The 243,793-nt window shown below is 43.3% G+C and overlaps 1 long non-coding RNA gene across 1 annotated transcript; it reads left to right on the top strand.

Annotated features, from left to right (window-relative positions):
- The first annotated feature begins 23,898 nt into the window (after positions 1-23,898).
- Positions 23,899-195,257, top strand: LOC144792959 (uncharacterized). Its single transcript, XR_013602644.1, has 3 exons — positions 23,899-24,042; positions 194,534-194,723; positions 195,134-195,257. It is a non-coding gene; the product is annotated as an uncharacterized LOC144792959 (long non-coding RNA).
- The last annotated feature ends 48,536 nt before the right edge of the window (positions 195,258-243,793 follow it).

The raw sequence follows: 243,793 nt of genomic DNA, 5'->3' as shown, positions 1-243,793 counted from the left end.
TTTGTTTTTTTATTGTCACATTTATTCATGGAATAATCAGTTGATTGCTTGGTGTTCTTCTTTTCAGGACCGCCCATGAGTTCAGGTTTTCTTGCTCTAGCTTCCAAATTGTCTCTACCTAATTCAGCATATGTGTCTTCGATAATTTTAGGTAATTTACGCTCCTGTTGTAAATGAGTGAAATCCCTCAGGCGTTGGCGTATTGCCACTGCTGCTGCCTCCCCTTTTATATTTGTTCATATAATAGCTGATACCTGGGCAAAATTACCCAAAATTTCATCCCTAAGTTCCGAGCAGGTTCTGCTCCATACTCATTCTATATTTATCTTAATATATCTGGTATTACTGCCAATGAAGGGCTACCTTGAGTTCTGGTATATATGGCAGCGAAAACTGTACCCAAACAGGTACAATCCTCTATCTCAGGAGCTATCCCTATTGGCAAGCAAATTGTTAGCATTCCTGGACATCCTGCACATTTGCTTGTGCATTGACTTCCCGAGCTTTCCCGAAGTTGTGCATTGAGCTACTTGTAGTCCAACCCCTGAGCACCTTTTGCATCGAAGATTGTTAGCCTACACTCCACGAGTGTTCCGTGGGTCTGCTTTCAGCATTTCAGCTCGAGGCTCCTTTGCCATCCCTAGTCTGTCGACTGGTGGGTCCCCTTGAAGGACAATCCTTTATTTCTTGGGCTTCCCTGATTGCTCCAGATGTGCCCTGACTCCCCTCCAAAGGATGAGTCCCTCAGACCTTGCTGGTCTGCTCCGAAGCCAATCTTGTATTGCGTGGGTTGCTGTTGCCAAGGCTTGTTGGGTCCAATCCGGAAACCGATGCTGCAGCACTCGACATCCTTCATGGGATAGCGCGAATCCAGCTCCTGGTTGTCGTCGACGCCTCCTGGTCCTCGTGGCTGAAGAGTCAAGCTTCACCTCATCACTTGAAAGCACCCAACATCGGCTGGCATCTTCTCCTCGCCATCCTGGTCACTGGCTAGTGACCCAGACTCTGTCCCCTCTGCTTTCAGGTTCTTCAGATCTCTGATCCACCCTTGGATCCATCCAGACACATTTCCTCTGGTTGCCTGCAGCACTTCTTCGCAGCTCTCCATTGGAAACGACGACGAAACCCGACACGAAAAGACACCTATGCACCCGGCTTCCCTGGGTGAGGTAACCCGAGTACTTCGGTGCTCCCGTGGGTCTTGACTCTCGAAGTGTCCAGTACTGAAAGGGTTTTACCGTAGTCCACTCCTAAGTATCCTTAAACTCTAAACTTGTAACTTTAATTTCCCCCATAGAAGTCAATGATGATTTGCAGCTGTGTTTAGACACTGCACTCGTCCCCCGTGGGTCTCCTGCGTCCCTACCTTGGGTGGGTCCTGGTTGCCCCAGCGGTTCTACAGGCCCTAGGCCTTGTCTCTATGCTTAGAGCGGTACTTATACCACTTTCTTAGTATATGGTTTGTGAGGCCCCTAGGGCAAAACATATACTGTGCTAATTTACTGTGTGCTATATTTTCTTGTATTGTACTTTTACTTCTAGCCTCATTAAGAGTCTAGAGGGGTTGTGTTTAGAATACATATATATTTGACATATACCTGGTGTGGTTTTTCTTTCATTTGATTATTCAAGGGATTATAGACTGGTAAAACAAGCTGCTTTACATTCCTCCAAGACTTAGCCTGAAGGCTGCTCTCCACAGCTATCACTAGGATGGCTTTCTATAAAGGTTGTCTTAAACCTACCATCAATAAGGGTCGTTTGGACTGGTGCAAGGTGCCAACTAGAATAGTGGACAGCATATGCCAGGCCAAGTTTTCACACTGATACCCCCATCAGGTATGTTTCCCTGTAAACCAGCTAGCACACAGCGCCACTGTAAACTCCTCTTACCAAGGAGAGAATCGTTCTTGGCAACTATCAAACATGACAACTCTGTCCCATCAGGGATCGTGGAAACAGTACAGTACTTTTCGCTCAGTCACTCATGCTCACTTTGTCTCAGAGAGATACACAGAATAAATGGTGGGGACGTTTTCAATAAGCATTTTTTTAACCAGCGTCATTCTAGTGTAAAAGAGGTGTGCTGAAACAACTATAAGACAGAAACAGATATAAATGATTATAAGCACCAACAGAATAAAAGGATGGGAGTGCAAAAACAATTAAAACAGACAGGTATCAAAATACATGACAGTAATAATGTTCACTCCTACGATGTGACCCCAACTAGATGTACCTCAGTGTACCTAGCATGTATGTACGTGTAGAGCCAAGAATCCCTCTAGGATAAAGTCAAACCCATTACCTTAAGTGAGAAACTGTGGGACCCTGTCTTGGTCTCAAGCTGGACAACCCACAAGGGATGTTAGACCACTGCGAGCTGGAGTGTCTGCGTGCAGGAACCTCAGTGTCTCACGTCAGTGTGTCAGTATGGAAGTAATTTTCTCCTCTTCCTGCTTCAGCAAAGATATGATGTTTATATACCCAAAGTGGTACCCTCCAGGGTTCTACCTTGCTGTGTCATGTCGGACTTAGGATGGCAGAAGGAATGATCCGTATACATAGTTATTATGCAGGAGGTGGTAGTCCTGCTCAGTTTCCAAGCATCCTCATGTATAATGGATGAGACTAATTTACAGGGAAAACCCCACATCCTGTAAGCAGCACCGTAACTAAGTAAAAGGTCAGTGCCATGAACCGTTATGTAGTGTAATGGTAGGGAAGAATATAGGTGAAAAGTTAGGTTACTACCTGAACCTATATTGGGGTACCTATATGAAATATAACAATACCTTACTTTGGTATAGTTTATAGAGAGACAGTTTCCTACAGTCATGCAATCTTTATGTTAACTAGCTCACAACCAAGATACCAAAAATTCTATTAAGGGTACAGAGGAAAAGATAATGCAGTCTCCACTGCACTTTCAATTCTCAGTAGCCAGATTAATCATATAGGAAATACAACTATAATCATGGAAAGACTACAGTACCCATGAGTTTCAAAGAAACTATTAACCCCAACGAAGCAAACTAGGATAACCAATCAGCATTGAGTAGTCATTATAAATCCTCATGACCAATCAGAATCTTCCTCTTCTTTGTTCAGGGTTACAATGTCATTTGACTGTTCAAAATCTGAGAATTATTCTTGATTTTGTTCTGAAACTAGGAAAAATTACAATACTTAACATTAATATATTTTTTAAGTTAGGAAGGGTAAAACCAGGTATTCACATTTCAACATTTCATTAAATTGAATATCACAAATATGCAACACAGTTGGGATAGTCTTCACCTCCGTGTCCTTAATAGAACATTCTTGTTCATGAATGCTATAAAAGTTTCTATTTTGTGTTAGGACCGGAGGCTATAGATTATACAAGTTTAAAGCTTAAGAGCCAGCAAGGAAAGGGATTACTACTGGTTTATATTAAAACTCCTTAAACATTGAGGGCCGATTCACAAAGGTAAACTTAGATTTCTGGTCTAAACTTAGACCAAACGTATACGTTCACGACTTTGGGAATTCACATAGGGCATTTACGAGAACTATCTTTATATTCGCATCCGGGCCGGATCTCTGCCCCGAGTGCGGACATAAAGATAGTAGTCTTAAATGTCCTTTGTGAATTCCCAAAGGAATACATTTAGACATTTCATCTAAACTTGGACCAAACATCTAAGTTTATGTATATGAATCAGGTCCAGAGTTTGAAGATCAATCAGACATGCAAATGATATCTTCTAGACATGCTTTTTTATTAAAAGATGTGAAAGCTTTTGCTCTTCTGGCTGAATCATCTCCAAAAATAGAGGTATCAATACCAAGTTTCAAAAGGATCCATTTTGACCATATAGCTAATGTGTAAGATGTAACTGGAGCACAAGGGTGAACACATTAGATTAATAATTGAACAGAAGAAGAGTTTCTGAACTCCTCATTGATAAATTCATATGTTAAGCAACGAACTACACATAATGTTTCTCTCATGGAAAAGCAAGGCAATTGATTTATTTTGCAGCACATTTAGTTGGTTTTGAAATGTAAAAGGGGTAAAGTTCCCACCTCTAAAATCTAAAACTCATATCAGAAACTCATTTACAAGAAAATAAAGTAAGAGAGAGAGTTCTGAAGATAAATGTTTCCTAGATAATTATTTGTTAAACGGCTAAAATGTATGGAATTTTAATACTAAATACATATCCCAAGAGTATGCCTATTTAGGACCAAGTGGAGAAGCGATTCTGATGCCTGTTAAATGTTTAGCAATAAGAAGATGTTCAAAATACGATGATTAGCTAATGGTAGATGTCCCATAGATATAGCTGAAAAGTATGAGTTTATAGTTCTGTAGTTGAGTAGGGACTTAGGGCCAGATGTAGGTCGCCCAATACCGGTCGATAACAGCCGAAATTACCAAATTTCAGCCGTTACCGACCGGTATTTGGCTTTTGAGATGTAGGTGGCATGATTCCTGGATTCGGTATTTTACCAAATCGCGAATCGGTAACTTAATAAATTGGTAAATTACCGAATTCTTAACATACCGATTCGGTAAATTACCGAATCCGTAATGTAGGGAGCACTCAAGTTAGTGCATTCCTGAATTAAGTATTCGTTATTTATCAACAACTACAAGTTGGTGGCAAATACCGATGTTAGAAATGGGATTTCTGGTTGTCTAAGGCTTGCGCCAAAGCCAGGCAGAAACCACCATTCCTACGTCAGGGCAAGGAAGTCACCCGCCAAGACAACCCCTGCTCACCCTCTTGGTAACTTGGCACGAGCAGTCAGGCTTATCTCAGAGGCGATGTGTAAAGCATTTGCACACACACCCACCAGCAATAACATCCAAGGCCCCCCACAAAAGGAACTCCACACAAGGTATATGTAAAAATAGCCTTTGTATTACGAAACACATTAGTTAGAACCACACACTTTACAATATGCCAACAGGCACGGGCAGAATTTACAGGGGATTATGTACTGGACAGGGCCACAGGGACAACTGTCAGGAATATGCACTTGTAGATTTTAGAATAATAATCACAGTAGGACAAAAATGAAACATAGAGCACACAACCATTAACTACTGGTAACAAGTAAGTACCACCTACGCAACCCTAACCACCTTAGGAGAATGTCACGCAGGGAACCAGGGCCTCACTAGGAACACCTGTACTAGAAAGAACACCCACCTAAGTATCACTATACATTTAGGGGTATAGGCATAAGAACATTACACATGAAGCATCACAACATTCAGAGGTGTAGGGAAAAACACATGACGCATAGAACACATTCAGCGGTGTAAGAAAGCAACTTTGTACATGATGCATAAAAACACATTCAGAGGTACCAGAACACAGGGTGCGCAAAACATACAACACATAGTACATTTCCTAGCACCCTAAGAAGCACATAAATCACATAAAGGTCCAGGCTGCGCCACTGCGCTAATATCTAAACGTAGCAGCTGCCCACTACTTGCTGGACAGCTGGGGACAAGAACAGGGCCTAAACGCTGCAGCTGGCACTAAGTGCTGCGCAGCTGGGGAAGGCCAAGAAGGGGCGAAGGAGTGCGCCTCTCTCCTGAGTCCCGAGAACCCATGTCCCTAGAAAGGAAAACCTAAACGGTGCAGCTGCCAACTACTTGCTGGGCAGCTGGAAAGGATCACTGCGAAAGGGCTCTCACTAGCCCTTTGGACCAAAGACTGCGCCATAGGTTGTAGCCCTCTGGCTCTAGAACTCCAGGCTGTCATAATGAACATGTGCATTTGAGTCCTCTGGCTCTATGAATAAACTGGGGCCTCAGAGCCACGGGCTCTAAACACAACACTGCCCCCGGGAGCCTCGTGGGCTCTAAAGAAAGGCTGCCAACGTGGGCGAGCGACCTGCTGCCAACCGGGGCCGCTCTACCCCGTGAAATGCCCCCTGTGATCGTTGGAGTCCCCTCTCTGGGGACTCGGACCGACAATGGCGCCGGGAGTCCCTCGTGGACTCTGAGTACATGAAATGCGGCAACATGGGAGAGTCCCGCTCGGGGCACTCGAAGAACAATGCCCCGCTAAAAGGTGGAGCCTCTCAGGCTCTACACAAAATGCCCCAGGGCGTAGGAGCGGCCTGCTGACATCCGGGGCCGCTCTGAGAAGGGCAAGGGGCACCCCTCGGGTGCCGGAGGGACCCCCACTGGGGCCCCTTCACTAGGAATGGCCCATCGCTAGGGCTGGCCCGCCACTGCGGGCCCGCGGTGCACCATGGCCTTTCCCCCGCTCCAGCCATCCCAGCTTACCGGCTCTCGGCCGGGGAAGGCTTCTTTCTTGGGCAGCGGTAGCGCTCGGCGGGGCTCTCTCACCTCATGGGAGCCCTGCCTTCACAATGCGCCCGCTCTTCACCCAGTCCCCCATCTCGGGACCGGGACTTCAGTGTTGAGCCGCAAGGCTCCGGGTTAACTTCTTTTCCGGGGCTCCCTCCTGGAAATGGGAGCCCCGCAGCATTCAGCGGGTGTCTCTGGCGTCCCCGGGACTCTCCTCCACTCACGGGAGTCCCGGGCGGCCATCGTTTCTGCCGGCCTCTCTCCTGTTTCCCGGCCGGCGCGTGGGGCTTCCCCCTTTCACCGCAAGCCCCGCAATATCATGGCCGCACTTCCTCTTCCGTCTTGCGGCCCCGCCCACAACCAGGCGGGCCACGGGTGGCGGCAAAGCGGCGATTCTCGGGCAGAAAGGAGGGGTGTGCACCCTCGGTACTAAAAATAAAATGTAGAAGTGAGGTGGGCTCTCACTAGGGAGCACATAAACGAGGTGGGCCCCAGTAATTTAGGAACAAACGAATAAAGGGGCAGAATGCAGGGTGGGCACCTGAGGGGCACACAAGGAGGGGGGAATCCCCAGGCAGGGGCTGCAGCGCCGAGCTGCTCAGCCCCCAGGCATTCCCTCCTCCAGAAAAATCATACCACAGTGCGCCCATAGGAATAAAAAGTCCAACACTCCCCAAAGCACTGTAAATCAAGTCCAGGGACAAAGAGAGGGAGCCCATACAGCTCCTAACAAGGGAAAGTCCATCAGGTGTCCAGGGGCTGGGCAGGGCCAGGGAGGCAAGCCTTCCCCTGGGCGCCAGCAGCAGCACGCCCCTGGTAGATTCAAGTTGGAGAACAAGAACATTTTACAAGAGGTCACAGCCTCTTTTTATACACAAAATTCCTTTGTCTAAAGGTGCAGGCAAGGGGTGAAACAGATACAACTGGTTCCTGAGCACTTTGTTTTTGCTCAGCCCCTCTCTCTATTCACAGGATGGGTAGGGTCATCAGACACACCACAGGGGGTGGAGCCAGCATTGTGTGGGGAAAGCCCAGCCCTATTCAGGTCCCAGGTGCACACCTCCCCAGCCATCAGCATGCTAATCTCAACACTCACCACCGTGGCAGACCCATCATGACTCATGGAGCCTGGCTCACCAGCCAGCTCCAGCCAATCAGAAGCCAGACAACCAATTCACATAATTTCACAAACATGCCCACTTCTAGAAGTGGCACTTCCACACTAGACACAAACACCTCGCACGCATCATTGCGCAGCATTCAATCACACGAGTCCGCACATACCAGACTCGAGCCTGCACACCCCACGCATCAGGAACTACCATGGACACACACATTCCCCATGCATTCCTATGGGAGGGCAGGCCAATCTCAAACACGCACTCAGGGAGCGCACGCACTTTACACTGCGCCACAGTGGCAAAGTGCGCATAGACCAGGAATCACTATAATTATTTAATAATACCAGGCAAAAAGTTCAGGAGTGAACCTGCCAGAAGGGCCAAGTCCAACAACCGAAAACCTTAGAAAAAGCAATTATTTTGCTTTTACAACAGTGCAACGTTGCAGACATGCATGCCCTTAGGGCATGTATGTGTTCCACATGTGCACCCATGCACTATTCAGGGGTGCAACATGATGTCAATGTGACACCCTGCACCCTTGAAAATGTTCCCCCTATTACCGATTCGGTATTTACCGAATCAGTAATACTGAATGGCTTCCCATTAGGAATGAATGGGAATTACCAAATCGGTAAATACCGATTCTTAATTACCGAATCCTACCGATTCGGTAAAATTTAACGAATAATTATCAACATCCCATTTAGATATTTTTAAATACCGAATCGGTAAAATTTGGTATTTAAGAATAGGTAAATTGAGATTACCTACATATGGCCCTTAATGTGAAGCTTTTAATTGGGAATTACACTCTAGCCAATGAGGGTAGTTTGTTCTGGCATCTGTAGATTTAACATCGGCCTTTGACTGTGTGGAGCATGATAAACTGTGGGCCACAGTGGTTGACTTAGGAGTTGATCCACCCCAATTACACTTTCTCAGGCAATTATAGTATGGATCTAGAGCGAGGCTGCAGTATGGTGTTAAAGGAGAGTGTACTACATTGTTCATCGTAGAAAGAGGGGTAAGTCAGGGCTGCGTACCTTCTTCCTTCTTTTTTACATTGTACAATAGGACTCTTACCTGCCGGAGGAGGGCTCGCACCACAAGCACCAGCATCACTTGCAGTAGTGCAGCCTCCTACGTCACCTCATTGCGCCAGGGTACACGTAAAGAAAGCTTCGCTCTCCCGCTGCACCGGACTTTTACCTGCAGGAAAGGGAGCTTGTACCACAAGCCCCAGCATCGCAAGTGGTAGTGCAGCCGCCAACATCACCTCATCGTGCCAGGAGGTGTATAAAGACAGCCATGATATCCTGCTGCATGGGACTCTTACCTGCTGGAGGGGGAGGACCCACACCAGCAGGCCGGTAATGGGGAAAAGGAAAGTTGTTGATGGTAGGTCAGGGGAGGTCCTCTCAAAAAACAAAAAGGTAAAACGGCCAGAAAGCATGCTGGGGGAACTGTGTACTCAACCACATAAACAATTTATTGGTAGAATGTCAGGAATTCCTAGACTCACCAAGACCCGCATCCAGTTACAGCTCCAAAGCAGCCTTAGCTCACGTGGCCCCAAACCACAAAAACGCATCCCTCACATGTTCCAGAAATCCAATACACATAGTCATAAGATCGATTTACTTGAGCCTACTGATACCGAACTACCAAATCGAATCACCCCATTGGCTCATGGCCTGTTCTAACCAGACTTCTGTAGGAAGGTGGATATCTGACTATATGGTTACCCCAACCTTTTGCCTAGTGTTTTGCTGGTTTTCGACTTAGTTGGCCTGCGATCCTGCTATTCAGGGCCCCAGGCTATCTGCTCTCTCTATAAAATGGACTCAATGTACTTTAGGTACATACCAAATTGGATATTGGGTCACCTCTGTGAGCCCCTGTATAGTGTACCATAGGTACCCAGGGCATAGGTGCATCCAAGGCCTACCAGGGACTGCAGCATGTATTATACCACCCCTGGCTGTCCCTCCAAACTGACACCACAGGCTGATCACTCAGCTTGGGTAAGGTGGTGTAATCACCCCGTACTAAGATATAGTATACCTATATCTACCTATATATATAGACACATATACACCTATAAGTCACTCCTATGGCAAGCCTCGACCATCCTGGAGGCAGAGTGCTTGGTTTTATGTGAGACAGTGCCCTAGAATGAGCTGAGCCCCTCTGCAGCTTTCAGAACCATCTCCTTATAGCTGTTCTATGAAATAGCAATACCATATACTCTTAAGTGCAATATAATCCTCGCGGTTAATGCTAACTTTGGTTTGGCTTTATCAAAACATGTTGTGTAAGGTGTTAAAGACTTTGTAATCCTACCCCCACACCAGTTCTGGTGGCCGGGGTAGCATTCCACCATTCTAGAGGGAGAAGACATGTCAGTACTGCTTTACCCGGTTAAAGTTAAACAGAGCCCCAGCATCATAAAATGGATGCTGCTGTCACAGACACAAGTCTGACCTCCTGCTGCTAGATGAAACTCCGGCAGGGGAGGCCTGGACAATAGGTTTCCAGTCCAGGGAGGTGCCAGCATCTCCCCAGACAGGCAGATGTGTATTGGGACAGGGTGGGCTGCATCAGCAGATGCTTTTTGAGACACTGCTTGGGGCACAAAAGGTGCTCCATGCATTACCCGGTTCAAACCAGTTGCTGGGGCACTCCAGCCCCGCTCTGGCGCAAAGGAAAGGGGTGTAACCACCCCCTTCCCAGGTCCACCCATAGGAGGGACCTAGCAGGTAATCCAGCCCCTTAACTCAGTATACGTATAAGAACTGTGTCCCCAGGACTTTAGATTATCCTGGAATGAAACTTTGATACAGAACTCTTGGACCTTCGACATTCTATTCTGACTAGAAGACTGAAGGCATTTCCCTTGTGGTCAAGGATTGACCACCCTGTGCAAACAGGCACCCCCAGTAACTTGCCAGTTTGCTTTGTTGATGCTCCTGATAGAACCCAAAGACTTAGCGACACAGAAACTAGACTTCCAGACTTCTCTGACACCCACCCACACCCACAGCAAAGCTGAGACCCGTGGCGGACACGAGAGACGTGGGACCGGACACCCTGGAAATCCTGCATTTTGCTAACTGCATTGACTTCTGAGGTAACTCGCAGTTGTGCATTGGGGTACTAGAAGCCCCAGACCCAAGCACCATTTGCACTGAAGCTCAGATCTCCACTCTCCACGAGTGCCGTGTGGGGCCCGCTCTTGCATTTCAGCTCAATGCGTCTTCCTGGTTCCTAGCCTGTTGGCTAGTGAGCCCCCTGAAGACATTCCTTTAAAACCATATTGCTTTTCAGGTTGCTCCAGGCTAGCTTCAGCTTCCCTGAAAAGGAGAAGTGCCACAAATCTTGCTGCTTTGCACTGAAGCCAATCTTCATTTCCTGCATGGGTTGCGTTTGCCGAGGCTTGTTAAATCCAATCTGGATACTGACACTGCAGTCGACTAGATCCTTTGTGGACCAACTCGAATCCAGCTCCTGGTCATCGTCGAAGCCTCCTGGACCTCGTGACTGCAGAGACAAGCTTCATTTCTTCACCTGAAATCGCCCAACATCGCCTGGTTCCTTCCAGGTTCCTTCCTGGTCACTGGCTAGTGACCCAGACTCTGTCCCTTCTGCTTTCAGGTTCTTCACTACTTAGATCCACCTTTGGATCCACCCGGAAACTTTTCCTCTGGTCGCCTGCAGCACTTCTTTGCAACTCTCCATAGAAAACGACGACAGAAACCGACACCAAAAGGCACCTATGCACCCGGCTTCCCTGGGTGAGGTAACACGAGTACTCCGGTGCTCCCGTGGGTCTTGACTCTCGAAGTGTCCTAGTCTAAAGGGGTTTTGTTGTAGTCCATCCAGAAGTGCCCTAAAACAGTAACTTTGTAACTTCTTCGTTCTCCATTATAAGTCAATGGTAACCCTCGTGTGAGTTTAGACACTGCACACACCTCCTGTGGGTCTCCTACTTCCTAACCCTTGGTTGTTTAGTGTAGCCCCAGCGATTCCCTAGGCCCTAGGCCTATTCTCTGTTTCAGTTGTGGTTCTTATACCACTTTCTTAGTATATGGTTTGTGAGGCCCCTAGGGCAAAACTGTATTTTTGCAACTTATCGTATGCTAATTAAGTAACTTGTGATGTACTTTTACCTCTGACCCCATAAAGAGTGCAGAGGGCTTGTGTTAGGAATAAATACATATATATTTGATATATACCTTGTGTGGTGTCCTTTCATTTGGTATTCAAGGGATTATAATTGGTAAAACAGCTTGCTTTAAAAGCTCTCTGAAGTCTTAGCCTATGACTGCTGGTCCATGCTACCACTAGGATAGCTTGTCTATAAGTTTGACTTTATTACAACCATCACCAATAAGGGTCGATTAGACTGGTGCAAGGTGCCCACTAGAATAGTGGACCCCATATGCCAGGCTAACTTCCCACATTGGTGTGAAGCGGATGGGATAAGAACTTGCTGTTGTTTTACCATATAATCTTAAGATATCATTTGAAAGATCACATTAAGGTACCTGTAGGTACATATAAATCAAGTTCTGATAATACATAAGTTCTACTGAACTTAGCTGTTGTAGGTAAGAAGGGCTTAGCACACCCTGACTACAACTCCTAGAGAGGTTCTAGTAGGAAAACATTTACTGTAGGTAGGTGCACACAACACACCTCACTGGAAAATGTCATTGGATGCAGGGCCTAGTGGGCCTCTGCCAGAAACTGACCCTCCCAGGGCACCTTCTAAGTATGACTCATTCACTTTTAATGAGCTGAGAAGCTTGTGTGCAGTCAGAAAGTTAAGACAAGGACAGAGTCCAACCTTTAACCACCTGATAGATCTTTTAGTGGCTCATGATGTAGAGAATGCATCAGACCCAGGTAACCATGGTAGTAGAGAGGGGGCGGCACCTCTCAGCAGAGGGGAATACCAATGAAGATGATCAAGTGGCCTTTGAGGAGGATGATGACCAGGATGCAGCTGATGAAGCTCACCTTGGCAACCTAGGACTATCTGGAGGTAGAGAGGGCCAAGTTAGGCCCCCCTCCACTCACCCCAGTAGGCCTAACCCGGGAAACAGAAGGCACAGATCACTCTCCAGTGGTGCTGAGCATTCTGATTCCTCAGTAGGGTCCAGTGCCTCAGCTCTAGGGAGAATTACTTCCCCTCAGAGAAGAGAGCACAAAGCTAGGATGAAGGAAGTCAAGCTTAGGATCAAGAGGCAAGAAGTTGCCCTTGCAAAAGAGGCCCTGGCTCTTGAAAGAGAGAAAAAGTTGTGTGGGTTAAAACCCACTAATGGTAGCAGAATTCCTAGAGATTGGGAAAGGTCCAATGACCATAAAAACCTGAGCAAAATTGTCCCTCCTTACAAGAGTGGGGATGGCATCCAGAAGTGGATAACTGCTTTGGAAAGGGCCTGCAAAGTGCAGAAGGTCCCCAAGGAGCAGTGAGCAGCAATTTTGTGGCTCTCCTTTGCCGACAAAGGCAGAGATACGCTCCTGACAGTTAGTGAACAGGATGCTGACAACTACAATGTCCTGAAGAGTGCTCTGATATATGGGTTTGGCTTAACCACTGAGCAGTACAGGTTGCTGTTCAGAGAGACCCAGAAGACACAGACTCAGGACTGGACTGATTTTGTAGAGTGTGCTACTAAGGCTCTGGAGGGCTGGTTACTGGGCAGCAAAGTACATGACTATGCAGGATTGTATAATTTGATTATGAGGGAGCAGATCCTTAAGAATTGTAAAAACCAGACTCTACACCAGCACCTGGTGGACTCTGATCAAACCTCTCCCCAAGAATTGGGTTAGAAAGCAGACAAATGGGTCAGAACCAGGGTTAGGCCTAAAAATCAGAGTGGTGACCAGAAGAAAGATTCTGCCAAACCTCAAGAGAAAGGTGGGGATAAATCAAAAGATAAATCACAACAGGGCCCCAAAAATCCTCTAAGGAGGGTGGGTCTCAAAATCCTTCCTCTACTGTTAAGAAACCTTATTGCCATGTATGTAAGCAACCTGGCCACTGGAAAACTAACAGCAGTTGCCCAAAGGCCAGCAAAAAGGAAGCTATTCATCCAAGCAATACCCCAACACATCCTGTTACTACTAGTAGTAATCCCCCAGGTGGTGGGAGTGCCCCCAAAAATGTGGCTGGTTTTACTTGGGGAACTCAGGTGAACTCTGGCCTAACCAGGTCCCCTAATACAGCAACTCTTGTCTGTGATGGTGGCGTGGGGTTTGCCAACTTCACTGCTTGTCCCAATGCCTTGGGCAAGTACAGACAGGAGCCCCACATCAATGGTCAGAAAACTGAGGCCTATAGGGGCACAGGGGCTAGCATCACCATGGTGACTGAGAGACTAGTCCCCTCAGAACAGCAATTACCTGGATTCACATACTAGGTGACCAATATTGATGGAGTGCAGAAAGATCATACAAACTTGCCTGTAGGTTGTTTACTGGGCAATGATCTTGAGATCTCAGCCTGGGCTGATTTAGAGCAATAGGCCCATTCCAAAATGATAGGCCTTCCTGAAAAAGTTAGTAGGGCTGTGGTGGTCACAGTCCAAACCCAAACAGATTTTTGTATTGTGAAGCCTGAAACTATGGATCACTCCACACAGACAAAGAGCATTGGGGAGGAAGAAAAGTCTCCCTCCCACCAGACATTAGGTGAGGGTCAGCCTCCTCAGGGAAGTGACCCTACCCCTTGTGAAGGAACTGCCCCAGGGGTATCCGGGCCTGGCCTTCCAGAGCCCCTGATGTCAGTGGACCCTTCCAAGGTGGAACCCAGTCTGGAGCAGGTAACCTGCCCCTCTCTACCCTGCCTCAGTCAGCCCAGGGCTGTAGAGGTAAGGGAGGCCAGTGAACACCAAAGGACCCCCTGTCCAGAGGAACCCCCCCCCCCATCAGCAGATTAGGGGCACCCAGTCTAGTAGCCCTATCCAGGTGTAAATTCCTCAAACCTCTGAGGGATCTCTCTTATCCTTAGGTAGGAACATCCCCCAGATGGACTCTGTTGGGCACAAGCAAACCTGGGACCCAGTGCCCCCAAACCTGACCTGTCCCTCCAGTAGTCCAACCAAAGGGACCCAACCTTCAGCTGTAGGTAGCCTGAGGTTGACCCTGAGAGCACAGTGCAACTCAGTCATGGAAAGAAAGGCATATATGGTGGATAGTGATTGGAGGAAGCTGAGCCCAACAGTAGTGGAGCCTCACTTCAGTACTCCATCCCAACACCAGCCTTTTACTTTGCCAAAACACACCACAGGTAGAGATTCCCTATGGTGGAGACCCTCTGATACCCTTAGGGTGAGGGATTGCTTAGTGGACCATGAGACAGGGGGTAACCATGCAAGTGCAGGTACTTCCTTATATGGCCACTTAGGCAATATAGGCTTACCTGGACAAGGATAGCCTTATCTCCTTTCGTTTGGGGGGGGGGGGGGGGGTTGTGTAGGAAGGTAAATATCTGACTATATGGTTACCCCACCTTTTTACCTAGTGTTTTGCTGGTTTTCGACTTAGTTGGCCTGGGATCCTGCTATTCAGGGCCCCAGGCTATCTGCTCTCTCCATAAAATGGACTCCATGTACTTTAGGTACATACCAAATTGGATGTTGGGTCCTCTCTGTAAGCCCCTGTATAGTGTACCATAGATACCCAGTGCATAGGTACGTCCAAGGCCTACCAGGGACTGCAGCATGTATTATACCACCCCTGGCTGTCCCTCCAAACTGACACCACAGGCTGATCACTCAGCCTGGGTAAGGTGGTGTAATCACCCCTTACTAAGATATAGTATACCTATATCTACCTATATATATATAGACACATATACACCTATAAGTCACTCCTATGGCAAGCCTCGACTATCCTGGAGGCAGAGTGCTTGGTTTTATGTGAGACAGTGCCCTAGAATGAGCTGAGCCCCTCTGCAGCTTTCAGAACCATCTCCTTATAGCTGTTCTATGAAATAGCAATACCATATACTCTTAAGTGCAATATAATCCTCGCGGTTAATGCTAACTTTGGTTTGGCTTTATCAAAACATGTCGTGTAAGGTGTCAAACACTTTGGAATCCTACCCCCCCCCCCCCACCAGTTCTGGTGGCGGGGGTAGCATTCCACCCTAATAGAGGGAGAAGACATGTCAGTACTGCTTTACCCGGTTAAAGTTAAACAGAGCCCCAGCATCACAAAATGGATGCTGCTGCCACAGACACAAGTCAGACCTCCTGCTGCTGAACGAAACTCCGGCAGGGGAGGCCTGGACAATAGGTTTCCTGTCCAGGGAGGTGCCAGCACCACCCCATACCCAGGACCTCCCCAGACAGCTATATGTGTATTGGGACAGGGTGGACTGCATCCACAGATGCTTTTTGAGACACTGCCTGGGGCACACAAGGTGCTCCATGTAGCTCCATGTATAGCCCGGTTCAAACCAGTTGCTGGGGCACTCCAGCCCCACTTTGGCGTGAAACTGGACAAAGGGAAAGCGGTGTAACCACCCCTTGCCAGGTCCACCCATAGGAGGGACCTAGCAGGTAATCCAGCCCCTTAACTCAGTATAAGTATAGGAGCTGTGTCCTCAGGACTTTAGATTATCCTGGAACAAAACTTTGATACAGAACTCTTAAACTTTCAACATTCTATTCTGATTAGAAGACTGAAGACATATCCCTTGTGGTCAAGGAGTGACCACCCTGTGCAAACAGGCACCACCAGTAACTTGCTGATTTGCTTTGTTGATGCTCCTGCCGGAACCCTAAGACTTAGTGACACAGGACCTAGACTTCCAGACTTCTCTGATTTTGACCCACAGCAAACCTGAGACCCGTGGCGGACACGAGAGACGTGGGACCGGACACCCTGGACATTCTGCATTTTGCTAACTGCATTGACTCCTGAGGAAACTCGCAGTTGTGCATTGGGGTACGAGAAGCCCCAGACCCGAGCACTATTTGCACTGAAGCTCAGCCCTCCACACTCCACGAGTGCCGCATGGGGCCCGCTCTTGCATTTCAGCTCAATGCATCTTCCTGGTTGGATGTATGACGGTACGACGCGTACCGTCACAACGCGTGCTTTAACAACGCGTCCCTTACAACGCAAGTCGTTACCACGACTTGCGTTGGGGGCGCGGATTGAGAATAGTATAATTTACTATTCTAACACCAGTCCCCGTGGACACTAGCGAAGGTGTTGGAATAGTAAATATACTATTCTTAATGCTCTAGCGCCCTCCAGCGCAAGTCGTGGTTACGACTTGTGTTGTAATGGATGCGTTGTTAAAGCCTTGAGGAGTAAAATCCGCGTGGTAAAGGATTTTTCCCTCCTGGTTGCTAGCCCATTGGCTAGTGGGCCTCCTGAAGACATTCTTTTAAAACCAGATTGCTTTCCTGGTTGTTCCAGGCTTGTTCCAGCTTCCCTGCAAAGGGGAAGTGCCACAGACCTTGCTGGTCTGCACCAAAGCCAATCTTCACTTCCGGCATGGGTTGCATTTGCCAAGGCTTGTTGGGTCCAATCTAGAATCCTGCTCCTGGTTGTCGTCGACGCCTCCTGGACTTCGTGGCTACAGAGACAATCTTCACTTCTTCACCTGAAATCGCCCAACATCGCCTGGTTCCTTCCTGGTCACAAGGGTAGTGACCCAGATTCTGTCCCCTCTGCTTTCAGGTTCTTCACATCTTAGATCCACCCTTGGATCCACCCGTACACTTTTCCTCTGATCGCCTGAAACACTTCTTTGCAGCTCTCCATAGAAAACGACAGCGGAACCCGACACCAAAAGGCACCTATGTACCCGGCTTCCCTGGGTGAGGTAACACGAGTACTCCGGTGTCCCCGTGGGTCTTGACTCTCGAAGTGTCCTAGTCTAAAGGGGTTTTGTCGTAGTCCACCCGGAAGTGCCCTAAAACAGTAACTTTGTAACTTCCTTGTTCTCCATTATAAGTCAATGGTAACCCTCGTGTGAGTTTACACACTGCACACGCCTCCCATGGGCCTCCTACTTCCTAACCCTTGGTTGTTTAGTGTAGCCCCAGTGATTCCCTAGGCCCTAGGCCTATTCCCTGTTTCAGTCGCGGTTCTTATACCACTTTCTTAGTATATGGTTTGTGAGGCCCCTAGGGCAAAACTGTATTTGTACAACTTATCGTATGCTAAATAAGTAACTTGTGATGTACTTGTACCTCTGTCCTCATAAAGAGTGCAGAGGGGTTGTGTTAGGAATAAATACATATATATTTGATATATACCTTGTATGGTGTCCTTTCATTTGGTATTCAAGGGATTATAATTGGTAAAACAGCTTGCTTTACATGCTCTCTGAAGTCTTAGCCTATGACTGCTGGTCCATGCTAACACTAGGATAGCTTGTCTATAAGGTTGACTTTACAACCACCACGAATAAGGGTCGATTAGACTGATGCAAGGTGCCCACTAGAATAGTGGACACCATATGCCAGGCTAACTCCTCACAACTTCATCTGCAGTAACAGATTCACTCCCCTCCAAAATATGGCAGATTATCTAATAGTCATGGAGGAACGGATGAGTGGGTGGAGACCTTTTATCGTTCAAAGAAAAGGCCCAACTCAAGTCAGATGTCCTTAAGATCATTGGTGAGCTGAGAGCTTAAATAACACTCTCAGATCCACTATAGGAGACCTCACAGGGCAGGTGAACCACCTCTTAGCAAGAGGCAGGGGAGATAGCTCACAAATGAAGGTTCCAAGCCCATAGATCACCAACCCCCTTGCCAATGATAAACCTTATTTATTTATTTATTTATTTATTTCTGACACTTATAAAGCGCTACTTATACCCTTGGGCGTCAAGGCGCTGAAAACCATTATTGAAGAAAGTAAGAAATGAGGGAATAAACAGAATTAACTATTGAAAGTCGGTTAATGAGAAAAAAGCCAAGTTTTCAGGAGTTTACGAAACTGAAACAGCGTAGCACTTCGTCTGATGTTAAGAGGCAAGGTGTTCCAGAGTCTGGGGGCCGCCACCAGAAAGCGACGGTCACCCCAGGACACTGTTTTGGTGCGTGGGACAGGCAGTTGGTTGAGGGTGGCTGAACGTAAATCTCTTGTCGGTTTGTAGAGTTGAAGTTTGTCTCTTAAGAAATGTGGTCCTTGATTATTGACTGATTTGAAAACTATACAGAGGGCCTTGAAGTGGATCCTTTTTTGTACATTCAGCCAGTGAAGGTCTTTTATGTTTTTGGCAATAGGTTCGAACTTTGTTTTGCCGGTAATGAGACGGGCTGCTGCATTTTGTATAGTTTGGAGTTTTGTAGTGACTCGCGATTGGGCATTGAGAAATAAACCATTACAATAATCCAAGGACGAGAGGACAAGAGCGGAAACCAGTGTCTTAATCGCAGATTCGGGAAGAAAAGAACGTATTTTACGAATCATTTTTAGTTTTAGGTGCGCTGTGGATGCTGTCTTATTGGCGTGATCCATGAAGTTCAGTCCATCATCGAAGATAACCCCCAAATTCCTGACCTTCGAGGTCGGTGTGGGAGGGGTACCGAAGGTCTCTGGCCACCAACTGGTGGGCCAGGCTGGGGACAATGGACCGAAGATGAGTACCTCAGTTTTATCTGAGTTTAACTTTAAGCAGTTTGTTGCCATCCAGTCTCCTATATCTAGGAGCCCTTTCTTAAATTTTTCAGCTACTTGCTCTCCGTCACCTTTGATCGCCAACACTAGTTGGGTGTCGTCGGCGTACGAGGTAAGGCTCATCCCATGTGCTTTGATGGTCTTAGCTAGGTCCGACACATAGATGTTGAAGAGTGTCGGACTAAGGGATGAGCCTTGAGGAACACCACAGGGGGCGGAGAGTTGTGCAGATTGAAAGGGTCCTAGGATGACCGCCTGCGTTCTGTTAGCAAGGAAGGAGGCTATTAAGTTTTTGGCAGTATGACAGATGCCAAATCCTTGGACACGGTCGACCAAGATGTAGTGGTCGACCGTGTCGAAAGCCGCTGATAGGTCTAGCAGAACCAATATGGCAGTGCCACCTTGGTCCCTAATAACCCTGATGTCATCAGCGGCTTTGATCAGGGCTGTCTCGGTCCCGTGATATTTTCGGAACCCAAACTGCGTATTGTCCAGGAGCTGGTGTACTTCAATGAACTCAGAGATCTGGGTGTTCATGATCTTTTAGATTGTTTTTGCAATGAACGGTAAACTGGCAATTGGTCGGTAATTTTTCAGCTCATTTTTATCCAGCGAGGGTTTTTTTAGCAGAGCCTTTAGTAGAGTGTTTTTGAGCGAATTAGGGTATTGGCCTGACCGCAATATCAAATTGCAGACCTGTGTGAGTGCAGGTATGATAACATCTAAGACTGGTCTGAGGACAGATAGAGGGCAGGGGTCAAGGGATGAGCCTGATTTGATGGTCAGAAGTGTGTTTTTTATTTGCTCCTGGGTTACTGGTTGAAAGCACGGAAAAACATTAGCTGAGGGGGAGGTAGCAGATGAAGTGGAGACCGGAAGTGATTTGGAGGAAAATGCTTGGTAAATGTCATCTACTTTAGTGTAGAAAAAAGATCCAAGAGAGTCACACAGAGATTGTGACAGGGGGGGCGTGAGATCCGGGGAGTTACCTGATAAAGCTTTGGTAATGGAGAATAGTTGTTTACTAGAATTCCTGGCCTGCTCGATTTGGTCAGTGTAATATTCTCTTTTAGCTTGTGCTATCATGTTTTTATATAGGGCAACGGCTTCCCTATAAGCAGACTTACTGACAGCATCATAGTCTTTTCTCCAGGTTCTCTCCTTGCTGCGATTTATCTGTTTTTGTGTCCTAAGTTTATCGTTATACCAAGGAGCGGTGGGTTTAGCTCTGTTGCTGGAGTGTTCCTTGGAAGGGGCTGATTGGTGAGATGCCTGGCCAATCCAGTCATACAATTGCTGGAGAGCTAAATTGGGTTCGGCAGCGAACTCTGGGCAGGTTTGTATAAGTGTGAGCTTAAAATTTTCTAGATTTATATTTTTCCAGTCTTTAAACGGTAATTTAGGTACCGATTGGGGATTGTTTTTACAATCATTGCCGGTAGCAATGTTCGCAAAGATTGCAAAGTGATCTGTCCACTGCATGGGCAAAATGTTAGTGATTTGGAGTCCTTTTAAATTGGAAAAAATGGGGTCCAAAATGTGGCCCATAGGGCACTGCCACTCCCCTTCAAGAGCTGTCAAGGTAGGTGCTGAGCGAAGCTTCGCTGAAGTAGCCAGACTTAGGAAACCATTGGTGAAACAAGCCGAGCAACTTCAAGTAGTCAAGGGTACTTCCAAAGATCATGGTAGATCCCACAGCAGGGAATTCCTAATTAGGAATTCTCCAGGTCAGCAACCACTAGTTCGGGAACACCCAGTCCCCTCACCCCACCCGTAACATCTTTATGATCAATGTGCCTAAAATTGCCACTCACCACAGGTACAAAGGAGAGGACTCCCTTAAGAATAAAACAATCCACAGGATCCACCATGTGAGAGGCAGCAGATCTGTGATTAGGGAAAATGTCTTGCAAGCAAGAAGACACGGCCTCCCCAACAGCCTTACAGACTGTATCAAACTGAACCTGGTGGTTGCGAGGCAGATTCATTATTGAATCGCTCTGGAAGCTGGATTTTGTCCTCCGCAACAACTAACATCCAATTTGCCTCTCACTTAGGCAAAGATTCTACTTCAGCTGAAAACGATTGACTCCAGAGTCTAGCCAATTGACCAGCCCCATAGTTTCCACCATCCCCTCTCAACCTGGGCAGAGTACTCATTTAAATTGTAAGCTGCCTGAAAAGGGCAGTACTGAGGCCACACTTAGTCAAGGAGTCCTGATAAAAAGGGGGTCAGTATTAAATAGAGATGAGTGTCCTAGGAGAGAAACATCTACTAATCTCCTTAACCCTCATGTCCCAAAAGGAGATTTACAGGCAGGCTCCAAACTTCAATCTCTTTCTTTGGCCGAAGATCCACCCAAGCTCCATATGGTGTCATGGAACGTGGAAGGGGTGAGGACAGAAATGTCCCTTCCGCATTGGATTGAATTTATCAAAACGTTTGACATTTGTATTCACGAGGAAACCTAGAGCACAACACCCCTATATATGATGGGCTATGTTTCTTAGTATCGCCCTACAATCTCTAATAAACCAGTGTGCCCTGTGGAGAGATTGCTGATATGGGTTAGGTTTGCACTCCACTGCAAAATCTCAGAGCTCCCCTTTGACAGCCTAGACATTTTAGAGATCCAATTAAAGGCCAGCCAGGTCTTACCCTAGACATTTACAGTGTTTATGCAAGAGGAACTGGGGGGTAGGAGATCTGCTACCCTACATGAACTAGAGGAACTCCTGAATGACAGGGACCCCTTGCACCCCATGATCCTAGCCGGTTACTTCAATGAGACATGTCAACCATTGGACAGGGAGGATATCTGTGAGGCGAGAGAGGAAGATGAACTGTCATTAGGCGCCCACCTTGACATACTGCCAATCAAAAAGTGGTCTCAAGTGGCACTACAATGAAACACTTTATCATGAGATCTCGGGCTGAGGGTCACAAATAGGTGGGCTAATTCAGATAAACTAGGAGCAACACCTTTACTAGAACTAACGGCATGAGCTGTATCGACTATTTTTAGTTAGATCTAATGCTATGGCCCTTGATAACAGATATGGTTGTGGGCACAAGCGTTGATAAGGATCATAATCCCCTAAGTCTGAGACTGGTGGTTCCTTGGGATGAGCCATCTAACAGTCCTAGATCCCATTTAACAACAAGGGAACTATATCCAACTAATGACAATCATCGGCTTAAGTGGCACAAGATGATTTCCAATGAAGGTAAGCTCCACCTGTGGACGTCTGAGCTTTCAGCCTTACTCGCGAAACTGGGAAAGTTTGATGTGATCTCTGACAGCCACATCTGCCTCTTTGAGCATTTGACACTGTATTTTATTGATCCTCTACTTTTTTTTAATCTAGACCAACAGTAAGATTGTAGTATGCATGGTTCAAACGTGAGTGCAGACAACTAAAACAACTCTCCATGGCACTTAGGGCCAAGAACAAGGTCCTAGTGAGAATATTGAGAAGGTCCTATAAAATAGCCCAAGCTAGAGATAAAAGGGAGTGGGACAAAAACAGGTGGAGGCTCATCAGGGAGGCATGTGATCCTAAAGACTCTAAAACGTTTTGGCTTTTAGTCACAATGAGGGATTCCATGAGGCCGCCACTGCTAGCCAACAACATCCCAATCTCTGCATGGTATGATGCCTTTCAGCTTTTCTACTCAGGACCAAGTACGTCTGATACACCAGCTGTCTCTCTAGATCTACCCAATGCCATCTCTAAGAACCTTTTCACCAGAAGAGAAATTCAGGCCTGTATAGACTCAATTATCCAAACAAAAGCCCCGGGTCCCGTGGTATATACAGCGATCTGTTTCTATAGGATAGAGAAAGTTGTTCTAGTTATATCCTGACACTTTCTAATGTCATAGCAGGGGCTGCCCCAATTACAAATTCCTGAAAGGGAGCAGAGATGATTCCTATACATAAGAAAGGAAATAGGACTCTTCCCAGCAATCACATACCCATAAGTCTTATCGTTTCCATTCAAAAAGGGTTTTGTCGTGCCCTTTTGGACAAGATCTAGGACAGGGTTAGTGAAAACAACGTCCTAACCCCCTTCCAAGCTGGTTTCAGACAGGACATGGGATCAATAGATCAGGTGTTCCGTTTTCTTCTTCTATATTGGAAGACTGTTGTTGTTGGTCAGGGGAGCCTGTATGTAGCATTCATCGATCGGAAGACTGCCTTTGATCGTGTCTCAAGTAACAAACTGTAGCAAGTGCTAAAAGACATGGGGTTGCCTTCTGAGATCTTATCTCTGGTTATTCGCCTCCACAAAGCAAATTTTGCCAAAGTGGATTGGGCAGGCAAGGCCAGCTGCCTAACCCAATTAAAGTTAACAGGGGAGTACGCCAATGTTGTGTCCTGGCACCCACACTTTTTTACCATCTTTATGAACAATGTAGTTTGTTTTTTATCTTAGTCCCCTGTGGATGCTCCCATGCTGGGGAGGGAAGCAATTGTGATGCCTTGCTTGCGGACGACACCTTGTTAGTCAAAAACACCAGGGGGGGGTCAAGCTGCTTTTAAATGGATTCAATGACTTCTGTGACATGCGGGGATAAGAGCTCAATACCTGAAAAGCGAAATTCTTGATGATCAATTCTCATAAATCATACAAAGGAAGATGGTCTCTGGGAGGCGCCCCACTAGAGAGGGCCAGTACCTTTGATTACCTAGGTACACTGTTCCCAGGAACGCGCGCGGCCGCGCGCGCGCGCACTTCCCTACCCACGAGCGCGCAGTCCCCTGTGTGGAGCGCGCACAGAGGGCACAGAGGGCACACATCCCGCAAGAGTATTCGCGCCGCCGCCGCTTTTAAAAGGCGCGCGGCGCGAAAAAATGGGCATTTCCTGATTGTGAAGGACGGCGGCGGAAGTGACCACTTTGGAGTGACCTAATACTTGGGAGCGGAGGTAAGTGTTTTAATGTGGCCACTTGCTGGCCTTTTGTTTTTGATGGGTTCGGCTTTTGTTTTGCCGCCCTGTAGTGCACGCACTGTTGATTTTATATTCTTTTCTTTGTAAAGCGAGGCTGCGGGCAGATTGAGTGCTTTTGTTAAAGTATCCATGTTAATCGCAGCCACTTCATGAGCTGTGATTTACATGGATACTTTAACAAAAGCACTCAATCTGCCCGCAGCCTCGCTTTACTTACAAAACAATGCAGCAAGTTTAAAAACACCCGTGTGTGCTTTTTAGGGTAATCTGCCCGGTTTGCAGACTTGCTGTATTATTTTGGAAGTAAAGCGAGGCTGCGGGCAGATTGTGTTCTTTTATTTAGATAGAGGAAAATGAGTAGCAGTACTCTTAAGCTTATTTACCTGCATCACCTAAAAGACAAAGGGAGAAAAGATAAAACGTCACCTGATGTAGAAAAAAAACAAAGGAGCAAGAGCTCTGTGTTTACTTACGTCCGGGAGTGTTGAGTGGGGGTAGAACATTTTTCAGTCAACCAATGTGGATGAATGTACATGCAAGGCGAGAGACTGCTCCACTTTATGCTTTTATGTTACTGCACAGTGGAGATAAAAAGGCAGGTTCATCGACCGCCTTCGTAACATGCAATATTAAAAAGTGCAGTGAGGCACCATTCTTTTGTTTCCGGGATCATATCGTTTTGCTGCCTAGGAGGGTGACCCTCTACATATTTTAGGGCATAAAAATAGACCAGATCAAACTGTCGTTCATAAATTCACGCGCACATTGGAGCTTTGTCGAACCACTAAGAACAAATTAAACTGCATGCGCCTGCGGTTTTAATCTACATTTGCTCTGTTTATTATGTTTTTTATTCTTGTCTACTGGTTGTATGGCCCTGGGGCTGAAACAAAAAATACATATTGATTGGTAGAATATTGCCTTTTTAATTGACACCTTTTTCAGTGACTACAAATTAGGGATCAGGCCGTAGACATGCAGACTTAGCAATGACATGCAAGCAGTAACCTTGACCACAAGGGTACTGCAGTACCCAAGTATCTCAGTCATTGAAAATCATAAAAGGGATCCGTCAGAATGTATTCCACATTAATCTGTAGACTCCGTGGCTCAGTAATCTTCGGATTTCTAAATGAAAATTGTAATATCACGTCCCTGAGAAACATTTTCAAAAATATTAACCAGATTTTTAAGAGAATTTGGAGTCCTTGGCAATAAAGAAATAGTGTTCACAAAGAAAAAGATGACTATAAATATTCCATCTGCTGATTAGAAGTTGGATACCCTTATCCTATACCGATGTACTTAGTATGTGAATAAAGAGCTTGAAGGCCAAGGTATAGTCTGACACATCCCTCCATTTCCTAGCAAGCCTCGGAGTGGCGTGCTACTCGCCAAAAAAGCGATTCAAAACCCATCAGGGGTAACAAGTGCTATATGAATACAAATCTTTCTTCCCCTTTTATCCCTCCTCTATCCTTCCTTTTGTGACTAATTCTGTTGCATATGTTGTTAACACCAACAAAAGGGTTCTGTTGATTATCGTTACAGAAAGCTGGTGGTGTTGCTCACAGTGGCCACATGCAAAGACAAGCATTTGAAATGCAATAGGTCTCGCAGTTACGCAAGTTGAAGCTATTGGCATTGTAAATGACAATGCCTTTTATTTATGTTTTTAAAACAAAAAGGCATAGGGCCATATGTTTGAAAGCTATTTTGCGATCGCAAATGCTGAAATTTGCAGAATTTCTGCGTTTGCAATCGCAAAGTAGCAGTATTCAATGTATGATACAAAACACCCCTCGCAAAATAAGGAATCAATTGCATTTAAGGAATCGCAAATTGAGATTTCTTAAATGCAATGTAAGAAGCACAATGAAAGTGTGATTTGGCTGTAAGGAATCGCAAATTCAGTTGGTGGTAATTTGCGATTTCTTTGAAAAATGCACTTGTTTGCATTTTTCAAAGTGCCATGTGACGCACATACATGCCCTGAGGGCATGTATGTGTGCCACATGTGCACACATGCACATTTCAGGGGTGCAACAGGGTGTCCTTTTGACAACCTTGAAATTGCATTCTCAATTTGTGATTCTCTAATTGCAAATCGCAAATTGAGAATGTCTTCACATTCATTCCTATGAGCCTCGGGCCCATAGGAATGAATGGGGAGGTATTCCTTAATTGTGAATCACAATTTGCGATTCCCAATTAAGGAATATGTAGGATTCGCAAAATTCTTTGCAAATCTTACATACATAGCGTTTTGCGATTCTTAAATAGCGATTCACAAAAAAATCGCTACTTGAGAATCGCAAATGGACATTTTCATACATATGGCCCATTGTTATTTGCAATGTCAATAGCTCAAACTCGCGTAACTGCGAGACCTATTGTATTGCAAATGCTTGTTGTGGTATTGATAGCTGTTCTATCTCCGCACTCTGTCTCTCATCTTTTACGAGCCAAAACCCAGTCTTTGCGAGTGCAATGAAATATTTCGCGAACGAGCGCTCCGCTATGTGGGCAAGATTTCCGATTGATCTAACGCTAGATTTTACTGCCTATGATTTTTGTGTGAGCAAGTCATACCCAGATTACTAATAAATCTGCGACCATTTTACCCCACAATGTGTCTCAACAGGTATTTGTTGGGTGAGAAGGGGACTCATGGCCCTACTGCTTGGGCTAATGTGCAGGGATGGATGGCCTGCAGTCTGAGCAGCCTCCAAACTCTGGAAAGGGTCCAATAAGAGAGACTTAAGCAGCAAACTATAGCAAAGTGCCCCAAGCTGAAGTGCGCCAAAGAGACCAAAGAGAGCTCAGAGGCTCAGATAGGTTGGCTCGGCCTTTGCCCCTGGCACTGTGGGTAAAATGAGAACAACTCCAGATGTGCACTTACAGAATGCACAAAATCGGCTTCTTGAACCCTCGAGATTTTCGCTTCTGCATAGCTGCCTACAGCTTCCTTATTGCACCTGTGTGAATAAGCACTTGCACCCTACAGGTGCCTATATTCATTCATGTATCCGTTGTGTGCAACAAGCTCATTCCGTTTGTTGCATCTTCCTTCTGCGCCTATTTTAAATAGCACATGTCCAACGATCTCCCTAACGAGGGAGAAGACAGTGTTTCCCAAGCAGTAAGGATTTTCTATTAAGGGCATCAGAGTGTGCTGCCTTATGGTCCCAAAAGCATCATAAAGATTGTGTTTCCAACAGCAAATCATGGCAGCGCTCCCCTAATCGCATTGCCGCATGGCTCCAGACTGCAGTAAATAATTGCTTATTTTGCTCAGGAGAAAGTGTCACTCATAGTCCTTGAATGGCACTCATAATTACACTGACATTATGCAAATGGCGCACATAGGCAACCTGTAACCTTGGCCACTATGGGAGAGCCGGACATGAAGCACAAGGAACACTGAGCGCAGCTGCCTGCAAAGCTACCAGCCAGCGTGTACATGTGATATTGTATAGGCTCTCAATATTTCCCCACCCAATGAACAGTGCTCCAGTTAAGAATATAGTAAAATCTAATGATGGTACCACCACTGGAGTCTTGTGCTTTTCTAAACCTAAAGTGTAGTTGTCTGTGTAACTAATTCATGTAATGGCATGTTTATCCAATTTGCAAACCAACCGTAAGACCCTTAACGTGGCTCTCTATGTGTGAAAATGCACCATCTTTTCACGTAAATATTTAGAGTGATATTTGGCACGGCACACGCGCGTGGTCTGGTTCCTGGCGCACATAGCCATGGTTGCAGCGCACAGAGACCCTCCACTGCCGCACACAGAGGAAAAAAATTAGAGGGAACATTGCCTAGGTATAAAGCTATCAGATGACATGACCTAGAAACAGCATGTGGCTAAGATGACTTTGAAGCACGTGCAAATAGTTGGAGCCCTTTGAAAAGAACATAGCACCACCTCTAACACACCAGTGGCAGCTAAAGCAGTGAGATCAGCCCTTTAAGGGGCTGAGTTGTGATGCTTTGATAGGATTGATGACCTTTTTAGATCTGAGAAAAAGCTTTTGAGGAGCCTGGTCTTGCTACCTTAGAGCAAACCTCTCCACCTCTTAAGACTTGACATGGTCTTGAAACCTATCGTAGACAAGGCCAAACTACGCCCGCTGCTGTTTTGGTGGAGAATCAGGTCCACTCCTGATCCTGCTCTAGAGGAAGTTCGCTCTCTGAACAAATACAATAAGATAGGTTAGAAAAGAAATGTTAATGCTTATTGGCTGATATCGGTTTAGAGGACCTGGAAAGTTATCAAGAAATCATCGAGATACCCAACAACAGGAAACTATATAGTCAGTTCAGGTTTGACACACTACCATGGAATTTCCTTACAGGCACCTGGACTCCTACGCCATCATTCTCACAGCATTGTTTTAATTGCACCACAGCAACTGAATAACTCACACATGTATTATTTGCTTGTCCAGCCTACTCTCTCCCGAGAGCTAACTGGCTCATGCCCATATGTAAGCAGCTGGGAACATGCAATCATGTCGAAGCTCTGCGAAGTCTTACATCAGATCCAAGACCCATAGTTGCTTGCTCAGTTCCAAAGTTTATGGGTCACATGTGGGGCATTAGAAGGAAATTGCAGAAGCTGTGAAGTAGGTGCTCTTAACTGTTTTAACTGAGTAACTTAATATGGTGTTTTATCATTTTAACCTTGGATGAATTATGGAATTTTAATGGCTTGGCACCAGGAGAACCCTAACAGCATAGGGGACCCTGTTAGTACTTCTATAGCTATTTTGAGGTTTGTGGTGCCACTGTCTCTATTTTGCACAACAGAGAGGTCAGTCTATCACGTCGTTTGTAAATTTGGCTCCAGATCAACACTTGATTGACGTCTCTCTACTATGTAATTTATGTCTTAATCATTTATTTTAACATATATACATGATTTGTATTGCACATTGCACTTTTATGGTCATTTGACCAAAAGAAAGCTTGTGGACTGGCATAGGGAGGGGTTTGGTCAAGCAGTGTCGAAATCTACTGCAAATTGGTTGTCGACCGATTCCTGTACGCTCTATGCTGATGATGCTGTGCTCACGGCCTGCACTCCTGTGGGGCTCCAATGATTATGAACAAGTTTCACTAACTATATGCAAAACTTAGGCATGTTAATTAACAAAGATAAGACCTTCATCATGAAGTGTAGAGAAAGGACCTTAACATTTCGGGATGTGTTTATTGAAGATATAAATATTGGTTTTGCTAAGACATTCTCCAAACTGCAATTTCACACATAATCTTGGTAGAAAACCAGTCAAAGTCAAAGAACTATTAACCTTCTATAAATCAAAGTTTATATCAACAGCTGTATATGGGGCAGGAGTCTGGGGGCACACTGACTGTCAACCCCTCCAATTGGTTGAGAATTTTTTACTGAGGATTCTCCTAGCTGTACCAAATAGCTGTTCCTCTCTTGTATACCATGCTGAGCTGGGTCTATCCTTTTTAACTGATTTAATTAAGATCCAGCCAATTCTTTTGTGGCACAAGATCTGGAAAATCGGACAAACTACCCTCAATCATGAGACTATTAGGGATTGACTTAAATCTCACTTTTTTTTCAAATACCATTGTAGAACTATATGAAAAAGTGTCATGGGTGACATGCGCCACCCTGAGTTCTTTGATCAGATTGCATCCCTAGAACACATTGGCAGAAAGAATTTCAAAATCGATTGTTTATCATGAGCAAAGGAATTAAGTCTGCCCACGGAATTGATGAAGCAGAGCGTTTATAATAATCAAGATGATGCTGGTCACTTATGATACGCAACCATACTTTAAAAATGTTGATAAGACACAAGACAGATTTGTTTTAAAGCATTTCAGGCTGGATATATTCCACCTCCTGGTCAGTTTTTCAGTGATAAACTATTGCTCACAGTGCCTCTCTAAATGCCCCTGTGGTGATGTGTCACTACAGACAACAATGCTTACTGTTTTATTCTTTAATAGTGAACAGAGAAAGAGCTGGATTCTACCGATACTGAGGTTCTATGGTTTTAGACAATGTCAACCTGTGTTTTAGGTCGAGCATTCAAGACCTCTTTTATATACTTTAGTATATACTTAGATCTTTTATTATATACTTATGTGTGTACCTACTTAGTGGGCTCTGGAGAGCAGCCCTAGGACTTATCTGCTTCCGCTTAGGGACTTTCTTTCTGTTCAACTGCCTCTATTTAACTGTCTTGATAGAAAACGACTGGCAGAGGTCAGTAAACTACCAGAATTGATTTCTTCTGAGGGACTTTCTTGTTTACATTTTTCTGGCAACTGCCTCTATTTAACTTTTGTGATAGAAAACGACCAGTAGAGATCAGTAAAATACCAGAATTACTTTAGCATTCTCTAGAATCCAGACTGCAGAAATTGTCTTCTACGAGCACCCGTGGACAGTAATATTATTTTTAAATCTTGTATTTTAGATGATATGACCACCGAAGACCCTGATTTTATATTAAAAACAGAGCTTTGGACTATACCTTTTCCAGCTGAAAGGCAATATTTCTCTCCATGTGTTCCCATACCTGGCGGGTCACCAGTTTGGTGCTTACTTTCTCTCAATGTTGAAGAACAGTAGATGTTTCAGCACCCAGGCTAATGTGCTGCATAGCTAAATGCATAGAAGGTCCCAAAGGCGAGGCCGATTGCATTGCAATTGCTTGTTAATTTTTACAGACCCTCCCAATGATTATATATGCTATATTGTGAAGTTTTTGAAGATTGTGAATGGATGTAGAAAAACTCTTATGACATGAATATTCTACGGTCTGAACTTTTTATCCACAATAAATATACTGTTTTTAACTTTTTAATAACATGATGTTACGTTTTGTATACGCTTTTATAGTTTCCTATGAAGAAATCGAATAAAGTTTTATATATATATATATATATATATATATATATATATATATATCGTGGCAAATTCTGTTTCTTCGGCGATTCCACACCAAACAGAAAGAAGGACCCCTTTTTTTTTTCAGCAGCAGGTAAGTTTTCAGTGGGCAGATTTATTTGCTCTCACAAAATAGTATTCCAGGCATGATGCGTTTCGGTTATCCAGTAACCTTGATCACATAGCGATACTGCAGTTTGTTACAATCTTAAATACTCATTTTTTTCAAGCATTTCAGTCATGTGATGACAAACAGTGAAGAAATACTTCTGTTGACGCTATGTCTTCATATATCAATAGCGACCAGTTAAAACATTGGATAGGTTCTAGTTTATGACGTTGTGTACAGATTACTGCATAAATGCATTATCTCACGATTTTCAACCTTGCGCAATACATAATTTAAACATATATAGATGCATGTATAGAGACTCAATTCTCATTATCATTATCTTTGCATCATTGCGTCTAGATGATAATAACAGCATAAATGCCTAAAGTTGATATGTGCATTCTGATGCATAGTTTATGTAGACATCTCATATTAAAAACTTTGTAGAAATATTCAATATGGAGTTAAAACATCTCGGCATAAATGCCTATAAAACTAATATGTGCAAAATTACGCTTTTTAGTGCAAATCGTGTTTCTGTGCAAATGCTGCCACTAATTGAATTCGTACCAAACAAATCATTTCGATCAGAACCGTTATCTCCATGTAAACTGTAATAATTGTTTTCTATGAGCTGACACTGGGTTACATGGTATTGAAAACCCAAGCCTGGATATCCAAAAACCACCCCCCCTAAAAGCTCATAAGATATTAAAATTCATTGAGTCAACAGAAAGTGCATAGTGCTGTACAAATGAAAAAAATAAGTGAATTTTAAAAAAAAAGGGACTTTTTTGAACGTAGATGCTGATCAATGACATTCTTTTACATGAAATTTTTAAGACTTTCTCAGATTAAGTTGTGATTCCTATTTTCATCAAGATTTACTACAGAAACATATGCATGTCCTCCGTGGTGTTTAAACCATTAGGAGACTTGCTGTTAAGATTAAGTATATATTTAGTCTCCAGCTGTCTTAACAAGTTCTCTCTGTCCCCACCTCTTCTCGGGGTTGGTACTGCATCAATGACATAATAGGATAGACACTTGATATTCTTTTCATGTCTCGCCTTAAAGTGTCTAGCCACCGGGTAGGTGGAGTCACTGTTGATGATTGCTCTGATATGCTGCAATATTCTCACGTGCACCGGCTTAATCGTGCTGCCCGCGTACCTTCGGCCGCAGGTGCACGTGAGAATATATACAGCAAATTCTGTACGGCAGTCATAGTTCCCCTTTATTTTTAACTCATTCTTGCTGAAGGGTGTGCTGTATTTACTGGTATTAACACCAATGGTACATGCTCGACATGTGGAGCATTTGAGGAATCCTTGTTTAACTGGCATCCATGTGGGAGCAGCTGCCCCTGCCCCCAGTGGTTGTGTCAGTTGAACAGCCATGTTCTTGCATCTCCTGAATGTTACCTGTGGCTTATTAGGGAGGTCTTCCTTCAGGATGCTGTCTGTCAGCACAATTGGCCAATTTTTATTTAATATGGCTCTTATTTTGCGCTCCTGCCTGCTAAATGTAGTTATCAATCTTGGCGCATCTGTATCTTTATCTGATTCTACTCCCCCTGCAGATCTTCTATGTGTAGGCAATAATTCAGCTCTTGATTTAATGTCAGCTCTACTAATGGCTCTGCCGAGTGTGTCTTCTGTGTATCCCCTGGCACGGAGTCTTACTATGCTCTCATCTCTGCACTTCTCATATTCTTCAGGAGAACTACAGATTCGCTTGAGTCGCAGTACCTCACCATAGGGTATGCTCGCTAATAAATGCTTGGGGTGTGCACTAGACGCATGGAGAATTGCATTCCCTGCTGTGGGTTTCCTATATGCTGTTGTCGCCAGTTTGTTGTTAGTTACTACTACCTGAACATCAAGAAACTCAATTTTACTAGTACTCTGATGCGAGGTAAAGAATAGATTGTAGTCATTCACATTAATTCTTTCTACAAAATCCATGGCACTTAGGGTATCTCCTCTCCAGATAACAAAAACGTCGTCTATAAGACGCAGCCACAAACAAATCTTATTGTCCATCTCATATTGATCTTGGCCCATGAGGACCTGCCTCTCCCAGAACCCTACGTGCAGGCACGCATAGCTCGGGGAAAAGCAGGCCCCCATGGCCACTCCCCTCTTCTGTCTGTAGTATTCCTTACCAAAGGCAAAGTAATTATTTTCAAGACACCATTTGATTAGTGACATTATCATTTTGTTAGGTGACACATATTCAGCCGACGAGTTTTAAGAAAATATTCTACTCCTTTCAAACCTTGTTCGTGGTTAATGCTAGTATATAAAGACTCTATATCTAGAGTCAACAACATCATGTCCCCTGTCCACTCAAAATTGTCAATCCGAGATAAAAAGTCTCCAGTGTCTTTTAGGTATGACGGCAACTCTTTTACCAGTTCTTGTAAAAAATAGTCTATGTACTGGCCGATGTGCTCTGTCATGCTCTTGATGGCTGAGTATTATGGGTCTGCCAGGTTTTGGGACTTTTTCTTTGTGCAACTTGGGTAGCAAGTATAGAAACGGCATCACAGGGTGGGCATTATACAGGAATTTAAATTCCTCATTTGTTATTAAGCCATCTGTTTCCATTTTAGTAGTTCTTTTTTGATGTTTTCCTTTGCCTTGTGATATGTTTTTAGTGTTGTCTTCTCATAACAATCACCATTTTCCAGTTGCCGCTTGGCTTCAGCCTCATAGTCTGTTTTGCTCCACAGCACGATATTCCCGCCCTTGTCCGATTTTTTTATTATGACATTCGGGTTTTTCCTAATTCTTTCCATCAGATTGTTGTATTGGACTTGATGCTGGTTTGAACTATATTTCTCACAATTGGTTTGGCAATGGAGTTTTTTTATTTCCTCAGTAATGCGGTCATGAAAAACGTCTATTGCATCCTTCGGCATTAAAGGGACAAATGTAGATCTGGGCTTGAAGGGGCTTTCCACCGCACCCTTCTGGAGCAAATCCAGTTCTCTTAGTTGTGATTGAGTTGATCTTTGGGAGTTATTTTCCTCTTCATTATTTAGCTCATGTAATGCCCACAGTGTAGGTATATCAGAAACTTGCAAGTGTGACTCGGCCACAGTTCGTGTTTTTGTTTTTTTGTCCTCCCAAACACTTTTCATGGCAATTTTTTTTTTTAACTTTAGTTTCCTTATAAATTTGAAAATGTCTATCCGGGTGGTTGCATAGTTGAAATCTGTATTCGGACAAAAGTTGAGGCCCAATGCTAACAATTGCTCTTCAGCTTGCGTCAGAGTCATGCTTGTGAGGTTTACTACAGTTTATTTGTCAATTAGTTCTTTTTGCGCCAATAGTTCTTCTTCTTTTTGGGCTTCACGCCTGCGTTTCCTCCTGTTTGAACGTCTGACTGTGTTGCGTCTTTTCCGACCTGATTTCTGTCGTTGCGAGGTCTCAGGGTTTTCAACCTCGCTTCTACCAAAAAATCGACTTCTTCTTCTAAACTGAAGAACATGCTGTCTGTGTCTTTGCTGCTGTTTTCACTTCTACCCTCACTAGAGCCACTAGACAATGATTCGCGGTCAGTTGTATCCTCATGTTCAGTTACATTGGAAGCGCCGGCTTGTAGCGTATTAGGTTTTACGCTTCCTTTCCCCTTCACCTTGCGAAGATTGTCGTATTTTTTAGAGAAAGTGTATATTCTCCCTCTTTGATAGTCATCTTGGTCTCTTGCGAATTTCTGTACCTTCCTTGTTATGATCTTGTCCTCATGTTTTTTTAGGCGCTCTTTTATTTCATTTCTCTTTGACGTTATCCAGTCTTGCTTATCAGATTTACATAATTCTGTCTCAATCTTCTCAATTTCCGCTATTAAAGTCGAACGGTCTATGTCTGCGTATCTTATCAAGAGGTGAATAAGGTTCATTGACGCTTGTAAATTTAATTCTCCCCATTCCCGCAGCATTGCCGGATTAGGCTTTTCAAAACTTGGGGCCAGGAGTATTCTCAGCCCACGTGGGACCCTTCCTGCCTCGGCATATTTAGAAAGGGACTTGTGTTCCCACCATTTTGTAATTTCAGCCCTCATTTTTTTCTCCAAGTTCTTTAAAAGGGTATTCAGGTCACCATCACCTCCCTCGTTTGGTTTACTCGTGTTTTTGCTTGAGGTGCTCGCTTTATTCGAAATGTCAAAGAACGCATCCGCGTTCGCCTCTCTTTCTTTTACTGCGTCACTTAGCATTATTTTGCCTTTCCCGCAGCTGTAAGCTGCTAATTACGCCGGCACGTTATGTATGCAATTCGGCTTTTCACAAGAGCAAACTTCCTTTCCTTTTTCACTGCCGCTCGTTCCCCGTCCTGCAAATAGCTACATGCTTACTCCACTCACCGTTAGCACGAGAACAGCTTCCGCGGGTCCTCCGACTCAAGCTTCCGCGTCCTCGATACTCGGCTCAATGTGTTGCTTCAGCTCGCTAGCAGGGGGTTCAACCAGCCAACATTTTCCCATCGGATTCGCAGATAATCTTGGCTGAGGGCGGACACCAACTTCCAGGGCGGGGTCCAACAAACAGAGGCAGCCAAACAACCTCCGTGATTGATATCGTGGCAAATTCTGTTTCTTCGGCGATTCCACACCAAACAGTTGTAGTAACAACCCCAAAGAGAAAACCGATGTTAAATCAATAAAAGGTTTTTATACATGCCGGGCATGCAAAGCATGAAAAACAGCACTAACAGAAAAGAGTTAAGACTTTCAGATACTCAAAAACTGTACAAAATAGACAAACACCTGACTTGTAAGTCTGATTTTTGTGTATATGCTTTGTGTTGCCCGTGTCCAATGGTGTATATTGGAAGCACAATACACCAAGTAAAAAAAAGAGTCCTTGAGCATACAAGAGCGATAGTGAATGAGGATAAGAATTATCCCATTGCTAAGAACTTCAAGGATTGTCATAACAAGGACACTAGCCTATCACAATTTTGTGCCCTGGATAGGGTACCAATCTCAGAAAGAGGGGGAGATAGAGTGAGGCAATTGCGCCAACTCGAGTCGAAATTTATAATCAGGTATGATACAGTACAGCCGAAAGGACTCAATAAGGATGAGGAGATGGAAGTACATTTGGGTTAGTAGGATAATAGTAGCTTGCGCAAGTTCTACTGTATGATGTGACATAATTTTGTATATAATGTGAAGCAGCAGTTTTTATATTGCACTGAACACTTTAGTGATTGCACATTTATTTACTTTTGTAGGAGACATTGTTGTCTGCACACTGTGAGAAGGAATAACTGAACGACAAACTCAGGAATTACATCGAACAATTTTCAGGGAAGATTGTGGTAGTTTGACATGAGATAAAGCTAGCCCACTTGGGCATGACTGTTATGATAACCATATGTTTTGAACATTATCAGTCGATACAACGCAACGCCCACTTGGGCAGTATTTGTGCACTGTAAAGGAATGGAAGCTCATAGGGCACAATCCGAATAGACTTTTCTGGGTATAATGCGGGACAGCATACCTGAAATCATGAACTGTTTGAAACATACTATGATGTAATAGTTATGGATTTATGTATATATCATGTACATATCAACCTCAATACTTCACACATTGTTGAAAGCATTCAAAGATGTCTGCCAGTGTTCAATCGAAGTAACAGTGTTTGGACGGGTAGTCCTACTTTTATTGTTATTGTTTAAGCACTAGATAATGGAGGCATTCAGGAAACTGATTTACCCGTGACCAAGGTGCGGCTGCACCGAAACACGTCGAGTGTATTTTTACGCTTTTTGTTATGAATAAATAACACGCTTTAAGGATTTGGGCTTGAGCTTTGCTTTTTGTACCACAAAACAGCACCTGTTTGAATATAAATATATATTACCTACTGGCGGTCGCCAGTAGGTATATATAGTTAGGACCTAGTTTCCATAGGAAATCCGCAACATTCTATTGGGAATAACTTTGGCGCCGGTTGATGAATCTTCGCAAATTTCTCAAAGAAGATGGCCCGCTCCGCTCCGTTCCTTTCCTGAAAGTTTTGGGGGGATTCGTCAAGTGGGGGCTGAGAAAAAAGGGGGGTCCCAAAACGTGTTTTCCCTATGTTATTTTCCATAGGACGATTAGACACGGCTACAGCCCGAACGGCTGAACGGAATTACTAGAAATTTGGCAAAATGGTAGAGTCTGATTCGTAGATCACGCTTTTGCTCAAATGGTGTAAATCCCTCCAGTAGTTCCTGAGAAAATTCAAAGGAAAAAAGTTATATATCTGGGCGGAGCCTAACCACACATCTCATCGTGAGATCTGATTGGCTGTCAGCACTTCATCCAAGAAGTGTTGGCAGCCATCTTGGGACCAATATACATGATAGCACCTCATTAAAAATCATTGCAGTTAATAGAAGGTTTTAGGACATTAGTTACATTATAAACCATTTGTTGATGGTAGCATACTCATTTTAGGAATTGTGGTGTGTTCTAAGGTGATTTTACCATGTGAAAAAGCCTTCTGCGGGAATATCATGAATCATGTTTGAAAGAAAACTATTATCTCATGCTTTTCCCACAGTGGTTTGGAAGGGGATCTATAAGCTAAACTGAAAGCATATTTTCTGTAAATTCACATTATCTTTCTCAGTCATTTGAGAATGAAGTCTGACATTCTCAGTAAAACATGTACATCCAACAAGGACAGAGACTGTCAGTTGATTCCTTTGTGTTCTACTGCAGCCTCCTAGAGTGTTCTATAGAACAACTAGAGCGCTAACAGTCCTACTTATTACAAAGGTATGGCACACCTGAAGACATCTTAATTGGAATAAAGTGGTAACTCTTAAAACATTTAATTTAAAAAGGAACAAAATGAGGGGGTATATTTTGCCATAGAAAGTATGATTAGTGCTGCAGAAAGAAAAATTAGGGCACATTTTGAGTGACTTCTCAAATCCTCTTCTATTTCATTAAAAAACTTCTGACAGGCAGTCTCCCAAGATGGCCACCAGAGACAAAAGAGCCCAAATGTAGCCCAAATATCACTCAGATGTAGCCCAAGTATAGCCCAATTACAGAATGTCCCAGAGTGTTCTATGAAATGAAATGAAATGAAATGAAATGAAATGAATGAGAACTTATATAGTGCTACTTAGCCCGAAGGCATCAAGGCGCCTATCAAGAAAATATCACCCAAAAAAAAGGCAGATTCCAAAACTAAGGGTAGGCTTTGGCAAAGAGCCATGTCTTCAGAGCCCTTCTAAAGGCTTGCAATGATGGCAGGGACTTGATTTCACAGGGGAGAGTGTTCCACAATATCGGAGCAAGGCTAGAGAAAGCCCTGCCTCCCCACTTAGCTCTTCGAACGCGGGGGACTGATAACTAGACCTTTTTGGAGGAACGAAGGTTTCTGGAGGGGGCATACGGAACCAGCAGGTCTCTTATTCCTCTTCCTCTTATTCCTTATTCCTCTTATTCTAAAGAACAACTAGAGCGCTAACAGTCTTACTTATGACAAAAGTATGGCACACCAGAAGCCATCTTGATTGGAATGAAGTGGTAAGTCTGAAAACATTTAATTTAAAAAGGAACAAAATGAGGGGGTTCATTTTGCCATAGAAATTATGATTAGTGCTTCAGAAAGAAAAATGAGGGCACATTTTGAGTGACTTCTCAAATCCTCTACCATACCAGCAGCAGACTTCCCTGGTGAGCAGCAGCTTTACTACAGTGATCTAATGAGCAACTAGAGTGCTAACATTCAGAATTTATGGCAAATGTGTGACACATCTGAATGCCTTCTTGATGGAACCAAAGTAAACAAGCATTGAAAATGCAATAGATCTCGCCCTCGTTTAAGTTAAAGCCATTCTGTTTGTAATGAGGTGGCTTTTTAGCTTTGCTTTTATTAGTGTTTTTCAAACTTTTATGTAAATAACATGCATATGTATGCATATATGTATATGTATGCATGCATTTATATTTGTATTTATATAGATATGCAGATTATATATGTTTATATATGTATGTATACATATATCAAATCAAATAATTCACACTTTACTCCACGCCTCGTGAGCAAGGGAAGTTTTCCCGAAACGCGTCGAGTTTTTTGGTTGCCAGTCACGGAATAAAATCCCTTTTGTTGCATTTTGGAGCTCGTGCTTTATTCATACACCCTTGGATGCGAGGAGTAAAGTGTGAATTATTTGATTTGATGTAAGGGCTCGCCACCCACCACGAGCCGCTGTCGCGTTGTGGAGGAGTCAAGGCGGCGTTCGGCGTCTGCGGAACTTAATGAGTTAATGTATACATATATATACACATACATATATATAAATGCATATACATATATATGCATATATATATATGTGTGTATATGTGTGCGTGTAGAGAGAGGTAGAGAGGTAGAGGTGTAGAGGTAGAGGTGTAGAGGTAGAGAGGTAGAGGTAGAGAGGTAGAGGTAGAGAGGTAGAGACTAGTAGAGAGAGAAGTAGAGAGAGGTAGAGAAGTAGAGAGTGAGTAATAGAGAGTAGAGAGTGAGTAGTAGAGAGTAGTAGGGAGCAGTAGAGAGAGTAGCAGAGAGTGAGTAGTAGAGAGTGAGTAGAGTGAATAGTAGAGTGAGTAGTAGAGAGTAGTAGAGAGTAAGTAGTAGAGTGAGTAGTAGAGAGCAGTAGGGAGTGAGTAGTAGAGAGTAGTAAAGAGTGAGTAGTAGAGAGTAGTAGAGAGTGAGTAGTAGAGAGTGAGTAGTAGAGAGTGAGTAGTAGAGAGTGAGTAGTAGAGAGTGAGTAGCAGCGAGAGAGAATAGTAGAGAGTAGTAGAGAGTGAGTAGTAGTGTGAGTAGTAGAGAGTAGTAGAGAGAGAGAGTAGTAGAGAGTGAGTAGTAGAGAGTAGGAGAGAGTGAGTAGTAGAGTGAGTAGTAGAGAGTGAGTAGTAGAGAGTGAGTAGTAGAGAGTGAGTAGTAGAGAGTGAGTAGTAGAGAGAGAGTAGTAGAGAGTGAGTAGTAGAGAGTAGTAGAGAGTGAGAAGTAGAGAGTGAGTAGTAGAGAGTGAGTAGTAGAGAGTGAGTAGTAGAGAGTAGAGAGTAGTAGAGAGTAGTAGATAGTGAGTAGTAGGGAGTGAGTAGTAGAGAGAGAGTCGTAGAGAGTAGTAGAGTAGTAGAGAATGAGTAGTAGAGAGTGAGTATTAGAGAGTAGTGGAGTAGTAGAGAGTGAGTAGTAGAGAGTAGTGGAGAATATTCCAAAGTTTGGCACAGCACCACTTGCACAACAAGTCCAATCAAATCACATCACTTAGAGTCCTTATTGAAGCGCTGAATCTTGGTGTATATTCAAATGCTTTTATTTTCCTTAAGTTTATGTACCACAGCCAGCCGACTCGTTTCGTTCTGTACAACAGAACTTCTTCAGGGCGTTCTTATTTCCTTCAAGTTATGTCGGTAACCTGTTGTCATATAACTAGATATTTCTTCCAAATGTTAGACGAGACGTAAGTACATTCTTATTCAAAGTGACTCACATTCTCCAATTGCCTTATTTTATATATTTTAAGTTGCTCTTGGATTCAAGTCTAAAGATGACTGCTAAAAAGTTACGTTCTGGGAGACTCTTGGGGGGAAGATCTTGTGTTAAGACAAGATCCAACCCCCTGCGAAACAAGGATTCAAAAAATCTCCAATTAAAGGGTCAATGTCAGCTATTCCAGCTATGGGAAAAGACAACGGATAAGGACTTGGTGAAGGAGGCTGACCCTGAAGAAATTACTATAAATAAGAACATAGGGGTAGCTCCCTCACTTGGCGTAAAGAAGGGGCATGTTTTGGTAGAAAAATCGATTCCTGACTTACAGTCCTGTGAGGGGCTTAATCTAAACCCCGTAGAAAGCTCCAGTAGTGTTAATTTGCTCGCTTCTAGAATAGAGAATGTGCATCAAAATAATGTCCTCCCAAAGGTTGATATGTGTTTGACTAATGATTTAGTAGGAAGTACCCAGCCAAAGGAGATTTGTAATGGTGACTCTCAAGGGTTAGATATTGACCTGGAGTTGTGTGGTCGTTACTTAGCAGATGGTTCACTGAAATTATTTGAAGCCACTAAGACCCCGATTGGCGCTACTCCTTCTGGCTTGCAGCTTTATAGTAGCACCCCCTCCCTCAAATCTCAAGATTTATCTATGCAGTCTGACCTTTCAAAAAGCCCTGTGTTCAACATTTCAGGTGTCGATCCTATTATACCACTTGGCATGGATAGACATGAAAAGCCTATTTCGGAGTCATTGATTGCTTTGGAACATTTGTTGTCTTCGATATTACTGTTATTGAGTAAATTTGTGGGGAGCACTGACTGTGTTCTGGAATCTGTCACTCAGATATTAAAGGCTTTATTACTTAGATTTCCAGAGAAGACATTAGAACTAGATCCTAGAGTGGGTTCGCAGGAACCGGTGTCCCCTGGTGCCTCTCCTTCCAGAGATCAAACTATTCCGGGGGTCCAAGCCAGAAGCAAGCCTTTTCCAGTCCCTAAATTTTCTGCTTATAATTGTATAAGGGATTCTGATCTTGAAATTGTAGAAGAAGATGGGGTTTCCGTAGATTGTAAACTTGATAAAGTGCTCTTCCCAATTTTCATGCCAGAATCCAAGGGGACAGAGGAAGAAGAAAAAGAAATAATAGGGAAGCACAAAAGGTGTAGAGGAAAAAAGAGAAAACCAATTCGCAGACATAGAAAAAAAAGGGTGAGACAAATAATATTTGAGGATTCTCAAGATCAGCCAAATGATCAGCCTAGTATGGAAGAGCCAGTTAATGGGTTCTCGAAGCAGGACTCAAATACTTGTATCCCCGATACCCAAGTACCTTTTGCAGATTGCAATAAAATTCTCCCTAATTGTTCTATTTTGCCTACAGGAGGACCTCCCCTTGAGGTGGGAAGATCTACGATTCTCTTTCCTAAAATAGAAGTGACAAAGTTAGTCCCTTCTGTCTCAGCTGTCCTCAATCCTGCTGCTCCTATTTTTCATTCCCTGGTTGAAGGTACAGCCTGTTCACAAGAACCTCCTAGAAAAATTACGGAAGATTCTGTAGATACACTGATTCTTGATTTTCTTCCGTTGTTTGACCACGATTTGGCATTAAATAGAACATTGTTACTTAAATGTTTTAGAGATATAGAGAGCCTAAAATGAATTCAATCAAATGATATTGATTTGGTTTCTATGTCAAGAACTGATAATACATCACATACCAGGGTAACGTTCTATTCCAAGCTAATAGTGAACCTCATTTTGAATCAAGCTGAAAATTTTCAAAGTCGAGGAATTGATTTGTAACCTTTTTTGGCGAATTGTGGAGATAGATTCTGTGAAAATAGACCTATTCAACGGGGCTTGGGTTAAGCAGGTCACCCTCCCTTCTTCGAGGAATTAAAAATATGTGTATTAAAAACTAAATGGCTAGTGTCTCATGTAATTCCTGCCTCGCAAAAAACTTACAGCATTTCAAGAGAGGATAACCAACAATGGAATTGGCTTCCTGGGGCTTTGTTAAGTAAATCAAAAGATAACCCAAAGCTATTTCCCAATCTTTAGCAGTAGCTTAAAAATTCTCTCCTGGAATGCCGCGGGGATCAATAATAGTCCTGAAAAATTACAGTATCTTCTCTCGTTGAAACCTGGTGTGATCTGCATCCAAGAGACCTGGTGTATAGACAGAATAGGCGTGGGGAGGGACTATTTTGTTCTTGAGGTCGCAGCCTCCCCTTCGAAGAGAGGGCATGCAAAAGGAGGAATTGCGTGCCTTCTCTCTAATAGAATAAAGTGGAACTTCTCCCATTATGTGGATCAGAGTAACCTTTTTCAGGCGGTCATCCTTAGTAGCTTTGGTAGTGGGGAAAATAAAAACCCACTGGTTATAATAAATGCTTATATCTCCCCTGATGAATGTTCCAATAGTGTATTAAAGAAGGTTTTTATTTTTATTAAAAAGATAAAGGAGACAATACTTACTCCTCAGGTGCTGTTAGTGGGGGATTTCAATTTCAGAGTTTCTAATTATAGCCTAGAGCTTTTTAGAAATAAATCCAAAGAGGAAGCATTTTTGATTCCTCAAGCCCTTTTCCCCGATAAAATCAAAACGAATAAAAGAGGGAAAATGCTGCTGGAAGAATTATTTCTTATGGAGGGGCTAATAGTGAATGGTAGGCTCCCTTCTGATGTCCCAGCAAAATATACCCATAAATCCAGCACAAGTGAGTCCATTCTGGACTATGTAATCACAGACCACCGCTCCTTCTCTTTATTGAGAGATCTGGTGGTCTCAGAGAATATATTTAGTGAGCATATGTTGATAACTTTAATCCTTTCAATACACCCTCCTAAATCTGACCCTTGGTCACTTAATGGTGATGCGGTAAATTTTCATAAGAAGTCTGGAAGATGTTTTTGGGACTTTAAAGCTATAAAGGGTCTGGGACGTATCCTTGATAAAACGATGTTAGAATTAAATAATTGGAAAGGGTCTGAATTAATCCATTTTGAGGATCTTATGAAGAAGATCATTTTGGATGTTAAAAAATCAAATTTGGCGCCAAAAAAGATTCTCCTCCCAAGATCGATCATTCTCCTCAATAAGGGAATAAATAAGTTAGTGCGGGAGCAATAGCTGTGCAGATCAACTGAAAGACTCCACAAAATTGATTGTTTAAAAAAAAAGGAGAAGTAGGATTAAGAAAAAGATAAAAAAAGAAAAAGAAGATTCCCTATGGATAAGTCTACGGGAGGCAGTGGTTCATGGCAAAGTTAGACAGTTCTGGTCTCTTATTGGGGAGGGTTGTGGTGCAAGAGTTGGTCCCCTCCCAATTCCTATTCCTGAATCGTTATGGGTCAATTATATCTCCACTTTATACGCTATGAATGGGCAGTTGGTGGAGCTCAGGGGCCTCAGTATTGAGCTTGATTCCCCAATAGAGTCCCCTTCAGAAAGCATTATTGAACAGGCGATTACAGACATGCGTACTTCAGGAGCCATGGGGCCTGATGAACTCCCGATACCTGTCTTGAAACAGGAACCAGCATTATGGAGCAAAATACTGTTTCCTGTTTTCAGATTTTGCTTCATTAAGAAAATTTTCCCCTCCTCTTGGAAAGGGAGCATACTGGTGCCACTGTTCAAAAAGGGCGACAGGGATATACCGAAGAACTATCGACAAATAGCCCTCCTTGACGCAATTGGAAAAGTTTTCACCAAATGTTTGTTATCCTTAATTAATGTTTGGGTCGATGCGAACCACATTTTACCCCTAGAACAGACTGGCTTCCGCAAAGGGCACGGCACCCTAGATAACCTTACTGCACTTCAGATCATCTCTGATAAATATGTAAGGGTTCGTGGGGGATATGTGTATGCGGCATTTATAGACTTCTCCACAGCATTCGATAAAGTGGATCGCCCCCTGCTGTGGAGAAAGCTATCTGCCATGGGCATGCCTCCTCACTTGCTAGATCTGGTGCAGGTTTTACATACTGATACATGATGTCGTGTCCTGCAAGGTGGAGAAAGGGGGTTATCACGTGTCATTCCGTCAATTAATGGATTAAAACAGGGTTGTCTTCTTGCCCCACTGCTCTTTTCACTGTATATTGCGGATCTTCCTGCATCTATCTCCTCAAGTGATGGTATAGCCCTGGTTGTAGGGGGAACCCCTATCTCCTGCTTGTTATATGCAGATGATATTATAATACTGGATCTAACACCTAAAGGGTTGGCCAATCGTCTTCGTGCATTACATCTTTTTGCCGAAGCCCATTACTTGAGGATAAATGCAACAAAAAGCAAAATTATGTGTATCGCAGGGAGAAAAAAGTTAAAGTATAAGAACTTTGTTTGGACAGTTGGTGGCCATAAATTGGAGGTGGTAAAGACTTATATCTTTTTAGGAAAAATCATTTCCAATAATTTGAGTGACAAGCCCCACACTGATAACAATTCCCGCAAAGCTTTGTCTCAGGGAAAAGGCTTGAGTGCATTATACTCAGCCACGGGGAGAAGACATTTCGATTGCCTACTGGAAGTCTTTAGGGCAAAAATCCCTTCTTCCCTTTTGTATGGAATGGAATTGGTTGATTTGAGGCAATGGGATTTTTTACATTCTGTAGAAGGGAAGTTGTTTAGATCTATATCCTCTCTTAACACCGCTTGTTCAGCGGCTGCCTGCAGACTTGAATATGGCCTTCGCAGCAGTTGGGTGCAGGGCCTAGCAGCTGTAGTACGGTGGGTTGCCAGTCTGGCTAGAGGAGAAATGGGTTCATTAAGAAATCTTATGAAGGTCGAACTGTTGGGCAGCTTAAAGGAGTACTCGCAAATTGTTAAGAATTTCAGAAAGGCGGCCGCCCTCCTCCAATTGGAAGAGAGCACACTTTTTATGGTTTCCGCTGCACAGTTAAAATCACTTTTAAAAGAGGCATCCTGGGACCTCAGCTTTAAAATGGACAAGGAGGCTATTTATTTTAAGAAGGGAGCTAACCATCTTACTGACTCGTATGTTAGGAAAGCTATGCAACCTTATATCGCCTGGAATCTACCACATGGCATTCGGCGATTTTGGTTTCTTCTAAGACAGGATTTGTTGCCATTAAACAATCTATTGGCAAAGTGGTATGGTGCTCCTGCAATTTGTAATTTTTGCAACTTGTTCACCCAGGATCGCTTGCACGTTCTCTTCATATGCCCTGCATTGCGCCCATTTCGGCGTAAGTGGTTAAGATCTGTATGTGTGCAATTGGGTATTTTAAACGCTAACTCTTTCTTACTTGCATTGTATAATCCCCCAAATGAAATCTTCTGTTTTAACATTTTTAACTTTTTAAAATGTTTTTTAGCTATTTATTGATGGCTTTTGTAGTAAGTGAATCTGATTACTCTATATTTTTGTAAACATTGTAGATGTCTTTCTTGCATTGAATGGGTCTTGTATCATGTATGGTTTTTATGTGGATCTCCTCGGAGTTCCAAAAACATAATAAAGAATTGAATTGAAAAATTGACTAGGTATCAATTTTACCCACACAATTCGGGCAGACTTGAGTAATTTATAGCATCCTCAAAGTCAGTCTTTCAAAAATTCCAAAGTATAGGACATGATAATCCAAATCCAATTGTTTCTCAAGAAAAGTCATTTTCAATCGTTCGGAATATCGGCATTTGGGCAGATATGACCCACGGACACGGTTTATGACTTCTCTTGAGAAACATTTGGATTTGGATTATCATGTCCTATACTTTGGAATTTTTGAAAGACTGACTTTGAGGATGCTATAAATTACTCAAGTCCATGGATGCTGCTGGGAACGCCCCCACCAACACCCATTGCACACCCCTTTAATGCAGTACACTGTGTTAAAGGGACTGATATTAATCAGGCAGGATTACGCCACAAAAAGTGGCTTAGTCCTGCCTGATAAATATCACTCAGTCTTCTGCGCCACCGTAACGTCACAAAAAGTGCATCATTCATGACATGGTCAGTGACATCACTGATGACATCACTGATGACATCTCAAATGACATCACTGATGACATCACTGATGACATCATCCATGTGACAATCAAATACACCTCATCACACACTAGTATAATCTTTCATCACTCACTGTAAAATAGAAAGTGCCATATTTGAAACCATTGACACACCAATAGAAATTTCTAAACACCCACTCAGTTATTCATAGGACTATACACACATCTAAACTCTTACCTATGGATTCAGTGTTATATGCAGTGAATAATCAACAGAACACTATCAAATATACTTATACGCCTATTTCAACATTACACACCAGCACACATTGTATTCACTTATAAAGACATCCTTCTGACTTATGCAAACAATTGATTATACTTACATTTACTCACCTACACACTTATACAAACATCACTTCATCTATTTATATAGATAGTAACTCACACTTAGTGTGTTATAAAATCACTATTACAAGTATACAGTTATCCATATAGTGACTCTTACAATCATTAAGTCTTAGACACACTTAATTAGATATAACTGTCACATACACTGCCTTTTTTCAAGTTTAATGGAGATGTACCATTGAGAGAAATATTTCATCACCACCACACCCATAAACATATACACTCACTGAAACAACGGTTATAACATGTAGTCTTAACCTCATATACCTACTGAATGAACTATTCACACATTTTTCGGCAATCACACTCCCCCCACCAAACCACATAGACATTCATTTACCCATACAAATACTCAGTTAAGAAACCAATAACAAATATAGTCTTTAACTTAGCAATTAAGACAAAGCAATAAAGACTTTCACACAGTTTAGTAACTACACATTATATATAGTGAGACTCTACAAATTAGTCAAGGAAACAATCAATGACACTGTTACTAAATCCACGATCCACACATTTATATTTATATATCCACTCATTCTTCAATGCAAAGTAGTGTATTTATAATACATATTTAAATATCAAAGCAAACCACAGTCACTGGATGATGTCATCAGTGATGTCATCAGTGATGTCATGAGTGATGTCACTGACCATGTCATGAATGATGTAATATGTGACATCATCAGCAGTGGATTGCGGGCGCGCGAGTTATAGTGAGTACAACTATCTATAACGCGGGAAATTCAATGGTTTTGTATGAGTAAAAGGTCCAGCTAACTATAATATATATATATTTATATATACATGCGCGGACGTGCGCGGACATTCGCGGGCGCGAGCTGCATGCTGATTGGCTGCCAATGTCTGTCAACACTCCAAAACAGAAATTGTTGGCACCCATCTTGTGCCTCGGTAGACTGAGGCACAAGAAAGCAGAAAAACAAACGTGTAGAACTCAAAAAGGGGGCAAGGTAAAAGCACCCCGACCCCCTAGGCCTGCTCAGGGGGTCCCACCAGGACCCCCCAAGGCAAAAATAAATAAATGTTTTTTTCGAAAAATCGCGGGGTGCGCGTACCGTGCGCGCACGGGTCCGCGTATGGTATGCGGACGGTGCGCGTACCTTTCCGAGAAATCTGCATGCTTATTGGCTGTCAACATTCCAAACCAGGAAGCGATGGCAGCCATCTTGTGCTCATTAGACTGAGGCAAAAGAAAGCAGAAAAACAAATGTGTAGAACACAAAAAGGGGGCAGGGTAGAAACACCCCGACCCCCTAGGCCTGCTAAGGTGGTCCCACAAGGACCCCCAAGGCCTAATATATATATTTTTTAAACCCGGTATGTTTTTTGAAAAATTACCCCCCAGGGGAACCAAATCGCGGGGGCATAGTGATAAAGAAGTGTGGGGGGTGCCCAATCCCCCCCACACTGCCCCGGGGACTGCCGCCCTCCGGGGCAAAGCAACACAGCCCCCTGGGGCATACTGGAGGCTCCTGGTGGGCTAATTGGCCCCCAGGGACCCCCAGTATGCAAGGGGAATTAGTTCCCCCTCTTTAAACGCGCCAGTGGGCTGCATTGCAGAGAGGTGTAAAAAGGGGCATAGCCTCATTACACCTCTGTGCAATGCAGCCCCCTGGCGCATACTGGAGGTTTCAGGTGGGCTAGTCTAGTTGGCCCCCAGGGACCCCCAGTATGCAAGGGGAATTAGTTTCCCCTCTTCAAACATGCACGGGGGCTGCGTTGCAGAGAGGTGTAAAAAAGGGTGTGGCCTCATTACACCTCTGTGCAATGCAGCCCCCTGGCGCATACTGGAGGATCCTGGTGGGCTAGTTGGCCCCCAGGGACCCCCAGTATGCAGGGGGAATTAGTTCCCCCTCTGCAAACGCGCCAGGTTGCTGCGTTGCAGAGAGGTGTAACAAGGGGCATAGCCTCATTACACCTCTGTGCAATGCAGCCCCCTGGCGCATACTGGAGGTTCCAGGTGGGCTAGTTGGCCCCCAGGGACCCCCAGTATGCAAGGGGAATTAGTTCCCCCTCTTCAAACATGCACTGGGGCTGCGTTGCAGAGAGGTGTAAAAAAGGGTGTGGCCTCATTACACCTCTCTGCAATGCAGGCCCCTGGCGCATACTGCAGGTTCACAGTGGGCTAGTTGGCCCCCAGGGACCCCCAGTATGCAAGGGGAATTAGTTCCCCCTCTGCAAACACGCCCAGGGGCTGCATTGCAGATAGGTGTAAAAAGGAGAGTAGCTTCATTACACCTCTCTGCAATGCAGTCCTCTGGCGCATACTGGAGATTCCTGGTGGGCTTTCAGGTCTTATATAGTTAGGAATTAGCATTAAAAAAACGTTTGAAATTCACTGAAAAAACCATAGGTTTCAGGAATTATATAGTTAGGAATTAGCATTTAAAAAACCTTGCACATTCGCTGAAAAAAACGTAGGTTTCAGGCCTTATATAGTTAGGAATTAGCATTTAAAAAACCTTTAAAATTCACTCAAAAAAATATACGTTTTAGGGGTGTTATAGTTAGCTGGACATTTCACTCATACAAAACCATTGAAATTGCTCCTATATAGTTAGTTGTACTAACTATATTTCGCGTACCCGCAAACCACTGCTGATGATGTTGCATATTACATCATTCATGACATGGTCAGTGACATCACTGATGACATCTCAAATGACATCACTGATGACATCATCCACGTGACAATCACATACACCTTTTCATACACTAGTAAAATCTTTCATCACTCTTTGTAAAATACAGAGTATCATATTTAAATCCATTGTCACAGCAATACAAGTATCTAAAAACCCACTCAGTGATTCATAGATGTATACACACATATAATCACTTACCTGTATATTCACTCATACATGCTGTCAATGAACAATAGAACCCTATCAAAAATACTTATACACCTATATCGACATTACACACCAGCACACATCCTATTCACATATGAAGTCACCCTACTCACTTATGCAAACAATGGATCATACTTACATATTTACTTAGCTACACACTTATACAAACACAACTTCATCTATTCATTTAGATAGTAAGTCATACTTAGTGAATTATAAAATCATTATTACAAGTATACAGTTATCCATACAGTCACTCACACAATCATTGAGTCTTATGTATACTTATTTATATACAACAACTGACACATACACTGCCTTTTGTTTTTATAGTTTGTTGGACATGTACCATTGAGAAATATATTTGCTCATCACCACACCCATAAAGATATTCACTCACCCAAACAACTGTTAGAACATGTAGTTTTAACTTCATATATCTAGTGACTCAACTATTCACACATCTTTGGGCAGTCACACATCCCCCACCGAACCACACACACATTCACTCTCCCATACAAATACTCAGTTAACTGATCAATAACTAATATAGACTTTCACATAGCTAGTAACCAACTGGAGAACCAGTTTACACAAAAACTGACAAAGTGATACAGATATTCACACAGTTTAGTCACTATCCACTATATTTAGTGAGACACTATAAATTGGTCAAGTAAACAGTCTATTACACTGCTACTAAATCCTCCATCCAAATATTTATTTTTATATATCCACTCATTCATCAATGCAAATTGCTATATATATAATGCATAATTAAATAACGAAGCAAACCACATTCACTGGATGATGTCATCAGTGATGTCATCAGTGATGTCATTTGAGATGTCATCAGTGATGTCATTGATCATGTCATGAATGATGTAATATGTGACGTCATCAGCAGTGGATTGCGGGTGCGCGAAATATAGTTAGCACAACTAACTATATAGGAGCAATTTCAATGGTTTTGTATGAGTGAAATGACCAGCTAACTATAACACCCCTAAAACTTATATTTTTTTGAGTGAATTTTAAAGGTTTTTTAAATGCTAATTCCTAACTATATAAGGCCTGAAACCTATGGTTTTTTCAGTGAATTTATATATATATTACCTACTGGCGGTCGCCAGTAGGTAGTTATAGTTAGGATTGTTTTCCATAGGAAATCCGCAACATTCTATTGGGAATAACTTTGGCGCCGGTGGACGAATCTTCGCGAATTTCTTAAAGAAGATGGCCCGCTCTGCTCTGCTCCTTCCCTGAAAGTTTGGGGGGGATTCGTCAAGCGGGGGCCAAGATATTTGGGGGGTCCCAAAACGTGTTTTCCCCATGTTAATTTCCATAGGGCGGTTGGACTCACTTTTAGCCCGAGCGGCTGAATGGATTTCCACCAAACTTGGCAAAATTGTAGGGACTGGTAGCCCGATGTGCCTTTGCTATGTCTCAAGATATGTGCTTCAGTGGATTTTGAGTAATTTAGGTTAAAAAAAATATATATATCTATATGCGCGCCCCGGTACGCGCACCGGGGCGCGCTCCAGCGCGCTACGCGAGTTCGCGAGCGGAAAGCTGATTGGCTCTCGGGTGTCTGTCAACATTCCAAACAGTCCAGGGTGGCCGCCATCTTGTGTCTCGGTAGGATCGAGACACAAGAGGTGGCAAAAACAAAGGGGGAAATGACCAAAAGGGGGCAGTTTAGACCCCCCCGACCCCTTAGGTTTGATGTGGGAGCTATAAAAGGGCTTTGCGGGTGGAGCGCCCGGTACGCGCACCGGGGAGCGTACCGTGGAGCGTACCCTGGAGAAAAAAGAATTACAGAGTTTTTAAAAAATGTAGCATTTTTTTTTATAAATTGGAGGTAGTTCTAAAAAGAACTGTTTTTTTTATTCTTTTTGTTTTTTTGAGCATTTTTTAATTTTTTGGGCTTTTATGAACAGTTTTAAAAAAAAATTGTAATTTTTATGGGGAGAAACAAAAAACAGGGAATTGTAAACAGCTCAACTGGAGCAAAAAAATCAGGAAAAAAATTAAGTTTTTTTTCTGCAGATATGGTTATCTCCTGCACAGTTGATTAGGTTTATACTTTTTTCGTCATACGTAATTGTAGTCCCACAATAGATACAAACAATTTTAAAACCTCCAAACTTGGGGGCCGATTATGATGGCGGACGGACCTGAGTCCGTCCGCCACCATAGAGAAGGAGGGACCGTCCGCAGGGGCAGCAGCGGTCCCTCCGTGCAAATTAGGATGTGACCGCCACCCTGGCGGTCACATCCTGTATTTTTATCATTGCGGCGGGTGCTGCTTGAAGCTGCACCCGTCGCAATGATAAAAAAGTAAGTTGTGCATTTGCATGCACAAAGCGGCAGGCACCTCGCGGTGCCTGCCGCTTTGTGCAGGCAAATGCAGGGGGTACCATAGGTACCCCCCATGTGCACCCCCACCCCCCCCCCCTTCACCCCTGGGGGCCCGCAACGGGCCCCCAAACACAATTCCGTATGCCTTTACACGGCGGAAATGCCGCCGTGTAAAGGCATCTTTCCGCTGTCATCCTAATATGGCTGGCAGTATCTTATAGACACCGCCAGCCATGTTAATGCTTTTCCGCCGCGGGCGGAATCCGCCCGCGGCGGATTAGCGGCGGACAGATAGTAAGACCCACCAGCCATCCTAATATGGCGGTGGGTCTTGCAAGGCTCCCCGACGGATTTCCCGCATCCTCCGGGCCGGCGGTGGCTTCCGCCGGCCCGGTGGATGCGGGAAATCCGCAATCGTAATCGGCCCCTTGGTTTGTATGTTTGGCACCATCTCCCTTGCCTCTGGACCCGATGGAGTGGGTTCTTTGCTTGTTGAGGTTCTGGAAGAAGATTGGGGCAGTTTTCTGCACAGTTCTCTCACCTCTGCCGCAGAATAGTTGTTAGGATGCCTGCGTTGAATGTGGCGAATCATGGTGTAATTACCAAAATAATATTTTTTTGTAGGGTTCCCCCTGGAAAGTTCACAGCCACAGATCAGACAAGTCACTTTTGCCGCATTGACTTTCTTCTGGCCTCTTGGGAATTTAACAAACTCCCACACAATGTGCTCTCTCGGTTTGTAAGGGGGATTGTCTTCAGGCAGGAAAGTCCTCCTCTCCTCCTCCTCCCCCTCCTCCTCCTCCTCCTCCTCTTCTTCACCACCAATGTGGTGTTGTGGTGGTCCTTGTGGTGGTGGTGGTCGTGGTGGTGGTGCAGATGCTCCTGCTGCTGCTGCTACTGTAGCCATTTCTCAATGAATGAAAACAGGTCTTCCTCACTCAAAGAACAAAGTGAGAATGAGGAAAAAAGGTGGGAGCTTTCATCATTTGGAAAACAAAACTGTTCTGAACCAATGAAAAGTGTTATTTTCAGGTCACATGACCCGACGCGCTTACGCTACGCGCCCCGGTGCGCGCCCGGGGGCGCGCCCGGCGGCACTTACGTTGCACGATCGTATGCGCTCGGGCGCTTCCGGGTGCGCTTACGCTGTGCGTCATAAGACGCTACGCAATACGTCACGATGATGTTTTCGTTCGCGGCAATAGCGCTAACGGGACGCTCACCAGTACGCGAACAGGGTCGCGACAAGACTGCGCTTACCGGTGAGCGCATCGGTACGCGCACCGGCAGCGCACCAAGGCAAAAAAATAAAAAAAAGGGAAAAATATACATAAAAAATAGTATTACATAAATATACAATATAAAATTCATTATAAAAAATATTACATTTCATACCTATAGAGATTTGCTATTAAAAAACCTTTGAAATTCACTGAAAAAAACATAGGTTTCACACCAGTTATAGTTAAGAATTAGCATTTAAAAAAACTATTAAATTCACTGAAAAAACTATAGGTTTCACACCAGTTATAGTTAGATGGAAATTTTACTCGCATAAAATCATTGAAATTCCCACGTTATAGTTAGTTGGACTCACTATAACTTGCGCGTGCAATGCACTGCTGATGACATCACATATTACATCACTCATGACATGGTCAGTGACATCACTCATGACATCACTGATGACACCATCCTTGTGACAGAGTGACAGACCTCCTTTCACAGTAATGTAACCCTTGAAACACATATTCAAAAATAGAAACTAAAATTTTCAAAAAAAATGGAGATACCCATACCAGTTACAACAACCAATTCAATAAATCCACCATCTATATACACATCCAATCATTCACCAACAGTTCTATATAGTCACTCATACATATACTCACTCATCATATGTAGTGATACACCTATACATCCTCTTACACACTGACAGTCATCCAAAAGATACTCTCACACATACTCACACATGCAAATAAACTATTGAACATCCATTTATTTGCATATACAGCTATACACACACTACCACTTTACTTCTAAGGAAACTTACATATACTTACTCTCTTAAACAATCACTTAAAGAAACACATACTAATTTAAACAGGAACTCTTACAATCCCTCACTCTCATATATACTCACCTATATACAACAATATTCACGTATACTAGATTAAAACATATGTAGTTACTGATAAAGACACTAGTGAGACAGTCATCCACTCACTAACACACACATATACACACTCAACCACCCATACAGTCCTGCACATATGCTGTCTTCAAAACACATACAAAGAGAGAGTCAGTCATTCATGCATCTATGTGCTAAGTAATACCCCCAAACCATACAAACACTCATACTGATACTAAGAAAAACATCTAATAACCCATATACATACACATGTAGCTACTCACCAACCCATGCAGCCACTTATACACAAAGTGAAACACTAATACATATATTTAAATATTTAAACATTACTCTCTAATATATGTATTCACTAAGATACACTTAATAAACCAGTTAACCAATCCATTTTTTTTAAAACATCCATGTAAACACTTATTTAAACATTTATTCTTCCATCAACTTTTACATATACATATATAACACATATTCATTTTTTAAGAAGACACACATTCACTGGATGGTGTCATCAGTGATGTCATGAGTGATGTCACTGACCATGTCATGAGTGATGTAATATGTGACGTCATTAGCAGTGCATTGCACGCGCAAGTTATAGTGAGTCCAACTAACTATAACGTGGGAATTTCAATGGTTTTATGCGAGTAAAATTTCCAGCTAACTATAACTGGTGTGAAACCTATGGTTTTTTCAGTGAATATATATATATATATATATATATGAGTCAAATGCAATCGTGGTATTAGACAATAATCCGAGATGTCCATGAACTTTCCCTTATCCACATGCATTTATGATGTATGTTTTCCGTTTCTCCAGTCAATTAATTTTGAGTTAATTAGGTATGCGTGATATAGACTTGTATTATTGCACTAGCACTTTAGAAATTGAAAGTACCAGTTATAAATAAGGGCACTTGCCGCCATGTACAACCACAAAAACCGAAAAATTGCCAATTACAATTTGCACTTGCACTTTGCGAAATGTTAAAGATGTACAATTGTATTTTATAAACGCGTTAATTGGCGTGTATTTTAACTTTACAAAAATATGTATATAATATTTCCAATTTAAATATCCGTTTAATAGAAATGATTGAATGGAGTTTAATGTAGGTTTAATGAAAGAATTGGCATCTTAAATGGTTTATGGTGTACATAGATACATGAATGCTGGTATACATAACATGTTCCAAAATGGCCTCCATTTTCGACATAGCGAAACCCAATACATAATCCTGTGTCCTTTGTCGCTTCCTACTACCACTGTGTTGTGTATTTTAACCATGAAAAAATGGTGGTGAAACATCGTGAACAAGGGAGCTTGACTCCCGAAACGCGTTGATGTTAAACTTGTCATTAAAATAAACTGAGTATGTTTTCCTACCTTGGAGTGCCGGATGATTTCCTGTTGTCTTCCCATGGGTAATCTTATATTCAATATCAAGCGACGTGGTGGATCGTCGCTGGACCGGCACCACCAGCGCTTAGGAAGCACGCCAGCGTGAACCGCCGAACCTTGGAAGCAAACGGAGACAGGCGTGACCCCCGTAATCACCCGCAACTGCAAACCCAGAATTCAAGGAGTGAGCGGGATCGCTGCTGATTGCCAGGAGTACGGAGGTCGGAGGATCGCGGAGTTTTGGTGAGTCAGCGCGGCTCCGCCTCTCCTAACTAAACGCGGGTCACTGCACACGGGAAACGGGAGCTAGAGTGTTATATTGTGTGGCACATTGGGAATTGTGCGCAACTACTCCGCATTGGGTGACAAAGTGGACTTAATGTTACATACTCGGTAGGATAGTACCAGGCGAAATATGAGTGACGAGGAGTGTGCAGCGAGGGAACTTGAAGCCCTGAAGCTATTTGAAGATACAGCGCAGCCTGTACTGAAGGAAAGAGGGGCGGCTGCCCCAACTGGCAATACAGACTTGAATCAACAGTTACAAAACTATGAAAAACTTAAGAAGAGGGAAATCTCACGTTGGTGGGAGGTGGCATCCCTGCGTAAATATCTGCAAGTAGAACGTGTCCCACGAGGACTCAGAATCATGATCACCCCCTCCTATGAAAACCCGGATATTGAGATGCTTGGAGAATGGGCAGAAAACAGTGCAGTCAGCTCCACCAATATGATACGTATTCTTCTGAAATACGCAGAAAAAGAAAATTTGGAAGTGGTGGAAAAAATAAAAGAATTGAATGAGATCTTTGATAAACATGAAGATAAGGTGCGAATTGGCAAATTCAAAACAGATCTGAAAGGAAAGCTGGAAAAGTATGAAAAGCGCATAAAGGATAGAAAAGCCACAAAATTTACAAGAGTTGCATAGATTATGAATCAGGGCGAATCTATACCTTTGCGAAGAAATTCGACTTGGCAAGGCGCCAAAAAATTCATAGTGGCCAAATAGACCAGCAGACCGCAACGCACAGCGAAGTGAGTTCAGACACTGGTTCAGAGCAAGAATCGGATGAACCAAGTAGGAAAGGATCCAGAGATGTAAGACTGGCTGTCACAGAGGAATTCCGTTTTATGTTAATGGAACAACAGTCCGACCATCGCATGGGCAAAGGAAGGGGCTGGGGAAGAGGACGAAGAAAAGGAGACAAAGAAGAGGAGGTGAGGGATACAGGAGGAGCGCAAGGCTGGCAAACAAAAAGATCATTGCGCTCGAACACAAAGAAATAACTGAGAGATTTGATAATGATGCAACAATTATTAACATAAGTTCTGTGAAGTTAACAGAAGATGAAGAAACGATATTGAAATTAGGACTTTCTTACTGTACCAACAATGATTATAATTATCCTACCAGCAGGATGGACCTTTATCGTTACATCAGGAAACTTAAGTTATCAAAGTTGCATTCAGGACAGAATAAGAACTATAATCCTCAAGTGGAAGAATCGACTGACACTCCTACGAATAATACTATCTTCTTAAACGTCAATGATATACTGGCCCTTTATGACATGATAACCTTGTTAGATGACACTAATCATATTGAAAAGGGAGGTGGGAATTGGAATAGAATCTGGTTTGGTTCAGAGCAATCGCACACCTTTCAGAGCGCCTTCCAGATTTCTGCCGCAAACCATAAGAGACAACTTGGATTTGTTTGGGGAAAATGTGACCAGGGATCTTAAAGATCTATATTTGGTAGAAAATCATAGAAAACAGAAAATAGATCCAAAGAAAGCTTTGTTCCACAAGACAGTGAAGAAACTGCAGGATGAAGATGGACTCCTAATAAAGCCATCGGATAAAGGGGGTAATATTATACTGTGGGGTAGGGAACAGTATAAAAAAGAGGCTCTGAGCCAACTGCAGGATTGCAGTTGCTATAGCAGGATCAGTCCCAAAGAATATGATAAGGTAATGGTAGATTTCTTTGGAAGATTAGATACCTGGAGAAACGATGGGCTTCTTAGCTGGGATGAGCATAAATTTATCAAAAGAGAAAAACCAATAGTCCCAGTATTCTACATGCTCCCCAAGATACATAAAAATCCCACTAGTCCACCAGGGAGACCCATTATTTCATCCTGTGGCAGTCTATTTGAAAATGCTTCGCATTACATAGATTATTTCTTCAATCCAATAGTTAGATCACTCCCATTTTAAATCAAAGATTCAACTGATTTTTTCAAATGTATTTTTGACATTTGCTGGGATGCTGAAACCATGGTCCTGCTGACGTTAGATAATTCTACTCTATATACTAGCATAAGGCATGTAGATGGATTGAGAGCAAGCAAGTATTACCTGAACAGGAGACCAGCCCGGTTTGCCTCACAAAATTCCATGATTCTAGAACTCATGGAGTGGTGCCTCACTAAAAATTTCTTTCTTTTTGGCGATGATTTCTATCTGCAGGAACGGGGAACTGTGACGGGCACCTGTTTCGCCTCCAGTTATGCCAACTTACATCTCGGCTGGTGGGAGGAACGGGTGCTCAGGGGTGGTCCCCTGGTCCAGTGGACTGAACATGTCTTGCTGTGGGTCAGGTTTATCGATGATGTCTTCGTGCTGTGGCAGGGCACGGAGACAGACATTGGATTGTTCATCGGTGACCTTAATCAAAACTCTTTAAATTTAGAGTTTGTAGGCCATCACAGTAAGATAACGATTAATTTTTTAGATATCCAAATCAGACCCATCGAAGGTAGATTAGAAACAACTGTCTTTTGTAAAGCTACTGCTAGAAATTCAGTTCTCCATGCGGAAAGCGCTCATCCAGTAGCACTGATAAGAAGTATTCCTTTTGGAGAGTACTATTGAGCGAGGAGAACATGTAGTAGCGAGGAGGAGTTTGAAAACAATAAAAAAGAGATGACTCAAAGATTCCCCCAAAGGGGATACAAGTTGGGTATTTTGAAAGGGGCATCTACTAAAGCGAAAAAACTGGTAAGGCAAAAGATACTATTTGAACCTTCTAGAACCAAAAAACAACAGGAACAGAACAAACACTTGAAAGATCAGGATAACTCTAGATGTATAACCAACTTTAATATAAAACATAAGGAAATTAGATCCATCCTGAGGAAGCACTGGTATCTTATAAAAAATGATTCAGTGTTGGGCCCTAAAGGTGAAAAGAAATCCTGAGACCACATATAGAAAATCCAAATCACTTAAAGACCTGATTGTGAGAAGTGAATTCATTAAAAAAAGAAGGGTATCACCAACTGGCTGAAACAAAAACCTGGTTTTAAAAAATGTACAAAATGCAAGGCGTGTCAACATGGCATGAATCGCACTGATTTTAGATTTTTTTTTTAACAAAACCGTAACTATCAGGAACTTTATAACCTGTACAATTAAATTTTGTTGTATATCTGTTAAAATGTCCTTGCCCCAAGATATACATAGGTAGCACCACTCTACCTGTCCATCAACGAATCCTGCAACACAGGCGTGCGATTATCAACCAGGACAGGGCGTATCCCATTGCGCTGCATTTTGAATCTCACCATCAAAGTAACTCTGTAAACCTACAATATACATGCATAGCAGAGGTCCCAAAGAAAAAGAGAGGGGAGACAGGGAAAGAGAACTTCGTAACTTAGAGACATATTTTATTCTAGAATTCAATTGTATGGAACCGCCTGGGCTTAATGTAGATGAAGACCTCTACACATGCCTGTCCTGACTGTAAAGATTAAGAAGCTTCTAATATGTAAATCTGCACTGGGAACTATGAATTGATTGTGTTTTTAAACGTTTTTTTATTCTATAGTGGTAGTTTGGTTTGTAAATTGCGACAACAGGAGTGGTATTACGAAGACTGCAATTAATACAACTCGCAATATAGGAACAATCATGCATTTGCACTTTTTTGATTTTACTGGAATGAAACGGTTTTAATGAAATGGATTTTAGGGAAAAAGGTATACATTGTACATATGCATTTGCACTTTATTTTATAATCTAATACTGTATTGAATTTGCTACATAATGAAAGGAGTGAAATGTTTACATTGAGAGACCATCATTGTTTACATAATGAGTGGTACTTAGATTACCAATGCACTTGCACTTTACTTTTCAAAGAGAGTACTGTTCTGAAACCGGGTTTACATTGATAAGAGTGAATTGTTTACATTAAGAAAGTATTATTGTTTACATGCACTTGCACTTTTCTAAATTAGAGTACTGTGTTGAAACCCGGTTTACATTGATAAGAGTGAATTGTTTACATTAAGAAATTATTATTGTTTACATAAGCACTAGCACTTCAAATGAGTCAAATGCAATCGTGGTAATAGACAATAATCCGAGATGTCCATGAACTCTCCCTTATCCACATGCATTTATGATGTATGTTTTCCGTTTCTCCAGTCAATTAATTTTGAGTTAATTAGGTATGCGTGATATAGACTTGTATTATTGCACTAGCACTTTAGAAATTGAAAGTACCAGTTATAAAAAGGGGCACTTGCTGCCATGTACAACCACAAAAACCGAAAAATTGCCAATTACAATTTGCACTTGCACTTTGCGAAATGTTAAAGATGTACAATTGTATTTTATAAACACGTTAATTGGCGTGTATTTTATCTTTACAAAAATATGTATATAATATTTCCAATATAAATATCCGTTTAATAGAAATGATTGAATGGAGTCTAATGTAGGTTTATTGAAAGAATTGGCATCTTAAATGGTTTGTGATGTACATAGATACGTGATTGCTGCTATACATAACATGTTCCAAAATGGCCCCCATTTTCGACATAGCGAAACCCAATACATAATCCTGTGTCCTTTGTTGCTACCTGCTACCATTGTGTTGTGTATTTTAACCATGAAAAAATGGTGGTGAAACATCGTGAACAAGGGAGCTTGAGTCCCGAAACGTGTTGATGTTAAACTTGTCATTAAAATAAACTGAGTACGTTTTCCTACCTTGGAATGCTGGATGATTTCCTGTTGTCTTGACGTGGGTAATCTTATATTCAATATATATATATATATATATATATATATATATATATATATATATATATATATATATATATATATATATTTTTTTTTTTTTTTTCACTGGAAAAAGCATAGGTTTCAGGGACGTTATAGTTAGTAATTAGCATTTTTTTTTAAAACCTTAGAAATTCACTGAAAACCCCTAGGTTTCAGGAAGATTATAGTTAGTTGGACATTTCTCTCCTACAAAACCAGAGAAATTCGGCGGTTATAGTTAGTTGAGCTAACTATAACTCATGCTCCTGCAATGCACTGCTGCTGATGTCACAAAAAACATCACTCATGACATGGTAAGTGACATCACTGATGACATCACTGATGACATCTCAAATGTAATCACTGATGACATCATCCGGATAATATCTGATGCACCTCCTCACACCCTAAGAGAACCTATCATATACCCACTATAAAATGCAGACTACCATTCTCAAAACCATAGACACACCAATACCAGTTAGTACATACCTACTCACTGATTCATAGGTCTACACAAATCCACTCACTCACCGATAAAGTCACTCATACATGCACACACTCATCACACACTCATCAATTCAGCCTCTGATATATGCACTCATACACCCATACAGACACTCACATACTGTCACTCACCCATAGAGTTCCTGACACACCTAGTCAGTCACCCAAAGAATCAAGAACACTGCCTTTTACTCACTTATACCATTATACACATTATTTATACAGATACTAACACATACTTACTCTCTTCTACAATCACTGACACAAGCACACACACATGCATACATCCACTCTCACAATTACTCACTCTCACATATAGTTAGTTATATACTCCAACACTCAGATATACTGTCTTTCACATATGTAGTTACTCACACATATACCACTGAGATATCAATTCACTGACTGACACAGCCATAGGCACACTCACTCACCCATACAGTCCCTCGCAGACACACTCATGAACCCAAATTCCTACTAAATCACCCCACCCACCCACACAGACACTGAGGCACCCATACAGGTACACAGACTACCAATCATTAACCCATATATACACTCATGTAGCTACTCCCCAACCCATGCAGCCACTTACACACTAACTGACAGACTGATACAGACATTCACACAGATTAGTCATTCATCCATGCATTCACTGTCGGAAGGAGACTGAAAGTATGGTGCAGAGCAGGAATATCGACGGAGAAATATCGTCTGACATAAATATCCCTGCAGAAATATCGATTTGAAGAAATATCGAAAACAAAAATATAGTTTGACCAGAATATCGACTGACAGGTAAGTAATATCGATAACAATAATATAGTTGTAATAAATATAGTTTACAAAAATATAGTTTACAAAAATATCGATTTTTTAATAATGTTATGTATTTTAGTGTTTTTAATGAGAATTGTTTGTCATTTTATTATATGTTGTAGAATTTTATTAGTTATTAATGTATGTTATGTTGAATTTTGTGTTATTAGTTCCGTAGCGGGTTGTGGGTTTATAGGGGAATAGGGTGGGAAGTAATTTAAATATATAAAATTAATTGATTAATTAATGTGTTAATTTATTAATAATTGTTTAATAATTATTTGTTAATTAATTTCAATTAGTCAATTATTAATTAATGATGTTAATTAATTATGTTAATTATGTTAATTGTTTAATTACTTTTAGGTGTGTGTATTGGAGTTTATATGTGTAAATGGTGTAAAGTAATTAAATTGTTATTGATTAATTATTAAATACTTTATACATTAATTACCATTAATTAATGAGTAAATATTAATTGTAAATTGTAAATGTGTAATTAATTTTAGGTTTGTGTTGTGGTGTTTATAAGTGTATATGGTGTGAAAGCTGTCAATTAAATAATTAATAAATTAATTTAAAAAATACTTTTCATTAATTAATTAGTAAATATTAAATGTTATTGTGTAATTATTTTTAGGTGTGTGTGGTGGATATTATAGTGTTAATTATTGTGTAATTATATATTTTTTTATTATCTTTGTTAATAATAATATATATAAATGTATATATTCATTATGTTTATATTGGAAATAAAATTTAATAAAAAATTAGATAGTTTTTAAAAAAATTGTTTTGGGTTCCAGCGCTTTCCCTACTGTTGTACCCTGTGGAGTGGGAATAGTCATTTTCACCCTTACGCTATCCAACGCTTTCCCTACTGTTGCACTCTCTGGAGTGGGAATAGTAATTTTTACCCCTACGCTATCCAACGCTTTCCCTACTGTTGCACTCACTGGAGTGGGAATAGTAATTTTTACCCCTACGCTATCCAACGCTTTCCCTACTGTTGCACCCTTTGGAGTGGGAATAGTAATGTTTACCCCTACGCTATCCAATGCTTTCCCTACTGTTGCACCCTTTGGAGTGGGAATAGAAATTTTTACCCCTACGCTATCCAACGCTTTCCCTACTGTTGCACTCACTGGAGTTGGAATAGTAATTTTTACCCCTACGCTATCCAACGCTTTCCCTACTGTTGCACCCTCTGGTGTGGGAATAGTAATTTTTACCTCTACGCTATCCAGCGTTTTCCCTACTGTTGCACCCTTTGGAGTGGGAATAGTAATTTTTTACCCCGACGCTATCCAACGCTTTCCCTACTGTTGCACCATCTGGAGTGGGAATAGTAATTTTTACCCCTACGCTATCCAGCGCTTTTCCTACTGTTGCAACCTTTGGAGTGGGAATAGTAATTTGTACCCCTTCGCTATCAAATGTTTTAATTACTAATGTTTTAATTTTGTTATTAAATGTATGTATTATTATTTTTAAATATTTTTGTGTTAATTAAATATAGAAAATTGTATTTGATTCAAAATGTTTTATATATGTTTTTATTTTATATTTATATAATTAATAAAGTTTATTAATTAAATAAAGATTATAATAAAATGTATTTAAGAAAATAAATGTATATGTACACATTTATTAAGTTTATATTGATTAAATTAAGTTTATTTGTTATAAATAGTTAAAATATAAATGTAACGTAATTTATTTTGTTAATAATATTAATATTATTTAATTATTTAAATTAAGTTATAGTATTTTTTAAAGTCGATATTTTTTACATCTATATTTTTTACATCTATATTTTTGAGTCGATATTATTGTACTTACCTGTTTAAGTATAGGGAGTCGATATTTTTGTAATCGATATTTTTACATCTATATTTTTGTAAACTATATTTTTGTAATCGATATTTAAACATGGAACCGAAAGTATAGCCCCACAAGGAACCCACATACTAGATATTGAAATGCAGCCCCCTGCACTCAGGAGATGTTCGAAGTCTGCGACCGCTAAATTCGGCATCACAGTCTCTTTCCCACAGGACAGAGGAGGCGAGTCCAAGCCAGAGAGCCAATCAGCTGACCAAACGGGATAAGAAAAGGAGGAGCCGAAAGAGGAATGTAAAAAGATATATATCCCAATGTACGTGCTACAATTGTTTAGAGAGTGTTAGCAGACAAGGCAAGGGAATACAGTGAAGTATGGGAGGTTATAAACACAAATTGCAATAAAACAGACTCCATATCATTGATTTGGTTACCCTTTATAAAAATCAACACTTTTTTTATTGCTTATACTAAATGTACTAACAGTGGACTTTTCCATCTGCAGATTATACTGAATGTCCAGCAGTGGCAGTGTTTCACAGCAGAGTTTTTCTGAATTGCAGAGACTGAAGAAAAAAAAGAAAAAGGAAGTCTTCTGGCATACTGCATCATGTTACCAATTTATGTGGTAAGTAAAACTCCCAATCATTCTTTTAGTCATTAAAAAGATGTTAATAGCATCGAAATGTCCTCACTACTTTATAGTGGGAGCCCGTGCCTGAATATAATTTCTGTCAAGATGGAAGTAATATGGATCAGATTATGTTGGTCATGATAGTTAATAAAAGACTGACTGACTCAAACTCTCCCAAAACCTGCTTTAGATCCTGGTGCTAGCAATTGTTCCATTTGAGGAAATTGATGCCTTTGAGGCTGAAATGCACCATCTCACTTATGAAAAATAGAGTTACATTCTCACAGAATGAAGCTCATCTAACCTCTTCTCCTGCACTCTGTATGTTGGTCGCTGATACTCAAGATGGATTATTGTTAAGGATAATCTGTCTTTGTACCAGGAGGCAGAGGAGGAGACCGGAAGGCGGAACTCGGAGGAGCTAGTGAATGCCGGAGAGGAAGAAGGTGAGGCGAGGAGACCATCAGGGACTGAAGCGATGACGAAGACATCGGAGAGTGGTCCGAGGAGTGGTGGAGTCCTCCCGGGAGGAGCGGAAACGCCACCGCAACTCTGGCGAGTTGTGGCCCGGACGGTGAGTGAACCGTACACAGGCCTTAGCGGCGGTCCTTGGGGAGGGGTTGGGAATACGAGTGAGCAGGGTGGGATCACAGTATAAGGACACCCCAGAAATCACAAGTGAGTGATCTGTGTCTACAACAAACAGGGTGCGAGTGTAGACAATCCCCTACAGTATTTATTTTTATTATTCTATCCCTTTCCCTTCTGTTTGTTGTGGCCTTACCCAGGCCATGGTGCTTTCTTGGTGCTAACGAAAAGGGGAGAAGAGACCGCAAAAAAGGTGACCAAGTCTAGTGACGGGGCATGAAACCAGTTACACTTTTCCCACATACCACAGAGCGTTTTTTTAAATCTCACTCACGGTTTTGTGACAGTATTTTACCCTTCAAGAGAAATCCATTATAAAACTCACTGTCCACTTTTTTTTTTTTTTTAGCTTCCTGGGAGAAGACCAGCCAAATAATCTATCAACCCCCAAGTGAGAAGAACCTGGGAAAGACATTTAACGATTGACGCCCCTACCTGGAATTCGTTGAATGTTTCTTTTTGTTTCCTGAAGAACTCAAATAAATCTCAACCATTGATAAACATATTAAGCCTTCTAGCTTCCATTTCCGCCCATCCCTCCCACATTCACTAAGACACATTTAATCGTTCACTTATACAGGCAGTCATGCACCCACTAAATCATTGGCAGTGCACCCTGCTCCCTTCCTTTGTTTTAGGATATGGTACACCAATAGGAATTAAACCAGCTGATAAATTGAGAGAGGAATGGTTATTTTGCAGTTAACGGGAATAATAGAAACTATGAATAGCATCATTTCCAACTTCTCATTAGCCAAGTCCTACCAGTTAAGCAACAGTGAAGTTGAGACTCTTATGCTCAAACTTCGGTTCATACTAATGTGCAAGTCTAAATAAAGTCCTAATTTCTTTCTTCTTGCCATCTCATCTTTTCGTTGGGCATCCTGTCTACCCTGCAACTCATATCATTACCAAGATAAATGTATCCTACTCCTTGTTAGGCAACAGAGTGGCTCTCGTGTCAGACAACATCTTCCTTTACCTTCATGATGTCAGCTGCTACGCAACAGAGTGGCCCTCTAGAAAGAAAGCATCTTGCTTTAGCTTTATGATGTCAGGCTGCTAGGCAACAGAATGGCACGTCATGTCAGACAACTTCTTGCTTTATCTTTGTGATGCCAGAGACCCCTGGACCAATTGTCCTTGTGGAAGCTGACCACACAGGAGGATGAGATTTCAGACGTTATGCAGTAGCTTACTATCTGCATTCATGACTGCTAGCCACGTAGGAGGGGGAATGGTAAAGGATTCTGAACCAGTCAAAGCACTGTGTCCTTTTCAAAAGTGGGATTGAGGTACAAAGACAGATTATCCTTAACAATAATCCATCTTGAGTATCAGCGACCAACATACAGAGTGCAGGAGAAGAGGTTAGATGAGCTTCATTCTGTGAGAATGTAACACTATTTTTCATAAGTGAGATGGTGCATTTCAGCCTCAAAGGCATCAATTTCCTCGAATGGAACATTGCTAGCACCAGGATCTAAAGCAGGTTTTGGGAGAGTTTGAGTCAGTCAGTCTTTTATTAACTATCATGACCAACATAATCTGATCCATATTACTTCCATCTTGACAGAAATTATATTCAGGCACGGGCTCCCACTATAAAGTAGTGAGGACATTTCGATGCTATTAACATCTTTTTAATGACTAAAAGAATGATTGGGAGTTTTACTTACCACATAAATTGGTAACATGATGCAGTATGCCAGAAGACTTCCTTTTTCTTTTTTTTCTTCAGTCTCTGCAATTCAGAGAAACTCTGCTGTGAAACACTGCCACTGCTGGACATTCAGTATAATCTGCAGATGGAAAAGTCCACTGTTAGTACATTTAGTATAAGCAATAAAAAAAAGTGTTGATTTTTATAAAGGGTAACCAAATCAATGATATGGAGTCTGTTTTATTGTGAAAATAAACAGCTCAATAAAAAAATTAAATCTCAATTTGTGTTTATAACCTCCCATACTTCACTGTATTCCCTTGCCTTGTCTGCGCACACTCTCTAAACAATTGTAGCACGTACATTGGGATATATATCTTTTTGACAGCCAAGTGGCAGTGCACCCTTCTCCCTTCCTTTGTTTTAAGATATGGTACACCAATAGCAATTAAACCAGCTGATAAATTGAGAGAGGAAGGGTTATTTTACAGTTAACGGGAATAATAGAAACTATGAATAGCATCATTTCCAACTTCTCATTAGCCAAGTCCTACCAGTTCAGCAACAGTGAAGTTGAGACTCTTATGCTCAAACTTCGGTTCATACTAATGTGCAAGTCTAAATAAAGTCCTAATTTCTTTCTTCTTGCCATCTCATCTTTTCGTTGGGCATCCTGACTACCCTGCAACTCATATCATTACCAAGATAAATGTATCCTACTCCTTGTTAGGCAACAGAGTGGCTCTCGTGTCAGACAACATCTTCCTTTACCTTCATGATGTCAGCTGCTACGCAACAGAGTGGCCCTCTAGAAAGAAAGCATCTTGCTTTAGCTTTATGATGTCAGACTGCTAGGCAACAGGATGGCACATCATGTCAGACAACTTCTTGCTTTATCTTTGTGATGCCAGAGACCCCTGGACCAATTGTCCTTGTGGAAGCTGACCACACAGGAGGATGAGATTTCAGACGTTATGCAGTAGCTTACTATCTGTATTCATGACTGCTAGCCACGTAGGAGGGGGAATGGTAAAGGATTCTGAACCAGTCAAAGCACTGTGTCCTTTTTAAAAGTGGGATGGAGGTACAAAGACAGATTATCATTAACAATAATCCATCTTGAGTATCAGAGACCAACATACAGAGTGCAGGAGAAGAGGTTAGATGAGCTTCATTCTATTAGAATGTAACACTATTTTTCATAAGTGAGATGGTGCATTTCAGCCTCAAAGGCATCAATTTCCTCGAATGGAACATTGCTAGCACCAGGATCTAAAGCAGGTTTTGGGAGAGTTTGAGTCAGTCAGTCTTTTATTAACTATCATGACCAACATAATCTGATCCATATTACTACCATCTTGACAGAAATTACATTCAGGCACGGGCTCCCACTATAAAGTAGTGAGGACACTTTGATGCTATTAACATCTTTTTAATGACTAAAAGAATGATTGGGAGTTTTACTTACCACATAAATTGGTAACATGATGCAGTATGCCAGAAGACTTCCTTTTTCTTTTTTTTCTTCAGTCTCTGCAATTCAGAGAAACTCTGCTGTGAAACACTGCCACTGCTGGACATTCAGTATAATCTGCAGATGGAAAAGTCCACTGTTAGTACATTTAGTATAAGCAATAAAAATATTTATAAAGGGTAACCAAATTACCAAATTATAAAAGCAGAAGTATAAAATAATACTGTAAAAACATTGATATGGTTTCTAAGCCATATGAAGGTTTAAAATGAATAAAATGAATACATACGCATATACATTTGACTAATCGTACTCAACTGGTGTTTCTAACTACGCCTACCCCGTGTACCTGACCTAAGCCTAATACGTGGGCGGGAATAGAAAGTAGCAGTTTAAGTTAAGTTTGTTTTGCCAAGTGACTGACTAAAGAATTCTCTGCAAGGGGTTATTCAGTTCTGTACCTGGAATCTAGGATGAATGAGGGATGGTATCTCTCGTCTCTGGTCTCGATATTCCAGGCTGCCTGCGAGGGCTACTCGGAAGCGCCGGAGCTGGATTTCTCGGCAGGAGAAAAGGCAGCTTCTCGTTCTCAGCGCGTCAGGAAGGCGGGGCTGCGCCAGCGGGGTCTGCTCTGCTCTGGGCTTCGGCAAGTCTGGCTGCTCCGATCTCATCACCACCGCGTGTGTTTGCATAGGGCAATATCGGTAATATTTATACCTTTAAGGTGCCGAGATTGACGTAAGGATGGACATAGATACGTCAATAAGGATGTCATACGACCTGGTCGTTAGCACATTCTTTTGCTGAAGTTCTCGGTGAAATCAAAACAATGGCCGCAGGGTTTTTCCCAGGTCTGTCATAGGTTTGATTTGTTTTGAGAACTCCGTATGCCTTATCAGGGGCTGGAGGAATATCGCTTGTCTAATTAGATGGCAAGCGTTATGACCTAATCAGATAACACGTTCCTGTGCCGTAGTGTGGCTTTATCAGATAACGGTTCCTGCATCATGGGGGTTTTCTGCCTCATGGGATGGCTGCTAGTTAACTTGTTAACCAGAATAGGGTCAGGAATGGGGGGATCGATACAGAACCTATAGGAATACATCACACCCACTCCACGCTAACTATGGACATATTTACGAATCTATGCATAGTAAAACATACTGTAGAGTATCGTGTATACCTTACCACCCCAAAATACATAAATGCATTTTGAAATTATCAAATATACGGAAAAAACAGCCATATGTAATATATGCACTCAAGCTGTAGAATAATGCTAAAGAAATCACGCATATCTATACATTATCACTAATTTGTATGAGAATTTACACATGAAATGGCTCTTAATACAGAAAAAAAGTTCGAGACCATTTCATCACAGAATAAAATAATTATGAACATACCAGCGGGCAGCTAATGTCTATAAACTATCTAAAATTAGAAATTTTAGTTCTCTAAGAATAGTTCTTACTTTAAGCAGAAAATAGTGTCCCGAAAAATATGCAAAAATATTATGGGGCTGCTGAAAAAATTGCTGTCCGTGAACTGGAGGGAAAATTGTTCATGGTATTTTGCTTTTCTAGTTGAAGGCCAAATTCAGGGAACGCCGTGTACGAGCTTGCTCAAAAGTCTCTATTTCTGCTCTGGTGAGAACATCATATCATTTAGACTCTCGAAAAAGTCGTCAACAGCTTCCTGGGAGAGTTCCACTAACTCGGAAAAAGGTGTAACCATGCATTCGTGCGCATGATTGTCTCCATTGACATTTTGATTAGTATTGCTGACAGAAGGTCGTACCTGATCAATGCTGCTTTCATCTTGAACTTCACTACCCCTTAATCGTAGTGGTGAAGTTTCCACGAATGCCGTCATCAGGATTGGTAGCCGTTGAGGGCAGCACAAAGCATGAGCCTTTATTGGACTCAACAATGTTTCTGCATCCATTGGCGCATCCGATTGTAGCGTCAGACAGGTGTCTAAAACGCATTCTTCTCCGCATAGCAGGCACCTTAATACAGGTAAAACACATCGTTGCCACATTGGTCGAAATGAAAGAAACCAAGTCATGTTCAGGTCTCTAAGCCGGGATAGTCCCAGGATTTTTGATATCCGGTCCCGGTATCCAATGGCTAGGATTGTTTCTTCCCTTGTCGCAGGTGCTTTGTCTGTGACACGGTTTGCCATAACGAAATATAAGGACTAGGAATAGGATTCCTGCAATTAGTCCCAAAATGAGGGGAAGTCCGCCAAAAATCGAATGGACGAAATCTGGAAAAATACCCAGTATGTCTTTGAATGGTGTTAAAGCCATCGAAAATACTGTCTTAAATACTTTTGAGACTCCACTGGTATCAGAAATATTTAAGATTTCATTCAGGATTTCTGCGAAATGTATGGGGGAATTAGTTGATAATAAGGAGTGAATCTCTGCAGTCGTCCTTGCGACTAGGAGATCATACGTTTCTTTTGATGACGCGAGCCTTGTCGGCGTCTGAAGAAGCACTGTTTTCATTCTGCTTAAAGTATCTATTCGAATAGAAGTAATTTTCAAGTTGGGCCATGCCCTTGCCTCCCTGTCTGGAAGGGAGCTGGGGAACAATAAGCGTCCACAGCACTTGACCTTCGCAGTCGTAGTTACGAGATAAGGAGTCCCGGGCATAAGACTACAGCATCTGCGGTCCACAATTAGAATGTAACTCCCATTATAGAGTCTTTGAAAGAATGGTTCTATCTCTGTAGCAGGTGTGCCTAGCTGGTGACATGAAAGGTTATTTGAGTTCCCTTCACAGGCTCCATGCAAACTAATTCCATTACACAGAAGTGTACCGCTCAGTGACATCGCACAATTATTGCCACTAAGAAACACTTTCTGTCCTTTATTACTGACACATGCATGTGAATAGGGCAAGTTCCATGTTGTTTTAATGTACCCTTTTCCCAATTTTTCGTACATGCCAGCCTGTATATATTTTTGGCAGTATTGAAACCTGAAGGTTGATATTGGAATATTAATTATCCCATGTATTATCCATTCACTGACAGGTCGTTCTGACATTGTCACTGGTAATCTCTCGAGTTTCTCAATGCTCAGGATTGTATAATCAGCACCCTTTTGTGCCATACTGATTTGTTTATCAGTAAGGTTAAAGATATTGAAAAGTGACGTTGTGTTGATTAAACGCCAAGGCACATAGCCTGAACGCAGATTTTGTAACGTCCAGCCAAGCTGTACAATAGAACGCAATTGGGACTGACCGTGTTGTAACAACAGTAAGTCTTGCGATAATATGTCGATTGCTGAAGACACAATGCTGTCCAGAGAAAAAATTCTGGAGGACAGAGTCATTAACCCATTGTCCACTACAGAAAGGGATTTTTCCAAATGAATACGGTCAATTTCCCGTATACTTTCTGCTGTCTCAATTTGAGTCACCTTCCAGGCCTCGTTGTATGCTGCATATACAGAGGCTGCTATGAAACGTTTTTGACGCTGTTTGCGCGGTCCCATAATGAAATCACGCAAGTCAGCACCATCAGTAAGTAAAGTTAGGTGTTGCTTAATTTCTGCCAGTGTGGAAGTCTGTAGCCACTGAAGGCATAATTTGCCCACACTGTAGGTGGTTATTATTCCTGGGTGTTGTCTTTGGGAATATCTAGGGTCTGGCCTGGTCATTTTGAACCCCTGTGTTTTGTTCAGGAATCTATCTTGACAGTTATTAGTATCTGTGGGCCAGATCAACCACTGTTTCCAATCAGGATTTGTTCTGTTTTGGTTTATTATATAGTTTACGTCTATCTCTTCATCTGTAGAGCTATTGCTTTCCATTGTTGGCTTTGGAATAGACGGTTTATTTAAGTCTTTGATTTTGGCTAAGCCAAGACAGGTAGTTTGTTGAACAGTGTCATTTAAAACTATAATTTGTTCTGGGATCATGCAGGCTCTAAACAAAGATTCTATACCCTGTACTTGCCATTCTTTTGTACCCCAAACACTTTTTACTTCAACATTTTTGTCCCAATAATCAAAACCAAAAGTATTCATTTGTTCAAAGAATGAGTCGGAATATATCAATTTCGTGTTTGTTATCATGGTCTTTGTCCCTGTCTTATTTGACAATTTGAAATAAAATGTTTCAGCATTACTTGTGTTAAAACCTGAAAAGTATGAGTATTTGTCATAAAAGGTTCTTGAGCTTCCTTTTGGAGGGGTTGCACAATGTTCCCATTGATTATAATTTAAAACATTTCTAGGTTGTGCAGATCTATGTAGAAAATGGTTACCATAGTGGTTATAACAGTACATACTATCATAATTTGTCGAACCCTGCAAATAATCATGTTTGGTAAATTTAGCAGACATCACTAAGTCAGACATTATATTATTTATACTTTCAAAGTCCCAATCATCAGCAAATGAGCTTGGTTTTGCAAAGTCACTCAACGAGATCTTAATTTGGTGTGGATATTTCAGGATTTCAACCGGACCATAAATTTCGTAGTCAGTGTTGTCCCATGCTACCCCACCCGGTATAGGATTGGCTGTGAAGTTGACTGAAGAAAGTTCTCTTTTCTCGACGTGTGAAGATGTGTGTGGTTTGAGGATCAAGTTGATTTTCTGAGTTGCTGTGTCCATTTTAGCATATTTTCCCTCAATGAAGCGTCCCAAAGTTAGTACCATGATGAGCCAAAGTATGAGGATAAATGCACCAAAACCCACCCAAAATTCAATCCATGGAGAAATCAGATATGTTTCTTTCAGTTGTTTCAAAAGTACTTTAACTTTATCTTTAAAGGTTTTTGTTGATGGCTGTGTTTTTGATTCAGTGAAGCCTTCAGAGGAATCATCGAAGTTTATGAAGTAGCCGGATGCAGTTCTGTCAATTGTTCCAATTGCTTCAGGATTACTGTTTCTTGCATAGTCGTTTGTTACTTCATTATAGATTGGTGTGTCTCTGCTAAATGTTTTTATTTGGGTTTTCAGAGGTCTAAGTTCCATTGCATTGTTGCATAGTCCTTGTTGTAGTTCTGTAGGCGTTTCAAATGTGATTAGCCTCTTAGATTAAACCTCTGTGTTTGTAGCAAATCTTGGTGTTCTACTACTTATCGGGAGTCCACTTGGCCTACTATTTCTTATCGGCCACATGATTGTGGTTTTACCAGGTCGATGGATACAACTCGGTTCTCCTTTTTACCAGCAAGCGGCGGTAGTACAACTGATCTTGTCCCGTTGACAGACAAGACAGGAACTGCTTTTCTGTAAGAAGGCCCAAATTCCTTCTTTACCGCGATCTTTTCTCTGACTAGATCCCCGACTTTTGGAATCCAGACAGGTCTTGCTGGGACAGGTGGTGGTTCTTCAGTGGTTGTTGGCTGCTGTTTCAACTTTATGTTGCTCAGGTCTTTTCTTGTTTCATTTAAACCCCTGCAAAATAGCCAAACGATCTTTGATATCAAAGCTTTTTTCCTTCACCACTGAAGTCTGACTGTCGAGGTCTAAGACTAACATCCTAGTTCCAAATAATAATTCGTACGGACTGAATCCCTTCAGAGAATTTCTTGGCAAGTTATTTAGACTACGTTGGACACTTATTAGATGTTTGACCCACCCAGCTCCCGAACCTAATACCTTTGCCGTTATAGATTGCTTTATGTCACGGTTTTTTCTTTCAACAATTCCGTTCCCCTCAGGGTGAAATGGACAAGAGTACCGCAATGTAACGCCCATGCTGACCATGGCCTCCTTATAAGCTCTAGAGCTAAAAGCAGGACCATGGTCCAAATGCAGCATTCCAATTGCGTATGTGCCGATAAAGACTCGCAAATCTTTTATAACAGTTCTGGCGTCAGCCGTTCGCTGGGGCCACATCCATATGAATCTCGTGCATGAGTCCACTGCAACCAAGATATATTTATAGTTACCATCCCTTTGTAAGGGACCACAGTGGTCTAGGTAAACACAGGCTAATGGTTTATCCGAGATTAGAAGGGGCGTCTGCGCTGGTCGTCTCACCGTTGATACTTTCATTCTTTGACATATTTCACATTCTAAAACATAGTTCCTTGTTTGTCTTCTCATTTGTGGCCACCAGTATCTCTGTTTTAATAATGATACTGTGGCTGAGACGCCAGCATGTATAGAAGCAAGCCCTTCGTGTGCCGCTATTATCAGTCCTAACCTATGTTCCATGTTTGGAATTGCCCTATCCCCCACTCCAGGGATTCGAGCAAAAGGAACATTGTTTGCATCAGTTATGTATGAGTATTTTACTGGAAAGCCTTTCGGGAGTGTTTCTATCGAATCCTTTTCTGTAGCGCTGACTGCCTGTAATATTTCGCTGTCTATTTTTGTTTTTGACCGTGTGATGGCAGCTACGGAAGCTGTTTGCACAGCTGCCTTCGCGGCCTCATCAGCCAATGAATTCCCTGCAACGTGAACGCCATCACGCTGATGACTCAGTGTATGTATCACGTGAGTCTTTGGTAGTTCTTTTTGTAACAGAACTACTTGTTCCCAGAGCATTTTATGCTTGATTGTGCCTCCTTTTGCATCCTTAAAACCATTCTGAAGCCAGATCTGCAAGTATTCATTGTAAGACTGAACGCAAAAATACGAATCGCACACTATGAGTGTGGGGAATTCTTGATCGGTATTTTCAAGCGCCATCTTGAACGCCAGTAGTTCAGCTCGCTGAGCTGTACAATCTCCTAGAGATTGTGTTTTAGTGATAGCTGGTTTAAATTTCCCTTCGTGCCAGCGACCTTTAACAATCGCGCACGCAGCACTGTAAGCTTGTTTACCCCCTACTGCGGGTTGTGCTGATCCGTCTGTATATATTATACAGCCGTAATGTTCTAGAGGCAGAATTTCGGTCGGCGGAGGACATTCAAATTCATATTGGAGAAATTCTTGTGTTTTTAAGTTAGGATCAAATTCGTATGCCACGTCTGTTGCAGCAAGAGAATTAGCCCATTGTATCCATCTCGGATGGAGCGCTTTAGCATTTGGAATGCTTGCTTTTGTTACAGCCTCTAGGGCTGGTATCGGTGTCACGATTATTATTCGTTTACCTTGTGCCAGGGCTCGTTCTTTTGCTATAGCTGTCTGTGTTGCAGTAAGAATTTTTTCCGTTGGGCTAAATTTCATTTCAGCCTTAGTGTACAAGTGTGATTTGAATGCAATTGGTACTTTTTCTCCCTCATTAGAGGTCAGGTATGTGAATCCGCATCTTCCTGGGATGACTCGAATCACAAGATTGCGTGTGTTATCACGTGTTTCTAATTTTGTTTTAATTAACATGTCTGTTTGTAAGGATCTCAGAATTTCTGTGAGTATTTGAGTCCAATTGGTTCTTTTAAAATCTGGTTTTATTAGATCATAAAGGGGTTTGACCCTTTCTGCGTAATTTGCAATGTATGTTCTTCCGAAATTTAGGAAGCCTAGAATTGACTGTAGGTTTTTTAGTGTTCTAGGTGCTTGGAGTACGGCACATTTCTCTAGGAAATTGTCAGCCAGGCTTTTGCCTTCACTTGATAATTCATATCCTAAGAACAGGACTGTTAGATGGGCAATTCTGGATTTTTTAAAGTTGAATTTGTAACCCTCTGCTGCGAACCCAAGTATTATGGTGTTCACTCTCTTCAAGTGAGTATCCAAGTCATCATCTGTCAAGTATATGTCGTCGACATACGATAATGCTTCGTCATCATATGTTTGTAGTAATTCTGTTACTCTCGCTGAGAATACTCCTGGGCTATTCTTGTACCCCTGGGCTAACCGACAGAATTGTTTTTGAGTGCCATTTATTGAGAACGCAGACAAATATCTGCTCTCTGGTGCTATGTTTTGACAAAAGAATCCATTAGAGATGTCTAATGTTGTTTTGTATTTTTTGCGCACTATGTTATTCATTAGTGCAGCACTATGCGAGTTTTGCACTGCAAAAGTTTTGCAACAAGAGTTAAGGTGTCGGTAATCCAAAACTAGACGATATGAATTGTCTGGTTTGGAGACCGGAAACAAAGGGTTGTTCATTTGTGAGGTGCAAGTTTCAATCACCCCCTGGTATTCTAATTGATCTAGGATTTCTTTTACCTGTTTTTTAGCTTCTTGTTTAATTGGGTACTGTCTTTGTGCAGTAGGTTGTGTTTTTAACTGGATTTTGTGAGGAGGAGAGTCCTCATCCCATCCTACATGATTTTTATATAAAGCAGGAGCTAGAGCTACTGCCCACTTTCTGGCAAGTGTATATTTTTTAGGAATTGGGATATGATTTGAGAAGGCAGGCATAATTATTTCTTCGCCATGAGGGCACTCCCTGACAAACTCTGGTGGCCAGTCTTTTTCAGCTAGAAGGATGTCATAGCCCTTGGAGAGATTATCCCAAAATAGTCCCCTTATTTTTCTAGTCTTATCCCCTTCTATACGTAAAGTTATTTCATATATTTTGTGAGGTTTGCTAACTCTGGTGTCTGCAGTTTCCACTTGAAGATATTCATTCGTGTCCACTGTCTCCAGAAGATTCATAAGGACTTTGCGAGCTATGCTCACTTCTGCTGCGCTGTCTAGCATTGTCTGAGCCCATTCTCCGTTTTTCAGTTGTGTCCTCAGTATTCTCGGCATTGTTAACTACCTTGATACTGGCTACCTTCTTTTTTGGAAATTGTAGTTTCTTTTTTAGATGAGCAGGTTCCTTGTCTTTGGACTTGGCGTGCTCTTCTCTTTGTTCTGATCATCCTCTTCTTTCCGATTTCTGCGAGGAAGTCTGAAAAGATTGAGAGGGACGTGTATCAATGTCTTGATATCTATCAGGCTTCTTTATATTATCCCTATTTCTAAGGTTATATCTTTTCCCAGAGGGGTCACTTTGGGGTGACCTGTGTCTTTGGTTCGGAGATTTTTCTCTCCGCCTAGGAGACCTTCCTCTGGACTGGAATTTCTTTTCTTTAGGATTGGATTGTTTGTTTCCATCCCAGCTCTTTTTTTGTGATGTTGAATTATTATTAAAAAATATTTTTTCAGGACTTTCAATCAGTTGTGGTTTTACTGGTATTCCACCTAAACTATCTCTACCTAGTTCCTCATAGGACTTTTCTATAATTCTGGCAATTTCAGCTGGTTGGTCTGCTATATCTGTCTCCTTTAACCTCTGGCGGATCGCCACGTTTGCTGCTTCTCCCTTTATGTTGGCTAATAATATAGCCGAGACCTGCTTGAAGTCTTTTAGTAACTTCATACCAAGAGTTAAAGCGGGTTCTGGACCGTATTCGTCTTGAATTTGTTTTAGCACATCTGGTATTACCGAAATGGACGGAACACCGTGCGTTTTTGTGTAGATGGAAGCAAAGACTGTACCCCAAGTGTCACAGTCCTCCACGTGTGGTGCGATTCCCATTGGAAGACAGATAGTCAGAATTCTGTGTTTTTCTAACGGGGTGGTGTCTGGAAACACCGCCTCTATTTGGGTGATTTTTTGTGCTAACCAGAATGGTATTTGTTCCCGTTTAGCTGGTACTTTACCTAGGCAGGATTGTATGTTCTGTGGTGTAATTTTATTTGTGTTCCCCTGGTGAGGTGTCAGCTGTGGAATTTTAATTGCTGGTTGAATTGTTGAAGTCCGCATCACATATTGGACTAATTGTCTATGTACTTTTATTAATTGTTTTAGCTGTGTTAAAAGCTCTGGTGCAGGCATTCTTTCGATGTCTGGATGTGGTGTGTATCCGGCTAGGACCGGCCACGTTGCTCCTGGTCTACCTAAGGGACCGAGCCTGGTGATGTGATTATTATGTTTTAGGGCGCCATTAAATAAGAGCAGGTGCTCTTGAAATTTAAGTGGTACTTCCACCTCCTCGAAAGGAGTGTACGTATCAGGAGGTTCCTCTGTTTTGTAATAGTGGAAGTACTTCGTTACAGCATTTGCTGCTGGAAAATGTATCCATGAATAGTATACCTCTGTCTGCCGATATTCGTGTGCCTCAATTACGAATATGACTGTGCCACCTCTAGGTGTCGGTCCATTTTCTATAAGTTTTAAGGTTATAGATTTCCTTTTGATGACCGGGATGAGTATTATATCCGGGTCTGTTTCTTGCATAGTATTATCAGCTGCTACTATTTCAGCTGCTAATCTAACTGTCTCTCTTTCTTCATCACTGTCTACCATTTTACCGACAGGAAGGTTATTACTTTTGTTTGCAGATCAGGTTTCTTAAAACAAAGATTAGATGCACAATATTTTGGAACAGTGTATCCTTCAACGTTGACTAAACCAAGAACCATACATAGGAGTTTCCTCCTGCGAGGTCTGGCGGATATTACCTTTCACCCACTCCAGACTTCTTTGGAGTATTATGGGAAAAAAAGGGGTCTGAGTGAAAAAGCACGACTGAGTTACTCTAAATGTCTTACGTTAGTTTTATCGCCCTTCCAAACGCGTTGGGCGCCATGTAGTGTAGTTCCTATTATCCCAATAGGCTCTGCGCATTGGAATAATACCTTCAATAGTATAGGCCTAGACCAGACGTTAACTAGGTCTACTACTGTCGATATTAGACTTAAAGTTTTGGGTTTGCCAGCTAGCTCAGAGTTCACTAGAAACTTTCTCGAATAGGCAAGGAGGAGTTGAACCTCCCTGGATAGACAAGAAGGGATTTAGTTTCTGACAACCATAGAACATGACAACTTTGCTCTCCCCTAATCAAGAGTGTATCTCTAGAGTCGTGTGAAAACAAAAGACGACTTATTTTACTCAGTCAGTACGTGCATTCTTAGTCTCACCAGATTGTAGAGAAAAGGAAGAGACGGGCGTGTTCAATAAAAGATGTTATTTATTGATCAGTCTCTTTTCTCGTACAAGAGAAATGGATCGATATTATTGCAATACTTATGGTTAAGTAAAGTGCATACATTAAAAGCAGAAGTATAAAATAATACTGTAAAAACATTGATATGGTTTCTAAGCCATATGAAGGGTTAAAATGAATAAAATGAATACATACACATATACATTTGACTAATCGTACTCAACTGGTGTTTCTAACTACGCCTACCCCGTGTACCTGACCTAAGCCTAATACGTGGGCGGGAATAGAAAGTAGCAGTTTAAGTTAAGTTTGTTTTGCCAAGTGACTGACTAAAGAATTCTCTGCAAGGGGTTATTCAGTTCTGTACCTGGAATCTAGGATGAATGAGGGATGGTATCTCTCGTCTCTGGTCTCGATATTCCAGGCTGCCTGCGAGGGCTACCCGGAAGCACCGGAGCTGGATTTCTCGGCAGGAGAAAAGGCAGCTTCTCGTTCTCAGCGCGTCAGGAAGGCGGGGCTGCGCCAGCGGGGTCTGCTCTGCTCTGGGCTTCTGCGTAATGAACAGGGGTTCTGCCCATATTACCCTCCCATACCTGGGCAAGGAACATCACATGGATGAGAAAATAGAACAAAAAGGTATTAAGGGATAAATTAAGCAAACGCTACTTCACAACAGGAAACAATTTATTAACCTGTTTTTTACGCTCTTTTTTAACAATAAATGATTATAATTTTTGCAAAGGACAAAATATTGAGTCAAAAAACCGGGGGGGGGGAAGATGACCAGACTATATACAGTAATCAAATTTAGGTAATTACAATATATACAAATATACAACTATGTACCCTAAACAAAAAGAAAAACAGGGGGGTAAAGCAAACACTATTAGTTATCTGTTGACGCAGTCGCGGTCGCGTTTCCGCCAGTGGTTTCTTCTGGCTTCATCAGGACAAGGGTACTGAAAAATATATATACAAATACAATATAATTCCTGCTCTGGGCTTCGGCAAGTCTGGCTGCTCCGATCTCGTCACCACCGGGTGTGTTTGCATAGGGCAAAATCGGTAATATTTATACCTTTAAGGTGCCGAGATTGACGTAAGGATGGACATAGATACGTCAATAGGGATGTCATACAACCTGGTCGTTAGCACATTCTTTTGCTGAAGTTCTCGGTGAAATCAAAACAATGGCCGCAGGGTTTTTCCCAGGTCTGTCATAGGGTTGATTTGTTTTGAGAACTCCGTATGCCTTATCAGGGGCTGGAGGAATATCGCTTGTCTAATTAGATGGCAAGCGTTATGACCTAATCAGATAACACGTTCCTGTGCCGTAGTGTGGCTTTATCAGATAACGGTTCCTGCATCATGGGGGTTTTCTGCCTCATGGGATGGCTGCTAGTTAACTTGTTAACCAGAATAGGGTCAGGAATAGGGGGATCGATACAGAACCTATAGGAATACATCACACCTTTTCGGCGTCGGTTTGTATTGTCACTTGTTTGGCGGTGAGGGATGAAGCCTGCCTGATCCGGGTCTATCAGACCCGGCATGTAGGGTACCAGGCGTGCGGCTAGTATCCCAGTATACAACTTAATGTCAACGTTAAGAAGAGATAAGGGACGATAGGCTCCACAGGCCATCTTGTCCTTACCTGACTTCGGAATAACAACTATGGAAGCTTCAAGCATGTCTCCAGGTATTGCTCCAGGTTCAGTGAATGAGTTAAAAGGTCTAGTGAGAATCGGGGCGACCAGTGCACAGAACGTTTTGTAGAAGGCTGCGGAGAATCCGTCCGGCCCGGGTGCCTTGGCAGCTTTAAGGTGGGAGATGGCCACAATGACTTCATCCATTCTGATATCTGCCCTGACTAAAGCCCAGGCTGATCACCTGGGCTTTAGTCAGGGCAGATAGTTCTGTGGCTGCTAGATATGCCTCCCCGTCTGTAATAGACAGTGGCAAACTAGAATTCAAGCAGGCGTAAAAATCTCGGAACGCTTCTGCAATGTCTGATTCCTCTATGACTCGTCGTCCGTCCTTGCGTCAGATCTCCTGTATAACCCTGGGCGTAGTTTGCGAAGAAGCACGACGCGTAGCCACGCAAAGTGCACTTTGCACTACGCGAGCTACGTGTAACGCTAAGCAAACTGCATAGTGCGCTGTTCGGGATGATTGCACAGGGCCGGATGCTTGTCCGCACTGTGCAATCATTGAAAACGGCATCTTGCACAGAGCGAGCTGTTGTTTTCTGCCGCTCGAGTAGATTTTTACTCGAGAGGCAGCTTTCTCAATGCGGACTGGTAGTTTCTCATAGCAAGTGGTCACGAGCATACGCAACCACTCGCAATGAGAAACCTGACCTCCCCACATTGAGAATCTCGCCGGAAGGTTTATTTTCCACGCTCGCAATCGCCAACTTGATGTTGCTGATCGCGAACGAGGAAAAAGACTTGCGGGAAGTCATTTTGCTTGCTTGTGGTCACCAACTTGACGTTGAGGACCGCGAGCAAGCAAAAAATGACCGCTCCTCTACGCTACGCGTGTTCGCGCTGTGCTACGTGCAATATGTGTAGTGCAAAGTAGCGCAAACTTCACAAACCACGCAAGCGTAGCGTAGTTGTCCGCCAAGGCATACTCCTGTACCCCTTGCCTCTGCCTAGTCTCCCACAATTTGCAAGCTAGAAGGTGGCCACATCTGTCCCCCCCTGTGTAATAAGCGTTCCGCAATCTAAGGGCTGCGTACTCCGCTCTATCTTGGTCTAGGGCCGCAAGTTTTTGCCTCATGGCTTTTAAATGATGCCAGAACCGCGGTTCCCCTGTCCTTTGATGCATACGCACCAGCTCCCTTGTTTTATGGGTAAGGTCGTCCCTCTTGTGTCTACGCTCAATGTTTTTTGCCGCCGAGATGTGGGTGAGGAAGTTCTCAATTGAGCGCTGGAGCTGTTCTATCACTACCGCGTTGTGCTGAAGGGATTCGCTGAGGCGCCATTGTCTTGAGGGTCGCTGCATGCGTGGGAGAGTGAAAGTAGCGATTACTGGTACGTGGTCTGAGAGAGAAGCCACTCGTATCTCAACATTTGACGCTAGCGCATACATAGGTGCCGAGGTCAGTAAGTAATCCAGTCTAGCGTATGTTTTGTGCGCATTAGAGTAGTACGAATATGTACGGCTGTAGGGGTGGAAGCAGCGCCACAGGTCCCGAAGGCCAAGACCTGTAGTCATGTTAGCCCTGCTGTTGACAGTACCCGAGTCTGTCCTGTGTGGTGACATGATCTATCAGCGTCATTGTCCAACACCAAATTCAGGTCCCCGCCTAACAGGATCAGGCTTTCCGATGTGGCTGTCGCTTCAGTGAGCGCTGTGTGCAGGAATATTTCTTGTCCCTCGTTAGGGGCGTACACTGAGCCTATCCTGAATGTGAAGTCTCCAAGACGGAAATGATAAGTGAGAAGTCGCCCCTTGATTTCGGCTTCCTTATGAAGTGCCTCTCTCTGAAACCCCTGGGCAACTAGTATGGCAACACCTGCCGTTTTGGTCATGCTCGAGGAGAACAGTTGGGTCGGGAATTTGCAAGATCTGAGACAATGACAATCTTTGGGTAGGAGATGCGTTTCCTGCGAAAGGCATATGTCTGCTTTAGTGTTTTCCAGACACGATAGGACTGCTTTACGTTTATCAGGACTGTTGAGTCCCCACACATTCAAGGTGAGTATCGTAAGTGTGGTGGGAGCCATTTACTTGGAGGGATGTTTTAAGAAAAAGGGACATGATCTGAAATCCAGCGCTCAGCCCATAGGGAATGGGTTGTTGTGTAGGAGGACATGTCCTCTGCGGGACACTAGTGCCGTCTAAAAGGAGTGGACAAGGAACCCCAACACCCTCCAAAAAAAAAAACAACAAAGAACAATAGGAAACCCTTTTGCATATTGCAGAAGCAAGAGGGGAGGGTAAGGAAAACCAGGAAAACCAGTACGTAGTCCATCATCCCAAGATGATCGGGTTAAAGTTGTCATGGGAACAAATCGTGGCCAGGGGCGCCCCTCCATTCCCCTGCCAACCGCCCACCATCAGTGGAGAGACATCAACAAAGGGGTCAGTGAGCGCCGTTGAGCGTCAGCCCGACTGCGTCTTCGCCAGTTCCACAGATAGAGTCTTGAGGGCTGCTTTCTGTCCCTTTGAGATTTCTGTGGTGTCCGGACGTTTAGGCCATTGTCGCCGACCCTGTTGTCTCCAGTGCAGTCTTGTGTCGTCAGCGTGTGGGGTTGATCCATCGTCTCCGCTCTCCTCTGTCGGGGGGGTCGATTCCCAGCCGACGACACGCCTCCGAGAGGGAGAGGGAGCGGAGCTGGAAGTGCTTGCCATCCACCCGGAAAATCAGACAAAATGGGTGGCCCCAGCTGAAGTAGATATTACGCTGCCGAAGGTACAAGGTGACTGGTCTGAGGGTCCTTCTCTTTTTTAGAGAGAAGTGCTGCCAGGTCTTGATATAGGACGGAGGTCTGGCACCAGAACGTCAGGGGGTGCATTTGTCTGGCTTTCTGTAGAATATTTTCTTTAGTACGAAAGTCTTGGACTCAGACTAGGATATCGGATGGTTGAGCTGTAGCATGGCATGGTGGTCCCACTCTGTGCGCCCTGTCTAGTTTGAGGTCGGCATCTGGAGGGTTACCCACAATATGATTGAAAAGTTCCCTGATATATTTGAAAATGTCATCCGCTTCCTCATTGGCCTTCACCCCTTGGATCCTGATGTTATGGCGCAGGGAGCGATTCTCCAGATCTTCGAGGTGGGACTGCAGATTTACCTGATGCTCGTGGATTCGGACGACTTCCTGCTGAAGCGTCAACAGTTTCGAGTCTCTGCTGTCGCTTTTCTCCTCCAGTTCTGCAACCCTCTTGCCTATGCCGTCCACATCCCGTCGGACGCCTTTGATTTCGGCCGTGAGGTCCCGCTTGAGGGACTGCACGTCTTCTCTCAGGGATACAAACAAGGACTCCAGAAATGCCTTTGTTATGGATTCCCCTGCCTTCTACATTCATCTGTGTGGCTTGATCAAGGTGTGGAAGTGTGTCGCCCGTCTGACTACCGCCTTGGGCCTTTGCAAATAAGTCTTTCAAAGTTTTCTCCTTACGTCCTCGGGAAGAGGACATGCGTGTCACAGTGGACTCGCGGTGCCCCTGTCCTTTGATGCATACGCACCAGCTCCCTTGTTTTATGGGTAAGGTCGTCCCTCTTGTGTCTACGCTCAATGTTTTTTGCCGCCGAGATGGCCAACAACTCCACGCGTATAACTGCTTTAAGCTCCCACTACGCAGCCCGTAGCTGTGTCACCCCCGGTTTGGGGCCTGTGCCAATGATGTGTTCCTGGGGGGGCAGGTACCAAAGGTTAGCACAGGCTGCCGCCGGTCATCTCTTATGTGGGTTAGTGAGCAAAGGGACACAGGCCAATTCTCGGTGCCAGACTGTGCTCAGGGCTGAAGATCCCAGGGGGCCAGTGCCCACCTCCACATTCCCAAAGCACCCCTCCGCCCTCTGTCCCCTCGGGCTTTCTGACTGGGGTGCTGCAGTGTTCCTCTTGGCTGACGCTGAAGCTTTCTCTGAAACCAGACGCGGCTGGTGCTAGTCACGCTTACCCGTCAGCTGCCCCTGGCCTCGATGAGGGGATCGCCGCCTCCCTCTGCTTTCCCCCAGCGTCGATCGTACGCTGCGTCTTTCACCCCAGGCTGGTCACTTGCCTGAATCTCTGCGGTCGGGGCTCCGTGGTCTATGAGTTCACCGGTAGGACTCGGGGGTAGCGTGCATGCGCTATGTCGCGCCTTAAAATGACGGGCCTCTCGTTGTTCCGCCGCTTGACGCTCATCAGCAGGCGTCCCCTGGCCTTGAACCGGGTGGAAGGTAATCACGGGCCGCCCACAGCGTGTTTGACGCCAGTGGCCGAGCAGCCCAGTCTGCTCCCTCCAATTCGCTGAGTGCTGGGGGCCAGAGCGATCACATTCCCTGGTCTTCCGTCATAGCTGTGCAAGCCTGAGGCAGCTCCCCCACCAGGCCGTATCTCTTCCTAGGCTGTTCCCAGCTTTGCAGCAGATTGCGAATGTCACGGGGGAGAAATTTGGCGGCCACCCTACTCCTCTACCACCTCAGCTGCACTACTGCTGTGTGGGCACTCGGTATCCTGTCTCTTTCTGCTGTGGTCGGCGAAACGCCGGTGATTTTCCGGGCCACCGGTGGGAGAGACGGAGCAACACGTCCTCTCACGCCGCCATCTTGGCCACGCCCCTCTCCGTTTCTTTTAAAAGCTGATTCCAATCCATTGTGGATCCAGTGACCTATAGTTGCCGAAGTGTCTCCCCTAAAGGTTGTTTCCTTTTTATTTTATTTTTTTTAAATTTTATTTTACTCATTTGTATGGTGCAACGAATCATCCCCAGAGGAATCTCTCGGCGCCTTAGAGAAGGACTCCAAAAAAGGCCAGTGGAATCGAAAACAGCCACATTTTCTGAAGAAAAACTATGACCCTGGACCTGTCGAACTTTCTCCACATGGTCAGAAATGGTCACTTTTTAATGTTTAATCTTTTGACTATAAATGAATATTCCATGTGAATTATCACTTTCGGAACTAAAATAAGTGTGTTTAGAGTCATTTTCCTGCCCGAAATAGGTCAAAATGGAAGCTTTTCAGTGGGAGGAATAACTTGTAAAAGTTACAATTTTGGTCACTGTGAGGCTTTAAAAAGTGGTTATTCAACATGAGGCACAATCCAAATGACATTTTGAATATTTTTTCTAAAGTCCCCAAAAATTAATTTTCCGATGAAAAGCGAGACCTCGGACCTGTCAAACTTTGTCCACATGGTCAGAAATGGTAATTTTTAATGTTTAATCTTTTGACTGTGTATGACTATTGCATGTGAATTATCAATTTTGGAACGAAAAAAAGTGTGTTTTGAGTAATTTTCCTGCCCGAAATTGGTCGAAATAGTAGATTCTGAGTAGGAGGGAAAGTCTGATAAAATGGCAATTTTGGTTACTGTGAGGCTTTAAAAAGTGGTTATTCAACATGAGGCACAATCCAATTGACATTTAAATAATTTTTCAACAGTCCCAAAAATCAATTTTCTGATGAAATACGATGACCCCCGGACCTGTTGAACTTCTCCAGATGGTCAGAAATGGTCATTTTTTAAATTTTAATCTTTTGACTGTAAATGACTATTGCATGTACATTATCACTTTTGGAACGAAAACAAGTGTGTTTGGAGTCATTTTCCTTCCCGAAATTGGTCAAAATAGAAACTTTTCAGTAAGAAGAAAAACCTGTAAAAATAGTAGTTTTGGTCACTGTGAGGCTTTGAAAAGTGGTTATTCAACATGAGGCACAATCCATTTGACAATTTGAATATTTTTTTCTACAGTCCAAAAAATCAATTTTCTGATGAAAAACGATGACTTGTCGAACGTTCTCCGGATGGTCAGAAAGATCATTTTTTAATGTTTAATCTTTGACTGTAAATGACTATTGCATGTGAATTATCACTTTTGGAACTAAAATAAGATTGTTTAGAGTCATTTTCCTGCCTGAAATTGGTCAAAATAGAAGCTTCTGAGTGGGAGGCCTATTTTGACCTTTCTGATTCTCTGAGTACACAGTAGAGAGCGGTTGCTAGATCTTAACTCCCGCTTTGGTCGATACCATTCAAGTTTTTCCTTCAAATAGGCAGGGCCGATCCCCTGTAGAGACTTAAAGACCGTACATAGCAGTTTAAAGATGGCCCGTTTCCTAATGGGGAGCCAGTGCAGTTGATGTAAAAGAGGAGCGGAGGGCATACGTGCTGGCTTATTCAGGGCTAGGCAGGCTGCAATGTTGTGGACCACCTGCAGTTTTGATGCCAGTTCTTACCTAATTCCCATGAGCAGGGAGTTTTCATAGTCTAATCGACTGTTCAAGAGTGACAGAATCAGAGACTGCCTGGCCGCAAGAGGGATCCATGGGAATATCTTCCTAAGCATCCTCATTGTCCCAAAGCAGGCACCCGAGAGTGATTTAACATGTTCTTTCATCGATAATTTGTTGTTGATTCTGATGCCTAGATCCTTTGCCTATTTCTTTGGGGAAGGTGTCACTCCCAGTTCTGAAGGCCACCAGTCTGATGACCACAGCTCTTCTGCTGTTCCAAATAGCAACATCTCGGTTTTGGTGGAGTTGAACTGAATGAAGTTCTTCCTTATCCAGCTTGCTATAGTGGACATGCAGTTTTTAAGTGCTAAAGGGCTGAACCACCCAGTGAGCAGGGGCATAATGTTGGATTATTGCAAAAGTCTGAGGGGGGACATTGTGCTCCACCAGGAGAACAAGATTGGTTCTAAAGAGGCTCTGCTCACGAGGAAGGGTTGGGCTGCAGACATTGCCTGCCCAGAAGCCTTGGGAAAGCGTAATGGGGTTCCTACTCTTATTTCTAAACAATCAGGTTTGTCCATAGTCACAGTGGAACATGAAACTAATGTCAGATTGGTACTTACTAGACTGACCAATGGTTCTCAAGAGTTATATGTCATGAATATTTATGCACCCAACTCGGATGACCCTGAGTTTTGACATACAATGGACAAAAAAAGTTCTGATATTCCTCTAAAGCAATTGTAGGTAGAGATTTCAATCTTCCTTTGGACCCTATCTTACACCCTTAGTCACATGGTATTCCGTTACAGAGCTCCTAGGGCACATAAACAATTACCTAATGTCTGCATATCTCATCATTTAGTGGATGTTTGGAGTCTACATTATCCTCGGGGCAGTGACTTTATGTTCTTCTCTTCTCCCCATTCTAGTGTTTCCTGCATTGACTATCTCCTTGTGGATGTCTCTCTTCTCCAAGATACATCTGATGCATTGTATGTCCATTCTTAACTTAGCTGTGAATGGTGGGTATCACGTGTGGTGCTTAAATAGTGAAATCTTGGACAATGAGTCTGATATTTTTGATCTCCAACAAGAGATTGAGTTTTTCTTTAATGAGAATTAAAACTCGGTTACTTCCCCAATAGTCCTTTGGGATGCTTTTAAATGTGTTATGAAAGGCCAAATCACAAAAAATATGTCCAAAAGAAACAATGAAATAAAAAATATTCTTCAATCCCTTGTAGAGGAAATTAAAAGGAAAGAAGTTTTATATAGGCACTCCAATAAGAAACCCTTTCTACAGGATATCAGGCAACTAAAATATTCTTATAACTCTATTGTTAGCAAGAGAGCCTATCTAGGGGTTCATGCTAAAAGATCTTGACAGCTCCTATTATGGAATAGAGCTTGTAAACTGTTAGCATTTACTCTTAAATCCACCAACCTATGCACCCAAATTACTCAAGTTCAAGGTCATGATAAGCTTTATTCGGTTACAATTTTTAAAACCATCAAACCATACACAATAAATTCCTTTTCACAGTTAATCATGTCACTGGGTCCTAATTACACAACAAAGTATATTACAATATAAATTGGTGACTACATATATACAATAAAAAAGTTTGTCAGCACACGGAGAGTTAATAATTTTTAAAATTCAAAAAACCCAAATTTTTCACATACAATTATATAAACTATCTAAAAAACTACGTGCAAAAAATGCAGAAGAGGGGGGTGATTATGGTAGCAGCATTTTCTTGCGACATCTCACAGCCCCTATGATATAGCTCGCCACCCCGAAACAAATCACAACAGATCGTAACATTTGCAAATAAACCAGGGCTGGTCGGGCCTGTTTGAAATTGCACCCTCTTAATAGTGGAAGAATAAATTTCTTTCGCTGCAAAGCATAACATTTACAGAAAAAGATCATGTGAAGGGCATTTTGTTCCGATTTATTATCACACGGGCACGGCCCCAACATCCCACTTTTAGCAAATCCCCTGGGGAAAGATAACAGCCAAGGCAACATACCATGTTTAAACCTTAGCAGAACAAACAGGTGGAATGGCTTGTTTATATATGTCAAGTACGGCTGGATCTCTCTCCCCGTGCTTAACATAACAAATTTTCTCACCGAAGGTTTAGCCAATTCCTCCTCTTCCCTCTGTACCTTCAACCTATTTAGATACTGGGATTTTACTGCCTTAATCATGGTTTTACTTAGGGCCCTAGGGTTTGTGAACAAGTCAGGGCTGCCCATTAGGTCTGCTTGCAATTTACTATATCGAACCCATGGTATCGCCGAGGCCTTGTCCAGGGACAGACAATCCTGGATAATTTGTTGGTTTAAGTTCGGCGCTTACTGTGCCCATATTCTTAGCCACACTAGTAATGGCGCTACCGCGATCTGGTCAGAGATGTAGCCAGCCCCCAAATCTTCATGCACATTAAAAGATGCTACGGATTGAGGGAGCGATAAAACTTTCCTAAAAAAGACGTTTTCTGCCACTTGGATCTCACTTGAATTAGTATAGCCCCACACCTCACTCCCATACAGCACCATGGGCAAACACTTAGCATTATACATTTTCATGATGGCCGGTAATGGCCTACAGCCTAAACGTTTAGCAAAGCCCAGCAGAGCCCCTGTTGCCCTCGCTAATATATTTTTTTCAACGCTCGCTGCATAGCCCATGACCTTCTATCATCAAAAACTATACCCAAGTATAGGAAGGTGGGTACTTTACTAAGCTCCAGCCCCTTGTAGACAAACGATGCCCCTTTCGCCCGTCTACTGCCTAGCGACATAGCATGTGATTTTTTAAAATTTGTTTTTAAGTCCAAAGAGTCCATAAAATTGATAAAGCAGTCTAACAGGGATTGTAAACCTCGTGCAGTCCTAGCTACTAGTACGGCATCATCTGCGTATAATAATGCCGGTATATTTTTTTGACCAACTCTGGGGATGTCCTTACATGATAAAATCAAGGCTTCACCCAACTTATTTATATAGAATGTAAATAACAGAGGAGCAAGGATACAGCCTTGTCTTACCCCTCGCTTTACCGGCCATGCGTCTGTCAGACTCCTGTCCTCATTGTAGCGAACTGCTGTGCTTGTGTCTTTATGCATATCGGCTAGGAAGGATATCAGCACAGGGTCTAGTCCTATATCAAACAGGGCACTCCAAAGTTTCTGGCGGTTTACAATGTCGAAAGCAGTGGACAAATTCATAAAAGCTAGATGTATATTCCCCTGCTTTGCAACCGTGTATTTCCCTATAAGAAGACGTAAGTTGAGGCACTGCCCAGCAGTACCTCTTCCCTTTCTAAACCCGTACTGTAAGTCTGAAATGACTGCATTCACTTCCAACCAGTCTGTCAGCCGTTCCAAGACTACTTTCCCCATTATTTTGGCAGCTGAATCCAAAAGAGAGATTGGCCGGTAACATGCCGGATCCTCTCTTGAGCCCTTTTTAAAGATTGGGACAATGACTGCTTTGCCCCAAGACGCTGGGGGACCCTCTATAATAGCTGCATTAAAAACGGAGGTTAAAACCTTTGCCCATAATTGCGAGTCTGCTCTATAAAGATCTGCTGGAACCCCGTCCGGGCCGGGTGCTTTCCCATGTTCAGTGGACTCAATGGCCTTCAGCACTTCCTCTTCTGAAAAAACTATCTTCCCTAACTGGGTGAGATCACTTTGATACACGGAAGATAAATTGGTTATGCCAGCGTAGAGGCCGCCGTAATGCTCCACCCACTTATCTGGAGGGATGAGGCAGTCCTGATTTGAATTTGGTCAGTTCCTCCCAAGCCATGTCTTTCAACTCCAATTTTCTTCCTTTAATTGCCTTTCTATAGGCCCTTCTTGCTTCCGCAACCTTCTGTGCATCCTTGCCAGGCTCTTTAAGCGCCTCTAAGAGTGCCACGTGGTAGTCGCTACAGGCTTTGTTAAACCAGTTTTTCAATTTCTTAGGCCTTATTTTATTTTCCTAGTCAGGTTAACTGCTACCTGTGCTGTAATACGATTAAAAGCGGACAAAATCTCCGTAGGATCTGAATTACCTCCTAAGCAGGTAGTCAGATCCACTGTACTATTACTCATATCACAGACAGAGACGGTTTGCAAAAAAGTTCCCAATCAGGACATCCTTGAGGTATTTAGGGATTTCAATGAAAGGTTATGTACCCCTCAATTGCCTCAATTGCCATGTAATAAATCCACTTGTCTGGAGTTCCTTCGCCCCCTTTCATTGCCCATGGTGTCTGATAGGTTGCGTTTGAATTAACCAATAGACACTGAGGAGATTGTTAAAGCTATTAAAGCCATGCGGTTGGGCAAGGCTCCGGGCCCGGATGGCTTTCTAATAATTTTCTATAAGACTTTTACACGCTCAATTATTGGCAATCTCAAAAGAGTTTATGATCAATATGCCTTGTTGGGCAGCATCTCAGGCTCGGCTGCTGAGGCCGCCATTGTGGCCATTCCAAAGGTGGACAAGGATCATTCCGATCCCAAACATTATCATCCTATTTCGCTTTTAGATTATGGAAGCCAAAATCTATGCGAAGATTCTATCTAATAGATTGGAAGCCTGTATCCCTAATCTAATTCATAACTCACAAACTGGCTTTGTCAAAGGCTGTCTCGCAAGAGATAACATCTGTACCTTCTGGCAGATTGTGGAGAAAGCCCATTTATCAACACTTCCCTCGGCTGCAATTGCTCTTGACATGGAAAAGGTGTTCAATAAAGTTTACTGGCCTTTTCTGCGTGCTGTTTTCTAAGCTCATTATCTAGGTTCCTCTTTTAATAACATTATATTAGCTCTATACATGAACCCTAAGGCAAACATTAGAATTAATGGTTTTACTTCTTCTTTGTTTGACCTACACCAAGGTATGAGACAGGGGTGCCCTTTGTCTCCCTTACTTTTTTAAATAACTATTGAGCCTCTACTTAGACTTCTTAACTCTGAACCTAACATTAAAGGTCTTCAATTTGGTCATTTTACATTGAATATGGCTGCATATGCCGACAATATACTCATATTCTCTGAGGATGTAGAACTAGCTACCCCCACGACAATCAAAATTCCCTCTTAATCAAATTTGCTTTTCAGAACCTTTACGATATTAATGGTGATCCACTTCCTTTTGCAACTCTTGTCACAAAAGATGCTCTTTCTAAGCTAGACTTTTATAGAGTTTTGAAGATTAAAGTTAAACTCTCACAATTTCAATTTTCTAATCCTTCATCTTTAATGAATCTTTTACCTTTTGGCAGGGCACATTGCATCCCAAGCTTGTAGGAGAGTAGGGTCTGCTTCCTATGGTCACCCCCACTTTTTGCTGTGATTTTCTGGTTTTTCGACTTTAAACTGGCTGCGGCCCTGCTAATCAGTACCACAGCTTAGCTGTTCTCTCTCTAAATTGTAACCATGTACTTTAGGTACATACCAGATTGGGTATTGGGTCACCTTGGTGAGTCCCTTTATAGTGTACGATAGGTACCCAGGGCATAGGTGCATCCAAGGCCTACCAGGGGATGAAGCATGTATTATGCCACCCCTGGCTGGTCCTCCAAACTGACACCACAGGTCTGTTCACACAGCCTGGGTAAGGTGGCGTAATCACCCCTTACTTAGATATAGTATACCTTTATCTACCTATATATATAGGCACATACACACTTATAAGTCACTCCTATGGTAGGTCTCGACAATCCTGGAGGCAGAGTGCTTGGTTTCTTGTGAGAGGGTGCCCTAGCATGAGCTGAGCCCTTCTGCACCTTTCAGAACCAGCTCCTTATAGCTGTTCTATGATGTAGCCATACCACATACTCTTAGTGCATTATAATCCTCGCGGTTAGTGCTAACTTTGGTGGTTTGGCTTTATCAAAACATGTCGTGTAAGGTGTCAAACACTTTGGAATACTACCCCCGCCAGTTCTGCTGGCCGGGGTAGCATTCCACCCTTCTAGAGGGAGAAGACATGTAGTTACTGTTAAACCCGGTTAAAGTTAAAGAGAGCCCCAGCATCACAAAATGGATGCTGCTGCCACAGACACAAGTCTGACCTCCTGCTGCTGGATGAAACTCCGGCAGGGGAGGCCTGGACAATAGGTTTCCTGTCCAGGAAGGTGCTAGCACCTCCCCAGACAGGCTTTAGTGTATTGGGGCAGGGAGGGCTGTATTCAGCAATGCTTTTCCAGACACTGCCTGGGGCACACAAGGTGCTCCATGCATAGCCCAGTTCAAACCAGTTGCTGGGGCACTCCAGCCCCGCTCTTGCGCGAAACTGGACAAAGGGAAAGGGGTGTAACCACCCCCTTCCCAGGTGCACCCATAGGAGGGACCTAGCCAGGTAGTCCAGTATAGGCGCTGTGTCCCTAGGACTTTAGATTACCCTGGATGAATCTTTGCAAGACATATCCTGGACCTTCAATGTTCCATTCTAACTGGAAGACAGAAGATATCTCCCTTGTGGTCAAGGAGTGACCACCCTGTTCAAACAGGCACCAACAGCAACTTTGTGGGTCTGTATTTTCAAGGCTCCCGCCGGATCCCGAAGAATCTGCAACACAGGACATAGACTTCCAGACATCTCTGACCCCGACCCACAGCCACAGCAAAGCTGAGACACGTGGCAGACACGAGAGACGTGGGACCGAAACTCCTGGACATCCTGCATTTTGCTACCTGCTCGACTCTCGAGGTAATCTTGCAGTTGTACATTGGGGTACAAGAAGTCCCAGCCCCGAGCACCTTTTGCACTGAAGCACAGGCCCCCACACTCCATGAGTGTCCCCTGGGCCCCGCTTTTGCATTTGAGCTCAATGCTTCTTCCCGGTTCCTTGCCCATTGGCTAGTGAGCCCCCTGAAGACTTTCCTTTCAACTTAACTTTCTCGCCTGGTTGCTCCAGGCTTGCTCCAGCTTCCCTGCAAAGAAGAAGCACCACAAACCTTGCTCGTTTGCAACAGAGCCAATATTGATATCCTGCAAGGGTTGCGTTTGCCAAGGTTTGTTGGGTCCAATCCGGATACCGACACTGCAGTCAACTAGATCCTTTGTAGGACAGATCAAATCCAGTGCCTGTTCATCGTCAATGCCTCCTGAACCTCGTGGCTGAAGAGACAAACTCACCTTCTTCACCTTCAAGCACCTGACATCGCCTGGTTCCTTCCTGGTACCTTCCTGGTCACTGGCTAGTGACCCAGACTCTGTCCCCTCTGCTTTCAGGTTCTTCAGATCTTTGATTCACCCTTGGATCCACCCGGACACTTTTCCACTGGTCGCCTGCAGCACTTCTTTGCAGCTCACAATTGAAAACGACGATGAAACCCGACACGAAAAGGCACCTATGCACCTGGCTTCCCAGGGTGAGGTAACATGAGTACTCTGGTGCTCCCGTGGGTCTTGACTCTCGAAGTGTCCTAGTTTAAAAGGGTTCCATCCTAGTCCATCCAGAAGTGTCCTTAGATTGTACTTTTGTAACTTCTTTGTTTCCCATAGAAAGTCAAGGGTAACCCGCGGCTGTGTTTAGACACTGCCTGCATCTCCCGTGGGCCTCCTACTTCCTAACCTTTAGTTGTTTAGAATAGCCCCAGCGATTCCACAGGCCCCAGGCCTGCTTTCTATTCCAGACATGGTTCTTATACCACTATTTTAGTATATGGTTTGTGAGGCCCCTAGGGCATAACTGTATTTGTGCAGCTTATCGTATGCTAATTGAGATTCTTGTATTGTACTTTGACCGCTGACCTCATAAAGAGTGCAGAGGGGTTGTGTGTAGATTAAATACATATATATTTGATGTATACATTGTGTGGTGTCCTTTCATTTAGTAGTCAATGGATTATAATTGGTAAAACAACTTGCTTCGAATGCTCTCTGAAGTCTTAGCCTATTGACTGCTGGTCTATGCTACCACTAGGATAGCTTTCTATAAGGTTGACTTTACAACCATCATCAATAAGGGCCGATTAGACTGGTGCAAGGTGCCCACTAGAACTAGTGGACATCATATGCCAGGCTAACTTCTGACATTGGTGTGCAGCGGATGGGATAATAGCTTGCATTTGTTTTACCAAATAATCTTGAGATATCATTTGAAAGATCACATTAAGGTACCTTTAGGTACATATAAATCAAGTTCTTATAATACATAGGTTCTACTGAACTTAGCAGTTGTAGGTGGTCAGGGCTTAGCACACCCTGACTACAACTCCTAGAGAGGTTCTAGTAGGAAACAAGTAGTGTAGGTAGGTGCACACACCACACCTCACTAGCAATGTCCTTGGAAGCAGGGCCTAGTGGTCCTCTGCTAGAAGACAGCCCAAGGCTGCCTTCTAAATATGACACATTCACCTTTCAAGAACTGAGAAGTCTGTGTTCAGTCAGAAGACTGAGACAAGGACAGAGTCCCACCTTTAACCATCTGGTAGATATCTTAGTGGCTCATGATGTAGAGAATGCGCCAGACCCAGGTAGCCAGGGTAATAGAGAAGGGAGCCATCCCTCAACAGAAGAGGATCCCACTGCTGAGAACCAAGTGGTCTCTGATGATGATATGGATGCTGGCCAGGATGAAGTTGATGAACCTGACCTGGTCAACACAAGACTAACTTGAGGTGGCGAAGGCCGAGCAAGGGTTCCCTCTAACCTTCCAAGTAGGCCTAATTGTGGGAACAGAAGGCCCAGATCACTCTCCAGTGGTTCTGAGCATTTTGACTCATCAGTAGGGTCCAATATCTCTGCTCAGAGGAGAATGACTTCCCCTCAGAGAAAAGAACATAAAGCTAGGATGAGAGAAGACAAGCTTAGGATCAAGAGGCAAGAAATTGGCCTTGCTAAAGAGACCCTGGCTCTTGAAAGAGAGAAGAAATTGTGTGGACTAGAGCCCACTGATGGCAGCATAGTACCCAGAGATAGGGAAAGGTCTCATGACCATGGAAACCTGAACAAAATTGCCCCTCCCTATCAGACTGGGGATGACATCCACAACTGGATAACTGCTTTGCAAAGTACAGCAGGTACCCCAGAGCCAATGGGCAGCAATTTTTGGCTCTCCTTTGCAGACAAAGTTAGAGACAAGCTCCCCGCTGTTAGAGAGGAGGATGTTGACAAGTACACTGTCCTGGAGAGTGCTCTGATAGATGGGTTTGGCCTAACCACTGAACAGTACAGGTTGCTGTTCAGAGATACCCAGAATACACAGACTCAGGACTGGATTGTATAACCTTATTATGAGAGAACAGATTCTTAACAACTGTCAAAACCAGTTATTGCAGCAGCACATGGTTGACTCTGATCTGACCTCTCCCCAAGAATTGGGTAAGAAGGCAGACAAATAGGCAATTTCGGCGGCTTGGCGGCAGCGCTCTTCCCTGCGATGGTGGTGGCTTGTTTTCCGCGCTTCAACAGACGGTTTGGCCTTTTCCACTGATATCGCAGCGATATCTTGAGCAGATGCGTCGGCTTAGCTTTTGAAGACGCCAGCTTTCAGTGAATTCAAGTTTTTGCCCGCAATTAGAAAAGTTGTTCTGCTGTGGCTGCAGTGTGGAGAGGACTACATGTCCCATCTTCCCTTGCGGTAAAGTTCTATCCTCACCCTCCTGTGGAAAAGCGGGGGGAAAAAAAAGAAGTTTGCCGGTGAGTGGTTTCTGCATATTGGTCATCTATAGTGGCTGCCTCTCACCTCTTCTCACCTCATCTATTCCCACCTATTTTCCAATCTTCAGTCTTTAATGGGAAAACTTACAGTAGTACGTGCTAAGGCGAGAGCCCGACGTCTTCAGGCTAAAGAAGAAGCTGCGGCGGCAAAATTAGTGGGTCAGGAGGATAAATAGGAGATTTCTTCTGTGAGCTCTAAGGAGGAGACTGAGGCGATATCTGGCAACATTGGTATTATAGTCTCCAGCAGAGACTTTGGAGAATATTCCAGCACCTGAAATAATGCAGACGGGCGCTATTAGACAAGACTCTGTGCAAGCTGGTACACAGCTGAAGGCGTCGGCTACTCATAAACCTCTAAAACAGTTTCCCTTGTGTGAGGCCAAAATTAATTCATCCGTAATGAGTAGCCCCACTCTGCTCACTCCTGGTCAGACCCCGGTCCAGCTTCAGCAATAGTTGCTACAGGCAGTGCACCATCGCAGGCTGGTGGGTTAATATCTAAAACTGTTGATGGTGGGTTAATACCAATATCGTCTTGCCCCGTGACGACTGTGGTTTCAAAGGCAGTGGCTGCTCCAGTTGCTACAGTTATAGTTTTAAACAACGGAGTAGGTAACTTGGTGAATTCGGCCACTACTTATAAGGCATCTGGGGTTACGGAGGAAATGGATATACTGAGCCCTATCTTATCCTTGGATACTGAGACTACTCAGACTGCTGGAACATTGCAATTATCAGTTAAAGCCATGTTAAATCTGATTTTAGACGAAATTCGTGAAGTCAAACAGTTCCAGGCGGCAGAGCTTGCCGATATTCAAAATCGCTTGGATAAAATTGAGGACCTTGGCCTAGATGTAGGTAATTCCCATTTACAGACTCTTATATACCGAATTTTACCGATTCGGTATTTAAGAGTCTGTAAATGGGAAGGGGGCAGATTTAGGTAATTCCGAATTCAGGAATACCGAATCTGTAAGATTCGGTATTTACCGATTCGGTAAATACCGAATCGGTATTGCCCATTGATTCCTATGGGCCTTGAAGCCCACATTTTTTGATTGAGGCACTAGATTTTTTTGAGTCACGGGTCTTCAGGCTCTGGTTCTACTACTAGATGCAGAAAAAGATTTTGATTTGGTGGTTTGGGACACACTTTATTATTTTGAAATACGTCGGGATTCCACAACAAATCATTAATTTAATACAGAATCTGTACATTGGCGCCACAGCTAGTATAATCATTAATAAACTTTTAGCGGGTTCCATTTTAGTTCAGCGGGGAACTAGGCAAGGGTGCCCCTTGTCTCCTGTTCTTTTTGCCTACTTTATCGAACCACTTGCTGTAGCTATTCGGAATTGCGTACAGATTGCTCCCCCGGTCATCTCTATGGCCAAGATCAAACTATACGCGGATGACATTATGTTATTAATTAAGCCGGATATTCGATCACAGACACAGGTTCTTAAGATTTTTGAAGAATTCGAGGCTTTAGGGGGCTATCGAATTAATAAAAAAAGGACAGAAATTCTGGTTTGTGGGGGTGCAGACCCTGTTTTACATCCAGATTTGTATGGTTGTATTAACTCAAAACCTAAAAGATATTTGGGGATCTTTTTTTCTCCTACAATTCAGGATTTATATAAACTTAATTTTGTCCCGTTGCTTCAAAAGGTTAGTTCAATGTTTGCGCGGTGGGATCCACTACCGCTATCTATTCTCGGTCGAATTGCGCTGATTAAAATGTCAATACTTCCCCTTTTCAACTTTTTATTTTCCACTATTCCAATTTTTCTGCCTGGCTCTTTTTTCTCTAGAGTAGAATCTATTTTTTCCGCATTTGTCTGGGCAAAAAAAAAAACCCTCGAATCGACATACGGACTTTATATGAAGGAACTGAATATGGCGGCCTCTCATTACCAAACTTAAAAGAATATTACTATGCATACTTTGCACAGTACTTAGATAGATTTAAAAATGTAACTTCTGGCGCAAGCTTATTTGTAAATTTTTTCTTTGAGTTAATATGCTCAGAAATTCAGATTCCATCCCCCCTTCTTGTGCTTAAATCACCTACATTTGTTCGATATAAGACCCTGAATTGGTTTTTTAAACGACGGGATGCCATGCTTAAGAGATATTCCCTCCCCCTCTTTAATTTAACAACTCCCCTATTTGGTGTTTTTTTCTTTTTTAAAGATCAAAATTGAACCCATAATTATTGTAAGCTGGAAGCGTGCTGGGTTTAAAACGTTAGCCGATTTTGTGGACAATGGGTCCTGGTTAGCTGTTAACGCAATGCAACGTTTAATTCCCAGCAACTTTTTGTTAATCGGGTCTTATATTGAGATCTTTAAAACTCTGGCTCAACTAGACCTTAATCATATTAGTACCTCTTCCCCGTTGGTAGAAGATCTCTTTATAAATGCCTCAATAAAAAAACCTGGGGAATGGAAACATTACTTGGCACAGAGTCGGGAGGAGGAGCTGTGCTCTAAAGCTATACGAAAATGGAATACACATGAAAATGTAGTGTTATCTATCGATATATGGAAAACTATTAATAAGTTCAACTTTGAGTCATTACGTGGCGCCAACTGGCGTAGAATGTTATTTTTTAGCAAATGGCTTTTGTACCGCACTCCTGCTATTACTGCCAAAATGTATGATAATACGTCTGCAAATTGTTTTAGATGCTTTCAATGTGACCCAGCCAATTGGTCTCACATTATGGCTTACTGTCCTAAAATCAAGCCTTTCTGGGATGCAATCGTTGATTTTCTTAAAACTTATTATGCGATTCCGATTTCTTGTAACGTCAAATTATTACTGTTTGGTTTTGATCCTGATTGCAAACTTTCAGAATATTTGGCAAAATTAGTTTATATTGTAATGGCTGTTGCTAGATCACTGTTATTGTAGAACTGGCGGTCACCACAAGTTCCGGTGTTTCAGGAATGGTTTGACAAAATGAAAAGGGTCAGGAAATGCGAACAAATGTATGCAAAACGAATTGGGGGGATAAAAAAGTTTGAAAAGATTTGGGGACAGTATTTCAAGTAATCTCCTGCATAATATGTTATTCTGTTAAGAATGAGAATGTACATCTGTGACAATTATATTTTTCTTTTGTATCTGATTTAAGAGACTGCAAACAACTTCAATAAAAATCTTTAAAAAAAAAAAAGAAGGCAGACAAATGGGTCAGAACCAGGGTGAAGCAGAAGGTACAGAACCAAGGTGGTGATCAGAAGAAGCAAGACCAAAAGGGTGGGGAGAAAGCAAAAGACCAGAAGTCTTCTCAAGGTCCCTAAAAAGTTTCTACTGTGGGGGTTCCCGACAATCCAAAAAGAAAGAAGTTCCTTAGAAACCTTGGTGCAAGATTTGTAAAGTAAATACTCACTGGACCAGTGATTGTGCCAAAAAGGAGACAGCTCTAGCCACCATTGCCCCTAAGGCAACTGTTCCCCCTAGTTCAGCTCCAAGTGGTGGTTCTCAACAGAAGGGTATAGTAGGGCTAACCCTGGGAACTGAGATCAATCAATCAATCAATCAACAAAATTTGTATAGCGCGCTACTCACCTGTAAGGGTCTCAAGGCGCTGAGGGGGGGGGGGGATGGCTACTGCTCGAACAGCCAGGTCTTGAGTTGTTTCCTGAAGGAGAGGTGATCCTGGGTCAGCCGTAGGTGAGTGGGGAGGGAGTTCCATGTCTTGGCTGCCAGGTAGGAGAAGGATCTTCCTCCGATGGTGGATTTCCAAATTCTTGGGACGGAGGCCAGGGCGAGGCTGGTGGATCGGAGCTGGCGGGTGGGTGTGTAGAAGGTGAGGCGGCAGTTGAGGTACTTCGGGCTCATGTCGTGGAGAGCCTTGTGAGCGTGGGTGAGGAGTCTGAACGTGATCCTCTTGTTGACGGGGAGCCAGTGCAGGTCTTTCAGGTGGGCAGAGATGTGGCTGCGGTGCGGGACGTCCAGGATGAGTCGGGCTGAGGCGTCTGAATGCGCTGGAGTCTTTTCTGGAGCTTGGCTGTGGTTCCGGCGTAGAGGGTGTTCCCGTAGTCCAGACGGCTGGTGACGAGGGCCTGGGTGACCGTCTTCCTGGTTTCGGAGCATGCGCAGGATGTTGAAGCATGATGATGAGACGGCGTTGACTTGTCTGGTCATCAAGAGGGAGGAGTCCAGGATGAAGCCCAGGTTGCGTGCGTGGTCCATTGGCTTGGGAGTGGTGCCCAGGCCACCAGGAGTCGTCCCAGGCGGAGGGCGATGACCCCAGGATGAGGACTTCCGTCTTACCTGTGTTCAGTTTCAGGCGGCTGTTCTTCATCCACTCGGCGACGTCTTTCATCCCTTCATGTAGGCTGGTTCTGGCGGGGTCGTTGGTGAGGGAGAGGATAAGCTGGGTGTCGTCAGCATAGGAGATGATGTTGAGGTTGTGTTAGCGTGCGATGGGTGCGAGGGGGCTCATGTAGACGTTGAAGCATGATGATGAGACTGCGTTGACTTGTCTGGTCATCAAGAGGGAGGAGTCCAGGATGAAGCCCAGGTTGCGTGCGTGGTCCATAGGCTTGGGAGTGGTGCCCAGGGCAGGGGGCCACCAGGAGTCGTCCCAGGCGGAGGGCGATGACCCCAGGATGAGGACTTCCGTCTTACCTGTGTTCAGTTTCAGGCGGCTGTTCTTCATCCACTCGGCGACGTCTTTCATCCCTTCATGTAGGCTGGTTCTGGCGGGGTCGTTGGTGAGGGAGAGGATAAGCTGGGTGTCGTCAGCATAGGAGATGATGTTGAGGTTGTGTTAGCGTGCGATGGCTGCGAAGGGGCTCATGTAGACGTTGAAGAGGATGGGGCTGAGTGATGATCCTTGTGGTACGCCGCAGATGACTTCGGCGGCCGCTGATCTGAACGGGGGAAGGCGGACTCTCTGGGTTCTTCCGGCGAGGAACGAGATGATCCACTCCAGTGCCTTCTCTTGGATTCCGATGTTGCTGAGGCGCTGCACTAGGGTGCGGTGGCAGACAGTGTCGAACGCTGCGGAGAGGTCCAGGAGGATGAGGGCCGCTGTTTCCCCGTTGTCGAGCAGGGATAGGATGTCGTCAGTGGCTGCGATGAGGGCGGTCTTGGTGCTGTGGTTGGCTCGGAAACCGGACTGCGAGTGGTCAAGGGATCCGTTCGTCTCGAGGAAGGCGGCAAGCTGTCTGTTGACGGTCTTTTCGATGACTTTGGCAGGAAAAGGGAGGAGCGAGATGGGGCGTTCGGTTTCTGCAGGAGGGTGCTGATCTCGGCGTGCTTCCAGCTCTCCGGGAAGGTGGTGGAGTCGAAGGAGGTGTTGATGATGTCTCGGAATCGGGGTGCGATGATGGAGTCGGCTTTGTTGAAGACGTGGTGGGGGCAGGGGTCGGTTGGTGATCCGGAGTGGATGGTGTTCATCGTGCGGGTGGTGTCTTCGGTGCTGACCGGGGCCCAGGCGCGGAGGGTGGTGGTGGGGGGCATTGGTTCGGTGGTTGGGTGCGTGGTCTGTGCGCCGAAGCTGTTGTGTATGTCGGCAATCTTGCGGTGGAAGAAGCTGGCGAGTGAGTCGCAGAGGTCTTGCGAGAGAGTGATGTCGTTGTTTCCGGCGCTGGGGTTGGAGAGCTCTTTGACGATGCTGAAGAGTTCCTTGCTGTTGTGGGCGTTGTTGTCCAGTCGTTCTTTGAATGCTGTCTTCTTGGTGGTGCGTATCAGCTGGTGGTGTTTGCGGGTGGTGTGCTTGAGGGCAGTCATGTTGTCTGTGGTTTGGTCGTAGCGCCAGGTTTTCTCGAGGGTGTGGCAGTTCTTCTTGGAGTTCTTAAGTTCGTCGGTGAACCAAGAGGCTTTCTTGCTGCCGAGTCTGCTGGGAGGGGTCTTCAGTGGTGCGAGGCCGTCTGCGCAGTTGGTGATCCACTGTGTGAGGTTTTTGGCTGCTTCGTTGGGGTCCGTTGTGCTGGCTGGAGGGTTCTGGCTGAGGGAGGTGATGAGCTGGTCGGCGGTGATCTTGTTCCAACTCCTGCGAGGAGCCTGTTGCGGGTGGTGGTGGCTCGTGGTTTTTCTGAAGCTGAAGTGGACGCAGCTGTGGTCAGTCCAATGAAGTTCGGTGGAGTGGCTGAAGGAGATGTATTTGCTGGAGGAGTCTGAGGTTGGCGAGGTTGTCCAGCAGGGTGGTGGTGTTGCTGTCCTTGTTGTTCTCCAGGTGGAAGTTGAGGTCCCCTAGGAGGATGTAGTCAGCGTAGGGGAGGGCGTGCGGGCTGTTGAAGTATGCGATGTCTTCGCTGAATTGTGTGCGTAGTCCTGGGGGTCTGTAGATGAGAGTGCCTCTGAGGGTGGTCTTGGGGTCGGTGTGTATCTGGTAATGGAGGTGTTCGGCGGCGGTGAAGGTGTCGTCGGAGTTGATCGTGATGCGGATGGTGTTCTTGTGTACGATGGCGATGCCTCCTCCAGTCTGGTTGACGCGGTCCCTCCGGGCGATCTTGTAGCCATCCGGGATGGCCATGACGATGTCGGGCGCTGAGGAGGCGTTCATCCAGGTTTCCATGAGGAAGGCGACGTCCGGTGTTGATGTGTCGAGCAGGTTCCAGAGTTCCACGGTGTGTCTGTGGACGGAGCGGGTGTTGAGCAGGATGCACTTGAGGTGGTTGCTGCTGGTGCTCGGCTTGGCGGGGGCGGTGCAGGTCCGGAGGCAGGTGAATCGGCAGGCATGGCAGGTGAAGGGTCCGTGGGTGCGTTTCGGGGTGGCTCGATAGCCGGCGGGGTTCCGGCCGGCATTGAGTGCGTTGAAGGTGGCGGCTTTGTAAGTCCGTCGGGTGGGCTGGCAACGGCGGGGGCCAGGGGTTCTGGTGCTGGGCGCGGTCCAGGCCTTGTCAGAATACCAACTCAAGCTGTCCTGATCTGTGATGGGGACATAGCCATGTCCGCTACTGTGAGTCCCACTAACTTGGGCGAGTACAGACAGACACCTTTAATTAATAATAAAGTGGCTCAGGCCTACAGGGACACATGTGCTAGTGTCACAATGGTGACACCCAGCTTTGTGGACCCTGGACAGATCATACTAGCTGAGAATTACTGTTAGAATTGGGGGTCTCTGGTTGGCGCAAGTATGTACTTGTGACAAGCAGGGACCCTCTCCTCTAAGTCAGGGCGAAGGATGAACCCTTAGAATTACCCTTGCTCACCCTCTAGGTGCGTGGCGTGAGCAGCCAAGGCTATTCTTCAGGCGTTATTCAGTTAAGCATTTGTAATCACACACACAGTAAAATGTACCAATCCCCCCACAAATGGACACCAGGCTGGAAGTATATATCAAAATACGATTCTTTATGTAAAAATATATATATATCTCAGATCAGGCTTATTCACAAGACCAATAACGTTTTTCTTTATGCCACCAGATGATAAAAACAGGCAAATGTTCTTTGTTGTACTTTAAAAGTGGTTTCTCTTAATTTCAATAGTTCTCCTCGTTTTATCTTACTCTAAATGCAGTCTCTCTCAAGTTCAGTGGGTTTTGGACCCACCCTGGGCCTTCGGCGTGCTTGGCAGCGCCTCCCTGGCTCTCCGCTGTGAAACTGACTTCACCCCTACCGCGGCTGACGCATCGGGCGTGAGCACGCCTGCGCCGGGACCGGCTCTTCCCCTCGGCTCGGGACAGAGTCAGTTGCGGGCCGGCTCGGTGGTGCGGGAGGGCTCCGGGGACAGCGTGGCAGGCAGGGGGGAGCTCGGGGTCCCTAACGGGGAGTGCAGACGGAGCGCACAGCTCTCACTCACCCGTGGGGACTCCGAGGATGTGCAGACTTCTTCCTTCGGCTCCTAGGCAAGGAGCGGCTCGATGACGGGGAAAGAACAAGTTGCGGGCCCCGAGCCCGGTGATGATTTGAAAAGCTCACGGACACTTCTTCTTCACTTTGGCGAGAGTCGGCACAGGCTTGTGCGACTCAGGCGATTGGGGGCACTTTCGGATCTTGACGTCAGTGGGCGTGTGCAGTCAGGCAGGCGCGGCCCGCGACCCTTTGCACGACGGTGCGGGGGTCTCCTTAGCGCGGGCGGCACGGCCTGACGAGCCTCTGGGATCACAAAGCGGGGTCACAGGGCACGGCCTGTGCAACTGTTGACCCGGCGTGGATCGCGATCGGCAGAGGGGATTACGGCGGGAGGGGGGAGAGCGTTTCAGCGCGCTCCAGTAACAGGCAAGGGGCAGAGGAGCAGGACGCCTAGCCTGGGGGCAGAGAGCGACTCCGATTGGAGCGAGGCTCTCACAGGGACAAAGGCAGGCAAGCTCAGGAGTGCCACAGCCCTAGAAGGGGCGATGAGGGGCGCAGTCTGGCTCCAGCGGGATGCACACACGCCTCGAATGTCAAGACGAGCAAAAGCACCAAGGACCCACTAGTCCTGGGGTCCAGATCAGGGGGCAAGCTCAATCAAGCCCTTGGAGAAAAGTTTCAAGCACAAGTCAGCAAAGTCTTTTAGAAAAGTCTTCTACTCTCCTTCCTCAGCAAGGCAAGCAGCAGGCCAGTCCTTCCAGCGTCTTCTTCTCCTTCTATTCGGGCAGAGGTTCTTTGTGGGAAACAGGATTCTAATTTACAAGGAGCAGGGCTCCTACTTTTATACAGAGTTTCTTTTGTTCTCACAGGCCAGGGGGGCGTTTGCATAACTGCTCTCAGTCTCTGAGCACTTGTTGGGTGTACTTCTAGCTTCTGCTTTCAGTGTGTGGGCAGGCACATCAGACGCTCCCCAGGGGGGCGGAGCCAGCATTGTGGGGAGAGGGGCTGCCAGGAGTACCTTGTTGACAGTGCTTCGCCCTTCCTGGGCCAGGTGCAGGCTGAGTCATCAGTCGCTCCCCAGGGGGGCGGAGCCAGCATTGTGGTGGCAGAGCACAGCCTGATGAAGAGTCCAGGGAAACTCCTACCTCCCAATAAGGTGTAATCCTTGCATTCACCACATGTCATCCCCCCAGCCCTGTCACTCACACAACCCAGACAGTCAGATACACATCCAAGCAGAGGCGGGCTGAAATGGTTAGGCAAGCAAATGCTAACTTTCTAAAAGTAGCATTTGCAAACACAGGATATTAAAATAAACTTTACTAAAAGAAGTATTTTATTATTCTGAGTTCAGGCATACTAAACATTATTTTCTACCATGTTCCCTGAGCCTGCTGGGATTTTACAGCCTGATTCATCATGGGGCCGTTTTGCGTGGCCCTAATAGCGAATCATAGCGACTCGCTATTGAGGACACGCAAAACGGTATTCATGTAGGAATTGCTAAATAAATAGCGATTCCTACATGTTCTCTATTTGCGAGTAGCAATTTGCTACTCGCAAAAAAAGGAATAACTCACCATTCATTCCTATGGGCCAAAAGGCCCATAGGAATGAATGGGGAGTATCCCTTATTTGCGAGTAGCAATTTGCTACTCGCAAATCAGATAGCGTTTTTAAGGGTGCCAGGGGTGTCCAAAGGACACCCTGTAGCACCCCTAAAATGCACATTTGAACAGGTGTTGCGCACACACATGTCCAAAGGACATGTGTGTGTGTAACATGCAAAAGAAAAAAATGCACTAAAGTGCTTTTTACACTATTTACGCAATTTACCACCAAGTCAGACCTGGTGGTAAATTGAGACCAAATATTGCGATTTCACTATTTCTATTTGGTTGATGAATTGCATTTAAGGAATCTCTATTAGAGATTCCTTAAATCCAATTCCTCGCAAATATGCGAATTCTTAAATAGCGATTTTTGCATTTGGGATGATGAATCCCAAATGCAAAAATTGCACTCGCAAAAGGCAAGATTCTGAGAATCTTGCCCTTTGCGAGTGCAATTTAGCTTGATGAATCAGGCTGATAGAGTGTAATAATTCCAGCAGCCCATCTGGCCTAAAAGGGACAGGTAGCCTTACAATAGTGAAAAACGAATTTGGCAGTAATTCACTATTAGGACATGCCACTCTCATCAGAGCATGTCCTACCTTACACTTACAATGCACCCTGCCCTTGGGCCTACCATAGGGGTGACTAATATGAAGTTAAGGGAAGGTTTAGGGGCTGGCAAGTGTGTGCACTTGCCCAGCCAGCATGACAGTACCAGACTGCACGCAGGTTCTGCAATGGCAGACCCTAGACACATTTTAAGGCTGCTTCTGTGGGTGGCGCAACCAGCGCTGCAGGCCCACTAGCAGTATTTGCATTTACAAGCCCTGGCACTCCTGGTGCACTTTACTGGGGACTGACAGTAAATCCAATGAACCAATCATGGACATCAATCACAGTTACACTTTATACAGGGAGAGCATGTGCACTTTAGCACTGGTCAGCAGTGGTAAAGTGCCCAGAGTCATTAAACCAACAAAAACAGGTCAGAGAGAGTATTGGAGGAATGCAAAAAGTTTAGGGATGACCCTGCCAAGAGGACCAGGTCCAACAAATACCTAGTGACTAATGCTAGCAATGCTACTACCACACATAGTATGGCAGGTGTTAATTTCTCCTGGGGAGGGGTAACTGGCCTAAAGAAGGTTGTTGTTAGCTCAGACCTCCCTGTAGAATGTTTGCTTGGCAATGACCTGGAGACTTCAGCCTGGTCTGAAGTGGAGTATAGGACCCATGCAGAAATGTTAGGAATCTCAGCACATGTCCTTGCTGTGACTAGGTCACAGGACAGAAATTGCAACACTGAACTGGCACTGGATCCTGGAACAATGGACCAGTTGCCTACCAGGAGGAGAACCAGTAGGGTTAAGACAGGGGCAGTGCCTTTCCCCTTGTCTCAGGATGAGGATCAGCCTTCTGAGGAAGCTAATTGTGAGACCCAAGAAGGAACTGTCCTAGAAGAGCTTGAACCTGATCAGGTTGAGTTTCTTGGGACAAGGGGACCTTCAAGGGCAGATCTGAGGCAGGCACGGTTGGACTGCCCTTCACTTGAACCCCTCAGACAGCAAGCTGCTGCTGAGGCTACAGGGAATGCTAGTGGTACCCATAAGACTTATTGGGATGAAGGGCTCCTGTATTCAGAGGCTAGAGACCCCAAGCCTGGTGCTTCCAGGAGGTTGGTCATACCTTTGGCATTCAGGGGATTCCTTTTGACACTAGCCCATGATATTCCCCTTGCAGGACATCTTGGCCAGAACAAGACTTGGGACAGGCTTGTCCCTCACTTTTACTGGCCTCACATGTCAGAAGACACCAAGGAGTCGCTCCTGTGTCGCCTGCTAAGCCAGTAGCAAATCAGGTGGCACTACAAAGGCCCCCCCCTTATACCACTACCTGTGGTGGGGGTTCCCATTGAAAGAGTAGGGATTGACATGTTTGGACCAATGGATCCCCAAACAGCATCTGGGCACAGGTTTATTCTGGTGGCAGTAGATCATGCCACCAGATACCCAGAGGCTGTTCCCCTTAGGACCACTACAGCACCTGTTGTGGCAAGAGCCTTTTTGGGAGTTTTCTCAAGAGTGGGTTTCCCTAAGGAGGTAGTATCAGACAGAGGTGTAAACTTCATGTCTAGTTACCTGACTGCAATGTGGAAGAAGTGTGGAGTAAACTATAAGTTTACCACACCCTATTACCCACAATGCAATGGTCTAGTTGAAAGATTCAACAAAACCTTAAAGGGCATGATCAAGGGTTTCCTGAAAAGCTCAGGCGTAGATGGGACATCCTGCTGCCCTGCCTTTTTTTGTTATAGAGAAGGGGTTGGTTACAGCCCTTTTGAACTTTTGTTTGGGCATCCTGTAAGAGGGCCCCTTTGTCTGGTGAAGGAAGGATGGGAGTTACCTCTAAAACTTCCCAAACAAGACATTGTGGACTATGTACTTGGTCGCCGCTCCAGGATGGCTGAGTACATGAAAAAGGCATCCAAAAACCTTGAGGCAAGTCAGGAATTGCAAAAGGTCTGGCATGACCAAAAGGCTGTACTGACTGTTTACCAGCCAGGACAGAAAGTGTGGGTTTTGGAGCCTGTGGCCCCAGCAGCTCTCCAAGACAAGTGGAGTGGACCACACACTATTGTTGAACAGAAGGGAGAAGTCACTAACTTGGTTGACCTTGGAACTCCCAGGAGCCCCCACATGGTGCTTCATGTCAACAGACTGAAACCATATTGCTGTAATCTCCTCCTCTTGTCACTTATCCTCCTTTGGTACCTTCCGTCCTCCCCTCCCTCTCCTTCCCTTTCAGTATGTTCCACAAGAATCTTACCGTAGAATGTTCACCACTCATTTTGACTTCTCAGTGCTGTGGAGACAGGATGGTTGGAATAAAGAAGAGTTCTTACCTCTACTGCTTCCTCTCTCTCTTTATTGATAGAATACAACACTGGCGACGATCCTCCACATTGAAGAAATTATTTTGCCAGTTTAGGTATTTATATTGGAGCCTGCTGTCTATGGACTGACGCTGTTGAGTTACTCACACTTGTGAGCCATCCCTTCAGACTTGGCAGCATTATTGTTGTTCACGGACTGAGGGTCCTTTGCCTATCTGCATTGTGGCTTTTCGTCATCCTGAGGCAGCGCCATCGATATTCCTTCCTGGTTGACGACATCGGAGTTGCCTTCAACCGCCACCCTGTTGTCCTTGTGAAGAACCCTGCCTAGCTGCTGACATTGCTGATCTGTGCGGTTCAGTGCATTTACCCTGCTACCATCCCGGCGCTGACGGTTTGGGATCTCTTCAGTTCGATATTCGTCTGCTGCTCAGTGGTTCCAAGAGGTATTAAGCAGACTGTGGTTCCGGTGGTTGTTGCAAGTCACCTCCAGTCACCTCCTTCGTGTTCATCGAGACGGGTTCGGAGCTCCGATCTCCTTTTGCCACCTCGACAACATAATTCAGCCTCTCCCGTGTTCCTCAAAGACATCGAAGGAGACTCCTCCTCCAAGTTAAGTCCGGTGCCCCAGCCTCTTCCGCCGCCTCAGGAATTACATCCTGTCAGCTGTTCACAGAGACAACGTACTTCGGAGCACCAGTTACCTCAGGTCAGGTTCCGGGGCTCCAGCCTCTTTCGCCCACATCAGGAATTGTTTCCTGCCAGATACACACAGCGACGGTTGGAATAAAGAAGAATTCTTACCTCCACTGCTTCCTCTCTCTCTTTATTGATAGAATACAACACTGGCGACGATCCTGCGCAGGGGGCAGCAAATCATCTAACCTTTGTTTTCTTTCTCCACATTGAAGAAATTATTTTGCCAGTTTAGGTATTTATATTGGAGCCTACTGTCTATGGACTGACGCTGTTGAGTTACTCACACTTGTGAGCCATCCCTTCAGACTTGGCAGCGTTGTTGTTGTCCACTGCCTGAGGGTCCTTTGCCTAGCTGCATTGTGGCTTTTTGTCATCCTGAGGCAGCGCCATTGAGATTCCTTCCTGGTTGCCGACATCGGAGTTGCCTTCAACCGCCACCCTGTTGTCCTTGTGAAGAACCCTGCCTAGCTGCTGACATTGCTGATCTGTGCGGTTCTGTGCATTTACCCTGCTACCATCCCGGCGCTGACGGTTTGGGTTCTCTTCAGTTTGATATTCGTCTGCTGGTCAGTGGTCCCAAGGGGTATTAAGCAGACTGTGGTTCCGGTGGTTGTTGCAAGTCACCTCTAGTCACCTCCTTCTTGTTCATCGAGACGGGTTCCGGCGCTCCGATCTCCTTTTGACACCTCGACAACATAGTTCAGCCTCTCCCGTGTTCCTCAAAGACATCGAAGGAGACTCCTCCTCCAAGTTAGGTCCGGCGCCCGAGCCTCTTCCGCCACCTCAGGAATTACATCATGTCAGCTGTTCACAGGGACTACATACTTTGGCGCACCAGTTACCTCAGGTCAGGTTCCGGCGCTCCAGCCTCTTTCGCCCGCATCAGGAATTGTTTCCTGCCAGATACACACTGATACGTGCTCCAGCGCCCCAGCCGCATTCATGGAAATTTTGGTGAGACACTCTCGGTGCCCCGGTTCCTCAGGGCCGTGTTGCGATCTCTTATGCTTTGTAGCTGTGCGATCCACTCAGCATTCATTACCCAGTGGCTGTTGGGTGGAGACTCTCAATAAGCCAGATATAAGTAAGACAAGTAAGACATTTTCATTTTCTACCGTTTGACTGCATCAAATTTTCATTCTTCAGTCATCTTGCCTCATCGTTTAAACCCACAGTGGCACACACACCTTTTTTGGATGTTTACTTTTAAAATATCACTCTTCTGCTGTGTGTTTCGTGTGTTGCCTCACGGTGATACGCACACCTCCTCTTCAGTTTCACCTTTACCAATGTACTTCCCTAATTAAACCTCCATTGCCTCACAAGTTCAACCCCCATTGCTGGCATCTTTGACTATCTCTGTCCTCCACCATAGCTTCATTTAACCCAACACACACCTGTGTGTCACTGCATCCCCCACGGTGATACACACACCAATAATTATTCACCAGTCTATGGTGACACACTCACCCCTTTATCATATACCAGTTTCATGGTGATTTATTTACTAGCTTTTACTGTGAATCGTTATTTTATTACTAACAATTGGAGTTGTATTTTCTTGTATTTATTTTATTCATTCAATTGTGATTTTCTGCTCCTTGCTTTAACTTCATAAGTGTCTCCATGGGTACGCCAGGTATTAACCAACCAACATCTTTCCTCAATGAATGTGGTGACCCTGAAATTCATTGGAAAGACTGGATAAAGTTATTTGAGTCTTATCTCATTGCTATCGGAGGTGAGAGTTTCTCTGCAGTGTGGAAACAGCACATTTGTTTACATAATTTAGGCGTCCATGGTCGCAAAGTGTATGAAACACTGTCTGAACCTGAGTTAGAAGATGATGATGATTCTGATACTTATGATGTAACACTTATTATCAAATTAGAGTCTCACTTTGGAGATAAAGTAAATGTTGTATTGGAACGTCATACATTTTTTAGCAGAGTACAAGGAAAAAATTAGTCTATAAACAATTACATTGCAGCACTCTGAGGCCTAACCCAACTGAGTGAATTTGGTGACCTAAATGACTCCCGTATAAGGGATCAATTAGTTAGATGTACGAACAATTCAAGAATTCAAGAGAAACTAATTGCAAAAAATCCATCATTAAGAGAAGCTGTAGCAATAGCTCAATCTGTAGAACATATTGCTAAATGCATAAAAGAAATGACAACGAAAGAAGTTGTAGCAGCCATACAAGCAGAATCCCCTAACAGTGATGCTCTTAAAATTAAAAACAAAGAAGTCACCTAAGTTACTCCTACTGCCAAATTTACTACAGAGGGTCCTGCTCTTAAATGTTTTAGGTGTGGTAGCAACAACCATTTAGCAAACAGCCTACATTGTTCTGCTCATGGTGTTACAAGCAAAAAGAGTAATAAGAGAGGTCACCTAGCCAGAGTGTGTAGAGAAGGAGAAATTAACACCACTGTAAGATTAGTCACGAAAGAAAATGAAGCACCAGCTAAATTTGTATTCCAATTGAAAGACATTGTTGAAACTACCAAACCTAATTATACCAAATGCACCATATTTACTGACAATATACCTATGGAAATGTTTGCGGACCCCTGTTCCCCCTTTACCTTGCTCAACATCCTTGACTTTAAGAATTCCATGAGTGGTAAGGAAATCGAGTTAAGTCCACCTGACATTTCTCCTGAAGGTTACACTAAAGACCCCATCCCTCTTGTGGGCATGGAACTGCCCTCATAGTTTTTTTTTTTTTTTTTTTTTTGGTTAAAGACTTTTTTTGAGCAATAAAATAAGAGTTACAGATATGGGCCTACAACCACACGGGCTGGCCGCTAATTGCAACGCACAACAGAAATAGCAAACGATCATTCCCGTGGCTAGGCACAGAACATATACCAATTATCGCTCGAAGCATAGGACAGGACAGAACAATTTTATATTAATCATAAAAAACAACAAACACTAAACAAGGCGAATGCACATTAGTCAAGTCAGCCCAGAAGGCGGAGGGGAAAGCAACTAATCAGGAGGACAAAAACAGATCAATGAAATTCCGCATGGCCGGGGGGGGGGGGGCCAGTGGGGAGGACAGGAAATCCTAAAACAATATGAAAAATTATTCGGGAATGTCGGCCTAGGGAGACAGGGTAACATCGGGAGTGTCAACCAAGGGAGGGGTACAAATATCTCCACGATATGCATTCCACTGACCCCAGACCTTCGTCCACGCCCTGGGTCTGCCCCTAGCCACATAAACAGTCTTCTCTCGGAATATGGACCAGTCCATATTATCTTCCCACACCGAAACTGCGGGAGGTCTGGATGCGCCCCAGAGTTGCGCAATGTCTCGCTTCGCGACCATGTATCCCAAGGTCGCCCATCTGGTCTGGACTACAGAATAGTCGGTGGGTTCCCACACGTTCAACAGGCATCGTCGGGCCTCAGGCCGCAGGGTAATACCAGTAACGACAGTCATCACCGCAAGCACATCAATCCAGTAGGCAGCTACCACCGGGCATTCCCAAAGAATATGTAGAAATGTAGCACTCATCCGCAACCACGCTTGCATAAGCCATCCGGGGAGAAACCCATCACAACCAGACGCGGACCAGTCACATACACCCGGTGGAGGATCTTAAGTTGGACCAAACGGAGACGGGCGGGAATGGCGACCTCTTTCGGAGAAGAGAGCGCCGACTGCCAATCCTCGTCGTCCAAGTCCAATCCGTCACCGACCCAAACCTCCCTAAGTCGGACCAATAAGTCAGCGCGATTATTAATCAATTTCTTGTAAATAAGGGAGATAGTACTATCGGGCAAGTGCCCATCCAGTATACGATCCTCAAGGGGGGAGGACTCGGGCAGGGTCTCATCAGGAGTCAGAACTGAGGCCAGGGCATGCCGGACCTGCAAATACCGAAAAAACTCTCTATCACTCAAGTCATATTCTGCCTTAAGGGCCTGGAAAGACTTCACTCTACCCTTCACACAGACATCACCCACTTTACATATCCCAATCATATCCCAGCGGTCAAAGCCCTTAGTAGATCAGAGACACCCCAATCGTTCGGAAGCAAATAGCGGGGTCGCCATTGTCAATCGATTCTCCCATCCCAAACTCACATTCGCGGCGCGCCACACATTGACTGCGATCCTGGACGGGCCCGCAAGAAGGCGCCCAGCCGATCTGGAATAAAGCGCTCTATTAAAATTCCCTCCCGGCAGCTGGAGTCTATCCATCTCAAAGGCCGGATCTCGACCCGGGGAATACATTGCGTGGTTAATGGCAGACAGCTGGGCAGCCCAATAATATCTCTTGATATCGGGGAGCGCCATGCCCCCGTCATACCAAGGGATAGTAAGTTTCGCAAGGGCGATACGTGGACGTCCGTCCCAGATCAGTTGCCGTTGAAGACTCTCGATCTCCCGGAAATAAGTAGCGGGAATGTCGTCATAAAAATTTTGTAGTGCGTATAAGAATCGCGGCAAAGACATCATTTTAAAAAGGGCAGCCCGGCCCAGAGGAGACAGGGGTAGCTTACGCCAACGGGCCACATCCAGTCGCAGTCGAAGAAGCGGGGGGAGGAGGTTACGCTCGAACCTGAGTGAGGAGTCCAGCGTAATAAAGATCCCCAAATACTTGAAGCCAGAGCGGACAACCTGGATAGGAAACCTGTCCGGTAATGGGGGCAAAACACCCGAGAGAACATATACACAGGACTTAGCCCAATTAATAACCAGACCCGAATTAGTGCCAAACGAAGTAAGAACGTCAAATAAGACATTTAAAGATTTACGCGGGGAAGTAAGATATAAAAGAATGTCATCCGCGTAAAGCGAAACCCGGTCTTCAAAATCTGGTGACCAACGGATCCCTTTGAGTGAAGGTTCCCAGCGAAGCCACGCAGCCAACGGTTCCAAAGCAAGCGCGAAGAGCAACGGGGACAGGGGGCACCCCTGACGGGTCCCCCTACCAAGACAGAAGGGGACAGAGACCCGACCGTTTACCACCACCTGTGCCAAGGGTTCGGTGTATAACAACTGCACCCAACCGATAAACTCAGGGCCAAAACCGAATTTCTCAAGAGTTGCCCAAAGATAGGGCCACTCCACCGTGTCAAAGGCCATCGAGGCGTCTAGCGAAGCCAAAATGGCCGGCTCTGTCAGAAGCCCCGCCCTCGCAACTGCTCCGTGGAGACGACGTAGGTTAAGAGCCGTGTTGCGATGCGGGATAAATCCAGACTGATCCGGATGAACCAAGCCACCAATGACCGTCAAGAGGCGGGTTGCCAGGAGCTTAGCCAGGACCTTGGGTTCAACATTCAACAGGGAAATGGGCCTGTAAGACGAACAAAGGTCTCGAGGTTTACTGTCTTTGGGAATAACAACTATCGTAGCCAGACGCTGGTCATATGGGAGAATACCCCGCTCCCGGGATTCCAAAAACATGGTGCGAAGATAAGGCGCCACCTTATCAGGACGTAGCTTGTACAATTCAACTGGCAATCCATTCGGGCCCAAAGCTTTGCCCGAACGGAGTGAGCGAATGGCCGTCGCTATCTCGTCCGTAGTGAAAGGGGACTCTAAAGAGATGCGGTCTAAATCGGAAACACTGGGCAGAGCTATATCACGCAACAAAAAGCGAGAGTCATCAACATCCCGTTCAGACACAGGGGTATAAACCACACGAAAATAATCCGCAAAACATTCAACTATTCCAATCGGGTCTGTCACTCCCACACCATTCGAAGTCTGGATCACAGGCACCACACGATTCGCCCTCTCCTTCCTATCCAACCATGCCAATAATTTACCCGCTTTGTCCCTCACATCGTACAAACGACCCTGTTGCTCCCGAAACATCAATTTAGCTGCATCAGTGACCAACGACCTGTAAGCAAATTGTTTCAGACCCAGGGCATGGAGTTTACCAGATGTAACACCCGATTCTAGGTCAGCCTCTATGTCAGCAATCTCCCCCTCAAGGACCACCACCTCCCGATTCCTCGCCTTTTTGGATTCAGCAATAAGGGAAAGGGCCTGCCCGCGAATCACTGGCTTAAAGGCCTCCCACAGGGACACTGCAGAGGAGACGGACCCCTCGTTGTCTAAAAAATAATCGTCCAAAGACTTAATCAAGAGAGTGCGGGTCTCGGGGGAGGTGAGGTACCATGGGTTGATAGGAGCCACCCGGCCCGCCGCCTCCACCCCCACCTCAAAACAAAGCCAGAGCGGGGAATGATCAGAGATGCCCCGGGGGAGGTGTCTAATCTCACGAACCGCTGGCGACTACGCCGCAGGCATCAGGAAGTAATCCAGTCTAGACAGACTCCCGTGGGCCCCAGAGTGGAAAGTGTATTGAAGCTGAGTAGGATGCATAAGTCTCCAGCAATCCACCAAGCCGAACGTATCCAGAAACCCACCCAGCCACTGTTGGGCCAATGGGGTGTCCCTAGGGGGGTGACGATCATGTAGACCGGAGAGCACAGAATTAAAGTCACCTGCTATGAAGAGAATACTATCAGGGAGGTCCAACAACACACGGCCCAAATCGGAAAAGGTAGAGGTCTGTAGACCGGGGGGCACATAAACGGCAAACAAGGAAAGGGTTCGGCCCTCATAGCGACCCACGAGGACGGCGTAACGCCCCCGATCATCAAGGATCACATCATCAATAGCTAGGGGGAGGGAGGCCCGAACAAGGATACCCACCCCCCCTGGAACCCGTGGTAAACCCCGAATGTGCGGCGAGGCGGTAGCCCCACCTATTCAGTGCACGACATGTATTACCAACCAAATGAGTCTCCTGTAGAAAAACAATATCCGGAGACAAACGTCGTATACAGCGCATCACCACACCCCGCTTAATACGATCCCCCAGACCATTAACATTCCACGAAATAAACCTCAACCCGCTACCCCCCACCCCACACATCAACGCCGCAACCCCCCTCCAATGAGCATGACATCAAAAACATCATTAGCAAGATAAAATCGCCTTGAGAACACAACACACAAACATCAAACTTCCCATCCACCCACCCCCCAACAATCGAGAAAACACCCCCCACCCTGCACCCCTGCAAGAAGCCAAAAAGCCACCCCAACATGCAGTGTGCCTGTCGCCCAAGAACCCCCATTCTACAAAAAGACCCCGGAGGAGGAAAGGCTCTGACCCACCCGCCACCCCAACAAGAAAAATAACAAAGAAAACACTCAGACAGCAGAGGCACTTAGGCAAAGAATCCCAGAAAAAGTTACTGTACACGAGGACCCGGGCATAAACAAATAGTTCAACTCTCTACACCACCCTCAGCACCACCCGGGTGGGCGGCGGACTCAGCAGCAGGAGGTCGGTCCGGCAGGGAGTCCAGCCAGTCATTCACAGAATCAGGCCGATCAAAGAAAAGGGTTCGTTCATTGTACTCAACTCGCAGCCTGGTCGGAAAAAGCATAGCGTAGCGCAGTCCCATGTCCCGGAGACGCTTCTTGACTCCACGGAAACCCATACGCTGTTTCTGCACCTGTTGGGAAAAGTCCGGATAAAAGTTCACCGTGGCATTCTCAAAGGCCACCGGGCCCTTCACGCGTGATGCCTGCAGGATAGCGTCCCGATCCCTATAGTGGAAGAGTTTCACAACAATAGGCCTCGGCGGGGCGCCAGGCTTACCCTGGCCTCCCGGAACTCGATGGGCACGCTCCACTGCAAAGAACTTACTCAGCCCAGACGGAGAGAGGTAGTTCTGGATCAGGTCCTCAACCAGGAGATCAACAGAGTGCGGTTCTGGATTCTCCGGAACGCCAACCACACGTACATTACAGCGACGTGCCCTGTTCTCAAAGTCCTCCAAGCGCCGGGTCATGAAATCGTTCACCCTACGGAGATTGCCAATCTCTGTCTGTATCTCCGAGACGTCTGCCGTGAGGCTGGATGACTTGAGATCCAATGACTTCACCTTCTCATTGGTTTTAGATAGGTCGGCCCGAATCAAGTTTACATCAATGGCCACGGTGTCGATTTTGTGGGCCAAAGCTTCATATTGTTGACCTATCGTTTCCTTCATGCCAGAAATGGCGCCCATGATGTCCTGCAGGGACGGTTCTGTTGATGCGTCCACGATGTGGTCAACGCACTTGAGCCAGGCAGGGCGGTTCCGGGGGACCCCTTCGCATGGGTGTAACGGTCCATAACGTTAGACTGGACCGGGCCCCCATGCAGGGGCGTCTTGGTCTTTCGTGTCTCTCGGTCCCCTCTGCCCGCCATGACGGAAACCGCGCCGCCAGGAGACTCACTCGACCCGATGGAAGTGGCCACAGGAAAACAGGGCGTCGGGACCAAAAGACCGCTGCAAGGGTATCACTAGGAGAGGACCAGCCTGAAAGGAGAATAAGCCAGCCAAAGGCCCAACAGCCGCACCGTGCGCCAGCACCAGCCCAGGCCAGACTCCCCGGCCAGATGTCTCAGTCTGAGGCAGAATCGAAACCGAAACTTAAGAGGGGGACCCACACGTCCAATCCCCCTGCCGTTGTTGTTCAACTCCAAGACGGCCAGAGAGCCTCACCCAGTCCCGGGCGCACCCCGAGGGCGGACCCCGAAAGTTCGAATCGCCGTATCTTCGGCGCCCCGGGTCCAAATCGACTTCCAAATATCACAGGAAGATCAGCCCAGCGTCCTCTACATAAATCCTCGTGAAGAATCAGGATATGTTCAGGATATCATGCCGGGAGTGGCGGGGGTCCGGAGAGCGCTGTGCTCACGTGGCCATCACGGATGCCCGCCAAGCTCCTCCCCGCCCTCATAGTTTTTAAGGGGAGATCCACAGTTGGTAATGTGTATATAGTAGAAAAAGGTGCAAATCTTCTTGGCTGGCACCACCAGAAAGAGCTTGGGATCATTTTGGATCCCAATAATAAGGAACAGGTCATTCTGGTGGACAATCCCAATAATTCCTTGTGCCAAGATTTCCCTGATCTGTTCACAGACAAATTAGGAAAGTTGAAGGATTATCAATATAAGATAAAAATAAGACAAGGAGCCAAACCCATTGTTCATAAGACTCGACAAGTACTCTTGTTGTTGAGAGACACCCTCAAAGCTGAATTAGATAGGTTATGTGAGTTAGGTGTCATACAACCAATTGATTCCTCAGAATGGTTGGCGCCTTTAGTTTTAGTTTCTAGAGCTAATGGTCAAGGTATTCGCCTTTGTGTAGATCTGCGCAGCCTAAATGAAAATATTTGGTTGGAGAGGTTCCCCTTACCCAAAATAAACGAAATGCTAAGCACTATGGGCAAAGCCAAGTTCTTCTCAGTGATTGATCTCTCGATGGCCTACCATCAAGTGGAATTGCACCTGGAGTCTAGACCCTTAACGGCATTCACTTCACCTTTTGGAGCTTACATGTTTATCAGAATGCCATTCGGTCTAGCCTCCGTGGCAGCAATTTTCCTGAAAATGATGCAACAAATCCTTGGAGGAGTTAAGAACACGTTATGCTTCCAAGATGATATCCTAATGTATGGGTCATCTATGGAAGAACATGACAATATTCTTTACTCAGTCTGCCAAAAACTTACAGATGCTGGATTGACCGTAAAATTTGATAAGTGCAAGTTGAGAGTTAACTCAGTTGATTATTTGGGACACACAATCTCCCAAGAAGGTGTCAGACCAAAATACAGTTTAATTCAGGCCATCAAGGACGCCGCTTGTCCGTCCAACAAAGACAAAATAAAGTCTTTCTTAGGGCTGGCCGAATACATGTCGAAATTTGTAAAAAACGTTGCTGAGTTGTGTGACGGCCTAGTGAGCTCCTAAAAGAAGGTAAAGAGTTTACATGGGAGAAAAGTCACAATTATATGATTGACACGATAAAAACACATTTTGAGATCAACAGCCCTAGGAGCCTTTGATCATAAAAAGAAAACACTTCCAACCACAGATGCGTCTAACAAGGGATTGGGGAGACACTGTCACAAAAAGTTGAAAATGGTGAAACCATTATAGCTTTTGCCTCCAGATCCCTGAGCCCCTCAGAACATAATTATGCTGTCGTTGAAAGAGAGGCATTGACATGCTTTTGGGCGGTAAATCATTTAAATTTTTTCTTGTGAGGCCTCAAATTCACGATACGCACAGATCACAAGCCACTAACTTTCATGTTTTCTTCGAAAAATGATAGTAAATCCCCTCGCATAATGAAATGGATTCTTTGGTTGGACATTTTTTGTTTCAAAGTAGAGTATTTACCTGGACCTGAAAATGTTATTGCTGACTCCTTGTCCAGATCTCCCCTTGAGGTCTACCGTGGAGAATACAAGCTAGATGTTCCGATTCTGACCACAAATCTTTCTTCCCTTACCAAGGAGGAATGGGCCGAAAGTGCAAAAAATTACAAGGATGTACAGATTCTAAAACACTTAATAGTCAATGGCTGGCCGGAAAACAAATCCCAAATACCAGACTCCATTAAAGATTTTTGGGAAGTAAAAAATGGGCTAACTCTATTAGACAACAAAATTTGCCGCAAGGAGAAAATTGTTCCTCCCAAGGACATGAGAAATAAAATAATTGACCTTACCCATGGAGGACACCTAGGCAGGAGCCTTACAAAAAACAAACTTAGAAGATGTTAGTGGTGCCAAAAAATGGACTCCTTAATAGAAGCGAAAGTGAAGGATTGTGCCAGTTGTGCAAAAAAGTGATAAAAGAAAGATTTTAAGGAAAGTACCTTTATCTCCTGTCAAAGTCCCAGAAGTACCTTGGACCAAGTTAGCCCTAGATATAATTGGTCCTATGGAAATGTTAGGATCTCAAAAGAGATTTATGTTTGTCCTTATTGACAATCACAGATGAGACCATCGCGCGGAAGAGTTACACCATGAACAATAATCACATCAGCCTTGTTTACTAAGATGGGAACGCACACCCTTGCTGAGATGTGTCACCGTGTGGTTGGCGCCCAAAATAATTAATTTGAGATTGAAACAACATTTGACTGTCCACCCTTGCGCAGATTTAGGTGGCCAAAGAAATTGTCAAAGACACACAAACAGGACAGAAAAACCAAGAGATATCGAGGAGAGATATAAACCAAGGCTCCCTCCAGCATTGCTACAAGTATCAACATGTACATACAGAATTCCTGAGGAAGGCTAATCGCCGAAACGCGTTGAAGGGGAATTAATTCTGTATTAAATGAAATGATTTATCTTGATCATGTTTTGAATTGTAATGCACAAATTTGTACTATACACATGTAAATAATTATTTAGCCAGTTATCAATTGTTAACAATACGTGAGAAAGATTTATAACCATAATAAAATAAAAGAAAAATATTTTCACATAAAATTCAATCAGGCATTGACTTTATTATTTAGCGTTCACTAGTGTGATGTAAATATATGCACATAACCCGGTGCTATTTTCCTTCTTTCAAAAAAATGTCCTTATTGACTATACATCACATTGGATCAACATTAAATGTACATCTACCACGAACACTGCCAACCTCATTACCTTTTTAGAAAATATATTTTTCTTTGAAGGTGTTCCAGCTACTCTCATCACGGACAATGGGGTACAGTTCACCTCTGACATGATGAAAAACTTCCTTGTAAATTTCAATTTAACACACGAGAGGACTGCATTATTCTGTCCCAAGGCCAACGGATTATTGGAAAGAGCTAATCGCTAGATTAAGGACCATATACAATTGACTATCGCAATCAACCTCAAGGTTGAAGAATCGTTGAAGGAATGCATTTGGGCATACCACACAACTCCCAATCTCATCACTGAGATTTCTCCTTTTGTAATGCTAAGGGGGAGAGAGCCCAGTACAAAAATGAATCCAAGATGGTTGGAGGGAGGCAAGAAGGTCACCTTCAATCAGGAATCAACTCTCAGGAAAGTTCAACAGCATCAATTGAACTATAAAAATTGGTATGACCTGAAACATGGAGTTAAAGAACATGACTTTCTCCCTAACACATCAGTTGTAATAAAGAAACCCACTCATGTTCAACCTGGGTCAAGCAAATATTTACCCTCACAAAGAGTGTTTAGATCCAGCAAGAATGTTGTTCATCTTGACAATGGACATATTATCAGTGCCAGAAGGTTTTACTTTGAATCTTAGAGATAAAGGGCCCTGCGGCTGCGACAATAAGTCTCCGCAGGACACCCTACATTTTATATTTCTATGTTCATTTTATGCGGGATCTAGGAGACTGTATTTGAAAGATCTGCTTAGGAAACTCAAGTTCAAACACGCTAGGGTGGTACTGCTGTTTTTAAAAATGTCTTCTGACAATTTTACAATTTGTTGTACTTTAAGTTTCCTAAAGGCCGCATTGAGACTACGTAAAACTAGAGGGGTTGCTTTTTCTTAAATTACTGTAATGTACTTGATTTTGTGTTTTGTAAAGCATATGGGGAGATTTAAATGTAATGCTTTTATGATTTGACTCAAATCGAAATAAAGCTAAATGAAATTGAAAATTGACAATGGACAGACGTGGAGTGGTGACAGATTGGTCAATGTTACTTGCTTTTACTGTATCTGATGTATCATATTTTCAGCTCTAGTTTCTCCTCCCTATGGAAGGGAGATGTGTTGTAATCTCCTCCTCTTGTCACTTAACCTCCTTTAGTACCTTCCGTCCTCCCCTCCCTCTACTTCCCTTTTGGTATGTTCCACAAGAAGCTTACCTTAAAATGTTCACCCCTCATGTTGACTCTTCAGTGCTGTGGAGACTGGATGATTGGAATAAAGAAGAGTTCTTACCTCCACTGTTTCCTCTCTCTCTTTATTGATAGAATACAACACATATATTGACAGGGCGGACATGGGCCTGCTCATGGCCACTGATGAAGGACAGGAGGAAGAGAGTGACCCTCTCCCAGACCTGCTCTCTCAGAACCCTGATGATGGTTCAGTTGATGGTGTAGCCTTGGCAGGCAGCCTCACTGACCAACAGCAGAGAGACTGCAGACAAGTTCTGCAGACCAACAGACATATGTTTTCACTGACTCCAAGTCAGACTACCTGGTGCACTCATGAAGTGGACACTGGGGACAGTCTGCATGTTAAAAGTAAGATTTACAGGCAACCTGATCATGTCAGGGACTGTATCAGGACAGAAGTCCAGAAGATGTTGAATTGGGAGTCATTGAGCCCTCAGAGAGCCCTTGGACCAGTCCAGTAGTCCTGGTGCCTAAACCTCACACCCAAGATGGTAAGAGAAAGATGAGGTGTTGCGTGGATTACAGAGGCCTCAATGCTGTTACTAGGACAGATGCCCATCCAATACCCAGGGCAGATGAGCTCATAGACAGATTGGCATCTGCCAAGTTCTTGAGGACATTTGACCTGACAGCTGGCTACTGGCAGATCAGACTAGCTGAGGATGCAAAGCCAAATACAGCATTTTCAACCCCTGGTGGACAATATCAGTTTGTGGTAATGCACTTTGGTCTGAAAAATGCACCTGCCACATTTCAAAGTTTGGTGAACCAAGTCCTCTCAGGCCTGGATGACTACTGTGCAGCTTATCTAGAGGATATTGCTGTCTTTAGCTCCACCTGGGAAGATCACCTGATCCACCTGGAAAATGTTTTGGAGGCCCTGCAAAAGGCAGGCCTAACTATCAAGGCTACCAAGTGCCAGATAGGGCAGAGGCAGGTTGTATACCTGGGCCACCTTGTAGGTGGAGGCCAGGTTCAACCATTGCAGAGCAAGATCCAGACCATAATGGACTGGACTGCTCCAACCACCCAGACTCAGGTCAGAGCTTTCTTGGGCCTGACTGGGTACTACAGGAAATTTGTCAAGGGGTATGGACCATAGTGACACCCCTGAATGACTTAACTTCCAAGAAAATGCCTAAGAAAGTTCAGTGGACAGTCAGCTGTCAAAAGGCATTTGATGACCTGAAGCAGGCCATGTGCACTGCAGCAATTCTGCAAAGTCCGGACTACTCCAAAGTATTCATTGTTCAAACAGATGCTTCTGAGTTGGGAGTGGGGGCTGTGCTTTCACAATTAAATAAAGATGGTCAAGACCAGCCAGGAGCTTTTATTAGCAGAAGGCTGATCCCTAGAGAGAAACGTTGATCAAATATCGAGAGATAGGCCTTTGCTGTGGTTTAGTGCACTGAAGAAGCTGAGTCCATACTTGTTTGGTACTCAGACAGACCATAAGTCCCTCTTGTGTCTAAAACAGATGAAGGGTGAAAATCCAAAATTGCTCAGGTGGTCCATTTCCCTACAGGGGATGGATTTTACAGTGAAACATAGACCTGGGAGTAACCATGCCAATGCAGATGGACTCTCCAGATATTTCCACTTAGAACATGAAGACTCAACTGGTCAAGGTTAGTTTAATGTCCCTGCGTTTGGGGGGGGGTTGTGTAGGAGAGTAGGGTTTGCTTCCTATGGTTACCCCCACTTTTTGCTGTGATTCTCTGGTTTTTCGACTTTAGTCTGGCTGTGGCCCTACTAGACCACAGCCTAGCTGTTCTCTTGGATATTGGGTCACCTCTGTGAGTCCCTGTATAGCGTACCAAAGGTACCAATGGCATAGGTGCATCCAAGGCCTACCAGGGGCTGCAGCATGTATTATCATCCCTATGTGACGTCATCAGCAGTGCATTGCACGCGCAAGTTATAGTGAGTCCAACTAACTATAACGTGGGAATTTCAATGGTTTTATGCAAGTAAAATTTCCAGCTAACTATAACCGGTGTGAAACCTATGGTTTTTTCAGTGAATTTAATAGGTTTTTTAAATGCTAATTCCTAACTATAACTGGTGTGAAACCTATGGTTTTTTCAGTGAATAATAGGTTTTGTAATAGCAAATCTCTATAGGTATGAAATGTAATATTTTTTATAACGAATTTTATATTGTATAATTATGTAATATTGTTTTTATTTTTTATTTTTTTGCCCCGGGGCGCGTACCGGTGAGCGTCCCATTAGCGCTATTCCCGCGAACGAAAACAACATCGTGACGTATCACGTAGCCGCGTGATGCGTCATATGATGCACAGCGTAAGCGCACCCGGAAGCACGCGAGCGCATACGATCGCGAAACGTCCTGACACGCTTACGCAACGCGCCCCTGGGCGCGCCCCGGGGCGCGTAGCGTAAGCGCGTCGGGTCATGTGACCTGAAAATAACACTTTTCATTGGTTCACAACACTTTTGGTTTCCAAATGATGAAAGCCCTGGTCATGTGACTTGAAAATAACACTTTTCATTGGTTCACAACACTTTTGGTTTCCAAATGATGAAAGCCCTGGTCATGTGACTTGAAAATAACACTTTTCATTGGTTAAGAACACTTTTGTTTTCCAAATGATGAAAGCCCCCACCTTTTTTCCTCATTTTCACTTTGTTATTTGAGTGAGGAAGACCTGCTTTTTCCTTACAGAGATGGCTACAGTCATATCAGCAGCTGGAGCATCGGCCCCACCACCACTACCACCACCATCAAAAAGACCACCAGAAGATCACATTGGTGGTCAAGAAGAAGAGGAGGAGGATGATGAAGAGGAGGGACAGACAAGGCATTTCCTGCCTGAAGATAATCAGCCCTACAAACCAAAAGAGCACTTCGTATGGCAGTTCTACAAAATCCCAAGGGGTTTCAAAAAAGTCAACGCTGCGAAGGTGACTTGTCTGATTTGTGGTGCTGAGCTGTCCAGGGGGAACCCTAACAAAAAATATTCCTTCGGGAATCATACCATGATTCGGCACATGATCCGTTGGCACCCAATCAACTATTCTGCTGCAGAGGTAAGGGATCTCTGCAGTAAGCTACCCCCATCAACATCCAGACCCTCAACATCGAAAGAACCAACTCCATCGGGTTCAGAGGCAATAGAGACGATGCCTATCATCCAACCAAAATTTAACGATTTTAAAATCGTGTGCAAATATTGTGGAAAGACACTTTGCTATGGTGAGCAAAGTATAAAACTTATCATCTGTGCTGGGGATAACAATAAGTGCCCGAAAAAACCCTAATTTTTTCTGGTTTTTTTTGCTCCATTTGAGCCATTTACAATTCCCTGTTTTTTGTTTCTCCCCATAAAAAATACAAAAAAAATATAAAACTGTTCAGAAAACCCCAAAAAAGTAATTTTTTTTCAAAAAAACAATAAAAAAACAACATAAAGAATAAAACTACCTTTAATTTATAAAAATAATCCTATATTTTTAAAGAATCTCTGTCAATCTTTTTTCTGCAGGGTACGCGTACCGGTATGTGCACCGGGGCGTGCACCAAAAAAAATAAAAAAAAAATAAAGAAAGAAAGAGTGAGCATGAGGGAAGAACACAGAGAGAGTAATGTTAATAGAAAAAGAGCTAGAGGGAGCAACACAGAGGGATTGTTTATTACATAGTAAAAAACAGAAAAGGTGTAATAGGGTGTAAGTGAGAAAAGGAAAATGAATAAGGGAGCGAAAGAAGGGAAGAGAGAAAAAGAAGACTAAAGTAGAGGTACTGGTAGAATGTGAGTGGGTGTTGAAAGTAAAAGGAAGGACAGAAAAGAATGGGGAATGAGGGGTAGTGACGGAACCGGAATAAATGAACAACGGTGAGGGAGGGTGAGAAAAGAGCAGTGAGTGTAAGTAAAGAGGGGTGAAAGAGGGTGGATAAAAGTGAATAAGGTTAAGACATGGGGAGTGACAGAGAGAAAATAGAGAGAGAGTAAAGGAAGGAGTGACTGAAAGAGTCTGAGTGAAACAGGAAAGAAAGGTAAGTAAGGCAGTGTGGGTGACTTATAGGGAGTCAGTGGGTGTAGGTGGGGGTGTGGGGGTGGAGGTGTGGGTGTGTGAGATATGTGTGGGGGGGTGTGGGTGTGGGGGGTATGTGTGTGGAGTGTGTGTGTGTGTGTGGGATGTGTGGGTGTGTGTGTGTGTGAGGAGTGTGTGTGTGGCTGTGTGTGTGTGTGTGTGTGTGTAAGGTGTTTGTGTGGCGTGTGTGTGGGGTGTATGTCAGAGGTGTGTGTGTGTGTTTGGGGCAGGTGTGTGTGTAGGAGTGAAGTAAATGATTAAGGGAAAGAGAATGAATGAGGGAGCAAAGGAAGGGAACAGAGGGTAAGGGAAGTAAAGAATGGGGTCTGAAAGAAGTTGAATGTAGGAGGGGAAATAGGGAAAGGGGAGTAAACATGGAGAATATGAATAAGTGAGGGAAGCAGAGTAAAGAAACAGGAGTGAGGTAGGTTGAGAACATAGTAGTGAGGTTAAAGCAAAGGGTGATGACAAACTACATTTTTTTAGTCACACTTACCATATAATAAATGTAACTTTAATTACATTTTTTTTTACTACATTTTGTATCTGGGAAAGAGAGAAGAAAAAATAAGTTATAATTAGTAAAATATGTATTTTAAAATAAAAGATACAAATGAAGAGGTTAAAATCATAACAGTGTATTTAGAAATAAAGTAAGAGTTAAGGACACAGAAAGGGAAATAAAGTAAGGTAGAAGGACAAAAAGAGGGAACAAAATAGAAGGAGAGTAAATTACTAAGAGTAAGGCATATAGATTCACTGACAGAAAGGAAGAGAAGAAGAGAAAAATGAACTGAAGGTAAGAAAGATACTAAAAGATTGTGAGGTAGCAAAACTAAATCAGGAAACAGGAGTAAGGAAAAAGATAATGACTGAGAGGGAAAGGAGTCTAATTAAGGATGCATTTAGAAGAATGAGGAATGGAAGATAACTGAGAGTAAGTGAAGGAGAGTCATAGAGTAAAGGGATGAAGGGAGAGAGGATAATATAGAAGGATTGAGGGAAAAGGAGTGAGGAATTTAGTAGACAGAGAGACTAGGGGAAGGACTGAGTGAAGTAGAGTACAATGACTGAGGAAAGAAAAATTAGTAAGGGAGCAAAAGTAGGAAAGAGAGGAGAAGAGGACTAAATCAGTGGTACTGAGAGAAAGTGATTCAGTGATCAAAGTAAAGAGAAGGACACTGAAAGATAGGAAATGAGGGGTAGTAATGGAACCGGACTAAAAGAAATGGGTTGAAGAACGATGAGAGAGGAGAGGTGAAGTTGTTGTAAGAGAAATGATAGAAGGTAGATAAACACAAGTGAACATAACACAAGGAGAGTGAGGGACTGAGGACATAGAGGTAGTGAACGGAAAATAGAGAGAAGAGGTAAAAAAAAAGGAGCAAACAAAGATAAGCGAGGGAGAGTGGGTGATTTATAGTGATAGAGTGCGACAATACTGCTGAGTGAGTAAAGAGGAATTACTAAAAGAGCAAAGGAGGTAAAGACGGAAAAGGGAAGTAAAGCAGAGAGACTGAAAGCTGAATAGTTATGCAAGGGAGAGAGGGGATGCAGACAGTTGAAATGAGAATGAGGGGTTGTGAAAGAAGTGGAATAAAGGAACGGGGCTGAAAGAGAGTGAAAGAAAGACATTATAAGTGAGTAAAAAGAGCTGAAAGAGGGTGGAAAAAGGAAAGTGAGTGTGAGACAATGGGAATACAATTTAAATTACACAATAAAAACTATAGAATAATTTGTACAACATGTTACATAGTTTATTTTTGCTGTTCTCAGAATATATTGAATTTCACTTAAAAAAGTGAGTACAAACTACTTATCATATGACAGCGGGGGAAAAAAACACAATCAAAAAGATTGTGTTTTAAAAAAAACATCTAAACTTAAAAATCACAAATGTACACTAATCTTTGATTCACTTACTTTTCCTTTAGGCCAAATAGTATATCATGAAGGTCCTTTTCGTTGGAAAGTACTCTGCTGTTCACTAAAAAATCCATTTAATCGACTTTCTAGAAGAAAAGCTCCAAGAACATCTGAAATATTTTCATTATTTTCATATACTCCTTTTTTTCAGTCATGACTCTTTGCTCTTTCCTTCACTTTTCGTTAAGGCCAAATAGTGTCAGATGTATCATTATATTTTCAAATTAATTAAAAGAAACTCTGAAATTACCGTTTTTCCGACGTTCTGAAAGAAAGGCTCATACAACATTTTCACAATATTTAAACATTCGTAATTCCATGTCTGACTCACTCATGTTCATCATTTCCTATAATACTGATATCACTTACTATGAGATCCACTTACAGTACCTATATGACAACTCAATTTTTTATATTATCTTGATCACTTTTACTCAGAATATAATTTTAAACAGCAAACTAACCTTTATTAACTGCTCCCGTCTTCATAGGCCAATTACCTTTCTTAAATTTTGGTTCTAAAAACACTAGGTATGAATTTTTTAAGTCAAAAGGCAAACGTTGTTTGAAAGTCAAATGAGTGTCATTACAGTGGGTCCAACCGTTATGACTTTTTAAATAGCATGTGTAATGCCCTGATGTTGTTGAAGGACCGTCATGATAAATAATAGCTACAGTTGCAAAGGTTCTTCCTGAAATTGATAACTGAGAAGCCACAAAATTTTTAATAGAAGTTGACAATTTACTTCCATCCGGTCTACATCGTTGGAACATGAAAATCACATATTTACCATAAGTTTGTAAAAATAATGTGGACAGCATTGCAGACTTACATTGGGTACACACCATATTGTGATCAGCTGCTTTAACTAGATTATTAAAAGGCACTGATTTGCAGTCTGGTAAACTCAAATATATAAATCTTTCAGTGTCTATTCTAGTACTACTTGATAAACTACAGTTGTCGCAGTCATGCTGCCATTGATAAGAAAGGCTAAAAAGATTTTTTATATCTACAGCTTCATCTTCCAAAACATCAAACATATACATTAAAAATTCCTGACAATCCTGCTGAATAATCAGTGAAAATTGATTTTGACCAGAACATATGTCTAGAAGATTTCTAATTTCTGAAACACTTTCTATTTTTGCTCTATCACTGCTACATTTCTCAAACACAGAATTCAATAAACAGCAGAATGTTTGATCCCGATTTTCAACAATCTGTTCTTGTAAATTTTGAAGAAAAAAAACAACATTAACCACTACATTAGCATAGCAGTTGACACCAGAACTGTTTTCAAACTGAAATCCAACAACATCTTCAACAGAATCCTTTTTCTTTCTGCTTACAATTACAGTTTCATCTACTTTTTGTCTTTTTGCTACTACCTCACTGCAATTATTCTCAATTCTTCTTTTTCGGCCTACCACACGTTTTTCAAACAGAGGATATTGAGGCAAATGTAGAGCATACCCTCTTCTTAACCTATTGTATTCTTTAACACAATCTAGATCAGCACAAATCTTTGTTTCATCTTGTTTCATCACATTCAATCAAGTACAATCCTGATAAAGTTCTGACTCGTGATAATGCCACATATGCCATACCCTCTTTAAACACAGAACTTCCAATGTTCACCAAAGCACTATCTACACTTAGACCTTGAGATTTATGAATTGTCACTGCATATGCCAAACAAACAGGAAACTGTTTTCGGCGAACATATAAGTCTTTCACAAGCAAAAATCTAGCTGAGCAACGACAAATTTGTCAATGCCATCAAATTTAATTTTTAAACTTTCAATTCCATCTCTATTTTTGTAATTCACAAAACCAACAACATGACCCATTGCTCCATTTACCAGACCTCTTTCAATATTTAAATTCCTTCTCAAAATGATACGACAATTTATTCTCACATTCAGAGTCTTTTCAAAACCAGCAGTTTTAGATATACTCTTCTCTAATGAATCCAATTTTGATTTCAAATTTTCAGACAAAATAATTGTTGCTCCCATATGCTCTATTTTATCTATGGCTTCCAGTTTCACTATCTCCTCATTTTCTAACTTTAACATTTTGTTGTTGAACATGGAACATTCTTTCAGAGTTGGCATCAAACATATGCCAGATTTCTTCTCGTTAATTTTCTTAAAAATATTCTCTGGAAGAATGTTTTCATTTGGGTACAAATTTGAAATTAATCGTCCATGTAAAGCTTCTTTCCCATGCTGACTTACTTTTCCGATTCTTACATCTTGTAGAATATTTTTATAATCTTCATCCTTTGCCTGCCGCATATTTTGGAGTAGCTCCGCATATTTGAAATTTAACCATATATTAACGTTTCCAATGCTTCCTAGGCACTTCCTGGTATCTTCATGCGTGACCATTTTAAACACTGGCCGTCCTTTCACTGGAGTCAACTGCAGTAGATCTCCAAAAACAATAATGTGTTTCCCTCCAAATAACACATCATACTCTGTTCTAAGAATTTCTTGCATTCTCAAATGCACAAAAGCAAGCATTAGATTTGAGACCATGCTTACTTCATCAATGATAAGAAGTTTCATTTTCTTCAGGACTCTCGAAACTTCGGAACACGCATCTCCAGATAGCTTGTGGTATTGCAATTTGTTAGCATGCTCCACTGGCAGCATCAGTAAACGATGTAAAGTAATCCCTTTAATATTATGTGCTGCCAGCCCAGTTGGAGCGGTAACAACACAAGATAGCGGTGATTCAGTCCTTTTCTGCAGATAAGTTGCAATTGCTTTAATCAGAAAACTTTTTTCAGTTCCCGCTTCTCCACTCACGTACAGTTGGACAGGCTTAAATGATGTACATGAGCACTCTTTTTTCTCATGACTGAATCCATGTTTAATCTGTTCTGTGACTTCGTCATGTATCTGCTTCTGCTCAAGGTTTAGTTGTTTCACCAAATCTTCTAAGTTAACTACATCATCTTGAGCTTGTTCCATAGCTCTTTCCACCTCATCCATGGCTGTGGCAGCTTCATTTTGGATAATTGGTCCTCCTAGTGGATCCTGACTCAATGAAGTAGAACTCTGACTGTCTTGAGAACTGTCTCTAGCAATCTCTACAGCAATTGTGGCTTCTTGCTCTATCTCTTCGTTCAACATGTGCAAATAATTTGGAAAAACAGAACATTCTATGGTATCCTTGGTTGCATTAAAAGAATCTTCGTAACAGAGAAAATCTCCAAGTAGTTCCTCTTCTGTACGCCATGGCCTAAAGAGTTGCGAAAGAGCTAAATAGTGAAATTCCTTTTTCTCTGGATTTTCGCAACTCAATTTTCGATGATTAATCAAATGGCCTTTTCTCTGCTTCACTAGACATCCTTCACACCCAATGGCAGCATATATTCCATTATTGATATCTTCTCTGATGTTCCTCTTATAAATATATCTTTGCAGAACTTCATAGAGACAAGCGTTCTCAAGGTAAGGACTTCTATTTGGATAGTATGTATCCAACATGTTTGTCTTCAAATATCTGTACTTTCTGGTTCTTTCTCCGCCAAATACTCTATTTCTTGTACAGATTTCAAAACTCGGTTTCGTGTTGCAGCAAGACCTAGACTCACCCAAATGATGGTTCTAGATTTGGCATATAGACTTGCTGATGACAATCGATCAGAACATTCATATGCTACAATTTCTCGATGTGACAACATCTTCAGACTGTAACTGTATAATTTCTTGCTTAGACTCTTTTCATGTGAAATGTCCTCCCACATTTCCTTCAGTTCTGTCTTTTCTTTTTTTGTGATGTAAGACGTCACATATCTAGCCACAGCAATAGAGTTGTCAGCAACAAACTGAATATCCATGTTAGCATTCCACATGGACAAAATCACTGGGTTGTAGTCGTTGATGTACTTGGACTCTTCGTTTCTTTTTAAATTGTATGTATATTTTGGTGATTTCCTCGTCACAGTATGTCGCAGAGAAAACATCAAATTATTTACTCTTCCTTTAGAAATCACTGGTCGTGGAAACGCGAAACGACATTTTGTATAGAACTTGTCCTTGTTTCTGAATTTTCGACGACAGTACTTTCCACAACGATGGGATTGAAAGAGTAAAACTTGTTGCCTTAAACTGTTTTCTTCGGTACTTTTCGGAACAGCACATGTTGAATACTCTTCAATGAAGCTCATCACTGTCTCATCCGAATCTGTTCCAAATTTGGGTGCATCTTTAATCCACAACAACATATGTATATGAGGAGAACCTCTCGCTTGATACTCCTTTCTCCAAAAGAAATCCAAAACCTCTCCAAGGGGAGGATTTTTTTTGTTGGTAATAAAAGACATCATAGCTTCAAATCTATGATTGAAATATCTGCATACATTCACTGGATCCAAAGAACACAGTTCTCCAGCAGTTTTGAATTCTATATTTTGTATATTTGCATTTGCCTCTCGTAGAAATTGAAGTAAGTCGTCCCATGCATACTCAGCGCAGCTAAGAGTGAGGAGCCATGTAGGAGTTCCTAAGTTTCTTAGCATACATTTAAATTCCCCATGACGACGGTACCAATACTCATTTGTACCACGCTGACATGCCATGAGATTGATTAGATGAGATTCCAAAATATTATCTTGCAGATTGACTTTCTCCATAAAGTCCCTTGCCGAAACATTTTGCAGATGTACTCCACTTTTCAGTATATGGTTTACTGCATAAGAAAGCCCAGACAAGTCATTATCATACAGTAGATGAAACAAATATGGAATGCATTGACGAAACCTTGGATCTTCAGCATATAATCTTAAAGTTCGATATTCAGATGCAGGAATTTGAAGTGGTCGATCGTCATATCGTCCACCTCGACCTGTTGGAAATAAATGTGGAAAACAACGAGCTTCCAAACTTTCTTTCCATACATTAATGGGACTTCCTTTTGCTGCTTTCATTTGAAACAAGTCAATTGCATTCCCCATCACTTCTTTGGAATGCAAAGGATGAACAGTATAATGTTCATATATTTCTTCACTTCTAGACACATCAACTTTTTCAATTTGGCCAGCTGAACAATCACTGTCTTCATCTGCAGCTGTTTCCTCTGCTCCAACACATATATGTTTGTAGTACTCATTGTTTTTGACCAAATACAACGTTGCCTTTTTGACTTTCCTAACATCCACTAAATCTTGCCAGATTTTCTTACTCTTTGTCGGAACCCAATTAACCAGAATAACCAGAGGTTCCTCTTCCACTTTCTCTACACCAATTGTATCAATATTTTTCTTGAAATCTAGAGGCAAATAAACAACTCTTCCCTTTAATCCTCTCTGTAAATCTGAAGGAGGCAATTTCCCTATCTAAGGCTCCATGCGAACAATTGCCTGAAAAGGATGGACACATTGAATCAAAATAGACTCATATGTATTTAAATCCATCAATTCAGGAGGAATGTCTACCAACTCCAGATTATTATGAACAGCTCTAGCAGGCATTCTGTTTTGATTTAATTTATCATAACAATATTTACAAATACGCTGATCAGAACTCAAATCAAAAGAATTCTCCACCCACAAATAAGTGGCAAAATCCTTCCACTCATAATTATTTATCTTTTCACTTTTTACGTATAAATCAACTAATCTAGTTTGATGCTTATAATGAGTTCGTCGACAACACACACAAGTAAAATTCGGCCTTTCACTTGATTTCACCTTAAACCTGGTAATTTCCTGGTCAAACTTTTCTGTACTTGAAATCTGTACATTGTCTTCCGCATTACCTTGAATTTCTGTGTCAATTTCTACACTGTCCTCTTTATCACCAAAATAACAAATCTCAATTTCTTCACAAATCTTCTTCACATCTAATTCAGTTCCATGCAAAAGAGCACTGTTTAATTGTTCAAGCTTAAATGCTGGACTTTTTGCATAATGCAACCTTCTCACTAATTTCCTCATTTTGTTATGATGCACTGCTAACATCCTAAAATGATGAAAAACACTCTGACATACTTTTCTAGAAAGACAAGCCAGTGAATGCCCTTGCAAACCTGTGTTTTCTCTCACTCTACAAGGATCTAAGTCTTGCAACATCTTCATCTTCTGTTTTAGAGTTTTCTTACTATATGTACGTAAGAAATTATAAAACAAATCGATTGATTCCTGTCGCACACTACAAATACTACTACACTTCCAAGTGTACACTGGACCCTTAGTACGTCTCCCTAAAACTTCATCAGTTAACACCTCTTCTGGTTCTCTAGGCACAAGTTTCTCTTTTTCAATCGGACAACCGTCTTTCACCTCAAATGCTCGACCACTGGTGTCAACTGCATGCACTAAATCATTCTCCTGAAAGTAACTCTCCTCATTAAAAAATGGCTCATAACTTGAACTGTGCATCCATTCTCCAGAAAAAACTTTACAAAAATTAGTCCGATTAATTACTCTTTTCCATTTACTGTTTGTTTTGAAAACATCAATTGTCTTGTTAAGTGTCCTAATTCTATTGATTATTAAAATAAATATTTTTTTCTTAACTTCAAAAGCCTGATCAACAATCTTCTCTACACTTTTCTTTTTCTTATAAAAATCAGATCTCTGTTTACCTTTTTTAATATTTTTTAACAAATTTAAAACCACCCTATTGCGAACCATTCGTTTACGAATGTCCCTAAATTGATTTTGCCTTCTATTCCTATACATATTATTGTCTCCTGCTGCAGTAGTAATATTTTTTGGGAATCTCTCCTTCCTCTTCAAATTTGCTCTCTCCTTCTCTTTTTCTACATTCTGTCCAACATTTTTTTTTTATCTACATATGTTCCGTAAGAAAGACTTAGTTGTCTTACCAGGAGCCTTTTTCCTGTTTTTTGAAGTATTTGTTGTATGAGACTGCTTTAATTCCGTTGCTGTTTTTGATTTTTTCCGCTTAGCATCTTTTCGTCTCCTTTGCCTTGAGGGCATATTTCCTTACTATTAAAATCTTGATTTTAATCTGTGGAAAACAAAAAAAAAATAAAAAAATCATTATAGACCACTATTACCAAACAACAAAACAATGACAATAATCAAACAATATAAACACTATAATACTTATAAATATGACCTGATCTCTGTTTTTTTAAATATAATTCTAAAAACATATTTCAGGCACATGAATTGATTTTACATTATTGACAAGGATTAGATAGTATCTGCATGATTAAAAAAATATTTGCACATTTCACAATCATATCACCTGTGTTTCCTCAGATTAGTAAGCAGATTGTACACATGAGGTAAGGACTGTCCTGGGGAGCATAGGTGGTGAGGTCAGTGTCTAAGAGTGCACTAGACTGCACTTCATGAAGCCTATCCCCCACTGCACTCTTAGACACAGCCCTCACCTCCTTTCCACCCCTGGACAGACCTCTCTTCTACTACACTCTTCAACACAGGCATCACCTCCTATGCACCCCTGGACAATCCTCACCCTATCTGCAACCCTGAATAGACCTCAACTCATCTGCACCATTAGACAGGCCTCAGTTTATCTATACCCCTGGACACGCCTCATCTCATCTGCACCCTGTTACCATCAATTATACTCAATATATTGAGGCCTGTCCAAGGGGCACAGATTAGATAATGCTTGTCTAAGGGTCAGAGGAGGTAAGTCCTCTCCATTGCACTCATGGACACAGGCCTCAACTCCTTTGCGCCCCTGGACATGCCTCACTTCATCTGCACAATCCACTTCCTAATTTGAGGAAACACAGGAAACATACATTTTCTCTCTCTTGCAAACATTCCTACCAAGCATTACCAAAAAAATGACACAAACCAACAGCAAAGAAGCTGTGTCTTTCCTAATCTGAGGTAACACAGGTGACATGATTGTGAAAGGTTCAAATATTTTTATGTAATCATGCACACACTATTTATTCCTTCTAAAAAATGTAAAAGCCATTCATTTGCCCCAAAATCGTTTTTTGAATAACATTTTAGAAACAGAGCGCAGGTCATATGTACAAGCATTACAGGTCACTACTGAAACTTCACTATTTCACAAAATACATTTCCTCTCTCTTGCAAACATTCCTACCAAGCTTTACCAAAAAAAATGACACAAACCAACAGCAAAGAAGCTCAGTCTGCTTCCTAATCTGAGATAACACAGGTGACATGATTGTGAAAGGTTCAAATATTTTTATGTAATCACGCACACACTATTTATTCCTTCGCAAAAATGTAAAAGCCATTGATTTGCCCCAAAATCGTTTTTTGAATAACATTTTAGAAACAGAATGCAGGTCCTATGTACAAGCATTCCATTTCAGTACTGAAAACTCACTATTTTACAAAATACATTTCCTCTCTCTTGCAAACATTCCTACCAAGAATTACCAAAAAAATGACACAAACCAACAGCAAAGAAGCTCAGTCTGCTTCCTAATCTGAGGTAACACAGGTGACATGATTGTGAAAGGTTCAAATATTTTTATGTAATCATGCACACACTATTTATTCCTTCTCAAAAATGTAAAAGCCATTCATTTGCCCCAAAATCGTTTTTTGAATAACATTTTAGAAACAGAACGCAGGTCCTATGTACAAGCATTGAACTTCACTACTGAAACCTCACTATTTCACAAAATAAAAATCCTCTATCTTGCAAATGTAGATACCAAGCATTATCAAGAAGCATGACACAAACCAACAGCAAAGAAGCTCAGAGCCTCATTTATGAGGCCCTGCGTCAGTTTTGCGCTGGTGATGCGTCACTTTTTGTGACGCATCGGCGCCATAAAGCATGTGCCTTGTTGCGCCATATTTAAAAAATTACGCATCTAGGTAGATGCATCACTTTTTAAACCCCTGCGCCACATTATACCTGCGTCAGGTATAATGTATGCAGAGGGGGCGTTCCTCCGTAAAAAACCTCATAATAGTGACGCAGTGAAATCTATGAGATTTCACTGCGTCACTTTTAGGACGCTGTTACGTCAAAATCTTGCGCCTGTCTCACAGCAGGCGTAAGACTGACGCAAACCTTTCCCATGGGGCTTTCCCCATTTGAAAGGACGCATTGCTGGAGTTGCGTCACTTTTGTGACACACTCCAGCAATGCGTCACTTTTGCGCTTACAGATACATCAGAAATACTGACTTATCTGTAACTCCTTGCGACATGATGCGTCATGCATTAAATATGACGCATCATTGGTGTCGCAAGGAGTGCGCAGTGAAAACTGACGCATCACTGTTTTCATAAATAAGGCCCTCAGTGTGCTTCCTAATCTGAGGTAACACAGGTGACATGATTGTGAAAGGTTCAAATATTTTTATGTAATCATGCACACACTATTTATTCCTTCTCAAAAATGTAAAACCATTGATTTGCCCCAAAATCGTTTTTTGAATAACATTTTAGAAACACAGCGCAGGTCCTATGTACAAGCATTCCATTTCACTTCTGAAAACTCACTATTTTACAAAATACATTTCCTCTCTATTGCAAACATTCCTACCAACCATTACCCAAAAAATGACACAAACCAACAGCAAAGAAGCTCAGTCTGCTTCCTAATCTGAGGTAACACAGGTGACATGATTGTGAAAGGTTCAAATATGTTTATGTAATCATGCACACACTATTTATTCCTTCTCAAAAATGTCAAAACCATTGATTTGCCCCAAAATCGTTTTTTCAATAACATTTTAGAAACAGAGCGCAGGTCATATGTACAAGCATTCCATTTCAGTACTGAAAACTCACTATTTTACAAAATGCATTTCTTCTCTCTTGCAAACATTCCTACCAAGCTTTACCAAAAAAAGACACAAACCAACAGCAAAGAAGCTCAGTCTGCTTCCTAATCTGAGGTAACACAGGTGACATAATTGTGAAAGGTTCAAATATTTTTATGTAATCATGCACACACTATTTATTCCTTCTCAAAAATGTAAAACCATTGATTTGCCCCAAAATCGTTTTTTGAATAACATTTTAGAAACACAGCGCAGGTCCTATGTACAAGCATTCCATTTCAGTTCTGAAAACTCACTATTTTACAAAATACATTTCCTCTCTATTGCAAACATTCCTACCAAGCATTACCAAAAAAATGACACAAACCAACAGCAAACAAGCTCAGCCTGCTTCCTAATCTGAGGTAACACAGGTGACATGATTGTGAAAGGTTCAAATATTTTTATGTAATCATGCACACACTATTTATTCCTTCTCAAAAATGTAAAACCATTGATTTGCCCCAAAATCGTTTTTTGAATAACATTTTAGAAACACAGCGCAGGTCCTATGTACAAGCATTCCATTTCAGTTCTGAAAACTCACTATTTTACAAAATACATTTCCTCTCTATTGCAAACATTCCTACCAAGCATTACCAAAAAAATGACACAAACCAACAGCAAAGAAGCTCAGTCTGCTTCCTAATCTGAGGTAACACAGGTGACATGATTGTGAAAGGTTCAAAATTTTTTAGGTAATCATGCACACACTATTTATTCCTTCTCAAAAATGGAAAACCATTGATTTGCCCCAAAATCGTTTTTTGAATAACATTTTAGAAACACAGTGCAGGTCCTATGTGCAAGCATTCCATTTCAGTTCTGAAAACTCACTATTTTACAAAATACATTTCCTCTCTCTTGCAAACATTCCTACCAAGCTTTACCAAAAAAATGACACAAACCAACAGCAAACAAGCTCAGTCTGCTTCCTAATCTGAGGTAACACAGGTGACATGATTGTGAAAGGTTCAAATATTTTTATGTAATCATGCACACACTATTTATTCCTTCTCAAAAATGTAAAACCATTGATTTGCCCCTAAATCATTTTTTTTAATAACATTTTAGAAACACAGCGCAGGTCCTATGTACAAGCATTCCATTTCAGTTCTGAAAACTCACTATTTTACAAAATACATTTCCTCTATCTTGCAAATATTGATACCATGCATTTTCAAAAAGCATCACACAAAGCAACAGCAACGAAACTCAATGTGCTTCCCAATCTGAACTCTCTAACTATATTGAATGAATCATAACTCACCTTTACAAATGCTTTGGGAGATTGAGAACAGTGTCAGATACACACACCAATATTTCTTTAGCAGAGCAAAAGGTATGTACTCCAGGCACTGCAACCATGAATGGCACAGAAATCCTCTAATTCTACACACATATCCCTCATGTTAACCAATTAAAACTCTTCCCTCTCTATTTTCAAATCAACACCCTTCCCCCCTCAGCCCTTTCTGCCTGTTACCATAGCAACTCCCTCCTCTCTCACCTTTCCTCCAGGATCGACTATATTTTTATGGAGAGAGGATCTATAGGCAACCTAGGGGCGATCCTAGTCCTCCCGAGTCACTTGTCTGATCATGCGCCTTTACAAGTGGTATATCAGATAAAAGAGGCACATCGGCAAGCATCTAGGTGGACACTTAACAGGGCGAAGCTATCAGACCCCGATGTGATCGCCGCGGTGCAGGCCCCTTCTTTGGAGTTCTTTGCTTTGAACTCAGATTCCACAACACCAGATGTAGTATGGGATGCCTAAAAAGCCTGGCTTAGGGGGAAACTCCACGGAATTATTTGTTATAAGAACAAGTCTGATGCGGAGGTATTAAAGAACATCGAGGGGAAGATAAGTGGCTTGGAGAGAGAAAGGGATGAAGTTAGTAACGGAGACCAAGAGCAACTCATTCGGATCTCGGGCAAGCTTGAAGAGGCAAGAGCAGAATATAGAGGGAAATTGGAGGCCAAGTGCAGGGCATAGTGGACCGCGAGAGGGATGCAGAACTTTGAATATGGGGAGAAGGCGGGTGCTCTACTGGCATGGAAAGCTAGGTCTGACCGAGTCAGAAATGATATTAAGGAACTCAATATCAATGATAGCGGGGTAGTCTCTAACAAGATCGAGGACATACAGACCTGCCTTCTATCCATGTTCTCAGAGCTGTATAAAGAGGACTTGGCCCCTCAGTTGGTTGAGTGCGATACAGACATTCCTTAGAAGTAAACAACTGCCAGTACTCTCAGAAGAAAGTAAAAACATCTTAGATGCCCCTTTTACGTTGGAGGAGGTAGCAGCTCAGATCATGAAATCAAAGAACAAAAAAGCTGCGGGTTCAGAGGCACTCCCGAGCGAAATATATAAACATCTTAAGAATGAGTTGTTAGAAGCAGCGGGGGACACTTTTAATTCAATTTATAGTATAACAGGGAAGGTCCCTAATACATGGAAGGAGGCTATAATAGTCCTGATTTTAAAACCTGGTAAGGACCCAAAAAAGGCTGATTCCTACCATCCAATCTCCCTGCTAAATGCAGATTATAAGATCTTTATGGGTATTTTAGCAGGGAGATTGGCTAAATTAACACCAAAATTGATACACCCGGATCAGAAAGGGTTCGTTGTAGGGAGATACATCCAGGAACAAACGCAGCTCCTGATCGGCAACATAGGCCTGGCCATTCAGAGGACAGAGCCCTTGTCCGTGGTCGCTGTCGACGCGGCCAAGGCTTTCGATAGAGTCTGCTGGGCATATTTATGGGAGGTTCTGAGAGTCATGGGGTTTGGTCCAGTCTTTATACAAACTCTCCAAAATTGCTACCAAGGTGCCACTGCTCGAATACTTCTAAATGGGGCCCTGACGGAGAGTTTTAATATCCAGAGGGGAACTAGGCAGGGGTGCCCGATATCACCCCTCCTGTTTAACCTATATGTGGAACCATTAGCCCAGATGCTCAGATTGGATGACTCAATAGTTCCATTTAGATCAGAACAATACAGCTAAAAAATCGCCCTATACGCCGATGATCTGATACTGTATACAGGGGACCCCGAGATAGCTATCCCGAGGGCGGAAGAGTGTATGAGTGAGTTCGGATTGCTCTCAGGGTTTCTTGTTAACAAAACAAAGACAGAGGTGATGTATTGGAATGCGGAGTGGTCAGGAAGAGTGAGCGTGGTGATGAGATACTTGGGGATCCATATCGTAAAAGATCTCGAAAAGATACCGGAGCTAAATCTTAAGAGGGTGGTGAGAGAAATGGATAGTCTTTTTAACAGATGGAGCAATCTTCCCCTGACTATTTATGGAAAAAACAACCTGGTAAAGATGACAATATTACCCAAGTTGTCTTATCTTTTTTCTTCAATTCCATTAACATTTGCGAGCAATAGCTTAATGAAAATACAGAGCAAAATCGGGAGTTTTATTTGGGGTAACAAAGGGGTCCGTTTGGCGTGGAAAAAACTAAGGCGCAGACTAAAAAAAGGCGGGTTAGCCCTTCCGGATGTAAGGCTGTATGGGGCAGCTTTCTACTTTAAAAGCATTCGGATGCTGCTGGTGAAACCGGGGGAATCAGTCTGGGGTAGGCTATTGGGGGAAATGGTGCGGGTGGAAGGAGGTGGAGAAGGTGCGGCATTTTTGTACAAGTTTGGGTCACCGGGGTTCTTCAAGAGGGTGCGGTTGAAGGTTTTGAGGGCAGCCCTGGAGTTATGGTATAGGCTCAGGAGCACCTGGGGCATTGGGTACCATTCTGAGAATGCCCCTGTATGGGATGCACCAGGTACACCGGACTGTTTGAAGGACAGTTTGGCGTTGCCAATAAGAAGGGCAGGTATTACAAACTGGTCTGAACTGCTGGATTCCGGGGGGATTCATTCATGGAAGTACCTAGGGGTAAAGATCGGGCCAGGACTCTCAAGATTAAAATACATGCAGTTAACATCATGGTACGAGGCAGAAAAGGGGGAGACCGGAGGAAACAGAGATATTGAAGACCTGTTGAGCGCTAACCGTCCACTAAATAAAGAAATATCCATATGGTATAACAGCTTGCTGGAGGTTGAAGACCAAGTGGTACCCCCCTTCTCTGCAGTTTGGACAGATACCCCACTTGGGCCGCAAATAGACTCCTTATACGAACCGTCTCTAAAGATTATGTACAGATACGTCAAGCCTGCTTGCTTAAAAAAAATCATTTTTTTGTTATAAATAGACTTTACTATACCCCCGCAAAAATTGCAACGTTCGCCCCACACCCCGCCCCCAAATGCCCCAGGTGTGGACACTTCTTGCAGACGATATGCACATTTTCCATGAATGTCCAGCACTTGTAAAATTTTGGGCTGAGGTGGGAGATAACATACGAGACATTTTCAAAACCAGTATAGAAATCAACATGTCTTTGGTGTTTTTCGGAGATGATGGACGCCTCAGCCAGACCCTTTCTCAGAAAGATAGGGGTTTATTATTGTATCTGATATTGCTGGCTAGAAGGGAGGTGCGCAAGAGGTGGAAGGACCCCCTACCTCCCCAAAGGGAAGACTGGCTCAAAGCTGTATTCACCATGTCACGGTTAGAGTATGAGGGCGTGAAGGACAAGGCAACAAATACATGGCATCCCCTCGTGTGCTGGGGTAAGACGCTAAGTTTACTGTAAACATCCTTGGTCTTATGATTACACCATGGCCTCTTACAAAAAGAAGAGGCAGGTCGGATGACCCAAGCAAGTGCGGTAAACCGTGGGGGCGACAGATTGAGAAGGCGGCTTCATAAGACCCGCAGAGGCTTGAAAGGTGAGATGAGGACCAAAAAAAAAAAAAAACCTTTCAGGGTTAAAAGTTTATTCTACAATGTTGCAATTGAACTTAGCAAGGATGTTTGACCTCTCAATACACCAGCTTATCAGGTGCAATCTTTCTTTTAATGACTTTTTCTTAACCATTCAAATTACTTCTTTCACAGAACAGAACCATGCACCCTAACTTTCAGTTTTCAACTGTCTGAATCCACCAATCATTGCTTGTGATTCAAGAGCACCGAAACTCCACAGTTTTTTTTTTGCAAACTCCTACTGTTCCAACTGCCATTTCATTCCCACACTTCATCTGATTGCACCAGACCCTCCTCTCACCATGTACTCTGTCTGGATTATTGGACATAGCTACATTCACTGGGCTCAAAGGTATGCAGCTAGCAGAAATTTTCACAACCTTGATTTACCAAATGTGCACATAAAATGGATTGGCCAAAGATGATTGAGATGTCATCAATTGATACCATTGGTGAAAACCTTTTACCATCTGCCACACCCTTACCTCATAATTTTGCACTGTGGTGGAAATGACCTAGGCACTTTGACTGGGGTAGGTCTGGAGACTGTGCATTGGAACCTACTTGTAGGTACCTAAATCAGCCACAGAACCCAAAAGCTCTTTTCAGAGCTACCCTACCTCTGATCACTCAAAATGATTACTTTTCTTTAACTTTTTCCACTATTTTTCACCAAAGTACGCTCCCCGGTACGCTCCCCGGTACGCGTACCGGGCGCTCCCCCCGCGAAAATTAAAACACTTTTTTTTTGGGCCTATATGGGCCTCCTAAGACCCCCTCAGAAAACCTAGGGGGTCAGGGGGTGTCTACCGTACCCCCTTTTACCCATTCCCAATGTTGTTTGTCCTCCATCTTGTGTCTCAATTCTTCTGAAACACAAGATGGAGGACTCCCGTTGCGCTTACCGGTACGCGTACCGGGGCGCTCATCGGTAAGCGCTCCCAAAAAAATGTAAAAGTTAATTTACATAAAAACCTCTGTAGAGATGTTCACCAAATATAGAATAGGCCATACTACATACCAGTCCCTACCATTTTCCCAAATTTTATTGGAATTCCATTGAGCCATTTGGCCTGTCTAAATATCCTGAGGTAAATTACATGACAAAAACACATCTGAAGTGTTAGAATTTACAACCAATTAGAATGTTACTTTCAATTTCTAGTAGTATTTCCTGACATTTGATTGGTTGTGTACATGAATATAAATGAAAAAAGAGGGAAACACAGCCATTTTGACTACAACTACCTGAGGTACATCTTGAAAGGATTTTCAAATTTTTTCTTCTTCACCTCTCTCAAAAGTAAGTTGTTAATTTGTAAGGAGCACTTTAAATTGATTAGTAAAAAGGTTTTCTGATAGTTATTTATTGTCCCTCTGTTATAGTTATAGCTTGAGATACGCTTCTCTATTATATTTATGGATTAAGTTAGGCTTCTCCAGTATAATTATGATTTTACTTAGGCTTCATCACATGCACTTTTTAATAGTTCTACTTCCTGCCTGATACCATACACTGCCCAAAGATAACTTCACTGTTAAAAACTCAGAAGTACCTGTCTGAACTTAAACCTAACAGTGCCCTATCTCTACTGATATATTTATTTTTTATGCAATTTACAGCAACAAAATGGAAGGAGAACGAAAGAAATTTAATATTTCATTTGAAATTGATCTCGAGAACAACCCAGAGGAAGAGATTGATGATTTAGACTTTTTGGATCAGTCTCTTGATCAAGAGTTTCTTAAATATGTGGAAAAAATGGAATCATGGAATCCAAATGAGGACATTCCTGACGAAATAATGTTGGAAGTGTTATTAAAGTTTGAAAAATCAGAGCAATACATTTTTATTTAATATTTAAAAATTGTTCCAGACATTATTCTTTTTTATATGTAATTCATGAAATAGTACCAAAATGAATATAATATAATGTGAGACTTATAGTATACCGTGCAACTTTTTTATGTTACATAGTAATTTTGCTCATAGTTACTTCCTTTCTCCCACTATATTATCTCCAATGTGTATTTGACATCTCTTTTTCATCTCCTGCCTCCATGTTGTTTCTACTTTCCCGACAAACTATGGTATGGATTCCATATACCACAATAACTTCTGTAACAACATGCAAAATATCTACAGAGGAGACAATCTACATTGAATTTAAAACTCTGCATTGGTACCTACATGCTGGTACTTATATCACCCACACAACACAACAACTCTATGCAGAGCTACCCTACCTCTAAGCACTTTAAATTATTATTTTACTGTTTCACTGGGTTTGATTTTTGGTATGCTCCCCGGTAAGCTCCCCGGTGCGCGCACCGGACGCTCCCCCCATGAAAATCGAAAAAAAATTAACTGTTCTTTTTGTCCCGCCGGACCCTTTTATGGCCCCCACATCAAACCTAGGGGGTCAGGGGGGTCTACCCTGCCCCCTTTTGGTAAATTCCCCCTTTGTTTTTGCCACCTCTTGTGTCTCGATCCTACCGAGACACAAGATGGCGGCCGCTCCAGACTGTTTGGAATGTTTACAGACACCCGAGAGCCAATCAGCTTTCCGCGCGCGAACTCGCGTTGCGCGCTGGTACGCTCACCGGTGCGCGTACCGGAGCGCGCTTATAGATATATATATATATTTTTTAACCTAAATTACTCAAAATCCTCTTCAGCACATATCTTGAGACATAGCAAAGGCACATCAGGCTACCAGTCCCTACAATTTTGCCAAGTTTGGTGAAAATCCATTCAGCCGTTCGAGCTAAAAGTGAGTCCAACCACCCTATGGAAATTAACATGGGGAAAACACGTTTTGGGACCCCCTTTTATCTCGGCCCCCGCTTGACAAATCCCCCCCCAAACTTTCAGGAAAGGAGCGCAGCGCAGCGAGGCAAATTTGAGGAAAATTACAGGCAGATCCCTCAATCTGCGCCAAAGTTATTCCCAATAGAATGTTGCGGATTTCCTATGGAAAACAATCCTAACTATAACTACCTACTGGCGACCGCCAGTAGGTAATATATATATATAGACACATATACACCTATAAGCCACTCCTATGGTAGGCCTCGACAATCCTGGAGGCAGAGGGCTTGGTTTTATGTGAGAGGGTGCCCTAGCATGAGCTGAGTCCCTCTGCAGCTATCGGAACCATCTCCTTATGATATAGCCATACCATATACTATTAAGTGCATTATAATCCTCGCGGTTAATGTTAACTTTGGTTTGGCCTTATCAAAACATGTTGTGTAAGGTGTCAAACACTTTGGAATACTACCGCCCCCCGCCAGTCCTGGCGATGGGGGTAGCATTCCACCCTTCTAGAGGGAGAATACATGAAGTTACTGTGAAACCCGGTAAAAGTTAAACAGAGCCCCAGCATCACAAAATGGATGCTGCTGCCATAGACACAAGTCTGACCTCCTGCTGCTGGATGAAACTCCGGCAGGGGAGGATTGGACAATAGGTTTCCTAGCACCTCCCAGGCAGGCTTTAGTGTATTGGGGCAGGGAGGGCTGCATTCAGTGAATGCTTTCCAGACACTGCCTGGGGCACACAAGATGCTCCATGCATAGTCCAGTCCAAACAGGTTGCTGGGGCACTCAGCCCCAGCTCTGGCACGCAACTGGACAAAGGGAAGGGGGATGGTTACACCCTACTGAACAAAGGGAAGGGAGTGTAACCATCCCCTCCCCTGGTCCACCCGTAGGAGGGACCTTTCAGGTAGTCCAGCCCACAAACTTAGTATAAGTATAGAAGCAGTGTCCCTAGGACTTTAGATTACCCTGGGTGAATCTTTGCAAGACATATCCTGGACCTTCGATGTTCCATTTCGACTGAAAGATGGAAGACATCTCCCTTGTGGTCAAGGAGTGACCACCCTGTTCAAATAGGCACCAACAGTAACTTTGCCAGTCTGCATTTTCGAGGCTCCTGCTGGATCCCGAAGAATCTGCAACACAAGACACTGACTTCCTGACATCTCTGACCCCGACCTTCGTCCACAGCAAGAGAGACACGTGAGACACGTGGCAGGCACGAGAGACGTAGGACCGGAACTCCTGGACATCCTGCATTTTGCTAACTGCATCGACTCGCGAGGTTTCTTGCAGTTGTGCATTGGGGTACTTGAAGCCCCAGCCCGGCGCAACATTTGCACCGAACCTCAGAGCCCCACACTCCACAAGTGACCCGTGGGCTCTGCTCCTGCATTTCAGCTTGATGTGTCTTTCTGAATCCTTGCCCGTTGGCTAGTGAGCCCCCAAAAGACTTTCTTTACAATCTAATTTGCTTACCTGGTTGCACAAGGATTGCTCCAGCTTCCCTTCAAAGGAGAAGCACCACAGACCTAGCTGGTCTTCAACAGAGCCAATCTTGACATCCTGTGTGGGTTGCGGTTGCCAAGGCTTGTTGGGTCCAATCCAGATGCCAACACCGCAGTCAACTAGATCCTTTATGGGACAGCTCGAATGCAGCGTCTGGTCATCATCGATGCCTCCTGGACCTCGTGGCTGAAGAGACAAGCTTCACTTCTTCACCTGAAATCACCAGACATCGCCTGGTTCCTTCCTGGTTCCTTCCTGGTCACTGGCAAGTGACCCAGACTCTGCCCCTTCTGCTTTAAGGTTCTTCAGATCTTCCATCCACCCTTAGCTCCACTCGGACACTTTCCCTCTGGTCGCCTGCAGCACTTCTTTGCAGCTCTCCATTGAAAACGATGATGAAACCCAACACGAAAAGGCACCTATCATCCGGCTTCCCTGGGTGAGGTAACACGAGTACTCTGGTGCTCCCGTGAGTCTTGACTCTCGAAGTGTCCTAGTATAAAAGGATTCCATCCTAGTCCATCTGGAAGTGTCCTTAAATTGTACTTTTGTAACTTCTTCGTTTCCCATTGAAAGTCAATGGTAACCGGCGGCTGTGTTTAGACACTGCATGCGTCTCCTGTGGGCCTCCTACTTCCTAACCTTTGGTTGTTTAGAGTAGCCCCAGTGATTCCACAGTCCCCGGGCCTGCTTTCTATTCCAGACGTGGTTCTTATACCACTATTTTAGTATATGGTTTGTGAGGCCCCTAGGGCATACTGTATATTATGCAACTTATCGTATGCTAATTGAGATTCTTGTAATGTACTTTGACCTCTGACCTCATAAAGAGTGCAGAGGGGTTGTGTTTAGATTAAATACATATATATTTGATATATGCCTTGTGTGGTGTCCTTTTATTTGGTACTCAAGGGATTATAATTGGAAGAACAACTTGTTTAATACGCTCTCTGAAGTCTTAGCCTGATGACTGCTGGTCCATGCTACCACTAGGATAGCTTTCTATAAGGTTTAATTTACAACCACCATAAATAAGGGTTGATTAGACAAGTGCAAGGTGCCAACTAGAACTAGTGGACATCATAAGCCAGGCTATCTTCTCACATTGGTGTGCAGTGGATGGGATAAGAGCATTGTTTTACCAAATAATCTTGAGAATATCATTTGAAAATCAGCAAGGTACCTGTAGGTACATATAAATCAAGTTCTTATAATAAATAAGTTCTACTGAACTTAGCAGTTGTAGGTGGTAAGGGCTTAGCACACCTTGACTACAACTCCTAGAGAGGTTCTGGTAGGAAACAAGTAGTGTAGGTAGGTGCACACACCACACCTCACTAGCAATCTCCTTGAAGGCAGGGTCTAGTGTGCCTCTGCCAGAAGGCAGCCCAAGGCTGCCTTCTAAGTATGACACATTCACTTTTCAGGAACTGAGAAGCTTGTGTGCTGTCAGAAAGTTAAGACAAGGACAGAGTCCATCCTTTCAGCACCTGGTAGATATCCTAGTGTCAGATGATGTTGACAAAGCATCAGACCCAGATAGTCAGGGTAGTAAAGAGGGGGGCCATCCTTCATCAGAAGAGAATCCTACTGGAGGTTGATGAACCTGACCTGGGCAACACAGGACTACCTGAGGGCAGAGGAGACCTAGGAGGGCCTCCCTCTATCCCTCCACGTAGGCCTAAAGAGGTAGTCAGGAGACCCAGATCCCTCTCAAGTGGATCTGAACATTCTGACTCCTCACTAGAGTCCAATGCCTCAGCTCAGAGGAGAATGACTTCCCCTCAGAGAAGAGAGCAGAAAGCTAGAATGAGAGAGGTCAAGCTTAGAATCAAGAGGCAAGAAATTGCGCTTGCCAAAGAGACTCTAGCTCTTGAAAGAGAGAATAAATTGTGTGGGCTAGGCCCACTGGTGGCAGCAACAACCCTAGAGATAGGGAAAGGTGTCATGACTATAGAAACCTGAACAAAATTGTCCCTTCCTATTAGATTGGGAATGACATCCACAAGTGGATAACTGCTTTGGAGAGGGCCTGCAAAGTGCAGCAGGTACCCCAAAATCAGTGGGCAGCAACCTTGTGGCTCTCCTTTGCGGACAAAGGCAGATACAAGCTCCTCACTGTTAGAGAAGAGGATGCTGACAACTCCTATGTCCTGAAGAGTGCTCTGATAGATGGGTTTGGCCTAACCACCGAACAGTACAGGTTGCTGTTCAGAGATACCCAGAAGACACAGACTTCTGGACTGGACTGGCTATGTAGATTGTGCTACCAAGGCTCTGGAAGGCTGGTTACTGGGCAGTAAAGTAAGTGACTATACAGGATTGTATAACCTTATTATGAGAGAACAGATTCTTAACAACTGTCAAAAACAGTTATTGCATCAGCACTTGGTTGACTCTGATTTGACCTCTCCCCAAGAATTGGGTAGGAAGGCAGACAAATGGGTCAGAACCTGAAGCAGAAGGTACAGAACCAAGGTAGTGATCAGAAGAAGCAAGACCAAAAGTGTGGGGAGAAAACAAAAGACTAGAAGTCTTCTCATGGTCCCCTAAAAGCTTCTAATGGTGGGGGTTCCCAACAATCCAAAAAGAAAGAAGGTCCTAAGAAACCATGGTGCAAAGTTTGTAAAGTAAATACACCGAAAAGGAGACAGCTCCAGCCATTTTGCCCCTAAGGCAACTGTCCCCCCTAGTTCAGCTTCAAGTGTTGGTTTTCAACAGAAGGGTGTAGTAGGGTTTACCCTGGGAACTGAGATGGATTCTGGCCTAGTCAGAATACCAACTCAAGCTGTCCTGATCTGTGATGGAGACATAGCCATATCCTCTACTGTGAGTCCCAATAACTTGGGCAAATACAGACAGACACCTTTAATTAATGATAAAATGGCTCAGGCCTACAGGGACACATGTGCTAGTGTCACAATGGTGACACCCAGCTTTGTGAACCCTGGATAGATCATACTAGGTGAGAATTACCTAGTGACCAACGCTAGCAATGTCACTACCACTTATGAGATGGCAGTTGTTAATTTCTCCTGGGGAGGGGTAACTGGACTAAAGGAGGTTGTTGTTAGCTCAGTCCTCCCTGTAGAATGTTTGCTTGGCAATGACCTAGAGACGTCAGTCTGGGATGAAGTGGAGTATAGGACCCATGCAGAAATTTTAGGAATCTCAGCACATGTCCTTGCCGTGACTAGGTCACTGGTCAAAAATTGCAACACTGAACAGGAACTGTATTCTGGAATAATGGACCAGTTGCCTACCAGAAGGAGAAGCAGTAGGGTTAAGGCAGTGCCATCCCCCTTGCCTCAGGATGAGGATCAGCCTTCTGAGGAAGCTGATTGTGAGCCTCGAAGAGCTTGAACCTGATCAAGTTGAGTTTCTTGGGACAGGGGGACCTTCCAGTGCAGATCTGAGGCAAGCGCAGTTGGACTGCCCTTCTCTTGAACCCCTCAGACAGCAAGCTGCTGCTGAGGCTGCAGGGAATGCTAGTGGAACCCATAAGACTTATTGGGATGAAGGGCTCCTGTATTCAGAGGCTAGAGACCCCAAGCCTGGTGCTTCCAGGAGGTTGGTTATACCTTTGGCATTCAGGGGCTTCCTTTTGACACTAGCCCATGATATTCCCCTTACAGGACATCTTGGCCAGAACAAGACTTGGGAGAGGCTTATCCCTCACTTTCACTGGCCTCACATGTCAGAAGACACCAAGGAGTTTTGTCGCTCCTGTGTCACCTGCCAAGCCAGTGGCAAATCAGGTGGCACTACAAAGGCCCCCCTTATACCACTACCTGTGGTGGAGGTTCCCTTTGAAAGAGTAGGGATTGACATTGTTGGACCAATGAATCCCCCAACAGCATCTGGGCACAGGTTTATTCTGGTGGTAGTGGATCATGCCACTAGATACAAAGAGGCTATTCCCCTTAGGACCACTACAGCACCTGTTGTGGCAAGAGCCCTTTTGGGAGTTTTCTCAAGAGTGGGTTTCCCTAAGGAGGTAATATCAGACAGAGGTGCAAACATCATGTGTAGTTACCTGACTGCAATGTGGAAGGAGTGTGGAGCAAACTATAAGTTTACCACACCCTATCACCCACAATACAATGGTTTAGTTGAACGATTCAACAAAACCTTAAAGGGCATGATCAAGGGTCTCCCTGAATAGCTTAGGCGGAGATGGAACATCTTGCTGCCCTGCCTTTTGTTTGCTTATAGAGAAGTCCCACAAAAGGGGGTTGGTTACAGCCCTTTTGAACTTTTGTTTGGGCATCATGTAAGAGGACCCCTTTGTCTGGTGAAGGAATGATGGGAGTTACATCTCGAACTTCCCAAACAAGACATTGTGGACTATGTACTTGGTCTGCGCTACAGGATGGCTGAGTACATGAAAAATGCATCCAAAAACCTTGAGGCAAGTCAGGAATTGCAAAAGGCCTGGCATGACCAAAAGGCTGTACTGACTGTTTACCAGCCAGGACAGAAAGTGTGGGTTTTGGAGCCTGTGGCCCCAGCAGCTCTCAAAGACAAGTGGAGTGGACCCCACACTATTGTTGAACAAAAGGGAGAAGTCACTTACTTGGTTGACCTTGGAACTCCCAGGAGCCCCCATAGGGTGCTTCATGTCAACAGACTGAAACCATATTGTTGTAATCTCCTCCTCTTGTCACTTAACCTCCTTTGGTACCTTCCGTCCTCCCCTTTCTCTCCTTCCCTTTTAGTATGTTCCACAAGAAGGTTACCTTAGAATGTTCACCCCTCATGTTCACTTCTCAGTGCTGTGGAGACAGGATGGTTGGAATAAAGAAGAGTTCTTACCTCCACTGCTTTCTTTCTCTCTTTATTGATAGAATACAACACTGGCGACGATCCTGTGCAGGGGGAAGCTAATCATCTCCCCTTTGTTTTCTTTCTCCACATTAAAGAAATTATTTTGCCAGTTTAGGTATTTATATTGGAGCATGCTGTCTATGGACTGATGCTGTTCAGTTACTCACACTTGTTAGCCATCCCTTCAGACTTGGCAAAAGTTGTTGGAATTGGGAGTCATTGAGCCCTCAGAGAGCCCTTGTGCCAGTCCAGTAGTCCCGGTGCCTAAACCTCACACCCAGGATGGTAAGAGAGAGATGAGGTTTTGTGTGGATTACAGAGGTTGCCATGCTGTCAGTAGGACAGATGCCCATCCAATACCCAGGGCAGATGAGCTCATTGACAGATTGGCTTCTGCCAAGTTTTTAAGCACATTTGACCTGACAGCTGGCTACTAGCAGATCAGACTAGCTGATGATGCAAAGCCAAAGACATCATTTTCAACCCCTGGTGGACATTATCAATTTGTGGCAATGTCCTTTGGTTTGAAGTATGCACCTGCCACATTCCAAAGGTTGATGAGCCAAGTCCTCACAGGCCTGGACGACTACTGTGCAGCTTATCTAGATGATATTGTTGTCTTTAGCTCCACCTGGGAACATCACCTGATCCACCTGAAGAATGTTTTGGAGGCCCTGCAAAAGGCAGGCCTAACTATCAAGGCTATCAAGTGCCAGATAGGGCAGAGTCAGGTTGTATACCTGGGCCACCTTGTAGGTGGAGGTCAGGTTCAACCATTGGAGAGCAAGATCCAGACCATAATGGACTGGACTGCTCCCACCACCCAGACACAGGTCAGAGCTTTCTTGGGCCTGACTGGGTACTACAGGAAATTTGTCAAGGGGTACGGTTCCATTGTGACACCCCTTAATGACTTAACTTCCAAAAAAATGCCAAAGAAAGTTCAATGGACGGCAAGATGGCGGCGGTGTGCTAGACCGCTGTTAGATGCGTCCTGACCAGTGCCGGTGGTAATGGAGACCGCAGGACGGGAGCAATGCTAAAACTCGGGGCTATCGCTCCACTAATCAACTTGAGCCTGTGATGGTGGTCTCTGGCTTTAAAAACGACAATTAAGTTTCCCAGTAGAGGATGAAGTCGGGAGTGTCACCCCCCCTTTGAACTTACGGAAGCAGCAAACAACGAAAGCAGGGCAGCGTTAAAAATCCAGCTTTCCCTTTTTACTTCCCTGATTGGTATTACAGTCTTGCGGCTACTTGGGGGCTCACGGACAACAGAGTCGTCCCAAAATAATACACAGCAGACTGACTCTAAGATCGACGCTTACCTGGCTCCCGAGGGAGACGGTGCAATTATGGCTCCAAAAAATGCTGCAGTGCTGGCGGCTGCAGCCGCGAAGACCAGAGCGGCAAAGCAGGCACTGCGTGACCGTGAGCTAATGCTGAAGCGGGGAGGCGCTGATGGAGTCGGTAGCGGCGAAGCGGGAGGGCCTGTTGCGGATAGAGCGCCTACACCGAAGTCGGCTAGACAGCCGGTAGTTGCGCCAGGGCCCTCGGTGGTGGATATGCTCCGTAGAGCCCCCGGGATATCCTCTACGAAAACACCCTTGAAACCACCTGTGTCCGGCAGCGAAACGGTTCAACTGGCAGCGCTGACTCCGCTGAGTACACTGGAAGAAGCGGAAACCAGGGGCGGAGTACCAGTAATGGAGCGGTCCGGAGGGGCTGATGGAGATACTACCCCTACAGAAACTCTTGCAGCTCTCGCAACGGTAACTGTTACAGACGGGCTGGAGGCTCTCGAGCCACCTGAGGATGAGGAGGAGGTGGCACAGCTTGAAGGTATGACTCCCCAAATAATAATTGCAAATCTCCCTAAGACTGTTTTATTTGAATCTGTAGAGACGTCCGGTGAAATAAACGAATTGACTGGCTTGTCAGTTACCCCTGGTCCCCCAGTAACACCAATGCTGCTACGTGACGCTGGGGAGGTCAATTCAGTCAGTCATGAAAAAGACGATAAAACGGAGAACTTGGACGTAACCGAATCCGGCGTAATTAATGTTGCTGAGGCAGTAGCCGAGACAATAGAGACTGACAAAGATTCCACAGATTTTTTTTCATTCTCTGAGGATGCCGGCTGGTCGGGTGATACCGAGGAGGTTTTTGAGGATGATGCAGAATCTAATTTCACCACAGAAAGTGACCAAAACTTGAAACACAATGATCCCAGGGCTGGCCGGAAAACAGTCTTAAAAAAGAAAAAGAGTCACCATGGTGCAACAGATCTGGCCTGGGATTATTCTCCATCATTGCAGGCTATAAATCAAAACCACCCTCCCCACTCCTTGTGTTCAGCATCACTAGATCACCCAGATCAATCAGGGGCAACATTGACCTCAGTCATGGACACTATCCTTCAGGCTATTGCCTCACATCGGGAAGAGACTTCTAAAGATGGGCGCAAGGCTCAGGCAGCCCTTCATAAAGTTCAAGGGGTTGTACGCAAATTAACAAAAACTGTGGGCTCTTTAACGAGCGAATGACTGAGATGGAAGCTTGCATAGTGTCCAATGAAACCGAGGCCGCTGCACCCCAGGAACGAGTTGACTCCCATGGGGCAGAACTAGAGGACGTAAGGTGGAAGCTGGAAGACTGTGAAAACCGCTTACGCCGAAACAATTTGCGCGTCCTAGGTATTCCAGAAAAAATTGAGGGGGACGATGCCCGTGCATACATTATACAGCTTTTTCGAGACACCCTCCCTGAACTTTCCAGTTGGGACTGGGACTTGGAAGTACAACGTGCCCATAGAGTCCCACTGACATTGAAAACCGCAGTGAAACCGGGGGGTTACCCCTGTGCGATTCTAGTATACTTTGGGAACTTTCTTTTAAGACAAGCCATCTCTGATAAGGTTAGGCCTGAGGCACGACGCAGCAGAGACCCTATCTCATATTTCGTCCGACCGGATTTCTGCCACGTAACAGTGGAAAGGAGATGGCGCCTCCGACAATTGATTAAGCCATTCTTAGAGAAGAATGCGCGGCATATCTCAATCCGGCCAGACTGAAAATAGTTTTTGCGAGGCCAAACGAGGTTTTTTACATCCGAGATTAAGGCGAAAGAATATTTAGATAGCCTTAACTAATTATAGAATTAGCAGAGCAGTGGGGGAAGGAGGAAGAAAGTATTGTTTTATTATCATTTTGGGTATATACAGAACTCTTCATTTCTGCCCGGCAGTGGTTTTTTGCATGTGGCTTCTTCTTTCTTTTAAGGCCTATTGAGAATAAGATCATGTAGACTGGTATTCAAGAACTGGAAAATTGGCTTGGCAGAGTAAATGAGTAGATATATGGTACGCGATTTCATATGACATGGTTCGGTAGAACAACGAAGAGGGTTCTGTTTTCCTGTGTATATTTTCTCCTCCTTTTATCTCTCCCTCTTCTAGTCTCTCCTGTCTCCGCGTAGTAATTTTGGTTTTTTTCTCGTTCACTGTTTTAATACCATTGAGCACTGGTTAGGTAGCACTACTCCATCACCACAGACTCTTACAGAGTCTCATTGCCCAGGTTTTGGGTATGAGGGAGGGGGGGCACGGGGTAGGGTGGGTTCTGAAGGGGAGGGGGGAGGGGGTGGCAGAAAAATAAAAAGAGCAAGCTCAAATGTACAAAGATTATATTAAAACTTGTAACAATTGATATCCAATTAACCTTAAGGAAATTTGGGAAGTTTAAACTGTGGTTGTTTCTATTTAGGAGAATCATGATGTACAGTGCTATTGATGGTCTCATTGCTGAATATGTACAATGGGGAAGCTAAAACTTTATTGTTGGAAGGTCGCAGGTCTCAATGATAGGGGTAAAAGGGCACAATTGTATCAGATAATCTGGCAAGGTTTGTATGATGTGCTATGCTTACAGGAGACCCACATCTCGGTAGGGGACAAGGAGTTGTTAAAAATACCTGGTTATAATCTTCTTTCTTTAACAACACAAACGTCTAAAACACGAGGGGTTGCTATCTTAGGAAAAACTTTCTTGGGCCAACCCAGACGTAGATTAGTTGATCCCCATGGTAGGTGGGTGATAGTTCAATTAGACTTAGGCATTACTATCTGTTCACTCTATGCGTCGAACCAAGACGATCCTCAGATATTTCAAGTTGTTGAGCTCGAATTGGCATCTTGGTCAGGCTCATTAGTGGTCTGTGGAGATTTTAATACAGCTCTGGGGCTTTAACAGAACAGTCAATTACAACAGATTTATAATGGACGTAAGCCTAAAGTCTATAGGGCTGTAAGGCAACTTATGGATAGCCACAATTTAATTGATATCTGGAATTTGAAAAATATAAATGATCCTGGATATACGTATTTCCCTTTCCCCACAAAAAATATGTCCGGATCGACTATGTAATGACATCTATGGAAAACGCTGTAACCGCGGTGATAGCTAAATCCCCCAAAACATTGTCAGACCACAATGCGCTTATCCTCACATTTGATATCACCAACTATAAGAGGCCTTACTCTCAGTGGTCATTTGATCAAAAGCTTTTGGTAAGCAGGGAGTATATAACATATATAACGCTTTGGGCACAGGAATTTTTTGATTATAATCAGTATAGTGCCCCCAGACTAGTGGTATGGAACTGCTTTAAGGCAGCCCTAAGGGGGGAGACCATTGCTTTTGTAGCAAAACGTAAGAAGGACCAGGACAGGTTAAATTAACAACTTAGCTCTGTATTAGCAAACCTAGAAGAACAACATGCTACCCAGATTCATTGAGGGGAGGAAAGTGAGAGCACTCTGCGTAAAATACTAGTCCTTAAAACAGAGATCAAAAGTAGCCTGACTCCAAAGGCAGCTGAAACTTTTCAGGTGAATCAAAACAATATTTATGAAAACGGGGAAAAGGTGGGGAAACAACTTGCCCTCCGGACACGCCAGAAACAAACTTATAATGCTATTCAATCTATTGAGTTTGAGGGGAAGAAACATACGTCATCTGTAGGCATTGCAGGTGCTTTCCAATGCTACTATCAAAAGCTCTACCAAAATGAGGACCAACCTGCGGTTACCACCACAAAAGATTTCCTAAGTGATTGGCTACTTGATTCTGACTTAGTTAGAACAATTGATGAACTAACACGGGAAGTTCTGGAAAAAGAAATTTCAATTACTGAGCTTGAATTAGCACTCTCAGAGCTTGCTAATGAAAAAGCCGCAGGTCCAGATAAAATTCCTCTTGATCTGTACAAAGTGCTTGGAAAGCAAATCATGCCTTATTTATTTGATCTGTTCCTAGGCGTGCAATGGTACGGCAGTCCACCTGATTCTTGGAAATTTACAAACATAGCCATCTTTCCAAAAAAAGGAAAATCCCCCGAGTTACCGTCTTCATATCGGCCCATCTCGCTTATAAACTCCGATTCCAAGCTCTATGCCAAGATTCTCGCTAACCGGCTCAGCAGGATTGTCGAACATCTTGTCTCCCCATGGCAACATGGCTTTATCCCCGGAAAGGGCACTACAGACCAAACCCGTAGAGCCATCTCCCTCTTTTACATCATGGGAGTGACCGTGGCCAGATGTCGATGATCCTGCTCGATGCCGAGAAAGCCTTCGACCGAGTCTCTTGGCAATTCCTATGGGGAGTTTTGGAATTATGTATTCAACAAGGAGCTCAGAGGAAAAAAGCTAGAACCCAGGTCGCCCTCCACTCATGTAATCATATATACAACAATGACCGGGTTCTCACACGGCAATTGTACATTAAATACGACGAGTAACTCTTATTGCAATTTTACAAAATTCTCCCCTTCTTTTAATTGGGGTAGAGAGTACAACGTGTATTGCCTCTTAAAAAGACGCTCAAAACCCAATTGCGACAGTCTCAATAGAAACACCCCACAGTAGTGAATACTGCTGCAAAGAAAAATGTGCACAGGCAAGATGACCCCTCACGGGCGAACCACCATCGGGATACCTGATAGGTACTCACCAAGTATGCCCTGTTCTCATCATCGGCGGTCATCAAGCTAAAGGTGAATGTGTTAAAAAAATAAGAGTGCAGTGAAAAACAAAGACAGCAAATAAGAGTAAAAGTTAGAAATGTGAAGGCGTGCACGATTGCTACCACTTTATTCTTTATTTTCGTGCCACCTACCCAATGAAAAAGCAGGGTTGGTAGCTAGACATGCATACCAATTAAACCAAGCCGACATGTTTCATTGCCTTTCATGACTTTATAGGCAATTTCTTCAGGGCTATAGTATTTTACTACTGCAAAGTTTGTTGAACACACCAACGCTGAGACTGTCAATAAAAAACACTCAAGAATTGTGTATTATACCACCCCTGGCTTGCCCTCCAAACTGACACCACAGGTCTGTTCACATAGCCTAGGGAAGGTGGTGTAATCACCCCTTACTTAGATATAGTATACATATATCTACCTATATATATGGGCATATATACACCTATAAGTCACTCCTATGGTAGGCCTCGACAATCCTGGAGGCAGAGAGCTTGGTTTCATGTGAGAGGGTGCCCTAGCATGAGCTGAGCCCCTCTGCAGCTTTCGGAACCATCTCCTTATAGCTGTTCTATGATATAGCCATACCATATACTCTTAAGTGCATTATAATCCCCGCGGTTAATGCTAACTTTGGTTTGGCTTTATCAAAACATGTCGTGTAAGGTGTCAAACACTTTGGAATACTACCCCCCCCACCGCCAGTTCTGGTGGCGGGGGTAGCATTCCACCCTTCTTGAGGGAGAAGACATATAGTTACTGTTAAACATGGTTAAAGTTAAACAGAGCCCCAGCATCACAAAATGGATGATGCTGCCACAGACACGTGTCTGATCTCCTGCTGCTTGACGAAACTCCAGCAGGGGAGGTTTGGACAATAGGTTTCCTGTCCAGGGAGATGCTAGCACCTCCCCAGACAGGCTTTAGTGTATTGGGGCAGGGAGGGCTGCATTCAGCAATACTTTTCCAGACACTGCCTGGGGCACACAAGGTGCTCCATGCATAGCCCGGTTCAAACCAGTTGCTGGGGCACTCCAGCCCCGCTCTGAAACCACCCCTTTCTCAATTCCACCCATAGGAGGGACCTAGCCAGGTAGTCCAGCCCCCAAACTGAGTTTAAGTATAGGAGCTGTGTCCCTAGGACTTTATATTACCCTGGACGAATCTTTGCAAGACATATCCTGGACCTTCGACGTTCCATTCTATCTCGAAGATGGAAGACATCTCCCTTGTGGTCAAGGAGTGACCACCCTGTTCAAACAGGCACCAACAGCAACTTTGCTGGTCTGCATTTTCAAGGCTCCCGCCAGATCCCGAAGAATCTGCGACACAGGACATATACTTCCAGACATCTCTGACCCCGACCCATACCCACAGCAAAGCTGAGACACGTGACGGACACGAGAGACGTGGGACCGGAACTCCTGGACATCCTGCATTTTGCTACCTGCTCAACTCCCGAGGTACCCTCGCAGTTGTGCATTGTGGTATGAGAAGCCCCAGCCCTGAGTATCATTTGCACCGAAGCACAGGCCCCCAAACTCCACGAGTGTCCCATGGGCCCTGCTTTTGCATTTGAGCTTGATGCGTCTTCCCAGTTCCTTCCCTGTTGGCTAGTGAGCCTTCTGAAGACTTTCGTTTCAACTTAACTTGCTTGACTAGTTGCTCCAGGCTTGCTCCAGTTTCCCTGCAAAGGAGAAGCGCCACAGACCTTGCTGGTATGCAACAGAGCCACTCTTGATATCCTGCGAGGGTTGCATTTGCCAAGGCTTGTTGGGTCCAATCCGGATACCGACACCGCAGTCAACTAGATATCTCATGGGTCAGCTGGAATCCAGAGCCTGGTCATCGTCGATGCCTCCTGGACCTCGTGGCTGAAGAGACTCTGTCCCCTCTTCTTTCAGGTTCTTCAGATCTTTGATACACCCTTGTATCCATCCGGACTTTTTTCCACTGGTCACCTGCAGCACTTCTTTGTAGCTCTCCATTGAAAACGACGACGAAACCCGACATGAAAAGTTATCTATGCACTCGGCTTCCATGGGTAAGGTAACACAAGTACTCCGGTGCTCCCATGGGTCTTGACTCTCGAAGTGTCCTAGTTTAAAAGGGTTCCATCCTAGTCCATCAGGAGGTGTCCTTAAATTGTACTTTTGTAACTTCTTCGTTTCCCATAGAAAGTCAATGGTAACCCGCGGCTGTGTTTAGACACTGCACGTGTCTCCCGTGGGCCTCCTACTTCCTAACCTTTGATTGTTTAGAGTAGCCCCAGCGATTCCACAGGCTCCAGGCCTGCTTCCTATTCCAGACGTGTTTCTTATACCCCTATTTTAGTATATGGTTTGTGAGGCCCCCAGGGCATAACTGTATTTGTGCAACTTATCGTATGCTAATTGAGATTCTTGTATTGTACTTTGACCTCTGACCTCATAAAGAGTGCAGAGGGGTTGTGTGTAGATTAAATACATATATATTTGATATATACCTTGTGTGGTGTCCTTTCATTTGGTATTCAAGGGATTATAATTGGTAAAACAACTAGCTTCACATGCTCTCTGAAGTCTTAGCCTATTGACTGCTGGTCTATTCTACCACCAGGATAGCTTTCTATACGGTTGATTTTACAACCACCATCAATAAGGGTCGATTAGACTGGTGCAAGGTGCCCACTAGAACTAGTGGACATCATATGCCAGACTAACTTCTCACAAAGGTTACAAATTTTAATTAACCTGTAAGCCCCACAAATGTTCAACTATCTATACCACATCGTCCAAACACTTTGATAAAGGGGGTTACGAACACGTTTCGCTGAAGGATTGGTCTCTGAATGGAATCTGTCCCAATGCAATAAAATTGCTTCGGCCCGTATCCAATCCAAATGATTTAAAATGCATTTGCGACATTGGACTCCTGCTCAGCTATACAAATTGAAGCTAAGGGATAATAATAGGTGCTGGAGTTGTGATTTGGAACCAGAAACACATCAACACATGTTCTTTGATTGTACGCTATTAGCTGATTATTAGGCTTCCATATAGAAGCACTTGTCGAGTATTTTTAATGTTCCTATTACCTTATCCTTCTCTATGTAAATATTAGGTTCCTGGGCTTAAAATGTTCCTTTACCTTTACACAAGACTGACATGTCATTACTGGACTTACTTTTGTCTATTGCAATCAAAGTAATCCTCACAGAATGGAAGTCCTTCCAACACCTTTCTTTTCACTCTTGGTGGGCCTGGGTATCCTATCTGTGTGGTACTCAGATGCCGCACTCTGAGAGCCACTCCTCACCTGTTATCTCTAGCGTAGTCTGGCGATCTTTGGACAATTATGTTAAAAACTGTGCTCAGTACTCCGGGGCATGCCTCTCTACCACCTCTAATACCTGAACCATTTGTTTTTCTATTTCTTTTTCCCATTTTTTACTTCTGTAGAAGCTGTTCCACTGGCGTACCCCCTAACCCCCCTTCCCAATCTTTTCCCACTTTCTTTCTTTGTTTTTTTCCCTGTCTAACTTTTACAGTATAATTTGTGATACATAGCTTGTTTCCTTCCAGTCCCTAAATAACATCTTCAAATGTTTTTTTTTATTTTATATGCCACGTTTACTTATATACCGTTCGTTTTCATACTTTTCACAGGGACATGTTGTGGTATTTTTCCTTTTATGATCGCTTTCATATGTCTCTTTATACTTTTTGCATATATTCAGCTTTATCTAGCCTGTGTCACTCATTTCATTTATCATTTGTATTTTTCTGTTGTTTAAACTTCAATAAAATACTTTGAACACAAAAAAATCTTTAATTCACAACTCATAGTTCATAGAGTTAACTATAACTTACACCCTCGCCAGGCACGGCTTATGATCACACATATTACATCACCCATGACGTGTTAAATGACATTATTGATGCCATCACTGATGACATCATTCAAGCTACTTTTCCTCAAATTACTCTAGAAACCACTTGATTATGTTAGAGAAGAAATTAGAAGTAAGAGGTGAACAAACATATACAGCGTATATTTACTGTGTGTGCATGTGTGATCTAAGAAATATAACTAGTGAAGTCCTGGAGGCAAATCTAATTCAGAATGGTAAAATATACATGATGGGTAGTTTAATTACTACTAAAATCCTAAGCACAAACATAGTTTCATTTAAACAAGGAAGAGACTGAGTGCAACTAGTCTGAGTTGCAGATGTACATTACAAGTAGGTTGTGACTTCATTTAAATTCCTCTCGCTGAAATATGTAAGAAAAAGTAAAGCTAATGTTTACAGTACATTATTCACCAATGGATTTCTGTGCACATGCAGACACCAAAGAATTATCATGCAATGCTATCTACAATTTGTATAAAAACTGGAGATCTACAAGGTACAGATATTAATTTCCAGAAGGCCAATGAAAATTATGAGACATTATACATTGTTGAAGAATGTATAATCTATGCGTGATTCACTTACAAAGGTTTCAAGCCGCAAACTGATTGTAAGCATTGTTGTAATGGGTTACGCCATTCTGCAACATTTCAAGAATATGTATAAGGTATTTTTACACACATGCCTTACTAGAGACTAAAGCACAGACGTGAAGCTGTTGACTTAAAATTCTATGCCAGATTAGGTATTTAACAAGTTAATGTAAATAATGACCAAACATTCTTTTGAACTGTCTATAAAGTTGAATAAATTGCTGATTGCAATAGAGTCTACAGCTACATTATGTTCCTCAGGCACCTGAATACCATTAAATAAAGAGTATAATCTTTACTAAATGTGGGTGCTTTGACAGACATGCTTTATATCCCGCTTGCTGCAAACATTTACGCACATTGTCAATTTGGTCTAGGTATAGCTCGATGATACCTTCCTGAATTAAAAGTGTATAGCAAAGTATCGCATTCATTGAATTATTTCATCAGTGATATTATCAATGATGTCATTTAAGAAGTAATCAGTGATATCATCAATGATGTCATGCAACATGTCATGAGTGATAAAATTTGTGAGGTCGTAAGCAGTATTTGGCGTGGGCACAAGTAATAGTTAGCTCACTGAACTATAACTGACAAAGCTCCATGTTTTTTGGGTTCAAGTGATCCATCTTGACTTACATTTTTAAATTGACTTCTGTTTGAATGGTGGCTTATTACATGCTTTGCACACACATGATAACCTACTCAGAAAGTGTTCTGCTTGCTAGCACAATTCTTCATTAGCATTTTATCATAAACACTGTACCCTCTGTTCAAGGCTACAAGAACACTGAGCATGCTGCCCTTGCATTTTAGTGTCCATTTGGAGACAGCTCTGAATCAGAAAGACAAACACACACATCAGCATTGCACCTCTGACACAGTGCAAATGGAACCAGGCTTTCAATATATAAACTGCCTCTGAGTCAAGTTCCTCAGAGGAGCACTTCAATGGGCTATCCTGGAAAGTTTGCCCGTGACTGAGATCCAGCCCTGCTGACTCCAATCCCTATCCTGCAAGGGATGGCGGCCTGTTCTACACCAGACTGGCTTCCTGATATATCACACAAAAGTAATAATTATGAGATGCCTTTTGTTTAGTAATGCTCTGAGATGGAAGGGTGCTCCCTATCAGTGCTCACTCAAAGCCATGGAGCCTCCAACACCCTGTTGCCTACTCTTCAGCCACTCTTGACCCAGTAACCACAGCGCTACTTAGTTGCATAAAGGTGTTGGCCGCAGTTGGTACCAGCATTCAGCAGTGTATGGGCATAATGATGAGGTACCCTCTAAGAGTTATGGTGCCTCACTCTAAAGAGATCTTGCTATTCCGCATATGAACTCAACACATGACCAAGAGTATTCTAACGAAATATGCACTGATCATTCTTGCAGCAGAAAATATCACACTGAAGAGATGTTCATGTTTTAATCCTGTCACACTTTTGCCATTGCCAACTGTTCATGAAAATAATGACGGAGATGACCAAGACTGTCTTAATGTCCCTGAGTTATGTACCAAACCAAGACTCGATAATTGATATGTCCCTCTACAAGATCCTGATTATATGCTGTTTGTTTGAGAGATGAAAGAGGAATCTTGAAACAGACTATGTAGTATCCACCTCAGAGGGTGTCATCAAAGCCTCCTATTTGTGTAATCTGCACAGGTGGCTGAACTGATTTCTCTTACTAGAACCTGCTATGTCTCTGACAACTTAAAAGTTACCATTTACACTGATAGTAGGGGTTTGGAGTGCTCAATGACTTTGAGCAGTTGCAGTGTCAGCAGGATTTTATCACTTTCTCTTGTACCCCCATACGTAATGAAAATGATATTCTGGAGCATCTTGATGCCCTTAAAAAGAACTACTGAAGTTGCGGTTGTAAAGTGCCCAGCACACTAGTGTGGAGATGATATGTTATTTCTGGCAACCACTATGTGGATGAAATTGCCAGATAATGCGCTCTTGGTTCTGCATCTCCAATTAGAATTATTCCAATGAACCGGAGAGTGGCACCTCTAGAGTCTATTGTTGAATGCTGCTGATAAGTGGGAAGAGGTAAAGAGGTTGCAGGAAGGGGCACTAGAGTGTGAACAGGAGAGATGAACAGAGCAGGTGTACCAAGAATGAGGACGAACTTTGGGCTTCTGTAAATAGTTATCCAGTATTGCCTGATTCAATTCTACCCCCCAGGGTATGTTACTTTCATGGTGTGAACCATATTGGTGTTGACGCAATCTTTCATCTCTTTTACAAATATTGGTTTAACCCTAGGTTCCATGTAGTTGCAGCTGAACTATACTACAGTTGTTCAAAATGCCAACAATTAAATGGCGAAGGAGACCCCTATACTTACGAATCATATAGGGAAATCTGGTGGTCCCTTTAATAGCATGCAGCTCAGCTTTGTTGAAATGCCAGTTTATAGGGGGCTTTAATACATTTTGATTGCAGTTTGCCCCTTTTTTCATTGGTGGAGGCTTATCCCACTAGAGAAAATATCTGTCTTACACTGGCTAATTTGTTGCTGAGAAAGTTAATCCCTCATTTGTGGAACCCGGTTTTTCTGGAATCCGATCATTGCAGTCACTTTAAAAATGAAGTAATGAAACTCTTGTGTGCAGCTTTGCAGGTGGTCCAGAGTTCCATTGTCATTACGGATGTAAGGCTTCAAGCATTATGGAGCAGATAGACAGGACGCTAAAATCCCATCTTGCAAAAGTGTTCATATCCACATTTCTGAAATAGACTGATGCCCTTCCATTGGTACGGAGAAGTCTAGGAAGTGTACTGGATCGGGGAACAGACTTCTCCCCCATTAAACCCTCATGGGCAAAACCATGAAGATTTAGGTTGTGCCCGCAACTGCATTTGTGAATATTACAGATGATATGATCCTTGACTACTGCAAAGGCCTTGCCGATGTGGTGTATTCTGTCTCTCACCAGGCTGAGTTGGTGACTCTCCTGCTAAGGCAAGAGTAGTGCCATTACTCACTACCAGTGACTCTGTCTTGATAAAGAAGCGCCGCAGAAAACCATGCCTGGATTCTCAGTTGTGTGGCCCCTTTCAGGTCATTCTGGTCACAAACACCGCTGTCAAATGTGTAGGCCTTCCTAACTGTATGCAAGCCTCACATACTAAGAGAGAGAGACATGCTGGAGTAGAAGTGGGGACAGCCACTGTTATGTTACAGAGGCCAGATTAGGAGCAACCAGAGAATGCCAAAAGAGGAGAGTGCCCCACAGAGCCTTAAAGCTAGCTTGAGGAAAGTGTAGAGCATGTGGTAAATGAACCAAGAGTAGGCACAGCAACCTGAGCCGGAACAGATGTGTGCAAAGATGTGTGCAAAGACTCTGACCCTGGAAAAGGGACGGGCAGTGTGAACAGAGAGGGGTCAAGTGTGAGAATTGGCCATGAGGGAAGGGAGAGGATTTCTGTGCCTAATGAGCGCATTCCTGACACCATTGATGAAGGACCAGATACAGGTGAACAGAGTGACGGTGACATTGAACAGCCAGTAGTCAGGAAGACAAAGAGACCGCAGGAGCCTAGTTGAAGGTACTCAGCATGAAGGAACAGAGACAAGCAAACAGAGTGACATTGAAAAGTCAGTAGTCAGGAAGTCAGGGAGACCCCAGGAGCATAGTCGAAGGTACCCAACCCCTGAATGGACATACTTTGCTCAAAGCAATATTGACTTGAGGATACATGTGATCAAGGATTCAGAGGTTGTTTTTGAGGAACCTCAATGATAAAGCAGCCACACTTTCACCTGACAGGTTTTAGATCTAACTGAGACTGAAATTAATTGACACTTACAATGATTGATTATTTGTATCAACCTTTGAGGACTCAGGACCCAGGCTTCAGTAAAAGAATACTTTTGTCATTTAGGAAGAAGAGTGATGTAGGGTTCGGGACTGACTCTAAAGCAACTGAATCTAAATTCATTGTAAAAACGTCATCGGTTTTGCTGAAACTGCACAAGTGGAAATTATCAAAATATTTGCTTACTTATAATATTTTTGATGTATATTTTTTTCTTTTCTGATTCACAAGAAACTATGGTAACCCTTTCACATAATCCCCGTAGAGCAGTAGTGATCGCTGAATTAATAGTGTCTGTCATTCTAATGATATGATTATTATTACCTTTTAGTTCCACTGCAGAGCAAGTTACTGCTACAGTTAAACCTACCACCACCCCTGCAGTGAAGCCCTCATGGACCCGCTTTGGTTGTCCTCTTAGTTTTACATTTTACACAATATAGCAGCCTTCATTTTAGTCCTGTTACCTATTTATATATTTTATTTATGCGAAATGATTCTAAATAATGCAGCACATGCTGCAGGTCTTTAGACAGCCTTTCCGACGACACATTCAGTTCCCTTTCTTTCTAGGTGAGGAACATAGAATGAGACATCAGAGCTCATATGTTGCCCATTTAGATACCACTACTTACATCTAGACACATCATTGCATCAGAGCTGTGCCTCTAACACAGTGGTTTTATTATATAAACAGTGCATTGTCACCAAGTAGGTTAGAGGGGACACTCCAGCCATAATGGTCCTAGGACGACTGTTGTGTTCAACATGCCGCTCTGCCAATGCTGATCCTGCAGAGAGGGATTATAAATCCAACTCCAGACTGATTCCACCAGTTTTGGGGTCTCAGGCTATCCTAAGAGATCAGGCAGAGGGTAAACCCATTATACTCTCAGAATAGGGGTAGTTCTCTTTGAAGTTGTCATTATCTGTTAACCTACTGCTTGAAGTACAAATTGTTGTCACTATTTGGGTCGATGATGATTTTCTGCACCCGCAATAGATGAGAGAAAGGGAGGTGAATACTCCTTTGTGATATATCGTGAAGACCATGATGAACGAAGAAGTTGGCATCATATTGTGCGTAATAGTAGGCAAACACTGAGTACAAAAAGAACAATGATTTCTGATTGGTGCTTACCTGTTGGGAACCTGTGAAATTTATCATTCTTGATTAAAAATCATGTTTTAACTTTTTGAAGTGTGTTGGTTAGTTAGATCCCTTGTTCCTGTCCACCATAGCAGGCAGAATTCCCTCAACTTCTCAAGAGACCAATGCTCCTTGTTTTGTTGCTCCTAGAGATACTCTCAAGAGCCAGCACATTACTTCTCTTTCTGATCAGAACCTTTATTTGTTTCTTTTTTTGATGCTATATTTGCTAACGCCAGCTGCTTTTGAATTCCTTCGACCTGCCCACAACTTTAGGTTAGCATTAGGGCATTAGGGAGTTTACTTTCTGGAAACAAGATTTCATTTTAATTTGCACATGTTAACTTAATAATGCAATGAGCGTTTTTACTAAACTGCATTAGTTGGATATGCTGTATTCAAGTGAACTTTGCTTAATGACTAATCTATTTGCAGATTGTAACATTACCTCTTTGCTAATAAACCCTTATGGTTTGCAAACGTTCTCCTCTCTGTTATTACCGTGGGGCAAATTCTGCTTCACTGTCAATGAAATGTAATTTCAGCCTCAGTTCGAGTAAAAGGTCCTTCATGGTGGACATAGATAAGTTTCCGACATTGCGCTAAGATTGCATGGTGCAAATACCATCCTTATCTATCCATGCTATCAAGTTGAAAAGAAAGATTGTTTATGTTTTAGATGTGGGTAGAAAGGGCAGGAAACCACTGATAAACTATGTACTGACCTACAACAAGTTTTCAGGAAATACAAGGGTAAGGGTAATGAACAAAGTCCAATGGCAGAGAGAAAGTAGGGTTAGCAGCAACACATGTCTGAGTGAATTATGAGAAAATAACAATCAGACAGAGGTATTCATATTAGAACTACTGGGAGTGGGAGATGATGGAATAAAGAGTCCATTTGCACCATGAAAACGAATAGAGTGGAAATACCAGTTGTGGCAGATTCGGGTGCAAGATATGCACTTATCGGAGATTATCAAAATGGAACAAACTGTTGGCAAATAATTAATTCACCTGATATAAGGTTGAAGGGCTATGGAAATAAACCTATTGATGTTCAATGATAGTTTAATACTAATTTAGAATATAAAGGGAAATCTATTCAGTCTAAAGCTTATTTGGCTAATGACGTATCATGTCTGTTCGAGTGACCTCAACAAGGTGATCTTATGATGACGCTTCATCCCAATCACCATAAGCAAGTATTGGAGTTTGGCAAAATAACATTAGGTCAGTTGTTGAAAAAAAAGGCATAGCTGTAGGGAAAAAGGTATGCTTGGGTCTTTAAAGAAGAGTTAGGACTATCAAGAGGATTTTCACATAAAATATGATTGAAGGATAAGGTTTTTCCCAAAGTCCATAAAGTATGTAATGTTCCCCATTTCTAAGGGAGGAATTGAAAAGTTATGTAAAGATGGAGTAATAGAGGAGATAGAATCCTCAGAATTATATCTCAAGTATTTCTAGGCCAAAATCCATGTGAAACAAAAACTGGCAAATCAAATAGATCTGGCGTTGGCTGACCGCATTTTGGCAATTCTTGTTTGGTTTTGTCATTGTTTTTGCAAAAGCTTTTGTGTGCCCTCATCAATCAATCAAAAATCATTTGCTATAGGCAAAAATAAGAGGTTATTTGGGGTCTAAAAAAACACATTACCATAGTACTCCTGGGCACTAAAGGGAACTATTTAAAAAGTAAAACAGTCTGGCATTGGCTGCAAGCTTCTTGCCTTTCAGAAGGAAAGGAAGAAAGAGAGAGAAGGAAAGAGAGAGAATGAATGAGAAACCGAGAAGGAAAGAGAGAAGGAAAGTGAAAGAGAGGTGGAAGGAAGGAACGAAGGACAAAGGTGGGAAGAAGGAATGAAATAAGGCAGGAATGAAATAATGCAATGATTAAAGTAAGAAGGAAAGAGAGAAGGAATGATAAGGCAAGAATGAAGGAAGGCAAGAGTAGGAAAGAAAAAAGGAAAAAGAAAGAAAAGAAGAAAGAAGGAAAGAACAAAGTAAAAAGTAGAGAAAGAATGAAAAAATTAAGAATGAAAGAAGGCAAAGGGGCCATAAATAAGGAAAAGAGACAGAAGGAAAGATAAAGAAGGAAAACAAAAGAGAAAGGAAGGGAAAGAAAGAAAGAAAGAAAGAAAGAAAGAAAGAAAGAAAGAAAGAAAGAAAGAAAGAAAGAAAGAAAGAAAGAAAGAAAGAAAGAAAAAAGAGAATGAAAGAAATATTGAGAGAGAAGGAAAGAGAGAGCGGGAAAGTGAGAGAAAGAAAGAGAATGAAAGAGATAGAAATGGGCAAGAAAAGGTAAGAGAATAAAAGAGGGCGAAAAATAAAGGAGACAGAATAAACTAAGGAATAATAAAAAGGCATGAGAAAGTAAGGACAAGAAAGAAAGAGTTAAAGAAAGAAAAAGAGAAGAAAAAATGGACAGAAAGAAAGAAAAAGAAAAAGGAAGTCAAGAATGAAAAAAGGCAATAAATAAAGAAGGTAAGAAAGAAGGAAGGAGAGAATGAAGGAATGGAAGAAAGAAAGAAATAAGACAGAAATAACTAAAGGGAAAGAAACTGGTATTGAGAGAAAACAAAGCAAGAAAAGAATCAAGGAAGTAAAGAAAGAAAGAAAGAAAGAAAGGGAAGAAAAAAGGAAAAAGAGGAATAACAATACAGAATAGTTTCAAATGGACACAATCTAGTATGCTGTGAAATAGCAGCAGTCAAATTGAAGAAATTGTGGAGGCACCAAGTCCAGAAAAATAAACAAAGATCAACTAAAGTTCTTCATGAGACCGGGAGAATACTATGTAAGGTTAATACCATGGTTTGTGGATAAAAACTATGAGCATAAGGAAGTTATTGCAGAAGAATGAGTGGTTTGTGTGGGATGAATAGTGTAAGGGGAAATTCAATGCGGTAAATAATTGAGATGGAAGGTGCTCTTGCCTTGAAGTCTTCCAATACTCATCTCAAAACACTAATCATGACAGATGCCAGCAATGTAGGTTTGAGGGCAGTTTAATTACAAGATTATGCTGGATGCCTGGAAACAGTTGTTAATGCCTTGAGACCTTTGAGGGTGCCAAGCATCAGTACTTGATGGTAGTAAATGAGACGCTGGCCTGATATTGTGACATGGAAAACTATCACCAATATGTGTGGTGTATTTATTTTCTATTTACACTGGCTACGCCTATAGAAGATTTTCTAACCACAAGAAGTGGTGATAAGGCGACCTGAGGTTTGCACAATGGTAAATTAAAATTCAAGATTATAATTCTGATTTTGCATTACGCGTCCAGTTGTAAAAATGTATTAGCAGATGCCTATCATGTTTGCCTGTGACCAGGGGTGATGAAAAATGTGTAGAAGATTAGTCCAGGACAAATTTTAATCACACCAGAATAATTTGCATTACTTTGGTAATTTCATGTCACTCTTCCTGAAATTAAGCCATTGCACCACTTTGCATAAATATACGCTTTTCGCTTTAAAAATGCAAAGAGAAACGTGCAATTCTCTTATGCACAGGAACAACAGAATGCAAATAACTGTTGTTTGCAGTGATTTTGTTAGATGTGTCCATGTGGCAAAAAAGTGGAACCAAGGCTCATTTCATACCAAAAATTTAGAGCAAAATGACAGATTTGAATTTTGTGTAATTACGCATAATTTTGTGTAGAATTGCCAACATTTTACGTAATTACGTAAAAGCAAATCACATGAAATGTGCACACCTCTGCAGAAGATGATTAGAATATTATGGCTACTTGTATTTAAGAAGTGACATTGAATGGTATTTCCAAAGTCGAATGGCCCAGGGCACTTGAAGAGGATGACATTCTCAAGTCACTGATGACTTATGTCGAACAGGGATGGCAAGTAAAAGGAATTTATAAGGAAGTCTGTAAATACCAGGGTCTGTAGAATTAGTTAAACATTCATGTTGAAATATTGTATAAAGCATAGCTTCAGGTGGTACCCACAGAGCTGAAAAAAATACTAGATTTGGCTCATGAGGGATACCCTGGGATGTGTGGAACAAAACGTAAGTTGCATCCAGACGTTAGGTGGCCATGGATGGGCATGAACGATGAAGTAAAAGCATGCTTGGGTGAAACTAGCACGAGGAGTGATGTCGCAAAAATACAACTTTATATCCTGGTAAGGAGATGTGAAAGCCTACTAGAGTGTGTGAAAGATGCTCTAGATATTATATCTAGCGCTAGGATCATTATTCACAATGGCCTGAAGTTACATTTGTTAGTCAGGCAACTATGAGTGAAGTCAGAAAATTCTTAAGTGAAGTTTTTGCCAAGGAAATGATGCAGTTTAACCAGAGATCAAGCGTTTTTTTGAAAAATGAGGCCTTACGCATATTTGCTCTTTTGTTTACTTTCCACAAAGCAATGGTAAGTTTGAAAGGTGCAATCGAATACTGAAACAAGGGATAAAATTGGCGGTGGGCAGTAAAAAAATGTTGGAAGGAGGTGATTGATGTATTTTGTGGTCATAATGGTTGACGCTCCGTAAAGATGGGGATATATCTCCATTTGAGAAAATCAGTGGAAAGGCCTAATATTTGTTATTGTAGCCATGGATGTTCAGTCCTGCCAAGGATCACGCAACTGACGTGACACTAACGCAATTCAGTGTGGTACTGCGCATTACCTCACTGAAATGCATTGTCACGCATTAGCTGTGTGGTGGTTGTCACAGAAAGCACTTAATAAAACTTAGAATCTGTGGCTTGCCCGTGACTTTGCTCCAGCAGGCTTGAGGCTCTCAGCTGAGCTAAGGCTTCTAGCAGCCTCACTGAACTGTTACAGTGTATCATGGTGCTTCCAATCCCGCGGCGCGCTCTCACTGTCAGCAGAACGTCATTGCGGTGGACGTCACGTCGCTTCCTACTACTGGAGCGCAGGCGGCACGCTAGTTTATCATGGCCGGAGGGAGGGCTGCCTATAATCATGGATGGAGGGACTAAGCACAGGATAATACCGTGGCCAGAGCGCCACAAATAACTTTGGCCTGAGCGCTACAAATAATCACGGCCGGAGCGCTACAGATATCATGGCAACGGTGGCCTGAGCGCTACAAATAATCACGGCTGGAGCTCTAGATATATTCATGACACCCGGCCGTGACGCTAACGGCGCTTCCTGCATTAGCTCGCACAGGCCTGGGCTGCTGTGTGCTGCACTATTTTACCCCCACCATACCCCCCCCTTTTGAATTCAATATTTTACGGGGGCTGAATACTGGATGGCCCCGCCCGGGACTCACAGGAGCGAGTCAGGACAGTGCAGCGGCCTGGACCCGTCACCCGGCTTTCACTGGAGGCAGGTCTGGGGAGCGACTGGAATTGACACTGACCGCGGTGGCTACAGCCTGCCTTCAGCCAGCTGTAGGCCAGAGTCTACCTGCAATTGAGCGCACAGGGCCAGCATTAATTAAAGAAGTTATAGGAGCCTGGAACCAATCTGCTGCATCTAAAGGTGTCCAGGGGTCTCTCGAGCAGGCATTACCAGGATGAGTGTAAGATCACTTTCTTGATAGTTTGACGTGGATAGTGAGATGTGCTAACCTCCAGCTTTGCGAGGGAAAGGTTGATGTTTTTCCTGAATAGAGGTCCCAAGTACAGTGACTGTTTCTGAAATTCGTTTAATGCAAGATCTGTATTACGTTCACAATCCTGAAGCACGGTAGCACTGAAAATCGTAACCTGCATTAGAGTCTTTAGCAATATCATTTGAAAAGTAATTCTTGCTAAATACATGCACAAGAAGCTATTAAAACAGTGCCCATTATATTTTATCACCCAGCATCAGTCCACAGACCAGCAGGTACCTGAACTCACTGGCTCTTGAGTGCTGCTCTCTTTGATTCTCTCTCTGTGAATGACTTTCTGGCAGACTGCTCTTACCTATTTATGTGCTATAGTATATATGAGATGTTTCCCATCTCTTCAATACTTGATTTTGCTCTTGAATAGGTGTCGCTCATAGTCGTTGAAATGTCACTCATAATTACACTGAAATTATGAAAATGTCACACATGCCAATCTGGAACCTTGGCAGCTATGGATGTTGGAAAACAGGTGTAACGGAGGAGAACTCTGAGGTCAAATTAGCCAAACAATGGGATGGATCTGAGAAATGTCAAGTGTGAATGCATTCAAAATGGGAAATGTGGTCAGAGTGAGAATAGGGAATTTTAAAAGAAAATGTTTATCCTGGCTCTCTGACAGTATGGCAGTAATAAGAGTATGTAGATTTGTTGTAGACTTCAATTATGGAAATGCATGGAATAAGATAAGTTATTAAGGCAAGGCTGGAATGTAGATCAGGTAGTCTGACGAAAGATCAACCTAGACCAAACCAGCTTGGTTGAAAGACTATTATAGTGGGCAAAATGACCAGAAGAACACCGGTTCCAGTATAGAAGGTATAGGCGTTTATTGTCAAACAGCAAAGTAGACAAGACAACACGACCCCAGCCACAGCTGACTGCATCGCACTTCCGAACCTCGTCTCCTCGGCGCTCACCCTGGAACGTTCACAGCTGTGACATTCCAATTGACGTCACTAGTGGTGCGTTCCACGGTGATTGCAGGGGTGAAGGTGCAATGGTGTGGCACGGCTCTCCCCCCGGGGAGGAAGATACCACATATCCCCCTCCTCTACACAATGCAAGAATACAACAGATAATAGGAACAGGAGAACATAGTTGCAAACTCTAGGTAACATAATGTTCCAGGTACTTCGGGCGATTAACTACCCTGTGGCAAGCCCTGAGGAAAGGGTAGGATTCCCCAGTACGCTCCCTCTCGGGCAGGTCACCCCTTATCAGGGAATTGTCCTCTCTCTCAGTTCTAATGTCTTTGTCCTCTTGAGGGGTATGATATCTTACAACCCTTCCTAGGTTCCAAATTTTCCCCTCCTGTGTTTCAACAGCATTTTTGAATAACTTCACAACTTTGGTGGGCCTAGTGAATTCGGACCAGTTTGCCCTGCCTGTCGGCGCTTTGATTTTAACCACAGCTCTTACCTTGAGCCCTGCCTCTTTGACGGAGTGTAGTTTATCAAACCTGACCTTCCTGTCCAACATAGCTTTAGGTTCCCTGTCCTGCCTAATGTCTCTCTGGAGTGTCCCGTCCACCCTTTGTGCCACTCCATCCACCCTGGTGCTATCTTCGTGTTGGTTCTTCTTGCCCGGAGTAGTTCAGAGGGAGTGACCCCGGTTGTCTGATGGGGGTCAGCCGGTAGGCCTCCAAGCGTTTCCCTACCTCCTCCTTCCAATTTAACCCACTGGCCCTAGCTAACTGGATGCTCTCCTTGAGGGTTTTGTCGAACCGCTCGACCATCCCATTGGTCTCAGGGTGGTACAGTGCGCAGCGCTTGTGTTTGATCCCATTCTTCTCGAGTAATTCTTTCATCTCCTTTGAGCAGAGTTGCACTCCATTGTCGGTCAACGGGCTACTGGGTAGGCCTTCCCTGAGGAATAGTTCTAGCAGAAATTCCACGACCGCCTTGGTAGTGATTTCGGACACCATCTTCACCTCTGGCCACCTTCAATAGAGATCCATAAGCACCAAACTGTAAGGGGTGTGAAGCTCACCCGACAGAGGGCCTACAATGTCCAGTGCCACCGCTACCCAAGGACCCACCGGGGGTGGCCTACACTGCATCGGCAGCGTGTGCTGCTTCAACACCTTGTCGTTGGTTGAACACGGTGTACAGTCTCTTATTTTCCTCTCGATTTCATTATCCATGTTGGGCCACCAGTAGTCCGCTCTCATCCTCTGTTTAGTCTTTGTGATCCCCAGGTGCCCTTCATGGGCCAAATCGACTAGGCGCTCTCTCAGTGTTCCGAGTGGAATTAATCTTGTGCCCCGGAACAGACACTCATCTGTGATAGACAATTCGTTCCTGACCATCCAGAACGGACGTAGCGTCTCACACTGTTTGTCTTTGTCTTTCCACGTTTCTTTGACCCTTTCACACACCTCCTTCAAAAGCTCATCAGCTCTCAGGGCCTCCTTCCAGCTTTCCTCTCCAACGGCCCCCTGGGTGATTACACACACTATCTCCGCTTGCATCTCGTCGTTTTTGTCGTCATCCATCTCGCCTACATCTACTTCCTCTTTTGTTTCTCCTACGAGGCGTGAGAGACAGTCGGCTGCAAGATTTCCTGTTCCCGGCACGTATTCTACGTTGACGGTGTACTCCTGCAGGTTTACGATCCAGTTCCTGATTCTACTTGAAATCGCGTCGAGCCCTTTCCCGTTGAACACTTCGACCAACGGCTTGTGGTCCGTTCTCAGATTGAACTTGGTTCCCCAGAGAAAGTCTCAGAATTTGTTCATCGCCCAGTGTACTGCTAAGGCCTCCTTCTCTATCACCGAGTAGTTTATCTCAGCCTTACGAAGGGATCTTGACCCGAAAGCTATAGTTTCTTCTCCACTCTCTCCCACCTGCATGAGAACTGCTCCCAGGCCTTTTGAGCTCATGTCCGTGGTCAATACTGTCTCTCTCTTTGGTATGAATGATTTGAGGCTTGGAGCTTCAGCTAGTGCTCTTTTTACATCATCAAATTCTTTCTGGCACTCTTTGCTCCAACTGAACATTACTCCCTTCTTGAGCAGAAGGCGTATAGCATAAGTTCTGCCAGCAAAATTCTTTACAAACTTGCTGTAGAACTCCAGCATTCCTATAAATGATTTTCAGCCTGATTCATCAATCTCCCGTTTTGCGAGCCCCTAATAGCGATTCATAAGGAATCGCTATTAAGGACTTGCAAAACGGGATTCATGTAGGAATTGCTAAATAAATAGCGATTCCTACACAATCCTTATTTGAGAGTAGCCAAAGGCCCATAGGAATGCATGGGGAGTTATTCCTTATTTGCGATTAGCAATTTGCTACTCGCAAATAAGATAGCGATTTAAAGGGTGCCAGGGGTGTCCAAAGGACGCCCTGTAGCACCCCTTAAATGCAAATTGAAACAGATGGACATGTGTGTGTGCAACATGCTACTTAGAAAAATGCTTTTAAAAGCATTTTTCTAAGTTTTCGCTATTTACCACGAGGTTTGACCTTGCGGTAAATAGCGGCCGAAATTGCAAATTCGCAATTTTTAAATGGATGATGAATTGCATTAAGGAATCTCAAATAGAGATTCCTTAAATGTAATTCCTCGCAAAATAGCGAAATCGCTATTACCGATTTTTGCATTTGGGATGATGAATCCCAAATGCAAAAATAGCGCTCGCAAAGGGCCAGATTCTCAGAATCTGGCCCTTTGCGAGCCGATTTCGGCTTGATGAATCAGGCTGTTTATCTCTTCTTTGTTCTTGGGGGGAACTAAGCTGGTTATGGTGTTTTGGAGTTCAGCCTTGGGGCGAATTCCCTCTGCTGTCACCTTGTGCCCTAAGAAGTCTATCTCTCCACAGCCAATTCTGCACTTCTCTTTCTTCACCGTGAGACCCTGCTCTCTGAATCTTTCCAGTACTTGCCTCAGTCTGCTCTCATGTTGTTTGTTGTTTACGCCAAAGATCAGTACGTCGTCCTGGTAGCACATGACCCCTGGGATGCCTCTGAGGATACTGGTCATGATTCTCTGAAATACCGCTGCGGCCGAGACTAGGCCGAACGGCATTCGTTTGAACTTGTAGGCTCCCATCGGTGTGACGAACGCCGTTAGTTCTTGCGAATCTTCATGAAGCTTAACCTGAAAGTAGGCTGAGGTCAAGTCCAGCATCGAGAATACTTTCGCTCCCTCCAACATGCTCATCATCTGCGAGATATTTGGGAGTGGGAACTTGTTGACAATGACTTCTTTGTTTAGAGCCCTGCGATCGATGCATGGTCGGACTGATCCATCTTTTTTCCTTGCTGCGACAATCGGTGCCAACCACTCTGTAGCCTCCACCGGTTCGATGACTCCTAGGTTGCACAGTGTCTCCAATTCTTCCCTCACGACCTCCTCAATAGCTATGGGAAGGTTTCTGACTCTTACTACCACTGGCGGAGCATTCACCTTCAATTTTATCCTGTGGGAATAGTTTCTTAGGCATCCTAGTTCCCCACTGAACACTTCCTTAAAGTCTTCTTCTATCTTCCCCAACATCTCACCTACTTCCTGTATTAAAATCTGCGGAGTTCTGTTAGGGTCGAGATATATGCCTAATTCTTTTTGGGCTTGCCACTCCAGTATGTTGTCGCCCTCTTTGGATACGTAAATCGTTACATCCGTCAGCCTGTCCTTGTAGCCTACAGTGCCCCAAAAGTATCCTTTCATGTTGATGGGTTGTCCCCCGTAGCCTCCCGGCCTTACATCCATTTTCCTTAAAGTAAGCTTCCCTCTATCCACTTTCTCAAACTCCTTTGCGTTTATTATCGTTATCTTGGAACATGAGTCGAACATCGCCTCTACCCTTGTCTCTTCTACCCATATTGTGTCTTTAGGACTGCTAACCTGTTCGCTTTGTACTTGCAGGATAATTTCATCACACACCCTTGTTGTGTTGTAGTAACCTTGCCTCCTGTAAATAGGACCGCTCCTGCAACATTGCCTGAAGTGACCTTTTTTCCCACACTTGCTGCATGTAGATTTTAAAGCAGGACAATCTTTGTCGCTTGCCATGTGCCCTTGATTACTACACCTGTAGCAGTTGCCTCTAAAACTCCAACCCCCGTTTGTCTCCTTCTGCTCTTTCTTCTGATCCTTTACTGCTAACACACAGTCACGTCCCACTGTCACTTCACTCACTTTGACGTTACTTTCGCTGTCTTGCTTAATTTCACGAACGCATTGCATCATGTGCTCTACTTGTTTAGCCACAATGAGTACCTCACCTAGAGGCGGGTCATCTTTTAACCACAACTCTTCTCGCACCCGCTCAATCCTGCTTGTCAACACAAACTGGTCTTCGATCCTCTCCTCACATGCTCCCCCAAACTTGCATGTAGCCGCCAGTTTGCGTAAATCTGAGACAAATCCCTCTATGGGTTCTCCCTCTTTTTGCCCTCTTTTGCCAAAATGGTATCGCTCCATGCTGGTGCTTGTTTTTGGAAGGTAATGTAAGTACAGCTTTTTAGACTTATTTCAAATTATTTTAATCCCCTTGCCTCATTAGCACTTAAATCCGGAAGGTGTTCTAACACCTCCTGTCCCTCCGCTCCCATGTAGTGCATTAACAAGGCTACCTTTCTTTCTAGGCCTAAATTTGGTCCACACACAACCGCATAGTTCTGGAAGACCTTCTTCCATTTGCTCCATTTAAGTGTGGGTTCGCCTGGACTAGGTAAGAGGAAAGGGGGTGGTGTGACATTTTGCATGGTTTATGCTTGGCTGGCAAGGTACACCTTGTGTGACAACAATTCCTATACGTTGGATTCTACCTGGGTATTGTATTGGTATGGTGTACAGAGTTCCAATGCCAGTATAACACAATCCAATCACTAAGGTGTGACCCTGAAACCTCCTTCTCTGTGATCAAGTTCCTTACACAAGTCCCATATTTAACTAAGTTCTTCCGGAGCCCACTAGATGGCGCTGTCCCACCTCAAAACTTAGTCTCAAAAGAGTCTCTCTCACAATAGTTCCTTGTTCCTGTTCTCTACTGCAGTTCTATTTCCCCTTTGACAACCTGACTTGCTGGGGAACAGTGAAGCAACCTCCCCTGCCTGCACAGGCTACCTTCACTGAGTGTGAGGTGTGCTGTTAATACATTTGTCTCAAGCTGCCTCGCAACCTCACTATCGCCATTCTAATTCGCTTGCTGCCAGAGCGACATCCCACGCATGCTCTTGCCAGGCACCCTGCCCTGCTGCGACGTCCTGGAGGTGTTTCACAGTGCCCACACAGTCTGCGTGAACCTTTGCGACTCGCAAGGTGACGTTCCCCACTGTCAGCTCTTCACGTACATCAGCGCGCACTGTCGCTCTCCTCACCTCTCTCGGCTGCAATGGGCTGCCTCACACAAAGGGTCTCCCGCCGTCCGCCTGCCAAATGGATTTGCCTCAATGAACTTTCCACTGCGGACTGCCTCACGAGTGGTGCGCATTCGTCCGCTACACCTTCACCCAATGCTGGAGCATACGTACTCTCTTTGGCCTGCGGCTGCACTCACCGGGGCGCATAGGAGATGGCTGTGAACTTGTTCGGGTCTTGACTCGCAGTGAACCGTCGGTCACTCGTTTGGTTCTTTTCTTTGCTCTTCTCGCCGGACAACAGCTCCTCAGACCCAGCGGATTGAGTCAGGATCTCAGACATACGGCAGTAACAGCCCACTTCACCAGCTCTAACAATTAGTCTCCCGGTGAGTTTCAAGAACCCGTATTATTATTTTGAGTGCCAGGTGCTGCTCTGTTTTCCACCCGACGGTTCTTCCTCTTTGGCTTCTTTTTATGCGTGTAGGGGTCGCACCTTCCTTACAATTTTTCCCCAGTCCTCGTCCCCAAATGTAGTGGGCAAAATGACCAGAAGGACACCGGTTTCAGTTTAGAAGGTATAGGCGTTTATTGTCAAACAGCAAAGTAAACAAGACAACAAGACCCCAGCCACAGCTGACTGCATCGCACTTCCGAACCTCGTCTCCTCACCTCGGCGCTCACCCTGGAACCTTCACAGCTGTGACATTCCAATTGACGTCACTAGTGGTGCGTTTCACAGTGATTGCAGGGGCGAAGGTGCAATGGTGTGGCGCGGCTCTCCCCCGGGGAGGTAGATACCACAACTCTGCCTAGTAGAACTCTAAAAGACTGCCTTGCATTTGGTTATTCGAATTTCTAAGTATGATGTATCTCTTACCAAGACTCACTATTAATATTATTAATGTTATGATTCCAGTGTTTTTTTCCCATATATTCTAAAATTTACTTTTCATTTAGTTAGTCTTACTGGACAAGTTTATTAAGTTTACAAATTAAATTGGGTACATTTGCACGGGAACCAATGATTTTGGGCTGTCAATGGCATGGACTAAGTAACTGCATCGCTCAATAAACAGAAAAGAATAAACGCTATCATAGCCTTGCGAGTTGGAAAAGAAGAGTGCCCACACAAAAACATTTTTTAGATCCGTGAGTTCCTCTCCCTCGAGCAACCATAGTTATGGCTGGTGAGATGGAGGTGGTTGTTTTAGTACTGGAGCTGTGTGAACGGCTGTATGTGATTTCATAGAAAAACGATTTCATGGAATACCATTATAGAGAAAACATTTCACCTAAACTGTTTAATGGGAATCTACTGAATTAATGGAATTTACCATTCATAGAAACCAATTCACAGATTTTTTTTTATTGAAATTAGCTTTTTGCATGCTTACTTGTTAAGGTGTATGTAAATGCATCGCTGCAGGTCTTACTTTCAGAAACAGCTTTGTCTGGGATTTATTTCAGTGCTTTACTTCAGGTGAGATTATTTCAAATGTATATATTTTATACAGTCAAACAATTACTTCAGATGCTTTTAATTTACTGACCCCTCACTACCTCTAAACACCATTGATCTCTGACTCCCCACACCCCTAAACACCACCATTCACTGTTGCCTAAAAACACCTCATCAAACCTAAACTACATCCACTCCTGAACCCTAAAAGCCCTTTCTACCCCTAAACTCCACCTATCCCAGAAACCTATAAAACCCTCACAACATCTAACTTATACCCATCCCTGACCCGCTAAATTACAACCACCTTGAATCCTAAAAGCCATTTCTACACCACCCTCCACCCATTCTTGAACAATAAACCCTCTCACTGCCCCTAAACTCAACCCATTCCTTTTTTTAAAATATATTTATTATTTTCCATTCAGCACATTATTCAGACAGAGCGCCACAATTTTCAAAACCATAAATTGATAAACATAAACATAAACATAACAGTACTTCGTCTCTGATTCCGGTAAATGAAATCCCAATGCCTCATGCATAATCCTACTTACAGATATTTCCTAAACATTACCCAGAATTTACCGAAATCCTCATGAGAACCCCAACCCCGCCCGCCATTTACTAATAGGTTCCCAAATTCGTAACCCCAATTGTCTTCCTTTCCTGCCTTTCCTTGCATAAATGGGTTTTTCTACATTATATGCTGCCAATAAATTAGACAACCCTGTTTGCAAACCTGGGGGGTTCTTATCCAACCAGGCCTAGCTATGCATAACCTATACACAGCCATGGCAACAAAGATGAAATCTCGCTGCGGGATACCATCTTCAGGGACTGCTCCTAACAATATGTGTACAGGTTTAAGACTTATCTTAATACTTAAGGAAACCTCAAAGAAATTCTCTATATCCCTTAAGAGTCTGTGCAGCTGTGGACATAGTGCAAACATATGTATTATATCTGCTTCTACTGAGTTGCAACGCGGGCAGGTAATGCCTGTAGTCCCGCCCCATTTCGCTATCCTGGCCGGGGTATAGTAGAGTGAATATAGGGTTTTATAGTGTTGTGACTGCAACGACGCAGAGCAGAGAACTGTCCGTCCTAAATCCAGTGAGTCCTGAAACCACCCTATCTCGCCTTCCAGTTTCCCTGCCCATTTATCACTATACTTATCCATATCATCCTGCTTTGCATCTAAGAAACTGGCATAGAAACTTCGTATCGAATGATCCCCCCCTAATCTTATTTTCTCTATGATCTCAATTCTGTTAAACCCCACCTGCCCCCCATGCTTAGTCCCTAGAAAACTCCTTATCTGCAGGTACTTAAAAAAATCTTGCCTATCCAATCCGAACCTATCCCTCAAATCTGAAAATAATACAAAACCCTCCAAATTCCTAACATCTCCTATCTGAACAATCCCCTTTGCCGCCCACCTTTCCATTGTCATATCCCCAAATACCTCAGTTGGAAAAAATCTATTTTTAAACAACCTTGTATACCGGTTAAATCTCCCTATGCCCAACATTTTCATAAAAGCACTCCATACCTTAATACCCGCCTCGACTGTCTTAAACCTTGTCCTTTTATAGTACCCATACTCTACGCATGTTAAAAAACAGTTTTTCACATCCTCTCCCAGGACGGCAGCATAAATTCTAGAGGAACAATCTGTTATTATTTGATCTAAACCCCCCCTCCTATCAGCCCTTGCAGATACTGAATTGCAGCAGCCCAATAATATAAACTAAACTCCGGTGCCCCCCACCCACCTCTTTCTCTCTGTAGTGTCATGAACCTATATGCCCTACGAGTTTTGCCCTGCGCCCAAATAAATCTATTAAGAATACCTTCCAGTGTATTGAACCATTTTGCTTCGAAGAAAAGAGGGATTGCCCTAAAATAATACAAAAATGTAGGCAATATAAGCATCTTAATTATGTTCGTGCACCCCATTAAAGAAAGGTGGAGGTTATTCCACCGTTCCAAATCCGATTTTACACTAACCATCAAGGGAGCCATGTTGTTCTGGATGACAATTTCCACATCAGCCGATATTGCCACCCCCAAGTAAACTGCCGACTCTACGACTCTTGGGTCTATACCCCCTTGTACATGCTGAATACAGACTATCTGGGTCTTAGATTTATTTAGACTGTAACCAGAGACCTGGCCTAAATTCTGAGCCTCCATCTCCACCTCCCTAATGGCGCCCTCCGGGCTGGATGTTAAAATGGCTACGTCGTCTGCATAAGCCAGTGTTTTTGCTTCGCAACCATTCAGGCTCATTCTGGGAATCCCTTGATTACCTTCCAATCTAAGCAAAAAGGGATCTAAATATAATGCAAATAGGAGAGGGGATGATGGGCAACCTTGTCTAGTTCCTCTTTCTATTTTGACTGCTGCTGAATACCCCCTATTGACCCTAATTCTAGCTGATGGTTTCCTATATAAAGTCTGCATTGCTTTAATAAACCATTCCCCTATACCGCTCCACCTTAGGGTACACCATAGATATTCCCAGGAGACTCTATCGAATGCCTTCTCGGCGTCGAGAAAAAGTGCCGCCATAGGGTCTCCCAGGATACCTGCCGCATCAAACATTGTGATCACCTGCCTGGTGTGTTGCGTAGTCCCTTTGCCCGGTATCAACCCATGCTGTGAGCAGATTACTAAGCTCTCAATAATCCCTGCAAGTCTCTTGTCCAACATTTTCGAGTAGACTTTGACATCAGCATTCATAAGGGTAATCGGTCTGTAAGAGCCTGGCTGATTTGGTGGTTTCCCTTTCTTAAGAATCACAACTATATCCGCTCCACCCCATGAATCAGGAATTGCTTCCCCAAGCTGTGCTTGCCTCATGATGTTAAACATATCTGTGCCTAAAACTCCTTGAAATGTTTTATAGAATTCCACCGGCAGTTGGTCAGGGCCGGCAGCTTTACCCGAGGGAAGAATACTTAATGCCCTTAAAAATTCCTCCACCTGAAAAGGTGCTTCCAGCTCCTCCTTGCTTTCCGCGGCAATAAGTGACGGAGTGACACCCCTCAAGTATCCCTCAATCTCTCTAAGCTCTCCCCCACTACCCTCCTGAAATAGGGATGCATAAAACTGCCTAAAAAGTTCCCTCAATCCTTCTACCCCTACAATACTATCTCCTTGATCTCCGAAATATCTGATGCTGCCAGCCTCTGCCTAGTTCAGACCGCCAACAGATGGCCCACCTTCTCACTAAACTCATATCCCCCTTCCTTCCTCATTAAATAATTCTCCGTTGCCTTCTTAGATATATGCTCTGTGGCTTCTGCCTTAAGGGAGACGATTCTAAGTAAGTGTATTTCTAGCGACAGCTGCTGCCGGATGGCTACCACCAATTCCTCTTCTGCTTCCATCAGCTTTTTGTTTATTTCCTCTATTCTGCCTTTTTCCCTTTTCTGCGCTGAAAGTACATAACTCAAAGTTTCCCCCCGCACTCCGGCCTTAAATGCATCCCAAACAACCCCTGGAGCAGCTGTTCCTCTATTTATATTCCAAAAGCTCCTAATCCAACCTTCCATGTACTCCCTATATCCCACATCCTTGAGCAAAGCTCTCTCAAAAGTCCATTGCCTTTCCTTCCTCTGGACCTTGTCAGAAGGCTCCAATAGCTTCGCAGAGGCAGTAGATGCTTGACCCAATCACCCTCCCACCAGTGTCTCCGCCACAAGGGCAAATCCACCAGCAGAAGGGAAAAGGGGAAGTGGAAAGAGAAGAGACACCATGAGAACTTCTGGCACCCTCACCAAATTCGTAGCTCAGTCTTGGCTTCTGCGTCGGTTACTGTAAGGTGCCTAATACACACAGAAGAAGGGGGAAAGAATAAACAACAACTACCACCTACCAACTATTCTCTCTCTATGGAATAATAAAATCTTATCCTACCAGTGATTCCCAAAGGTTTTGCTACTCTTCGTGTTGGTGTGTAGAAACAATCAGGAGCTTCAAGCCTGTGAGATAAAAACTAACATTACTGTGGGTCCTTGCTATTAGTCTGCAACCTACCCGAACTAATACTCACTATAGTTACCTGTAAGCTCCCTGTACTTGCCCCAACTGGGGTTCTGGTAGAGTCTCTGTGCGAACATGTGGCAAAAGGAGTCTCAATGCTGAATTGTCTTCTGCGCGCAAAAAGGTTCAAGGGAGGCAAGAAGGGGGTAAGGGTAAAGCAGGGAAAGCGCAAGAAGGGAATTGTTTCACAGTTTTATTGTTTGCAGGCAAAAGGGAAGAGCCACTGGCTTACTGTTTCTCTCAGGGTTCACCGCAAGAAGTCAATGGAGCCCGTGGAACTTTCCGCTGAGATATCCTGTCGAACTTTAACAGAGAGAACCTTGCTCCCACGACGACAGCGGAATAAGCAGAGAGTAGTCACAGCCACAGCAGCCGACGGAAAGTTTTCAGGAGAAAATATCTTTCCTGCAGGGACTATTTACAGCTAACGAAAAACTACACTAAATGGGACTTTAAAGGATCTTCCACGCTCTCGGCATGTAGCCGCTACGAGCGGACTCGAGGATATTTTAAACTGACTCTGATACCTCCTGTCCTGAATATAGACACGGAGCCTAAGACACTAGCTGCCACCTCAGGAACCCGAACAGTTGAAGTGCGCAGTTTGAAAGCAGCACGAGGCGCACACCAACTAGCCCCCACACACTAGCTCTAGGTTTACTTCTATGGCCACACCGGCGGCCATCTTGGGAGGAACATTTACACTCACTATTTCCTGAACCTATTTACATTGTACTGAAAGGAACCTATTTAGTAGTACACGGGTACCAAACATTAAACCCACAGGGCTTCACTATTGTCCTAGCCCTATTCCCAGATTTAGGAATATAGGTAGATGCTATTTGCAAAACCCTGACAGACCTGACCTATTTCAATAATTAAAACTAAAGGGCTGTGATCTGATACCACACGGGGATGTTTTTCCATCTGTGCCCCCATCAGCAAAGACCCAGAAATCAAAAAAGAATCTAACCTGACCATCACTCTATGGGGGGCAGAATAAAATGTACTACCATCTCTGCTTGGATAAATCTTAATCCAAGGATCGATCAGGGAGTTGTGAATGACCAGATCAGATAGTGCTTTATACGTTCTCCTTTTCCTACCTAGATAGCAACCTCCCGCCTGTGAGAATGTGCTTTTAGGATCGTGTATATTAAAGTCTCCGCAGCTTACTATTGGCTCTGGCCAATGCGCCAACTCCATGTCCAAATATTGAAAGATCTCGGGATCATCCTCCGTTGATCCATAGACTGTAGCGAGGGTGAATTTCTCCCCTTTAAAGGTTAATTCCAGAATCACCCACCGACCCCACTGATCCTCCTTTTTCCTAATCACAGCCACATCCCCAGTTCTACCCAAGATTGCCACTCCCCTATTCCTAGATCCTTGCTTAGAATTTGCAAGAACAACAAATCCCAGCTGTCCCAAAAGATAACTTTTTGATGCCTATATATGCGTTTCTTGCAAGCATACTAAATCCAGCCGCAGCATTCTCAACAGTGCCGCCACCCTGAGTCTTTTATTTACATAATTTAAACCACAAACATTTATGGTGGCAATCCTACAGCTCATTTAGAAATTTCAAGCATTTCCCCATGGACTGAGAACCCCTCCGTACATAATAGTAACCAACCCCACATGCTATTTCTCAAGTTGAGACCGTCACTTGATTGCATGTGTTGTGATTTCATGACCAAGTACTGTATTAGCTGTTTTGCTTGTGCGCTACTCTGTCCTCTTCTGTACTGTACCGACCAGTGCAAACCAATTCTTCTCCGCCATTTCTTCCCCCCTTGACCCCCTAAACCCCCCTGTCCCTTCCTACCCCCCCCTTCCTGTCTCAACCTCCTCCCCCCCTCTACGGGCAAATAGGTCAGGGAGACCTATGTGTGGTTGCTACAGTATGTGGAAGTCGCTAACCTCCCTCTCTACACCACCCCAAATTCCTTGTACTCCCCCGTTCTCCCCCATTAAAATACAAAAACATTGCCATACATTACCATATCCCTATACACTTTAGCCCAAGCGCCTCTTTTTTAGCCTCCCTTCTGCGACTTTAATTGCTGCAAAAACTGCTGGGCTTTAATTTCCGACCAAAACATTGATACTCTCCCTCCTGTAAGCACCTTTAGCCTTGCTGGAAATAACAGGTAAGCCTCAGAACCCAGTGACTGAAATGGCTTAATGAGTTGCCTCAATTTCCACCTCCTCTCTACAGTGACATGGCAAAAGTCTGGCCTGGCAAAAAAGGAGGTACCCTCAAATGACCGTCTAATATCTGGCCTTGCCTTCTCCATGAGCTCTTCTCTAAGAAGATAATTCCCAACATATATCAAAATTGCTCTAGGGAGAGGTGGTTTACCTGCCTGCTCCCCTCCACCCCGTCCTTTCTTGATTGTAAAGGGGAACCTGTGGGCCCATTGCACCTCCCTCTCCCATTGCCAGTCTGATTCCGGGAAATCCCCTCGAAGCAGATTTACAACAAATTGCAGAATGTTCTGCCCCTCTGTCCCTTCTTCCACACCTAAGAGGCGAATGTTATTCCGCCACTGACGGTTTTCAAACTCCTCCATCTTCCAGAGCATATCGTCAGACACCTTTTCCTGGTTAATTTTAAACTCCTGCCAGGCTCCCATGTCGTCCTCCAATCTTCCTGTTCTCTCTTCTACCTCAGTGACCCTATTTGCCATGCCATCATACAGTTTGTTAACTTTCTTCAGAGTGTTATGTATTTTTTTCGCCGCATGTCTCGCCCTTCAACTTTCGGCCCTAGCCTCACCTTGAATTTGCTTCAGCGTGTTGGTAATCATATCAAAAGGGCCTGAAGCTGTGCCGAATTATTCTCCTCATAAGTCTGTGAGGTGACCGAGTAGTCCCAGAGAAGCTTCTTCCCCACCCTGGTTGGTGACCCTAATCCTGAAGCCTGTTTTCTTCCTTTAGTCCATTTCTTCTTCTGTGTACTTCCTTTCCCTGACATACTGGAGGTCGAAAGTGACCCATCCTCCTCCTCCTCTGTCCCAGTCTCGCTTGTAATTGAGACATCCGTATCCTCATTAACAGAATCGAAGCAGTCTCCCTCTACTGAGCCTCCTTCAGCCTCTCCACATTGTTCGGTAACGAACTCTTCTTTGCCAGGCTGGCCTTGCTACCCCATGAGCTCCCTGCTTTCAGTTCGGCCTCGACCTACATTAGGGCCTCAAGCATGTCTGCACTCCCTGCTGTGCCAGTCCCTAGCCCCACATTCACCAAGCTACACACTAAGGCATTTGCCCCTCCGGTATGGGTAGCCTTACCCAGGTTCCTGTCTGCCTCGTGGGCCGCTGAAGTCTCCATTGTCCTGCTTGCGCTCGCCGGGCTTCCAGCAAGCTCACCGCCACCGCCGCCTCCACCCGAGCCTGAAGCTGAGTCTGTGTTCAAGCGTTGCCTAATAACGACCAGCACCGCGTCAGAAGCGGCGATCTCTGTAGCGTCCCCGAGGACGCTTTCCTCCCGGGCTAAACCTTCCTCGAACTGCTGCCCGATTTTTGGGGTAAAGACTTCCATCAGGGTGGGCTGCCGAAGCGCAACATCCTTGCCTCGTGCCAGCCCCCCTATCTTCTGCTTCTCCACGTCCGATGTTTCCGATGGTGCTACTGCTGTAGGAGTCCCGTCCTCGGGTTGCTCCCCCCTTGCTGGTGCTTTGCCTCGCAATTCTGCCTTTTTCCCCTTAGATGCTGGTGTCGGTGCAACAATCTTCCGGATGGCACCCGATTTCAGGGTCGCAGGTACGACCTCCTTCCTTACGATATCGGGTCGGTGCTTTACCACCGCAGAGTCCGGCAGAGATTTCCCCTTCTCCTTCTCCTTCTCCAACCGCTGCGGTCGCGGAGGCATCCTCCTGAAGTACTTCACCTCCCGAATTGCTCCAAGTATTCCAAGAGCACTCGCCACCTTCAGATGCAGGCCCCCGGGACCGAGTCTTTTTAGCGATGCTCTCGTAACAGCGAAGGCTTTTCTGTATCAGGAGCTCAAACGCCATCAGGGAGAACACACATCTTTTCAGGTAAGAGCCATCAGGGGGATATAGTAGAGAGAGGTCTCGCAGCGACTGCTCACCACAGCCTGTCGGCAGCCATCTTGCCTCGCTATTCTAAACTCAACCCATTCCTGATCCCTAATAACCCCTTTCTTTGCCAAAACACCACACATCTCTGACCCCTTAAAACTCCTCACCACACCCATACTTCACCCATTCCTAAACCCTAAAAAAAAACTCCCCACTCTTACAAACCACCCACCCATTACTCCTAAAATCCCCTCACTGACCGTAAACTCTACCTATACCTGAACCCTAAAAACCCCTTTCTGCATATAAACTCCATTTATCCCTGAATCCTTAAAATACCTCACTACCCCAAACTCCACTCAATCCTGAACTCCAAAAATTCTTCACAAACACTAACCTTTACTATCACTGAACCCCGAAACCCCTTTGTTACCTGTACACTTTACCTAAAAACAGTGCATACCCTGAAACTCCACTCATCCATGAACCCTAGCAACCCCTCACTCCCCCTAAACTCCTCCCATTTATAACACCTAAAGAAACCCACAGCACCACTAACCTCCACCCAAACCTGAACCTTGAAACCCCCATTACTGTGCATGAGCTCCACCCATCCCTCGCCCCTAACAACTCCTTATCACCCCTAAACATTACCGATCTGTGAACCCAAAAACTTCTCACTAGTCCTAAACTCCACCCAAGTTTAATGTAATTTGGGATTTTTCCTTAAAATTATCTTTTCTTCATATTGTTTCCTTTATATTTTGATTTATTTGTATTTCCTTAAAATTGTCTCTCATTAAAATTGATTTTCCATTGTTTGGTTTCCTCTAATGTGGTTTCCCAGCTTTCGCCCCAGGAAATTCGTGCTCCCTTATTTGAAGAATAGCTTAGATTTTGAATCACATTGGTATCTTTGTCCCCATACAGATGATATTCGAAGCTACTTATCAAAGGGTTGTGATCACTCACGCAGTTGGTCAAAACCTTAGAGGCACGAGGTCTGTGGATAATAATACTAAGTTGATTTTACTGCCATTCCTATAGTCTACAAATGTCGGAAAGTGGGTGGTTTCCTCCTGAATAAATTTGAAGAGAAAAACATGTTACTACTAATCATAAGCTTTAATATCTCCCCTTAAGGGGTATGAACAAAGTGCAAGGTGTCTTCACACCTGAACATTTTTTTATAGAAAAACATTCATGTCCTCAATTACATGAACGGCCTGCTTGGTAAAAATATATATATATATTCACTGAAAAAAACATAGGTTTCAGGGACGTTATAGTTAGTTGAACATTTGACTCATATAAAACCTGAGAAATTTGTCTGTTATAGTTAGTTGAACTAACTATAACTCGCGCGCCCGCAATGCACTGCCGATGATGTCACATATTACATCACTCATGACATTGTAAGTGACATCACTCATGACATCACTGATGACATCTCAAATGACATCACTCATGACATCATCCAGTGAATGTGTGTTACTCTAAAGGTTAAATATGTTTTATATATATATACACCAAGGTGTATTGAAGAATGAATGCATTTACAAGTGCCTAAAGGAATTATTTCGTAGGTGCGTTACTGACTGTATAAGTGAGTTATTAAATGTGTCTTACTGAATGCATCGGTTAGTGACTAAACTGTGTAAAAGTCTGTATTAGTCTCTCCATTGGTGCGTAAGCAACTGCATGGGTTGCTGAATAGCTACATGAGTTTCTATATAGGTTATTGATTTGTTGTCTGAGTATGGGTCCCTGAGTGTCTGTGTGAGTGGGTGCGGGGGGAGTGTATGAGTCTGTGAATAGATGACTGAGTGGGTGATTCAGTGGTTGTATGGATTAAAAAGTGCATCTGGGAAAGACTGTATGGGTGAGTTAGTGTGTGTATGGGTGTGTTTGTGAGTGAATGAATGTCTCAGTGGTATATCTGTGACTAACTACATACATTTTAAGGCACTTTATGTGAGAGTTGGAGTATATAAATGAGTATACGTGAGACTAAGTTATTTGAAGAGTGCGTGAATAAATAAGTGTCTGCTTCTATCATTTGTTGTATAAGACAGTAAATATGTGTTAGTATCTGTATAAATAAGTGATGTGGTATGTCTAAAAATAAAGAAGTTGGTGTGTATAACTGTATACATGAGTAAATGGGTATGAGATTGATTCTTTGCTTTACTGACTAGGTGTGTGAGTAACTCTATGGATGAGTGGCTGAGTGTGACTGCATGTATAGAAGTATCAGTGCATATTATAGTCCTCTATTGAAGAGTAACTACAAGTATAAGTGACTGGATGTGTGTGTAGACCTAGGAAATAGTGAGTGGTATATAGTATATGGCATTCTTGTGTGTACAGTTTCAAAAATAGTAGTCTGCATTTAAGAATGGTGTATCAAAGTTTATATTGGAGCATCAGTATGTGCATCAGATTATCACGTGGATGATGTCATAAGTGATGTCATCATTGATGTCATTTGAGATGTCATCAGTGATGTCATCAGTGATGTCATTGGCCATGTCATGAGTGATGCAATATATGACATCATCAGCAGTGCATTGCGGACACGTGAGTTATAGACAGATCAACTGACTATAACAGGCGTATTTCTCTGGTTTATATGAGTCAAATGTTCAACTAACTATAACGTCCCTGAAACGTATGGTTTTTAGTGAATTTCTAAGGTTTTCTAAATGGTAATTCCTAACTATAACATCTGTAAAACCTATGGTTTTTTCAGTGAATTTCAAAGGCTTTTTAAATATTAATTTCATAATTTAATGTTTATAAAACCTATATTTTTTCTATTTTTTTTAAATATTTTGAAACTCTATTAGACTTCTTTTTTCAACTTTAAAAATTATGTAATGTTTTATATCTTCCCAAAAAAAGTATATATATATATACTTTTTTTTTTAGAAAATTGCACTCCCATACCAGTAGCATACCAAGCTCCATCACCACGCGAATCCGATCCAACATATTGCTAAACTCGTAAAAGATGTGCATTTCGTATCCGACAAGTTTGTGGCACTGCGTCCCGCGTAACATCATATATGCATGAAGGCGCCCGCGCTGCTACTTTGGTATCCAAAGGGTACGCAGTACAAAGCCATGCTTTACGTCATGTACATATGGGGTTATGCCCATTGCGCGTTCCATATGCGACGAGTACACGCTGTCGGGCCCTGTGCTACGTCACACACATATAGTGTTGCGCCAGGTACGCCATTCCCTCGGTTTTTTTTTGTCTCAAAAGTATATCTAAATAACTTTAAAAAGTATATGAGAGCAAGCGATAATCTAAAATATTTTAACCATTTATATATTTCTAACTGTAATAAACTTATATTATGATAAATATATTTTGTCAAAATCGTGTCGGGTGCGGCCTCCTTGCACACTCGGTGCGCCATTGCCTTATGACCTTAAAAAAAACCATTTGATTGCTTCATAACATTTCCCATTGTAACAGTTGGAGGACCCCACCCATTTTACTCATTCTCTCTACAGCGTTTGATGAGAGACACCTCTTCTGCTTAGAGAGCTTTTTTGAAAAGTTTTTTCCTGTATACACATATCTTATACTACACACAACATGCAACGATCATCTTGATCAATATTTCTGGTCTGTACGTTAGCCTTCCACGTGTTATGGCCATGCATCTCAAACGTTACATCAAAAAACAAATGTGTGTTACACAATGCCCCATATGTGTGTGTGTGTGCACATTATTGTGCTCCCTTTCGGCCTGGGTGTTGGTGGCTCTAAGAAGTATCAGAAGCCAAGGGCAAAGTGCACTTCCTAGATCACATGTGACAAACAGTAAACAGCAATGTGTAGACTTATTTTGCTGTACTCTCTGTTATCAGGCTTTACCATTATAGTAGTGTGTTATATGTGAGACTTTCAGATTCACGTTTGACATATATTGCTTAACTGTAATGAGCGTTATCACTGTATATGACGTAGCCTCACTGCTGATCCCCCATCCATCTGAGCACATTCACATGTGTATGCTTCGTGATAGCAACACTTTCAATAATATCGCACACCATTGACATGCCTGTCAGCGCATATCCACAACGTTGACAACGACATGTGATGTTCACCATTCAATCTTTTCGGACATCATCTCATTAGTAGGGAGTTGCCGCCCTCCCAACACATGCTACATTATTGTAAATTGCGCATTCTGCGACGTTAAAACTACAAAAGAAACACACATAAGTACACTTCCTAGCCAGGCACGAACTGAACAACGCAGAGGTCCCCAGAATAATTATTAATACCTCTACGCTGGCCTGGCGTATCCAAGCCCAGCCCACTTTGCGTACGTATAAATAGGATAACGACGATGCCACATGTCCCACTTCTTCCACACTACCTCAGGTGATATGGCCGCATCCACCTCGCATATCACAATGTGCAATAAAAAAAAGGGATCCATGAGGTGTACACCATCCTGCCAATCAACACTGGTTCTAAATTGTGAACCCTACTGACCGTCATCTTTCCAAAAGAATCGATGAGGTGTACACCATCCTGCAATCAACACTCCATCTGAATTGTGAGCACTGCTGCCCGTAGTGTTTGCACACACAACAATGACAGCAGTTGAGCATTGAGGCCTGGGTGCACAGGGGCTCCAATTGAGCGCAGTGCAGCGGGAGGGGTGGAGTACATCAGCCTGGCTGTGCAAGTGCAAACAATCGATGTTGCCGTGGGTAATGATGTGATCTCTGACCTGATTCAGTCTCATCACCGTTTCATTTTAAAGACTTGTTGCACCGTACTGTAGGCCTGAGCCAGCAGGCAGTGCTGCCCTAAAGACATGTGGTGTTGGCTTTTGGGGCACTGACGGGAGCTCATTACTAAGTGTACATGCATTCTGGCTTCCGCCACTGCATTACACGCGCACATTATGCTTCTAGCATGTGCTCTGTTCCTTTATATCTGAACCTTCGTATAACATATTATTATTTAACCTTGTGTATTGTCGTGCACTCCAACTCCTCTTTGAACCACGATTACCACTAACAGTTGGTAGATAGTGCTTCCAAAACGAAGGATGCACTCAACTGGTGTTTTCTATTAAGCTTGAAATAACCTTCATTTACCTCCAGACGTGTCCACCATTAAATTATTTCTCCCTTTTCAGACACTGAATTGATGGACCCAAAATTGGCAGAGCGGGAGCTCACCCCGCAATGATGCCCTGGGCATTCTGACGCCTTCCATCGTGGTATCAAGACACCGTCCCTGACCGGAGACCTGCTCTCCTACCCTACAAATGTACCCCAGATTCGGAGCTTGCACCAACAAGTCGTTGGACACACCGATGGTGGCAGGTAAGCAGTGAAGCCTCGGTGCGCAGAAGCTGCAATTGAGCACAGTGTGGGGGAAGGGGCTGGGTGCAGCACCCTGGGTGCAGAGGTACAGGCAAGCGACTTTTCCGTAGCTAATAATGTAATCTCTGGCCTCATTCATATTTTTCATTTTAAGGACTTGCTGCACCACACTCTTTCTCGCGGACCCCAGCGTCCTAGACAAATGGGGGACGGGAGGGTAAAATCTGAGGCTGGGTACAGTAGGCCGACGCTCTGTCTCCTCCTCCATCTGTTCTTTTGACTCTCCCTCCCCTTGACCCTCCCATCCACTCCCTCTCCTTCCCATTCTCACTATCCTCCTTTCATTCGGACTACCTTTCTTTACCTCTTCCACATGGCACACATACTTGTGTTTCATTTTTGTCTTGCAGGTTTTGAATGCTGCGTCCACAGGAGTTCAACCCACGTATTTTATTTTATACTGTTGTTTGTTCTAATAAACTTACGTTTCCATTTATTTGTGTTTAAATAAAGGTTATTTTTTATTCCAATAAATAACTGAGTGTATATGTCTTCTTTTTCTGACAACACTTGTCTATACTTTACTGTGAAAATCGTCTGTTTATAGAAGATTATGAGGGAAAACATTTTTAATTTACCGGTGCACCTACCAAACATAATCCAACTGACTATTACACAAATGAAGCATGGGTAATTCTACAACTGCAAGGGTTCTATGAGTGTATCACTTTATAACACCATGAGTACTGCCCCTGTGATTACAGAACCAATAAGGGACTGCCAAGGACCACCGAGGCTTCAGGGACTGCCGAGGCCCACCCTGCATATTTAAGTAAAGCCCCGGAGGGTGGTGATACCCGGACTTCAGTTGGCCTGGAACCCCCCGAACAACTAGTAAACAATTCCGGGTAAGGGAACGGTCCCATAGGCTGCGAAACGTCTCTGTGCCCTCCCGCGCCTAATTTACATGTATCATTAAGATCCCTAGTCCTACAGAGACCCCGCAAGATAATAATAGGATTGGCCATGAAACAATACCCGCCAGGGACCTCATTTAAATGAACGCGTGAGACTCTGCTTTTTTTTCTTCTCTCCCATTTTTACCATCCGGATCCGCTCTATTAAAGTGATACAGGTTTTTCCTCCTCTCTCTTCAACTAGTCAAACAAGGATTTGCTATCACAGGGTGGAAGCCATGCACCCGCCCTCTAATAGCAAACATACATGTCCTGTGGATGCACACCCCGGGACATTGTATGAGTTGCGCCTGGGAAGTCGTGCTCCCTAGGACCATGATCCATTGGTTAGTATAAAAGCATACCAACACTACTTACACACGTGCAGTACATCGACCAGAGTGTAGTGAAGAGGCAGAGGAAGCGCAAAATCTAAAAATATAAATCCTACCAGAGGTCGGATTACATAGTTCAATGCGCCGACGACCCTGGGATGAGTAGAAACAGCTACACAAAGAAAACGTGTCTTCAGCACAAGGCAAGCAATTTTGAGATATTGGTCAGTGTTGCTTTCTTTTTACCTTCTCCCGCTCATCGCCAAATTTATGTAGTGAAGAGGCAGAAAACAGTGGATCCGATAAGTGGATATATTACAGGAAAACAAGACACCTTGAACAGCCACCAACAGGAGCAGACAGCAAGGCAATTGTCTTCTCCAGCACCGTGTACAAACTCCCCAAGTTTCCCCTCATGACAGCCCTACATTCTAACATTACATACTTACATTCTAGTAGAATTACATACTAACATTCTACTATGACTTACATTGGAATACTACACACAGCACATGACTTTACAGCAATGAGCTTGTGGTTTCATCCACAAGTCCTGAGACCGGTAGGGGTGAGTAGTTTGCTGCCCCACTCCCTGTATTCTATAAATGCAAACTAACACTACTTCCACAGGTATGCTACAGCGCCCAGAGCACGCCACTTTACAGCAAAGAGTTCACGATTTAGGCTCACAGTTTAATCCCCGAGTCTTCAGACAAGTAAGAGTAACTACTTCGCTACCCACTCCCTATATACAATAAACGCATACTAACAGTATTTACACAGTTATACTACAGAGGCTAGTATCCTAAAGTGCCCAGAGGCCATCACTTTACAACAATCAGCTCGGTTTCACCCCCACTCTTCACACCAGTAGGCGTGAGTACTTCGCTTCCCATTTCCGGTATAGTATAAACGCACAATATCAATCAGTAGTTCGCTTCCCACTCCCTGTATGGTATAAACGACTACTACCACTACTTGCACATGGATGCTACAAAGACCAGACCACATCACTTGACAGCAATGAGCTCACGGTTTAGGCTCTTGGATTCATACCCGAGTGTAGCACCATATCATATCAGCACCATGTCACTCTCAGCAACACCGCACTTTCAGACCGGTAAGAGTGACTACTTCGCTTTAAACTCCCCCACAGAGATTACTGTGCTTCTACCCTCCTTTCCAATTTGTTTTGCCCTTTTTTCTTCTTACTCGCTTCAACGGAATCACAAAATGGTGACCAACTACTTCGCTTTCCGCTTCCAGTACAGTAGAAACGCACGATAGCGGTCAGTAGTTCGCGTCCCACTCCCTATGTGGTATAAACGCCTACTAACACTACTTGCACACGTATACTACAGCGCCCAGAACCCATCCCTTTAAAGCAATCACCTTGGTTCCATCGCCATGTCTTCATACCAGTAGGCGTGAGTACTTCGCTTCCCGCTTCCCGCTTCCGGTACTGTATAAACGCACAATAGGAGTCAGTAGTTCGCTTCCCACTCCCTGGATGGTATAAACGTCTACTAACACTACTTGCACACGTATGCTACAAAGACTAGACCACATCACTTTACAGGAATGAGCTCACACCTTAAGCTCTCGGTTTCATACCCGAGTATAGCACCATATCATATCAGCACCATGTCAGTCTGAGCAACACCGCACTTTCAGACCGGTAAGAGTAACTACTTTGCTTTGCCTTCCCCCACAGAGATTACAGTGCTCCTACCCTCCTTTTCAACTTTTTTTGCCCTTTTTTCCCTTTACTCGCATCAACGGAATCACAAAATGACGGCCAACACTTACTAGTTGCAACCGCTCCCAGCGATCGCAGCCAATAAGCAGCAAGCTTGTGCTCGTAACACCTCAGCCAATCAAATGGCAGAATTCCCAAATATCGATATCTGTAAATTTAGATATTTCTCAAAAACTACTGAACAGATTTACACCAAATAAAAAAAAGTGTGCTTTCTAGACCCAGACCCTTCTCCCTGCCAAATTTGGGGTAAGTTTCCTATGAAAATTAACATGGAGAAAACACGTTTTGGGACCCCCTTTTATCTCACCCCCAAACTTTTAACATAGGAGCTGATATAAACAAAGAATTAGTTTTGAAAATTTCACGAAGATTCATCAAACGACGCCAAAGTTATAAGCAAAACAAAAAATGCTCTTCCTATGGAAACTTGGTCCTAACTATAACTACCTACTGGCGATCGCCAGTAGGTAATATATATATATATTTATCTATATCTATATCTATATCTATGTCTATATCTATATCTATATTCACTGAAAAACCCATAGGTTTCAGGCCTTATATAGTTAGGAATTAGCATTTAAAAAACCTTTAAAATTCACTCAAATAACTATAAGTTTTAGGGGTGTTATAGTTAGCTGGACATTTCACTCATACAAAACCATTGAAATTGCTCCTATATAGTTAGTTGTACTAACTATATTTCGCGCACCCGCAATCCACTACTGATGATGTCACATATTACATCATTCATGACATGGTCAGTGACATCACCGATGACATCTCAAATGACATCACTGATGACATCATCCAGTGAATGTGGTTTGCTTCGTTATTTAAATATGCATTATATATATAGCAATTTGCATTGAAGAATGAGTGGATATATAAAAATAAATATTTGGATGGAGGATTTAGTAGCAGTGTAATTGACTGTTTACATGACCAATTTATAGTGTCTCACTAAATATAGTGGATAGTGACTAAACTGTTTGAATATCTCAATCACTTTGTCAGTTGTTGTGTAAACTGGTTCTCCAGTTGGTTACTAGCTATGTGAAAGTCTGTATTAGTTATTGATTAGTTAACTGAGTATTTGTATGGGAGAGTGAATGTGTGTGTGGTTCGGTGGGGGTGTGACTGCCCAAAGATGTGTGAATAGTTGATTCACTAGATATATGAAGTTAAAACTACAAGTTCTAACAGTTGTTTGGGTGAGTGAATATCTTTATGGGTGTGGTGATGAGCAAATATATTTCTTAATGGTACATGTCCAACAAACTAGAAAAATAAAAGGCAGTGTATGTGTCAGTTGTTGTATATTAATAAGTATACATAAGACTCAATGATTGTGTGAGTGACTGTATGGATAACTTTATACTTGTAATAATGATTTTATTATTCACTAAGTATGACTTACTATCTAAATGAATAGATGAAGTTGTGTTTGGATAAGTGTGTAGCTAAGTAAATATGTAAGTATGATCCATTGTTTGCATAAGTGAGTAGGATGACTTCATATGTGAATAGGATGTGTGCTGGTGTGTAATGTCGATTTAGGTGTATAAGTATTTTTGATAGTGTTCTATTGTTCATTGACAGCATGTATGAGTGAATCTACAGGTAAGTGATTAGATGTGTGTATACATCTATGAATCACTGAGTGGGTTTTTAGATACTTGTATTGCTGTAACAATGGATTCAAATATGATACTCTGTATTTTACAAAGAGTGATGAAAGATTTTACTAGTGTATGAAAAGGTGTATGTGATTGTCACGTGGATGATGTCATCAGTGATGTCATCAGTGATGTCATTTGAGATGTCATCAGTGATGTCACTGACCATGTCATGAATGATGTAATATGTGACATCATCAGCAGTGGATTGCGGGTGCGCGAAATATAGTTGTTACAACTAACTATATAGGAGCATTTTCAATGGTTTTGTATGAGTGAAATGTCCAGCTAACTAATAACACCCCTAAAACTTATAGTTTTTTGAGTGAATTTTAAAGGTTTTTTAAATGCTAATTCCTAACTATATAAGGCCTGAAACCTATGGTTTTTTCAGTGAATTTCAAAGTTTTTTTTAATGCTAATTCCTAACTATATAAGACCTGAAAGCCCACCAGGAATCTCCAGTATGCGCTAGGGGACTGCATTGCAGAGAGGTGTCTCATGAAGCCACGCCCCTTTTTACACCTCTCTGCAACGCAGCCCAGTGCATGTTTGAAGAGGGGGAACTAATTCCCCTTGCATACTGGGGGCCCCTGGGGGCCAACTAGCCCACCTTGAAATTCCAGTATGCGCCAGGGGGCTGCATTGCAGAGGTGTAATGAGGCTATGCCCCTTGTTACACCTCTCTGCAACGCAGCCCCCTGGCGCGTTTGCAGAGGGGGAACTAATTCCCCTTGCATACTGGGGATCCCTGGGGGCCAACTAGCCCACCAAGAGTCTCCAGTATGCGCCAGGGGGCTGCATTGCAGAGAGGTGTAATGAGGCCACACCCTTTTTTACACCTCTCTGCAACGCAGCCCCCGTGCATGTTTGAAGAGGGGGAACTAATTCCCCTTGCATACTGGGAGTCCCTGGGGGCCAACTAGCCCACCTGGAACCTCCAGTATGCGCCAGGGGGCTCCATTGCCCAGAGGTGTAATGAGGATATGCCTCTTTTTACACCTCTCTGCAACGCAGGGAACTGGCGCGTTTGCAGAGGGGGGACTAATTCCCCTTGCATACTGGGGGTCCCTGGGTCATATCTGCCCAAACGCCAAAATTCCGAGCGATTGAAAATGACTTTTCTTGAGAAACGTTTGGATTTGGATTATCATGTCCTATACTTTGGAATTTTTGAAAGACTGACTTTGAGGATGCTATAAATTACTCAAGTCTGCCCGAATTGTGTGGGTAAAATTCATACCTAGTCATTTTGAATAAGAATGTACTTACCTCTCATCTAACATTTGCAAGAAATATCTAGTTATATGACAACAGGCTACCGACATGACTTGAAGGAAATAAGAACGCCCTGAAGAAGTTCTGTTGTACAGAACGAAACGCGTCAGCTGGCTGTGGTAAATAAACTTAAGGAAAATAAAAGCATTTGAATATACACCAAGATTCAGTGCATCAATAAGGACTCTAAGTGATATGATTTGATTGGACTTATTGTGCAAGTGGTGCTGTGCCAAACTTTGGAATATTCTCCACTACTCTCTACTACTTACTCTCTACTACTCCACTACTCTCTAATACTCACTCTCTACTACTCATTCTCTACTACTCTACTACTCTCTACTACTCTCTCTCTACTACTCACTCCCTACTACTCACTATCTACTACTCTCTACTACTCACTCTCTACTACTCTCTACTACTCACTCTCTACTACTCTGTCTCTACTACTCACTCTTTACTACTCACTATCTACTACTCTCTTCTACTCACTCTCTACTTCTCACTCTCTACTACTCTCTACTACTCACTCTCTACTACTCTCTCTCTACTACTCTCTACTACTCACTATCTACTACTCACTCTCTACTACTCTCTACTACTCACTCTCTACTACTCTCTCTCTACTACTCTCTACTACTCACTCTACTACTCACTCTCTACTACTTTCTACTATTCTCTCTCTCTGCTACTCACTCTCTACTACTCTCTACTACTCACTCTTTCCTACTCTCTACTACTCACTCTCTACTGCTCTCTACTACTCACTCTACTACTTACTCTCTACTGCTCTCTACTACTCACTCTCTACTACTCACTCTCTACTACTCTCTACTACTCACTCTACTATTCACTCTACTACTCTCTACTAAAATCAGCTGTATTGGCGGTTAGAGAACCTGTGAAGGGAGGGGATAGTCTGACATCCCCTAACCGACGTGCGGTACGGGGCAGGTCGAGTCGACCTACTAAAGATATAATGCAGGGCCCTAACGTTGAGTTGCCCCCCGATTCTGTGCCCTTTGTGGTCGTGCTTACTGGCGTCCCAACTCTAGAGGATGGTAAAAGGGAGGGATATTCCCAACTAAAAAACAAAACACTGCACTGGCTGGGACTAAATAGACCACTCCCATACTATGTCAATGGAGAGATCGTTCACGTCAGGCGCATCTCTTGGTTAGGTAGTAGGGAAAAAAACTTAAAGGGAGACCTCATAGTTATAAACTTTAGAGATCCTGAGGCAGTCAGATTTATACTGAACGGGTCTTCGGGGAACTCGAGCAGTGCAATAGTTCCACACAATTTAACCTTCTTCTATCCAAGATCCCTTGTGTGCCCCCCCTTCTTCCCAGGAGGCTTAGCTGATACACAGCACAATATGTATATGCCATCCATTAACAGTTACATGGGACAGGCCATTAGACCTTTGCCCATTAGGAAAGACCTTGGGTGGAATACAGTGCCTGCTAGAAACTATGGTATGCCACCAGGGAGGTTGGAACAAGCGTATGGGGACAGGAGAATGGACCATCTGATTCCTTTCACCCCGCTAGAAACATCCAACAGATTTAATATCTTTTCCTGTTTCGATGGGTGCGATTGACAGCTGGGGGAATCTGTTGACAGTCCATCGGGTACGTTCATCCCCAGACTTAACCCGTTATCAGAAATAGTACATGAGTGGCCCTTATCTGCCTTACCTACCGACCCCAAATCTGTTCTCCCTTCTGTTGATTGTTGTACACTTGCTGAGGGATCCGAACAGGGGTTATCCGTTGGTTTAAACGATGACAAAGCCATTCCTGGTGATTTACTTCCTCCAGTCTCGCCTGCAAGCTTTCCACCTCCTTGCTCTGACGCCAGCCTCACTCTTTGTACACCATACCCTGCCACTCCTGGCCCGGCAGGAGTGGGGAAGAAGGTATCCAATCTGTGTTTGCCAAAGTTACGGATAAGTTCTTGGAACATTGCAGGTCTCGAATCAAAGTTAGACTTGCCGGATTGGGGGACCTTTATTGACCTCTCTGACATTTGGACATTTCAGGAAACCTGGGCTCTTGGGCCAATTTTTCATGCTGGGTTTTTGAATTACTCTAGACCTGCTATGAAGGGTGCAAGGGGTAGACCAGTGGGTGGCCTAGCTATCTGGGTGTGCCAACATGCGGGTGTAACAGTGGAGGAGTTCCCACTGGTTAATCCCGACATGTTGGCCATACGGGTAACCTCGTCCTCTGGACTAAATATGGTGATTGTAAATATTTATATGCGGGGTGTCCAAGGGGGAAAATGCTCTCCTGTTGCTCTGGTGTTGGACGGATTCCTAAGCTCACTACCGGTGAACACAAACAGGGTGGTACTGGGGGATTTCAATACCTGTTTTGAACCCATGGGGTTGGACGATGGTCTGCTTACCGAGGATGAGGATTCCCTGTGGGGTATTCCGGGTCTGGAGTTACAACCCATCAAGAAATGGTCTCAATCAGCCATATTTTTAAAGGGTCTTTGTATGAACCAGGGAATGCGTGCAGTCAATGGGCGTTTGAAGTCCAACAGGATGGGGGCAATGACTTTTGATAATGGCAGATCCGGCTCTCGCATTGACTATATCCTGGCGAACGTGGAAATGTGGCCCAGTTTGCTGGATATGGTGGTTGTTAATAGAGCTGAAAGTGACCATAACCCATTGGTTCTATCAATCGAAGAAGGTGCCTTTGCAGTGCCCACGGCGGCAGAGGCGTCCCTGCCGCAGGTTCTAATAATCAACAATGGAAGAAGGGTTAGTTGCCCCAAAATAGCCCTGGATGAGGAGGTCCTGTTAAGGATTAGAACCATGCTGAGGGATACATTGACCCAAATCAGCAGGCTTAGCCAGGAGTCGGCCCTTCTGGATAATATTACTTTACTACACAGGGATCTTTTCTTAAATCTCAAAACCTTCTTCATCAAACCTACGGGCCCTAGTAGGAATAAGCAAAAGCCCCTAACCTGGTACGATAGCGCCTGTAGGGAATCACAAAAGGAGCTACACGCGGCTCTAAGGTCAAGAGACCAGTTCCTAATCCGCTGTTGCAGGGCCACCTACAAAGTTGTGCAGGCCACTGCTAAGAAGAATTGGGATGAGACCCGCTGGAAGGATTTGCTGGAGGCTTGCCAGAGTAATAATATGATCAAATTCTGGCGGCAGCTTAAATGGGGCAATCGACCACAAGATAGATCCCCCACAAATAGTGTTGAGCCAAGGGAATGGGTTGAGTACTTCGGGAACCAATTCAAAGAGAATGTTTCCAGCCCCGCCAACCTGAAGCACATCACCACCAATGAAGCCTTGGTTTTCACGCCTACCGAAGTGAGGGCGGTGCTAAGGGTTATCCCGGGAGGCAAAGCGCCAGGTCCCGACTGCATACCAGCTGACATGTTTAAGCAGGAAGAGGACCTCTGGGTCCCATATATTGTTTTCTTGGCAAATGCATTGGCAAGGGGTGCGAAAGTCCCCGAATCATGGCTTGGGGCGGAGATCCTCCCCATTCATAAGAAGGGGGACCGCTCAGTAACGGCCAACTATCGACCCATAAGCCTCATCGATGCAGTACAAAAGATTGTGGCCAGCCTTCTTTTGGGTAGGATCCAGATTTGGATTTCTGACCATGATGTTTTAAGCCCTATTCAGGCGGGTTTTCGGCAACATATGGGGACCCTAGAGCAATTCTTTAGATTTATGCTATTATATTGGAAGGTGGTCCTTCTTGGGGGAGGCCTGTTGTTTGCGGCATTTGTGGACCTCAGGTCAGCTTTCGACCTTGTACCCAGGACTAAGTTATGGGAAGTTCTGCTGGATCTTGGCATGCCCAAAGAGTTGGTGGTGTTGCTGATTAATTTGCATACAAATACGTACGCCAAAGTAAGATGGGGTGGCCATGGGGAAGTTACTGATAGCTTCAAAGTTGCTAAGGGGGTCAGACAAGGGTGTGTGTTGGCCCCGACCCTGTTCTCTTTGTTTATTAATGGGGTGACTAAGTATTTCTCAAATTTTCCAACGGACGCGCCCACACTTGCAGGAAGGAAAATCCCCCTACTCATGTTTGCGGACGACACTCTTATTATTTCCAAAACGAGGCAGGGATTGCAGTCCGCCCTGGCTCGGTTTGAGTGTTTTTGAAGCGATCATGAGTTAGAGGTGACTGTTAATAAGACCAAATTTATGGTTTTGCGAGGCCCCAAGGCTGTGAAGGCCAAGGTGTCAATGTGCGGCGCCATTGTGGATCAAACGGAGGTCTTCACATACTTGGGTGTCACACTAAGTGAGAACTTGAGCTGGAAACCACAAATGGACATTATGACCTTGAAACATGGGCAACTTGGGGGAGCCTTATTGAAGGAGTATGCTAAATCTCTCACCAAACCCATGGCACCGCTTGTTAAAATTTATGGTTCCAAGGTAATTCCTGCAACTATCTATGGGGCCGAGCTGTGGGGGTATAGTGATCTTTCCTCCTTGAGGGTGGCTCAGAACAGGTTCCTGCGAATGGCAACTGGCCTCCCACAATCGACACCCTGTTTACCCTTGCAGCTAGACCTAGGTGTCAAATCCATTGAGGATGAGGTACAGTTTAGACCACTGGCGTTTTGGCGGCGTCTGTGGACTACACCGGAATTATCCCTGTTTGCTGAAGCCATCGATGATGTGAGGGGTCTTGAAGGGTCTCACAGGGTACCCTGGTTTTGCCACCTCAGAACACTCCTGAAAAATTTAAACCTGGAGGCACTATGGGTTGATCCTGCAAGTGCGACTTTTCCTACAAAAAGGGCACTTAAGGATATCTACTGGCACTGGATCACTGAGAGGAGAACTGCTATGAACAATGGTCCGACCATGACACTGGAATTTTTGGTTGTAAAAGATGTCCCTAAATACGTAGCCTATTGGGACTTAATCACCAAGCCACACGATCGCAAATTGTACCACCAACTACGAGTGGGTTCGCTACCCGTGCGGGGGCTAACGCACTCTTGGTCAATTGGTGGCAGTGATAAGTGCCCTTTCTGTGTAACAGCAGTAGAGAATATCGAACATTTCTTTTTCTGCTGCCCCATGTATTTGCTACCCAGGAAAGTTTGGCTTTTACCAGTTTGTCAGTTAATAGGGACCAGATCTGCTGTTGCAGCGTTTAGAATTCTCAAAACTGATACCTCCCCTTCCATCGCTATTGGTGTAGCAAAATTTGTGAGCAGGGCATGGTTAATCCGAACCGGTAACCTTGGCAAATGAAGTTTCCATTGTACTGTTTTTAAAGTAAGATATCTTTATGTAGCAAGGGGCCTTTTTGTTCATCATTGTCTATAAATTTAATACTTTTTTTATCATGGTTTTAAATTGTAAAGTATTTATTATCTTATATGCAAAATGCTTATTTTTTATATGTATATGTATTTGTCTTTTATGATGCAAATCGAATAAAGACCTCTTGACTGACTGACTGAATAAGAATGTACTTACCTCTCGTCTAACATTTGGAAGAAATATCTAGTTATATGACAACAGGATACCGACATGACTTGAAGGAAATAAGAACGCCCTGAAGAAGTTCTGTTGTACAGAACGAAACGCGTCAGCTGGCTGTGGTAAATAAACTTAAGGAAAATAAAAGCATTTGAATATACACCAAGATTCAGTGCATCAATAAGGACTCTAAGTGATATGATTTGATTGGACTTATTGTGCAAGTGGTGCTGTGCCAAACTTTGGAATATTCTCCACTACTCTCTACTACTTACTCTCTACTACTCCACTACTCTCTAATACTCACTCTCTACTACTCATTCTCTACTACTCTACTACTCTCTACTACTCTCTCTCTACTACTCTCTCTCTACTACTCACTCCCTACTACTCACTATCTACTACTCTCTACTACTCACTCTCTACTACTCTCTACTACTCTGTCTCTACTACTCACTCTTTACTACTCACTATCTACTACTCTCTTCTACTCACTCTCTACTTCTCACTCTCTACTACTCTCTACTACTCACTCTCTACTACTCACTCTCTACTACTCTTCTACTCACTATCTACTACTCACTCTCTACTACTCTCTACTACTCACTCTCTACTACTCTCTCTCTACTACTCTCTACTAGTCACTCTACTACTAACTCTCTACTACTTTCTACTATTCTCTCTCTCTGCTACTCACTCTCTACTACTCTCTACTACTCACTCTTTCCTACTCTCTACTACTCACTCTCTACTGCTCTCTACTACTCACTCTACTACTTATTCTCTACTACTCTCTACTACTCACTCTCTACTACTCACTCTCTACTACTCTCTACTACTCACTCTACTATTCACTCTACTACTCTCTACTACTCACTCTCTGCTACTCTCTCTACTGCTCTCTACTACTCTCTACTACTCACTCTCTACTCTATTACTCACTCTCTTCTCTCTACCTCTCTACCTCTCTCTACTTCTTTCCCTACTAGTCTCTACCTCTCTACCTCTACCTCTCTACCTCTACCTCTCTACCTCTACACCTCTACCTCTCTACCTCTCTCTGCACGCACACATATACACATATATATGCATATATATGCATATGCATTTATGTATGTGTATATACATATATACATACATATATAAACATATATAATCTGCATATCTATATAAATACAAATATAAATGCATGCATACATATACATATATGCATACATATGCATGTTATTTACATGAAAGTTTTAAAAACACTAATAAAAGCAAAGCTAAAAAGCCACCTCATTACAAACAGAATGGCTTTAACTTAAACGAGGGCGAGATCTATTGCATTTTTTTTAATGCTTGTTTACTTTGGTTCCATCAAGAAGGCATTCAGATGTGTCACACATTTGCCATAAATTCTGAATGTTAGCACTCTAGTTGCTCATTAGATCACTGTGGTAAAGCTACTGCTCACCAGGGAAGTCTGCTGCTAAACATACTTTCTATGGCAAAACTTTGTTCCTTTTTAAATTAAATGTTTTCAGACTTACCACTTCATTCCAATCAAGATGGCTTATGGTGTGCCATACTTTTGTCATAAGTAAGACTGTTAGCGCTCTAGTTGTTCTTTAGAACACTCTGGGACATTCTGTCATTGGGCTATACTTGGGCTACATCTGGGTGATATTTGGGCTAAATTTGGGCCATTTTGTCTTTAGTGGCCATCTTGGGAGATTGCATGTCAGAATTGTTTAATGAAATAGAAGAGGATTTGGGAAGTCACTCAAAATGTGCCCTCATTTTTCTTTCTGCAGCACTAATCATACTTTCTATGGCAAAATATACCCCCTCATTTTGTTCCTTTTTAAATTAAATGTTTTAAGAGTTACCACTTTATTCCAATCAAGATGGCTTCAGGTGTGCCATACCTTTGTAATAAGTAGGACTGTTAGCGCCCTAGTTGTTCTTCAGAACACTCTAGGAGGCTGCAGTAGAACACAAAGGAATCAACTGACAGTCTATGTCCTTGTTGGATGTACATGTTTTACTGAGAATGTCAGACTTCATTCTCACATGACTGAGAAAGATAATGTGAATTTACAGAAAATATGCTTTCAGTTTAACTTATAGATCCCCTTCCAAACCACTGTGGGAAAAGCATGAGACAATAGTTTTCTTTCAAACATGATTCATGATATCCCAGCAGAAGGCTTTTTCACATGGTAAAATCACCTTAGAACACACCACAATTCCTAAAATGAGTATGGTACCATCAACAAATGATTTATAATGTAACTTAAGTCATAAAACCCCCTATTAACTACAATGCTTTTTAATGAGGTGCTATCATGTATATTGGCCCCAAGATGGCTGCCAACACTTCTTGGATGAAGTGCTGACAGCCCATCAGATCTCACAATGAGATGTGTGGTTAGGCTCCGCCCAGATATATATGTGTTTTTGAAGTTGATTTTCATAAAAACCACTGGAGCAATTTTCACCAAATATAGCAAAGGCACTTCTGCCTACCAGTCCCTACAATTTTGCCAAGTTTGGTGTAATTCCGTTCAGCGGTTCGGGCTGTAGCCTTGTCAGAAAGTCCTATGGAAATTAACATGGGTAAAACACGTTTTGGGACCCCCCTTTTTTCTCAGCCCCCACTTCACGAATCTCCCCGAAACTTTCAGGGAAGGAGTGCAGCGGAGCTGGCCAAAAGTTTGGATTATTACACGCAAATTCCTCAACCGGCGCCAAAGTTATACCCAATAGAATGTTGCGGATTTCCTATGGTAGCTAGGTCCTAACTATATATACCTACTGGCTATCGCCAGTAGGTAATATATATATATATATATATATATATATATATATATATATATATATATATATTACCCCAAGATGCCTCTGTTTATAGGACGCCACTCCACCAGGAAGATACGTTTCAAACCTCTTTATTTGCAAGGAGCTGCATTCAGCATGCTCTCACTGGAGAGAGCATGCAAATTGGTAAATGAAAAGCTGCAGTGATGTCGTCATTTGCCTAATTGCTGCCCCATGAGGAAGGAGCCTGAGGCTCTGAAATGCGTCGGGGAACGTTGAAAAACGGCCGTGAAATGCAGCTCCTTGCAAATAAAGAGGTTTGAAACGTATCTTCCTGGTGGAGTGGCGTCCTTTAAACAGAGGCATCTTGGGGTAATATGTGGGCGGCGGCCTCAGCCGCGGAGGATGCACCGCCTGTCTGAAGTATGGTGACAGGACCGCGCGATGGTGACTGTGCCTACGTGAAAGCGGCACAGGAAGGCAGAGAATTGGGGGAGCTACACATCACGGCTGGGGCCCCCTGGAGGGCTTTTTGAACAATTAATGCAATGGCAAGGTTAAAACATTGGCAAATGGAAACGAACCCTACCTGTGGGGAAGAATTTCACTACAGCGACCAGCATGCTCTCACTGGAGAGAGCATGCAAATTGGTAAATGAAAAGCTGCAGTGATGTCGTCATTTGCCTAATTGCTGCCCCATGAGGAAGGAGCCTGAGGCTCTAAAACGCGTCGGGGACTGCTGAAAAACGGCCGTGAAATGCAGCTCCTTGCAAATAAAGAGGTTTGAAACTTATCTTCCTGGTTGAGTGGCGTCCTTTAAACAGAGGCATCTTGGGGTAATATATATATATATATATATATATATATATATATATATATATATATATATATATATATATATATATTACCTACTGGCGGTCGCCAGTAGGTATATATAGTTAGGATTTTTTCTCTATGGGTTTTTTGAAAATTCTATGTCTAATAACTTTGGCGTTTGTGGACGGAATTGGCTGAAATTTTCAGGAAAATGGCACATTTTGTTTCTGAGCAGCCCTTGAAAATTTGGGGGGGGTTCGTCCAGTGGGGGCCGAGAAAAAAGGGGGGTCCCAAAACGTGTTTTTAACATTGAGTTTTCCATAGGGCGGTTGGCCTCACTTTTAGCCCGAACGGCTGAATGGATTTGCACGAAACTTGGCAAAATTGTAGGGACTGGTAGCCCGATGTGCCTTTTGTAGGTCTCAATATATGTGCTCCAGTGGATTTTGAGAAATTAACGTTTAAAAAAAGATATATATCTGTAACAGCGGACCAGGCAGCGCACTGGTTCGCGGACTTTTCGCGCAACGGAGCTTTGTGAAGCGAAGCTGATTGGTTCTCCGGCGTCTGTCAACATTCCAAACAGTCCGTAGCGGCCGCCATCTTGTCTCTCGGTAGGATCGAGAGACAAGAGGAGGTCAAAACAAAGGGGGAAATAACTATAAGGGGGCATAGTAGATCCTCGCTGACCCCCTAGGTTTGATGTGGAGGTTTTAAAAGGGCCCCGCGGGGCAAAAAAAATAATAATAATAATAATCGAACGGCTGAATGGATTTGCACGAAACTTGGCAAAATTGTAGGGACTGGTAGCCCGATGTGCCTTTGCTAGGTCTCAATATATGTGCTTCAGTGGATTTTGAGAAATTAACGTTCAAAAAAAGATATATATCTGTAACAGCGCACCGCTTCGCGTACTTTTCGCGTTACGGAGCTTTGCGAAGCGAAGCTGATTGGCTCTCCGGTGTCTGTAAACATTCCAAACAGTACGTAGCGGCCGCCATCTTGTCTCTCGGTAGGATCGAGAGACAAGAGGAGGCCAAAGCGAAGGGGCAAATGACCATAAGGGGGCATAGTAGATCCTCGCTGACCCCCTAGGTTTGATGTGGAGGTTTTAAAAGGGCCCCGCGGGGCAAAAAAAAAAAATAATAATAATAATCGAACGGCTGAATGGATTTGCACGAAACTTGGTAAAATATTAGGGACTGGTAGCCCGATGTGCCTTTGCTATGTCTCAATATATGTGCTTCAGTGCATTTTGAGAAATTAACGTTCAAAAACAAGATATATATCTGTAACAGCGCTCCGCTTCGCGGAGATAAAATTATATCTGTATTACCTAGGTGTTGCTAACACCAGTTAGCGACGGCTAGTAGGAGATAGCGACCATCTTGGGTCCCACTTTGCATGTGAGTGATATTTATCACTAATGACATGCAAAGTGGGCATGCCAAGATGTTAGCGACTGGAAACAGTCGCTAACATCGCTATCTCCTATTATCAACTTTTGGAAATATTCGAGATAAGCGCGAATATCTCCAAAAAGTAACAGCTGCCCTGAGCAGTTCTTAGCCATGTTATCCAATGGGAGGTGGATAACATGGCTAAGAGCATTAGCTCGGTAATGCATGAATATCGCGGAGTTTTCAGCGATATTAATGCATTGCGCTCGTTTTTTATCGTATTTGCGATAAACCTTGATAATAGCAAGGTTTATCTGCGATAATTTCTGACGGTAAAAAAATCTTTGCAATGCATCGTTAGGGATAAATATCGCTTAACTTTGGTAATATGCCCCAACGTCTGTTAACGTTCGATTCGAAGGAAATCAGGAATTGTTGAAAAACATTGTGTGCGCCATCTTGTCTTTTTTCAAATGCCACACTTTTGTCGTGCACGGCAGCCATTTTAGATGCCTTGACCAGACCCACTCTGTGCACGCTGTCGATCCTTAGCATGGCTCCCCACCCTCGCAAGCATCTCACCCAGGCAGTGGTCACCCCCGCTCTCTGTCTTATGCATGGGTAATAAACCTCCCCCCATCTGCGCTGCTCTTCCCTGAGAATCACACCCTGTGCCCGCCCGACACCTCCCTTTCGCCCTATTCACTACCGCACCCTCTGACACTCCTTTTCCTCTGTGTCCGATTGTCCAGGCCGGTCCTAGGCTATCAGCTAGCCCTGCAGATGTAGTTTATGGCCACAGCTGTAAAGAATCACCCCTCTTCAAAGGAGTTATAGTAGATCAAGGCCCACACTCGATGAGATCCGTCACAGCAGAAGCGTTGCTATTATCTGAAAACCATCCTGTATTGTGATTGGGGAGGGGACCGAGCGTGAAGCGGAAGATTCCAGGGATGACTCTTTGTACATCAAAGTTTTTACAATTATGTGTCACATTAAAAATATATAGCACTCCGACAAAGTAGTAAGATTATAAAACTTTAATAATTTATAAATATATACAAGAAAACAAAAATAGTAATAAGATATAAACATTTTTAGAGAAAAACAACGAAGTAGCGGTCGGCTGTGCGAATAGTCCCAACGCAGCACAACGTCCAGATTTCCAGCGTGGGGCGTCGCGGGGGGTGGGTCATCAGTAGCAAACTGTTGTGCGAATAGTTCCAAGGCAGCAGAACGCGCCGAAATCTAGATGACACGAAAGTGATGTCTAGTAAGTTGCCACCCAGCAAATAACGGCGTGGGGCGTCGCGGGGGGTGGGTCATCAGTAGCAAACTGTTGTGCGAATAGTTCCAAGGCAGCAGAACGATGGCACCAAGGTGATGTCCAGTAAGTTGCCGCACTGGTTTTGGTATCCTACAATGCTGCTCCGAATAACGGCGTGGAGCGCCCCGGGGGAGGCGGCGTGAACGGGCCTCTCCAGGTGGAGTCTCATCTGTTTTAGTGGGGCGCCCCTTTACCGTTTCAGTTGCCATTCCGTCCGCTTTTGGTCCACTGTGTCAAAATCCGCCATTCAGCTGAGTTGCGCCCACTCTTGCGGTGCAGCGATAGGCGGCTGCCACAGGACTCTCAAAATGGCGGCAGGCTCTTTCCTTTTTGGGCGTGGTCCACTGAAATGGCCCTGGGACACCTTGGAAATCGGACGCTTGTCTGCTAGGTCTTGGACCCCATTCTCGAAAGCGTCCCCTCCGCCTTGAGAATTCATCAAAAGTTTTGGGGGCCCCGACTCCTGCAGGCTTCTGGTGGGGAGCGGCTGCCATGATTGCTCGCGGAATGACCACGACGGAGCTACGAGATGGTGGTGCTCTCATGGTGACGCCAGTTTAGTCTGAAACATCCAGAAACAAGGTGGGGCTTTCATCGTTTGGGGGAAAAAAAAAGTTTTCATCCAATGAAAAGTGTTGTTTTTAGGTCATATGATCAAGCCTTCCATCATTAGGAAACCAAAAGTAAAATGAACCAATGAAAAGTTTTATAAACAAGTCACATGACCTGTTATGCGGCATAGGGTATAAAATGCGGAGAAAATACGTTGGCACGTGAGGCAGCGTCAGTAGCGGACCGATGTGCAAATAGGCCGAAGGCAATACAACGCGCCAAGATCCGGATGGCACCGAGGTGGTGTCATAGTTGAGAGTTCTGAGCAGCGGTTGTAACACTGTCTGAAGCTTATTTGCAGCTGCTGCAGCTTCACTACGCGCCAAGATCCGGATGGCACCGAGGTGGTGTGTAGCAAGTTGCCGCACTGGTGTGGCCATCCTACAATGCTGAAACTCGGCGTGGGTCGCCCCATTAGCCTGTGAGATGGCGTCAGTAGCGGACCGATGTGCGAATAGGCCGAAGGCAGCACAACGCGCCAAGATCCGGATGTCACCGTGGTGGTTTCATAGTTGAGAGGCACTTCATCTGCAGTGGGGCGCCGAGATCCGGATGGCACCGAGGTGATGTCTAGCAAGTTGCTGTACTGGTGTGGTCATCCTACAATGCTGAAACTCGGCGTGGGTCGCCCCATTAGCCTGTGAGATGGCGTCAGTAGCGGACCGATGTGCGAATAGGCCGAAGGCAGCACAACGCGCCAAGATCCGGATGTCACCGTGGTGGTTTCATAGTTGAGAGGCACTTCATCTGCAGTGGGGCGCCGAGATCCGGATGGCACCGAGGTGATGTCTAGCAAGTTGCTGTACTTGTGTGGTCATACTACAATGCTGAAACTCGGCGTGGGTCGCCCCATTAGCCTGTGAGATGGCTGTTCTTTGGATTTGGGCCTGGTCCACCAAAATGGCCCTGGGACACCTTAGAACTCGGACGCTCGATTTTTTTTTCCTTTCCTGTACATGCAAAAAAAGGTAAATGCCCGGTACGTTACACGCTTCATCTGCCACGATGAACTCTCCAGAGGAACCGAAAAAAAATATAGTTGTGGTAACTATACCATGCATCGTCATATGGAGAGGTGGCACCAATTAATTATAGTGCTGCATAAAAGAGAGATTTGGAGGAGAACCCCTGACCTGCTAGTACATTCATCAAAGAAGTGGCACTGAGAGCTTCAGAGGCAAGGGAAACGGTCCCAAATATTTAGAAGAACTTTGGAAAGATTAAAATGACATGTTTAGATTGTGGCAAATTAATTTCATGTGGACAGATGAGTGTTACTCTAATAAATACAGCATATGAAGATCATCATAGTCGATGGTTGGTAGAGACATTTTGACTATATCCTGGACCTGCCCGTCCTCGCCCAAAATGGCGCCAGAATAAATGGGACTCGTAACTCCTTGTTGTGTACTGGTTGCAGAACCTTGAAATCACGAGATACGTATGCAGTTTTGAAGCACATGGCGGGCGGGGACGAGAATTGATTGAATATTTCGACATCCCTATTGATATTAAGTTCTGATGTGTTATTGATTACTGTACTGTTGAAAGTTCGAATTAACGTCACCCATGGTACTTGCCCGCAAATGTATATCTAGATAATTTTATTGTAACTGGCCCTGTCGTATTTTAATTATAAAATGTACGTCCACCGATTCCGTAACTGTTAGACACCTTAGTTCTTGCAACCTAATGGCCCGCCCGTTACGTTCCTCTACAGTGTAAATGTCTATTCATCATATACGATTACAGTTTGCTCTGTGGCAGGCCCACGTGGTTATAGGCTCGTATTTGTATAATGAAATTTTCTCAATAAAGGTTTTTAAAAGAAAACATGGTAGTAGTATATACATTGGTAAAGTTTTTAATAATAGTGACTGTTTTAGAATCATTAAAAGGCAAGTGAAATAAAGCAGACCAATTACATGAAGGGTAAAAGGTATAATACGAAGGAACGCAGTAAAGATAAATGGTCAAGGGCTGTTGTGTTTTCTATTCCTGCAACATAAAGTGATCGATAAGAATCTCATATTCAGGCGTATCGGCGACTAAGACAGCAGGTCGACCCTCTTTTGCTCAACGGCTCCGTCATGGGACGAAGAAACGCTCTTTTTCTCGAAAAAAGAATATATTTTACTTGCAGGACAGTTGTAAAATTTCCGGGAAAGTACATTAGCCTGGAACATTATAACATATATTTAAGAAAAAATAATGTTCGGAAGTAATGAAAAGCGTAATTTTTAGGTCATATGACCAAGCCTTTCATCATTACAATAAGAAAAGTAAAATGAACCAATGAAAAGTTTTATTAACAAGTCACATGACTTGTTATGCTTACGTTACGCGCTGCGCGCCCCGGATGACTTCCGGATGCGCTAACGCGGCGCGTCATATGACGCATTACGCGACAACGCAGGTACAGAATATAGTCAAAATGTCTCCACCAACCAGCGGTCGGAACACAACCCCTTTCAGCAGGCTAAATAGTTCTGTTAAATGACAACAGAAGGGACAGGCAACAAGAACCATCAGTCAAAGAGGGGAGAGCTAGTTCTTCTCTACCGGGTTACATTGGGGCGCTACCGGAACTGATCGAATTGGTAGTCTACAGTGTTTCTGGATGTTTCAGACTAAAGCTGGGGTTAGCATGAGAGCAGCACCATTTCGTAGCTCCGTCGTGGTCATTCCGCAACCAATCATGGCAGCCGTTCTTTATCGTTATTTTGGGCGGGGTGGGTGGCGGAGCCGAGTTGTTTTGCAGCCATCATTGTGTGGAGTTCAGTTCATCTCACTAGTTTTGTATTTGTCATGAGGGGTTGTTCCTAATGTTTCTATTTTAGCGAGGTCAAAAAGAGATCCCATTAGTGGCCTACTGATTTTGCTCGATTCCTTTTCTTTTTTTTTTACACGATTTTTCGTTATCTGCAAAGACTGAACAGAGTATTGCGACTCTGTGTTTGTTTGTAAATAGAGAATGAACCAAAGAGAACTAATTCTAAAACAGTAAATACTTGGATAACAATCAATCAAATGGAGAGAGAAGCAGGCACGACGGATTACAATGGGGGCAAAGACCTGCGTTAACTACCTTTCACTATCTGCAAAGAGAGAGTACTCCTAATAGAAATGAGGGGGGGGGGGGCACCATTCAAAGCAGATCAGTGTGCATAAACACGAAAATGTTTTCACTTACCACGTACTTGACATTCGACAGCTTATGATATTTGCTATTAAAAAACCATTGAAATTCACTGAAAAAACCATAGGTTATAGACCATATATAGTTAGGAATTAGCATTTACAAAACCTTGAAAATTCACTGAAAAAACCATAGGTTATAGACCATATATAGTTAGGAATTAGCATTTAAAAAACCTTATTTTACTCACACAAAACCATTGAAATTCCATATATAGTTAGTTGCACTAACTATATATCGCGCACCTGCAATCCACTGCTGATCATGTCACATATTACATCATTCATGACATGGTCAGTGACATCACTGATGACATCACTGATGACATCTCAAATGACATCACTGATGACATCACTGATGACAACATCCAGTGACTGTATGTTTCTGTAAAGTTAAAATATATCTTACATATTGAAGAATGAGTGGATGTATAAGTGTCTGGATGAAGGATTTAGTAGGTGCGTGACTGACTGTATGAGTGAGTGATTAAATGTGTCTCACTGAATGCATGGGTTAGTGACTAAACTGTCTTAATTTGTGCATCATTATGTCTGTTGTTCTGTAAACTGCTGCATGTGTTGATCATTAGCTATACGAGAGGCTATATGTGTTATTAATTGCTTGCCCAAGTATTTCTATGGGAGATTGAGTTTGTGTGGGGGTGGCTGGAAGGTGTGTGACTCTATGCATAGATGTGTGAACAGTTTATTCACTAGGTGTATGAGTTCAAGAGTGCATGTGGAAACAGCTACATGGGCAGTTGACTGTGTGCATGAGTGTATTGATGAGTGAATGGATATCTCAATGCTACATGTCATAGTAAGTACATATGTAAAACACAGTACATGTGAGAGTTGGCATATATAAATAACTGTGCATGAGAGCCACCGAATGAGTGAGTGGTTGTATCGATCATTGTGAACTTGTATCAGGGATTGTATAAGAGAGTAAATATGTGTTAGTATATGTTTCAATAAGTAAGGTGTGTTTAACTGTATAGTTGAAGAAATGGAGATGAGATTGTTTCTTTGCATGACTGACTGGGTGTGTGAGTAACTCCATGGATGAGTGGAAGTGTGTGAGTGTCTGTATACACTGAGTGTATCTAAGGTTATATTAGAGTCTGAAGAGGTTTATCGTATTAGCACAAGAATGATGTCAAATGAGATGTCATCAGTGATGTCATCAGTGATGTCATTTGAGATGTCATCAGTGATGTCATCAGTGATGTCACTGACCATGTCATGAATGATGTAATATGTGACATGATCAGCAGTGGATTGCAGGTGCGCGATATATAGTTAGTGCAACTAACTATATATGGAATTTCAATGGTTTTGTGTGAGTAAAATAAGGTTTTTTAAATGCTAATTCCTAACTATATATGGTCTATAACCTATGGTTTTTTCTGTGAATTTTATATATATATATATATATATATATATATATATATATATATATATGTTGAAACCAAAGCGCCCTGCAGTTTGGGAGCGCACACGACCTCGCTCTGCCACTGGCTCTAAGTATGCAACCTGCCTTCGTGTTTCATATTATTTTGTAGCAGCCGACGCGTTTCAGGGTATTTCAACCCCTTCCTCCTGGGCAAAAACGGCATCTGAAAATTCGCAACTGTTTAACATCACTTTATTTAAAGGTATAGTGGCCCTCAGTGGGCGTATTCAAAGTGCAGATCAGAATGCATGATGGAACTTAAAGTCTCAAATGCGAATAAAGACTCTTCCTTTAGTAAGTTCAAATGTTCGTTTTTCAATTAGTTATTATTTGTATTTCCTTAGTAGGCAATGTTCACTCTGGCAGGTTTAATTAGCACATTGGAGCGACGTGCTTTCCAGTGATGAATAGTTCAAAACGGCAAGCCTAAGAAAAAGGAAATAATAATATGCTGAGCCCTACCCCCAGAACATTCCGTAGTAAATATGTCCTTATAAAGAAAATCGAGTGAGTCTAGTCAACAGGAGGACTTTAATTGACATACCAGACTAAACAATAAGTCACCTTCTCCCCGTTTTTCATTAGCATGTCTGAAAAAACTGTGGTAACACCTTTATTGACATTGGACGAACCCGATAAAACAGACTTATATTAGGACTAAAATTGAACCATGAGAGCTGGCACAAACTCTTTTCGAATGGCAGTCAGATCAGTGTCAGCATGAACCATTCCAGGCATGCGCAATTGATCAGAGCGCTTCTGAACAAAACACGCATGCGCACCCCTTTCCCTACGGCCGCGCTTGCGCAGGAAAGGCAGGAACGATGAGATGTGCTGAATGACCGGGAAACCAAATACGGACATATCCGGTAAACTCAATTGCCAATTATTCAATTGTGGGCAAGTCACTAGCGGTACAAAAGAGCTTTTGGTAGCACCTCGGCACAACCAACAGAGCCGGCGTAAGGGGCAGCGAAGAGGGATTCTCCTCATAGACTCGTGAGTATTGCAAACCGCAAAACCAACTTACCGCCTCTTCGAACATGTGAGTACCGGGCAAAGCAGTAATTCTCTTTATTCCTCACAGGCAGCAAGGAAGCGCGAGGGACCCCTACGTTCTCACGGTCTCATGGAGTAGTAGACTCCTAACAAAACAGTATGTAATGCCCACTGTGAGCCGCACAGAGTTTTTTTCCCCGATATGTATGTAGTCTATTGTAACCACAGGGGCTATCGACAACCCAAAATTCGCCTAAAATTAGAGTGTGTGATTTATGTTCTATGTGTGTTTGTCTAGTATGTGTCTTTTCATAAAATTTTCACAACGGGCACGTTTTTCATATGTAGAATGACACCTGTCTAGGAATTCGAACCGCACCCCCCTTTTTTTGACTGTATCCACAGGTCGATATACCTATGGTTTTTTTAAGGAACGGACACCTGAAAAAATGTTTGTCCTTTTCCTTTACAGGTCAGCTAAAGAGCGGTTATTCAGTAGGTACATTGTACTACCTGCACTTGTAAATTTCACTTTTTTAGTATATACATTCTGAAAAAGTAGAGAAACGTGAGTAAGGTGGGGATTTGTGTACCCCAGTCCTGAAGAAGGTGTTTTTACACCGAAACATGTTGACACACACATAGGAGGTGGCGCACATAGGTTACGCCATTACCTCCTTTCTCACCATTTTATTAGTACCAGCCCGGGGATCAAATAAAGTTTTTTATAACATCCCACGAGCCAGGCACTTTTTAACATCACTCACTAATGTACCCTACCACTGCACTCACATAAAAATTCCCTCACTTACACCACACATAGTCGCCATAAGTGCTCCCACGCAACCGTAGGTCGCAGCACGCCGCATCCCGTAGAGGGGTGCGAGGACCCCAATGAGGAAGCATGACACCAAGGGGCCTGTTGGTGTGTGAGGGGTATCAAAAACAACCAGGGTGTTCCCAACCATCATAGGGACACTTCCTCCCCCCCTTTTTTTATGGATTCTTTTTTTGTTTAAAAAACTATATTATAAAATTGTCACCTGTGGAAGATAGAAAAAAACACAGTTAGTAGATATATTTTACAACACAAAATAATTTGTAAAACATTTCATTGCCTTTTTTGCTGTTCTCAGAATATATTGAATTTCACCATAAACAGTGGGTTCAATAGTACTCATCACATAACAGCGGGCAAAAAAAAGACAATCCATAAAGATATCTGAAAAAAAAACAGTCAACATTCTCAATAACTATATAAAAAATAGAAATAAAACATATCTTAACACCTTCAATGCTACAGCAATTCTCCCCCGGTGCTGGTGTCCCTGGCATTCCATTGTTCATGACGAGCTCAGCTCGTCATTAGCACACGAGCAGTGTACTGCATGACGAGCTGAGCTCGTCATGAGCATGGAAGGCATTAAATGTTTTTTTCTAAGAGCAATTTCTTACCTAAATATAACATATCTCAAATAATCATAACATAACAATACATTCTGATTAATTTTCTTACACTGTAAATAATGTTACTTACAAATAGATGCTGACAAAATACACAGCAAAAAGTCCTGAATGGTTTTGTATACTTTTCCTTACGGCCAAATAGTATGCATCAAGTTCTTTGTTTGGAAGTTGTTCAATAGTAATCCTGAACGTCCGCTTCTCAGCCTTCTGATCCAAAACCACTGACATCACCTACGGGTCCCCCAGGACTCATATATCAGTCTGACACTGTTCAACATCTACATGGACACCCTAACACAAGTAGCCCACGATCACAACTTTAACAACATCTCCTACACAAAGAACACCCAGCTCATCCTCTTTCTCACCAAGAAGCCACATACTACCAAAAGTAACCTCCACGACACAATGAAGGACGTCACTAACTACATAAAGAGCAGCACAGTAAACACAAACTGGCAGAAGAGGAAGATACTCATCCTCAGACCCACTCCATCAGCCTCAGACAACTCCTGCTACCTGACTACAGTGTGAAGAGTACCAACACCTACCAACCATGTGCACAACATAGGATTCAACCTCAACTGCTCCCTCTCCATGTGTAAGCAGGTCTATACTGTGTCCTCGTATTGCTACAACACTCTCCACATGCTCCGACACATTTACAAGTGGATCCTAACCAAAAGAAGAAGAACAGTGACACAGGCCCTCATCAGCAGCAGACTACACTGTGGTAAAACACTCTACACATGAATTCTAGCCAAACACCTGCAACAACTACAACAAATCCAAAAGACCTCTACGTGACTGATCATCAATGTCCCCGGCTGCACCCACATCACTCCCCTCCTGATACACCTACACTGCCTCAATATCAACAAAAGGATCACCTTCAAGCTCCTCAACCCCACTAACAAAATACTCTACACCACCAGACTAATGTACCTTAACAGCAGTAATCCTAAAGGGCACATTTTGATATTAAAATTTTGACTTTATAAATATTAGGTAAGAATTTGGGAACTCTTTGGGCAAACGTTGCTTAAAAACTAATTGAGTATCATTACACTGTATCCAACCTTTCAGACATTTTAAATTACCAATGTAATGTCCAGATGTGGTAGAAGGTCCATCATGAAAAATAATAGTAACAGCTATAAAAGTTCTTCCTGATATTGAACATTGACCAGCTACCAAATTTTTGATTAAAGTTTTCAATTTTGTTCCGTCAGTTCTACAACGTTGCAGCATTAAAATAACATACTGTCCATATCTTTGTATACATAATGTTGATGACATTTCTGATTTACATTGGCTACACTCCATGTTTTGACTTGCTCCTCTAATTATATTGTTAAAAGACACTGATTCACAGTCAAGTAAAGTCAAATATATGAATCTTTCAGTGTCTATGTCAGTGCTACATGTAACGACTTTATGTCAAGAAAATTTCCCTTTAGGTAAATATATTTAACGAACATCAACTTCTCAATAACGTAGAAGAACAACATATATTTAAGACAAAAGACACAGTTACAACCAATTGGAGACTAGAAAACTAAGAGCAATGCAAAGGTTTAAAAAACATAAGATAACAGTGATTTCAAAATAAGCACAGTTTATTCATTATAAAAATATTGATAAAAATGCATAAAAACACAATAAATTTGGGAACACAGAAAATATTGCACAAGGGTGAATCTAAACGCAAATACTCCTACTCAAATTCATACACCTAACACCAGGAAATATACAAAAAAAGTCTTAAATCAAAGGTTAATGGTATTATTCCCTCCAATTCAACGCGTTTCGACGGACATTTAGCCTATCGCCGTCTTCATCAGGAAATAAAGTCTGTATTCCCAAGCAATCTTATATCTTAGGTACGTCACCCTCGTGAGGCAGACACTGGTTGTTTACATGGACGTTATGCCCTCTTTCCGTAGGGCTGCAGAGAGATATAACTCCGCAAATTTAAAATCCGAGTTTCAAAGACCTTTAGAGGTTTCAAGCAGATAAATTCGGCGAAAAAAATATATATCTAATGTAGTAAAAACCAGAATACTCGCGGTACTGTTATGAATCTCAGCTAGTATGTCAAAGCGATCCGGGCTCCCGACCAGTTTTATTGTTAGCAGCGCGAAAATCGCGTCACTCAGAACCGTATTCGAGCTGAGGGACTCGCGGTTTGTCAGTGGCTCCGGTTAAACAAGAGGCTCGTAGAGGAATTTTTATTACCCTACAAGAGCAAGGAAACGCCGGTTCTGAGTGACGCGATTTTCGCGCTGCTAACAATAAAACTGGTCGGGAGCCCGGATCGCTTTGACATACTAGCTGAGATTCATAACAGTACCGCGAGTATTCTGGTTTTTACTACATTAGATATATATTTTGATTTAAGACTTTTTTTGTATATTTCCTGGTGTTAGGTGTATGAATTTGAGTAGGAGTATTTGCGTTTAGATTCACCCTTGTGCAATATTTTCTGTGTTCCCAAATTTATTGTGTTTTTATGCATTTTTATCAATATTTTTATAATGAATAAACTGTGCTTATTTTGAAATCACTGTTATCTTATGTTTTTTAAACCTTTGCATTGCTCTTAGTTTTCTAGTCTCCAATTGGTTGTAACTGTGTCTTTTGTCTTAAATATATGTTGTTCTTCTACGTTATTGAGAAGTTGATGTTCGTTAAATATATTTACCTAAAGGGAAATTTTCTTGACATAAAGTCGTTTGTTGGTACCCTATCCCTTTAGGTTTGGGTCCCTCTCTCTTTTATTAGAGTGCTACATGTAAACAAACAATTTCGACAGCCATGATGCCATTGATAAAAAAGGCCAAAAAGGTTTTCAACATCTATAACTTTATCTTCCAGTACACCAAGCATAAACATTAAAAATTCCTGACAATCTTGCTGAATATTCTGGGTAAATTGACTAGAACCAGAACATATGTCCAAAACATTTCGAATATCAGAAACACTTTGTATTTTACTTTTATCACTAGTACATTTCTCATAAACAGAATTCAACAATGAACAGAATCTTTTGTCCCGATTTTCTACAATTTGCTGTTGAAAACTTTGAAGAAAAAAAACAACATGAACAACTACATTAGCATAGCCGTTGATACCAGAACTATTTTCAAACCGATAACCAACATTCTCTTCAACAGTGTCCTTTGTCTTTTTGCTTGGAGGCGCAACTTCATCTTGTTTTTTTTCTTTCTCTACAGTTTCAGAACAGATATTCTCAAATCTTCTTTTTCTACCTACCACACGCTTTTCAATCACTGGATATTGACCTAAATGAGGTGCATATTCTTTTCTTAACCTATTATACTCTTTCACACAGTTTGCATCTGCAGGAACCTTTGTCTCATCAAAATCAATCAAGTACAATCCAGATAAAGTTCTGACTCGAGATAAAGCAACATATGCTATCCCTTCTTTAAACACGGGAACTTCCAATATTTACTAAAGCACAATCTACACTTAAACCTTGAGATTTATGAATGGTCACCGCATATGCCAAACAAACAGGAAACTCTTTTCTGCAGACATACAAATCTTTTACAAGCAAAAAACGAGCTGCACAATGACTAACTTGTTGTACTTCAGCAATTTCACCAAATTTGATTTTCAAAAATTCAATGCCAGCTCCGTTTACATAATTAACAAAATCAACAGTTTTGCCCATTGCTCCATTTACTAAACCTTTTTGCACATTCAATTTATGTCGCAAAATGACCCTACAATTTACACATGCATACAAATTCTTTTTTAAACCAGCAGTTTTACTTCTCGATTTCTCTAAACAATCCAATTTCCTTTTCAAGTTTTCACTCAAAATAATACTGATTCCTTCATGTTCTATTTTATAAATTGCTTCCAATTTTATAACTCCTTCATTTTCCAAATGTAACATTTCTTCATTGAATATAGAATATTCACGCACTGTTGGCATTAAGCAGATTACAGATTTGTTTTCTGCAATTCTCATGTATATTTTCTCTGGGACAATATTTGCATTTGGAAACAAATTGGAAAGTAATCGTGTCTGTAAAGCTTGTTTGCCATGTTCGGTCAATTTTCCAATTCTTATATCTTGAAGAATAGTTCCATAATCAACATCATTTGCTTGTTGCATATTTGTAGTAAGTTCCTTATACTGAAAATATGACCAAATGTTTACATTGCCAATACTCCCCAAAGATTTTCTAGTATATTCATGCATCAGTGTTTTAAACACTGGCTGTCCTTTTACAGGAGTAAGTTGTAGAAGATCTCCAAAAACTATGACTGTTTTCCTCCGAATAATACGTCATACTCTATTTTAAGAATTTGCTGCATTCTTAAATGCACAAAGGTAAGCATTAAGTTTGAGACCATGCTTACCTCATCAATAATGAGAAGCTTCATTTTCTTCGACACTCTTGAAACTTCATAAGAAGCTTCTCCAGATAGCTTGTGGTATTGTAATTTGTTGTAATTCCTTTAATATTGTGTGACGCCAACCCAGTTGGAGCAGTGACAACACAAGACAAATGCGAGTCAGTTCTTTTCTGTAGAAAACTTGTGATTACTTTAATTAAAAAACTTTTTCCTGTTCCAGCTTGTCCACTCACATACATACGGATAGGTTCAAATGATGAGCAAGAGCAGTCTTTCTTCCCATGAAGAAATCCATGGTCAATCTGTTCTCTCACTTGCTCATATATTTATTTCTGCTCAAGATTTAGTTGTTCTTCCAAGTTTCCTAAGTTGTTTAGATGTTCTTGACCTTGATACATTACTGTTTCCACCTCTTCCATAGCAGTTGCTGCTTCATTTTGAACAATTGGTTCTCCCAGTCGGTCCTGACTCAATGGAGCAGAAGTTTCACTGTCTTGAGAACTGTCTCTAGCAATCTCAGCTGCAATTGTAGCTTCTTGCTCAATTTCGTCATTCAACATTTTGATATAATTAGCAAAAACAGGACATTCTATAGTATCTTTAGTTGCATTGAAGGAATCTTCATAGCTCTCAAAATTTCCAAGTAATTCCAATTCTGAACGCCGTGGCTTGAAAAGTTGCAAAAGAGCTAGATAGTAAAATTCCCTTTTGTCAGGTGTTTCGCAACTCAGTTTACGGTGATTAATCAAATGTCCTTTTCTTTGTTTCACCAGTCATCCTTCAGAACCAATAATGGCATATATACCATTATTAATGTTTTCGGTAATATTCCGTTAAAAAATATAGTTTTGCAGCACTTCATAGCGACAAATGTTCTCAAGATGATGACTTCTATTTGGATAATATGTATCCAACATATTTGTTTTCACAATATCAGTACTTTCTGGCTCTTTTTCAGCTAAATATTCAATTTCTTGTACAGATTTAAGAACTCAGTTTCGTGTTGCAGCGACCTAGACTCACCCAAATGATTTTTCTAGATTTGGAGTATAGACTTGCAGATGATAAGCGATCCGAGCATTCATACGCTCCAATTTCTCAATGAGATAACATCTTCAAACTGTAACTGTATAATTTCTTTCTGAGACTCTTCTCGTGGGAAATCTCTTCCCACATTTCCTTCAATTCCGTCTTTTCTGACTTTGCTATGTACGATGTCACATATCGAGCAACAGCAATGGAATTGTCTGCAACATATTGAATATCCATATTAGCATTCTACATAGACAAAATGACTGAGTTATAGTCATTTATGTAGTTTGACTGTTCATTTCTTCTTAAGTTGTAGGTATTTTTTGGAGACTTTCTTGTGATATTATGTCGCAAAGATGACATAAAACTGTTCACTCTTCCTTTCAATATTACAGGTCGAGGAAATGCAAAACGGTATTTGCTGTAGAATTTGTCCTTAGATTTGTACTTTTGACGACAGTATTTGCCACAACGATGGCTTTGGAATTGTAAGACTTGTTGTCTTAAGTTCTTATCTTGTGTACTTTTGGGTACTTCACATGTAGCATATTCTTCAATAAAAGACAACACAGTATCATCTGAGTCTGTTCCAAATTTGGGAGCATCTTTGATCCATAATAGCATAGGTATGTGAGGAGCACCTCTCGCTTGATACTCCTTTCTCCAAAAGAAATCCAGAACCTCTCCAAGAGGAGGATTTTTTTATTGGTGATAAAAAACATCATAGCTTCGAATCTATGATTGAAATACCTGCATACATTAACAGGATCCAAAGAGCACAATTCTCCAGGTGTCTTGTATTCAATATTTGGTATATTTGGATTTGCCTCTCGAAAAAATTTAAGTAAATCATTCCAAGCATATTCAGCACAGCTTAGAGTAAGGAACCATGTAGGAGTTCCTAAGTTCCTTAGCATACATTTAAGTTCTCCATGACGACGGTACCAGTACTCATTAGTACCACGCCGACATGCCATCAGATTAATCAGCTGTGTTTCCAAAATATTAGCTTTCTGCTGTACTTTATCCATAAATTACATTGCCGAAACATTTTACAGATGTACACCTGTTTTCAATATGTGGTTTACTGCATAAGAAAGTCCAGACAAATCACTCTCAAACAAAAGATGAAACAAATATGGTATACATTGTCGAAATCTTGCATCTTCTGCATATAATCTTGATATCCGGTATTCAGATGCAGGAATCTGCACAGGTCGTTCATCATGTCGTCTTCCTTTTCCTGTAGGAAACAACTGAGGGAAACAACGAGCTTTCAAGCTTTTTTCCCATACACTAATGGGACTTCCTTTTGCTTCTTTCATTTTAAATAACTCTATAGCATTCCCCATCATTTCTTTGGAATGCAATGGATGAACACTGTAATGTTCGTAGATTTCTTCAGTTCTGGACACATCCACTTTTTCCATTTGTCCAGATGGCAAGTCAGTATCTTCTTGTACAGCTATTTCTTCTTCTCCCACATACACATTTTAGTAATATTGATTATTTATTACCAGATACAGCGTTGCCTTTTTCACTTTCCTAACATCCACTAATTCTTGCCCGATTTTCTTACTCTTAGTAGGAACGCCATTAACAAGAATAACTAAAGGTTCATCCTCTACATTTTCTACATCAATAGTTTCAATATTTTTCTTTAAATCTAGAGGCAAATATACAACTTTTCCCTTTAATCCTCTTTGTAAATCAGAAGGAGGCAATTTTCCTGTCTTAGGCTCCATACTAACAATAGCCTGAAATGGATGCACACATTGAATAAGAATAGACTCAAAGGTATTCAAATCCATCAGTTCAGAAGGAATATTTACCAACTCAAGATTATTATGCAGAGCTCTAGCAGGCATTTTGTTCTCTTCTAATTTGTTATAACAATAGGGAGGGGAGGGTCCCCAGTTCTTGGAAAAGAGCGATGGCGATCCCCCTCCTAAAAAAAACGGGTCTCGACGCCGAGGCTTTGGCCAATTATAGGCCAATTTCGCTTCTTCCGGCGTTAGCGAAGATTACAGAAAAACACGCCCACGGTGTCCTGTCGAGCTTTTTGGAAGCTAACAATCTGCTCCATATATCCCAATCCGGTTTCCGTCCTAATTTTAGCACGGAAACGGCTTTGTTGGAGGTTACTGAGATCATCAGGGAGACCTTGGATGTCGGCGGCAGGGCCATGTTGGTCATGTTAGACCTATCGGCGGCTTTCGACACCGTCCCCCATAAGGCGCTTCTAGCTAGGCTATATGACATCGGCCTTAGGGGGACGGTACTTAGGTGGTTTACTTCTTTCCTTGAAGGCCGCCGCCAGACGGTCTGGGTTTCCCAGAGTTCCGCCGAGATGCCGCCACTGGGAGTCGGGGTTCCACAGGGTTCTGTGTTGAGCCCCACGTTGTTTAACATCTTTATGTCCCCTTTGGCGGCCTTGGTGGAGGCATACGGGGCCCAGATCGTCTCTTATGCCGACGACACGCAACTCCTCTTCACATGCGGGAAAGACCAAGAGTTTGATGGAGAGAGAATTTGGGACTGTCTTGCATTGGTCTTCGACTGGTTCCAGCTGAACAGTCTGAGGGCCAATTCAAGTAAGTCTGAGGTTCTATTCTTTGGTTGCGTCGCCGATCCGGAGTGGCAGCAATGGTGGCCGTCCGACATGAGCCCTCCGGCACAGTCCTCCCTGGTGGCCAAGAATTTGGGTGTCAAACTAGACAACCAGCTGTTGCTGAGAACTCATATTCTTGGTCTGGCTGGCACCTGCTACGGAATCCTGAAATGCTCCGTAAATTTCTGCCTCTGCTGTCTGAGGAGCACAGGAGGATTACTGTGCAGGCTCTTGTCGACTCAAGGCTTGACTATGCTAATGCCCTCTTTCTTGGCCTCCCTGACTACCTGGTTCAGCGCCTTCAGGTGGTGCAGAACTCTGCCGCCCGGGCTATTTTTGGCCTACGCAGACGAGCTCGAGCTTCCGGGCTGCTTCAGACGCTACACTGGCTGCCTATCAGGAAGCGGATCCAGTTCAAATCCCTGACTCTGATGCATAAAGCCCTATATGGATCAGGGGCTGGATATCTGTGGCGGAGACTGGCTTTCTATCGTCCAGTCCGTTCCCTGCGTTCGGAATCCCTCTTTAAAGCGGTGGTACCGCGGGTGAGGAAGGCCCGCGTGGGAGGGCGTTCTTTCAGCTGCAGAGCCCCTCAGCTGTGGAATTTGCTTCCTCTTCCACTCCGCAGCACTGCCAATTTGCTCCAGTTTAGGAAGAGCCTGAAGACCTGGCTTTTTAATCTTTAGTCTGTTTTTACTGTCTATTTTCCTCTGTTGTTTTTTTTCCTTATTTTAGCTGTGTTGTGTTATTTTTACTCTGAGCTGCAGGTGGAAAGCGCCGGGACACTCATATCGAGTAGCCGTGCGCTATATAAAAGCTACATAACATAACATAACCTAACAATATTTACAAATACGCTGATCAGAACCCAAATCAAAACAATTCTCTACCAACAAATAAGTTGCAAAATACTTCCACTCATTATTATTTTCCTTTTCACTTTTTAAATACAGATCAACAGTCCTGATCTGATCTTTATAATGGATTCGACGACAACAGATACAAGAATAATTTGGCCTTTCACCTGAAATCACCATAAACTGTATAATTTCTTGCTCAAAATTTTCTACACTGCACTGTCCTGCATTCTCTTTCACATTTTCTTCTAAAAATCTCTCACTTTCTGCACTGTTTTCCTGAGGACCAAAGTAACTAATCTCAATTTCATCACAAACATTTGTTACATCTGATCCACGCAAAAGAGCACTGTTCTACTTTTTTAACAATAGTGCTGGACTTTTCGCGTAATACAATGTTCTGACTAATTTCCTCATCTGAGTATGATGAACTGCTAACATCCTGAAATGGTGGAAAACACTTTGACATACTTTTTCAGAAACACAAGGCAGAGAATGACCTTGCAAACCAGTATTTTCTCTCACTCTGCAAGGGTCTAGTCCTTGTAACATCTTAATCTTTTGTTTAACACTTTTCTTGGTATAATTACGTAAGAAATTGCATAAAAAATCAATAAATTCTTGCCCCACACAGCAAATACTACTACAATTCCAAGTGTACACTGGAGCTTTAGGACGTCTCCCTAAAACTTCACCAGCTAACACCTCTTCTGCATTTCTAGGAACAATTTTCTCTTTCTCAATAGGACAACCATTTCTAACCTCATAAGCACAACCAGTAGTGTCAACTGCATGCAACAAATCATTACTCTGAAGATAACTTTCTTCATTAAAAAAGGCTCAGAACTTGAACTATGTTTCCATTCACCCAAAAAAAACTCACAAAAATTACTTCTGTTAATTAGTCTTTTCCACCTACATTTGCCCTTCATTAAATGGATTGGTTTATCTAGTGATCTAATTCTATTGATTACTAAAATAAACAGTTTTCTTTTCAATTCCAAAGCTTTCTCAACTACATTTTCTGTAGCTTTCTTCTTTTTATAAAATACAGTTTTTTCTTATATACCTTAATTTCTTTCATTAAATTTGATACCAATCTATTATAAAACATTTTTTTCCTAATTTCCATGAATTGCTTTTTCCTCCTTGTACTATACACAGTTTTGTCTGCACTTGATTTTCCATTATTCTTTTCTTTATTAGTAGTTTTTCTTTCGTTGCTGATACACTAAAGACATTTTTCTGTTTCTGAACACTACTCTTAGTCTTTAGTATTTTTCTCAAAAAAGTGCTCCTGCTCTTACCAGGACTTTCTTTCTGTTTGTTAAGACATCTCTCTTCATGTAAATCTTCTTGGTGAGTTCTCTTCAAATACACACTTTTCTTTCGTTGCTTTCTGTTTTGGTACTTCGTTGGCATGATACAGTATTTTTAGTATCGATAAACACAACCTATAATAAAAATATATATAACAAATATTCTATTATACTACTTACAAGAACAGAGGGAGGAGTATGAGGACAAACCTCGGAGTATAGAAATAAGAGGCAAAAACAACAGTTGATGGACAGAATGCAGAGCAATGACATACATTCACCCCAGTACAAATATCTGGGCCTAAATCCATTGTTTTTTTGCACTCCACACCACCCCAGTTCAGACATGGCCATATGCAAATCAGCCTTGACCCTGTGCCTCATGGGAACAGTCCAGCCGAACTGCCAAGCCATGTCTTTCCTGGATCGGAATCAAGCATCCTAGGACCGGTTTCTGGCTATCAGCCATCTTCAGCCAGAATAGCTTGACTGGTTGAAGACGGCTGATAGCCAGAAACCGGTCCTAGGATGCTTGATTCCGGTCCAGGGAAGACATGGCTGGCAGTTCGGGCTGAACTGTTCCCATGTGGCACAGGGTCAAGACTGATTTGCATATGGCCATGTCTGAACTGGGGTGGCTTGGTGAGCAAAATAACGATGGATTAAACCCAGATTTGTGACTGGTGGTGAATGTTTTGCCATTGTGCAACATTCTGTCCATCATCCTGTTTGTTTTGCTGTTCACCCTATGTGGGAAGGGTATGCCCAGACGTGGGTCCCTTGCTTACTACGCCACTGGAGTCAAGCTACCTTGGCTGAAGACGGCTGGGAGCCAGAAACCGATCCTAGGATGCTTGATTCCGGTCCAAGGAAGACATGTCTTGGCAGTTCGGGCTGGACTGTTCCCATGTGGCACAGGTTCAAGACTGATTTGCATATGGCCATGTCTGAACTGGGGTGGCTTGGTGAGCAAAATAACGATGGATTAAACCCAGATCCGTGACTGGTGGTGAATGTTTTGCCATTGTGCACATTCCGTCCATCACCTTGTTTGTTTTGCTGTTCACCCTATGTGGGAAGGGTATGCCCAGACGAGGGTCCCTTGCTTACTACGCCACTGGAGTCAAGCTATCCTGGCTGAAGACGGCTGATAGCCAGAAACCGGTCCTAGGATGCTTGATTCCGGTCCAGGGAAGACATGGCTTGGCAGTTCGGGCTGGACTGTTCCCATGAGGCACAGGGTCAAGGCTGATTTGCATATGGCCTTGTCTGAACTGGGGTGGTGTGGAGTGCAAAAAAAAGATGGATTTAGGCCCAGATCTCTGTACTGGGGTGAATGTATGTCATTGCTCTGCATTCTGTCCATCATCTTGTATGTTTTGCTGTTCACCCTATGTGGGAAGGGTATGCCCAGATGTGGGTCCCTTGCTTACTACGCCACTGGAGTCAAGCTATCCTGGCTGAAGACGGCTGATAGCCAGAAACCGGTCCTAGGATGCTTGATTCCGGTCCAGGGAAGACATGGCTTAGCAGTTCGGGCTGGACTGTTCCCATGTGGCACAGGGTCAAGACTGATTTGCATATGGCCATGTCTGAACTGGGGTGACTTGGTGAGCAAAATAACGATGGATTAAACCCAGATCTGTGACTGGTGGTGAATGTTTTGCCATTGTGCAACATTCCGTCCATCATCTTGTTTGTTTTGCTGTTCACCCTATGTTGGAAGGGTATGCCCAGACGTGGGTCCCTTGCTTACTACACCACTGGAGTCAAGCTATCCTGGCTAAAGATGGCTGATAGCCAGAAACCGGTCCTAGGATGCTTGATTCCGGTCCAAGGAAGACATGGCTTGGCAGTTCGGGCTGGACTGTTCCCATGTGGCACAGGGTCATGACTGATTTGCATATGGCCATGTCTGAACTGGGGTGGCTTGGTGAGCAAAATAACGATGGATTAAACCCAGATCTGTGACTGGTGGTGAATGTTTTACCATTGTGCAACATTCCGTCCATCATCTTGTTTGTTTTGCTGTTCAACCTGTGTGGGGAGGGTATGCCCAGACGTTGGTCCCTTGCTTACTACGCCACTGGATACAAGCTATCCTGGCTGAAGACGGCTGATAGACCTAAACTGGTCCTAGGATGCTTGATTCCAGCCCAGGGAAGACATGGCTTGGCAGTTCGGGCTGGACTGTTCCCATGTGGCACAGGGTCAAGACTGATTTGCATATGGCCATGGCTGAACTGGGGTGGCTTAGTGAGCAAAATACCGATGGATTAAACCCAGATCTGTGACTGGTGGTGAATGTTTCGCCATTGTGCAACATTCCGTCCATCATCTTGTTTGTTTTGCTATAAAAAAAAGAGGACTTACAAGAAAAGAACTTGGAGTATGAAGCAAGGAAAATGTAATTCAAAATGAGAGTATAAATAGACAGTACAATATAACGGAATATAGAAACAGCCGCGGCCCGTGGAGGGAGTTGCGATGGGGCAGGCAGGTGGGGCGGAGGAGGGGCAGGGTGAGGAGTGATAAACAACGGAATCTGGGGGCATATTACCAACAAGTAGCGACATTTATCGCTAAATAGGGTTAGCGATGATTTTTTTATCGCTGCCTATCCCTGGATATGTTAGCGGCGAAAACATGCTATTAGCAACGTTTTTCTCCATTGTGCTAAAATATCCAGCGATAGCGGCGAAATGCGTGAATATTGTTGAGAATACAGCGATATTTACACATTAGAGACTAAATGGTCTTATCCATGTTATCCACCTGCCATTGGATAACATGGCTAAGAACTGGTCTGGGCAGGTGTTAGTATTTGGAGATATTCGCGGTTAGCACAAATATTTCCAAGGGTACGCCTGCCTTGCTAATAGGCGATAGCGACGTTAGCGACTGCTTTCAGTCGCTAACTGGTTGGGTACGCCCAGTTTGCACGTCATTAGCGATAAACATTGCTGACATGCAAAGCGGGCCCCAAACTGCTCGCTATTGCCTAAAAGCTGTCGCTAACATCAGTTTGCGACAGGTTGATAATAGGGCGATAGAATTATCGTCGCTTAGCGGACGAAAACGGATGCTAAATCAGTGATAATTGCCTATCGCCCCCCTTGGTAATATGCCCCCTGGATCATTGCAGGTAAGTAAACAATTAAATTAATAAAATGAATTTTGTGACATATTATCAACAAAAGGCAATAGATTATGGGTCATATTATTAATAAAGGACGATACATTATTGCCGCTTTTATCGATAGGAAACTGCCGGTAAAGCAGTGATAATGCTCTCGATAATATATCCTTGTGAATTCCCATAGAAACCCAGGTTATGGTGTTAACCTGGGCTTCTATCGAAATTCACAAGGATATATTATCGAGACCATTATCGCTGCTTTAGTGGCAGTTTCCTACCGGTAAAAGCAGTGATAATGTATCGCCCTTTACTGATAATATGGCACTTATGGGCATATTATTAAGGACCAGTGTTAAAATTATCAACGTTTTATGAACAGGAAACTGCCGATAAAACGGCGAAAATGGGCTTGATAATAGGTTCTTGTAAATTGCTATAAACGCCCAAGTTCTAGTGTTAACCTGGGCTGGTATGGGAATTCTCAAGAGCATATTATCAAGCTCATTATCGTCACTTGATTGGCATTTTTCTGCCGATAAAAACGACAATAATCCCTTAATGTACAGAGGCACAAAATGATATTAAAGAAAAAAACATAACAGCATGCATTGTAGCAAAACACATTTACTACTATAAAACGTTTAACAACGGATGAATATAGGAGCATATTATCAATACAGGCGATAACATTATCAACACTTTATCGACAGTTTCCTGCCGATTAAGTGGCGATAATTGTATCGCTGAGTCTTGATAATATACCCCATAATTTGTTAATGTACAAAGATACACCGCACACACGCACTCCCATACAACTTTTCAACTCACCTTTCAAATTGAATTCTAGATTAACAAGAATACCACTCACACAGTGGATATCCTTCTACAAAATCTCTGGAGTTCAGTGTTTGCAGCACACCCGTCAAATTGAACATTTTCTTTCTCATTTTACGCATACATACATATAAATAACCAATTAAAATCCTGTTCACATTAATTCAAGAGAAGACACACATTTCTATCGGTTTAACATTCCAAAGCTTTCGAACTAATAGAACTTTCAACCCTTCCCCCGTTCCAGAATCTGCCAGTTACGATAGAAACACTTAAGGGAACACCTAACTCAGGACACAGGTGAAAAGTTCATCATACATTGTTGCAAATTAAAACAGCAAGTGTGCTTGACTGGAGAATATACCAGCTTATCTTATGGAATGTACTTTTTTATCCCTTTTTCTTAACCAATAAAAATAAGGCTTTTAAAAAACAGAAACATGGAACCTAGTTTTCTGTAAAATGTTGTCAAACAACCAATCATTTATTTTCTTTCTTTGAAAACTGCATGCTGTCCACCATTTTAGAAAAATCTTACTTTTGAAACTAGCATTTCATTTACAGACGCCATCAGAGTGCATCCAGGCCTCTCTTCAAAATGCTTACAGTGTGGATTGTGGGACACAGCTATATTTTCTGGAGTCAAAGGTACGCACAACAGAAAAGAATTCACAAGGACCTAGGTTTACCAAATGTAGACATTAAATGGATTGGACAGAGAGGATTAAAGTTGTACCAATTGATGCCATTGGTGAAATCCTTTATGCATCTCGAACACCCTGACCTCATAATTGTGCACTGTGGTGGCAATGACCTAGGTACATTGACTGGGGTGGCTCTGGAAATGCTCATGAAGGACACCTTTGCCCAATTGATGACACTGTTCCCCAAAACTGTCTTTGTATATTCTAATATATGCCAAAGGCAGAGATGGAAGCGGTCCAACCATTATTGTCCACAGTTTGAAAAAGCTAGGAAACATGTGAATAAATCTGTTTCTGCCTTTCTCCGAGACCACTGAATGGGGTCCATTTACAACAATAATCTGCGTTTCAATATGCATGGCATCTATAGGAGAGATGGTGTACATTTTACAGATGAGGGGAACAGAGTGTTCCGTATAAACTTAAGACTCTGCATCGGTACTTACTTGTAGGTACTAAAATCTCGTAATAAACACAACGGCTCTTTTTAGAGCCACACAACACATAACAAATACACTTCACAAATATCTAAAATTATTTTTAGTTTTCTTGCTTACGTACGCTTACATGACGACTTTCAACATTACAGCTGTACGTCGTTCATACGTGGTTGGTACGCGTACAATAAATCTACCACCCCCTGAGCAACACTATAGGTTCAGAATGTTTCTATCGTGCCCCCTTTCCTTATTTGTCAACTTTGTTTTACTGTTTCATTGTGACTCGGCTGCCGTGACAAATAAGATGGCTTGCGACACTTCCTGGTTTGGTGTATTGACAGCCAATCAGCATGCAGCTCCTGCTCGTAATTGTATGTATTTCTGTACGCGTACGCTGCAATTTTTCTTTAAAAAAAAAATAAATAAATAGAGCCTAAACATGCATGTACGACCCACCAAACCACGCATGATCATCAACAAGAAGCCATTAGCATGCATTTCGGGTCATATTATACACAAAACAAGATGGATTATCGCCGATTTATCTGCACTTTCCTGCTGATAAAAGCGGGATAATCTGTCGCCTTTTGTTGATATCGCGTTTTGTTGATAATGTGGCCCGAAATTCGTTTTATTAATGTAATTGTTTAGTAACCTGCAATCCTGTAGATTCCGTTGTTTATCATCCTTCACACTGCCCCTCCCACGCCCGCCCTGCCTGCCCCATCGCAAGTCCCTGCACGGGTCGCGGCTGAGACGCGGTTGCGATCTAGTCATTTACCACAGAGTTGTGGGATGTCATTTGAGATGTCATCAGTGATGTCATGAGTGATGTCACTGACCATGTCATGAGTGATGTAATATGTGACGTCATCAGCAGTGCATTGCGGGCGCGCAAGTTATAGTTAGCTGAGCTAACTATAACGGAGGAATTTCAAAGGTTTTGTATGAGAGAAATGTCCAGCTAACTATAACATGGGTGAAACCTATGGTTTTTTCAGTGAATTTCTAAGGTTTTTTAAATGCTAATTCCTAACTATAACGTGTGTGAAAACTATGTTTTTTTCAGTGAATATATATATATATGTGTGTGGGTGTGTGTGTGTGTGTGTGTGTGTGTGTGTATGCTTTTAGAGACTCTGTTACCTGTATTTATTGAGCGGAACACTTGCCTGTTGGGGAGCCTGCTGACCGGCCTGTACGCCGCAGAGCACAGCGGAACGCTCCGAACTCACGCTCCTTACTTCTTGGCCCGGCCGCCCCTACGGACCACAACTCCCAGGCTGCCTAGCGGGGGCATTTCCTAATTGGCGTCATCAGAGCACCCGGAGGCGCATAATTCGAATGGACGCCTCCCGCAGCGCGGGCAGCTTTTGGAGACTCTGTTACCTGTATTTATTGAGCGGAACACTTGCCTGTTGCGGAGCCTGCTGACCGGCCTCTACGCCGCAGAGCACAGCGGAAAGTTCCGAACTCACGCTCCTTACTTCTTTCCCCGGCCGCCCCTACGGACCACAACTCCCAGGCTGCCTAGCGGGGGCACTTCCTAATTGGCGTCATCAGAGCGCCCGGAGGCGCATAAATCGAACTGATGCCTCCTGCAGCGCAGGACGCGCGTGGGCGTGCCCGGGCCAAGGGCGGGCCCGTCCGCGCCCGTCCTAGCCCAGAAGAGGCTGGGCTGGGCCACCCCCCTGAACAATTGCAAGAGGGTCCATTTACAATCTTGGGTTAGTGACTACGGTTTTATTTACTTGAACTTGAAATCACTGAACAATATCTGGGACCAGTTATAACTGTATGATATCCAAATACTGTTTTATTGAGTGACAAGTTAACATAGCTGCGCTAAAAGGGGTCTTCATTCTATATAATAGCATCACCTTCCCTGTTAAAAGGGGAAACGTAAAACACAAGTAACTAGAGAGGAAGGATTGGGGACCTGTAAAACACGAGTTACTACGCTGGATGCACACTTGTCCAGGGCAGCTACCGCCATAGACAGAGAGATCGAGCTGGTCAATAGACGGCTATCAAGATCCCCATCTGCCAGTATAGGGCCGATTAAAGAGGGTGAGCTAGCCCACCTTACCACTGACTTAGGTGACTCCGTACATTCCACCCATATTCAGGTCACAAAGAAAGTCCTCCAAGCCTGGGGGTGCTCTCCCTGGGTAGAGAACTAGAGCTGGGTGCCACATCAATTCCCCTAAGTCCCACTGTCATTCTATCTAATAAACAAGGGGTTGTTCAACTTACCCAACAAACTGTGGTATCCCAGGAGGGGGGCACAAGTACCGCTATTACCACTCGAAGCAAAAACAAGGCCATTAGCTTGCCTTTTTCACCACACCATAAAGGGGGGGTGCGATGCCCTGCTGGCAGTACCAAAAGGAAGGGTAAGGAGATGGGTAGTCAAGCCAAACAGTCCAAAAGTAACGTCCCCTGCTCTACAGGCAGGGTAGATCAGATAATGCCGGATTCACCATTAATAGAAGCCTTTAAGTGTACTCTTAACAGTATCCTAGAGGAGAAACTAGGTCCAATATACACGAAGTTACACAACATCGAGCAGATAAGAGCCGCACATTACAAATATAAACAATCCTCGATTAATCTTGGTGGTACCGCTGTAGAAGTTTCACCGGTTACTACCGATACTGTTACTCCAAAGGTGCCTGTTATGGGGCGGGAAGAACACTTAAGCTCACAAAATACAGGGGTTTCAGGGGCTATAGCTCATAGAATAAGTAATAGAGCAGCGGAACTGAGTGTTAAAACCCGGGGGGGGGTCGGAAACAGGACCCATCAGAAAGTATCGCAATAGTGGCTAAAGATGCGGGAAACATGGAAAGCTCACATCAGATACTCCACAATGCAGCACCACACAAATTAACAACTTTAGATCTGCCCCCGCAATCAACCCCGTGGGTGGTCATCCTAGGAAATGTCCCACCCCTCATGAACGATGTAACAGAGGAATACGACCAGTTAAAAAATAAAGTAATTTACTGGCTGCACAGGAATATATCTGTAGGTCCTAATATTGCACATAACATCATTATGGTACGGCGAGGTGCCTGGGTTGGAGGCTCTAGGAAACAGGGCAGGGGGGCTGCATAGTGGTGAATTTCAGCAACCCTGTATATGCCGAGAGAATACTTGGGGAGGCCGCAACTGGGCCATTAGACAAAGCCCATGGTATACAGACATTACCCTTGGGTTATTTTTATTGGGCAGAAGAGAGTAGGGATTATCACCATTGCAATGAAAACCCATCCTGGCCTCTAAATTCAGTGGTAAATAACAGAAATTGTAGACCCAGCCATTGGATGGGCAGTGTCAACCCCCGGAGAGCCCCTACACAGGAACTGAATAGATTTGACGCATGCAGGGCTAAGCCCTGGGGTGTTTTTACCCAGGGCCAGAATAGATTTGAAGTCCTTTCCGGGCTGAGTGAGTGTGATTGACTAAATAACAGTACAGCGTCCCAACCCCAGCCAGTTCAGACACCTGCAAATATCATACCAGCTATACAGGGTATTGAGCTTACATGCATAGAACCATTTGACCCACTAAGCGCAAATCTAACAGACCCTGTGCTGACTCAGAGAGATACATCTCGTGCAATGGCTGAAACCCATATGGCTTCACCATCCCAGTTTTTAATTACAGCCCCCCCAGCTGACTCTTTCGAGACCCATAATATTAATGTTCGTTCATGGAACATAGCAGGGCTTGCTGATAAGATCATTGACCCTATATGGATTCAGTTTATCACCAACTTCCCAGTTATATGCTTGCAGGAGACCTGGTTGGTCGACTGTAACCTCTTTCTTGAAGGGTACAAAACCTTCTAAGTTCCTGCGATCCCCGCAGTTAGAGGGAGAGCAATGGGAGGGCTTGTCATTTTTACCTCTCTGTCATTAAAATGCAAAATTAAGTCTATTTCTACCACAAACAGAGACTTACAGGCCATTGTATTCGAACGAGGAAATCTTAGTTTCTGCCTAAGAAATTTCTATAATGCAGTTAACAGGGAAGAAGGCAGTAAGATTACTGAGCTGGATAAGTTTGTCAAGTTGCACTGTGACCCACAAAGAAATAGTATAATGATCATGGGGGACTTTAAGATACATCCTTGCGGAGCGTCCGGACTCTCTAAAATGAGCGAATTGGGTTGCCCGAAGATGAATGGTCTTCATTTTGAACACTCTACACAAGGGGACGCCTTAAATGACATGTTAAATGATCTTGATCTCTTCCTAGCCACAAGCCTGTTACCCCCACTGAGAATACAAAAAGTACCTACCTTTAAAGGACGCCATGGTGGTTCATTTATAGACCACATTCTAGTATCCACTAACTTCCACACCTTGGTACTGGGTTATACAATTATGGAAAGTCACCTCAGGGACCATAACCCCGTTTGTGTTAGAATAAGTGACAATTTTTTACAAAGGAAGGAGCCTATACAAGCGGTGGGAACCTTTAAGACAACTAGCAACAGGTGACGTCTTAAGTGGACTCAGGTAAAACCCTTAACGTTTTATGAAAATTTACAAGAATCTTGCAAGGCGGAATTCCTGTACTGCTTAGACCCAGAGTCCTCTGCCTTGGGCACTATTAATGCTTTGAAAGTTATAACTAACAAAATCGGGACCCTGTTAACTGTCCATGGCCAGAGTAAGAATAATGACAACCCGAAATGGTTTGACCACCTATGCTCAAAAGCCGCTAGAGCATTAAAGGCTGCCTTAAATAGTACCCCTAGGGACTAAGTTCTAATTCGCTCTACACGAGCTAACTACAAAAAGCGGATAGGTATCCGCAAAAGGGAAGTGAGGGAGGATACATGGCGGGAACTCTTAGAACCCCTGACATTATCTAGCAGGTCCAGATTCTGGAATATTATTAATAGCCCGCTATTTTTAATTAATAAATCTGAGGATCTGGGTACAAACATAACAGAGGAGGAATGGGTGGCCCACTTTAGCGCTATTTTTAAATGCACAACACCTGTCCCCGCGCTGCAGCCAAATGTACAGCGTGGTAACGAGATTATATTTACAGCACAAGAGGTGGAAGATGGTATTAGAAACCTCACCTGTAAGAAGGCTACAGGCACTGATGGTGTCCCACCCGATCTCTTTAAATCTAATCCATCTTTGTGGGTGCCAGTCTTGGTGGCGGTGCTGAATGCAGCAGCAAAGGTTGGATGTCCCGAATCCTGGGGAACCTCTACAATAGTCCCAATTTTTAAAAAGGGGGATCAGAACAGCACAATGAACTATAGACCTATCTCCCTTATTGATTCTGTTGTGAAAGTAGTAGGGGCAGTAGTGTTGAACAGATTGAGTGCATGGGCGGAAGAAAATAACATCATATCCGAAGTGCAGTTTGGATTCCGCCTGGGAAGATCAACTGTGGCACAATGCGTCAACATCTACCTCATACTGGGAAAATATACAATTGCCCGCCAGGGAACAATCTACATGGCTTTCATGGACCTATCCTCAGCCTTCGACTGCGTTAATCCGGAGGGGCTGTGGGGGTCCATGGAAGCCATGGGGGTTGAAGTAAACCTGGTGGATTTCTTGAGGGATCTCCATAGAGAGACTAGGGCAAATATTAGGTACTCGCAAGATCTAAGGGTCACAAGGGATTTTAACATAGAAAAGGGGGTACGACAGGGGTGTATCTTGGCTCCTTTTCTTTTTAATCTTTACATAAACGATCTGGACCGTACACTGCAGGAAACTGGGGTCGATTTCCCATATGTGGGTGACAGAGGACTGCCCGTCTTGCTATACGCAGACGACGCGGTCCTCCTGGCATGCACCCCTAAAAGCCTGCAAATCCTGCTGAACACATTACGAGGGTTTATGGCAGAAAGAGATCTAGCCATAAACAATGTAAAATTGTATATCATGCAGGTAGGGCCTCGATCTAAGCGACAATATCCCTTTGCGGTAAATGGAATGAGAGTGCCAACAACCTCAACCTTCTCGTATCTGAGAGTCCTTTTGGACAAGCGCATGAACTGGGACCCCTTGACCAAGAAGAAGTTGGGCAAGGTGTCCAGGAGTAATGCTGCGATTCTCACCTTTGCAGGCAAGATGAGGAAGAGCCCAGTGGCTGCAATGCTGAAAATGTATCAAGCCAGGAGTGTATCCACAGCCACTTATGGGAGTGAGCTGTGGGGGTACACCAGAACGGAAGGGATCCAGGTGACCGAAAACACCTTTTTAAAACAATTGTTGGGGGTCCCTCAAGGGGCACCAAACTTCTCTGTTCATGAAGAAACTGGCATCCAATATATCAGGGACACCCTGGGTTTGCGCCCCCTGATCTTCTGGCTGAAAAGCTGGCTAAACAGGGATCTCGCCCTCACACATAAAATATTCAGGGAACTGTTGAACCTGGACCATATGTCTGCAATACCATGGTTCAAATACCTAATGAAATCTTTTAGCGAGCTGGGATGTGTAGACCTTTTTTTAACCCCAGAGTGCATAACAAAGGCAGATGTGGACCTCGTGAGGGAATCCTATCTAGCGTGCAAGGAGTCCAAGCGCGAGGAGCAGGAACTCCTGAAAATTGGAGTCCGCAAACACCTAATGCTCAGATCCTCTTCCGCAATGGAGGATTATCTCTCATGCCCTTTGTCAATGCACAAAAGATTTTTGTTAGTAAGGTTTAGATTGGATTATTTCCACCTTTTATTGGCAGTACCTAGGGGAAGCCATAAAGGACAAGTGTTAGCACCCTGTGGCTGCGACAATTTGTCTCCACAGGACCTGTTACACTTTGTCCTATTCTGTGATTTTTATGAGGTCCACCGTACCGTAGACTGTTTTTAAAACCTCTTTTAAAGAAACTAAACTTTTCGCAGGCACGTCCAGCTTTGTTTTATTTGAAACTGTTAAAACCTGAATGTATCCCGATGATTGTAGGCTTTCTAAAATGCTCTCTAAGATACAGGAAAAGTCTGGACTTTTAACTGATTGGGATGTAATTGTACTATAATGAATTTTTTTTTAACATTACATTGTGATTTATTACACCTTCATGAAATCCCCTGTGTAATGGCCCTATGGATTCATGTAACCTAACTTGTCTTACCCTTTTTAAATTGTTTGTACCCTTGATAGAATGCAACTTTTATGGTCTTCTCTTTTGAAACCGAATAAAGTTAAATAAATGAAATGAACTAACAATTAAGAAAAAAATTAAGTGTGTGTGTGTGTGTGTGTTAGTAGCATATCTGGTAATCCTAAAAATGATAAGCACAGAATTTAAAATCGGGGTGCTGGTCAGTGTTTCAAATTTAATGTTTGGAATTTTTAGAGTACCCAATACTGCATGCCCCACTTTGGGCCTGCCTGGCTAGGAAGGTGTTTGGGAAGGTGTAGCTGGTATACAAAATGTTCGAAAGCTGTCTACATAAAAGTTCTGATAGCGCAATACGTGAAACTGAAAACGTTTACAATCAATTGATGGTAACTGTTAGACCTGGCATCATTGTCATGAGTCTCACCTCCATTTTTCCAGTTTGCCTCCTCTGTTTACGATGTTTTTGCTGGAATATTGCTCTGGGCACTGTGCCACTGCTGATCAGTGCCAGAGTACAAGTGCTCCCTATGTGAAATTGATGTATTGATTGAACTCCATGTTTGGCTTATTTGGTTTACTGTCAGTCCCTAGTAGCGTGCACATGGAGTGTCAGGGCTTGTAAATACAAATGTTGCTCGTGGGCTTGCAGCACGTGTTGTGCCACCCACAAGAGCTGCCTTGTAAAAGTATGTCTAAAGGTCTGCCATTGCTAGACCTACGTGCAGTCTGGTACTGTCACGCGGGCTGAGCAAGTACACCTACTTGCCAGTCCCTAAACCTTCCCTTAACTTCATGTTAGTCACCCGTATGGTAGGCCCAAGGGCAGGGTGTATTGTAAGCATAAGGTAGGACAAGCCTGATGAGGTTGGCATGTCCTAATAGTGAATTACAGCCATATTCATTTTTCACTATTGTAAGGTTACCTGCTCTCCATAAGTTAGAATGGGCTGCCAGGATTAGTAAATGGTATAATCCTAGTGGGCTCGGGGAGCATGGTGCAATGTCGAGTTTGGTATCCCTGAATTCAGAGTTTAATAACGC

This window comes from Lissotriton helveticus, chromosome 11 (genome assembly GCF_964261635.1).
Source record: "Lissotriton helveticus chromosome 11, aLisHel1.1, whole genome shotgun sequence".
Lineage (NCBI taxonomy): Eukaryota > Metazoa > Chordata > Amphibia > Caudata > Salamandridae > Lissotriton > Lissotriton helveticus.
This window is presented reverse-complemented; position numbering and strand designations above follow the sequence as displayed.